At 43.3% G+C, this 288,358-nt stretch overlaps 2 protein-coding genes across 5 annotated transcripts; one reads left to right on the top strand and one right to left on the bottom strand.

Annotated features, from left to right (window-relative positions):
- Positions 1-6,447: 6,447 nt before the first annotated feature.
- On the top strand, positions 6,448-196,062 carry CRIM1 (cysteine rich transmembrane BMP regulator 1). Of its 3 annotated transcripts, none has more exons than XM_044261765.1 (17): positions 6,448-6,858; positions 45,948-46,121; positions 90,933-91,175; positions 92,197-92,317; positions 115,045-115,166; positions 122,147-122,329; positions 124,887-125,084; positions 144,798-144,926; positions 152,660-152,816; positions 155,862-155,983; positions 157,156-157,365; positions 160,820-161,035; positions 164,854-165,075; positions 182,578-182,772; positions 189,466-189,588; positions 192,102-192,292; positions 193,578-196,062. In XM_044261765.1, exons 1-17 carry the CDS (start codon positions 6,537-6,539, stop codon positions 193,752-193,754), a joined length of 3,105 nt encoding a protein of 1,034 aa, XP_044117700.1. In that variant the 5' UTR covers positions 6,448-6,536; the 3' UTR covers positions 193,755-196,062. The 3 variants fall into 3 exon arrangements, with proteins under 3 accessions (XP_044117700.1, XP_044117699.1, XP_044117702.1); XM_044261764.1 differs by having other exon boundaries at positions 6,500-6,858; positions 182,581-182,772; XM_044261767.1 differs by lacking the exon at positions 90,933-91,175 and having other exon boundaries at positions 6,506-6,858.
- A 1,751-nt stretch (positions 196,063-197,813) lies between these two features.
- FEZ2 (fasciculation and elongation protein zeta 2) lies at positions 197,814-240,273 on the bottom strand. Of its 2 annotated transcripts, XM_044261768.1 has the most exons (9): positions 240,011-240,273; positions 235,595-235,703; positions 229,349-229,465; positions 227,340-227,481; positions 225,999-226,267; positions 206,141-206,221; positions 204,023-204,098; positions 201,071-201,136; positions 197,814-198,223 (listed from the first exon to the last, which is right to left on the bottom strand). In XM_044261768.1, exons 1-9 carry the CDS (start codon positions 240,262-240,264, stop codon positions 198,207-198,209), a joined length of 1,131 nt encoding a protein of 376 aa, XP_044117703.1. In that variant the 5' UTR covers positions 240,265-240,273; the 3' UTR covers positions 197,814-198,206. The 2 variants fall into 2 exon arrangements, with proteins under 2 accessions (XP_044117703.1, XP_044117704.1); XM_044261769.1 differs by lacking the exon at positions 206,141-206,221.
- Between the last annotated feature and the right edge of the window lie 48,085 nt (positions 240,274-288,358).

The raw sequence follows: 288,358 nt of genomic DNA on the forward strand, positions 1-288,358 counted from the left end.
AAATAAACATTATAAGAATGATTAGAGCACTTGCACTAAGTGTTTGAGGGAGTGTGCAGATAAAAGTTTCTGGAAGGCAGTCTGGCAGTGTCGAAAATAGGCATAATTTTTGGCCCATAATTAGCAATTCCACTTTAGGAATTTAGTAAAGGAAGTCAATGGATAAATGTTGGAAGATTTTGCTGAATGGGATGGCACTGCAGCTTTGTGACAGTGACAATGTAAAAGAGACAAAAACCCCTAAAGGCATATTAATATGGTGTTATTAAATATAATGTGATATGCCCATGCCGTGTAATAATATTCAGTAGTAATAAAAAGGATGCAGTTTAAAAAAAAAAGAAAGAAGCAGTTTTTATCCTAAAGATCAATATGTCATGTATAGGTGTAAGTACAAAAGCATTTATAAACTAGGATGCGTATCCCATTTTATTTTTATTTTTTTTAAAGATTTTATTTATTTATTTGACAGAGCGAGATCACAAGCAGGCAGAGAGACAGGCAGAGAGAGAGGAGGAAGCAGGCTCCCTGCTGAGCAGAGAGCCTGATGCGGGCCTCGATCCCAGGACCCTGAGATCATGACCTGAGCCGAAGGCAGCGGCTTAACCCACTGAGCCACCCAGGCGCCCTATATTTTATATTTAAAGGGGAAAATAAGCCTTCGAAGATGCATAAGAAATGTCATTAATGGTTAATATTTCAATGATGGAATTATAGGTGATGTTTCATTTCTTTTTTTTAAATTTGCTCATATTTTCTCATATTCCCCTAACCCTACATGATCATGTGTTTGTAGAGAATATATATTAGAAGTAGTAGTGTATAATATGGATTCTAGAGCCATACAGCCTGTGTTTGAACCCCATATTTTCCTTTCAAATAGGTGTGAGATTGTATATATTATTTAACCTTTCTGTGTCTCTGGTTCCCCACCTCTAAAATGCAGGTAATTATGTACCTATTTCCGCAGGCCATAATGAAGACTAGTCATGGTAATATACAGGAAATGGTAAATACTTCATAAATACTTCATATGGTAAATACTTCATAAATATTTCTTATTCAATAATTAGAAAAACAACGAAGCTATTTCCATTCTGAGAAAAGCACTAATCGGTGTTTTAACTTTTCATATGCAAATTAACAAAGAAGGCAAGATCTTGTCTTAGATGTTAATTTTAAGTTGGGTCCACAAGAAGACTATAAAACTGAAAAGAAAAGCAATTTACCGTTCTCAAGTTACTGCCTGAGAATATGATACATACACAGGCTCTGATAGGATAGCAGGACTGGGTTCCAGACTGAATAGCCATCCACAGAGCTCTGAGACCTTGCAAACCACACAACCCTCTGTGCCTCCAATTCCTCAACTACAAAGTGGAGATAGCATTTAGGTATGGAAGGTGATATCAGGCATTGGCCTTATAGGGCTATTCTGTGCATTCATTAAAATAACCCTTGTGAAGAGCTTATTAGCAGGCACTCTACAAAGGTTAGCTATTACTATTATTATCATTATTATTAATGATACACCCTTTGAAATATTATTAATGAACTAACCTTTAAAATAAGACTGGAATAGGTCCAAGAAAATATCACAAAGTCTACAACCCCAGAGCTAGACAGACTGCCAATATAGGATCAATAGAAAGATCAGTAAGAAGGGGGAAAAAAGGTGTCTATCTGGGCAGGCAGAGGCTGCACAACAGGAGGTACTGGGATAGCACAGTGTGGGGATTTCTGCTCCAGCCTAAAACTCGAGGAGACACTCAATGAGAAGGACTCTAAAAATAACAGTATAGGGACCCTGGGTGGCTCAGTTGGTTAAGCCGCTGCCTTCGGCTCAGGTCATGATCCCAGGGTCCCGGGATTGAATCCCACATTGGGCTCCTTGCTCGGCGGGGAGCCTGCCTCTCTCATTGCCTCTGCCTGCCACTCTGCCTGCTTGTGTGTACTCTCTCTCTGACAAATAAATGAATAAATAAAATCTTAAAAAAATAATAAAAGTAAAAATAACAATTTATAAAAGGAGGAGGATCGTTTTTGTCCATACTGTACCCTGTGCGGTTGGTATTCAAATTTGCCTCCATTTTACAAGGGAGAAACCGATTCAGATAGGATAAATACCTTATTCAAATGTGTGTAAACAACGAGAGAGGAGAACCTGTGTTGTGCACATGCCTTACCGGGGTTCTAATTCCTCCAGAGCCGCTGCCATACACAGGCAGCGTAGATAAAACAGGAACTCCCTTAGTAAAATTAGGTACTAGGTGGTGATAACCTAGCCCAAGTACCAGATCCAGAGCCAAGATCAGATGGCTGAGCCCCCAAACCTGGGGTTTCTCTGCTACTGAAGGGGCCCAAGCCCAAGGTCAGCCCAGATAAGGTTGGCGAGAGCTGTGGGAGGAGGAGGGGAAAGGAGTAGGTTTCTTGTCCTGGTTTCTTCATAGATCTTTCTACTATGTATGCACCATCTTTAGAAAACAATGAGACTTTTGCTCTGGTGCAATTCAGTTCTAAGAGTGTGTTTTTCAGACTCAAAAGACAACTCTTACATTTTCCCTTTTGTTTCAGGAAAACACAAACGTCCCAGAGTGTGACTAGAGTGGAGAGATTGAACTAGGCACCGTACCAAGCAGGAGGGCTCTAATATCAGTGGTCTGTCTATTGCTCTCTTATTTCCACTTTCTGCTAGGTCCCCAGCTGGGCATTTGATTTTTAGATATTTTTAACAATTTAGCAAACCCCTCCCATCCAACCCCCCCAACGGCCAATAGAGGGCGGACTGTCTCTGCTTCCAGACCTCCATCTGAAGTATAGTCTAACTCCCTTTCCTTTTAGACCTGTGGGATTTGGTTTTGTGCACTACCTCCCCAATTTGGAAGACTCCTTCGTGTCCAACCACCCTTTCAAAGGCTTATTTTAGAGGCATTTACTAAAACCAAGACAGAAGGGCTGCGGACAAGAATGTGCATATATCTTTCTGCCTATAATTCTTCCTTCTCTTTATCAACTCATTCAGGCATGCATACATTCTTATAGGTCATGCACTGCCCCACCCCCCAATTTAATGGAGGCCAGACCTACTTAGAGAAAGTTTTATACTATACCATGATAAATGCTACAAGCAGAGGTAGTTACAAAATGTTATAGAATAGATCAGAGAATAAGCCCAAGACACTTCCCAGAAGAGGAGGCATTAGACCATATTCCTTGTATGACTCTATCTCTTTCATCTGTATATGCCTCCCAGGGTCTATGTTATTCCTTGGCCCCTAATTGTCACCACGTTGGGCCCACCCATCCTTTCTTCTGTATCTTTACTCTGGTCTCTAAAGATGAGGGAAACCTTTTGAGCCTCAATCTCAGCCTTGGCTTCTGGCCATCTAAGAATTCCTCCCGGATCCCAGGGAAGAAACTGCTATTTCATAACTGAGCTCCAAGTTCACATGCTGGTTTCAGATAAGGTGCCAGGCCCCTGCTTGTTTCTTATTTACTTCTAGATACAAGCTTCATGTAACTCTTCCTGTTTTCTCCTTTGCTTCTCTATGAATTCTATGGCATAGGACCCCATATAACTTGAATTTTCTAAACTGATATACCCATCTTAGTCTTAAGAATGTCTCCAGTCCTTTCTAAGGTTAACTTGAATTCCCCATGAGAAGTCAGCCCTTATCACTTTGTGTTTGTCTACCTTCCATCAGAATCCCAGAAACATGGATGGTGACTTCCATATTGTCGCTTGCCTGTGTTCAATCTCTAGCTTTCCCTACCCTTTAATAAACTGTCTTAAACACATACACACACACACACACACACACACACACACACAAAAGACCTTGAGAATAATCATCCTTCTTTCAATTGACAGTGGCTTTCTCATTCTTACCTTTTTTTTCCATCACCCGACCTTGGCTTTTCCTGTTGAGTCCTACAGTGTTATCTGCTACATTTTAATAATGTCTTTATATTTGGATTTGAACAGAAATATAGATAACCTCTCTGCAAGAGTGGCAAAGACCTTTTAACACAGCGCGACGATGACAGTTTGTTGGCAAATCCCACAGTGAAGTACGGGTGCCTTGTTGGGGTACAAGCAACAATCAGGTTTAACAGTGTGGTGTGTTTTTATCTTTCTTGAATTCTGCTAATAGAAAATCGAGCATATTTCAAATGGCTTCACTAAGTTATAATTGCAGAACCTTAGGGTCTTTTTAACCCAACCTACACAACTACAGGAACTGTCTTTACAACACCTTTGGAAACTAGTCACCCCAACAGCTCTTTAGATCCTTCTAGAAAACGGGATGCTCATTTCCCCTGTCTACTATTGAACATCTTCTTCTATCACCCACTGATAATCAGTAATAGTTAATGACTCTCTTTCCCTCCTCAGGACAAAGAAAAAGGTTTGGAGAACCATTTAGTTTTCTGATGCCAGTGACTGGGGAATATTCCACTGGTTAACTCTGGCTCTTTGGTTCAGAACCGGAGTGGTTAAATCCAAATTATTTATAAGTATAAATTTGTTCCGAAAACAGAGGATTTCAAAGGCATCTTTGTTTCCTTTCTCCTTACACTGCTTTGCTATTAACTTTTGGTTCATTAGTCAGGATTTTCAGGATCCACTTGGCTGCCACCTTTCCGGAGCCAGACTATTCTGGATCAGAAGGTCCGCTGCCTATTCCTACCTCACACCTGCCACAGGACCTGATGTTTTGTTGTTTGTTTGTTTGTTTTCCCTCACACGGGTGCAAGTCACTTTTTGTTAATTTACTGATTTTATTGACCTTGGTACATACGCTGTGAATGGTGGGTCATTACAGAGCCTGTCATTTCCAGAACGTCTTCTGACAGTCACAGAAGGGAAACAATCTCCACACACCGCATTTTGCATCATTTCAGTTACTTCTTCACCAGGGTTTTCACAAATAACATTTGCCACACATCTTCTTTATTAATACATCAACAATAAATAAGTAAACGGAAAAATTAAGAAAGAAAGAAAACCCACCACTTCTGGACAGGAGCTTGGGAAAGAACAGGGCAATGTCAGATGACATTAATGATGCATGAGATACACGGGTCCAATCATGTCAAGACTTGTAGTAATCCAGTATTTGGCCTTACTCAAGGGAGAGAAATTCAGCTCTGCTACTTTCCATTCACCCCCTCCCATAACCTAGCGCCTCGGCACAGACGGCAGAGCGACCGAACACACAGGATGCGGACAGTTAAAATTCAACTCGAGCTCCAGCAGCCCTCGACCGTCCTCCCCACCCCCTGCGGAACATTTACCTAGACCGTTTAAAGCACTTAATTAATTCACCAGCAGCTTCGCTGGAGGCGTCTCGAGCTTCCCGAGACTCCATTACATAATATCTTTCACAAAGTCTAACCCCAGCTCGAGTGGAAGATGGATTCTCATCCATTTGCGGAGGTTTCCGTGCGTTCGCTTCCCTCTCGATCCGGCGGGTGCCCCAGCCCAGGCTGCAGCCACCCCCTCGCCAGCGAGCTTCGGCGGTCCCCGCCGCTCTCCGAACCCAAAACCGGCCCAGGAGGAGGGCCAGCCGGCTCGCCCTCGGGGCGCCCAGGCCACAGCCACGGTGGCCGAGGTGCCGGCGGGCGCTCGGGACGCCGCGCCTCTCGCTGCCAGCGGTGTGCGCCCCCAGCCCGAGCCGCGGCGCGCCGGCGGAGCCCGGGCGAGGGAGGCGCGCGAAAGCTCGGCCGTAGGGCCGGCTCGGCGCGCCGGGTTCCAGCCGGAGGAGCCGGAGGGGGAGGAGGAAGAGGAGGAGAGGAGGAGGAGGCGTGTGAGGGAGGAAGGGCCCGGCCGCCCGCCGGGGCGGGGGAGGGGGAGGGGGCGGGGGCCGGCCGGGCCGGGAGGGGTGGGGGGGCAGCCAATGAGCGGCGCGCGGCGCGGGGGGGTGGGGGGCGAGGTCTGGGGGATGAGGTAGGATGGGGGAGGGCGCAGCCCGAGCGGCGGAGGCTCGAGCCATAAACAAGCGCCCGGAGGAGCCGCGCAGGAGTGAGGCGAGCGGGGCGCGCGGAGCGGACGCCGCGGACCTTCTGCTGCGCCACCGCGCCCACTCGGCGGCTCGGGAGGCGGGGACCGGCCCGGAGGCTGCGCCGCCGCCACCACCGCCGCGGGGCCGGCCGACGCGGAGGAGGAGAGGGAGGAGGCGCCGCCAGCCGGGGTTGGAGCCCAGCGCCGTCGCCGCCGCCGCCAGAAGTTTGGGTTGAACCGGAGCTGCCGGGAGGAAACTTTTTTTCTTTTTTCCCCCTCCCTCCCGGGAGGAGGAGGAGGAGGGGAAGCCACCGCTGGCGCCAACGCTAGTGGGCTCGGGGTCGGCGCGGCCCGCAGCGGGGGGCGGGGGCCTCGCCCCGCGAGGGGAGGCGCGCCCCGGAGGCCCCGAGGGGGGCGGCGAGGACCGCGGGCTGCGGGTGCGGCGGCGGCGGCGCGTGTGCCCCGCGCAGGGGAGGACGCCCGCCCCGCTCCCGGCCCGGCTGCGAGGAGGCGGCGGCGGCGGCGCAGGAGGATGTACTTGGTGGCGGGGGGCAGGGGGCTGGCCGGCTGCGGGCACCTCCTGGTCTGGCTGCTGCTGCTGCTGGCGCGCTCCGGCACCCGGGCGCTGGTCTGCCTGCCCTGCGACGAGTCCAAGTGCGAAGAGCCCAGGAGCTGCCCCGGGAGCATCGTGCAGGGCGTCTGCGGCTGCTGCTACATGTGCGCCCGCCAGAGGAACGAGAGCTGCGGCGGCGCCTACGGGCTCCACGGAGCCTGCGACCGGGGGCTGCGCTGTGTCATCCGCCCCCCGCTCAATGGCGACTCCATCACCGAGTACGAAGTGGGCGTATGCGAAGGTACGGCCGCCCGCCGCGGGCCCCCTCCCACCTGGCTACGCCTAACAAAGTTTGGCCGAGACTTTGCCGAGGAGAGAGGGCTCCGCCGGAGGAGGGGGCCTCCGCCCCCGGGAGAGGGCCCCCGGGTCCCCTGATTCCCGCTCGTCCGCTTCCCCGGACGCTGGGCCGGCCGGCCGGCCTCGGGCGAGGGTGGATTTCGTGGGTGGGGATGGGCGGGTGGGGGTGGCCGCGCAGAGACCCGCACACGTGTGGCTGTTCGGGCTGGGACTGCCGGGGGGGTGGGGCGGAGGGGCGGGTCCCGCTCCCGGGAGTAGGGGCGTCGCGGGCAGGGGGCACTGCGGAGGCTGTCGCGAGCCCCTCGGGGAGTCCGGCCCCTGCCGCCCTCCCCGCACTAGCGCAGTGTGCTACCGAGGGCTGCACACCGCTGTCGAAATTCCCTTTTCTGTTGGCGAGGAGACGTGTCTTCAGCTCGCACTCCCTGTGTGACTCTTTTATTATTTTTTCCTTGCGCTCTTCCTTCACCGCCTTCCTCCTCTTTCGCGTGTAAATCCGTTTCAGCTCCGGAATATGTCAGCCCAGGGGAAGTTACACACGGTGGTTACTCATTTATTTGCCTATTGAAAACAGTCAAAGGCTTTCTCTTCTGAGTGGGGGCGGGGAGGGGGATGCGGGGTGTTGCCCCTCGGAGTGAAAAGTTGTTGCTGACTATATTCGTGGCTGCTGCTTAAGATCGGATATCCGCGTGTTTCCTATCGTGTTGCCGGTTCCTTCTGTTTGTCTGACAGCGAGGGCGGTTCTGCTGTTTTCTCCACGAAGCATGGTGCACCTCGGTGTGGACCCTGACCAAGGGGGAGAGCGGTTAGAGTAGTGAGCCTGCCCTCGTTGCGTGGACCCTGTGAGCGGGGGTCGGCCCTGAGCCCTGCCCTCCTGCCTCGCCCTCCGGGTGCTTGGTCTGCTTGGGGGACTAGGGAGAGGCGGTGAGTTCTTTTTTATTTGGCTAATGGGCAGGACTCGGTGAGCACCAGTTAAAAGCGGGATCCCTGCTCCGGCTGACGTCGGGGTGACGATGCTGTTCCGGGCCGTCCTGGTGCAGAGCAGCTGCCTTACTTCTGGAGGAGCGGCGAGGAGGAGGGACAGGCGCCCCCTGATCTGGTCCGTTCCTTACGGCTCACAGCCAGACCCAGGACACCGGGGAAGGCTTTCTTCTGAGGCATCCTTCTGTGTGTCTGTGTTTATTTATCGTGCCGAGGTACTGAAAAAGAAGGTAGCAATCTTAGGGGTAAAATGGGTCTATTAAAAGACTTCAGTTCTATGGTTTTCTTTAAATCCATGCACATTTATTTATACCTGTAGTTTTTAGAGTTTGGACAGTTCTGGAAAATCAAGGAGGCTTTTCTGGTTTGGAAGCTAGTGGGCAGTATGGAGTGAAGGGAACTCAGAGGGAAGGGGCCCTGCACTGCTGCACCCTTAGGACATTGGATGAAAAGAGTTGATTTGCCTGAAACACAAAAGCCTTCAGAGGTTAAGTCCCTTGTTAAAACATGTGTTTTTCTTTCTCACATAAGGAAAAAAAATGGCCAGGAGATTAACTTCTGATACAATTTTATGTGTTTGATTTGGGGAATTCTGAATGAGTTGGACTAGAAGATGCATCTTTGAACCCTGCCACTTGGAGTGTATGATTTACTTAAGCCAGCCTCCCATAAATCTGAAAAGAACAAGCAGCATGAAACAAGGCCAACTGCAGTGGAAACTGCTAGGCTCTGAGAAGGACTCTTGGAGGTTTTAACGATTTTAACCCTTGTTTTTGTATTACTGGTTCTGGTGAAGGAAATGTGGAGCTGGGGGAACATACACCGTAATCGAGCGTTTTGGCACCCGTCTTCCGGCATCACAGTACAGAGTTACTCTGGCAGTTTGTCGGTGAGCTTTTCATTCCTCTGAAGTGATGGCATCCCTCTTAGTTTGATTTCTTCTGGTAACACCCCATGCACTTGGTGTTAGCCTCAAAGATGCTTGGAAGTACTTGTTTCGGTGATTGTATCTCAATTTGCCGCCTCTAGCAACACTTTCATTTAGCAAGACTGTTTGCAGTTGCCAAAACTGGGCACCCAGCATTTTGGGGGCGGGGGTTGTCAAATCTTTGTAGAATTCTAAAAGCAGCAGTCAGGTTGTATTCTAAATCCATTAAACCAAAGTAAGAACAGGGCTACCTGGCAGGATGCGGTGTTTGGATCTACATAGATAATGTCAATGGTCTGTCTAAAATTTCAAGTATTTTCACTTTACTACAGAATTTAGGGCAAACATAGGATAAATAACCTTTTTTATCTTTTTATAAAAATTAGAGGAGTCTTTCAATGTCAGTAATCTCCTAGAAGAGGCTTCTTTTTTTCGTTTGCAAGATATTTCTCAACGGCTAGTCTTTCCCTCAGTTTCCATTTTTATCCAGAAATTCACACACTGAAGCACGATTATTGTAACTGACTTGAATAGGAACTGATATATTTTATTCATGTTGAAGTCTCTTTCATTGCAATTTTTGCACTAAAATGACCCCTACTGGTTGTATCTGTTAATGAAAACTGTTCTGAAAACTTACTTAATTCACTGAGAAATCATATTGCATGTTAAAGAAATATTATCATGACTAATCTACCAGCTTTCGAGGACATAAATTAAATACCAGTTACAGTTCGGTTTGCCAAATTGCAGTAGTTCTTACTTGTGTTAACTCTCCATTCTGGCTTTGTGGTGAAAAAAAAAAATCGTGCTTTTTAACTGTGGTTCACATAATGAGTTAGGTAAATCAGAAGCAAAGATGGACCCCTTCCAACCTGTGGCTCACTGTCTTAAGTTTTTAAGGCACGTCAGCCCATAGTAGGCTCTCAGTAAATGTTCATTGAGCAAATGGATGAACAGCCTTCTCCATAGAAAGAATAGTGAGGAAAAAAATTATCTGAAAGATTAAATAATATGAAGAGTCATGCCTTATGAGTCATGTGATATGTACATTCAGTCTTCTTTTTGGCGTTGTTTAGATGGTTATCAACCAAATCTTACCTTTTTTTTTTTTTTAAGATGGTTTTGGTTTAAGTGCATTTTAAAAATCAGCCATAGAGCCAAGTACCTAAAGTTTTTTTCTCTTCTCTCTTGCGTTCTAAAAAGTGCTTTCTGGCCCCCCCGGGGTGGTGGGGGGGACACAAGTCTTTACTGTTTCCACTCATTGGGTTAGTCCCTGTGGTGGTTTCTGACTTCCTAAGTGGCCTCTCCCTTGGCTGGGCTGCCTGCCTCCAGGTAAATCGCCTAAAAGCCAGAGAAACAAGTTTGAATTCTGAACCCCTGAGGAAGAAGACTGCATGGGAGATCAGACACAGTTGTGAAAAATGACCACAGCGGGATTTTCTAGGAAGAATGTTTTGATGGTACCATGAGGCTTCTATTTTGCAATGGGGGTGAGGACCATTTTCCCTCTTACGAGGAATAGTACATTATGCTTCTGTTGTGAGGCGTGGGGGCAAGGTGGGGAGAACATGGGCAGCCTTCTCCCTCTGCATAGTAAAAGAGCACATGCTGGCTTGGGTTTGACAGTTTGTGAGGACGGAGTGACATGGAAGCCGGCAGACCTTACTGCGTGGCTCTGCCCCGGGAACCCGGCTGTGGTAGAGCCAGGTGTTTGCTTGTCCTACGTAAGTAACAGCTTTTGTTTCCCATGTGCATCTGTAAGCAGTAGCTTCGTCTTTATGCCCCTTGCCGTGTTTTTTTTTTAACCATGGCATCTACCAGACTGTCTCCTTCAAAACACAGTCCTTTCATTTCTCCCAGGCGTTTGAACTTCTCCTTCCACCGAGTTTTCACGGGGGCAGTGAGGAGCAGAACCACACCAGGTTATGTGGTGGCTGCTTACAGCTCCTGTTGTTTGCTGGATCTGCTGCCTTTAGAAAGTTATAGGTTGTTTTGTTTTGTTTTGTTTTGTTTTTCCTCAAAACCCTGGAAGAATGTGTTGGGGTCGGAGATGATGGCTCCTTGGAAAAGAATATACGGAGGATCTGAGGTCAGGCTGCTCGGGAGCCAGGTTTGTTTCCCAAACCAAACCATTTGGTTAATGCACAAGCCACACAGATCTCCTCTCGTTGCTCTGAAATGTAGGACTTGGAGTCGAGAGTCCATGGATTTTAAATTTACTAATTAAAAAGAGGGGCGGGACAAAGTTAGTACTCCTTTATTAGCATTTGAAAACTTGAAACACCCAGGACTCCTTGTTTTTGAGGAATGTGTTTTGCTTTCCATCTCAAAAGTCTTCAGGTGGAGTGAGCTCTTAAAAAGAGAAGGCCAGCAGAGGGCCTATAAAATTACGGTACTAGGGTATGGGAAGAGAAACCAATGCAAGTAAACAAGGAAATAATTAGTTCCTCCCAGAAGTAAATATTGACAGAATATGGAGAGACTGTTCACTGCACACATACAAATGACAGGACTTGGTGACCTTCGCTTTGACTCTCACGCTTACAGAATCCACACTGTTATTCAGGAATCCGGTCACATAAAACACTTGGCAAAGGGCAGATGAATTGCATAGTACCAGAAAGGCAAAAATAGCACGTCTAGAGATATTTGCTGCCATTAATTCATGCCCAACAGTGACCAGGAGAACCCACATGCAAGTGTGTTGGCAAGGCCGCCCGTGAACAGGGTAATTGAGGAAGAAAACTGTCTGAAGACGCCTAAGCTGTGAGCATTGCATCGAGCAGTAGGAGGTAGTTAGCAAGTTTCTGCGTTTTGCGTGGCTTGGTTAGAGCTGATGACTTGGATAAACAAGGGAACGGCTTGGGGGGTGCTGGGGACAGGCATTATGAAGTTGGGAGGAGTAAGTAGATGACCCTAAAAAGATAAGGGAGTGGGAGGACCAAAGAATGACAAATGGGAGAAAGGAAAAATATTGAATTCATCTTAGGGCAACTGTGTCATCTTTTGAAGAATAATCCAAAACACATTCCAGACATTAATTGTGAAATTCTTGGAAAAAAAAAAAAAGTGGGTGTGTTTAACATCTTTCAGGCGACGGCAGTAACGTGGCGGGTCGGCAGTGCTGCTTTTGCGTGGGTGAGCCACGGGGAGACGGATGGAAGGTCAGGGCTGATCGGTGAAGCAGGTTCCGGTGACACTGTGTTCCATATGTGGCATGTGCACTATCAGGATTTTAGAGACACCCCAGTACAGCTCAATTAATTATTCAAAGAGGAAACTGGACTAGCCAAGCATGCATGAGTAACAAACAGAGAGCCTTCCTTTTCAGAGGTTGCATTCTCCAAAGCTGAATTTTCAGAGATCTGACTTGTCTTTTTACAGAAATCAATCACTCATTCATCCATTTCCTACTTTGTACCAGGCCTTCTGCTGAGGCAGAGGGCAGCTGGGGAGCTTGGGGACCTCTCAGATAAGTGTTCCCTACCCTCTACACTCCTTCTTTCCCTTCCTCCCTCCTTCCATCCCTTCCTTCCCTCCTTTTTCTCCCCTCCTCTCCCTGTCCCCTCCCCTTTAAAATATTTTATTTATTTGACAGAGAGATAGAGTGAACCAGAGAACTCAGGTGGTGGGGATGGCAGAGGGAGAGGGAGAAGCAAGTTCTCAGGGAGCCGGACCACCCAGGGCTGGATCCCAGGACCCTGGGTTCATGACCTGAGCCACCCAGTCGCCCCTCCTCTACAATTTTTTTCATCTCAGTAAAGAATAAGGTAGCAAGACCTTAAAGGGTCTACTTCATAATACAAGTTGAAGCCAAGTAGAAATGATTTTTGCAAGTGTGTGTGTGATTAGTAGGTGAGTGAAATAAGTGGTTAAAATTTATTCTAGGAATCCTAGGATCTGAGATGATCTTTTCAGGCTCTGGTAGCAAAGCTGAAAAGGAGAATTTGAATTCAAACTAGGCGTAAGAGCTCTTTTTGCTGGGGGATGAGATCCTACCTATTCTTCTTAGAGCCTGTGCAACATACATCAGAGTGTTTCCCAACATCTGAGAATGAGGCTGCATTCTTAAATGCTTTACTAGCTGTGGTTCAGAATGGCAAGTTTCCTTTCCAGGGTGATTTTTCTCCTTGTTCTAGCTTGTTCCATTAGGCAGATGAACGTGGGCAGTGAGCTGAGAGGTGTCCCTTTATATCAAGCATCTTCCCATCTCACCCACTCTTCTGCTGCTTGTCTTGGCCAGTTAGCCTGGTCAAATTACGAAAAACCTCTGTGCTTCGACAAGACCTCTTCAGTCTTCTGGCTAGAGGAGTAGTTGAATAGATGTGGATTTAAGAAAGACCACAGAGTTAACACTTCTAAGTGTTCATTTTGGGTCCATGTGAAAAAAAAATGTTTAAAGATCTTTTTTTTTCTTTTACAGAACGAACAGATTTCAGTTTCTTACCTCCCTTCCCCAGCCCCAGTTAATTCCCCATGCAGAAGACTCACACCTTGATAAAAGAGTGTCATGGGTGGAAACTTGGTTTCGAAGGTCAAATCTCTGCATCTGTTTCTGTGCATCTCAGTTTTCTGTCTGTTTATTGGCATTAACAGTAGGGTTGCTGTAGGGATTCAGTGAATGAATTGCTATGAAGCCCTTGGAAGAGTGACTGGCAGGTGATGAACAGTTACAACGAGGGAGTCAGGAGCATAAATAAACCAACTGGACATGGGTGGGTTATGTTGTTCTGCTTAATCCTCATCTACCTGAGTAGGAGCATCAGTAGTTAAGAAGTTCGGGCTCTTAGAAAAAGAGCAAATTATCTGGTTCCGGTCCCCTCCTCTCTTCTCCCCCAACACCATAAGTGCATTGAGTAAAAAACTTACTTAAGGGCCTCTAAAGCTATTTGCTGCCTTTCTTCAGATGCCCCTTTGTTAAGCATTGTCTAAATAATTTGTATATTTGGGGTAAAGATAAAGAAGGAGGAACCTGAAAATTTTTGCATTACATTGTAGGAGTTGTAGATGTAACCATTTAATTTGTGAGCTAATATTTCATTTGGGGAGGAGGAAGGCACCTAACCTCACTGCAGCTGGTACCGTGTGTTTTCCTTCACGTTACATTCTGAGGGAAGAGCTCGGCCCTAGCTCCTGGAGTGGTCCCGTGCCGGTCAGCACAGGATTTGACCCGACTCGGGCTCAGGAAGCGGCGTGGGCTGCTGCAGCTCTCCTGCTTTGGGGCCCCAGCCGCACCTGCTGCTGCAGTTGGTGTATTGGTACCAACTAGACAGAACTAGAGGTGAGACGTTGAGCCAGTCGTTTCCTTCCTACCTGTTTCCCTGCCGTCCTTCCACCCACAACTGTTTCCTGAGCAGCTGCTGTGGGTCCCGTCTTTGAGCTACACTGTTGTGATGCTGCCTTTCTAAGCCTCAGTTTCCCAATTAGTAAATAGTAATAGGCAGCATGTGTGTTTGTGTGTTGTGAGGATTAAATGAGATAACGCTGTGCTTCTATAATTTTAACATGCACATAAGTCACTTGGGCATCTCATTCAGCATGGAGGTCCCGATTCAGTAGGTCTGGGTGGGGCCTGCGATTCTGCCTTTCTGATGAACTCCCTGGTGATGCCAAAGCTGCTGATCTTGAGACCACATTTTAAGGAGCAAAAAACTAGTCCATGGAAAGCATATAGAACAGAGCATGGCCTGTGAGACCTGATCATGTTACCTGCTACCGTAGTTATTTTTCAGCCAAAGTAAGAAAGATAGGGACCTGCTTTCACAGAGACGATGGTCTAATGGCAGAGAGTTGAGACAGTTCTATCCAAGACAGATACTTGCAACTCTTGAGCCCTGAGATAAGGAAGTGCTGAGCATCTGGAGAGCAACTGAAGAGGGGCTCTGACTCTTCCTACCAGAAAGGACTTAGTTGGGCGTGTGGCCCCACGCGAGTCTGGAGGGTATGCTCTCTGCTCTCTTCCTTCCGGCCTCCCACTCCTCTGTGCTGGATATTTTAGGGGGGAAAAAAAGGTCTTGATACTAGACAAACCTGTGTTCAGATCTAAGTTCTTATTTTTTAACTGTGAACAACCAGCTTGCTTCATTGTTTTGGGCTTCGGTTTCCTCATCTGTAAAAATGCAATACTGCTAGCTTTCTGTGAGGTGGATGTTGAAATGAGGGTTGGAGAGGGTACGTGTACGTATATAATGACACAGGTAACGTGTGTTGGTGTGTGTAGAGTATGATTCCTAGTACCAAGTAGATTTTAAAAAGATAATGTTAATTCTCATTTTCATTCTGTCTTCCTTTTTCATTTTTTCTTTGTTAGCTTTATATAGAAGTTAAAGAAAATGCGCTTTGTGACAGAGCTCCTTCACACTCACATCCACTACTGCTGTAGTCCCGAGCCTCTTTGCTGTTTCTGCAGAATGTGGGCATTTACTTGATTTTATGGTTTGAATTCTTAGTACCTGTGAGCTGTTTTCAAACTAAGACTTTTTAAAGTCTTATCTCTAAAAAGATATCTTTTTTTTTCTAAAGGTGACCTATCTTAATATCGATGGCTTGTGGTTTAATGGAAGCATATTAAATTTCCTTTTACTTTTTAAAAAGACTTATTTGTTTATTTATTTATTTTGAGAAAAAGAGAGAAAGAGAGAGAATATGAGGGGAGAGAGGTCAGTGGTCAGCAGGAGAGGCAGACTCCCTGCTGAGCAGGAAGCCTGATGTGGGACTCAATCCCTGGACTCCAGGACCATGACCTGAGCCAAAGGCAGTCACCCAGGCACCCTAAATTTCCTTTTATTGTTAGAAGTTTTCTGTGGGTTTCAGGGCATCCCTGGAGACATGTGAGACCCTGGGAGTGTCACCAGGGCAAGGCTGGGATCACTGCAGCTATGGATGGATGGATGGACGGATGGAAGGAAGGAAGGAGCTGCTGTCCTAGCCGGCTCAAAGACAAGAGCAGGTTAAGAATGAGCAGGAGATGGGGTGCAGCACAGAGAACATCTGCATTGCTTTTCTTGATCCCATGCGTTCCAGCCATCCTTCCTGTGGACTTGCCGTGTGGTTTCTCTGCAGCATCTAGGAAAGCTAGGTAGGAAAAAACACCTAGAAGTAAAATACTCGAGTTCTCATCTCGTTAGTTCCTGGTATAGGTGCGCCCCCTCCCCCACTTTAGGAAGACAGAACTGCTGCGCTGTCTTCATGCCTGCAAATGAGTGTCATTTTTATCCAGTAAATAGGGGCTGAGGACTCAAAAAGCAAATGCTTTATACTTGCTCTTAGGGAACAAGGAGAAAGAACTTGATGAAGATACAGTCCTTGCAATCAGTAGTTTACAACTGTTTATTTTCTTCTTGACAACCAGACCTTATTATCACATAGTAGAAATTGAATTTTCTTCCAGAAACTCTTTCACTACCTATCATTGTTGTGCCTCTATCTTTCATCAAGAGTGCTGGTATTCAAACATGTAACCTACAAGCAAGGGGAGATAAACTTTGAAATTTCAAGGTTTTGTTTAAGTATGTGCTTTTCAAATCCAAAATAACACCCTAATTTGAAATCACCTGGGAACATTTGTCTTACGAACATTTAAGAACAAAAATTTAAGTGTTAATTATATTTCAAGGTGTTATTTTACATTTCAAATTCCTGAGAAGATAATTTGAAGAGTCTGCTCTTTGGAAATTTTAGGGAAGTCCTTAGTCCTTAACAACAAGCCACTCTGGCTATAGCAAGGTTAAAAAAAAAAAAGGATATAGGCTGTAACTAGAGATTGTGCCTGTCTTATTTAGCATTTCAAAACAAAAACCATAAACAAACATCTCAGATTCAAAACAGAAAGGAATTTCTGGCTGGGCAGGGTGAAACCTGAGCCTGCAAAGTCCTGGGTCTGCAAGAGGTAACTTATTTAGGTTCTTATCCAAAGGCCACAAGCAGAACGGTTCCCAGCTGTGATAAAACAAAAGGCACCTCAACACCGGAGAGTTGTGATACTTCTTTTTAAGACTACAAAAGACCTGCCAAAATAAGGTAAAGCTACCTTAAGGAAGTTTGACCTGAGCTAGACTTTTCCTCTTAAGGATTAGTTGGACCACTTCAGACCCATCACATGTGAGGGACCCACGGTGTGTGTACTGGGTTCCGCAGAGACAGAACATCCCATCCTCTGGTCAAGTGTAGACCTAGAAAACCTTCACATGGTCTCCCCTTTTTCCTCCCTTCCCATAGTTGGCATCTTTGCTTTCTTAAAGACACGGACATTTACATTCTGCATGGGGAAAAGGGGATAAGTAGGTAGTTCTGCCTCCAAAAACCAACGTAGAAGGATGTTTAAATGGTTTGAGGAACACTGAGTATTCTGTGCGTTTTTCAGAACTACTGAGTTCTTCTATTTCAGGCAGATCTTGGGAAAATTTGTTACCACTGTCTGTGACCTAAAAATGAAAGGCCAAATGAATTTCCATGTTTTAATCAAAAGGACGAATGGGTTCACGCGTGTACCGGTTTGTGGCAGGGAGGATTTACGGCTGCTCGGAGAGAGGAGCGCAACATTCCTGCTCGGGAGAATATACATGATACGGGAGACGAAGTAGCTGTGCCTTCAGATCTCCTTTTGGCCCCTCGTAGCTCAGTAATTCACATGAAACCTCCGCTTCCCTGGACATTGCATTACTTTGTGTAAAGGGAGTTAGGTAGTTGTCTACCTGAAGGCAGAGGAACTGAACCCATGATATCTTAAGGCCCTTCTGTTCATAAGATCTATGTTTTTACGACCTAGAAGTGGGGCACAGGAGTCAAATATTACCTTGTATTTGCAGAGCCAGGGAAGGGAGAAGTGGTCGTGTCTCCAGGACTCTCTGCCAAGTGCTGTCGACGGAAGGGCTTGCAGGAAGAGATCAAGCGTTCTCGCACAGTTCTGTTTATGGCGAGGTGGTGGACAGGGCAAATCACAGTTATCGGGAAGTTATTGACGTCTTTAAATGCTGGCAATCTTTAAGCCATGGTGACTATTAGCCCGGCCTGGAGTCAGGGCAGAATTTATGCCTCTCTTTTGTGAATGTGCTGGCCTGCTGCCTTCACTCTGTCCCTTTTCCTCCTTGACTTCGTTAATTATGACGACCATGAGGAAGGTAGGTGACAGATACCACAAGGGGAGAAGCTTGAGCCGAGACAGGCCGAAACTTGCCCAAATTCACATGCTCATTTCTGCCTCTGACACCAGGAGAGAGTTGAGTAATTGCTGTTCTTCCTAATACTGCAGGCGGCAGCCAAATTCCCAGCATTCTTTTACCTTTGCTGCTGTTTTCACTTGCCAGGGAGTTTCCTTAAGGAGCAGGCTGGATTTAAAGACACAGCAGTCCTTGCACGTGAGGATTGGCGACTGGGCAAGGTTCTGGCCCAGGTGTTCCTTGGGTGCTTCACACCGGGAGGGTGGGATGATGAGTGTCTGCAGAGGGACGGGCTGCCCGCCGCCCCAGCCCCCGTATTACGTCTGTGTGCTGCGAGCCACGAGAGCAGGAAGCCCTGTGCGTCCGCGCGGCGGCAAGCCTACCCTGACTGGTTCGAGAGCAGCCCAGCTGTGAAGCTCAGAAGGTTGTCTCTGGGGGTCTGGAAGCCTCACCCATCCTTTGCCTCTTGTCCGGGTGGTTGTGGACCTGTGGCTCTGAAACTTGATGTAACATGAATTATTCCGAAGGGTGGGACGCTCAGCCCAGCCTGCAGTGCACACCAGCAATCAACTTGCTCTGCCTTGTGGATATCCCGTTTTTGCCAAGAGCAGCCTTCCAGAATGAGGCGCTAGTTAATTCCAGTCGGGCATTTGTTCGCTAATAAGTCTGCTGAATGCTAAATACTCCATTTGGGAGTATGCGACTGGAGAAAACTCAGCAGCTAATTATTATGTAGATCTCTTCTGTGATTCTCACTTTCAGTTCAATTACCTAAGCCACCAATCCTTAGCAATGTGAACTTATTTAATTTTTAGTTTTCTGTGATATTTTGCTTTTTGCTCCCGAAGAGTGTTTTTTTTTCTTTTCCCCCTCCAGTCTGTAAAACTGCTTTGAGATTACTAATAACCGGATAGACATCTTTTCATTTAACAGAAAACCTTTCTGGGCTGTGGAGTACTGTGACTTGCTCGCTCTTTCTTTCTTTGATGATATCCGAAGTTAAATCCGGATCTTATCCTATCTGTCCTTCCAGGGTAGATTTCTGGATCGCTAATAATGGTGGTGTCTGAATGGTGTTCATTTACTCACCGGAGCTTTGGCTGAAAAGCTAGGTTCTAGTCTCCTCTCCTTTGGTATATCAATAGGTCTTTATTTGGGTTTCTTCCTGCTTGGTTGGTGCATATTAGCTTGAGAACTTAAGAACTTTTAAAATGGTGGTGGGGTGGGGGGCAGTAATGACGGTCTCAATGCCTAGGGCCTTCTCTCTAGAGCGGTTCTCTCTTGGAAGTGGCCAGGGTGTTGGGTGTGTGTTTGCTGCCGTCAGAGTCTGTGCTAGCAGGTCCATTTGGTACCTCTCATGCCTGTGTCTTTGTGCTGTGCTTTGGCCCTCCTTCCCCAGTGAAACCCTGCCATGACGGAGGGCGAGCTGGATCTCTCCTTGAAAGGCATGCTTTCCCGTAGTCTTTACGTTTGCCTCACCGTTCTTCCGGGCATGGTTATATGCAGCTCTCCAGCGACTGGTGACCCGACTAGTAAGTTGGTGCCAAGCATCAAAAGTCCTCTGTGAGGACCTCTTCCAGTAACGGTGTCTACACTAGCAGGATGGCAGAGAGGAGTTCTGTAGAAATGTTTGGAGGGGAAGTGTTGCCAGTACATGTGATTCATTTGATTCTGTGGAATCAGCAAGTGATAGAAATTCATAAAACAGGGTTTACAGGGTTGTGGTAAATATGCTGGCCTCAAAAGCTGTGCCCAGGTTGGCAAAATCTGTAGCATCAGCAGCTGGGCCTCTGGTACCCTTACAGATGTGACTTTGAGAGACAAGAAGCTGTGATAATTCCTTCTTTCAAGATGTAGTTAACTTCGTACCTTTGGACATAGAGTGAGTGAGTGAGTGGGGTGTGTGTGTGTGTGTGTGTGTACAGCTACTGAGAGCACAATACAAAGAATACTTGGCATTGTGTTGTCTATGTGCTGAAAACCACTTGCATAGTTGGAGCAAATTAAGTATACTATCTACTCTGTAGATCAGCAAACTGAAAATGACTTCTTAACAAATAAAGATTGTGCATTGTTTTATTACACGTGGAAAAAACAATTCTAATTAAAGTGCTTTGGCTTTTAAACTATCTAGTTAATTGGGATACCTACACATGGGCAAGTGGAGCTCAGGAAAATTACTGACTTAATTTCCTGCTGATTGGGACAAAAGATTTATTATGCGAAGGGCAGTGTGGGATGATTGATAGTAGGTTATCACTAAATATAGTTTTTGGCCTTACACGGGAATTTTAGATGTCATAGCAGAAAGGAAAAACAGAAATTTAGGGTGGGAAATGGAATACCTCTATAGGGAAATAAGCAAATAAAAGAAGCCAGAGGTGTTTTTGGTTGGAAGGAGATGAAATTATTTTCAAAGACTATGTTGGGGAAAGGTGAGTGAGCTCTCAGCAACCAAGTTTATTGACTATCTGTTCAGGAAATTGTATTCAATGCTTTGGAAAAAGAAAGGAAAAAGACTCTGCCAATAGAGTTCTGGAAAACTTGAGGGAGAAAAAGTATTTACATGCTTTATAACATAAAACATGTCCAAAAGAAATATATAGTTACAGCTACATTTGGCACTGAAAATAGTCATGTATTATATTTTTTAAACTGTGTGTGAATGTGTAAGCATGTGCCCTGGAGTCAGAAATGCTTGGCTGATACCATTTCTTGAGAGAATGGAAAAGTAGAAGGTATTAGCTACAAAGAGGGAGAAAACATAAAGGATGACTAGTAGTAAAGGAGGAACAGTGAATTGTTTTTTTCTTTGGAGGGGATATATTTCATTTGCATAATGGTTCCAACTTTACTTTTTTTTTCTTTTTTAATAATCTTAGTATAATAAGCATTTAACTTCCCATAGAGTCTTAGTGATTTGCATGTCATTACTAAAAGCCCACAGGTAAGGGAAAATTAGACTTCCTAAATTCAGAACCTGACTATTCTCAAGGTGTAGGCTTTCTAACTTTGTTTCAAATTTGTGTTGGGAAAGACCCTTTGAGAATGCAGAAAATTAGGAGATCTGACCGGCACATGCTTCCTAAGATCTGTGGCAACTAGAGGTTCGGGGGCAAAGCCAGCAACTGGAAAATGGGTGTGGTGTCCGCTTTCAGATTCCCCCAGATTATCTTTACATCCTTCAGAATGTGTCCTTATCCTTCAAACCCTGCCATTTTATGCTGCTTCCTTTGTGAGGACTTCCTGCCCTGCCCAGGAAAAAGCAATGCCATCCCCCCACCCCCAGTGCCCATAAATAGCACTTTCTCCTTCCCCTGCTATAACATTTTTCACACTGTGTTAGAGTTCACATTTCTGTCTCTCTGCCTCATTGCGACCCATTCGAGTGCCAGGATTGTGTGTTATTCTAGCGCTTGGCACACAGGAAGAACTCAATGAGCATTTGTTGACTAAATCTAGACTCAAGGTCATCCAAGATATTATACAAAAACTTTTCCATCTGAACTGTTTGGTTTGCATTGTGGAAAGTGAAACAAATGAAAGCTGTTGTGAGAATCCCAGTGAAAAGTCTCATCATTGCAGAAGGAAGCTTGGAACTGGTTAACCAGGTCCTCTCTCCTGTCGCACCCCTCCCCCCAGCTCCCCCCCTCCCCAGGCATCCCTAGAATTCAGTTTTTAAATTTTGCTGTGATAGGTTAATTTCAGTGGTATTTATTTTGGCAAATATTTAAAGGTAATTTTTATTTGTGAGAACTTTTCCTTCTTTGCCTGTCTGCCATAAAGGTGTCACCTTTCATTCGCCAACCTTTCATCAGCTCATAAGAATTTTCCTTTGTGGGCGGCAGCTTGTAACCAACCTCTTTACCACGAGAAATCTGGGACACTGAGCAGTTGGCGATTGCTGCAGTGATCAGCTGCTTGTAAACTATAACTGACAAACAATGATGAATTATTATATAGACACGCTTTAGATAAGTGACCATATGAATAATTGATGATAGTAAACGTCCGTAATTTCTGCAAATCCAGGATTGTGTCTGAAGCATGTATGTGGCCTGGTCAGGAAGGAGTTTAAGTTAACAAACACGGGTAGAACTTTCCATCTGTGAGTGTGGCGCCAGTGAATGACACAGCCTGTTTGCTGCTGCAGGTGATCTGCGAATCCCCTCAGGAGTTTAACTGTGCACCTTCTTTGGGGAGGGAGCTCCAAGGCCAACAACATGAGGGTGGAAGTGTGTGACTATGAATAATAAGAATGCCTCACAAGAGTTTGAACAGGAAGTCCATAGGAATGCAATATAAGGAATTTTAAAAAAGCAAAATTCCATTTGGATTTACTCCAAACCCTATGACTTCAGGGACTGAGGAATTCTTGATGACTCGTGGCTGGAATCCCAACTTGTTATTAAGCCGCGTGGAATGGTTTTTCCTTTAGCACCAGTCATGAACTCTTTGTTTGTTTGTTTACTTTACTGAAAGTCTTAAAGTGATTTACAAATTAAGACACTAAGACATTAGACACTTAAGGACACAGCAGTAAAATACAACCTTTGGGGTGATACATTTGGTATTGAACTTTTCAACTGCTAAACAAGAGAGAGCGATTGGCCCAAGATAAAGGATACAGCGTCACAGACACATATACAGAATTAACCCAGCGGAAGTCAGGCATCTGTAACCTTCTGTGACCTTAGTGAGTGTGCCCGGAGAGCCCCGTTTCCTTAGTGCAGTTTTAATTTTGGTGTCTCTGGTACAGCATGTGCCTTCGACTTTCCCATATTTAAGGTGCTCATCTCACACATGATTGTAATTGTTTATAATATCAGTGACATGGCTGGCAGCTTCGCAGTAACCCACTTGAGAGCACCAGTTGTCCTAAAAGCTTTGGGAAGGGGGAGGAGGGCAAGCTGGAACTGACAGCTAAGGTTATGGCAGTAGAGCTCTAGTTTTCCATGATGCTTTGTTGGCGATGAAAGGTTGACGATTTTAAGCAAGGTAATTTTTTTGTGTGTCCACTGATGATTATCCTGTAACTCTTCAAAAATACATTTTTTACTTTTAGGTGGCTTCATTACTGTTAAAAGTTTAAAAGTCAGCTTCCAGACATTGGGAAGTTGTTCCCCTTCAAGAGTTGGCCTTCTTTAAGACCTTATCAGCAGTCAGTGTTTAATTTGATGCTGGATACTGCCCAGATTAGAGGCAGGTGTATCGCAAAACCTGTGGCTTTTTTGTTAATTTGAGGTAGAGGGTGAAGGACCCAGAACTGTTCTTGCAATTAGAGGAGACTGTTGACTCTCAGTCTTTAATAAAATAAATGAATGGAGGCAGAGAATGGGGAAACACACTTGAAGGAGGGAGGGCCCCTCTTGTTGAAAGCCAAAGTAAACAGTTCTGTAACTGAAAAGTAGACTATCAGGAAGGTGAGAACCAGAGAAGTAGGTGTCAAGTGCAACCAGCAAGTACTGTTTTCAGCTACAGAGATAGCCAAGTTGCCCTGAGTCCCAAAAAAGAACCCCTCAGAGGTCTTTAGGGGAAATCGGTTTCCTAACTGGCCTTTGATGAGCCTACAGCTGGACCCAGGGACGGGGCTGGGGGAGAAAAAGGTCACCTTTCTGCTGGAGAAAGCAAATAGATGTGGCTCTCTGAAGGGTAGAGATGAAATCACCATGACCGAGGGAAAACTGGGGGGGAGCCAGTGGACTGGCAGAACGTGGTGGGACAGCATCCCTGCGTCAGTGCATGATTTTAGAGTTAATGGAAACAGAGACGTTTTCTTTCTGTCTTGTTACAGTGGAAAACTGTGTCCTTAAGTGGACAGCTGCACACACATTGCATGTGATGTGATGTGTGCATGTGCTTACACACTCACACCGACACAAATTCCTTACAGGGCACAGTCTTGCCTTGATCATCTCTTTGTGTCCTTTTTTCTACTATGATAGCATTTTCTTCTAAGTGGAATGTTAGACTCTGTTCATCCCAACAGAAGAAAAAATTCTGTCTCTGGCCATCCTTCATTAATTTATATGCATAAAGACCTGTAGATTGTCTCCCAAGAGGCTTCTATAAAGCTCTGGGCATCTCCTCCCTGTGTTGCTTCTTCGTAGTTAGGATACCTTGTCTGATGTGGAGTTGCTGATGTCTTGCTTATGCCAAGGAGACCATCGGAAAGGACTGATACAGAAATCTCTTAGAACTTTTTGTACTCAGAGATTCTCAGAGCTTAGTTGCATGTGGGAAAGGGTCTTACCCTGTAAAGAGGGAAAAAAGGCCCCAGTCTTTTGAATGGTCACTTAGAAAGGTATTACCTAAATTCCTTTTCTGTAATTTTATTTCTTGAATATTTTATTTCCCTTAACTAGCTGTATGTGCTGGGGCGAGAAACTAGGTCCACTGTCTTATAAAGACAACTAACTTTACTGGGCAGTTTGGGAAATAGAGAAGAGAAACAATGATCCAAAAATGTATTTGCTCCAAACCCAAGAACTAATTTTTGTGCTGTTGTGTATGTGTATACCTCGTCTGGTCTTCCTCTGTATACATACATTTTAAAAATCACACATCTGTATATTGCTTCTTTCCTTTAAAATTATATCAAATGTATTTTCCTATGTTGCTACATCATCTCACTACTATAATTTAAGCTTATTAACCAAGATGTGCTGGCTGTATCTTTCTACTTCATTTTCCTGATTGCTTTCCTTTCAGGACTATATAAAAGGCAAAAAGAGAAAGAAAAAATAAAGCACCACTTCTGGTGAATTTAAGGCAGAATTTTTTGTAGTCTTAATTTGTTTCCATGAGTTACCTAGACTCTCCAAACATGAAAACAATTGTCTTCTCTCCCTCACTAGGATTTGACCACTTGCTACCTGTGTCTGTGGCCCTTTGTGTCCGGGGCTTTGGCATGAAGATGGTGGCCTTTAGCTGTTTTGTCATATATCTTTGCTACCACCAGGACCATGTTGACTCTGAGGACACTGAAGCTTTTTTTAACCTTTTCCTCTGTTAACTAATGATTTGTTGGCTTTGTGCAAATAGCCAGCCCTCTGGGTAGGGACATTTTTATGCTGTTGCTTTTTTTTGCAGTGCATTATTGGATTGCAAATATTTATTTAGAGCGAAAGATGGATATAATTAACTACATTCTAAATAGATACTAGATACTGATTTCAAGATGAATTTGCAGCATGCTTTGCATGCACGGGACATAGGCTCTTGTTACCAAGGATCTTACCTGAGAATTTACGTTTTCCACTTCCACCACTTTATAAATGAAAACCGGAGGCTTAGAAGTTATCCCATGAGGCACATGCATAAAATTTGGAAAACCTTGGATCGCTTTTGGAATTGAGTTTGTTGAAATTCTATCAGGAAAACAGACTTTTTTTTCCTTGTGTTATTTTTTATTAAACTATTTAGTAGTTTTTACAACTCGGATACTGGTTGCCTGTTCAAAACATATAGATAGCATCTGTTTTAATATTTCAGATTCATTTCTGTAATCTTTGCTTAAAAACTTCTCACTCAAAACCAGTTGTACAAACAGTATTGAAAACCAGATCTCCAGGCTTCAGATATATTTTATATAAATTTGAGGTGCTTTTTGGATTATCAAAAGGAAGACACAAATTTTGATTACCTCTTTAAATTAAATGACTGTTTCTGAAATATAAGTCTTTCAAAATTTATAATTCATGCATGTGATCACTACCAATCAACATTTCCAGTCCAGAAAATACTGGAGATTTCTCTGGCTGCTGCTTGGTTGGAAAGAGAACCCAGGAACATGCCACTAAACCACAGTATCTAGAGCTCAGTAATGCATTTGCACAGCTGGATTTTAACACATATTGGGTCAACATTTATTTAAAATAAGCACACTTTGTACTGAAAAAGCAATTTGGGAAGGTGAAATCACATTAGATTTCATAGTTTAACCTTGGATATTTGTGGAATTTTAGGTAATATTATGGGACAGTAGCATTTATTAAAGTCAAGTGTACATCTTTTAAAAATTTGTTAAAATCTTTTTAAAAATTAATTAAAGCGCAAAGGTTAATAGATACATCCAACAGTACTAAAGCAAATATTTGACACTCGCCACCAGCACCAAAATATGTGTGCTGACATTGGGTCTTTAGGGTGAATAAAAATGTATGGGAAAGCTGACAGCTTTTAGGGAAAAGGTTTGTCGGGGGGAAGGAGCATGGGACTGTCCTAAGCTTTGGCCCTATGTAAGGCCTATAGTTCCTCTTATAACAAATTTATAAAATTTATTTAAGTCTTTTCATCAGTAGATTATCTTCATACTAAACAGTTAATCATTAATCAGCTGATCTTTAATATCATCCAAAACCCCTTGTGTTTTCATTACAAATGCTTCTTAACAATGTGGTTATAAATGTTTAAGTCAATGGATAATGAAATCGATTTGTATGTTCCTTGTCCTATGGTAGAATGTAAAGCGTCTGGCTTTTGGAGAACATTTCAGCAGTTGGCGAGGGCTAGTATGGTGTCCCTGAGCTGCATGTTTTGTTTTGTTTTTTTGCTTATAGAGCCCTGGAACTTGGCCAGCTTCGATGAGGCAGGAGGAAGGGTTCAAGTTTGAAAGCCCTGGGTTTATTTCTGGCTGTTCAGATGTGAGGCAGTGGGAGAAGGTATAAATATAGTTTGAGGGAGGTTGCAGATTCAGAGGTTCAAGCCAGGGGTAAATGGTGGATGGATGTGTTTATCGTTTCTTCACACTTTTACCTCTCAGATGTGGTGCTCCCAAGGGGCAGCGCTCAAGGTCTGGATCTAGTGTGGCGAGTGTCTTGGATGTCCCCTCGAACCATAGTCCAACCATAGCCACTCTGTCCCTTTTCATTACGAATTTGTAGTCAAATACCAAACTTCCTGGCCGCCCGTGAGACTAGAGTTTTAAGAACAAAACACCATGCGTCTTGGAGAAAGGCAGTTCCGTGAACACTGAATGCCTGTAGCATTTGGGGCTGGAGTTTTGGGAGGTGCTACCTTGTACATAACATGTAGGAAAGGAGGATATTCCAAATTAAGTATCAGTAACCGTGTGCTGTGACATGTTAATCAGACCCAACACACCCAGTTCTTGTTGCCTCTGTGTGCACATCACGAGCGCCCCGCACACCCAGAGAGAGAGAGTGAGAGGGGCAGACACAGCCCACTGGAGCCCCAAGAGCCCCAAGCCCCCTCCCTCTGTCCTCCCCCCAACCGAGTCTTTTTCTCTTTATGGGTTGGTTACTGATCTCCCCTGGGCAGGTCTGAGTCCCTTTCTCTCGTACCCACCCTCCTTGAGGAAGTCCCACTTCCAGCTGCTGCCCTCACTCAACCCCCAGCTCTGTACGCGGGTACCCTCTGCAATTTGGGGACACTGCCCAGCCGGCCCGACCACTGCTCTCCTCATGGTGCTTCTGGCCTCAGTCTGAGCACTGGTGCTGCCTCCTCAACCCCGTGGCTTCCTTCCCGGATGAGCAGTCACCATTGTCTTGGGACATTTTACCCATGCGGCTAGCTTGTGTTCCTTCCATTTGCCGGGGAGCATGGAGGATGCAGTCTCAGGAAAACCTGCCCAGAGGAGATGACTTCCTCAGGAGAAAGGTAGTTGCTAAATGAGTTCCTTAAGGAGAAACCACGTTTATCTGGGGGAGGCAGGGGTTCAAGCCCTGAGGTCAGTTCATAATTCATCCTAGTGACTTACCTGGTACCTTACCCGGCCTGAGCTGCTTGACTTCTGTGCATGCTTTCCATCTGTAAAATGGGAATAATAATAGGATCTACCTCACTGAGGTGGTGATGAGCCAGACTTAAGCTAACTCTTTTGTGTACAGCATTGCGATACTAACTTGTACATAATAAGCAGGTGGTAAATGTTAGTTGTCATGGTAGCTCTTTGTCCCTCAGCTTTGTACACTATGGCCTGTACAGAGCAGGGGTTCATTAAATGTTTTGTTGATTAAACGTAATATTCTGAAGGTGGAAAGAATGATTCCCCCCCTCCTTTTACCATAAAATAAAAGTAATATTTGGTTGAAATAAGACGTCCACATGAAGATACTTACCCCCTGGTTGGGGGGCAGGATAGGAGGATGTTCCAAATTAAATGTCAGTAACTGTGTGTTGTGATTTGTTAATCAGACCCAACACACCCAGTCTTCCAGTAGTTTGGTTAATGTTTACTGGCTCCCAAGATAATTTTGAAAGGACAAAACCGCTTAATAGTGATTTATTTCCAGTAAGCATTGTTACTGGCACATTTCAGATTCCAGCATATTTGATGACTGTATTAAAACCGGCTCTGCCCTTTGCGGGTTCACTCTGTTCTGACTTATGTTTGCTTTGGAGGTGGAAGATGGGTAGAAAGATGCTCTGTAATTGAATAGGTCACTGCTTCTTTGTCACCATCTCAGTGCCTACAGTGGTGCCAACAAAGAAGTACTTGCTCAGTAAATAGTATTTGAAGTTAATTAGTAAATTGATGGCATATTTTTCTTCACATTACATCACACTGAAGGCTCGAAGGTACCTGTGAGGAGGTCTTGTTCGTGTTTTTCCCCCAGGCAGGTGCCCTAAGGTGATGGTCTCTTGCTGTTGGGCGATAGACCATTGAATGTGAAGGGCTGCTGTCGGAGTCACTGCCCATCTACCCTAAGAAGAACAAATGGTCCCCAAGGGGTCCTGATAGATGGTGCGGGAAGGAGCACTGCCACTCCTCTCTCATGAGGCACCTGAGCCATCCTCAGTGAAGATCACAGCTCTAGTGAGAAGAGGTAAGCCATTGCTTCCACGTTAAAAAGTTTAAAAGTTTCTGCTGATACTGTTTCATGTGGCAAGGACTGAAGAAGATACATCCTTATGTTCTCTTGGTAGGGACTGTGGTCTAAAGGGTGGGAGTATTTGACCCAGGCCCTGGCAATTAGGGTTAGGAAAAGATGGTTTTAAGAGAGTGATCGTGTCTGCAAAGGTGACAAGAACATGAACCTGAAGTCCTCCGGCAGTCCTCCAGCTTCTTTTCATTCTATAAGTGTTTATTGATTCAAGAAATGATTTATGTGACCGGATTGCAACAATAGTTAGAATCCTTTTTCTTTATGGAGGAATTGGAAGAACTTGAACAAACATACATACTCAAAGAAAACCATTTGCCCTGCCCTTTTAAATGACATTTTGTTGTCTAGTGTTATTTTAATAATGTTTCTTTTCTTTTTTCTTTTTTAGGTCTTGGTATATTCCAGATTTTTTTTCTTTCTCCCTTGTTACCCAACTTAAAAAAAAAATAAATTTTATTTCAGTGTCCGTGAGTGCTGTGTGTTTCTTACATGGTGAGATTATTTCACAGGTGGTTTGAAGGATTCATCATTTTATAAAAAGAAGAGTATAAAACTGCCTTTCCTCTTTCTCACATCTCTCTCACTCAGATTGAAGTGGCCCATTGAAAAGCTGACCTTCCTCACAGAAGAGCTGTCATAGGGCAGTCTTTATGGGCCACCCAGCGGCGTCTGCTCTGGGCGCACACCGTGCTTGTGTGCAGGAATCAGCCGCCACAGAGGAGCCGTCTCTCGACAGTAGTGGGGACAACACGTGGTGGGAACATGCGCGTTTTACTGACAGGACACTGGACTGCTTTCTTATGAAGGGTGGTGTGGACTTGGGGCAGGGTGAGGAAGTCCAGAGTGCAGTTAGTTCCAGATGATTCACCACATGGAAGGCATGTTCTCTCGATACTGTCTGGGTCTTAGTAAATAAAGGAGTATTCGGTGTTGAGTCCTGGTCTGACAGGAAGAAGGTGGTAAATGATCTGGGATTCTGTTTTGTTTGTTTTCAATAAAAGGGATTACTTAGAATGAGTTGGCTCTGTGTCAGGATAGCTTTTTGTAGGATCGTTTTTACCTTTTATACAGAATTACTCTTTTGCTGTTGTCAGCCTTTACTCATAGGGACTAACTAGAAACAATTGTTGGTTTTAAAGAAAGGGAGAAGATAGATGTTTAGTTGAAGTACAGTCGGAGATTGACCACTCGAGTGTGTTGTTTTCTCTGTGGAGTGTCTTCCGGAGGTAGAACCCGGCTGACAGATGCTTCTTATGACTTTGTCTAACTCATGAATGGCAGCCCTCAGTGGGTTCCTCTTCATTTATCCCCTCTCCCCAGTCTCCCTGGCACTATTTCCTTCTTCCTTCCCTCTCAAATTCTATTCCCATCAATCATCAGGTGGTTGATGAGCAAACTGACCCCTGTCCCTAGTATGGTGGGATGCCAGTCCAGCCATGGGCCCTCATTGCCCATCCTCCAGGAGAGGACAGTCACCTTGACTGTTTTGGGAGGGAGTAGGCGGTCCTGCACCCAGGCTGAAGTTGGCCTGTTTATCTTCCTACACAGGGACAGCTCCTCAGTCCTCCCTAGCCTCCCCTTTTGGGGTTCCAGTGGACTCGAACTTCTGGGTTTGAGGAGTTCCACGGTGCACACTGTGTTACGGTGCTCCCAGCTGCCCCTCCATGGGTCCAGGTGTTAAGTCCCATCCTGCTTCAGTCCTCAGCTCCAGAGGGTGACCTTGTCCTGGAGCCTGATTTCGTGAGCCTTGGGGCCCTGCAAGCAGGACAAGTTGGGAGGCCCTTGAGAGGCCAGAGCCTGAGGGTTTGAGCCCAGCCCTCTACAAAGTTAAAATCCGAAAGACAGATCACAACAAAGGTACTAAGAGAGTCTGGAAGACACTGAGTCAGAGGCACAGGAATCTGATTTTGCAAGAGGACAGTTTTGCTCTGGGAGGTGAAAGAAGCTTGCTTGCCTTCTGAGTGGAAGTGGCATCCTGTTTGCTAGTCAGAATGACCTCAGGCCTTGAGAATGACTGAGGTCAGAGAACTGCTGCTACACCAGGAGTCAGAACTATGGAGTTAGAAGGGTCCTTGGAAAAGCAGCTCTAGGCCAGCCCCCTTGTTTTACAGATTGAGGAACCGAGGCTCGTAAAAGTCTGTTGTGTTCTCTTGAGCTTTTTACAGTTTCCAGTGTGCCTGCAAGTGACAGCCTCTTTTTTCAGACCTGAGGAGATTGAGTGGCTGCTTCTTACCTGTTCTGGGGGGATCTCTGGGGGCCCTTGTTGGCCTCACTGCCCCATGACCTTGGTCCCTGAGTTGTGGGTGCAGCAGGCCGAATCCTCCTCTGCTGAACTTCTCCCTCTCTGCCTGCCTTCTTGCCCCACCCCCACCCCCCATGAAGGAATCCAGAACCCTCCTTGCATGTGAAGCCACTGGAATGTAGCACTCTGACCCCTGGCATTGTGTGTCCTGGATGGACCTGGCCTGGGAAACAGGAAGGACTCAGGGGAGGGCGGGTGGGGAGAAGAGTGCCTCATGGACTTGGGGTGGGACAGAGAGAGGAAGTACAGGGAAGTGTAACCTCCCCAAGTAGGCCCAGTTGACTCTCACACCAGGGGAGACCAGGCCGGTGGGGGCCTTGGGCTGGCCGACTGAACAGGCAGCCTTCCTCAGGCCAGGCCCATGGGTGGGGGCCTCTGGCAGTGCTGGGCCCCCGGAGGTGAACTGCCGGGGGAATTGGGGTGAAGAGGAAAGGATTTGAGGGCAAGATGGGAGGCGCAGACCAGAATGCAGAGGAAACCATTGTAACAAGAGGCAATGAAGGAGAAGCTCGTAGATGGAAAGAAGGAATGTCCAGTCACTGTACAGACTGGATGCATTTCTTACTTCAGAAACCAAATGTTGGGAGGTAGGAAAGACTCCCTTAAACTTCCACCCTTCTTTAGAGACTCCGGACTTTTTAACATGCTTACCCTTGGCAAGGCAGGGCTAGTAGAGAGGGTGGCTGCACTTTCCGGTGGCTGTCCTCTTGACACTTAGCTGTCCCTTTCTGTCCTGTCAGTGACGCACCAGGCTCTGGAGCACCCTCAGACTGTTACCAGCTAGTTACCTCCCTCGAAGAGATGTTTAAAAACCCTGAGGGTCAGCCTCAGGGGACGTCTCCACCAGCTAGCTCTTTGCCCCTTTCCAGAATAAAGGAACATTGCTTCTTCCTCAGCTCCTTCCCAGTTAAAGCTGAGAAGGTGGGTGCGGAGCCTCATGGAGCCCGGGTAGAGCTGTGGGCAGTCACAGCGTAGCCGTGCTGTCTGTGGGGCTCACCGCCACAGCAGGCCAGCTTGTTGTAGAAAGTGTTTAAAATTCTGTGCTTGTGGGAAGGGAGCAGGAGCTACAGGTGGCAGAGTGTTTTTGAAACACTTTTATTTATTTGACACAGGGAGAGAGAGACATCAAGAGAGGGAACGCAAGCAAGGGGAGTGGGAGAGGGAGAAGCAGGCTTCCCACTGAGCAGGGAGCCCCAACTGGGCTTGATCCCAGGACCTCTCGACCTGAGCCAAAGGCAGACGCTTAATGACTGAGCCACCCAGGTGCCCCTGAAACACCTTTTTAGGAGGAGAGAAATTGCAACGGCAGCCGGACTTGAAGGGGTTGGGTTTCCTTTGCTTCCGGAATCTCCCCATGCTGAGTCTGTTGACTCTTCCCGCGCCCAGGGTTGTCTTGGTCCTGCCACATCCTGTCTGAAGGGGGCTGCTAATCTCCTCTTCTCTTTTCTCACATGACATGGTACAGAGCCCTAGGAAGGGTGGCCCTGGTGCTAAGAAAGAAATGTGGTTATTCGACTCATTGGTTGGACCTGTAAACCACGGTATGCGACACCCCTTCCTCTACCCAAATAATACCGAAAGCCGCCAGGAGAGGTCCAGTGGGATGCTTCGGGCAGGTGGGCAGGTCAGCAATTCACTCCTCGAGGTGTGCATCTTGTAGTCTGCCCTGAGAACCAATAGCTCTTCCATAAATTTGGGTGTTTAAAACAACTGAATTATTAAAGGTTACGTTCAATGCCTAAGTGTAAGTTTAAAGCTACTTATCTCTGTATATTCTAATCCTTTGAAACTTGGTGATTCTTATTGTTAGTTAAATCGGTTATGGATTGCATCACAGCATCCTTTGGGAATTTGATATTTCCTTTTATATCCTAAAAACCATTAGCTTTTGAAACATATACTGAAGTTAATAGACAGTAATTTTTAGCCTTTCAGGTAGGAGTTAAGGTAGATGTATTTCCACAAATGGCTCATTCGAGCAGTTTTTCATGACCTAACACTGTAAAGACTAAATAGAATAACATTGCAGAAGTATAGCCCACCTGCCTTGCTGAGTACGGGAATGCGTGTTGCTGTAAGCGTGTAGAAAAAGGACTGGGTGATTCACATGGGTTTTATTTATGTTTCTTTTTGGAAACATACTTCTCTATGTGTGTGTTTATGCATGCATGTGTTGTACTTTAAAACGTAGAAATAGATCAACTTTTTTCTATAATTTTGACACTGCAGTGTTTGAAAAAGATGTTTTGCCTGCTTCCTAAGTCCCTAGTAGGCATGAATTATTGTACAGTTTCCTTTTTTTTTCTTTGCACCTCACACATTCCGGAAGATTATTATCTATGAATAGAAATGTTACAGATAAATGCATTAAGTATTGACAAACATAAGCAAATCGGAATCTTAGATACCCGCACAGCATCTTTCAAGCTGCCGCTCTCTTCTTTCACACGAGATTGTTAGTGCAGAAGGTCCCCTCCTGCCAGCCACCTTCTCCAGGTTACCATTCATTTCTGCATTCAGCAAGTGGGGCGTGGGGCCTGCTGTGTGCCGTCTGCTCATCTCAGCAGGGAGTGACTGTGGAAATCAGGAAGGCGCGGTGTCTGCCCCCGGGAAGCTCAGAATCTAGCTGTGGGCAAGCAGCTGCAGTGCCTAGGGGGCAGTGAAGGGTTGTAGGTGGGAGAAAATCAAATCAACTCTGAGAAGATACCAGTTGAGCCCAGTAAGATAATAGCAGATTTCCAGGTGAATGGGGGAAGAAAGATGCCTTCCCAGAGGAAACCGAATCCGCCAGGGCCCACCAAAGTGGATGTGCACAGTCTACTGATAGAACTGATGGGTTCAGTAAGTACTTGTGGAGGACCTACTGTGTGTAAGCCCTGTTCAGACGTGAGCAAGACAGATAAATCCCCGCCAGCCTGGAGCTTTCTGACATGGGGAGAAAATGTGAGCAAAATTAGTCATAAAACTTATACCATGCCAGAAGAAGTTAGGTGCCGTGCAGAAAAATAAGGCAGAGAAGGAGAACAGGGACCATTGGACACATTTTAAATGGAGTGGCCTTGGAAAGTCTCACTGAGAAATGGGGTGTGATCAGAGACCTGGGGGAGTGGTTGCAGGGGGGGTGGGGCACAAACCAGGAGGTGGGCGTTCCGGATTTGGTGACATGAGTGCCCAGGCCCCAAGGCTTCCTTGGTAAGATAGGAGGTTCTGCCGGTGCAGTGGGGGGTTAGCTGGTGCTGGGCACAGGCCTGGTTTATCAGTGGGAGGGGTCAGATGCGAGACTGACTGGCTGGTGGGAGCCAGTAAAGATTTTTGGATAGTGTTGAGTGCCTGAGTGGCTCCGTCGGTTAAGCATCTGCCCTCAGCTCAGGTCATGATCCTGGGGTCCTGGCATGGAGTCCCGTGCGGCTCCCTTGTCCTTCTGCCCCTCCCCCGGCTCATTCTCTCTTAAATAAATAAATGAAATCTTAAAAAAAATTTATTATTTTTTTTGCATAGTGTTGTAGTCATTACTATTGTCATCACTGAGATTCCCAAACCCAAGTACCCAGTGACTCAGAGCTTGGTGCCTGTTAGGCGTAGGGGTCCAATTACTACACCAAGAAAACTCCAGTTTTATGAGAAATGTGCAAATACGTCTTCAAACACATTCTTAAAGTTTCTTCATCTTCTGTGTTCTTGTTATATTCACGTCACGTGGTCTATTTCACATGAATCTTGGGGATTAAATGATGGCTCTGTAAATCATCGTAACTCCCAAGATACTAATGTTCATTTCCCGACCTACCCTAAGGCAAGAGTCCTGCTTTTCATTGTCCCCTAATCTACATTTGCTTTTAGGTAGAGAGTTTCTAGGATGGATTTCAAGGACTTGGTGCCTTCAGAAATCAGTGTATCAGACAGGCCCTGTGTTGCATGAGGTTTCTTTTAGGCCACAGTTGTCTCTCTGATTTTCATTTCTGATTTATAGCTCTACTTCCCACATACACATATTGTAGCAATGCGGATTCTAATGGTGTTATAAGAATAAAAAAGATGTAGACATCCACATCAAACTTTCACTTCTGATGAAACCAGGTAACAGTAGGAAGTTGTAAACCAAGCATGCAAAACAGTGTTCACCGAATATTGCTGGCAGGTTGTGCTTTGTTGCCAGGACCAGGTAGCAGGAGATCTTGGCATGTGTAGTAATAAAAATAAGATCAAATATAGAGATAAATTTGATTTATGAAAAAAGTTAAAGGTTTGCACTTTTAGGGGCAGTCTTTAGGGATGGTATTTCCTTGAAGAACAGTACTAGAGTTAGTGGCAAGGATGAGAAATAAAGTCATTGGAATTAATCTTGAGCATTCATTCTCTACCTGGCTTAGTTTCAAAAAATCAGATAAATTATTAAGGTAAAGTTCATAGCAGTGCTCAGGTTGATTTATAAAAACAGCCCTTACAAAGTGACTGCTAACCGATTTCACGAAATTATTATCCTGAAAGGATTCTACACCTTTTAAAATAATCACCATTTGAATCTCAGGAGGACTGCTCTATGAGAGGGCATCAGTGCCGTAACAAAGAAACCCTTGTTTCCGGGATGATGGTGTAGTTGAGATCATGTTTATGTTGTTGGGCTTTCTGTTCTGATGTTTCCAAGGGTCCTCTGGCAACTCCACTTCTGTTGACCTAGAAGGTGTCATCCTGAGGCCTCTGCCTGTCCCTTGGGATACAACACCAGCCGTTGGTTTCGGGGCCATATGCACTGGAGATGGGCTTTACCAGAGTGACACGGGAAACAGAGGAGTGTTCCCTCCTTCATTTTCCCTGATGCTCGGGTCCTCTGAACTCACTGGAACTCGACATCTTGCCCAGCCCTTTGACCACCTCACTTCCTTGTTCCTTTATTTCCTCCTCTTCTCCATTTGATGGTTGTCTATGCAGAATTCAGGCCTGTGTTGCTGAACTTCTGTCCTCAGCTGAAAGTGTTGGTCTGAGAATGAAGTGCCTAGTCTGGTCCCTGGCACATAAAAATGTGGCTCGATAAATGTTAGTTGTTACCAGAAGATTTATCTCGGGGGGAGATGTGTGAAATGTGCTTCGTTACCTGTGCTAACTGTTCAGCTAGTATAATGGAAAATATATCTCCGTCAAAGAGCTTATTTTCAGAACGCCGTGTTCGTTTTGTTCTTGTTTGAGATTCTGGTCACATTTCTTCTTTTCATTCTAGTGGTTCACACTTTTGGATGAGTGCAATCAAGAAAAAAGGCATTCCCATATCTAGTCTTCTGTTTTGCTCTCGGTCATTTGACTAACAGATTTAGGTTAGAGCATACATTAATATTTATAAAATGAGACTGTGCATTATTCATAGCCACAAGTACCTTTCTGGCAAGAAGCATTAATTTGTGTCACATTATCTTATTATGGTTGTGATAGACGAAAGTAGAAGAAAGAGAGATAATAGTTTATTATTTATTTACCTAACATAGTTGAGGTATACTCATTCACTCAACATGTCATAAATATTTATTGATATGTGGAAGTTTTGGTTAATACGATGTTGAGGTTAAAAAAAAATTTGAGGTAGTATTAATGTTTTACAAGCGGGAAGACTGATATCCAAAGATGTTTCTTCCCTACCACCAAACCGACTTTCCTAGAAAAGTTTGGCACTAGAGAACAAGAACTCTTGTTCTCTAAACCCATTCCCGTTCACTTCCTTCACAGATATTTATTTTGTTAAACCCTATTTGCCAAGACCTAAAGTCACAATGATAAAAAGAGAAGAAGAGAAACACTAGATCTTTAGCTTCCAAGAACCCATTTCTGGTAGAGGAGATTAGATGAGCGATTTCATGATACTGCCATAGCGAAATGATTTTAATAGGTATACAGTAGACGTCCCGTGGTGGGGAAATGCTTAATTCTGTCCCTATGGAGCGGGTGATACCTGGAGAAAACATTAATAACTGAATAGAAACTTTCAAAGCAAGTCAGGAGAAGCAGCTTTCTAGTCGGAGAGAACAGTCTGTGCACAGCTGGGGAGTCAGGAAACCGCCTGGGTCCTTTAGGGAGCTCAGGAGCACGTAGGCATTGAGCACTTGAGTCTTGTGGAGCAAGTGGGGAGGAATGGAAGAGGGGAGCTGAAGAAGTGGGTTCGGGTCAAATCTGAGCAGGCTTGGTCTTCCATGCCCAGGAGTTGGCTGGGAGGATGTTGAACTTTGTTTTGGAGACCTTGCTTCCCAACTCCCGTCTCCTTAGGAAGTTTATCTGGGCTATTCTTATAACATTTCCACTCTGTGTTTTATATTAACGTACCTGTGTAGGAGAACAGATCCTTGTGAACCTAGAGATGGCCGATCACCGGGCTTAATCTGCGGCTGGCTTTCAGGGTATCTAGGGGAAGAGAGGAAAAGTGACACAATTAGGCATTTTTTCCAGATATTTTTTCCCCCTCGACCAAGATGTATTAGCTTTTAAGCAGCAGTATATTTGATAGCTGAAAACCAGTGTTCTTTGAAGTTTGGCGAAATGGGGAGTTACATGTTTTAATAGACACTCAAGCTCAAGAGAAGACTGTGTTGCTCAATAATGACCTGTGCTTGAATGGAAGGCCCGCCCCGCACTGCCCAACACGGGCAGGGTGAGAAGGCGTGAGAGTTTCCTTAAAAAAATACTGAGATCTAGGCTCAAAGCAGGGGAAATATAAGGGAGTTGAGTTTTACACCGTAGGGTACAAAGTAATTACAGCTCAGGAAACATTGCCATGAGCAATCGAATACCTTCATTATTTTAAAAAATTCCCAAAATATAACCATTTAATGTCCGACTTTGAGTAACTTCCTGGTAAAACCACCAAAGAGAAACTGATTTAAAAAATGTATTTATAGGGGCACCTGGCTAGCTTTGGTTAAGCGTCTGCCTTGGGCTCCAGGCATGATCCCAGGGTCCTGATATTGAGTCCCTGCTCAGTGGGGAGCCTGCTTCTCCTTCTGCCCTTTCCCCTGCTCTTGCTCTCTCTCTCTTTCTCTCTCTTGCTCACTCTCAAATGAATAAATAAAAAATCTTAATATATATGTTTAATATACATACTAATATATATTATGTATATTAATTAATATATACATTTAAAATACATATATTAGATATATATTATATATAAATTAATGTATACATCTAATATATGTATATTAAAAGTATATATTTCTATATATTTATACATCACAGTACCTGGATGAGTTGACCTGCTATACAGGAGTGTTAATCATAAGCCATTTATGAGATGTCTTAATAACCTTTCTGAAGAGCCACTTTTTAATTCTGTTAATCACCTGTGTTACTTTTATCTCTATTATGTTGATTTCCCTCCTACATTTATGATTTCCACCTTTCTTGTTTCTTTGGACTTGCTCTGTTGCTCTTTTTCTAATTTCTTCAGCTGAGTGCTCTGCTCTTTTTTTTTTTTTTCTTTTTTTTTAACCTCATTTCCTGTGAAATTTCCCTTTAAACGCTGCCTTCCCTGTTTCCCAGCAATGTTGATGGCGTATTTCTATTGTTCTTCTTTTTTAAGTATTTGGTTACTTTACCTGTAATCCCCTCCCATTAAAAATAAAACAAAAACTTTTTATCATAGAAATTTCTAAATCTGTATAGAAGTAGAGACAATTGTATAATGACACAAAACTTCATTAGTTCTAAATAAATTCATGGCCAATCCTGTTTTAATATATTGAGAACTCAGCTAGTAAATCCTCTAGGACTGAGGTGTTAGAAAGGTCCTGCAAGGTGACCTTTGTTATAGTAAAAGCACCCTTGGCTTGCCTTCCTGTGCCTTGTGACAGTTCTCCAAACCTCAGAGGGGTCTGATAAATAAGAAACTATTTTAAATTTAAACCGTGACCACTACAAGTGGGTGATTCTCCGACACTGTTCCCAATAAATTGTTAACATTGGACAGTGTCATCCAGGATGGCAGAATCAAGGAAACATGAGTGCAAAGTCTAAAGGGACCTCATGAATTGTCCACTCGACATCCTTGTTAATAAAAAAATTGAAGCCTTGAGGGCTAAATGCCATGTTCAAGGTTACCCTGCAAACTAATGACAGAACTAGGGCCAGGCACTAGTCTATGGTCTCCTGGGTCAGGCACTGTCCATGAGGAGAACAGATGTCTGGGCTGTCTGTTTTTCTATATGCAATTTAAGACAGATAGTTCCTAATTTAGGCAGAATTGCAACATAGGGGAACTGTGTCCTGTAATCCCAGGCTCTGCTCTTCTCTTCTTGTTCCATGAATTCCTTGCTTCTAAAGACACTTCTTGCCTTGTCTTTAGCTCCTGTCTGTTCTTAGTAGCTTCCTGCTATCAAAAAGGAAATTATTATTTTATTCCTAACACTTGTGATTTTGATTAGAATGGCAGAAAATTGTACTGCAAATTCCTGCTTCCTAGCACCTTGCTCAGTTCTTGATGTATCTAATAGAGACCACAATCTGAGGACCAGATGATAGGAAGGAAGAATGGTTGGTTGGATGGCTGGGAGAATTTGCATTCCGTAGTTCATCTCTGGACCTCTTCCGTTAGATGTATTGCTAAGGTGTCTGACAAAAATTATAGCAGTGGAACATAGATTTACCATAAATTGATTTAGTAAATTGGATCAGTCCTGTTTGTTTTTCAGAGAATTCCCCATTTGGACATAATACGAGTCAGTGGTCATGGTTGTTTGCTCTAAATTTAGAGATTTGCATCAGTTTAAGAAGTCGGTCTTCAAAAAAATATTTGTGAGCACATTTTAGCATTCCCATTGTTTTAGAGCCAGGGCCTGTCCACTCTGGTATACAGTTACATATGCTTAACATAGTTTCACTTTGTGGAAATGCCTGTAAAACAGATTTTTGTAACATGAATCATTTCTACTGATAACCATAATTTTGCCCTTCCTGCTTTGCACTGATTACAGCACCAGGAAGAGAGGGAGAGGGAAGCACTGGCTTTTGGAACATCCGCCTTAAGCTTGAAGCAGAGAGAATGAAAGCTCACAGCATTGGATTCCTCCTTGAGCAGAATGAATGCCTGATAACAGCCAGCCAGGAGCTGGGGGAGTTAAGAGCAGCAATTTTACATTACACTGGAGTTTCTGGGCTGGCATGGAAAGAAATGCCAGTATTAGCTGTTTGCATCTTACTGTAGCCACAGGGATATATGAACAGCTGGAGAATTAATTTGATATATATTCCCAGAAGCTTCTCCTCTGCCAACAGAATTCCATTACTGTGAGCTTCTGAGTGTGTACTGTGAATTTGTTTCTTGCCTTTTAATATCTGCTATAGCATATTTCTGGTAAGTGGATTGCCACATAATGGGGTGCAGCTCTATCTTGGTTTGGAGTAAACTCCATTAACCTAAGCTGATACAGGGTAGAAAAGGTAAGGCTTTGAGTATACAGATGCCTGTGCCTCCAGGAAGTCAAGAGATTTGAGATGAAGACACAGTAACGTGTCCAGTAAGTGCAGTCACACCTGAAATGTTTTATTACATATTAGTGGAATTTCAGACACCAGCACGCGGATGGAAAGATATTTTGAAGGGCAGAGAGGTGGGAGCCAGGACCAGTCAGGCCAGAGCTGCCACGGCTGTTTCCTGGAGCTGCTTCCCAGATCTGGAATCGGATGACTCTGCACATCTTCTGAGACCCCTCTGCCCCCACATCCTCCTCCCCAGTGCTCTCTCTCCTACCCTTGGGATTGAAGCTCCTAACTCACCCTGGCATTTAAAATCATCAGTGTAACATGTGGAAGGAAGGAATTTCAGGCATCATTGAGAAAACTGGAAGATGCCTTGTGCAGGATGAGACTGAATGTGGCTGTTGGAAGAACAGGTGTTTTTGCTTTGGCACCACATGTGTGCTCTTAAAACAAAAACCAGCCTTCTGCACAATCATTTACTACACTAAAAACAGAGAGGTATGGGGAAAGATAGGGGTAGGGGTAGGACACTCAAAACCTACGGAACTGTATATAGAGAGGTAGATATAGACAATAAGAATCCAAATGAAAACACTGACCAAGGTAAGCCACCCGTAGCTTTTGCACCTGGAGCCTGGACAGTGCACCCTTCGCAGCCTTACCTCCCACCCCTACTGCTTCCATCAGGGCAGAGTCACGCTTGAAGACACTCACCTGTAATGGAGACCAGGCTCATCAGAATTGAACCCAAAATCTAAGGGTAGTTTCTTCATCATGATGTTTAAATACAGGGGGAAATATCTCTAGTTTTTGCATTTGCAGCCTCCCTGGGTAGTTGAATGTCATGGAAAGTTCATTCACTAGAGCCGTCATTTCTTGCACCAGAGGATGGAATTTAAAGAAGACTATCAGCTTTTAATTAAAGTGTTCATTATTGCTCAGACTTTTCCTTTCACTGTGAGAACACTTGCTCTTGATCTTTTCATAGCATTAATGTGCTGAGAGAGATCATGTAAGAATCAACACAATGTTTGCATTTTATTAACTTCCTTTTCCTCCCCCCCCCCGATTACGTAGCAGCTAAATCCCCATGAGGACACATGTCTGTGGTTTAGGGTAAGCATTAGGAGAAGAGGTACCCCATGACCTTTGTTACTTCTTAGATCTGGATCCCGTGCTGCCTTGGCCCAGGTGTATCAGCAAGACATGCTCTTTACAACAGCCGCCCCTTGGGGGCGGATCCCAAGACCTTTTCAGGTAGTCTATGAGGTCCAGACTGTCTTCATGGCAGTATTAAAGTGTTTCTTTTATTCTGTGTGTCATCCTTTGCACTGGGGCTTCAAAGGCAGCGGTGGTCACGCTGCTGGTATCTCAACGTGAAGGGAGGCGGCGGCACCAACCGCCAGTCATCGCATTTGTCGCCTGCCCCTCATTACCCTTGTTTTCGCATCTCGTGCTGTCGTTCTGGGGGACGAAATGGGAAGCGTGTGTGAGGTGACTGTGTTTCATGCTGGAGAGCACCACGGCTCGGGGTGTCTTCCAAGCCTCCGAGTGGAGCTGTCTGGTCAGCAGTTCTGTATGACCGTATGTGTGTATGACCGTGTGACAGTTCCGTATGACTGTATGAGTTTTAATTCATACTTGAAATCATTAGATTTCTCTCATCTTACATTGAGAGAAAATAGCTCAACGTCCCGGTTTCGTGTCTTGCAGAAGCTACAAACTTAAAAGTATAGTCTCAGAGGTATCTCAGTTGTCTCTTCCGGCTGGAGACTATTTCTTGACTGGAGAGTACCGGGGAAAAAAGACTACTTGAAATAAATATTTAAAGGGCAGTACTCCTGTTGGTAACTCCTTTTTTTACCCCCTGACCAGTCCAAGGAGAAATCAGGATTCAGAGAATCAAAGCCTTCGTCTTTGCGTTGTACAGATGGATTTACTTAAGAGAGATTTAAAAACATCAAATTTACCAGCCCCTCTCTGCAGAACTGTTGGGCTCAGGTTTGATTTCTATACTCAAACCTCACTGAATTTTTGCTTTGAGTTCCTGTTGGTTGGCTGTTAAATTATTTTAAAGTATGATATTCTGTAATAGAAAAACATAAAAGCATTTGTCTCAGAAGTGTGTTGTACTTGATCCCATAGTGCATTGGTTGCTAAGGGAACTATTTGCCAGGAAGAAAAAGTATTGATTAGGGTGGGGGCATAGAATTAAAAAGATTTCCTCTCAAAAAAGAAAAAGGTATATAAGACATTTGGGGTTCAGAGTCCACTGCTTCCTAACTGGGCATGGTGGCCGTGCATTTTTTGAGGGGACAGTCTAGCTTAGCTGTGCGTCTTCCCATCGGCCTGTCGCTGCTGCCCACAGGCTCCTACTAGGAACAGAGCAGGAATCAGGAAGAAGTTGGGAAGAACATCAACAGCAATTGCCTTTTAATTTGGATTTCACAGTCCAATAAAATGGTCTTCCTAAAAAACACATGAACAGCAGCATTGACCATACCACTGATGAAATACGTGGCTAGATATATAGTCCTATTTTTTACATACAGACATATATATATAAAATTTTACATACATATATAAAAAAAGCATATATATACACACATATTTGTGTGTGTGTGTGTATATGTGTATATATATATATATATATATATATATATATATATATATATATGTTATAGTACCTTACTTGTAGGTAATGAACACTGAACTAAGTTCTAGGGTTGAGGGGGTTCAAAGTTAGATAAGACCCGGCTCCTAGGCACTAGGACCCTACCTAGTGGGGAAATTTGACTTATGTAAAGCCAGTACCATAGGAGACTGGAGGTCTGTGCACCTGCCTGAGGGCACATGGAAAATTGAGCTGCTCATAGTGGAGAAAACTTCCCCAAAGAGGTAACATTTGAACTGGGTCTTGATGGAGGAAAAGGAGTTACCACAGGAAGAAGGGGGGAGGTGTTGTAGGCAGCTGGGTGGGGAAGCAGTTACTCAGGGTTTGTAGTGAGAATCTCAGGGTGCTTAGTGCATAGGGTGTGTGAGGGATTGGTGAAACCTGAATCTGTAGAAGTGCAAGCCGTATCATGAAGAACCTTCTATTTCACTCTAAGAAGTTCCGGCTTTTTCTTGTTGGTAAGAAAGGACCGCTGAGCAGGTTTATTTTTTGAGGACAATGATTCTGATGATAGCATGGGGAAAGGAGTTAGTAGAGAGGCAAGAGGATAGTGGTAGGGAGACTAGGGAGGGGGATGTTGCAGTCCTTCAGGAGAATGAGGTCTTCAGGGAGTTCTAGTTCTAATGGAAAGAAAGGAGGTTTGCTGTGGGGAAAAAAATCAGTATCCGCTCGATTTGGTGATGGATTAACCAATAGTAAAAAGATTTCTTCTCTGAATATCATGGGGGAAATGAGAAATAGAAGAGACTAGTTTTCCAGTGGTTCAAATGTTACTTGATTTCTTACAAGTTTTTAAGTTCTTTGGGGGTGAACTAACTTTGAGTTACAGATTTGAATCTAAAATCACAAGAATTCTTTCATGACAGATTTCACTGAACTGGATTAGGAGAGTAGTACTAATAGCTTGTTCAACAAATAAATGTAGAGATGGGAAATCGTTTATATGTCCACTGTATTCTGTATTATAACTGAAGCCTAAATTATTAACCACTTTCCCACGTCAAGTTCTTTCATTATGTTCTTTTCTGGTTTTCCTTTCACGATAATTTAGTAATTTCAGTGTTGTTTTGAAGGTAGGAGTGTACCTTTGTGTGTTTACATGTTATTTCTAAAAACCAAATATAGGCTAAACAGGAAAACATCTTAAAACAGATTAATTGTGTTTTTGTTTAAACTTGTAAAGTCGTTTTACTAAGAGCTGAGACTTTGATCAAAAAAGTGAGCCTGGGGGTGCCTGGGTGGCTCAGTGGGTTAAGCCTCTACCTTTGGCTCAGGTCATGATCTCAGGGTCCTGGGATCAAGCCCCGCATCGGGCTCTCTGCTCAGCAGGGAGCCTGCTTCCCCCCTCTCTCTCTGCCTGCCTCTCTGCCTACTTGTGATCTCTCTCCCTGTCAAATAAATAAAATCTTAAAAAAAAAAAAAAAAAAGAAAGTGAACCTGAAATCAGAACAGAAGAGGTTTTCAGAGAATTGCTATGAAGCTCTTTATATTGTAAGTGATAACTTTCTAAAGACCCCTTGACAAAAAAAAATTATTTACTTCAGGAAGGGAGAATAGTCTTTTGCATTAAGTTAGTAATGTCACCAGAAGTAAAATTTTAGCTGTAAAAAAAATTACAGCCATCTGTTTACACTGTCTTCCACGAAAACACATTCTCAGGGTGGTTTTATACCTGCCTTTGTATGAGCAGCAGGTTTAAGGTATCTTAAATTCAAGTACTTTTAAAAAATTCTCTCCAGATACGGTTATCAGAAACATGTTTACTATTTAACAGGTAGTACCTAGTTAAGGTACGACCAAGTGTCTATTAAAGATAATGTTAAGAGGGGGGAAATGCATACAGTGCCCCAAAGACTCATAAATAGTCGGATTGCCTGTAAGAGGTGTTTCAGCTGTGAGAAATACCATTCAGGATTGAGTTGGCCGATGGTCCTGTCGTGCTTCGTCCGTGTTTTGTTTGTCGAGCTGTAGCCCATGAACATAATTTTGAAATCTTCTTTGTTTCTTACAGTCTACTCCTATCATTCCATGACCAGGATAGTGATTTTGGTCCCAGCTTCAGCGTGTGACTTCCTTAGCCTCTCCCTAAGCTGTAGCCCTCAGTTTTGTTGTCCTCTCTGGCTTTGGTTTTGGGCCCAGTGGACATTAGCATCTGAGCTGAAATGCGTTGGAGGACTCCTTTACCGCTGTATCCATTCTCCCTTCTTTGGTGGTGTCTGAGGTTTTATGCTGATTAGCTGTCTTGATGTATTAAATTGCCAGCTGTTTTAAACCCAAAGCTTGCCTCTACCAGATGGGCTGGAAAAAAAAAAAACAAAAAACAACAAAAAACTGTGGGTGTTTTTGAATCATTTTGTAAGTTGACAGAAGTGTCTCCTGTAATTTTATTCAAAGCAGGAAAATCCAGGAATCCTTGTAAAATAACACATAAGAGAAGTGGTGGGTTTTGATCATACACGTTTGTATATGTGGTTATTTAATGTCTACATGTGTGGCTCTCTTTGCTTTTTCTCACTTATTCGGAGGCTGGATTTCATTCATTGGTCAAATTGCAGCCAAAACCACCTTTCATAAATCGAGGTGTCCGTGTTCGGTGTTAATCTTGACATCTTCGCACATTTTTGCTTTCAGACAGGCCTTTGAATGAAGCTGCAAGCAATATTCTGTGGTTGTTCATTGTTTTACAGACGAGAACTGGGACGATGACCAGCTGCTTGGCTTTGAACCCTGCAACGAGAACCTTGTCTCTGGATGCAATATAATCAACGGGAAATGTGAATGTGACAGCATTCGCACCTGCAACAATCCCTTCGAGTTTCCCAGGAAGGATATGTGCCTTTCAGCTTTGAAGAGGATCGAAGGTAAGTACTGATTCCCAGTCGTCAGGCTTCGCGCTGTGTCGTATTGGAGCTCGAAGCGGCAGAGGCACGCTTACGAGACGGGTACCTTTTATAGTCCCAAACAAAAAGCACCCGATGACTGATGGGATGGCGTGTGTATGTGTGTGCCCTGTGCGTCTGCGGGTCCTGCGGGCTGTGCATTTGGTAATGCTGTGGCTCACGAGCTGCTTCCTTTGCGCCAGCTTGCTTAGGTCACCTCTGCATACGGGATGACTTCACAAGCCGTGTGCTCACGATGGGCATCTGTTGTCGCCAGCTCCGTTCCGCTTGACTTACTGTAGCAGGCGCTCCACGAGGGGAGTGCTAATGAGAAATGCAGCTCATCTGGCAAAAAAGGGTGTCTCTTCAGCAGAGATGGGAGGATTGCACAGGGATAGCTGAAGGCTTAGGTGGGTTTTGCTGTGGAGCAAAACCACTTAGGTGTGGATGGGTCGTTGGTGGTTCTCCTGTGGAATGAAGTCAGACATTACATTAAAATAACAAAATTGTGCTCCTATGGCCTATAACTTTTGTACATTCCTGCAGAAAACCGAGGCAATAGATTGGAGACATGGAAGTATGATTCCTAGCTACAGTAACTGTGAGTGGCATGCCCAGAGCTTGGTACCATGGCTCAACACCAGGATTAACAAAGGATAAGGCCCCAGACCAGCATGAAACTCTGTCCTAGCTCCATGTTCCTCATGTGGAACAGAAAGAGAGGAGCCAGACATTCTTAAGTAAACCCGTTATCTCTAGCGTGATGTCATTCTAGGGTGGAGAGATTGGTAATCGGTTTGGAATAGTGAGGATGTGTGAGATCTCATAAGGGCAGTATAGGAAGACTGAAGTTTTTGAATTGTATTGTTTCCAGTTCCTGTTAAATGGTAATAAAAAAAGAGAAATTTATAGCAGCCTCTAAAATAGCTTTTCTCTTTGTATTTACCAATGCTACTGAAGCATTAAAAGAGATTATAGTAGGAAACAGTAAAAGTAAAATTTTAGAACTACAGAGAGTCTTAGGTAACGTTTAGTCTGGCCCTTAAATTAGAAAACTGGAAAGCTGAGCTCCGTACCACTGCTCAGTAATAAGCCCAGGACGAGCCACGTAAAGTATTTTTCCTACTACATCAGGACATTGGACAACATGTAACCTAGTTCATTCTTATCATCTTGTGGCTCTTTGCTAACCCCTGTCCCTACCCCATTGCTTGTCAAAAAAGAGAAAAGAGTATTTTGCCAATTTTAGCATAAATAAACTTCCAGGGATATACATGGAGTGGTCAAATATCTATTTAAATAATTTACTTCTCATAATACTGAAAATCACATGATCTGAAGTAAAATGATACAGCAGTTCAGACAATTTTTGCCACTCTTATATTTCACAAAACTGTTCCCCCCCAACCCCCTAAAACGTTTCAAATGTATCTCTGTTGCTGCCACCATCTTTGTTCAGGCTCCGTTCCAGGACCCTTAACGCCTTGCTCCCCAGCAGGCCGTCTTCACCAACTGAATGGTCTGCGGTGCAGCACGTTGTGAATCTAAGTTATGACAAGAAGTTCTGTTCAAAATTCAGTGTCTTTTCACATAAAAGTGGGACAATTGCATTTTTAAAATTAGTTATGTGTATATTTATGATCTTTACAATGTGGAGATTAACGGCATTGATTTTTAAAGTGATTCTAAGTAGATTGTGTACAAGATCCAGCACTTTCAATTTTGAGAGCATTCCCTCAGGAATAATTTCTGTAACTGATTAAATTTCTTTACTTTTTTTTTTTTTTTTAAACAGATTCTGTTAGATGACCTCTATATAATCCAAAAGTAGAACTGGTTGAGCTCATTTAAAGTTAATCTATCCTCTACAAAGAGTACTTTGGTTTTTCAAAATAAAGCACCCTGCAATATTCAAGATCTTGTAAGAAGTCAGTATTAGGGGATTTCCTTCTCCTGAGAAACAAGTTGGAAGGAGAAAGCCCTGCCGATAGTCGAGTGTGGATTGGCATATGAAAGAATTAGTGGTGATACAGTACTGTATACTATGGGAGTCCTTAAAAGCAGTGAAGATTTAGATTGCTTCTAGGAATTGAAGGCCGGGAAAGTGTGACCTGGAATTGTAGGATAAGGTGTCCTGGAGCGGGTGGAGTTTGAACAGTTTGGAATTTGCGTGGTGATGGGTTCTGGGAAGGAGAACAATATGGACAAAAGAATGAAGCTTTGGAGTAGGACTTACATGACTTATGTAAGACACAGGGGATGGTGGACTAAAAGCTTTTATGTTGATAGGTCAGAGGAACTAAAGATGGGGAGCAGCCTGGGACTGGAGGACAGAGTGTCTTCACATCTCAGAGGGAGCTTAGGCCTGGTCCTAGGAACTCTCAGGAACCATTGCAGGTTTATGAGCAGAGAGAATCAGAGCCTGGTGAAGCCCTCAATCGATGGGCAGATGGCGGCTCTGGGGGGATGTGAAGAGTGTGTTAGTAGGGGAGACACTGCGGTCCAGAGGCTACCTGGAGAGGTGTTTCAGGTACTTAGACGTGGTGCCACTGGAGACTGAACTGGAGACCAGCAGGGAGACAGCAGGGAAGAGGCGCATACACACCATTTTGCTGAGAGACAGGGCTAGAAATGCACAAAGATGATTCTAGGGTTCCCCACCTGAAATAGCACAAGAATGCTAGTCCAAGTCACGGAGGTGGGGACGCTTTTGAGATATTTGTGCTGAAGTGGAACTGGATGATGGGGTGGTTGTTTTAGGGATGTAGAGGGTCAAGAGGGGCTTTAAAAATATGAGGATATGCATGTTTGAATGATAGCAAGAATGATCTAGTAAAAAGCAAGATAGCACTCATTGTAGGAGCCAAGTGTTCGAGAGAGGAGCAAAATTGTTTCTTTTTCTCAGACACGATAAACAAGGTTGTCAGCTGACACTGAGGTGGGAGAGGAGGTGTGAAATACTGAGGAGGAGGATGTGAACTAGACCTCTGAGAGAGGGACGAGTGCCTTAATCAGGAATGCAGGTTCCGCTCACCCACCAGCATGGACAGCTCACTGCAGCCTGAGGGCACGCACGTACCCGTTGGAAGGGCCACCCCCCGACACAGTTGTTGCTTCCTCCAGCTCCAGTGTAGACGCAGTGTAGGTGGACAGGGGCATCTAAGTGGGGTTAGGACGTTTCCTGGTGTGTCTGATAGGAAGGGAAGGTCTGAGATCCAGGGTCATGCAGGAGTCTTGTCGGTGGTCGTGCGTGACCTGTGCCAGGAAGGACAGGAGCAGGAAATGAGGAAGACACGGCTCCCTGCAGCACGTCCACAAGGGGAGGGTTGTGCAGGGCATGGACGATTTTGCCGAGCCCAGTGAGGATTAGAGCCCAGTAATGATGAGTGACCTCATCGTTAGTAGGTAGACTTACTAGTTAGTAGGTTAGACTTGATTCTTGTTGTTCTCTCATGGGAAGATAGTTTGTTCTAGATAAACCCTCTGTTTAGGTTCATTCTTCCGGGTGGTTTCTAGTGTTCAAGTGTGCAGGGCCGGGGGTGGGGCAGGAAGAGTAGTATTCTTGCCAGAGCGTAATGAGAAAGCACGTGTCTCCACTTCTGTGCTTGAGAGTAAATTCTGAGCATGAGTTCTAAACATAACCGCAGCAACATTTAAAAAAAATGTGTGGAAGTCATTGAAGGGCATTTCAGTATCATATTTATAGACTGATAAAGAATACTCACAATTTCTGGGCATTAAACAAGTTCTGTTTATAAGGGAAGGAGTTGGTCCGGGATTTTACCACAAGTTTTCTTGCCTAAAATCCATGAACACATCACTGTAAGATCAGCTGGTCACAAATGTAGAGGCAGCAGGACACTGGGTAACAGCCGACCTTGGCGCTGTGCGGAAGGGCTTGTCAGAATCCTCTGTTTCTCCAGAAGAGGAGGAAGTCTGATAAAGGGAATGACCTGCAGGTCACCCCACCTTGATCTTAACGAAGCTCATAATTTTATGCTCCACTTTCTGTTCATTCTTGATTTGGTAAAATGTTGTGCCGAACTTCACAAGAGTTAAACTGATGGATCATCAGAGGAGGGGAGGAAGTAGCAAGAGCAGTACCAGTCCCTGCAGCGCCCGGTTCTCTGGAGGAGCCACTCCGAGCTTGATAACCATAGTCAGGGTGGCCACCAGAGATCTCCACGGTGCAGTGAGTGAGGTGGACCTTCAGGTATGCATATGACTCTGTGCTGCGGTCAGTGGCTTTTACTTTCTGAAAAAAATTATTATAGTTCAGAGTGGTCAGAAGCTCAAAAAGTAGTCAGAAATATGAAACCGAGTTCAGGAAGGATGAAAAACACCCTGGAAAACATTCAGACATTCATTCATCCGACAACTATTTATTGAGTGCCTAATATGTGCTGGGCACAGATCTCCGGGATGGGGATACAGCTGTCATGGAGCTGACATTCAGAAGGAGGGGATCACATGGAAACACAGACATGAACAGAAAATAGTGTATAATGGGATGGGAGCTCTGAAAAACAGTAATTAGGATGATATGAGAATTACTGGGGTTAGCGAGAAAATTGCTTTTAGGTACAGAGGTCAGGGAAGTTTTCCATGAAGGGAGAGCATTTGCATTAAAATCTGAATGTAAGAGAGTATCAGAATTAGGATGCTCTCGCAGGAAAGAATTCCAGTCAGAGGGAACCACAAATGTGACAGTTCTAAGCCAGCTTGGTGTGTTGGAGGAATAGCAAGAAAAAACAAGAAGGTCCGTGAGATTGGAATGTCGTGGGAGAGGAAGAGGAGGATGCGGGGTAGATCACGTAATGCCCTGTAAGTTAGACTGAATGGCTTTTATCATGAGGACATAGGAAAGCTATTTTAAAAAGCTGTTAAAGAGCTATGAACAGGGAATAGCATTACTTGCTTTGTGTGTCTTCAACAGTGTGTCTGGTGGGGCAGAGACTTGTGGGAAGCTGCAGGAAGCAAGAATGGAACTGAGTGGCAGGTAGGGGTTCTTTCAGTAGTTCGGGGTAGGGGTAGTGGTGGCTCAGACTTCAGAGCCGGAGATGAAGGGATGGGTGGATTTGAGATATAATCTGGAACTAGAATTGTTGGTGGATTATGCATTGGGGGTAAGGGAAAACGGAATCAAGGAGTACTCTTAGATGTTGGGTTTTAAGCAAAGTGGTGCCCTTTCCTAGGAGCAGGAATAGATGTAAGGAAGATTCAAGAGTTTTGTTTTAGACGAATTAAATCTGACACCCAAGTAGAGCTATTTGTCACTTAAGCTATTTTTTTGTGTGTAATTAACCCAGTAAGAGGAATTCAAGCTCAGTGGTAAGTATACTGAGGACTACAAAGGTATATATCCCTGAGAGGAGGTCAGCCCTTCCTTTCTTCAAGAAGGTATAACTTTGTTGAGAGATTCTAGAGAAAAATAAAAACCTAGTCCACACAGAGGAGACTAGCTGAAGGGTACCTGTGTGGGATCCATAAAGTGTGTTCTTAAATATACTTTGTAGGCATTGCTGCATATTCATCATGTGGATTACTGGGATAGTATAGATAATGTGAAATTTACTCCTGTTTGGAGACACAATGAATATTTTGCAAAAGGAGGAAGATTAGGGTTTAAGAAATTCCTCCTTTAGGGGGCGCCTGGGTGGCTCAGTGGGTTAAAGCCTCTGCCTTTGGCTCAGGTCATGATCCCAGGGTCCTGGGATCGAGCCCCGCATCGGGCTGTCTGCTCCGCGGAGAGCCTGCTTCCTCCTCTCTCTCTCTCTCTGCCTGCCTCTATGCCTACTTGTGATCTCTACCTGTCAAATAAATAAATAAAATCTTTAAAAAAAAAAAAAAAGAAATTCCTCCTTTAGTTTAGCTAAAAGCATTTGCGGTAACATTAAATGGTTTATAATTTGGGGCTTCACTTAATTACTTTTTCTCTACAAGATATTTTAGAGAAAAGATAATCAAAGAAACTGGGATGTGATACTTTGCAGCATCATCTTATATATGGAGTAGACAAAACCTCAACATTAATAAGGTGGATGAACCAAGGAAGACTTTGTGGAGGACTTGGGAATCGAGTTCAACTGTGAGAAGTATGTTGGGTGGCTCAACAGAAAGGGGGGGAGAGAGAGAGAAAATAGCCTTGGAGCTAGAAAAGAGGATGGGCAGAAGAGTGTAGATTAGGAGGAAATTACAGTGGTCAAGGCAGTGGGCTTTAGTGGCTGATTGACTTTGGAGCATGAGGAAATTGAAGATGGCCCAATTTGGGGAGGAGGGGGTGATTGTCAAGCTAGAGGCTCAAGAGGGCATGGAGGTCAGGCTGTTTAGTGGTGTTATTTAATAGAATGTGGACCACAAGGAGAGCAGCTTTATGGGAGGCTGGATGAGGTGGCTATTGAGTTGGTTTTGTTGTGTTTGAGGTGTCTGTGGGATCAAGGGGAAGACAGGACTAGGAGTCTGGACCTCAGAGATCTGTGCTGGAGATAAGGATTGTGAGTCATCTTCCCAGCGAGAGTGTCGTGCTGTTAATGAGTCCGCAAGCGAGGTGAGGAGTGTGAGTGTTTTTAGGAGGTTTAATGAGACAGTAGTGTGTGTGCTCCACAGACGACCCACAGGGCTGGCCGTGTTGGCATACTGCAAGTGCAGGAAGTGTTCCCTCAGCACAGGGAGGGAAAGCCGAGGAACCCTTGCTGGCGGCCAGTCTCAACTTAGCCTTAAACACAAGTGTCACTGCCCCTGGGAGTGGGAGGTATAAAATGGAGTAGATCATTTTAATGATCAGTTATTGGTGGATTGACTGATTTGTACTCCCTTATTCAGAAAAGCCTTTAAAGTGTTTGAGAGTACAGGAGTGGGCCTGGTCAGACCCATACCTGAGATCAGAGCCATCCAGGACAGGACGCTAAGGCAAGTAAATAGTTGGATGGGAAAGGAAGGAAAGAGCACGAAAGTTGTAGCCGCTTTCGGTCCAGAAGAATCCTCTCAACGTTGTCTGTAACTTTCCGAGGTTCCTTCTTTCACTTCGGAGCTGCTTTCTTTCTTCATTCATCTTTGTTCTCTATTCATTTATTAATTCAGAAAGTAAGTGTTGAGCACATGTTGTCACTACATCCGAGTCTACCAGTTTGACTTTGTTTTGCATTTAACTGAGGGGCCGTATTCTAAATGACCCTAAAGGTGCAGATAGAAAGGTATAAACAGAATCACATTTTAGATAGGCTACGGGAACTTGCTCTTAATTTTTTTTTTTTTAAAGATTTTATTTATTTGTCAGAGAGAGAGAGTGAGCACGGGCGGACAGATGGCAGGCAGAGGCAGAGGGAGAAGCAGGCTCCCTGCCGAGCAAGGAGCCCGATGTGGAACTGGAGCCCGATGTGGGACTCGAGCCCAGGACGCTGGGATCATGACCTGAGCCGAAGGCAGCTGCTTAAACAACTGAGCCACCCAGGTGTCCCTGCTCTTAATTTTTTTAAAGATATTTTATAAATGTCTTAAATTATGTCTTTAAGCATTTATCTGTTCTGTAAACTTATGTTGCATGGACTGTATATGTTTAGGCAAAAATTAAAGGTTAGAAAAAAAGATGAGAGAGGGACGCCTGGGTGGCTCAGTCCATTAAGCATCTGCCTTCGGCTCAGGTCATGATCTCAGGGTCCTGGGGTCAAGGCCTCGTCGGGCTCCCTGCACAGAAGGGAGCCTGCTTCTCCCCCTCTCTCTGCCTGCTGCTACCCCTGCTTGTGCTTTCTCTCTCTCTGTCAAGTAAGTAAATTTTAAAAATCTTAAAAAAAAAGAAAAAAGATGAGGGAATTTATGTAGCTAGTTAGATACTTGTGTTTTTTTCTCTTCTGCTTAAAACAAGAGGAACATTTATATTATATGACTGTATGTTCTGATGCTAAACTAATTTCGATACAGACAAATGACTTCTGTTTTACAGAAGTTTTCCTCTCAGTTTTTAAAAACCTAAATAACAGTTGCTTCAGAAGCTCAATTTTATTAATTATTCTGTGATCTAAATTTATTCTTTCAGTCGTACCTGAGGAAATGTTAATATTATGTGGGCTTATTATTCCATTTTTAGCGTTTTACGTTGCCCTTGTTTTTTTTTTTTTTCACACAAGTGTAAGTGCTACATTTTATTCTTATCGTTTTCTCAGTCTAGCCCACGGTACAACCTGTGCTGTGTGTGGCCTCATCAGAGAGAGCGCCTTGAGATGCCATCTGTAATATTTGTTAGTAGACAAAAATTTAATTAGTATGTAGAAAGAAATCAGATACTGAATCCTTTTATCCACAGAACTTTTTTCTCAAACGTTTTGTGCTGTAGGGAATCACACACACACACACACACACACCACTCAAGGAAATGTGATGATCAAATGGAGATGGGCACGTTATTAAACATCCGTCTGTCTTTGAGATAGTGCAACAGAATTCCCTCCTGACCCTCTGGGCACTGGCACTGTGTGGGATGGAGACACTGTCCGCCGTAGCAGGACGTCTGCTACCATCCCATTGTAAGTACAAAGATGACTGAGGCACCCGGCTCTGCCCTGACCCATGTTCCCACTTGGGGCTCGCAGTCCATGGGGAGGTCTGGGCGCCAGGTGCACAGGGAGTTTCCTAGGTTCCTTAGACTTGAGAGGGCTTAGTGGACACACTGAGGTTTTGATTTACAGGGACTGGACTAGTCTGCATTTCCTGGGAGCCCCCAGGAGAGGCTGCGCTGCTAGTTCTTCCCTCCACTGAGCAGCAGTCCTGGAAGGTTGATGCGAATCTACCTCCCCCGGAAAGAACATCTTATCTTTAAGTGATCGTTGGACTTACTCTTGATTTCTACTACTTTCATTGTTTTTAAATACAGAGCATCTGTCATAAAGCCTGTCTTTCAAACATTAATACATAGCAATGGTTTTATCATATAATTTTTAAAACTTTTTTCCAAGTAAATATTAAAAGAAATTAAAACCCAGTAGAAGTATTTCATCGTCCACACGTAAGATCACACGATGAAGAGCTAAACAAATCCCAAGACTTGGATGCTGAGGAAATAGCTTTTAGTAGAGGTGATTCTTTCTGGAAGTTCACCTATTTGGTCTTTGGTCTGTGGATTTTTTAATTATATCGATCTACATGGTATTAAATATCATTATCCCCAAATCTTTCCTACTACATAATATTGATTATAGTAAAAATGATCCAGTGTAATCATTAATTCACAGGATCTGGGGCACTGAAAGTCAAATCATATGTTTCCCCAAAATATGACTTCTGTAGACTGTATGATTATGATAGAGCAGAGTTAAATATATTAAGTCCTTACAGTTTGGTGGAAGGGAAGATAGAAATGGGGTGAGTGTAGAACATTTTAAGGAAAGAACCTTTGGGAAGTACTTGGCCTTTATATAATCCTTGATAATGGAATATATGTACTTAACTACCGAAGTAATAACCGTCAACAAGAAGCTGACCTGTCAGGCTCTGACTCTTCCTTCTCTGGAAGCCAAGCATGCTGCATTGCAGGGGCTGGGCCTGCCCTACTCCAGGACTTCCACCAATTCATAATTTCTAAGTTAGTCACGTGCTTCATTGAAATTACACATTGCAGATTGTTTTTCTTAGGTAGGTTTTTCAAGGTATTCAGTTTACAGTACTTGTCAGGTATGGAGACACATGACCAAGGAGAAAAAAACCACTTAACCATACCTTCCAGGTGGCTGAGGGTCCTCATCACCATCAAGGTCCCCGATTTTGGTGTTCCCCTTAGCAGTCCAAGTGTCCTTAAAGATGCATGCTTACTGAAGACAGTAAGGCTTTCATGCAACATTAAACTTCCGTTGCTGTCCACCTCTCTTTGTTAAAACCATCAGAAATCAGTAATATGATCTACCTTTTCTTTTTTGGAGCAAATATTTAAAGTGACTTTAAAATCTAAATATATGTATTTCATTTTAGATTCCAGCCATGCCATAGGGAAGGAAAGCATAGACACCATTATTTATTTTCATAAGTAGTAGACTTTCTTATGTAGGTTGACAACTAAATCAGTATTTTATAATTTTATGCTATAGTTACAAATTGTTGTTTTGATGTCTTGATAATTGGTACAGGGGAAGAAAAGGGCTACCAAAAGGCGGAAACCAGTTTCAAATATCTGGGAAATCAAAACAGGAAACTCAAGGAACTTGGCATGAGACCAGTTGGAGAGGAACGGTTGCTTGAAGAATTATACCTGCATTTTAACTGTTGGAGGTCATACAGTGACCTTCTGGTTGTTGTAATTTCTTGTGCCTAGCAAAAAAAAAAAAAAAAAAAACCCACATACACACACCAAAAAACCTGTTATGATGGAATTTTTTATATCCTAGTGCTTAGGTGGGGAGTGTGTGTGTCTGTCTGTGTTTGTGCAGAAGCGTGTTTTATTCAGCCACATTAGGGTTCCAGGAAATGGTGTAAAGAAACCTTCAGTCTGACCCTTAGAATGATATTTTCTATACAGTTAAATGTAAATAGCCAATAATGTTCTGTACCTCTTGTTAATGTCTCCTCCCCTTCTTTGCTTTAACTCATTCTCTGTGCTCTCAAGCCGTCTCTTCTGTCCAGATTATGTAGAGCCCAGATGTCTGTCTGTCCCCTTCCCGTCTATACCTGCTCCCACGTTGGTACAAGAGTTCCAGAAGTTGTAGGTGAACAATTTTTGCTACAAGTGTATGCTTGTTTCAAGATTAAATACCATGCACTTAGTTTATATTTTTTAAAACACACTTAGTATTAAAGGGACAAAAAGGAACCTGATGCTTTCAGTTAGAGAAACGGTATTCTTTGAGGGCCAAGCTTTTCTACTTCCATCTACCAGAAACGCTTAAGAAATGTTGGTCTGAGGCTTGCTTTAGCAGGTGAACGTTTCAGCTTCTGGGTAACCCTGAGCAGGCCCTTGCATATTTGTGGTTTCTGACTTGGCTGTAGGTGACCTTTCAGTTATTCCCAGGGCTTGGCATGTGCTCTGTTGTGAAGAGCTGCTGAGTTGCTGCATTGCCCAGCTGTGTCCTGCTAAATCCCGGCCCCCACAAGGGTTTTTCCTGACAGGAGCAAAGGATTGGAATCCTGGCCTTCTGGGCTGCTACAGGGGGAGCCTGACCACTCCCCATAGAAGAGCTGGATTTGTACCTTCTGTGTCCTCCTGCCCCAGGCCCAGGTGTCCCCATCAACCGCCCAGAGAGTGTGGGCCTTCAGGAATTGTCATTCCCAAACTCAGGCTATTAAAACCTCATTAGTTAGTGTTATTAGTATTCTAAAACCGTAATCTAGGATCTTGGACAACCCTGGCAAAGCTGATGGTTTTAATTTGCAGTCCATCAAAAAGTGATCATTTCAGATGTCCTTATAACTGTATCAATATAGGTAAGGATTCTCTGGTAGAAGCTGTGATTTTTAACCTTTTTCCAGCCTTGCCAGTATTACGTAGTTACTACTACCATGAGTAAGAGATCCTCTTAAAACAAAACAAACCTTTTTTGAATAAAGAGGGTTTTAATTTTTAAAACAGCAGAGAAATTTATTAATGTAAGGAGACAGGGCTGAATGCATGCAGTCACACAGAAAGATAGACTTTGAGTCAAAGCTACAGTTTCTTCCGCTTCTTAGTGAAGGTTAATGGAGCCAACCTAAGTGAAAATGGTGAAAATCGCCAATTTATCTTTTTCCCTCTATGGCCACCCCATTCTTTTCTTGCAGTTTTTTTCCCCACCTCAGAAGCCTGGCATTCTCTTTCTCTCTTTATTGCCAGCTCCTGTAATCTAGGCAAAATGTTGAATTATTTACTCTTATTGATTAATTACAACTCTAGAATGCTACCTCAGCCAGAGCTTGCATTTTAATCCTTTCTAATTGTGAAATACCTATGAAAGGGGGAGTCTGGGTGGCTCAGTGGTTTAAAGCCTCTGCCTTCAGCTCAGGTCATGATCCCAGGGTCCTGGGATCGAGCCCCACATCGGGCTCTCTGCTCGGCAGGGGAGTCTGCTTCCCTTTCTCTCTCTCTGTCTGCCTCTCTGCCTACTTGTGATCTCTGTCAAATACATAAATAAAATCTTTAAAAAAAAAAAAAAAAGTCTATGAAAGGCCTTCAGTCCAGACATAGGAAAGCTCTTCAGGATGGAGCAGGGATCCCGGAAGTCAGTCCTGCCCCTTCCCGAGAGCATGTCCCCACACCTGGGGAGCGTGGGCCTGGGGCCAGCCCAGCTGCATGGCTGCATTTGAGGTGATGTGGAAAGGATCGTGCCCTGAGAAGATGGCTGTAATAACTCCGTGGCCCTTCCCAGTCTGAATGTGGTTGTGCACAGGAGACCTTCTAGAAGATCCTGGGAAACAAATAAATCAAAGCTCACATTAATTCGGTTAAAAGCTATTTTATGATTCATAGGCATATTATGTTTACTCCTAGAACTGGAGTAAACTCCTAGAACTCCTAGAACTTCTGTCTTCTTTGTGAAATATATAACTTTCTCAAGAAAGGTATTTAAGAGCACTAAAGTTCAATATTGGAACTTTTTAAAGAAATATTCTAATAAAAATAAGATGTGACTCATTCCCTAGTTTAAACCAACCACTAAGCATGCTGTTCTGAGCATTTGGGTGATTTTGAAACCTGTGAGGCCATTCTTTCACTGGTGCGTGCTCTCAGTTAATGATGGATTCACATTGGTTGTTGATCCATTTGAAGCTGGGGCCGTACTCTTATTGTGGGCCTTCCTGCTTCTGTTGCTGATGTTTTTGCATTGGGAGGAAGTAACAGCTAGAAGCAGTGCCTGTAAAGCTGGAAGAGGGAAGGAATTGACACGTGATGAATTAATATTTGCATGAATTTGCAGGAGACTGGAATGTCCCTTTAAATCGTAGATGTGTTTTTTGTTCCTGGCTGACAACTTCCCAGTTTTCCTACGCTTCATTATTCTTCTGTCGCTGGAATTTTTTTTTTTTTTTTAATTTCCCGAAAAGCAAGTAAAGTGCTTTCTCCTTATCAGTAGCCTTTCTTTTCCTGTTCCACTAACAAAAGAACAATACAAGAATTTAATGCTGTTAAAAAATTGATGCTTCTTCTTAATATATCCATATGTTTGTAGATAAAAATCCAAGTTTTATAGACAGAGAGAAAAGCTATGCGTCAATAAAATGAACTCATATTTTAGCATGTTCTTCTCAAGTTTATGTGGTTTCTTTCTTCTTTTACCCGGTTTGGAAAATGAAAAAAAAATTTTTTTTCTCTCTTCAAAATCTGTTCCCATGTTCTGTCATTGAGAGTAAAGATCCTGGAAATCAGAAAGATAGGTAAGACCACTGCTTGTCCCCTTAACAGAAGGGAGGGGAGATATATCTAGAATACATTCTGACCTTGTTTATCTATATTACATAAAAGCATTATTTACTATTCCTGTTTCTTTGGCAAAAAAGAGTCCAGTCTGCCTCATGGAGCTCTTTGTAAATATCAGGTGTCGTTTTTGCAAGGTGAAGGGATGCCTGTGTTTCAGTGTTTTGGTGCAGTTTGAGCTCATGGCAGAGGTGCATTTAGAGGGGCTTCTGCCAGTATCCCTGAAACTAGGTTGAGCCAGAGCCCTGGTGACCTGTCCCATGGTGGTCTTGGTACGGCCTCAGGGCACCTTGCTTGCTTACTCTCTAAGTCATGAAACAAAATCTAATGGTCTCAGTTGTGCCTGACCCAGATCTGGGCAATTCGCGAGGTTTTTACACTCTCTAACTACCTTGCCTGTAGCATTTAAAGTGATATTTATCGGGGCGCCTGGGTGGCTCAGTGGGTTAAGCCGCTGCCTTCGGCTCAGGTCATGATCTCAGGGTCCTGGGATCGAGTCCCGCATCGGGCTCTCTGCTCAGCAGGGAGCCTGCTTCCTCCTCTCTCTCTCTGCTTGCCTCTCTGCCTATTTGTGATCTCTCTCTGTCAAATAAATAAATAAAATCTTTAAAAAAAAATAAAGTGATATTTATCTCTGCAGTAGTAAAGAGAAGATACAATATTACTGCATTTATATGTTCTCGGTGCCTTTTGGCATTCTCATTGCGAATCACAGTGGAACCTTCTTGAGTGCTTTCTGACCGAGAGCCAATTTGTTTCTGTTCTGTCAGAAATTATTCAAAGGAAATTAAGCCATGGTGTCACACCTCAGTGCGACATGGAACTCCCCAAAAATGTTACCTATGTGTTTTTTCATGCCTCCTGGCCTGGCTTCGTGTCTACCTAAATTCAGAGCTTGCTATAATGGCTTCCTTGAGGGTCCTTTGGGTATTTCAGTAACTAAGCAAACATTCAATCTGGAAAGTGTATCCCATGTGGGTCTCTTAATCATGTGTGCCCATGAGTGTTAGGAGACATGTTTTTTGTTGTTGTTTTTCTGTTAAAAAAAAAAAAATCCTGCCACGTGCATTTCTGTATTTTCTGTACCAGAAGTACCTTGTATACATACATGTTCCATGTACATGTATGATTCCGTAGCTAAATGTATATAAACACATAGATGGTGACATAACATTAAAACATGGAATGAAGTGCAACCATAGGATAATTTTTATCCTACCTGATATGTGTATGTCTGTATTTACCTAGAAGTTATTAAGTACAACAGTGCTGACAGTAGTGTTAACATTCTGTGATTAAGAGTTTCCTGGAAATTTTGCTCTTCTTGGATGGTAGACGTTAATCCTGGAATGTAACCCCTGGCTATATGTTCCGGCAGTGCTTTGTAAGAACTGGTGTAATATTATGAACTCTGTGAATAGCTTATGGAAGATAAGGCAAGAGTCTTCAAATAAATATTATTCCAACTTCTTCCAGTTTCATTTCCCTTATCACCATAACAACCACACCCAACTTTGCTATTAAATTGTGTTGTCTATCTGCTTCCCACACGCTGGTAAAGCTGAGCCTGTTGAGTAGCAAGGGAAATATGAGAGATAAAGTTAAAAACTGTCTTCCTTTTGTTGACATTTCTAGAGCAACAAGTCAGAAAGCTTTTCTTCCTCTGTGTAGACAAGAGCTGCTACGGGTCACGATTAGACGGTATGTCCTTTAGTAACCATGATGACTCCCAACAGAATTATTTAAAACATTCCAGTAAATAACCCAGAATTCTGATAAACAGAAACGGAATGGTGGTTAACTTGTTATGAACTGCATTTCAATTTTCTATATATGGAGAAGGAGAATACAGGGGAAGACGGTTAGAATCAATGTAGGATAAAGCTGCCCAATTTCTGGACCAGCCTAAGGGAAATGGTGTTTTTGTTTTTTTGTTGGTTTTTTGTTTGTTTGTTTGTTTTTTTAGGAGTCGCCATATTTGGCCATTCAGACTCCGCAGTTGAGTTCTTTGCTGTGTATTACTACTCTCAGTTGATGTTAGATCTTGAGAATATCTTAGTTGTATCGCTCATCAATTCAAAGGGATTTTTTTTTTTAATTTATTTTGACAGAGAGAGAGCACAAGTAGGCAGAGAGGCAGGCAGAGAGAGAGAGGAGGAAGCAGGCTCCCCGCTGAGCGGAGAGCCCGATGCGGGACTCGATCCCAGGACCCTGAGATCATGACCTGAGCCGAAGGCAGCGGCTTAACCCACTGAGCCACCCAAGCGCCCCTCAAAGGGATTTTTTTTTTTTTTAATTAAAGCACATACTAACATGATGCTTTATGATTTTGTGTCATCTGCTCTTTAGTCATATTAACCTTTCCATCAAGATTTTTGCCATCGCTTCAAAAAATTCCTTTGTGATAGGAGTCATGCCACCCAATGCGGTGGCCCATTTGACAGACATTTTCTGAACATAATGTAACATGATTGCTTTTGCTATATGTCCCATGGGCTGAAGTACGGTTTTCTATTACCAGAAAACATGTTTGAGGTCTTTATAAATCTTGTGTCAAGTACCTCCTGGAAGAGAAGCGAAATGAACCGATTATATCTCACACTATTTACTGTTATCTGTAGCATCAGAAATAAATGAATGTCCTCAGAAAAAAATAGTTCTAAAATGACAACCGAGACATATGGAGGGATTGGGGGATGGTAAATGTGCGGTGGGCTTAAAGTGACTTTATTTTCTTACCGGCTTTGTGGAAGGAATCAGACTGTCAGGGAAATGAACCAATCTGTAGTAATATAAAGCACTAGAAATTTAAATCAGTCCTGTTTGAAAGCGATACTGTGATTTTCCTTGAATGCTGCTGAATAAATGCGTACAAAATGTCAGCTAAATATATGTCTCCGGTGTGCGTAAACCAGGAGGGGCCACAAAATAACCACTCCGGGCTTTCGGATACTTAATCCCTTTAATGTTCTGTTGACCTTCAGTTAAAGGACATAGTCACAAAACAGAGGAAATGCCTTAAATTCTAGCATCTGGGTTTGTTTCTTTATACTTTTTTGGCATGGTTGCAACAGTAGGGCTTTTCTTTCCTTTAATTTTTTTTGCAGCACAGTCAACACGGTCTTCTCACATAAGGGGAAGGGACAGTCCTGAGGCCAAGAGCAATAGATCTCTGCCCTGTGCTCCGAGGCAGGGCCTCCCTGAATGGCTTGCTGTTTCAGAGGAAGCCTCGACCCAGAAAGAAAACAGAGTCGCACACAAGTACAGATGTCGCACAGCATCGCACGTACAGATCCATGCACTCACGATGTCATGCTCTCGGGGCCCTGTTGTTTTGACCTTCTCGGGTCTTTAGCACTGTATCCGTATTATATCATCTGTATGTGGTTTGGGATCTTTACCTGGTTTTTCAGCTGCTTGAAGGTGTTTGTTCAAGAGCATCTTCTGTAGCTGAGCCGAGAACCTAGTTTAACGGAAGTGCTCTGAAGAGTACACCCGTATTTCGACAGCGTGCTTGCTTTCCGCTCCATTGCGGCCCTGATTGTCAGTTACCACCAGTGAGAGCTCCCTGAAAACTTCGGGGAATGGAGCATTGGCTTCTGCCATCCCGTTAACTTAAATACTCCTATCATAATAGTAAGCAGGAGACATTCTCACATTTCTGTGTTCTCACAGCTTTGCATCCGATAAGCTTTTCCTGAGATTTTGAATAATACAAAACAGCTTCCCCCAGGTGTCCTTCTCTTGCAGGAGTTGAGTTTGGTAGCCTGGGCCTCTCTCACTGCTGGTTCCTTTAGCCACTCCATGCGCAGACCCCAGGCTTTGGTGTCACCAGTGCCCTTGGGTCATTTGTGGGGTTCTGACACAAAAAAGGATACATCCATACTGTTATGCACAGACGTTAACAGACTTAAAAGTGGCCTTAAAAGTAGTTCCCAAAAGCTATCAGACTCCCAAAACTGTGTTTTATCCAAAGTTTATGGATGGAATGTGTTTATCCTATAAAATCATGTTGAAGGGGATAATCCCCTGTGCTTAGCAAATGCCTGTGTAGTTTCCCCTAATTCCTGCATTCACTCACTCATTCATTCATTCATTTAACAGATACTTATTGAGAACCTGCTCCGTGTCAGACATGGTTCTATGTACGTAGTGAACAAGACAGGTCCCAGTCCCCTTAAGCATCCAGTCTTATGGGGAAAATAAATAAAAGCCATAAATGAAAGTATTATCTACAGGCAGGTGGATAACAACAGAATAACAAGACCAAGGTAGGATGGTTTGAGAAAGTCTGTCTCTGAAGAGATGATGTTTAAGTTGGACTGAAAGTTACGAGGGAGTGAGCTGTGCAAGGAGCCTGGGGAGGGACATTCTAGGCAGAGCGAAGCGGGTATTCAGCAACCTGGCCTGGGAAGCTTTGTGAGCTGGAGGGCTCAGGATCTTAGTGGGCTGTGGGTACGAGTGAGGGTGAGGAGAGCCACCTGAGGGGACATTGGAGAGGCAGGGAGAGTCGAAATCAAATAGACTATAAAGCCAGGGGTTTGGATTTTATTCTAAGTATAATCAGAAGCCATTGGAAGGTTTTTAACCTTCAGACAGAGTTGATAGGATGCTGTTTTTAAGAAGATCTGCTTGGGCTGCTCTGTGGAGCAGGTCTTACAGGAGGAGGCTGGAGTGGAGCCAGGGGACTGGTTAGGGCACTGAAGAGGGAGAGCCAGGAGGGTGATCCTGCAGCCAGAGCAGGGGGTCTGCCCAGAGGAGTTGGAGAGAAGGGAGAGGACTCAGTATATCTTTTGGAGGTATAGTCACAAAGTTTCAACTTGATTAAGTTTGGGGGCCAGTTGTGGGTTCCTCATGGGACCCTGGGCTTCTGCCTTGAACAGCTGGTATCATTTCCTGAGATGGGGAAGACTGAGAAAAGCTGGGTGAAATCAAAGTTAGCCTTCGAAATGCATCAGAGTGTACCGGGGGATAGAGGTGATTTCGAGTTCTTCTCTTTATATAGTGATGACATTTGGAAATTAAGTCGTTAAAGTCTTACACCCTCTGGAACACTTGAGCAAAATTCCAAAGATTCCAACTTGGTGGCTCTTGGTGGCCATTACTCATTTGGTCTTCCGCTGACTGGTTTATCTAATCCTTTATCTCTTCCATTTGAGGCTGGGTTTCTCCCTCTGAGTTTGGTAAATGCTTCTGTTTCTTCTTTCCCAGGGATGGCAACAAAACCCACATCCCAAAATCTGCTTAGCTTCCTTTTAAAATTGTTCAGATTCTTTTTTTTTTTTTTTTTTTTTTTTTTGAGTTTATGACCACACGTGTTTCCTCCCTTGGGCATGATCATTCACACCCCAGAATCCCAGACCCATGGAGGAAATTGAGAGTACGCATGTCCCTCCTCAGGTGCACCCGTGAGCTTATGAGGAAGCCCCATTTGTTTAAATCCTTCTCCCAAAGACCTCTGTGTGGGTGTGATGGGAGCGCTGTGGACGCGTACTTAACACCATGTTTTACTCTCCTGCGTGCTTGCCTGTTTCCCCGGAAGACAAACATAGGGCTTGACACCTTGATGGTGATAAATATCTCATGATTGAAAAAATGATGGGTTAAGAATCAATGATAAGAGATCACTCATGAAATACAAAGAAAAATTGGGCTTTAACTTGTAGCCCTTGAGGATCCATTGCAGGCTTGTAATCAGAGGGGTTCAGATTAGAAGGTAATAAGGAGATGCTCTGAATACATGGGTCCTCAGAAAGTATCCTTAAGTACAAAACACATTCAGAATCTGGAAGTACTTCAGGTTATGATGATGAATGTTAATTATCATTTACCTGATAAGGAGAGAAGTATGTCATTTATTGGAGATTTCTAGGTGATAGAACCAGGACAGGAACTCGTACTGTAATACTCTCTATTTGTCCTCTAAAAGAAAGAGACATACTAAATTTAGTATTTTTTGACCTGTCTTTGATTTTATGTGGGCCTAATTTCATTCAAGCTTACCCTTTTGGCTCTGGTCATATTTCATTTCAGTATTATCGCTGCCCATTTTTCCAGAAACAAAGACACATCATAGTTGCCGTATGCAGTTGGAGGAAACCCTGGCACAGATCCTCCAGAAACCAAAGAGAGAAATTATTAGCAATATCCAGACCAGTAGCTGACTGGCTCAGATCCTCCCTCCCATGACCATTCCTGATTAATGGGAGAATCTGTTCTGCAGTTGGAAAGCTGCTTTCCCGAGCCCAGTCTGTCCTGGCTTCAGCACATGGCCAGCTGCACAGCGGAAGCCCCGGCCAGGGCTTCGTCTCTGATTCCACCCTCCGCAGGTCAGATGCGGTGGTCAGAGAGCTCGGAGGTGGGAAGGGCATCCAGATGGAGTAGGCGTTTCAGCCGAGAGCAGAGACATGGTACCCTTCAGCCAGAAGCCCTCCACTCACCCCGGACACCGCGTCCCCTTCAGAAGTCCATAGTTCTCCTCTGAAGATGTTGCAGTTTTTCCTTCATGCTTTTGTTCTTGATTTCTCTCCAGGCCACTTAGCTCCTGTGTCTGTCGTGATTAATTTGCCCTGGAACTTGTCCTGACGTTCTTTTCTTCACCCTTCCTCTCCTCTATCATCTCTTCCTCCACACCTCTCCTGAGTTCTGTGTGCCTTCCGTCATCCCACCCCTGTGTTCCCCCCCTTTACTCTGAAATAGCCTCGTATGTCAGCCCGTTTCCAGCAGTATTAACACACCTCTTTTTTTTTTTCCTTTTTTAGCCCATCTAAAGTATTTACCAGTTTAACAAACTCTGCTCGCTTTATGGAAGCATTATAGCCTGAAATAAAAATCGTGTTGCAGCTGACCATGTAGTTAATTTACCTTTCTCTCTCATTTTCCTTATTCTGGACTCTGTCTGTTTTATTTCAGGGGCTTGTTATCTAGGTAGAGTTTGGAATTCTTGTAGGGTCTTCAGAGGTAGAGCGCTATCTTCACTCTGTCTATAATACCTTAAAAACAGTAATAGGAAGATGCAGAAAAAAAATGTGTTAACAGTTCAACTCTTACCTAAGGAGATTGTAGTGCAATAAACATTCACATATACAACAATGAATAATGTATAGTCCTGGCTCAGGATGTTTCCAGTTTTCTTGGGGAGCTAGGCATGAAAACAATTTACTAAAATAGAAAGTAGGACGAAATAAGTACTTCTATAATTTAGAGGTACAAGAAGTCTGTAAGAGTGCTGGGAGAGAAATGATATTCTGACTGGGAAAAATCAGGTATAATGTTCCTTCCCAGTGAAGGTGGCATTTTATTTAAGCTTTGAAGGTTGGACGTGTTAGGGACTTGAGCATGTTTATAAACAGAAGGGAAAGAACTAGCAGAGCGCAAGAAGTTCAGGGCACAATATAAGCATGCAAGGCCCCAGATGGCACCACAGACTTTCCTTTGGGACCTAACTTTGAGACTTTTCATGGGTCAGCTCTTCTTCTGCCATGTCTGGCCTTCCCTTACCACACAGCACAGAGATGTTGTGAAGCTGTTCCACCAGAGAATCCTCCCCAGAGATGAGGGAACGTTGCCTCCACTCACTAGGAAACCACGTCTACAACTCCCCACAACTGTATTGGTAGAATTCAGTGGACTGAGGTTCGTCTTGATTGGAAGTTTTGTTTCTTTTGGGCTCCCATTTCTGCTGTGACCTCGAAGAAGTCATTCAGTCTCTCCAAGCCTTCCTTGCCTTATCTGTTCAAACAAGATGGCAACCCCGGACCGTGTCCTAGGCCACTGTCCTGCACTGTTTGAAGGTGGAGTCACATCCAGGCTCTGTCCTTTCTGGCTCCTCTCCTTCCCACACTTCTTTCCTCTCTCCTGCTCTAGTTCTTAACCTGACTTCTCCTGATGCTTCCCCTGCAGTATATACAAGTGGATATTGCTGATGCAACACTGACATAGGCAAAGAAATTTTCTTACGATTCAGTGAAAAATTGAGTGGTTTATAGGCTTTCATGTCCAAGAAGAAAGGATCCTCAAGTTTAAAACTAAGGTTCTGGTCATCCATACATTTGTTAACTGGATTTCATGGTTACTTTGTCGAGGAAGGACCTCCTCTGCAAGACTAAAAGGCGTATATGCTTTGTTGGCTTCGTTAATGGCTTTGTCCTGATTTGCATTTCGTCGCTCTTAGAAAAATTGAGTTTGATGTCAGGATGAGCACATGGTTCTTGAAGTACCTATGTTAATATTGTAGTCTCCTATTTGCATTATTAATAAGAGTAGATTTTATTGCCGCTTGACATGGATTCACTGGCATCCCAGAATAGATAGTTTTGATACTGGTTAAGGCTGCACCCGGGCCATTTGCATTCCACATTCTTTGTAATATGTCTAGTGCTTGCTGCACATACCTTATTTATCATGTGGAAGGGACGGAATGCTCTGATTTTCAGGAGGTCTTTGCCAGGGTAGCCAGCTTTTCTGACATTGCTTTCCGTAGTCCTGAAGCTCATGTTAGAATCTGAGCATCCAGTTTCATTTTCCTCTCTTTGGAGCCAGTCCTTGAAAGATGAGACATGCACGAGGAAATAAATCGAAGAAGGACTTTTGGCCATATTCTGACACGGGTGCTCGGGACAGCACATCTGAGATGCCTGGAATGCAGTCCTGTACAGTGGTCCTATTCATTGTGAGACCGAGAGATGATGGCAGCTCATAAATAATCTTAATTTATACCAAAGTGGCGGCATTAGAGCCCAGTGAGGTGATTGATTTCTTTGTTCCCCTGACCTACAACATTAAAATCCCGTTTGGTTCTCTGCTTATTTTAGAAAACTTCACTTAACTTCTGACTCTTATTTCCTCTTAGTCTTACTGTTTCCTATCTTTGTGTTTGCTTGAGGCTTAACTCACGCTCAGCCTTATCGTGTCTCCAGCTTCCTGTCCTCTTTCTTCTCCTACTTGTCTTGTAGATCGTCCCTGCTCAAAAGGTTCTCTTGCCCATCAGCAAACTACGCTAGTTTAATTCATTTGCTTAAAAACGGACCTCTCATTCCTGCAATTGGGCATTAGGTGGGAAAATCGGATGTGATAATAACTAACATTTGTAGCATGCTTGCCATGTACCAGATGTCACTAGGCACTTTATATGGATTATTTTACTTAATAAATCCTGAGAACCTTGTGAAGTAAGTTGCCCAGGGTCACACAGCCAGGTAGAGCCAAGATAGGAACCCAGACAGTTCCATTTTGGTGGCCGACTCTGTTACTTCATTGCCTCAACTGTTGAGTCTATCAAGGTTTAGTGGTCACCGGTGAGGTCACGGCATCATGCTAGACACACAGACACTACAACTGTAGCAGAGACCCTTTCTTGGTCTTGCAGTGTGGGACCCTAAGGGTCACATGAGAGGTATGTTTGGGTACTTCCATTATACCTATGTTTGACAAAAGTCAGGGAAGTCTTCACCTTTGTGGAGCTGAGGTTTTAAGGGTAATTGAGAGTTTGCCAACTAGAAGGAAGAGAAGCACAGAAACATGAGAGACGAGAGGATGGGACGTTGAGGGAGCAGTGGCTCTCTGTAACTGGAGCAAGCATGGGTCCTGCCACAGTGGAGAAGTGGGCAGGGGGTACCATGAGGCCTGGGATCAGTCATGCCCAGATGCCAAGGGCTTCAAGTGCCATGGTAAAGAGTTTGGACTTTCTTCTTCAGTCATTAGGAAGCTGATGTCACCATGCCTTGTTTTCCTTCTTAAATGTCTCCTGCCAGTGTTGCCTTGTTCCGTGGAAGCCCCTGGAGATCCTAAGAGCTCCATGGTGTCTGATGTCAGTAGCTGAGATCAGCTGAGGGGACAGTTTATTGCTATGGCATTGCAAAGCCTAGTGTTTTCATGCACTCTTTTGATCCTTGGTTCTCCACAATTACTATGAAATTAAATCCAAAACTATAAACAGAAACCTAATTTCAGTTCTTATGTTCTTAACTTTTAAGATTAATACAGAGATATTTTCCAAAGAAGTTTTTATGTGAGATTAAATATATGGGTTTTATGCAGTTAGGGTTTGTTTCTCCTAATTAAATTTACTTTTTTTTTTTTTTTTTGAGAAATTGCACATTTAAGTGATGTTATGAAGAAGCATTGGGATGTTGTTGAAGAGCTGTAATCAGTGTGTTTTAATTTTTTTTTTTTTAACTTCTGTTAATTACTGTTTAATATTAACCTTCAGGGGTGCCTGGGTGGCTCAGTCAGTTAAGCTTCTGCCTTCGGCTCAGGTCATATCCCAGGTCCCGGGATCGAGCCCCACATCAGGCTCCCTGCTCAGTGGGAAGCCTGCTTCTCCCTCTCCCAGTCCCCCTGCTTGTGTTCCTTTTCTCGCTGTGTCTCTCTCCATTAAATAAATACATAAAATCTTTTTAAAAAAGAAATCAAGATGTTTTTAAAAAAAAATAAATTAACCTTCAAAAAACAAGCAGCATCTTTCTTGATGGCTTTTTTTTTTTTCAAAGAAACATTTTTATTGTCATTTTTCTGGTTTTAACAAGATGACTAGATATGGACCCAGTTATTTAATTTTTTTTTAAATTTTAAGCCCATTCTTTCTTACTTTTAGTCAGAAAAATAATCAGTGAGTTATGAACATTTCAGTCAGATTGCAAATATTTTGCCCTAGCCTACCCACAGGGAATTACCAAACTGGCAGAAATCACAGAATAGAACATGGGCAGGTATACCTCACAAAATTAAATGAATTTTAAAATCTAAAAGATGTTCTCCTTTCAGCCATACCCTGGCAGTTCAGGCCAGGGTGGCCTGTCCCAGTGAGGCCACCCTAAAACAGAAGATGGGGGGGCGCCTGGGTGGCTCAGTGGGTTAAAGCCTCTGCCTTAGGCTTAGGTCATGATCCCAGAGTCCTGGGATCGAGCCCTACATCGGGCTCTCTGCTCGGCAGGGAGCCTGCTTTCCCCTCTCTCTCTGCTTGCCTCTCTGCCTACATCTGATCTCTGTCTGTGAAATAAATAAATAAAATCTTTTTAAAAATAAGTAAATAAAACAGAAAATGGATGTTACTCATGCTCCTTCCTTCTTCCCTCCCTCGCTTCATTCCTCTGTCCTTCCTTTTTTTGTTTTTAACCGCCTTCCATGTTTGTAGTACTTTTCTTTTGAATGCCTTTGGTAATGCAAACTTTGATTTTTTTGAAGTTGGATTTTATTTTGGGAAACAGCCAGAAGACCGACAGAGTCATAGCTGATTACAGTAGGTGAACACTTTGGGGAATTCTGTTTTTGCTGAGATCTAAGCTAGAACTGTTAGGCACTAAGGCTGATTTTTATTGTGTATCTCATGAACTGTTTTTAAAGACAACGTCAGAAGGGACATTACAGAAATGTGTTAAGAAATGGAAGAATTAGATTACTCTGTAACTTCCTGAGGTGACTTTCCGTGCAGAGCAACCTGATTTGAATGTAGTAAGTCCTGTTACTTTGGTTTTGGAAACTTAGTCCCTTTAATTTGCTGTCATATTTTATACATTAAATATAGTTAACATTTTTTAATTCACAAAGAACTTTAGGATACATTAACAGCTCTGTTTTTAATTCAAATGATAGTCCATATATTACTGTATATTGAAGATACACCTCTTAGTAGGGGGTTCCAGTAAATAGAAGGTGGGAGGGTAAACTTTTTTCTAAGAGGAAAAGAGTGGTGATAAGTGCCATTTGAAATTCTGAGTATCTACAAGACTGTTGGATTCTGGTCAATGTGCCACCTGAGGAGCTTTGCTCCTGGGAACTGCCAGAGTTCATTCTGTCTGCTACCTACTCCTCCTCTGATTCACCCTTAATTAGTTATTTACTCACAAGGAAAGGGAGAGTTCTGTTCTTTTTTTTTTTTTTTTAAAGATTTTATTTATTTATTATTTTAGAGAGAGAAGGCAACAGAGAGGGGGAGTGTCAGGGGGAGTGGCAGACTCCCTGCAGAGCAGGGAGTCTGATGCGGGACTCGATCCCAGGACTTCCGGGATCATGACCTGAGCCGAAGGCAGTCGCTTAACCAACTGAGCCACCCAGGGGCCCCGATAGTTCTGTTCTTGAGGCCATTATGATACTAAAGGTTTGGTTTGTTAGTGACATAACCTACGCTGTGACACCTGAGGCAAAATATTTTAAATAAGACAGTGTAAGTCAGCTTCATGAATTAAATTATCTACTTCTCTTTTGGTTCCTCCCACCAAAATTAATGATGCCATTTTTATTCTTGTGATTTCTTCCTGCAACTCCCTAAGTGCTCATGTTTGATACTTTGGAAATGGTTGTTCTCGCCAGGATCTGCCCTGTTAACTGCTGTGAGTCTTGGGCTAAAATTTGTTCTCTGGATGCTTGTCCATTGTCAGTCTTTGTCACATTTTCTCAGCTTCCTGATTCAATATATCTGCCCCAAAGGACTGGTTACAGAAATACTACAATGCATTAACCAACCTAAGCCTTTTTAAAAAATTTTCTTGCAAGTGAGCATTTAAGCACATAAATAATACACATTATAGACATGATATTTAGAGCACTGTGTTAAGAAAGGAATTGCTTTCATTCTAGAGTATTTTACCACTACGACGATGGGATCTGTTGACTGTCTAAATCAGAGATTCTTGCCTACTTTAGAATGCATTTCAGTACAGTATAGCCCTTTAAAAATTACAAATAAATTGAGGTGGTTTGTTTTCAGAACTGATTCTGAGAATTTCAGTGTACTTCATAAGGTAACCGGTATCATACTGGGGACCTGCACCAGAGTCCATCAAGACTCATCAAACCACATGCCCACCGAAGAGTTTTGATAGAGCACGTTTTTAACTCTAAAATAATTACCTTGCTGATCTGCTGACCTTTGAAAAGTCCATAAAGTTAATTACACCATGAGACACACCCTCTGCTCAGCTGCTTAAGCATTGTATCAATATTACAGGGTTCCTCTGTTAACAAAATCTATGTGGTTGAAGTACAGTATTATAGTAATATGCAGTTCATTGTGTTCAGGCGTTTCTAAAGGAAGGTGATGGCAATAACTACACAGGTATTAAAAAGTTCAAGACCTTTTGCTTTTGTTGTATCGTGAAGATAGGGAGGCTTTGGGAACTTGGTACATTTTTGCATACTTTGGGTTGGTGCTGTCTGACAATTGTGCTAAATTTTTTAGTCCATTGCCCTTGTATCATTTGATTCTTTGACTTTACGTTGTTGTTCTGGTTCTGTGACTTACAAAAAGATCTAAGAACCTTTTGTAAGTATTTTAAGGTCAGCAATTAATGATATGGAGCTACTTACATGCCAGATGTCAGTGTAACCACGTGACATGGATTACTTAAAGCTCTCAACAAACCAGTGAGGTGGAGACATTTATTATCCTCATTTTACAGGTAAGGAAACCGAGGTAGTTAAGTTATCCAGGGTCATAGGCTAGTAGTGAGTGGTAGAACTTAGATAGGTAAGTGGGTAGGTGAGTAGAGAGACAGGTAGACAGGAAAAAAGCAGAGATGTTAACGATTAGTAAGGGGATGTTAGTGAGAGAGATAATTGTTCACTGGCTGCCGGAAATGGTCTAGGCACTTTTTTGGGCAGTGAGAGACAAAGAAACACAAGACTCTAGTCCAGCCCTCGTGGGAACCACATTTGGTCACAGAATGCCAAAATATAAGTAATTAATGATGGAATGTGAACATTTTATAAAATTGATAAATGTATGAAGTCTATAAAAATAGACTAGAGGAAGGAATCAGACTCATGAAGGAGACTGAGGTGAAGGGGTATTTCACAGAGATGACTTCTGTTTGAACACAACTAGAATGCTCTTAGAGGGCAAAGACCATGTATTTCCAATGTTGTGTCTCCAGATCCCTAGCAAAGCACCAGGAGGTTATGAGTGCTCAGTAAATGTTGGACAGATAAAGGGTGGCAGTCAGGCCAGCAAGGTAGAGGTAGGGAAAGAGCATTGGAGGAGGTGCCCTGCTCCTCCCACCCCTTGCCCCGTTGAAAACATGGGAGCAAGTAGGCACGTGTTGTGCTCTTCTGAGGTAGGACTGTGGGTGTGTCATTGAGAAGTGGCATGTTTGGGATTGTGACTGTCTTCCTTTCACCTGGACCGTATCCCCTGATCGGAATAGTCTTTACGTCCAACCTCCTCAGGACACCTGCTTTGAATCCTACCCTTATTTCAAGTTTTGTTTTGTTTTTTTAAGATTTATTATTTATATATTTGACAGAGAGACAGTGAGAGAGGGAACACAAGCAGGGAGAGTGGGAGAGGGAGAAGCATGCCTCCCGGCGAGCAAGGAACCCAATGTGGGGGCTCGATCCCAGGATGTTGGGATCGTGACATGAGTCAAGGCAGCGGATTAATGACTGAGCCACCCAGGCGCCCCTTATTTCAAAGTCTTGATAGAAACCACACTTCCTCCATGAAGCTTTCCCAGCAACTGCCCCTGCAGGTACTTTCCTTTCTCCACAGTCCCAGCATTCTTTGGTCTCTGACACTCATTTGCCACTTAATAACCTATTAGGTCACCTCTTTAATTACCATCTGTTGTTACTTAAATTTTCCTGTGAAAAGGAATTCTTACTGTGAAAGGAATCTCACAAACCATCTGCTCACCTTCCCATTGATAAAGAGGAGCTAGAAGCTCAGAGAGTTAAAAAGAACTGTATGGATCAGATAGCAGTTAGACTAAGTCTGCCCCCAGAGCCTGGTCCTGCTGTCTGGGTGCTCTGCTTTCTCCTGAACTCCACAGTAAGTTTGTGGAGGTGAGGAACCCTGTATCACACCTAGTGTGGACCAGTAGCTGCCCAGAGACATTTGTCAATGAGAGAATGAATGCCACTTTGACTCTCTGACTAATATTAAGATAATGTGGTTCTCAGCTTATAAAATAACATCTAGGGGATGAGAGTAAGACCTCAGCCACTAGTTCTGTTTGTTCAGAAATATTATCAGAAGAGCAACTACTGGACAGTTGTCCTAATTTTTGCCGGGAATACTGTTAAGTATGGTTGGTTGATTGATTAATTAAAATTCACTTGAACAATTCAGTCAGCTTTATATATTTCTGATAGATTAAACTTAGGTTATTTTTAAGTTGTGATTAGAAGTTAGTCTAAATTAATTTCCAATATAAAAAATCATTTTCTTAATAATTTTTGCTTCATAGTGACATAATTAAGGATGGAGATCCCGGAGTGCTCTTAGAATTGCTAAGTGAGAAATCCTTTTCTGACTCAAAAGGAGGCTTACTGGTTACAAACTCTGCTGTCCCCAGCATTCTCATCAGAGAATCAGCCAAGATGAGCCTTCCATATGTGTTCTTAAGGGGTGCCTGGGTGGCTCAGTGGGATAAAGCCTCTGCCTTCGGCTCGGTCATGATCCCAGAGTCCTGGGATCAAGTTTCGCATTGGGCTCTCTGCTCTGCCGGGAGCCTGCTTCCTCCTCCCACTCTCCGCCTGCCTCTCTGCCTGCTTGTGATCTCTTTCTGTCAAATAAATAAATAAAATTTAAAAAAAAAATTGTTTAAAAAAAAATAAATGCATTCTTAAGTCAGCAGTGAGAGAGTTAGGTATGAGGTTTTTGCTAGCTAGGAATAGCCGTGACTGATGCAGGGTTCATTACAGAGAAACCAACACAGTAGACCCTTGTGATTCATTGATTTAACATTCACCAATTCAATTATTCATGAGACAATGACCAGAAGATCTGTGACATGTAGTAATTTGTCATTTGAACCAGGTGTGCCGTGAAGCACCTGTGCCAGGACCAAGTCGCTTGGCGAGTAACAAACCAACTTACCACGTGTGCAGGAAGTTGTGAACGGCTCAGAACTTCTCTGTTCTAAAAGAAAACCAGGAGGAAGAGGAGTCAAGAAGTCCTAGAAAGTAATGGTTCCTTACCAGAAAACAGGAATCTGGGGCAAATTAAAAAGTTGGTGTGCTGTATTTGGAAGTAGATTGAATCTCTGAAATGCCTGGTACAAAAACAAGGAAGAGCAATTCCTAGAAGGGCCTCCGTAAGTGTTCGGCTGGTGTGATACTGCACTTTCTGGAGCGACTGTAACGAGTGGCACATCACCAATTAGTGTATGCACAGACCTCGAGAATTACCTCGTACGGAAATCCAGAGTCTATATTTCCACACACACCCCGCTTTTTGTTGGAGGCCCCAGTAATGACATGTTGACTCAATAGCCTTGAATTACACCATTAATCTTGCAGGTCAGTTGAAATGTCTCAAATCTCCTGTTGCTTAAGGCTTTAAGATCCGGTAGAAGTCCTAGCATATACCCATAACCACTTGTATCAACACTTTTTTATTTATTGCTTTTTCTTTTTAAAGAGAGAGTGAGTGAGAGAGAGAACATGAACAGAGGAGGAGTAGAGGGAGAGAAAGAAGCAGACTGGTGTCTGAGCAGAGAGCCCAGTGTGGGGTTGGATCCCAGGACCCTGGGATCATGACCTGAGCAGAAGGCAGATGCTTAACCGACTGAGCCACCCAGATGCCACATCTTTCTTTTTTTTTTTTTTTTCTTCTTTCTTTTTCGGAAAGGGAGGGAGGAGGGGCTAGGGAGGGAGAGATAAAAAGAATCTTAAACAGGCTCCATGCCCAACATGGGGCGACGTGGGACTCAGTCTCACAACCCTGAGATCATGACCTGAGCCTAAATGAAGAGTTGGCTGCTTAACCAGCTGAGCCACCCAGGTGCCCAAAGAGTCTGTTTTTTTGGTTTTGTTTCTTAAAGATAACAACAACAAAACACCTTAGAATAGAAATTCTCATATAACCAACCTGTAAGTGCCCAATCACTAGAGAAAACCTATGGGATTACTGCTCTCCCTTGTTTAAACCTGACTTTCTTTGAGGCTCCCTTTCCCTCTTCCAAGGTAAGTTTTTATATTCTCAGTAGGAACATGGGTAAAGGATAGTATTAACAAAACCGCTAAATTCTAAAAAGTGGCCTTTGTGAACATACGGATAGCTATGACTTCACTACAGGAAAATAGTAAGAAAAGCAGGAGGGGAAAATGGAGAAGGAATAGAGAAGGCGGACATTCCCCTCATTGGCTGCACAAGGGATCCACAGTTCCTTGGAAAGACTGGGCCAGCAGAACCCTACACTCAGTGTGGGGACAGGTTCTGAATATCACAGGTCACAAGTGTCAGTAGGATTTCAGCCATCACCAGGTGCAGATATCCAGCTAAGTCGTGTCCACTGCAAAACTGAGAAGAGCAGAGAAGCACTGGTGAACATGTGAGGAAGCCGTGGCAGCATGACGGGGTTTTACAGACAGAGAAGTTAATTCTGTTAGAAAGGCTACACCAAGTCAAGATTCTGCAAGCAGATACTCCACTTCCACATGAGGCTTTCTTCTGTCTCGAACACTGAGAGGTACTCTCTGGTATTTATTACCAGCTCCTCTGGTCTTCAAGTTTCTACTTTTCTATGACCTGCCTTCATTTCTGAATCAGCTGCGGGAAATTGTCAGAGGTCTAAATAAACTTCCTGGGGATTGGGTTGTTACAAAGGAACTCTGTCGTATGAGGCCCTGGTGTGTTCCACATGGGAGCTGTCTCCTTCTAGGTCCCCAGTCCCAAGTTCCTTGGTGTGCATACAGATGTCATCCTGGCGAGCCTGCCATCCCTCCCATTCCCAGCATATTTGTTACCTGTGTCTGAGAGGACGAGGCTCTCTGCCTGTGTGGGCAAGTAGCCTATCAGCACCTGAGTGGTGGACAGCACCACAGCTCCCCTGTGGCCAGAGGTTGCTCTCCTGATCTTTCTTATGTACTCCACTTACAAAGGGTTACTTTTGGTTTGGTTTGTGTATTTAACTGATTTCGTAATAAAGGAGCTTTGTAATCAAAATCTTAAGCTAGATTCTGAGCAATTTTAAGTATTGCAGAAACGATGAAAAACGGTTAGGGAAAGATGCAGACTACAGACGGAAGGATGAGAATGTTCATATGACCACATGTCTTGGTGGAACCAATGTAAAATTCCCCAGGAGACCCGGCTTCTGGCCCTGTTTCACCAATCGTTAGCCAAATGAGCCCTTGGGCAAGTCACTTGGCTTTGCTAGACCACTGGTTTTTCCACTTACATGTAAGAATTTCTGGCTAAGAAAAATGTTCCTTTCCTTTGACAGGTACGCATCCTGTAGATAGAACCATTCCCACATTTTTATGCAAGGACAGGCATATTAATTCCTCTACTTTCTTGTAATTAGATCTTCAAATCTTCAGTCCACCTTTATTTTATACTTTAATTGTAGGAAGGATTAGACTGATTTGTTGAAATTAAAACATTTCAAAAGAAGCCTAGGCTTTCTGCTTAAAGTTTGCGTGCAGAGAAAATCTAGGCCCACTGATGACTGAAGGTTCTCTGTATATAGCCTTGCTCAATTATTAAAATATACAACTTATTATAATATCTCTTACTTGGTATTTGATTATTCCATATTTATGGAGTTGATGAATAAATAAGAATCTTTTAACACAAATAAGCAATACAGACAGGTGTTCCTTACACCTACCTGTATAACTCATTGGAGTGTCTTTCAAGTGATTCTTCAGGAAGCTTTATTTACTTTGATTCTCTGAAGGGAAGTGTACTTCCCTATTTACACAGTTTATTTTCTTAGAAAAATTATTGTATAGGTGTCTAGTCCTTGCTTTATATGTCCATTCTCCTCTTCTTTGACAGATACAAAATTTTGGCTACAGATACGGCCACCCAGAATAAAGACTACATTTATCAGACTTCCCTGCAGGTAGACGTGACCATGTGACTAAGCCCAGGCCCTGTGAAGGGAGCAGAAGCCGTAATGCAGCTTTGCGCACAGTATATCACTTAGGAGTTGTGCCCTTCATCTTGCATTTTCCTCTCTTTACACTGGTTGGAAGACTAGATGGACAAGGGCTACAAGTAGGTCTTGAGCAAAAAAAAAAAAAGAAAGGAACTTAGATCCCTAGCAATTTTGACTTAGATCCCTAGTCCCCATAAGACACGTAATGTTAAATAACATGACATTCTTACTCCAAATTATCACAAATTCCCAATTATTGGGGTGTGAATTTGCAGGAGTTGATTCATCATATACTATTTTGTTCCCTTTAATTCATTCTGGTTAGACTTATTTGTAGAGTCATTATGTCCTTTGCTGTATTTGAAAATAGTTGGAAACTACGTTGTACCCTTGAAACATGGGGGTGGCTGCACTGAGCACTGTGTTCAGTGGCAACAGCCCTCTCCTCTCCATGCCATCTGACACAGATGTCCGAACCATGTGCCTGCTTTTTCCTAGAGCGCCTCTGTGAATTTTATCTCGGGTCTGAGATGGTAGTTCCATGGGGTCTGCTATTTGATGTAGAAGATGATGGGGTGGGGGGCACCTGGGTGGTTTGATTTTGGCTCAGGTCATGAATCAGGGTCATGAGGTCAAGCCCCCCGGGGAGCCCCCATCAGGCTTAAGATGCTCTCTCTCTCCCTCTGCCCTCCCCACCCCAACTTGCACACGTACAAGCAAGCACTCTTTGGGGGAAAAAATGTAGAAGAGGATGAGATTGGCTGGGACCTCTGTTGTTCAGACCCATCAGGTTCCTCAAGCATGTCACTGTCCTTTTATACCTAGAGCCAGCTCCAGCATCTCTCTACAGAGAGAGCAAGAGAGCCACAGCTGTGCCTGGCGGGGAAGATAGATGGTGGTTGAGCTTATAAGAGATGAAAATTTTTCAAATAGACATGGCCTAAAGTGGCAGTTCTTAAATCATAATACCTGACCAGCAGCATCAGTAACCTGTGACTTTGTTAGCAATGTACATTCTCGGGCTTTAGCTGAGACCAACTAACTCAGCAACTCTGGAGGGAAGGTTCACAGTCTGTGCTTTAAAAAGCTGTCCGGCACACTCAAGTGAGAACCCCTGTTCAAAAGTATATCGGAAAGCCCGAGAGTGGTAGTTACAGTGGCCATATCCTGATGGGGGCATAGACTCTAGAAAAACTTTGGCTAGAGGAGACAACCAGGTGGGCAATGAAGTAGGAGACACTCTTCAGAGAGAGGAGTAAGAATGAGTGGGGTTCATTCACATCATGCCCCTGAGAGGATCCTAATCCTGCACTCCTTCCTGCATTTGGTACCCAGAGCCTCTCTGGCTTCTGCTTCTTGGTTCAGGCGTTTCGTGAGGCAGAGGTGGAGAATTGCCTTTATATCGCTCTGTGCACAGACTGTGATTCTTAAATCGCTGATATTTTTGAGTGGAAGAGGTGCCATAAACTAACTCATGCTGACTACAATGAATAAGGAGGCCTCTTCAGCCGCCACCTACCTGTCAGCTCGGCAGGCTGAACCTGCCCTTGCCCTGGAAGAGGGTTTTGAGCCAGGCGCCAAGCCCTTTAATAGCTATGAGGGGGAAAAAGTAGAATTTCCATGTAAGGGCTACCAAGAATATAAGTGCCTATTTAATAAATTATTTTTTGAAATGCCTTTTCCATTTTGGTAGTTAAAGTTTGAAAAATGTTTGGAGTACTATAATTATCATTTCTGGGAAAAAATACACATTGCAGTATTTTTGTTTTCGCTGCAGGTCAAGTTGTCGTTCAGGATGGAAAGTAAACACGTCCCTTTGCTCAGCTGCAGCTCACATATTTGTAGTCTCTGCGTGCCCTCTTGGCGGCCGTGGTAGATGAGGGTTTACGCCGTGGGTACACAAAAAATACAAAGACGGCATAGAAACGTGGGGCCCTTTCAGGGGCTTGGCCCAGCACAAGGCTGATTAGGAGTTGGGGGCTGGAGCCCAAGGAACGGTCAGGAGGGTGGGGAGGCCTTCAGAGAAAGAGTTGTGGGAAGAGAATGAGGCTGTTCTGGGAGGTGCTGACCACCGGAGGCCGTCTGCAAGAATGAAGCATTTTCTCACCCGGAGGACCTTTAGTGATGTGGGTATAAATGTTGGGGCGGGGGGCGCGGCCATTGTGACCATTATATTACGTCTTGGCTAGAGATACATCAGTTTGATTATTTGGTGAGCCGGACCCATCAGCACATCTTGAATGCACAGATAGCTGGGGAGGAATCTCCAGGGAAAACTGCCTGTACAGGGCGGCTTCATTCTTTCTCTCCAGACAGAGCAGAGACTGTTCTCTCAAAAAAGTGGCGCATATATATATATATATATACACACACACACACACACACACATATACATATACATACACACACACATATATATGGAATAAAGAAAGTAATAGAAGCTGACAGAGAACCAGGACTTGAGTAAAATTTCCAGTGTCCAAAGATGACTGTGTGGAGCATTCTAAGGATATGTGCTTGTGGAGGTATAGATGGGTGTGTGTGTATGTGTGTGGGTGGGTGTGCACGCGTGTGTGTTAGAATCAGCTTCATCGTTATCAAAAAGAGCACACAGGATGATCACTTCCATGTCCCAGGCATTGGGTGGAGCATTAGGTTTAAAACAGACTTGAGAGAAGTGAGCCAACGTGAGGGCCTAGGGTAGTGCCTGTGTGTGTGTGTCTGTGTGTGTGTCTGTGTGTGTGTGCGCGCACGCATGTGTGTGCATGTGTACACACACATCACATGTATATGTTTAACATGAAATGTTTTCTATTTATATAGCATATATATTACATACTTATGTAATATAAAAGCATGTGTATATTCTTTTAATCTCCAAAGCATTTTTGTAGAATAAGTATTGTGCCCCATTGAACACACACATATACTGAGTATTCTGAGGTCATTCTGACTCCAAGCCTAGACTTTTTGTAGTAACTGATGATGACGACGATAAGAGTGATTCTTATCATGCCAGGGAGAGGACTATTTGCAATATATATATTGTCTTGCTTAACTCTTACCACAACCCTGAGGAAACTTTGACACAGACAGGTGTCAGGAAACTTGTCCAAGATCACACAGCTAGTTGTGGAAGAGCCAAGATTTGAACATAGTTTTTTTCTGGCTCTCAAATCTTGGTAGTAAGCTGGTAGGTAGACTGATTGCCATACAAGAAAGGTAAAAAGTATCTAATAAGTAACCTCTGCTCAATGGCAAGCAAGTGGTATAAACAAGTATTTTATCTTAAGTAAAACAAAGAAGGGAGGAAAAGAAAGTGGAAATAAACAGCCAGAATAATTTTTTCAAAAATCTACTTCTGTAGATTTTTGGATTCTGTAGATTTTGGATCATGTTTTTTTTTTCCCCCAGAATGTGTAAACTGTCATGCGAACTACCAATTGAATAGTTAAATAGCCTGCTGTTCTTTATTTGCAGCTGCTGTTGTCAGCAGAGACAAAACAGCAGCAATATTCTGCAGTACTCTCTACCTGTCCTTTACTTGTGCTGCTCTGTGCCTGCCTTATTCTTGATAGATCTATTTTATTTTATTTTTTGAGAGAAAGCATGAGTGAGTTAGGAGGGGGAGGGCAGAGGGAGAGAGAGACTCTCCAGCAGGCTCCATACCCAGTGTGGGGCTTGATGCCGGGCTCGGTCTCACCACCCTGAGATCATGACCCCAGCTGAAGTCAAGAAGAGTCAGATGCTCAAGGTACTGAGACACCAGCTGCCCCTCTTGATACATTGTTTGTTCCCATAAGTATAGTCACTTCCAGGAACTTCTGAAGACCTCCAATCATATAATCACATAATATTCTCTGGAGTCCTTCTAAAGACATTTGAAACCCCAAATCCCTGGGACTCGGGAATTTATTGACAATATTACCAACACCCTTGGTTTTCTGTTCTTTGTTTCTTAGTCTCATAAGATTGCATTTTTCTAATGTACTACTAAAACTCTACATTGTTAACAAATCCACAAATCCTGGACTTTTAAAAGAAAAAGACTGGCTCCTCCTTTAACTCAACAATTATTGTTGGTCCTCCTCGAAGGAGCAGAGGCCTGGAGTCCTTGGTTGCCTTGGAAGGGCTCACAGAACTCCTGGCTAGGCGCCATCCACAGAGGGCACCCACAACACCAGCCCCCCATTTCACAGAGGAGGAATGCCAGACTCTTCCTTCTCTCATCTTATAAATCTTATGTTATGTTTTTCCAAATCTGTATCATGATTACAAATCTGTATCATGATCACACATGTAATCATGGAGGAAATCTTGAAGTATAGAAAGCAGGCTACACAAAGTCAGAGCCACTGTGCAAGATAGAGGCTTTGTTTGTATCCCGGAATGGATGTTGCCTTCCGTTTAAACATCCCCCTGGGGAGTTCTTCATTTCTAATGTTTATGCTTCTATGATGTTTTCAAACTGTTAGGAAGATTCCTCTTAAGATGGTGCTGAACCAACTACACAAATTTAGTTCATTTAAGTTTTCCTCATTAGTCATTTTCCCATTCTCTGATAATTTTCATTTCTTCTCTGTGGGTTTGTGTTTATGGCAAAAAGGGGACGAGATATTCAGAGAAGTTTATTAGGTAAAATTAGTCTTTTTGAAAGCCATCTTCAGTTCTTTGTACATTTATCCAAACCATCCTGAGGTTTTATTTTATTGCCAGTTTTCAAAAAAAAAAATGTCATTGTTACATTTTGAAAACAAGTTACTCTGTATGAATATATAAATTGAATTATATAAGTGGCAGATCCCTCTGGAAGTAAATTGAATACATGTTCCTGGTGTGAATTAACAGATGATGAAATAAAATGTCTTTGGACTCAGAATTCTAATAACCTTTGGTAAACTGTGATTTAAAATTCGATAGAATGTATACAGGCCATGTTTGGGATCTAGCTCTTTACTCCCTACCCTCTCGGCTATTTTCACTCTTCCCGGGGAGCTCTCCTCTTTTCCAGGAAGATTCCAGAGAACTCATTGATTCAGGTTTCCTGACAATTAAAGCAGCCTCGAATCCCCTGGGAGTGTGGGATATTGGTGGGGAGAAGTGCCTAGAACACTGGACCAACTTTAGAGAAGTTGGGAGACTTCACAAAATCCTGATACCAGTGGCCCACTTCCAGTAGATGTACTTGGTCTGGGTTGTAGTCTTGTGCTCTGGACTGTTAAAGCTCCCCAGAGAGTCTCTTGTGCTGCCAGGGTGCAGAATCACTCTTGTAGCCCTGTGGTTCTCAGACTGCCCTGTGTCAGAGAACCACACAGAGGGCTTCTTGGGGTAGATTTCTGGGCCCCTCCCCCTGAGTGTCTAATCCTATAGGTCTGCTCTGGGGCCTTAGAATTTGCACTTCTAGCATATCCCCAAGAGAGTCCGATGTTCCTGCCCATGACCCACTGTTTGAGAACCACTACTCAAGACAGCTGAATCACGGGGAAATCTTGCTAAAGTGCAGTTTCTGATTCATTAGGTCTGGCCCAAGGGTCTGGGTCTTTACAGCCCCAACATGATGCTGCTGGTCCAGGGGCCAACTACCCTTTGAGTAGCAAAACTCTAATCTAAAGCATTATTTTCAACTCAGTTCAGTTAGATCCTGGTTAGACAAGATGTGTGGTCTGGGAGATTCCTGGAGGTAGCATGGGTCTCAGCATAGAGCTTGGGCCATTCAGTGGCAGGTAGAAATCCGGAGGGCTCATTGCTTCTTGGGCACATAGCCAGCTGCCATTTGACAGGATGTTTGAACATGCCCTTGGCAAAGCTCTGTTGTCAATAGGGACCTTCATTGTAAAGATTCCCAGTTTGCTCAGAGGAGTAACACAGTAATTCTCAGCTCTAATCACACAATAGAATCACCCAGGGAGCTATTAAAATAAATATTTTAATTCCCAGGGCCCTCCCCTAGAAATTCGGACGGAATTGATTTAAGGTGGCATCTAGACAGTGGTATTCTTAAAAGCTTGATAAGTGATTCTCATGGACAGCCAGCATGAGAACCACTGAAGTATCTCGTGTTGCAGTTTTACAGATAATTTAATTTTTTCTTTATATTTGGTTAATTTATATTCTACTGTGATGCAAACTAACTTTATTAGATAATGAAAGAGTTTAATTTGGCACTTTTAAGAAACTGCCAAGAAAAGGGCATATGTAGATTCCCTCACTGTTAAATCCTAAATTCAGAGTAAAAGAGAGTGCTGGGAAAGTACAGCTGGTGTTTCTGAACAAGCTGAAATATGAAATATTTCTGGGACTGTATCAACAAGCCTAATTTTTTCCCCTCGGGGTTATGATTGTGTGGAACAAGTCTTCACTGCGAAGCTTGCCAAAAAAGGTTATGATAAAATCATGGAATGTGAATGAAGAGAATTCACAGTGTAACTTTAAAGGAGTCAGTCTCTAAATTTAAAAATGTAGGGATGACATACGTCTTACATTTGTAATAGAAGTATTCAGAACAAAATAGTGCTGGATACAAAAAAGCTCCACCTTTTATCAGGCAGCGTGTGTAAGGCCAAGGAGCAAATGAGTTTGGGAGCATGGCCACCAGAAAGTGTGGAGGACAGTACCAAAGACCCTGAACCTCTCTGTCTGTGCAAGTAAATTTGCATCTCTATATGTGAGTAAAAGTGTAGCCATTGACTAAATATACAAGTACCAGGAAAGCTGATGAGGAAAGGTGAAGTTCCTTTTGCTTTTGGCATTGTGGACCAGTGGGAAGATTGTAGGCTTTAGAGGCTCTGTCACTTGCTTTGTGACCTTGGCCAGGCTTCTTAACCTCTCTGTGCCCAGGCTCCTCATCTGCCAGGTAGACAAAAAGGTGTTCTCTCTGTTCCCATGGGAGTATGAAAGAGGGGTGAGAAAAGGAGAGGCGTGGTACCCCACGCATAGAAGGTGCCCCGTCAATCAAGATCGCTTTCATTTGGCTAGCCCAGTCCTGACAACCGAATCCTTAATAAGAAACGTCTGTCAAAAGCCTCCTCTTGTAAGTCTTTATCGGTATTTTCTACTGGTGAATTACACCAGTGTAGATTTCTTCTTAATAATTGTGAGGTGTAATTTTGGAGAGTTCTTGCCTTAACACCTTGATTCTTGCTGGTCCCTGCATCTGAGACACTCCGGGCCTGCTACTCGCCTGCCTTCTCTTTTCCTTTGTTCAGGCCTCCGTGCAGGTACTGGCCTCGCCCACCTGCTGCACCCGCTTTGCTGATTCTGCTTCGGGCATTTGTCTCCACCTGGCAGCACACTGTGTCACTCTTGGTCTATTGTCTCGCTCCAGAATTGTGAATCTAGGAGGGCAAGGACTTGGTTTTATTCCCTGCTCGAAGCTCTGTGCCCAGGAACTCCTGGCACATGGAAGTCCTTCAGTAAACATTTGTCAGATGAATGAGTGAGAGTGGGATTAGAGGATCTCTCGGACTGCGCCTCAGCTGGTACCTCGAGGAGATTTGCCTCCCACAGACTCCCAAGTGGCTCCTGCAGTCCCCTCGTGATGCCATGGCTGCTCCAAGATTTCCGGTTCTGAGGGAACGAGATTACCAAAGTGATGTGTAGGGGAAACAGTGGTCCCAGGCTCCTTCTTCTTAACTCTGTACTCTGCCTTCTCAGTTCTGTGATATCAGGTCTGATTCAAACTTGGTGTCCCTTGAAATACCTCTGTGGTTGGAACTCCCAAAGACTGTGTCCGAGTGACCATGCACTGCCTGCATGGTGTTTGTGTGTGTGAGACTCAGGAATAGGTGTCAGGGAAAGGACCCGCGAGCCCTCAGCAGATTGGACTCTGGAGTTAGTTACCTGTCTAGATTTCAGTTGTCTGTTTCATGCTGCCTGTTTTCCATTTCATTTTAAGTGATATTTTAAGAGCCTTTGAAAGAGGAGGAAGGCTTCAGGGTCAGATGTGTGGGACTCTGCAAAAATCAGATAGAGTGAGAATCTGGCAGTATAATGTTTTTCTCTCTTTTTTTTTCCTTCCCTCCTCCCATCTAGCAGTTTTTGTTTCAACTTTGGTTTTATTTATATCTGTGTTTAAGCAGAAAATCTTGAATGCGATTGCTACTTGTAGATCATGATTGTACTTTCCCTGTTGACCTATGGACCTGGAGAAGATCTACAATGAGCCAACATGTGGTCACACAGGTTCAAGTGACTAAGATTGATACACACTTTAATGTAAAATCATTCTAATATGGGGTGACCCTGTCAGTATTTTAAGGGCTAACCTCTTAAAGGAAGATAATTAATATGATGAAAGAAGCTGTTTTCTCTCAGTGACCCCTGTTACAAGTGATACTTTCACTTTAATCTTTCTATATCTGGGGCAGTTTTTGTTCTTTTTTTTAAGATGCCAGTTGCAAAGCGTTGCCAAGGCAACCAGACTGAAAATCTTGTTAATTAACTTAACTATTATATATAGATTTGTTAGACTCTATAGGGTAAGAGTCAGGAGAGACTTCTTTTCAAATGGATGAAATTTAAAATTCAGAGGTAATATCAGAAAAACCTTCTAAATGAGGGGAAATACATGGTGTTCTCATTTTCTTCATGGAAGAGAGATAGAATGGAGGCATAGATGAATAAATGAAATCCATAGGATGAATTAATTTAGAAATGGGGCTGAGAAAAGAAGTATCAGAAAGACACTTCCTGATGCTATGGTAACCATAGTTGGGTGTAAGCCACAGGTGAAAACGGGTGGGGGAGGGTGCTGGTGAGGAGGGCTTTTGGGTAATCCATCAAGACTCAGAAAAGGGTTGAAAGAAGAGAAAAGCCAAGAATGTTAACAACTACAAAAATAAAAAGAAAGATACAAATCTTAGAAATCTAGATTCTTCGAAAGCATCATTTTACAACTTGCCAAGTCAGTATAATAGGCTTGAATCTTACGCCTGCTAGTCATGGAGTTAAGAACACAACCTTAAAAATTTAGAGTAAAATCTGTTAGAAATACAAGAAGTTATTGGTTCATAGTGGATGACTTTAACAGATCCTTCTTGCAAATCAAATAAAAAGGAGGAGATGTAAGTGATCTGAATGTCATAGTAAAGCTTGATTGAATAGATTTGCAGGTTTACATCCAATAAACAGAGAATACATGTTCTTTTCAAATACCACATATTTTAAAGTTGACCTTAGACCACATGTGTACACACTTGTGCCAAAACACACACATACACACAAACACAAGCTTAAGAAATTAATGGAAGTAGAAAATTGTATGGCCTACATTCTCTGCAACAAGGCAATAAAACTAAAAATTAAAATCAAGAGGAAAGCCAGAAATACTTATGCAGAACTTTAGTAGCATGTTTCTATAAAGTCTTTAGTTAAGGAGGGAATCAGAGTCGAATTATAGATTATTTAGAAATGAGTTACATTGGGCTGCCTGGGTGGCTCAGTGGGTTAAGCCTCTGCCTTCAGCTCAGGTCATGATTTCAGTGTCCTGGGATCAAGTCCTGCATCAGGCTCTCTGCTAGGCAGGGAGCCTGCTTCCTCCTCTCTCTCTCTCTACTTATGATCTCTCTCTGTCAAATAAATAAAATCTTAAAAAAAAAATAAGTTACATTGAGAGTAATGCATATCCAAAAATCAGAATATAACAAAGCAATATTTGGCCTAAAGTATTAAAATCACAATTAAAATTATTTGCATTTCTTAGAAAATAGAGGAAATAGAAGAGAACCAAGCAGTAGAGAAAAGTCAGTGAAATGATCTGGAAGATGAAGAAGGAAGAGATTCAAAAACTAACAGAACAAATGAACACATAAACTACAAAAAAAATGGTCATACAACCTGAAATGAATTTGAAAATCTATAAATTAGGTCTAGATAAATTAGACACTTAGCAACTTCAGTACAGATGACTCTAAAAGAGTAGAATGCCTAAAATCTAATAAATCTGTCCCTTCTTCCTTTAACAAAAATACTGAGTTCTGATAGTTTCACAGGTAGGTTGTATGAAAACATCAAAAAATGGATAATTCTTATGTTATTTAGACTGTTTTATAGCAGAGTAAGGTAGAATGATAAAAAGCTCTTTGAACAATTTAGCGTAACTTGGGAACTAAGCCTGGATAAGGGCAGCACACATGTGTGCACGCGCGCGCCCCAAAGAGCTACCGGTGACTATTAGTCAAGCTTATGAATTTAAAGTCAAATCCAGCTGGATCTTTAGAAAGAGCCTTTAAGAAAGCAAGGATAACTTTAAAATAGCTAATTGATTATAAAATAAATTAAAGGGAAAACCAGTACAATCATCTTGAGAAAAATTGAAAAAGCACTTAATAAGACCTAACCTTCATTTTTAACATTCCTAAATCCCTTCAGACCAGTGGTTCAGACTGTGTCTATATACCTTACCCCAATTGTATTACAAAGGTGCTTCTTAAGAGGTAAATAAATCTCTCAAAGTTCAAACTGCAAAACACATCAGTAGGTGAAAACATTGAGACCATGAAGTATAAAGAGCAGAATAATTGGGAAGATGTAATATGGTAGGTTATGATGAAAGCACGTTCTATGAAGCATGAAAAGTCCGATTATACATACCAGATACTTTGCAGGATAAGAGTGTAATAGAATGTGATACAGAATAAGTTAATTGCAGCGTATTAACAAGAGTAGGAATTAAGTGCTATTTGTAGTTACATTCACGGAGCTCTCACTATGAGACCATGTGTTTGGGTTTGCCGATAAGCCATCCCCTGAAGGTACTTCACACACTCCGTCTCCATCAGTCCCCATGAGGTTAAGATTCACTTTCTGCTCATCAGCTCTTTGATTTGTTCTGTCCACACTGATGGATATCCAAGAGTGGGATTTCTCTTGTGTTCTCTTTGCAAGGCAGTTGCTTGGGGTTACCTTAGGAAAATGGGCTCTATGCATTCTCTGTATATCCTACTGCAGCCACACTGGCCTCCCTTCTCCTCCTGGGACACACAGGGGTGCATTAGCTGTGCATTCTGCTGGGACGCTCTTCTCCCATGGCCTACCCTCTCCATTGTTCAAGTCTTTGTTTAAACACTGCCTTCTCATTGATGCCTGTTGTAACCAGATTGCAACTGTCCCCCCATTTCCATGCACTCAGATTCCCCTTTGCTCCATTCCATTTTTTCCCCATGGCACGGACACCCTCTGCTATGACACAGTTTGCTCATTTATGATGTTTGTTCTTTACTTGGTATTTCTCTCCACTGTGCTATGAATTATACCAGAGCAGGAACCCATGCTTGTTCTCTTCATGGTGCCTCCCATGGTGCTAGAACAGCAGGTGCTAATAATTATTTTTTAATGAATTTACTAGAACTGTGAGTGTGAAGGCTTTCCTACAGTGTACTTTGATTAGCCAGGAAGTAGACGAGGTAGACAGTCAGTGGAATGAATGATACAACAGTCAAGGCAGGAGTGACCTGAGGAAGACTTGGTTTTGGAAATAGGTCTACCTTTGTAAAGGGAGGAGCCGAGTGAGCTGGAAGTGAGGAGGCCTGGATTCTTGTTTTCCTTTTACCACTGACCACAGGCAGATCACTTGAACTCTTGTGCTCCCGGTTCTGTGTCTACAAAACAGACCAGTTTCTTGTTTAGAAGACCAAGACTAGGTGATCTGGCTCTGACTTTGCTTTTGTGATTCTGTATGGGTTTCACTGTAGGAAACACAGAGCTGATGATAACATACCCCAATACCACATGGCATCATTTTCACCCAGTGTTTTCTGAACTTCCCTCATCTGCCCCAGAGATCGTGAGACCATGATGATGTGCTTTCAGTTCGTTTCAGCCTTTTTCTCAAGGGCATGATGTTGGTATAGGTTTCTTAAAAACTTGAACGGAGAGACTCCACTATGGACTGGGACTCCAGAAGCTAGGGCTTTGCTCGATTTTTCTTACCTTTTAAAATGGCAGTGCAGCCGTGGTCAGTACAGAATACCGAAGAAAGGAGAGAGGGGCATTTGATGGATCGCTGCTAGAGATAGACAAGGCCAGATGGTGTTCAGGGAGATTACAGCTCATTCTCCATCTTGCTGAGCTTCCACATCGTAGAATCCTGTGATCTGAATAAGTTCATCTCTTTAAAATTCAGGGCTCAGAGATGGAGGTCTTTCATGTTGATTGTCACATACCTTGTCCCCAGTCCCTGAAGTAGCCAGGATTTTTTCCTGGGTCCGTTTCAGGGTTTTAAACATACACTGTTTTCAAAGAGCAGCCCTTGAAACTCCTTTTAAATTCAAAGATCTTCAGGTGAGTCAGTGCTGGAGCCCAGTTCCCAGATTCTGCACATCATGCAGGCACCTGCCGGAGCCACTCTTGATCTGGTCCAAGCACTGGACGAGGAGTGTTCAGCACTGGTGAGCACAAAGGTGGAGGTCACTGCAGCCTCACACTCCCGTTGTTGTGAGTGGATCTCGGGGGAGATCTTCACAGTTGGCTACGCTGGTTTCTACCAGAGTTCTTTCTCTCCCCTTCTCTTCATTCCATGAATAGATCCTCAGGACTGCGTGCTCATGACGCCAGTGCCCCACGCTGCCCTCCGGGCATGTGCTAAATTCTTTCTCTCCCATTTAGAAGAGAAGCCAGATTGCTCCAAGGCCCGCTGTGAAGTCCAGTTCTCTCCACGGTGTCCTGAAGATTCCGTTCTGATCGAGGGCTATGCTCCCCCCGGGGAGTGCTGCCCCTTACCCAGCCGCTGCGTGTGCGACCCCGCGGGCTGCCTGCGCAAAGTCTGCCAGCCGGGATACCTGAACATTCTAGTGTCCAAAGCCTCAGGGAAGCCGGGACAGTGTTGTGACCTCTATGAGTGCAAACCAGGTACGCGCGGGCATCGCCTCCGCAGCCTCGCGGCTTCGCGTCGCAGGGTCGCAGCCCCCTCTGCTGCTGCCAGCCTCCCGGGGAAGATGGGCACACCTGCCACTTCGGGTCCTGGCAGCCTGACGTCTGGCCTTCCAGTCAGAGAGCCAGAGTGATCATCCACTAGTACACGTGGCCTGCACATAGGGAACATCTTTGTTTCTTCTTTCTCTCTTCCTTCTAAGTGTGCTTGACGGGGAAAGCAGGCTTAACAATTTTGGTTCTCCAGCTTCGTGCTTCATTCCCCCAGAGTGGATCAGAGCCGTAACTTGTAGATGTATCGATCACCTTATTACACTTAAAGACAATCATCGTATGTAAACAGTGGGTTATGTTTGGCTAAGTAAAGGCATCAGAAAGCCAGATGTGTCGTCCTGAGCTTCTCGGCCCCAGTCTTTCCCCTGCCAGCTCCCCACCGCCCTCCGCTGACTTCATAGCCTGTGCTGACTTCTTAGACCATTTTCTCACCTTCGCTATACTTGGTTTGTTGTCCTGTCCCAGCTATCTCTTGCTTTATATTATTTCTAACATCCTTGTTCTTGTGGCATTTCTAATATGGTCTGTGAACAGGGCTAGGCGATAGTGATTTTCCTCTTTGCAAGTTTCTAACCGTTGGTCAGAGTGGTTTTTTCCCTGACTGCTAGATAAATCCCTCAAGCCAAACAGTCCGTTGTCTGTCTCTTCCACAAGAAGCGCCTCTGGCTGGCTGGCTCTCTCCAGCCACGTAACAGCCACTGGTGTCACTCTCCCCCTATGTCTCATCCTCATCCCGTAGACGTCTGGTAACCTGCCTTGCCAGCACTGATCCAGGACATACTGCAATTCTCTACTCTTGCCTGAAATTAAAATGGCATTGCTAGGAGAGGGTTCTGGGACGCAGGGAACCTGCAGCCCTTTCTTTTCAAAGGGTCAGTGTTTCATGTTGGGACTAAAAATGCAAGTAAATGTAACAGTAAATGGTGCCTCTGTTTGCCCCTCTCAGTTTTCAGCGTGGACTGCAGCACTGTGGAGTGCCCCTCCGTTCAGCAGGCCGTGTGCCCTCTGGACAGCTACGAGACTCAAGTCCGACTCACAGCGGACGGTTGCTGCACCCTGCCAACAAGGTTGGTTTGTCATCGGTTTCTCAGCTTCTCTCCTCGGTCTTGTGTGTCAGCACAGTTGCAGGCATGCAGTTTGTTTCCCCTTGGTATCAGGGAAACAAGCCTAAAATTCTCCTGTTTCTGGGGAGAAATTGGAACTGTTAGTATGACTTGGTATTCACATGTATTGTTCCTTGGATCAAAGCGAAGTGTCATGAGGTTACGTTACTAAGCTTTCCAGATTCTGCATTATCGGGGTGCCTGCGCACTTCCGCAGGCTGGGAACGACACAGGCAAACACGTCCCCCAGCAGCATGCAGTCAGGGAAGCACTGAGGTGTGGGCTCCAGGCACGGCGTTTGACCCTCCGCAGTGACTCTGACAGGTGCTTTACCATTGTGTCCAGTAGAATGAAACACTGCCTGCCCCACAGAACTGCTCCCCATGGGTCCTTAACGTTTGCAATCACACATCTACACACACGTGTTATTTGCTGAGGCAAAGAGGAGTCTGAATTCTTTTGATGCCTTCTGGGAATGAACACAGCTCTCTTTGGCTTGATGGGGGGAAAAGTTGCTGTCATTTTAGTCACAGTAGCAGGACACTGTGCACTTAGCCCAGCAGGACCAGGCTCACTTCAGAGCATGAAGTCTCCAGGTCTTGTCCTTGACAGTCTTCAGAGCACCACTGTGGAGCTGGCCCTTTGTGCTTGGCTTTGTGCTTGGAAACATGGAGTTTATTTTCTGTTTCTCCTGCTAAGATGCCCTCCCCTCTTCCCTGCCGCGACCTCTCCTCCATCTTTCCCAGGCCACTAAGACATCGTTTTTGACTAAGTTCATTTCTTTCTACTCTGCTCTACATTTAATTTCCACGGTTGGAAGGGTGCCTTCTTTTGCCCCCTTTCTAACGTCTGTCCCAGTCCCAGTCCCAGTCCAGTGGCAGGCACTTCCCATCTGTGTGTGTCGCAGGAGTAGTTGCGATTTTACAAATGGCCTGTCAAGATAGGAATATGTATGGTCTGTAGGGAAGTGCCAGTTATGGAGTAGACATCCAGAGTGTGTTCTGATCATTACTCTTCTTCTCTTCAGATACATTAGTTTTCCCCTACCCTTTCTACCCTTTCTCCTGTCAGAAGCTCTAGAGTTTCTCAGATGTGTTTTACACCACTTGTCGTATCCTTTATACTGTATCATAAAGTAGGCACAAAGATTTTCGTGAAGGTAACCTACCAAATGGCGCAGCCCCTTCTTGTGACATTCCAGTGTGGTAACGTATCTGAAGATGCTTGGGAAGGGTGAAGCACTGTGCAGGCCTAAGAATCACCAGTCAGTAATGGAGGACCAGGGAGTGCTACTAACAGTAACAGATGTCCCTTCAAGGTCTTCATGAAAAGGAAGGTGGCACATTACATTACAGAACCTAATTAATCAAAACTAAGCCAGTTGTTAATTAACAAGTCCTTTAGTGAGGAAAAGAGACAATTCTCAAGTCATTGTTATAAATGCTAACATAGCACCATCTGCGTGTAGGAGGCACAGTAGGTGATTTTTCAGTCCCTCTAGGGGGTCCAAGTGGGTAAAAGCTCCTGGAAGACATGTTTAATCTCAGTTTAAGGGTAAATTTTCCTCACAACTAATGATGTGCAGTGATGAATTGGGCTGCTTCCTGAGCTCCCCAGAGCTGGAGAGATTTCTTTCCGCCTGGATGGCCACCTGCCAGGAATGCTTAGAAGAAATGTTACATTGGAAAGGACGTTCGGCTTCGATGTCTTCCGTTTTATCTCCAAGCTTCTGTGAGTCTTATAAACATAAACCTTAGGATGGTTGTTACTGTGTTGACATAGTTTTGACTTTGGCATTCAGGGCTGAGGAGTGGTCAGTCAGCTAACCGCGCCTCTGATGAAGAAATTGAAAACAGAGAAGGAAGTCATTCACAATCCCACTGTAAATTATTTGCAGGGAAGGGATAAGTTCTCACAGCCTTTAGTGTCTTGTATTTTAGTCAGTGACCCATGCGCCCTCCCAGCCCCTTCTCCACATCCTCCTGTGTTCCCACCTGGATGAGACCCCTCTCTGCGCTCACTGATGTTCACGCTCACTGCGGGCTCACGCCGGTGCAGGCTGAGGCTCCCGCAGGCTCACATTCGTTCACGCTCACGCAGGTTTACGCAGGCCCACGTTCATTTACCCTCACGCAGGCTGAGGCTCCCGCAGGCTCACGTCATTCACGCTCACGCAGGCTTACGCAGGCCCACGTTCATTTACGCTCACGCAGGCTGACGCTCCTGCAGGCTCACGTTCGTTCATGCTCACTCGGGCTGACGCTCGCACAGGCTCCCGCAGGCTCACGTTCGTTCACGCTCATGCAGGCTCACACTCCCTTAGGCTCACGCTCGTTCACGCTCCCTCAGGCTGACGTTCGTTCACACTCACGCAGGCTTATGCAGGCTCACATTCACTCAAGCTCACGCAGGCTCATACACAGGCTCACTCTCATTCACGTCCGTGCAGGTTCACACTCATTCACTCTCACGCAGGCTCACGCTCACACAGGTTCATGCTCAAGCAGGCTCATGCTCACCCATGCAGGCTCACGTTCCTTGATGCTCACGCAGGCTTACACAGGCCCACGTTCATTTACACTCATGCGGGCTGACACTCACGCAGGCTCACGTTCATTCACGCTCACGCAGGCTCACGCTCACCCAGGCTCACGCTCACGCAGGCTCACGCTCACCCATGCAGGCTCAGACTTAAGGAGGCTCACGTGTGTTTACACTCACGCAGGTTCACACACAGGCTCATGCTTATTCACAGTCATGCAGGCTCACACTCATTCACGCTCACACAGGTTCATGCTCAAGCAGACTCACGCTCACCCATGCAGGCTCAGACTTAAGGAGGCTCACATTTATTTACACTCACGCGGGCTCACACACAGGCTCACGCTCATTCACAGTCGTGCAGGCTCACACTCCTTCACGCTCAAGCAGGCTTATGCACACGCAGGCTCTGTTGACTTTTCTGAGTGCCTTCCCCTCCTACAACTCCTGCTCCCCTTGTAGGACTGCATTTCCTCCTCTTTGAAGTGTTTTCCGTCTTCAGCCCTGAGGGTGACTTAGGTTCCCTCCTCTGTTGCTTATAAACAAATTCCCATGTATCTCTTTAAGCACTTTTTATAACAAATTGAAATCATTGATTTTTTTGGGGGGGGGGTGCTGGCCAGTATTTCCTACTCTGTGATTTTTCAAGGGAAGGGAGTATTTTATGGTCTCTAGTACCTAGAATAGGCATGGCTGTAATGTGTCAACCTACATTTGTTGGTGAATGAATGAAAGAGAGAGAGAGCAGGGGCACTCTAAGCCATGTTGATTTACTTATTGGAGAAGGAAAAAAATGAGTATTTTTAGTCTCCTGTTACCACCCTACTATTGGGTGGTAATACTGCTCCTTGTCTCACTTTGAAAGCCTTGTGCTTTTCCCCCAATCCCCATCTTTATGGCCCACTTCTCAGTACTACGGAAACTCTCCATTCCAAGCACCAAGGTCACCTCTCAAAGCCTTTATCTCTCCCGTCCACCTTTTCTAATATTGTTCACCCTGCAGGACTCCAATTAAATTCCACTTTATCCAGAAGGTCTTCATGCTTCACCCAACACCCATCCTACTCCCTAGGAACTCCTAACATATTCTTTTCTGTGTTGCCAATTAATCACATATTTTCTTGCATTGTTATTTAACTGTTACATGCATAGTCTTGTCTTACCAACTAAAGGACATTTCTAGAGGTCAGGAATTGTGTCTTCCTTCTTTTCCTCTGTATATGCATTAATACTGAATGAATCGGTAAATTCAGAATATGCTCAGACTACAGCTAAACCTAGTTTAGCATATTAAGTGGGTTCCCCACTTACTATGGATGATGACGGGTCATACTTTGGCAGGAGAATAAAAGCCCAAACGATCCATGTGAGAATGGAAATAAAAACAAGAGCGCCCAATATGGAGTAATCACAGTATTTTAAGAGAAAAAAACTACATAACTTTATCTTTTGTGTGATTTACGTCTTTAGGAGCATGGTGTTTAGATAGAAAGAGTATTTTAGAATACATAAAATTCTGTTACAATTGTTTGATACTTGCCTGGATGTTTATAAAGAGCATTATTGAGAACTTACAGCCATTTCAGATCAAAACCAATGTTGTGGAGGATTCAGGGGGACAGCCCTTGGCAGTAAGGGTGAAGGTAAATTATTAGTAGAGCTTTACCTTAACCCGTTTTTTGTAAGGATTTATTGGACTTCCAGAGACGAGGAAAGGGGCTTGTGGAGTTTCTGTCCCTCACCTTAAAGAACAAATTCCTTTCTTTCATTTCCAGTGAGACCGTTTTACCCATTCAGGCCCCTAAATGCCCTATTTCTGTGCGAGTCCTTGCACAGTTTGTGAATTTTCTTTTGAGTAGTCTGTTTTCAGACCGCTGTTACTCGCTCATTCGTCAGGTGTACATTGAGCTCTTCCAAGTGACAGCTCCTACCCTCCAGATGTTCTTACCGTGCACGGACATCTCTTTCCTCTTCTACTCCTGACAAACCCTGGCTTTCCCACCTTACTTCAGTCCTCTCTACAGAGAGCTAATTCTTTCTTTGCTTGCTGCATCTCTGCTTTCTCTTCATGGCCCAGCCTTTATTTTCCCCTCTTCCGCTGTCTTTTCCTGAACTTCATTCCATTTTGACGTCATTCTTACATGTGATATAATTATCTCCTAACCATTTTTAATTCTTCTTTCCTCACCTAGGTTTTAGATTCCCAAGCACGCTGCCAGTTCTTTTTACCCTTCTCTCTTTTCCTGGCCCTGGAATAGGATGTGAGTTCATCACACCTTTCAGGAGACACTAAAAAGGAATGAAAGTTGGTGGCTGGGGGCCTAACCACTGTATGATGGCAGAAGAGAAAACCAGGACTGTTCGAGGGGCTCACAACACCTGTGGTCTTTGGAAGGCTCTGTGTGTGTGTGTGTGTGCATGCAAACACCTCCAAGCAAAAGGAAACTTAGAGGAAGTTATGTCAGATAACATAGATCCAAATGGTGTCTTTGCAGGGAAGGACGAAATATTTAAGTAACATGAAATAGCAGTAAGGAGGACAGCTTAACTGTGCAGTGTGCCCTGCTGTTTACAGAGCTTTTGCACTCTTGTTCTCATTTTATCATCATTCTGATTCCATAAGGAATTTACAGATATGAAAATAGTCTGAGAGAACAAGTGACTTACATAAAATCCTAAGTGTTCTTTGGTACAAGGATCAGAGCAGGGGTCCGAGTCTTCAACCCAGCTTCTCTGATCCAAAGCCTTGCCCTCTCCACTGCAGGTTTTTTTGTTTTTGGTTTTTTGTTTGTTTGTTTTTGATCAGTGTTTTTGCTGTTGTTTTAAGCCCAGGAAATATATCAGTGATTATGAATTTATATTTCACCAACATATGTATTTATTTTAGCATCATACATATTAACACAATATGCATAAATGCCAGTTATTCGTTGTTGCGTATCAAACCACCCCCTAAAGTAGTAGCTGGAAACGACATGTTTGTTATTTCTCGTGGCTCTGTGTGTGAACTGGGTGGTTCTTCCGTTGTCCACTGGCAGGTTGTCTGGGGCTGGATGGTCAAAGGTGGCGTCACTCCCAGGTCTGGGAACTCAGCTGGGATAGCTGGAAGGGCCTGTCAACCCCTGTGGGGTCTTTCGTCCTAGGCTTCTTCCATGGTGGCAGAAGCGAGAGAAGAAGTTAACAAGGCCTTCACAGATGGGGCTTGGAAGTCACACAGCCTCCCTTCCATCATATTCCATTGGTCCAGGCAAGCTGTAGGGTGACCCCTGATTCAAAGAGTTGGCAGTAGATGCCACCTCTTGATGGGAGAAGCTGCAACGAATTTGTGGCCATTTTTAACCCACTGTAACATACATTTGACCAAATAGGTTTCTTTAGATTTCATGCTCTGATTCTAGAAATTTGTGGAGTGCTTTCTGCAATATGGGATTCTTTTCCAAAGACTAACATCCTTTCGAGACTGGGGTTTGTCCCCCTCAAGTATAATTCAGGTAACCCGTAGCTAAGCTGCTTTTCTGTCTACAGCAACCTTTCTGCTGCTCTCTGGGCCTACCAGTGGGAGCAGGCAGTTCAGCTGGGAGTAGACCCATAATGTAGGACCTCCTGAGCACCATTCCAGCTTGGCCGTCATTTAGCTGATCATTATTTTCAACTCCTCTCCTCAAAGTTGTGACTACCCGGTTAAACTTGGTTTAACAGGGAATATCATTTTTGGATGCCGTAAGATGTGCCTGGTGAAACCAGATCAGTCTTAAAAACAAACACCAAACGCTTAGAGATGTTGTGTAGAAATTCTCCTCTATAATGGTTGGTTATGTAATGGTTGCCTGAAACAGACCCACCACACATAGCCGGAGGATAGATCAGCCTCAGCTGGAGGTCTGTGCTGCCCGTGTTCCCCTGTGTCAGCCCATCCAGACCTCCACGCAGTTGGGCTGTTTCTCAAGGAGGATGTCTCCTCGATCACAGGTTTGTTTTCCTCCACATTCCTCGCTCTTTGCTATATCCAGGGTTACGTGCCCGGTTTTATAGAAGCTTCCCATTGCCTCTCTAATTTTCCATGTCTTTGTAGATATAGGCTGATAGGGAAGACATTAACTAGTTAAAAATCTAGACCATAATACCTCTCCCTTATTTCCTCTCTCTGTAAGTCAGATAAGTTTTTCAATCCTAATGCCTTTTGAGTTGGTATTTAACGACTTCCATATTTTTATTAAGATGAATGAATGTAATATGTTACCGACAGCCACCCCTTTGAAATTTGTTTTAATGAAATTTGTCCCTAACTTTTTGTTCTGAAACCGTTCTGTGATCAGTTTCTCTCTGTAAACATGCATTCCTTAAAAGTTATTGAGAAAAATCCAATCTGGTTATTTTGAGATGGAAATGAACGAAGTCATTGTTTACGATGTTCAGACTTAAAATAGGGTTTTTCCTGGGTTGTACACAGTGCAGCCAGCCAGGTTCCCAAGCTCCCTCCTGGCTCCAGCCTCTTTCTGACTAACAGGTCTGATTCTCTTCCAGAACCTATATCTGGAACATTTATATCTCTTTCTTTCTGAGACACTACCCTGAAAAACCAGTTTTATTTTAAAATTAAGATTTAGTAGCATTTTTAACTTTTTTTTTTCTTATCCAAAGTCTTGTAAAAGTTTTAGATTCTCTCTTAGCTAAAATGTTGATTAATATGTGACTTTGGTCTTTACCAAGAAGTTTACTAGAACATCCTGAGCACATCACATTCCTGGTGCACCTGCCCCGGCGATGCAGACAGATCTGAGCCCTAGCGCTCCTCCTTGGGTGGCAGGTTGTATGGCTCTCCTGTTTCACAGATGGAGCTTGGTGAGTGGCAGGGCACAAGCCACCAGTCTCACTGTCCCCTATGGCCCTGAGCTCACTCCCCACCCACCTGTGCTTGGCCCCAACACTTAGGAAACCTAACATGCCATGGACTGCTTACTTCCCTTTGTTACGATAGTCCGTAACCCATGTACGTAAGCCCACGTGGGCATGGGAGTAAACTGTCCAACAGTGAAAGAATATTCCTCCACACATCACGTGGTGACACGCAGAGAGCGCACACACCCAGAGGTTGCGTGCTGGAATCCAGACCCACTTCTGCATGAATTTGGACAAGGCTTCTCATGTCATCTGGTCTGTTTTCTTCTCAGATTGAGATAAAGGGGAAGAGGGATTTGATGATCTCAGAATTAACTTCTACCTTTAACTTTGACTTTCCCAAGCCCTTGAGAGAGGACAGAACCCAAGCCACTGGTGCTAGGAAACTCCTGGGTGAGGAAGAAGGAACATTTTAGAAAATTCCAGGACTCACAAGATAATGAGAGAGATACATGGTTTCATAGTAATAGGAATGGAAGAAAGTTTAAACAAAGTCATAAAACAATTGTTTACTTTTTTTTTTCGTTTTCTTTAAAAAAAAAGTAGGAAAGGTAAAATGAAATAAACTTGTAAGACTAGTGATTTAAATCAGGGTAATCAGTCTGGTTGAAACGTGATAGCTAGGTGATAGCCTAGTAAAGTAGATGGCTAATGGAATATTGCTAGCTAACTTTTTTCTTCCCTTTTACATCTGTAAATAGAGAGTCCTTTATATAGCAGGACTAGAGAATATCTGGTCAAAGGCTGAACTGCAAGAGAAGGGTTACTCTCTTCAGCTGCTTTCTAGTAGAAGGTGGACACCTCTGCCTGTCGGCCTGTCCTGCCGGGTGGGCTGGGGGAGAATGTGATGTGTCATGTCCTTCTGGCGCTGCTCTCTCGGACATGATCTACAGCCTGCCCGTGCCCGCTTACTGGCCCCTGGATCATGTTTGTACTTGTTTCTCCCCAGCGGTTGCTACTTGACTTTTCCTGAGGTTTTTATCTTTATCTGTTCTCCCTGTCAGTGTTTATTCAGCTCCTCCATATTCTTACTGCATCTTTCTGTGTTTTACTCTAACTTGTGTACACACACACACACACACACACACACACCCAGCACTCTTTGGGTGGAAGTGCGTTAAATGCTCTACTCCTGACTTTATGAGCGGACCATTTTTTTCTGAGACTCTTAAAATAAAAAAAAAACGATCTGTTGAATTAAGTTCCCCTTTTCTTTGTCTGATCCTCAGTTTTATTTCTCTAAGGCGTTGACCTTAGAAGACAATTTCCCACTCATACCCTGTCATATCATAACAGCTTGAAACGCTGCAATTCCAGGAAGGGAAATAAGATAAAAGGAAGGATGCCAACCCCATTGTATCTGAAGGATACATCAGATACACAGCCCATGACCAGAACAAAAGTCATAAATTTCCTTTACTTTCTCTGTAACATCTAGATGTTTGTACTCAGCTGCTTCGGGTTGAGAATCTAGGACACTTCGTTCCCATTCCTCAATCTTGGTTTCTCTGTGCTCTCACGAAAAACCTGTCTTGTTGGTGCTACGTTGTATTTTGATAATAGACTCTTGTGAGATTACCACTGCACTGTTTCTTATGAAGAGACATAGATCTTTAGAAAAGAAGCTTTCTTTTCCGAGGTTCCAAAGTTCACAGTCTGGTATCGACTACCAGATGAAGCTATCAGGATGGAGTCTTTGGCAGGTTTTCTCTTTCCTTCGGAAGCACTTGAGTTAAATAAAAATTAATTTAACCACAAAGCTTCAGTGAGTAAAAACAAGGTACAGCTTTGAAAATGTCAGATGTCTTAAGACTCACTGAGGGCCTCATGGAAGGCTGAAAACACTGGGCTTAGTGTGGTGTGGGGCATGGTGATGAATAAGGTGAGGCTTAGGCTTGAAGGAACTCAATACCGTACAGACATCAGCTCTGCCAGTTCCAAAAAAGTTCTAGACTTTTGGAAGGTAATAAGGAGGGAACATACAGAGAGTGATCTGTTTTCAAGAAAAGAATCGACTAACAGACTGGCTTTCTACCAAATAATGGAACTGAACTTAAGAAAAAGCTGTGAAGTAATTTCTGTAAACTCGGAAGCCAAAGACTTCAAAAAGCACACGTACAGAAAAGCTGATTATAATTTTTTCATCTCTCTCCCTCTTTGCCTGTAGTTTTTAATCTTGGGATCATACAGTTCCTGTGTCGCTGGAAACACAGTGGATTTTCTTCCTCCTCTGTCCACTTCTGAGTAGTAGTTTTGGAGTGACTGTTTGCTAATGTACTTACACGTGGGTGGTTGATCTTTCCAGAGCTCCTCAGCGCTCTATTTCCAAAGCCTCAGTCTGTCATTCTGATCGAAGCCTCGAGGATGGTGTTGGGAGGTGGGAATGGTAAGTGGGAGGATCATATAAGGGCCAGGAATACAGAGGGTGAGACTCTCAACACAGACACATCAGCCCAACCAGAAAAACTGCCTGAGGGTGGCTTGGAACCTATAGTTCCTTCTCAGAGCTCAGAGAGCACTCTGGCCCTTCTCTGATACCGTGTTAAGTTCTTTAGATCATCAAATGATATTTATTATAGATGCATATGCTTTTAACATTATGCTAGGTAATTAAGTTGTTTGTATCATGCCTATCCAAGCCGGCCAGTGGAAATTGTCCCTGAATAGGCATTTTTGAAAGGACTTCATCAAATTAAGAGCCTTATAATTAATTATCATATCCATCTGTTCCCAAGACATTGTCTCAAAATAACATTTTTTTCGGGTAAGATTAGTCTGTTAGGACAGATTTCTCTAATTCAGTTCACTTTTTGGATGTTCTCTTGAATTTGGATAATTTATCCAGCTGCTTTTTGGGAATATATAAAATGAAATTATACAATATGTAAAGTATGCATTAGCATAGCACAGATCTAAAACATTCCTGACTCTTGACATGCTATCATGGTAGCATTCCCTCTGTTTTTAAACATATCCAGAAAAAAATTTGGAAATAAATTTGAAGTCCTCCTTTCTCAACTAAGAAAAGAACATCTATTCTGTTGCCCTCTGCCACAGTAATTTTTGGCCCAAAAGAGCAAGTCAACTCATAACTAAAAAAGCCAGAGTCTATATTAAACTCTGATGTTTTTAAAACAAAATAATTTTAGGAATTCCATGTTGTTATTGGACTTATCCCCAGATTGAAGAAAACATGCTTTCCTAGAAGTAAAGCCCTTGTCCATGGAGATGAACTATCTCCCTAGTAGAGAGTTTAATTTGTTAATAATTCACTTCAGATGTGTGAGCCCTGTTCTTCCTATGCTGGTGCTTTACGCCTGTTGTGTTTTGCCATGAAAATGACCAGTATCCAGTCTTCTGTTACATTTGTGTAAATCCTGAAACAAAGTTGAAGGCCCTCTTTGAGCGGCTTACGGTTTGGCCTGGCCATCAGCAGACCCTGGATACCTGGCCCTCTGACTCTCCCTGAAAGAGAGCGGCGCAACCGAATTCCGTACGACTTTCAGGAAACTTGGAAAGCAGGCTCCACTGCTCGGGTAATATTGAACCTCAGAGGACTTTCCCCACCCACCCTCATTTGATGTTATCATCATCATGACGCAGGCAAACAGAGCAGCTCCACACAGTTTTGCAAAAATGTTTTGTGAAGTTATTCATGTAACTAATAAGGACATCTAAAATGTTAGAAGTCCTCCTTCCTCTGGAAATGCCCAAAGCAACTACTGATCTCATGGATTGTGTTTCCCTACTCGCTTGCCCCTGCACGTTCATTGTAAGGGACAGGGCTCCTCACTGCTTTGTGGACATAGTGTGCAGAGAGTTCAGGGTGGTCTGGGCCCAGCAGATGTTTAACTGCTTAACTGCAGCCACAGGGAAGGCGAAGACAGCTTGCTTCACTTGAACTGATGCTCACTTAATCTGTGAATGTATCACCCAGACAAGTGCATCTTTTTTTTTTTTTTTTTTTCTTTAAAGAATTAAGAACCACAAAGTCAGGGCACCTGGGTGGTAGTTGGTTAAGCATCTGACTTTTTTTTTTTTTTTAATATTTTATTTATTTATTTGACAGAGAGAGATCACAAGTAGGCATAGAGGCAGGCAGAGAGAGAGACAGGAGGAAGCAGGCTCCCCGCTGAGCAGAGAGCCCGGGACTCGATCCTAGGACCCTGAGGTCATGCCCTGAGCCGAAGGCAGCGGCCCAACCCACCGAGCCACCCAGGCGCCCCAGACAAGTGCATCTTAAATTGCCCTTTGCTGCTTTGCTGACTTTGTCTTGTTTGTTTTTTTTTTTTTGTTTTCGTTTTTTTTTTTTTTTTTTTTTTTTTTTTTAGTTTTGTTTTGTTTTTTGAAAAGGAAAGAAGTTGTATGTCATGGCTCTTGTGATCTTGTACTCTATAGGTCACAGATTGCTGAAAACTCTTAATGACGCTTCTTGAGACTTAAAATTGTGTACTTTTGAGGGCAAGGATATACCTTACTATGTCTCTCTCCCATTAGTGTTGAGCACAGGTAAATAAATACTCAAGAATTGCCTTTAATGAAGTTTATAGATAGTTTATAGATAATTGATCTGTGCCAAGTCCTAGCATCAAAACCCTTTTGTGTTTCTGGTCTGTTCAGGGAATGATTATTTGAGTGTTGATGGAGTGCTGGACATTGTGCTACCTGGTGGGAATAAGAGAGAGACACGGATTTAAGGAGCTTACCTTCTAAAGGGAAGGCAAACACGTCTAAATCATTACAGTTTAAAGTAGCTGCATGCTTCAGCAGTAGAAGTGTGAAGAAGAAAAAAACAACTAGCTCATAGAGCAAAGAAATACCGATTCTGACTTGGAGGACTGTCGGATTTGACTTTTGAGCTGAGTCTTTAAGAACGAGTCAGAGTTCACCAGCTGGAGAAAGAAGAAAGGGCATTCTAGGCTGTTGTGGTCGTTGATTTTTAAACTTTTCATGTGACTTCCAGCTTAAAACAGTATCACTAATCCCATCTATCTTTATGATTCAAGAAAAATGGAATTCATGACTGTGGATTTTTTTCCCCCTCAGACAACTACCCCTTTTCAGGAATACATCACTTATTTAACATGGTTTATTACTTTCCTACTGTTTTTGATTAAAGATGCTCCACAGTGTGGTACATGAGGCCCCTTCTTACCCAGCCCTGGGCTGCTTCACTAGTCTTCTCTCCTGTAGATCCCCCTACAGTAGAGCCCCCAGTCCCCACCCAAACACGTAACATGTGCCTGGTGGGCGGAGCCCTTTGCTGCAACCTAAATACGCTATATCCTTTCTTGCCTCTGCAAATTTGAGTAAGTTCTTCCTCTTCCTAGAACGTCTTTACCTGCACCCACACCTGCCCCATGCCTAACAGCTGCTCAGAACCTCCCTCACTCACACACACACACACACACACACACACAGCACCAGGCATTTATCCCTGGGCCTCTCAGAGAAGGCATCATGGAGGAAGTGACTCTCGGAGGGAATGGAGGACTGTGAGGCCCAGCAGGGACTTCAGTGTCGAAGGTGTCGAGCCGCTCCTCCGCCGACTGGGCTTTCCTCCAGCAGCCGCCAACACCTGGGGTCTCCGCACAGAGAGGGAGGTACTTAGTTGATGCCACAGTTTGCACTTGGCAGGCTTGGGGCTGAATTTGACCCGAAGATTTGTCCTCTTTGCTTCACTCCCCCACCATCTTTAATGACTTACATTTTAAAACTGGGATCCTTCAGGTAAAAATGTGGCTTCTTTTGAGCAATGGGAAGGTGTGGCAACAGTGTGCATTTCATCGTGGAATGAATAAGGAACAGACCTTCTTGAGTTGTCTACACAGTAGCCCTCTACTCTTTCAGGATTCCTGTCTGACAACTGAAGACATTCAGGTTTGGCCTCTCTGGGTTTAGCTGACTTGGGCTTGGTGTTGAGGGACCAGATGTGGATGAAGGTTAAGAGGGTAAGAAGTTTAAAGACATCGTGAAGATAAGGGCTCAGGTGAAATGCTGGGTTTGGGGCTATCTTGCTAAGGAGTTACAGTCAGGATGAGGCCCAGGCTGAGGCGAAGAGGGAAAGATCTCTGGGGTGCCGCTGTCTTGGGGAGGCTGAGAGTTGGGTGGTGGGAGTTTGGGCATGGCACGAACTGTTGTGATCAGTGAGGAAGGTGTTGGCTTCAGGCTTTAGATTGCTCTGGCCTCAGGATTGAGGAGCTGATAGGCAAGACGTGATTCCAAGCGATGAGGTGAAGTTGGTGTTGAAAGTGCTTTGTCCACATGGACATGGAGGCCTTCCAGATTATCACATAAAATAGCTAACAGGAGGCGAGCGTGTCTGTGGTCCAGGTCCTATCCCAGGTGCTTCTCATATATCAGCTTATTCAGTTCACAGAGTAGGACTAGGAGTTCGGAGTACTTGAATCGCCCCCTATCTAACCTGTAGCTCACATGAGGCTAAGAGAGATGCTATCATTTGCCCAAGGTCATATAGCTCCTTACGGCCAGAACTCAAACCTAAGATTGTCTTCAGGTGCATTCTCTGACTGCCCCTGCTCCAGGCCCTTAGGAAAGGAGGGAAGACAGAGAGGGAGGGCTTGCATGAGGGAGGAGCGCGACAGCATGGGGGATGTGGCCAGCTAGGAGGAACTTGACCACCCTTCCAGCCCAAGTGATAAGTGAGTGTGGGGGAATTTGCTGTCTCACTGGAGACAGCTGTAAGGAAATACCATCTGGGGGCCACACCACCAGATGAGTGTCAGAACCCATCTGAGTGGCACGCTCTGCGATGATGTTGGGATGTTGAGTTTGTCTGCAGAGAGGCTGGGGAAGGCAGAGTGGCTGGAGTGGAAGAGTGAGAGAAGCAGAGTAATGTTCTGTGAGGAGGCCCATTCCCTTGAGGACAGGAGGCCATTGGGTCTCGGCCTTTGCACTGATGACCAGGATGAGAGGTCTGGGAATTGACACCCCACATGGGTCCAAGTGGGCACATGCTTCTTCATGATGCACGCAGTGTCCACAGCAGCTCAGGCCCCGGGGGCCTCCAGGGGCTCGAGGCATGCTAGCCACCCAAGCTGTTCAGGTTCTCCGACAGAAGGTTAGTCCTGACATCTTTGGTGTTTGTTGTTTATGTGCTCCGGAGAGGAAATGGAAAAATTCACATCCCACTGTGTTCTCATTTGTGATTGTATATCCCACTCCTTCCTAAACTAAACTCCCTAAACGGAGAGCCAGAGCCATGTGCATCCCCAGCCCCGCCAAGCCGAACGCCCCCTGCTTGTGTTCACTCGGCAGATGGTTAGGAAACAATTGTATGTTCATCCGTAAGCTAGTTCCGTGTTCCACAGCACCTGTTTCTGATGTGGTCAGTGATCCCAACTCTGAGGTGGGTATACCTTATGTTGCTGTATGAAAACTTCCTCTCCACATCCAAACCCAGTCCTCCTCCTTCCTTAAGTGCACTGGCTGGTTTCCCTTCTTTCTTCCTCTTCTTGCTCACTGGTTTTCTGTGCATCCCTTACTCCTGCCCATTTACTCTGAGCCCATCCTGCCAACCACGAGAGCAGATGCCAGTGTCTGAGGACCTGAAGACAGAGAGCCTTCCGTTCCTGGGACTTGGCTGTTGTCAGACTGTTGGGCTACACGGAGCATGGTTCAGGTTGCCTCCAAGGTCCCAGCTCTCCTGTTTAACAGGGGCCCAGGTGTTGGGGAGTCTTTCCAGCGGGGCTCATACTCTGGTTAGCTAGCTGCCAGGACTGAATCCCTCTGGAACCATCTGACTCTCTTCTTTGGCCATCGTGTTGAGGTGGTGACGTGTGTGAAGTGCCCTTGTCTCCTTAGCAGCCCCCCTGCTTACTGTGGAGCCTGGTTCTAGAACGTGACTGTCAATCTTACAGGAACCATGTGCACTTATCAGTTCCATTTTCCTACCATTTCTACCACTTCTCTTTCAACTTTGCACCTTAAGATAAGATTCCTACCCCACATGCCAACCTTGAGGAGGGAGCCATAATCATCTACCTCTTGAGAACACGAAAAGAGAAGGGCTTCAATGACGAATTCATAAATGTCTACAATGGACTTTGTCGTTATGACTGATATTAGAAATGCAAAGGAATATTTTACCTCATTGTCCTCGATTTATGTCTTCTGTGCACTGGAGCATATCCTTTGATTGCTCTCCACAGGAAAAAGAAAAAGCAAGACGTAACAATAACAGCAGTGCGGAGTGATTTTACTGTTGTCTCTGAAAGGGCAAGTGGGGAAGAATTTGCAGTTCCTGATTGTGAAGCTGAGGGGGAAGCAGCTGTTGGAAGGAAGCGTCTGATCCTCAGAGCTGGGCCACGTGCTTGTGCAGCCCAGGTTGCACGCGTGTAACTGCCCGGGGGTGGAAATGCACGGACATCGTGCAAGAATTAGCTCCAGAAAGGGTGACTAAGGATTTGTTACCAAGTGAGTAGCAAATCTTTTATGGTGAGCCATGAGAAAAATTGGGACCCTGAGAAACTTCCCAAGGAAAGAGTGCCGTTCTCCATAAAGATAGTTAGACCCTCAGGAGGGAAACCTGTTTATTTTGGGATGTTTTATTTGCAGTCTCTCTCTCTCTCTCTCTCTCTCTTTCATTTTAACTTAGTGTTCCTGGAAGGGGTAAAAAATTTAATCAGTACAAAAATAGTGCACCAAGTTGAATTAAACTTGAAGCTTTTTATAGTAGTGTGTTTTATGTGTCACTATAATTTCCATTCCCGGCAATTATTTCATTAATATGGAATCCTAGTAGTACAAGTGCTTTTGCCCTTTTATTTCCACATTTCTCCTTTCCTAACTAAAGGGAGAGCTTCCTCCCGCCTGCAGAAGGCAGCGTTTCATTTACCGACAGCGATTCTCCCCTTGCGAAGGGCTCGGGCTTCGGTCAGGTGTGGCGTACATCCAGGTTTGGGAGGGACTGTTTGCAGAGGGCCTCGTGGAGTTGTTTTCCCTCCAGGATGTGGGCCAGGATATGGTTCTGCTCCGGGAAGATGAGGCCTCCGTGGTTTGTTGCTTTCACATTTCCTCCTCTGCGGGAGTTTATTGTAGGGGAATGTTAGAGTAACATTTGGCCTCCGCTCCGCGTGGCGCCCACCACAGGGCCCTCCTGCACTGTGCTGAGTGGCCGTGGGAGTGGCAAAGAGGACTCCTCTTCTGCGGCCTCTTCTAACCCCCTCTGGCTTTGTCTCTAGTCATTCTCGTGAAGCACACTATTGCTTCTTCAGCTGAGTTGTGCAGCCCTAACTTCAGTTATGAGGACATGCCCAGGAGTCTGGAGACACTAGCATCAGGCCTATTGTTTCTTCTCCTGCATTGCTTAGTCCTCTGTAGTAGGAAAAAAAGAGAGAGCTGTAGATGTGTACGTATACTCTCAAAAAAAAAAAGTCAAGAAAGCTTCTTCAGAGGGAAGGAGGCCCACCATGAGCTGGGCCTGAAAGTCACGGGCTGGCAAGGAGAAGGGGATGGGGCGGGGAGGAGCCAGGAGCATGGGAGTGCAGGCGTGTGATGTGCTCCAAAGCCGGGGTGGGCCCCAGGAGGAGCAGTGGGAGGCCGGGGTGGGCGCCAGGAGGAGCAGTGGGAGGCCACGAGCCAGGATCGGACTGTTGAGCGAAGGGAAAGCGAAGGGCAATAACAAAGGTGAGGTTTTAGAGTAAGAAGAGAGAAAGCTCATCCTGCTCCAGCCGTCTCATTTTAGGGACGAGAAACATGCATCCCGGTGTGGCTGCCGGTGGTGACAAGGTTCCTGGTAGATGATGGCATGACCTAGTCGCCGTTGTGTCTTTCTTCCCGCCACGTGCTTCTCACTCCTGAGAGACTGTATTGGGACAGGAAGGAGATATTGTAAATGATTGAGAGCAAGTGCTACGAATCATCTTTCTTATTAACAAGATAGATCTGTTGCACTTGGCTTTTTCTATTGGGAGGTGCACATGAAGCCATGGCAGCGAGAGCCTGCCCTTCCGGGAGCAAGTTGCTCAGAAAGCGGGTCCTGGGTTCCCTTGAGTGGTATCTCCTGGAGGGCTCGTGATGCAGCCGGATGCCGAGCCCTGCCCCAGACTCACAGACAGACTCTTCCGGAGGGAGGCTCCCTGGAATCAGCATTCTAGATGGACTCATCGTCCTTCCCTCCACACACTAATTTTGGAAAAGTGCTTTAACTATTAGCTCTCAGTCTGAAATTTATGCCTGTAAAAACAACACATGGTTTAATCTCTGACTTACCATAAATTAAATGTTTATTCCAGATTATTGTTTTGATGGCTTTATCCTTTTTTTTTTTTTTTTTTCATTTCCAAGACAAATAAGACCCCCACTAGAGGCATTCACAGGAGAGGCAGTAAGATTTTGATTTTTGTAGGATGAGTGTGTTCCGTCCCAAGAGTTCAGCACCCATGTGTATTACTGAAGGTCAGAGGAGAGAAAATTAATCCTGGTCGCCTTTTTTTTTTTTTTTTTTTTTTAAAGGTTTCAAGTTTTTACTTGAACTCCAGTTAGTGAACATATAGTATAATCCTAGTTGCTTTTTGATCGGAGAAGGCCTTGTAGGGTGGGTGGTCTTCGGGTTGCATGGAATTCACCAGGGGCAGACGAGTTGAGGCGGAGTGCACATCCCAGCCGTGGCACCGGGTTGGGTGGGCGTCGGTGGGGTGAGCGGATTCGGTGACTGGCAGATTGCCCTTGTTGCTCAAGTGCAGCTGATGGAGGAACCAGTAGGACACGGAAGCTCGAAAAGATGAGAGGCTGGACTTGCAGGCCCCCTGGGGGCTGCGCTGGGACTCTGGCCTGCCTGGGACTGTCTGTGTCACCCAGGAAGCAGAGGACAGGAGGGGAAAGCATCACTGTATATGGCCTTTCAGCCATCGTAACCAGCCAGCCCAGGCCTCCGAAGGAGGGGAGTGCCCTCTAGGGGCTTAGCTGGTTTCTGAGTGTCGTTCTTCACTGCTATTCAGGTGCTCAGATGCCCACTAAGCTGCACCCATTACCTCCTTGAGAAAAAAGACAGCTTCGGCAGCCCACCTGGCTGCAGCTGTGATTACATTATGCCAAAATTTATTAATGTGGTGCCGTGATTGATCATTATCTTAATACTGAGGATCACATTAGAAGCTTGATTTTTCCGGCAAATTGCACATACAGGTTGCTTCTTGTTTGAAGTTCAAAAGCCCTTAGCCCACATATTGTATGATCCTATTTATACGACCTGTCCCGAAGAGACTGGCCCACAGAGGCAGAACAGAGATTCGTGGTTGCAAGGTCTGGGGGAGGGAATGGGCATACAGGGCTTCTTTTTGAGGTGATGAAGATGTTCTAAAATTAGGTAGTATGGTTGCACAACCCTGTGAATATAAAACCACGGAATTGCACTTTAAAGAAGTGAATTTTATGGTATGCTAATTATATCTCAATAAAGGTGTTATTTTATTTACTTTAAAAAAAAAAAAAGCCTTCAGCAGTTCTGCTCTAGTGTCCACAAATAGCTCTGCCTCAAGTAGCCTTTTTGAGTTCATGGAACAGAAATCTCAGTGTTTTGCTTCTCACTTTCTCTTCTGTGTTTTTGTTTTGTTTAGTTCCTGTTACCCCTCTTTTATTCATTTCCCGTTCTGCTGAATGTAACAAGTTACTTATTAGTGACTACGCAAAGTAGATGCAAGGAGAGCTCGTGGTAAAATGCGCACTCGAGTCACCACAGAACACAGTGAGAGGAGTTTAAGGGAAGTATGGGATCTGACGGCTGCGAGACAAGCCGTCTTTTGAGGTTGGCCCCGGAGGACAGATGGCATCTGGACAGACAGCTGGATAAGGAGGGTTCAGGAGGGAGCAGGGGTGAGCAGTGCAAAGGCAGCAGAGTGAGGGCTTATGTGGAGAAGAGAAGTGACCTGAGCAGAAGGAGAATGAAGAGAAAGACCACAGAGTAGAATTGGAGGGAAAGGCCTGTGGACTTGACAGTGTTGAATGCTGGGCTGAGCAGCTGCGCAGGTCAATGAGGAGCCCGTGAAGACTTCTGATGTCGGAAGTACGGGAACGGGGCGGTGGGATGGGTGGGAAGGAGAGATCCAGGGGAGGCCAGGGGAGAGCATGGAAATCGGTGGGGGAGAGGGTGGATTTAGAAGTGAGGGTAAGTGTTAACATGGATGTCATGAGCTTCTCTTTCTTGTGTGTCGCTCTGTTTCCTCTGCCAATGATCCACACGTTTTCTTAATTTTCTTGCTTACTCTTTATCCAGGCAGGAGATAAAGGGTAGGAGGAAGACTGGGGAGACGGGACAGAGAAAGAATAAAAATGAAGAGAATAAAAATGAAGGGTAAAGTCGTAAGGACAAATGAACAGTTTGCATGCTTCAGTTGTTTTGTCACTCAGCATTTCCTCTTCACGATTCCCTGGAAGAGAATCTAGGCTCTTCCAGTGGAGAGCACAGAGCAGGAAGCCTTGTTTAATTTCAGGTCAGTTGTGAAAGCTGTGTGCCTCACTGTTCCCGTCTGTAAAAGGGAAGAATACCGATCTCCAGTGTAGGTAAACCAGGGAATCTGCCATAATCGTATTACAGAATTTTTTACAACTACATTGGACTCACATAATTTGTAGACAAAACAAATTTCTGTGGCAGGTAAGAGTCCTGCTGAGTCCCCCCCGGTTTGTGAGACAGAGAGTGTAAACCCATCTGTCAAAACATATTCCATGTGAGTCGTACTGTGTGGAACTACAGGAAATTGCTCTTTGACTATTTTTGACATATAGGAAAATGATAGTTTTCCTAAAGTTCCAACTTAATAGGAAGTTGCTTGATAGATATCTGATGTGAGCCCAGGTTTTCACCCGTCCTGGTTTTCTAGTAAGTTCCTTCATTATTCAGGTGCTAATGGTCTCTAACAAACCTGCCCATCTTTGGTTTAGGGGAAGCTGTGAGAAGTCAAAAGATAGCAAGAAGTGAGGAAGGCTTGCCAAAGGGCTAGTGCAGAAGGGGAAGGGAGCTGGGGGCAGACCAGCCAGCAAAACCAGGGACACCTGAGTCCTCGGAACTTGAACATGCAGTCATTCTGGGTTTAGAAGTGAAAATTCTGCATCAGGGGTTTTCCTTTGCTAAGTAGGTTACTAGGCAGTTGTGTGCAGTTTCAGACCTTCCGTAACATACTGCAGACAACCTTTGTGAATCTCTACAAATGCAAGAGAGAGATATAAATGTTGGGAGGCAGGTCAGATGTGAAAGGAAAAGAAAGAAGCCATAGGGCAGACTCCGTTACAGGATTTCTGACAGCCGAGAAGAGAGCCTGGCACGTGAATGCCCATACGTGTCCAGGAAAGGTTACGGGGCTGAAGGACAGCTGAAGAGGTGTTTTTTGGTTCATTGTATACTCTTTTGGTGTTTGAATTAGAATGATTCCCTGAAACAGGGAGGAAGGCGGATCCCGGAACAGGTGGAAGAAAAGATTAGTCAGCTCTTCTGGTGGGCTGCTTTCATTGTAATCGGGGTCAGATAACAGGATCAGGGCACGGCCTCTCAGTCCCCGAGCCCCGTTTATCTGTAAAGACAGAAGGGTTGAAGTTGTACAGAGGATCAAGAATAAATGTAAATAATATATCATTACTGTAACATCACAGGGATAGGATTATCTGCTTAAAGCTGCAGGGACAAGGCACATACAGATGACACTATGGGATAACCTTTGCAGGAGCTAAAAGACCGGTTCATCTTTACCCAACCCCATAAGGTGATTGTCCTTTGGGAATACAGATCTGCCCACATAGAGCAGGCAAACGTTTATCTTAGAGCGTAGGAAGAAACACCATTGCAGCAAAACCTTACTATCTAAACCCCTCTTCTCCCCCAGGTGCCCAGTATAACCATTGCCCCACTGGGAAGAAGGCTGAAAGCGCCCACCTTGAAGAGGGGTTGTTGACAACTTTCCAGTTGCTTTCATGGTCTTTGGTGCAAGTTTTAATTGAAATTTGTTTCCTTTTTAGTTTGATGGTTATATAAATGTAACTAGACCTCTGAGTCTGATTATTAAGGTACTTGTGGACTACATGCATATTTTAATTTGTTAAACATCCAGAGAACAATAGGAGAACAAAACAATCATTTCAGTAGAGGGGATGGGAAACAACACCAAAATTAATGAGGGTGTTACTAGTGTTACTTCCCTGCTGGGAGTGTTACTCTCCCGTGATCTTGACCCACACTGTACCCAAATACCCACATACTTCCTGCATGGATGTCCCCTTTTAGGATGCCTTCCTTTCACCCCTGTCAACCCGGGAACTCCCTTTCTGCCTTCTGATCCCCACTTCCAGCGCACCCCAGGGCTGGAGTCCAGCTGCTCCTTCCTTTTATTTCATTTATATCCTGCTGCCCTGAGCTTCTCATTCCTGCCTTGGTCCTTGTACCAGATCATCCGCAGGCAGTTGACGACATTTGGTTTTCCTGTGGATACCCACCACTCTAACTCTTCTCTCTTTAGGCTGGTTTCCCAGCAGAGTTGCAGTTAAGGAAGGGTGAGAGCCGGCAGAGCGACCTCACAGTTCAAGGAATACTCATGCGTGCGCGTAGGCATAAATGGGCATGTGGTAGCCTAGAAGATGCCCCAGACTAAGACTGTCAGCTTCCATGTCGCTGTCAGGAAGTCCACTTACCGAAGCTTATGCTGTTTCTAAAGACCTCCTCAGTCTTTAGGCAGAGTCTGTTTCTTCTGTGATACACAATTATAAATTAATGTGGCTAAAGATAAGGGCGCTCCTAGACACAATCACACTGACGAAAAGGGACTCAAAAGCTACTAATAGCTGAAAGAAGGGTCAGAAGAATCCCTGAAAAACACCAAAAGGTCAACAGCAAAGCTGCAACACAGAGTCATTTACACAGAGCACCCCTTCGGCCTGAGCCCGTGTGAGCTTACCTGATCTGTGGGTAATCCCATAATGTACACCCATAAACTCGGCCCCACACCATCAAGGAAATGCAGGTTATGCTGGACTGGTCAAGTAAGAAACAACATAATACATTTTAGAGATATTTCTATCAAAATGGTTAAAATTTAAAATATGGGTGTGTATTAAGGAGATGAGCCTCAGTTACTGGGATTGCAGATTACGTTAGCTCCATTCCCCATTCCCCCGTGACCCCAGATACACAGGACACTGCCCTACAGACAAGCTCGTGCCACAGCCCCCGCCACCTTGCGGGCTTCGGACTTCTATGTTGTTGTTTATTCATGGGGTTTTCCTTCCCTTTTCTTTGGTTTCAGATGCGAGTGTCTCTCTGGCTTATGTGGTTTCCCCGTGTGTGAGGTGGGATCCACTCCTCGCATAGTCTCTCGTGGAGATGGAACACCTGGAAAGTGCTGTGATGTCTTTGAATGTGTTAATGGTACGTGGGGTTTCTCTTGTTCTCAGAGAGTGTACATTCCTGCAGGAGGATGGGAGGGGTCTGTCTGGCCACTTTTGCCTTTTGTAAGGCAGGGCCTCTACTCAGGGGCTCAGAGCAACTCCCTCAAGAAAGTAGGTCTGCTAGAGATCCCACAGTGCAGCAACGGCAGTGAGGAAAGGGGATCCTCGTTCCATCAGAGAGAGGATTTCGGAGGTGGAGGCACAGACTCATGTAGCTGTCACACTCCGCTGTTTCAGTAGTGCAGGAATGTTAGGATTTCAAGGAAAGGCTCATGGAGCCTGTGATCATCCTGCCACTGCTGTCAGGAGCCAGTCTGTGGAACTAACGCCACATGGAAGCTGCACAACTTGAGACAGGAGAGGCGTTGCTCGCCCAACGGAGTGTTTTCCTACTTAGCACGTCTGTGACCGTGCTGGGTCATTCGTATTGGCCTGCTTTTGGCTTGAGCCTTGCGGCCCGGAAAAGGCCTTCCTCAGTCACAAGATTCCTTCAGATAGAATCCATGCCTGCCTCACCCTTTCCCCTGTTGCGAGAGGGCTTGGTGTTTGGTGACATGGGGCTGATTGAATTTAGATGCTAGAAGGGAGAAGAACCTAAGACCTGTCCCTCCCTCAGAATTTTCAGAAGGAAAACAAAGAATAAAAGCCAAGCGAGTGAAATGTCAATAATTCTAGCACTGTTTAGTCAATACCTAGACACAAGGAAAATGAAGACGCATTTGGACAAGTCCAACAAAATCACACATGCAGAAACCTCTAAGACACCAGAGTTCGGAAGAATTTCCGCCCTCTCTCAAGCTTGCCCTTTTCCCCGAGAAAATTAAAAGGGAGTCCTGTTTGATTGCGTCCTGTAGTTTTGAGTCCAGCGGCCACCTGTCGTTCTGTTCGTTTTGCTTTGAGGAAACACTTGTGGTATGGCTTCATGGTTGAGAGAACGTAGACTGGAACCGAATGACCTCGCTTTGAGAACTGGTTCCTCTACTCACTGGTTGGGTAACCTTGGGTGCCTCTTGGTCTCCCTGGGCCTCAGTCTCCACATCTGCCAAATGGAGTGAATAACCATCATTTACCTGAGGTTTTCTATGTGAAGCACTCGCAGTGGAGCCTCAAGAGCACATGGTTTTATTTTGGGGACCCACCTCCTATTCACATCCACAGACACTGTTCTGGATGTTCCCAGGGGCTAGAGAAGGTGAGAGGCGCTTCCTGACTCAGACCTCGCGAATCCAAGGCACAAGTGCAGAAAAAGTCCATTCTCAGTGCTTCTCGTCACCTGTAGTCACGTGTGGTAAACACCAGCTCATGGCCCAGCTTTCTGTCTGGTACCGCTGCATACGTGTATTTGTTGGTGACGTTTTGTGAGTATTTAACTCCTGCCATTGGAGACGGAGTCCCTGCTTCCCCTGGACTCCCAGCCTCTCAGAGGTGCTTCCTTCCAGGACCGCTTCCTTTGCACGTGCTCTCATGTCTGTGTCTCCTTCTCCCACCTGAACCGCCAGAGGCAGAGAGTCTGTCCCTGTCCTGTGGGCAGGCGCGTGTTGTCTGCCTCACGGAGGGCACCCGGGGCTTCTCGGGGGAGTGAGTGAGCAGATTCATGTCATCTTAGCTCCCGCTAGAGGGGGCTGTTAAATACCAGCCCACAGAGGGGCTACTTTGTGGGACTCCTCCATCTTTTACTGCCCTTCCTGAAACATTAATCTTGAAAGTCACTTGTCCCCTGGAAATACCACTGCTAGTAATACGATTTGCTGTTGTGTCCTCTGGGTGAGGAGGAGGTGTGCCTTTCTTCTTTCCTTACATCTCGATTATAGAAATTTGTGCATATGCCTTTCTTATCAGGACATTGACTTCACATCTCCCCCCAGTGCGGTGTGATTCAGACAGCTGAGCACTGCCCCACACCTCAGGGGCTGCGGGGGGATCTCTGGGGCCTGCTCCCGCGTGTGGCCTCACTTTTCATAGAGCTCTGAGTCCGGGAATGGGACTTGCCGTCTGCCATGAGCAAGTGCAGAGATGACAAAGCATCCTCTCGCTGTTTCTGGGGTTGCCTCTTTCTTGCCACCTCAAACGCGGGTCATCTTTGCTTTATTTGTTGTCCTGTTAGAATGTCTCTATTACTTAGTAACTGAGTTGTAGATGAGACTAGAAACTGTAACGCTGCGAAGATTCATAGTCAAGGAACAGCAATGATGTTTAAAGACGTTAGACCTGCAGGTCTGCATTTTACTACTTTGAGGTATACACATACATACACATGCATACACACTTATCTGTATGTATGTGTGCGTGCACATGTGTGTGTGTGCATATGTGCCCCCCTCCCCAGTGCCCTGGGAAAATCTTACCTGTCATAAGTTCATCATTAGAGGATATTACATATCAAAAACTCATTGTTGTCATCACTTAGAAAGGAAGGGGTCTATATATTTATATCTATAAAACTTTCCTTATCCACAAGAGATTTTAGGTTACTTTATAACAAAAACAACATAATGCTGAAATATTAATGAGAAAGCAGGGAATCCTAGACTGGTACATAAAAGTTGAACGAACGTGAAAACCAAAAAGAAAGCACCTGCAGGTACGTAGGCCGTGTCTGTCTGTGTTATTGCCAGGGCTGAACGTCAGCCGAGCCCCCAACCTCCTGGCCATCAAAGTGAGAAAAGGAGGTAGAGTCAGATACACAATTCTTATTTTTAGAGGAAAGAAACCTGTTGGAGGGGGCAGCTCTCGTCTCCTCTGGGTTTTTGGAAAGCTCTAGATGATGCAGTGGGCCTGTCCTGAGTTACTTTCATACCACCAAGGCAGACACAGTTTTCCTCTGTCACCAGAAAGCAGAAACAAAATATTAAAATGCAACTTCATGAAAGTAGTTCTCAGAGATCCGTGGGACACCCAGCTGGAGCCTAGATGAGGAGAGCATGGTCTCTTAGACTTTGAGAACTCCCCAAAATAGAGGAATAGTTCCAGAAACCCCCGCTCGGGAGACAGTGGGTGGATGTTAACATAAGTAACCCCATATTGTAAAAATGGAGACAGCATGTCAGCACTCGGTTCCTGAGCTGCCCGAGGCGATCCGCGTGTGTGTGTGCACGCGCGCTCACGCACGTTAAAATGAGCATTAAAGTGAAAACAAAATGAAAAATGTTCACAGAGAATTTGAGAACTCCTGTGTTTTGAAAACATTAGCCTGGATGAATAGATAGACTAGTCTCCCTAAATACTATTTTCGGTTTGGTTTGGTTTGGTTTGGTTTGGTTTGGTTTGGTTTGGTTTGGTTTTGGCGGTGGGACTGGAGGGTTGCAGACCAGGTAGAGGCAATTTGTGACTAGTTCTCTGAGGAGAGCTAAAAGGAGGATCTATGAGGTATTGGTTGAAGGACAGGCCTATTTAGAAACCCGAAGAATGGGTGGTACGCTTGAGCTCCTTTTGCAGAAGCTTAGCCGTCATCAAGGTCACCAGCTGGAGGTATGACCTCCACGGGGGTGGAGCAGTCTGGAGTCCCCTTCAGGACTGTGTCTGGACTCGGGCCCACTAACAAAAGTGCCATCATCTGTCAGCTGGAAGAGAGTGATGGCCTTTACTTTTAGATGGGTGCATGTTCTCCATTTAGCTCTCATACACCCTGTTGTCTTACACGAGCCCACCCCCTCATTCCTGGAGGACTTCGGATCTGAAATCTCAAGCCTACAGTGTGGAAGTGATCATTTGGCTGCTTCAGATATGTGATCAGTTGTGTATGTGTATGTACAAACATCTGAACTTTTTTATGAAAAAGCAGAACATCTCAGTCCAAGTGTCATAGCCAATAACTGACTTCCAGCATCAGACACTAACATGTGAAATTCACCAGTCATGGAGAGCCATACCCAAGGCTGGCTTAAGCTTCGTGTAAAATTTTGGCCTAGAAAACTCAGACCTGCAGAAATTAGTGCAAAAACATCTACCGAGAATCCTTTGTATAGTAATAATGCTCAGTAATGTTTCTGAGATAAAATATTTACTTCTACAGTAATGAAGAGAATACTGTACTTTGAAAGAAATTTTCCTCACGTGCACTAATTGAGCACCATTGTGTTCCTGGGGCCTTATCAAGCTGATCCTATTTAAGAGTGATACTACCTTTTGCAATCCTTTATAAGGGTTGTTCCCTTTTCCTTATCCTGCAGGCATTCTAGTGCATACACTTCCTCTCCCCGACCCAGGGACAAGGGCTTTTTCCTCTTCAGGTATTTAGAGCTGCATGCACCGCACCCTGTCTTTGTGACCTGTCTGTTTGCTCTTGACATGTGGAGATCTTCGTAGATGTCTACCATACAGTTACCTCTCATTTGGCTTATGTTGTCTACCCACTGGGCTTCCTACACAGCTCACCCACAGTTAGATGAGACCAGAGGCAAGATACTGGCCTTTTCACTGAGAGATTGAAGAGAAAAAGTAACAGAAGTGTATCCGTTTGGATTTTTCTTCCCCCTTCACATTTGATTTAAAGTTCTATGCTTTAGTCTTCTCCTTCATCAAAATAATATACTTGTCACATCTGCCAACCAGTGAAACCATCTATACCGTAAGGTTCTTTTTCGGGAATTCTGGAATATATTAAAGAGGGAAGAGAAGATTCCAGAACTTAGAAATATAAATTCAGTTGGACAGACGTAAAACATACACAAAAAATGACTAAAAAGACACTTTTATGCATCTCTGTATTGAGAAGTACAAATTACATAGTAAATCATTTCTTTGTAATATTTTTCATTTCCACAGCCACTTAAGTTGTCCTCTTAGAGAGGCAGTGGTCATCTCCCCATGTTCTGCGATTCCTCTCTCCCCTGCAGGCGGGGAAGTCATTGGTCATTGCTCCTCAAAGACCCCTGCTGTCCTTCTTACCAGGTATTTTCTCAAGAGCCTCTGTAAATTTCTCTCCACATCAAACGGATTTCATTATGTCGTGTGGGTGGTGCTATTATTATTATTATTATTATTATCATCATCATCATCCTAAAGAACCGATTATGTTTTCCAAACTGGGTTTTTGGCAACTCCTCATGTCTCAACCTTCCAGCCCCTTCTCTCTGTGTATTCGCTGGTGAGACTTAATTGCCAAGTCCTCATTCAGCCCCGTCCCTTCCCGCTTAAGCTCCTGCACCACCTCCCACCCCACCATAAAGACGGTTCATCTGCAGCAGCGATATTCATAACCAGACTCTCCCCTCCTCACCTCTTCTCATCTTGTGTGGAGATTTGTAGCTTCACACAGATGGTAGATGTGGCTGGTTAATGCAGCCAAGTAATTAATATTGATGGGTTCTCCATTTTTCTCTCACTTTGAACGGGTGCTCAGCCTTTCGTTAGGGTGGACGGCTTTACCTCTCTGCAGAGCCTGCAGATTGGATTTGTGAGGGCACCACCGTCTTCTGTACCTGGAAACCCGTGCTCTGGCTGCCCGGTTCCTTCCAGTCCCAGCTCAGATTAGTGTGTTGGCCGAAAGCGTATGGAGGAATTCTGAGTTGTCGTAAGATGCTACTTAACCCAACCTTAATTTTCGGAGAAAAGGAATACTGTATACCGCCGCAGCAGGGAGGAGGTTCATACGTGTGCGTTTGCCGCCTGTGTAAACGGGTGCACGGCCACCTCCAGCCAGTTAAGTCACCCAGCCGCTTCTAAGGCTCATTTTCCCAATCAAAGAAATGGATGGTAACACTTGCTCTGTCTTCTCCACTGGACTGCTACAAAATCAAATGAGAAAGTCATTGTCCTTAAATACAAATCAAGTGCAAATATACTCAAATTAAGAGGCGGTGAAAGTCTCTCTCTAAATTGTGAACATGCAGGGTGACATATTAAATGATGTTGGGGAAGAGAAACCCGTGAGAAATGCATGTATCATAATCCAGTTTTTCCCACCTTATTAAACAGGGTACATCAACGCAGGAGACCTTTCTTCAACATGGGAGTTTTTTTATGTTGCCAGCTTTATTGAGGCACATATCGTGCAATTCACTAAGTTAAGTTGTATAATTCAGGAGTTTTTAGTATATTCACAGGGCTGTATAATCATCACAGTCAATTTTAGAACGCTCATGAATCCCCATAAAAGTTCCCAACTCATCCAACTCGTTAGTTCCAACTCACTCCCCATTTGCCCCCCCAGCCCCCAGTATTAAGCAACAGCTAATCTAGTTTTTATCTCTGTAGATGTGCCTATGATGGGCATTTTGTGTAATTAGAATCATATAATATGTTTGGGTTTTTGTTTGGCTTCCTTTAATTAGCATAATGCTTTCAAGGTTCATTAATGTTGTTGCATATATTAGAACTTCATCCCTCTTCACAGCCAAGAAGTATTTCGTTGTATGGATATACCACATTTGTCTGTCCTTCACATCAGTTTGTAGACATTTAGGTTGTTCCCAGGAAGTGGAATGGTGTTTTGTTAAAGTCTAAGTACTATTAAAAAAAAAAAAAGTCTAAGTACTATTATAGATTATTAAGCTAGATAGAGGGAAAAAAAGAATTTAGGAAAGAACACTGCGAAAACACAAAAATACCGTCTCTAAAAAGGCCTAAATAATTTTTTTGAAGCAGAACAAAACCTAATGTGGGGGCAAGATCATTTTTTTAAGGCAGAGAATTCGTAATCTCTTTAAAGCACATATCAGATACGTGAGTTTCGTGTTTGGAGGGTCACCTTTCTTTGGAGGGTGGGGTAAGGCAGTATAGGTTTTGTTAAGGAGAATTTCAATTCCTTGGGGTAAAGAGAGCTATGTGACTTTTTAAATTTTAGTTTATTTTGCATTGCCTTATTGCTTCTGTTTTTTAAAAAAATTATATTGAGTTTAGTACGTTTCTATCAAATTTTAACTTTCTGCTGTCATAATTTTCTTGAGGTTGTTGGGAAAACAAAAGGACACCACTCAGAATTGACTTTGAATGTGCCTTGTTTGCTTTAACTCCTTTCAGAAACAAAGCCAGCCTGTGTATTCAACAACGTGGAATATAACGATGGGGATATGTTTCGAATGGACAGTTGTCGGTTCTGCCGATGCCAAGGGGGTGTTTCCATCTGCTTCACGGCCCAGTGCGGAGAGCTGAACTGTGAGAGGTATTACGTGCCTGAAGGAGAGTGCTGCCCCGTGTGTGAAGGTAAGAAAAGGTGCTGATTAAAGATTAATAAGCATAGACATGGCTCAGGGTTTTAGTATCAAAATCCACCCAAAGCAGTCTTATCCAAAAATAGTGGGATATTGAAGAAGTTCCCATTTTTTGACATTCGTGGTCCATCTTTTAGGACTTTGATAACGCCAGGAAGGCTGTATGAAAATCTCTCCCCAAGAGTTTTGCCCTGGGTGTAGAAATGAGCCACCTGTTTCCACAGATCGACGTGAGATTTCCCACAACTGCTGTCAGTTACTCCCCTCTGGTTCTAGCAGGTCCTCACTCATTTCTGGGGCAAGTTCTCTTCACCTTGACATCAGAGTTCCCCCTGCTTTCTTTAAGTTGCTTGGCTAGAGCAAGCCAGCCCTGGCTGACCATCTCAGCCAGGCAGCTCAGAGAGGAGCTTGTCCTGCCTCCTTTGCACACCCATACCCCTCCAGGGAGGACCAGGACTCCACTGCCCTCCACTCTCTGAAAACGTGTGTTGGCGAGAGTGGGCTGTGTGGCACGGTGGTGACACCAGCTCAAGGCCCAGCCATGTGTCAGGTGTGGTCCTGGGTTGAAGGTTCTCAGGGGCCTGCTTTTTCTATATCCCCTCACCCCTCTAGGAACTAATAGTTTCACATGCTTCCAGTAGGCTTTATCCTCTTATCTCTGATATTTGTAAATAATAAACATTTCAGAATAATAATTCTGAATATCCATTCCTACAACCCACCCATTTTAAGGCTTAAGAAGTCGAAGTTCAGAAAAGTAGAACATTAGTTTGAGTTGATAATGAAATCAGGAATGATACCCCCACACCTGACTGTGTCTCTGCTATGACCACATCACACTGGTTCCCCAGAAAGGAGGATCATGTGAGCCTTCTTGTCTTGACTGACGAGGTCACAGACCTTCCATCTGGAATCAGACACCTCAGTCTCATGTCTGACATTCACCCTGTCTTTATCTGCGCACAGAGAACAGGAGGACAAAATATCATTCCACATTCCGTACCTTTTCCTGTTTTCCTAAAATCCTGTTCAGTGTCCAAGCTTTATTTACTACATAATACTCAAAATGTGAAAAGGTTTAAAATACACAAACTACGTTCCTAACACTGAATAACTGTTCATAATAGGGAAATTCTTTCCGTGTTAGCAATTATTTTGGTCAACATGGGAGAAAGGTGGTTTAATTTTTAGGTGCCATTGGGGATTAATTTTTTAAAAATCACATCAAACTTCTAACCTTCCCAAAAGATGTGTTCCCTAACTGGCCCCAGTTGGTAATAGTCGCTGAAACTATGTAGTGGTTGTTGGTGTAAAAACACAGATAGGAACCTCTGTGTAATAATCATAATGAGTTGTCTGGGCATGGATCTGGTTAGGTCTCACTTCCTGGAATTCAGATCCAGGCTCCGAGTAGAAATGAAGTATGAGGTGTACATATTTTTTATAAAGAAATTTATTAAGTCTTATCTAGCTCAGGTCTTTGACTGCTTCCATTTCTGGCAGCCCGGCTTTCTAAAGCCGGGACTGCATTATTTTAACTTCTGGCATTCTAACTTTCTTAGAATGCCGGTCCTTCTTTAGACTGGAGAGTTCCGAACTTGTAACTGCCTAGACTTCCCTCCCAGCTCTGCAGCCCTGACTTTTTGAAGCCAGATTTTATGTGTTTCTGAAAAAGAAAATGAAGTGGTTTATCGAGTGGCTCTCGTTATCATGGTAGTGGGGTGGGGAGCGCTGTGAGTTATACAAGCCTGATGATTCACAGACCTGTACCCCTGAAGCAAATAATACATTATATGTTGATTTAAAAAATAAACACTTTATAGGACCTTAAAAAAAAAATAATGGCGATTGAGGATTCTGTATGCAGTATTTATGTCCTGGTCAGTAATGTCAGAAAGCATGTTTTGTTTACAGTAGCCTTGGCTACTCTTGATCCACAGCCTGGGCTGCTGTTTGGCCACCCAGCTCACGGGAAGAAAAATGGCCGGGCTTCCCCGCCTTCCCTCCAGAGCACAAGCCATGACCCACGGTATGTCTAAACCAGCCTTGTCCTGAAGAAAGCCACAGCAAGTGCTTGCTGTACTCACCAGTGTCCACGTGCTGTCCACGTGAATCTCCAGGCACCCTAAGACAGACTTTAGTTATCCGAGAAGCCACAGTCTCCCTCTGAGTTGGATGGGGGCATTATTTTTCTACCTTACAGGTGGTGAAATTGAAGTATAATAAACATTAAAATTGACAACTCAGAAGACCTTGTCAAAAGCCTAAAATGGACCTGCATTTTGTAATTACCAGCCCACAGCTCTGTCCACAGTTTTGTGACTTTATGTAGTGGTAACACCTGCACATTGGTTTTTATGCTACAGATCCCCTGCCCCGTCTGCAGTGTCAGGAGGGGTGGACACGAATTCAGGGTGACAGCTGCTTTTGCATGTCCCCCTGGAGGCACTATGCAACCTGAGCTTCTGCCGATGACAGCAGGCAGAGATAAAACGTAGATTAAATTAGAATGCCCTCCGTCTTACCTGGAACTCACCTTTTTCATCTAGATCCCGTGTATCCTTTTAATAACCCTGCTGGCTGCTACGCCAATGGGCAGATCCGCGCCCACGGAGACCGGTGGCGGGAGGACGACTGCACGTTCTGCCAGTGCATCAATGGAGAGCCGCACTGCGTGGCAACGGCCTGCGGACAGAGCTGCATGAACCCCGTCAAAGTGCCTGGCGAGTGCTGCCCTGTGTGCGAAGGTAAGCCTGCCTCGTTGCTTCTAATGAGTCCCTGGCGAATGTCTCATGTTGGATAAGCTTCTACCAGTGTGTGCTTGTTTGTTTTTTATTTCCTCGGGCATGATGTCTGCTTCATGCTGTTGCCAGTTGCAGATGAATTTATTATACGGCCATAACTAATCGTTTGGGGCAAATGTTGCAAATTTGCAATGAGAACCGTGTGGTCTTAATTTTTACTGCCGCCAACATGCTTGTCTCAAGACTTTATGATGTAAGAATATATACATTTCAGTTCCATTCACTTAAAGCCTAATTAGCATCCAGAGGTCAACGTGGTGAAATAGAGTGGGAAATAAGACCCATGATGCAAGCGTGGCACGTTTGACTTTTCATGTTTCCATGAGCCCAGGAGTCCTGATGGCTGGAGGAAAAAGTCTGCAACCATCAAAGACAGTTTGCTCTTTCAACTGCCTTCACTCAGCAGCCCTTCTTCTGCTATCCTGAGGCTTTTCCTTAAGTCTTGGTTGCCTGCCTTCACTGCCCCTCTTCCTGTGTAGTGGGGAGGAGCCCCGGGCTTCCTAGGTTAGCCTCTCAAAAGCCCTACTCCAGCCCAATTGCCCCATCCTGGGAAGTGTCTTTGCACACTTAAGTCAGCCTTAATCCTCTGTGCCTGTTAGTACAGACAAGGGAGTGAATATTTATACTTACAGATCCAATAGAGAGTATCTGTCATTAAGAAGCACATTTGCATAGTAAAATGAACTACAGTGGATCATGTTGAAGGTGGATCCTTCTAGACTTTTTTAAAACAGCTCTTAAGAACTGACAGATCTTTTTAGAAATTGAGTTGGCTGGGGGCACCTGGGTGGCATGGCTGACTGAGCGGCCAACCCTGTATCCAACTCTTGGTTTCTCCTCAGGTCATGATCTCAAGGTTCTGGGTTCAAGCCCCATGGTACGCTCAGTGCAGAGTCTGCTTAAGACCCTTCCTCCCTCTTGCTCTGCCCCTCCCCACTGTTCGCTCTCTCTCAAACAAATAAAATCTTTAAAAAAAAAAAAAATGAAATTCAGTTGACTAAATTCTATATCAGGAAGTCTTTTGCTTCTGCCTTAATTGTAAGAAACTCAGGCTTCAGAGTTTGCCTGATTAGCTTTATTAACCCCGGAGGGCTTAGAATTCTAAAGAACTTAAAAATCATATAAAAATTTAAGCTGGAGGACTCTAGGTCTCCTGACATCACCAGTTCCCTCACCGTTACTTTGCTCACAGTGCAGCTGCCACACTCCAAAAGTTTATAGCTTCCAGATGACCAATTTTGTGAAAATCACCCACCCCTCACACGGACACTCCTCCCATGCCCTCAAGGCAGTGCTTCAGTGCCCGAAAAAGGAGTGGATGGAAATAGGGATGATGGTATAGGGTCGGCTTTATGAGAAAGGGTGCCTTGCTGAAACAGAGATGGAAATCTCTTTCCCTGAGGATTGGGGACAGTCTGCTGTCAACTTGAAATACTTACACCTTCATATACGTGTGGGATAAACTTTACTAGAAAGTTAAATCTTAAGTGTATTAACCAGCAAACACTAATCCTTTAACTTCATGAGTCTTGAATTATAAATTGAAAATAAGACTAAAAAGCTTATATTTAAAAAATAATAAGACCTTCCCTCTGAAAGTAAATGAAGGGAAGGCAAGCCATTTTGCAGGCATTGCAGGCACGTACCCACCACTGCGGTGATAAGAGCAGGGAGACTGTCCGTGACGAGCAGCGTCTGTGTGTGTGACACAGACTGACGGATTCGGGCGTCGTGATGATGTTTGCAGAGGGAGTGAACGTTAGTGTGATTACTTCGAGTTCGGTCTCACAGCATCTACGTGGAGTTATAATCTAATCTCCCACTGTCTGAGGAAGGAGTGATAAACTTCATAAAAGTTTATGAAGAACTTCTGGTTGTCCAAATACAGCACTGGACACAAAGAAATAAGCGACCACTCCTTGTTCAAGTCAGAGAAAATATCTTAGGCTGTTTTAAATTAGATGAGAAAAGGCATGCCCGTATTTTGGTACTGTGGGGTTAAGTGCTTTGTATTTGTACCTGATGTCATTGAATCCTCTCAGTAACACTGTGCTGAAGCCTTCCTCATCCCATTTAAAGATGAAGAAATTAAGGGTGAAAGAGACAAGGGTAATTTCCTCCCAGGTCAGTGGCGGTTAAGTAGCCTGGATGGGATACATGGACGTCTTGTCAGATTCAGCTACGTTCTGTTTCTCACACTCCCAGATGTCATCTGTTTGCTCCTACCCCTATTTCCAGTTTCCTTATTCATCTCTCTTCATTTTCGGCTCTTGGTCCTATGTTGGGGGAGGAGACAGGAGTGGCGTGGCAGTTTGAGAAGCTCAGGGGACCAATGCCTTTGGAGAGACCCATCACAGAGTTCCTTCCTGAGCCTCGGTATTGGGACAGTCTCCTCACCAGAACTCAGCATCTTGATTTCAAGCTGTACGCTTCTGCTGGTCTCTGTTCCCCTTCCTCGTCTAGCCTTTGGCACAGTCCATTTTCTAGTCCTCAGAGAACTAGATGATCTTGAATTTCTTGTTTTTGCTCGTAAGTAGTGAGTTTCGTGTAAGATTGTTCTTGCTCTCCATTAACTCTCGTTTTAAGATGTCATAGGAAGACAGAAAAATCCTTTTGGTATGGGATTAAAAAAACAGTGCCCAGCTTAAGAGTGAATCCTAAAAGGTTACTTATTAATAATTATAATAAACTTATAAAATATGCAGGGTGAATGAATTTTATTGCTTAGTTTAAGGGACTCAAAGTCTCTGGAACTGTTCGAAAATACTTTCTCAGCAGCATATTTAAGTAGAATTTCAAGTGATCTCAGAGTAGATTAGATGAAATAAAAAAGTCAAGTTGTTAATTAATGTGTAATACATGATCAGCCACAATTATTTGGAGGAAACCAGGACCAGTGGTGTTGATGAGTCTGCACACAGCAAATTCCTCCATGCACATTTAGCTGTCATCCTAGGGTACACATTCAGAGTCTGAAACGAGATAAAAGACCCCCCACAAAGATTGTCTAAATAAATTATGTATTACCAAACAGAGCATGTTAGGACCTGCCATAGACGACTGGTCACCTTGTTATGACCGTTGTTGTTCCTGGAGCTCCATACCTTCCAAGTGACAAACACCACCGTTTGGTTACTCCTGGAGGACTGGAGACTGGAACCTGGGGCCCCTTCAAGACTTGGCTGTTACTTGACAGCTAACTTGATTCACAAGTACCTAAGTGCTTTTTTAATTGGCACTTGAGTACTCTCGTGAGTGAGTCTTACTCCATTATTGTCAACACCCAGTTCAGGTATACAGATAAGCCAACTCGTTCTGTTAGTCTGTAACTGATTATATTCCTGGGTTTTGTTCTGCTGGCTTTTCTCTTCATTTCTTCTTATTCTTCAATCGCATGATTTAAGTTTTCTGCCCTTTTTCAAGAGCTAGGATGGGAGAGAATGGAATAGTATATAAAGTTTGCAATTTAAGTGTACAGATGGAAGATATGTCCTTATCTCCTCAAAAACTGAAAACAGGTGCATGGGTGATGCCGTTGGTTGAATGTGCAACTCTTGGTTTAGGCTCAGGTCATGATCTCAGGGTCATGGGATCGAGCCCCGCATTGGGCTTCGTGCCCAGCATGGAGTCCGCTTGAGACTCTGTCTGTCCCGCTGCCCCTCCCACTCATGCTCTCTCTCTCTGTCTCTAAAATAGATAAATCTTTAAAAAACAAACAAAAAAATGAAAAACCTGACAACAGAAAAGGAAGACAGCAGAATGAGGTCTTCCTCAGCATCTAGCACCGTTAGGGTCATCGAGTTTATAGCCCATAACGGTAGCTAACATTTCGTGCACGCTGACTGAGCCAGCCTGAGTGCTTTAAAGATCAACAACTCATTGACCCTCATAGCTCCCCTCTGGTAGCACCATCCTAGTTCATCCTTACAGAACCCAAAGTTTAGAGCTCGTGGAACTTGCCTTGGGTCATACAGCTCCAAGATGGCAGAGCAGGGTGTTCCCGGAGCCTTGGCTCTGGAGCCCGCAGGTGGAGTGCCTGTGAGCCAGACCCTGCACTGCACTCCAGGTTTACCAGTAGCCTGAACACGGCTGCTCCCCATGAGATAGGAGTTTAGCATATTCTTTTGAATCTGTGAAACAGCACCTGACATGGAAGTAGGCACTGGGAAGTTGTTAATGAATAAATGATGAGTGAGTGAGTTTTAGGGAGTGAGGGAGAGCCTGGAGTAGGAAATCGAGTCGACTCCTCTTACAGATCTCCGTCTTAGCCGAGTGAGGTGACATACCCTGATAAGGGTTTCCTCGACCAGAGTCTCGAATGCTGATTAGATGAAGAAAGAAGACCATTAGAATGCTTCTATTTGAAAATACACTCTGAGAATGGAAAGCATTGTTTTAGATGGGTGTGTTTGGCACATCTGGTGGGCCCAGATGTCTGCAGGCGAGTTGGCCCAGTCGGCTTCAAGTTGACCGCCTAGCTTGCTGATGGGCACTGAGCTCTCGTCAACTTCCCAGGGCAGCTACGGGGCCTTCCAAGACTGGTTTGTGAACCCTGGCTTCATGTCTCTGCAGTTCAGCCCCTGAATCCAGAATCACAGAGTTTGAGTGCAGATCCTACAAGGCTAATGCTCGCTGTCACATTGAATGTGCTGCTTTTGAGACCTGCCTTGCGAGTATATAGATGCTGCTGCCTTATAATTTCAGCCAAAATTGTTTTTTACTGTCACAATTCAATATTGAAAATGCTCTAATTTTTTTGCCCCGATAACGTCAGATATAAATGCTGCCTATGCTGATTCTTAATGTCAGAAAGAGACCCTAAGATCACAGTACTATTTTCTATAAAAAAAAAAATCTGTTGTATACTTAAGGGTAGATAAGGTGTTGGGGAGGGACATTCTGGCTCTAAGGCATATGTGACATACCCTGGATGACTCAGTAAGAAAAATGCAAGAAATGTGAACAGGTGTGAGGCCAGCTTGGCTCCCACACCTGATGCAAGAGATAAGAATTACATTGTCACTTGAAGTCTTGATGTCAAGCCTGTTCATCTTGGGCTGTGGTTGGACCCCACCCAGGTGGCCACTGTGAGCCGAGTGTTCTTCAGGCCCAGTGTGTGTGGTCGCCTGCTGGGAGGATCTGTTTGTTTTGATGACCTGGGGGGTTTCAGACCCAACACCAAGAGTATCACCTATCAAAAATTAGAAACAATGTGGGTAATATTTAATAAGGTAATATTCAGCATCACGACTTAGGTTACCAGTAAATAAATTCCATGCTTGTGGTTGGACAGACAGCTAGTTTCTTTCTACTAGTTCTCTTTCTTTGAAACAAAAGCAAATGTATCTCCCATCTCAGGAAATCAAAGAGTTATTTGTAGCTTATCAAAGCTAGATAATGGGTATATAAAGGTCTGTCATATTGTTTTATCTGCTTCAGTATTTTTTTTTAATTTCCATAATAAAAGCTGGAAATAAGTGCTATTTATTGAGTTATTTTATGAAACTGAATGGAGTTTCAGACTGTCTAATAATTCTGCTAACCCGGAGTAAGCCAACTCTGTAGAAGAATAAAAGATTCCCTGTGCATTGATTCTTCCTGAATCTCTGGATTTAGGACAGAATGTGATTAAACCAGACAATCAACCATCTTTCTTCCTGGCACCTGGCTTTCTCGGATCTCTTACTTGGGTAATCCTGATCCTACTTGGGACAATGCTGAAGAACGTGAGGCTTTTCTTGACCTGTGTGGCTTGAGTAAGCCACTTCAACATCAGCTCACAGAATAGAGCGAATGCTGAGTCCCTCTGGAGGGCTGGAGGGCTGTCAGCGGTCACACATACTGTCCTCCTTCTCCTCAGACCTCACTTTATAGAAACACCCTATTCTTTCCCATAAATGCTGATGATATCATTTGAATCAAGCCGCCCTTCAAATGAAATTTTTACTGGGCTGCCAGAAAAGTCTGTACCAGGCACATATCTGGGTGGGAATTCCTTAAAACAAGAAAAAATGTTTCCAGCCCTGCCCATAATACTTCCTCACTGAACAGTATCTCAAATGATTAAGCTACTGCTTCTGTGGCAAGGAGTCAAACATAGTTTGGCTGACCCAAGAGGCTGTGAAGTCAAAGACACCGCAAGGTCACATGATATTAACACTCTGGTACATCAAACAGGGATCAAAAATCAGTTTATGGGTGGTATTGTTTCATTGCCATCTATGGTGCTATTATTAGTAGGCCAAGAATAATAAAATCCTCATAATATCTCAAAGACTGTTAGGCATGCTGTTTCATCCTTTAACTCTAAGTGTCCTGGAAACCCGCTCCATAAATGGGAATTAAAATATAGCACAATCTATTTTTTAGCTTGTCCAAATAAGGTCCTGTGTTGGGTCACAAATGCATAGCAGAGGCCTTGTGTTAACCTAGGTAGGTATTTAACCTAAAGCATCAAAAATTTTTCTTGGATGAATTTCATGGTATTTTTATTTTCTCCAGTCATTTACAATAGCTTTAGATATTTCAAATACCATGAGAATGTTATTATTGAGAACATCTTGTGAAACCCATTATTAGAAAAACCTCTGCCTCTGAAGTTACAGTTTCCCGTCGTCCTGGCTATTAAGCATTTTCCTGTGGATGTGGCCTGCGAGGGGCAGGCTGCTCTTTATTTCTCCTGCTGTCCACTTCCCTTACCTAAAAGGGCACTACTGCTAGGTGTCCACTAATTTTCCTACGTAGATAATAATTGAATCTCATAGTTCAGACTTGGGCCTGCTAATTTTCATCTAATCAACAGAGGCAGGAAAACATAGTCTGGAATGCTAACTATGTGAATGAAAAATATTTAGTCATTCTTGAAATGATAGGAATGTTTTTCCAACAAGCTTAAATAAACACAATCTCTACTGAGACTGTGTTAAACTTTTTTTGGATAAGAGACAACTCTTAGGCAACCAAACAGAAGTTAATGAAGGTTATTAAGAAACATGCCCTTCAGAAAAGGCTCATGGACGTTTAAAAGAGAAAGATTCCGTTTTCTTATGGTACAGGCATTGACCCAGAAGTAGCAGAATTGGTTTTCTTTTAGCGTTTGTCAGCTTGTTAGAATTTAACATTTTAACGAGTAATCACATTGTCTAGCTTTTCAGAGATTTTCTGCTTTACCTAACCATGACGCTCTTTAGACCGTCTGATTTTAGTATCCTCAGCTTCCTCTCCTTTCACTGCTGACCTCCGTTCTAGACAATGGATCTGTCTCAACACACTTGTTTTAAAGCACATGACAGCCCTTTTCATAGGAAGCATGTTTGTTGATACCCATACAAGGTCCAGTGATCAAGTAGCAAAATTATTTTTAGACATACCAAGATTTACATATCTAAGTGAAGTGTTTTCCTTTCAAAATAGTTTTATGGGAAAACTGCACAATTTCCTGCAGAACTACAGTCGTTCAAAATATTTTTGGGATTTCTCTGTGGAAACTGGTGTCGGAGCCTGTGGCCTATCCTTTTGAACGCCCTTAGCTTCGCAGACCCCTGACTTTCAGGGTTTATCAGCCTCTAGGAAACAGCCAGAGTCACTCACGTGCAAGGTCTGGTGAAAAAAAGTGGATGATCTAGCTTGGTAAAGTCGTTCAGAGGAAGCAAAAAGGGACAGTAAAATAAAGGCACATTATCTTCTATGACATAGTAATTTGCTCTGAAAAGCAACTGCAAAGAGGAGTTTCAAATGGAATTTTAACATGAAAAGCCTATCAGCACAAGCATATAGCCTCTGAAAGGGAGTGCTTTTAGCAATAACACTTATTTGTAAGTATAACTCCTGGTGTATTTATTTTAAAAAAAATTCACTTATGGCATAGTATTTTTTATGACTTCTACAGGCTAGAAGCATTTATTTAAGTGGCCATGTATTATAACATTTTCATGAAGTTCTCCATTCAAATATATTTTCGAATTAGACTAAAATAATTTCCCTATAGAAATAACTCTTTTAAGAGGAGTACTGCTTCCTACATGATTTGTTTTTAATATCCTAGCTTTCTAACTCCGCTTCTGGTGGTATCGTTTTAAACTATTTCAGTGTATGGTCTTCAGTTGATCTTATAAGAACAAAATGATGTCCCATTATTTAATACATGAGGGTCAGCTTCAGAGACTGTAACCCAGTGAATTGTTTTAGAGGCCCTCTTTAGAAGTATTTTCTGTGCTGTGTCTGTCTAATTATTGAAGATAAAATGTCACTCAAGTGTATAAAATGTCTGCTACAGTATTATTGTAAAAAGGAAAAAAAAACCCTGCAAGAATGAAAATGTCTGCTGAAAAGTGTCTCTTGGCCATTTGTGGATCTTCCATTAGAGGTAGCTGCTGAGGGGGCAGGGAGCAGGATCACACCGATGTACCCCATGCACACTGGGACATCTGTAACCAGGGGCCCAGCACTGCCACATCTTGGTCCATCTTGGTCCAAGGGTCCTACCATCAGTTTGATAGAAATTCAGTAGGTAGGGGGCACCTGGGTGGCTCAGTGGGTTAAGCCGCTGCCTTCGGCTCAGGTCACGATCTCGGGGTCCTGGGATCGAGTCCCGCATTGGACTCTCTGCTCGGCAGGGAGCCTGCTTCCTCCTCTCTCTCTCTCTGCCTGCCTCTATGCCTACTTGTGATCTCTCTCTGTCAAATAAATAAAATCTAAAAAAAAAAAAATGAAATTCAGTAGGTAATAAGGGGTAATTAATGTTGAGTGCTTTTTTGAAATTTGTCCGAAACACAAGGCGATAATGATTCCGTGGCATTTTCTTTTTTAAATTTGAGTTGAATTATTAGCAGTTAGACCATATTTGTACTTAACGTTTTTATCTACAGAATATCTATTTACACACTGAGTGAATTTTACTTTCATACCTGGATTTATCATATTTGTTTGAAACAGAGCCCAATTCAGGTGGCCAGACCACCGGAGACCACAGAATTTAAAGCTGGTCACCAATCGAAAATAAGACTCAGGACAAGGCTCTAGCTCTTACTGTGCTGCTCCGCTGTGAAACATAGTCAGGAATCCCCAAGAAAGTTCATAGGCCAACAAGTTCTTGGTCCCTGGGGAGCCTCCGAGTGCTGAGCCCCTCTAGGTTTGGCTTTTCACCTTGGCTGCTGGAGCAGACTGAGAGCATAGTCTGTGAGCCTCGTCCCCAACCTGCCAGGACCTCACGGCATGCACTCCGGTGCTGGCCTCCTCACTGGCTGCGGTGAATTCTTTTCTACTTAAAATTTACCTTGGCCCTCGTTTCCTCACTTTAAAAAAGTGTACATGCATGATAAAAATTTGAGGCTGCTTTGGATCTGCTTTGGAATCAAGCAAGAAGGTATATTTAATGTTTGTTGAGATATTTGGCACCTGCCATTAGCTTATGCCTGTGCCTTGTATTTATTTGGTCCTGACGCTATTACCTTGGCCATCAGTAGGAAGACAAGATATGATGTTCTTCTTTTTCACCTTCATTAGAAAGCTGTTGCCCTGCACATTAGCTCACTTTCTAAAACAATCCAGGGAGTCTCTATTTTATTAAAAATTTCATCTAAAAAATGCTTAGCAATGATAATAAACCATTTGCGATGGCCATTGGCCTCATAAATGAGAGGGATCAGCAAGTTCAGATATTTTCAAGATCATGACTCTTTTATCCTTTCTGGGAACTAAATTTTGGAAAGATCAGACAGAGATTTTAGGCCAGATTAATTCAGTAGGGATGCTCGACTGAGCTTGTTCTATTATTTGAAAGAGAGACCCCCAGTATTGTTGTTAAGAAAGTACCAGTTGAACTGTCTCTTACTGTTGACGTAAGTCTTATTCGGTCCCACGTCTGAAACTAGGATCTGCTCATCAAAGACAGCTTTTAGAGATGGGTCTTCTGGATCCTCTTGCAACGGGAGAGTGGCAGAACTACTGGCAAAGCTACCAAAATATTATTTATTTGCGTTTGCCCTCCTCCCCAAAGATCCAGCAAGGCCCCCATCATGAGAGAGGAAGAACGGGGTCAACCAGGCACACAGGACGATTGTCTCCACTCACACTGGATAAGCTGATTATGAAGAGATTTCTGTTCTCTTCGAGACATCATGGACACAGTCAAAATGTGGAACAATGATATCAGACTGCCACTCAGCAGATGTGAAAGGCGCCAGTGGCTGGTCACTAACACGCTCCAAAGCTTACCAGACCATATGAAAGGATGTCATGGACCAACCCACGTCCTAGATGCTTTTCATGTTATCACTGGAGATAGAAAAGGATGCTTAGGGTACAATGGACAGGGTTCAGAATGCCAAAGCTGTGGCCATACCATTTATCAGCTAAACATTGAAGGCCTGCAAAAGGGCACATAATTCATGTACTCAGCCATCCTCGGAGACCAGGTCAAGCTCCAAAACAGGCAGGATGGAACAGCAGTTCTAGCAACAAGTAATATCCACGTAAAACCTAGAGTTTGTCATCCCCTCTTTATGATCTTATTTGAGCCTCACAGTGATACAGTGACATTGGAATAGCGGATATTCCCATTTTATAGAAGCCCAAAGAGGTTCAGCACCACATGTGAGATAGTGAGAGAAGAGGGACTCCGGCTAAATCTCTTGACTCCAAGTCCGTGTCCTTGGCATTGCTTCTCTTCAGACCCCCATTGTGAGAAGGGAGAGGCTGAGGAAGGTAAGTTGGTGAATGTGGAAGTGCTTGACCATCATGGCTCAGATTCAGAAGCCATTCTTGCTCCTGGCTCTATTCTTAATGCAGAGACCCAGTTACCGTCATTCCAACCTTTGATCCTGTTAGTTTTCCTGAGCCTCCATCTGGCTCAGGAATTTGGACCTTGCTGTTTGACCTCCAGGAAAGCACATTGAGGCTGCCCAGGGATACGGGTCCCACCCGAGGACATGCGATGTGCTCTCCCTAGCTGTCTCTTTGCTCACGCGGTCACCCTCTGCCCAGCCTCGTCTCTCCAGGCGCTGAGTCCTGACCAGTGGCACGCATGTGCCCCCTGAGGAAAGTAAGTGGGCTCCAGCCGCCGGGCCCTGAGATGACATCATCAGTGCTCCTTTGCATTCCGGTTTTCGACTCATCCCTTTTCTCCTTCTGATTTTTGCTGACCTTTGTTTCCATCGCAAGGTAAATTTGCTGAGCACTCGGCAAGAGTGCCCATTCTTCATCCCCTGCGAGTTGCGTTGCTGAACTGAGTGCGTGCCCAGCTCTTTTCAGGACCATTTTGATAAGGCTTTATTCATACGGCACCGTTGGTGAATTGAGATAGTCCTAGAAGTGAATTCCCCACATAACTGAAATTTGGGGTGTCAGATTTTACATTAAGAATTTTGAGGGGGTTGAGGCACCTAGGTGGCTCAGTGGGTTAAGCCTCTGCCTTTGGCTCAGGTCATGGTCTCAGGGTCCTGGGATCGAGCCCCGCACCGGGCTCTCTGCTCAGCGGGGAGCCTGCTTCCCCCACACCCCTCTCTGCCTCACTCTCTGTGTACTTGTGATCTCTGTCAAATAAATAAATAAAATCTTAAAAAAAAAAAGAAGAAGAAGAATTTTGAGGGAGACCTACAATGCTTTGCCACTTGCCTGCCTTCTCGAGCCAAAGATCCAGATCACAAGTTCACCTAGTTTAGGCCGCTGAGTGTCATCACAGGGTTTCTCACAGAGAGTGCTTGGGTTTGGGGACTTTCAAGAGAGTCTGGTTCACAGCCGCCTTCTGATCTAGCTTGCTGCTCAAGAGAAGCTCATTTATTGAGCATGCACTATGTGTAAGGGACTGCTGCAGCAATGAGAATCCTAAGGGACTTGCTGTCCAGTCCTCCAGAAGGTAGGAAATTAGAGATTGAGCCTGTTGAGGACAATACTGAATGGGAGCCCTTCTTCATCAAAAAAGTGTGCCCTGACTTTCCGTGCTCAGGCATCTTTGTTCTTCTTTATTCATTCATTTAGCATGACTGTGGGCCAAGTACTAGGCTTAGTGCTGAGGCAATTGTTCCTAACGCAGGGACTTTTCCTCTCTGGTCCTCAGCCATTTTCCAGAGGGTTGGGCTGAGATACCAAAATTCTGACCACCTGACACACCCCACTTCAAGACAGCTCCTAAACACATACACAAATGTATTTATAAATATGACCCATTATTTCTGGTTAATGATTGCCAAGATCCATCCTCTAGGAAAATAATATAATAATAAAACATAAGACAAGTTTAAAAGATCCAAATTATTGTTGGAGTCCAGTCATTTTGTGAAAGCTCTCAAGCTGAATTCTTGGAAAAAGACATCTTCTCTATAAAAAAATTTAATTTGTCTTTGGTGGTCTTTTTAACAATAACCTCAGAATCCTACTACTGTCTTTTCCTATTAAATATGAGATTGGTGGGGCGCCTGGGTGGCTCATTGGGTTAAGCCGCTGCCTTCGGCTCAGGTCATGATCTCGGGGTCCTGTGATCGAGTCCCGCGTTGGGCTCTCTGCTCAGTGGGGAGCCTGCTTCTCTCTCTCTCTCTCTCTCTGCCTGCCTCTCTGTCTACTTGTGATCTCTCTGTCAAATAAATAAATAAAAAATATGAGATTGGTAAAGGAAGAAAAATAACTGGAACAGCCAAGTTCCTTGAAAAAAGCATACAAAGTTAATAAATAGATCTAAAGTAAATATGTGGTCATTTCTCTATCTGACCATAAAATAATACAGATCTTGGGGACATTTTCACACCATTCATCTTAAAGAAACTGCTCTGTGATAAGTACTTTAAAAACTACAAGGATGTAGGTGTTGTTATGAGAAGTATATACAAAGGAAAAAAGGATCACTACGTGTGTAATGGCAGAAAGAATTTGAAAACTCCAGCTGTAGATGTTTTTCCATGACTTCATGAGACTTTTGTAAATACACATCCATGCCCCATGGAAATCCCCACCTTCCAGATTAGGGGAGTTTTGTATCCTCAGTCTGTCTCTTCTCATGATCTACATGAATAGTTTCCCCTCTAGCTTCATTTGGGAAAATTTCATCTTGATAGTACTTCTCTTCCCAAGCTGAAATTATGTTGACAATTTGGTGATTTATTGGGATGGTTTTCTGACTAGTTATGGTCACATTTGAAAAGCCACTGTGGTAACAGAATGACATATGAAGACACAGTAAAGCAGATAAGTTATCTCCTTTGGTTCTGTCTTGTCCAACTTTATCTCCAGTTTTATGGTCCTGGCCAGGCGCCCAGTAACTAGTGGGCTCCAGGACCTGATAGATTTAGCCTTAGAAAGTGAGTGACTCTTTGGAATTTTCCCACTCATTAACTGTTCACGTAGCTTAGCCAAGACCAGCCAATCAATCAATCAGTCAATAATTTTTTAAGAATCTTAAGAGAGTGCTTGAATTAGGACTGAAAAAAGAACGTAATTGTTCATCTCTGTCTCTCAACAGTCGAGTAAGCAGGCTTATGAATTTGCAAAGAACCATGTAACCTTATGCAAATCATTATCAAAGTCCAAAGACCACAAGATCAAAAGCAGGGGTAAATCAGATACAGATATCTTCATGTATCTTGTTACGCTTCTACTTGAAATTTTTTTTTTAAAGATTTTATTTATTTGACAGACAGAGATCACAAGCAGGCAGACAGGCAGGCAGAGAGAGGGAGAGGAGGAAGCAGGCTCCCCGCAGAGCAGAGAGCCCGATGCGGGACTCGATCCCAGGACCCCAAGATCATGACCTGAGCCAAAGGCAGCGGCTTAACCCACCGAGCCACCCAGGCGCCCCTACTTGAAATTTTTTTTAACTTAGGAAAGAAATGTTAAAAACTGCAAAATGTAAAAAACTGTAAAATATAAAATGTAAAAAAATCTACCTTTTTTAAGAATCTGCAGATAGTGAGGTTTTTTTCCCAGAAAAGCTTCTCTTAGTATGTGTGTGGGCACGCACGTGTATACACTTGGGCATGCTAGTGGCACTTGGGTGCTGGTAGGCAGCTGTTGCCCACAGCCCGGCCCCCAGCCCAGCCGCACACCCGGGCCGCCGCAGGGTGAAGCCACACCCCTAGAGATGGTCGAAGTCTGGAACTAGAGTTGATTACCTCCCTGTCGGAGGCCGTGCTTTAGACAGACTCAGGAGGGATGACTCTGGATGTCCTCCACAAGTACTTTTCCAGAGTCACCCACCCATACTCAAGAGCTACTAATTGGCTGTCAGCCTTCCCAGAGTTGCTAATCAGAAAGAGTGCTTCACACCTTTCTCAATGGAGATAATTAGTATTATTTGCAGGAGATAAACAGCTTGTAGTAATCAAGGTAATGAGAAAAACTTTTTATGCATTATTTCAAAACCAGAAGTTCAGTGGATTGATACAGATTAGACCCCAAGTTAAAAGCGTCTATTAACATGTTCATTTAAGCTATAGCCCCTCAAAATAAAAAAACTGGTGATTATATAAATTATTTCAGGAACAAATTCACATTACTATTACACACTTTAACTGAAGATCAGATTACATTCCTTTTCATTCTTTTTTTGTCCCATATGTGTTAAACTATCTGATATGACAATAGGACTGATATTAAAACTTTAAATTGACATCTTTAAAGGTTATACTAGGTTTCAACTTCCCTTTCTTTTTGGAGAATTTTCCACAAAATAACAAAAAGCAAGACAGTAGATTAGATTGCTTAACACATATATATCTCCTGAATAATCAAATATATCTAATTTATCGGTCTAGTGCTATGGCCTTGGAGTTAAAATAATTATTCTTTTTAAACTTTGTACTCCTGATCAAATTAACTGGGACCACAGAGCCTGAGCATCTCCATTGAGTGGATACACTTACTCTAGGAAATACACGAACATCCATGTAAAATATCGGTGGTGTTCTTCAGAAACTTAGTTCCTGAGGCTCTCTACATCTTGAAAAATATGAATGTTTTCCTGGAAATATTTTTACTGGGAAGGGCTTTGTTGGGCTAAGATATGAAAAATAGTAACCCCTAAATTTTAAATAAATGTAAAATAAAAAGTTAAGGTGTGTTTATGTTATTGCGTGTTATAACAGGTCTCCTTCCAGCATTTTGTTCTCTAAGGCGTAGGATGAGAATCAGTGGCCCAGCACCTGCACTCCAGACCCAGTCCCAAGGGTTCTGGTAAAAATAGCCCTTCTGGACAGTGTCAGGTGCTCAGAGAGAGTCTTTGCAGACCACTCAGGAAGACAGCGGCCTGAGGGGAGCAGCGGTCCTCCACTGAGACGCGGGGTAGGGGACAGCAAGCAAACTGGATGCAGACGTAACAAACACCCATTTCTGTTCTTTATTGCTTCTAGGCTCAGAAAATATTTCTAGAATTCTTCTCCACAAAGACGCTGTTCCAGGGTTCCCTTTAGAGATAGTTGTAGCCAAAGACAGTGAATTCCTGCTGTTTCAAGCCTTCTTCCTTTGGAGGACATTAAGGTATTTCTTTAATTCCTCAGCTGATTCAGTACAAGATGTGGAATTCCAGGCTGATCCTGTAGGCAGCACCTCACTGAACTTCCCCTTGCCAGGTGCCAACCTTCGTGAAAATATTTGCTCTATCTCCTAAATGAGGAGATCTGAGACCGTTTCTCTCCTTTGAAAGGGGCCCACTAACACGTCTTTCCCCGGCCAGTTTGAAGGGAGACAGTTTTCTTTGCTCCGAGCAACAGGTATCATATACCAAGATGCATCTTTGTCTCTAGACATCTTGGCAAAACGTCCATTTAACTGATAATCCCCAGACCTGCCAAGGGCACATCACCACCATCATCCTTTTAGAAAGGCATGTACTCTCTGGCCTTTCCTCTCAGTATCCCTTGTAATATAAGATCATAGAAATGCAGGATTTACATGAGAATCTTCTGGTGTTCAGGCCAAGACTCATCAAGATATTCTCCGTGTTCAGAACACCGTTGTGCAGACCAAGCGTGAGCTAGTCACAGTCCCCGACAAACGCAGTTCAGGGTACTCGAACAAGCAGCTCACACACATTGCTCACATGTCACCAGCACTTCCTTGAGCTTCTTTATGTGTATGCTTTAGAAATAATCATATTATGATACCATGATTTTAGATTCTTTAAAGTTACCTCTTCCCACCCCAAGAATTTCCTGGGATAGAAACTTGGCAAACAATCTAACTAACTTTTGGTCACTATTCTGTAAGGACTTAAATGTAACATTGATTTTTTTTTTTTTTAATAGATTACCATATGATACTGGGTAGCTATCTGAGGAGAGTATCCACAGTAACATTGATTTTTAAATGCTCCAATTCAGGATGGTATCGGATGTGTCTCTCTCACTTTGGAGTTCATTGTTAGGAAGAAGAAATTGAATTGCAGTGGTCTTTCTTTCCCCAAACACTGCTGTGATGTTGGTAAAAGGACCACTTCTGAGATTACATGTGAATGTTTTGAACTGAGAGCAGACTCTCAGTTTGTTTATGATAATGTCAGATCTCTTACTAGATAGTTTATAGTTGCATATTCCTGTTGTCATGTTGTTCTTAGAGAATCTAACCAAAATACAGAGAGGGCCTCACAGGGTAGGAGACTGGGCACTACAATGTTGAGAGAATGATGGAAGGGACTAGCATGCAACGCATGACTTCAGATGAAATGTTAGACAGCTCGTGGTCTACAGATGTGTCTCTTACAGATCAGCATTTCCTCCAGTGACCCAGGGCAATGGCAGTAAGTACCCCACCCCAGTCATGCATCACTACCCTCAAAAGGCTTTTAAAATTTGTTCCAGTGTGTACTTGTAAAGGAGAACAATACTTATTTGTTAAATGTCATAAAACGAGAGGACAAGTGTTAAAATACTATATTGAGTATATCACAGTGAACGTTGTGGTGTTCAGCCAACCTCTTGAGGGGAAATTGAATAGTTCTGGATTAATTGATAATTTTCGTGAGTAAATGGTTTTGTTGAGGGTTTTTTTGTGTGTTTTAATATTAAATATTGAGGGAGACATAATTTGAAATGTATACACTTCCAATTTCTTCCATCTAATGTATCATAAATGAAGGGGAAGCCTAACTTTAAAGGTACAAAATAGTTTTTTGTTCTTGCCTTCTACACATTATCTGAGACTTGGAGGACATCCAGTAAGACTTGTCTTATCTGAAATATTTACCAGTACCTAATAAACAGCCCTTCTCTGCATTTTCTTTTCATTTGTTAAACTGAACAAAAGTTATCATCCTGAATGTTGTGGGAAAACAGACTCAGTGTATCTCCTCTCCTGGAGAAATGTGTGCTTGGTGGACTCCTGTGACTGTCTCCTTAGCTGATGAAGCTGTTTGGATAAGGCGTGGGACATTTCAAGTCAGTGTTGTGGTTCTGATCCTCAAGCCACCCATTTCTTTTTTTTTTTTTTCCCTGACTTTCTAGCCACAGATCACCATTCTGATTTTATGCATTAAACAAAATAAGTATGGAAAGTAGCATTTACAGCACTGTCCTCCTAACAAATCCCTAAAATTCACTACCTTGTGATTTTTATGCATTCCCAGGATCGGTGTAATCTGCCCAAATATATTTTTCCATAATAGATTTTCTGAAGGCAAAAGTCATTCATGAACTTAAATGTCAGGTAAGAACACAAGGTTTTTGGTCCAAGTCGATGCGCTCAACACTTCTTCACCCATAGCCATTTCCTAAAGCATGAACACAGATTTCAGAATCCAGCCCTGATCTTTGCCCTCAGACCTCTAGCGCGTAGACCTCTAACTCCTTTCTCTGTGGGATAATCTAGAGTATAGTTACTTGAAGGTGATACAGGTCCTCTGTTCTGTCTGACATTTGTGGTTGGACTAATGTTGACAAAACATTGGCTGTCTTGTGGCTGAAGGCTGAAATGGAATCAGTATTTTGGGTGACTAATAACAGTGGTGATAAAAGAAAGACCATATAGGTTCGAAAACCAAAGATGTTGACAGTAAATTTTACAAGAATGTCAGAAAGTGGCACAGCTGTGTTTAATTCACAGCATCATAAAACTTGCCTAAACTTAAATGACTTTTTGAGGTTTACAGTTACCTTTCAGAAAGGATACGTTGAGTGGCGGAAGGAAATTAGAAATTTTACAGTGGCGGGAAGTTCACATCAAAATTTCAGGGTGATGTTCTTCACACTGTGTTGCAGTAAAAATAGAGAATGTGCTACACCCTCTTCATATGTATTTTTGCAGGGAGAATGCTTATCAAAGCATCTCTTGAGGAAGTCATCGTTGCCCACTACCTGTGAAGAGCTGAATCATTGGCCTCTTTTAGCAGATGGATAAAAATTTAGAACTCTTGATCTTAGCAGTGGCAGCTAAAATACTTATTTTAGTCTCTCTTCCATGGTAACGGGAAACGAAACTAGAGAAGACAGTGTGAACTAATGGATAGAGTGTTGAACAGGAGGTCAGGAACCTCTGTTCTGTTCTATTCCCAGCCTGCTACTGGGTTGCTATGTAAACTAAGATAAGCCAGTCACCCTCTCTGCACCTCATATTTTCCATTTGTGGAAACATAGGTAGAGACATTCCGTACTTCGCTCTTCACAAAGATACTGTGAGCACCAGCTTCCTCTGAAGAAGTTCATAGTATCTTTTGGTTAAAAAGAACTACAGAAATAGGTCAGTGGCCCTGTTCCTTTTTGATGACACCCTGACCACCATCTCATAGAAGTTGTCGCCTATCTGAGCTGCAAAGCAAGGATCATTACAATGGGCTTTGTACTGCGTGGAAACCAAGATTGCGACCCTGGAGCCGGAATGCCAGGGTTTGAGTCTTGGGTCCATCACGTGCTAACTCTACAAGCTGGGACAAGCAAGCAATCCTAGATTTCCTCATCCATAAGATGGGGAAAATGAGAGCACTCATCTCCGTGGAATGGGACAAAGCTTGAGGCATTTTAAAGAGCATTGCAAACATATGGACCCATAATGCACTTTACAGAAGTGTCTAATGACTTTCATCGCCAGGACAAATCTTCATTATTATCATGGCATGGAAGGTAAAGCATCACCTTTGGTGTTGGTGTCTTCTAGGCTTTTCTTCCCAGAATGGCCGCTCGCTCTTCCTGCTGACGGCTTGTGTCTGACTCTGCCACTCCCATTGGCCCTGGGCCCCGAGCTCCTAGTCACTATTATCCATCATACCTGTAATAATTGAAGGAGTGTCCCATGGAAGATAGGAAATCCAGATTTCAGAAGAGTTGCAAAATGGAGAGATAATTGACAGTTGGAAGCTATGTCCTGATTTTTACAGAAGGTGAATGCAGAAAACACCAAGAGGAAATAGAAGAATAGTTAACAATTTACATGTTGTTGATTTAACCTCTCCTGTCTGCTTTCTATAGTGGTAACCATCAGGGAAGTATAGCGGGAGGGTACCAAGAAATAAATAAATTACTCAAACATAAAGAAAAAGAGTTTTTTGGATTTTCAAAAACCTAAATAAAAATCTTTCTGTTTCAGGGATTAAAAACATTAGGAAAGTATAAAAGTTTAGGGTTTGATGAAAATTATTGATTTTTTTTTTTGGCAACTTACTGTAGTGTGGGATTTCAAAGATTGAATAGTGTCTAAGAGGTAATCATATGTTTCATTGATTTTTTTTTCTCTTTATATTATTAGAACCAACCTACATCACAATTGATCCGCCTGCATGCGGGGAGTTATCAAACTGTACGCTGACAGAGAAGGAGTGCGTTTATGGTTTCAAACTTGATCACAATGGTTGTCGAACCTGTCAGTGCAAAAACAGTAAGTATACAGAAGATTGTGCCTTTTTTTCTGGGCCTAATAGGGTACTGTCAAAGCATATTATGTGATTGAATATCTTTTTCATTCCTATTGATGACATTCCCTTAGCAACCTGAAAGAAGAAAAGAACATTTATACCTAACACCCCCAAATACGTAGTCATTTGGAGGGAAAGAGGTACTCCTTTATTCTTCCTTGTGTTCAGATACTCCCTCCTGTCCAGCTGCATCACGGGGGCAGCCCCCCAGGCTGTGGAGGACACGTCTTTCTAACCCCCCAGTCGGTGCTATCTCTGACACCATTGCTGGGGTCATCTAGTGACAAGGCGGTCACCCGCACAGAGGCTGTCACATACCACGTGTGGCAGCCATAATTCTCAGAATGTGCCTCATACTGTTTATCCCAGCTCTCTTCCATGTAAATTCCAATCATGTCTCGGGCCCTGCCCTCTGAAACTCTAGCCAGAGTACATTGCATTGCTCCCAGTGGGGGGTTGGGGGGAATGAATTGCCCTTCATGTTTAAAATGATTTTGAATCCCCCTGAGTCTTCTGCTACAATAAACATCTTCAGTCCTCTCAGCCATTATTACCTAGTTTTTAGAACTTTCTTGGCCCTTTCCATCTTTGACGTACGTACAAACCGTCACTATCTTTATGTCAGTGTGTGGCCCAGAAACAAACAGAATACTTCAGAATTTGATCTGATTTGCGCAGTGCTGTGGTGTGGCCTAAGTTTGCATTAGCCCTTTGAATTACACATTATTGGGCAATCCTGAGTTGACAAGTTGCAGAACCTATAGGTGCTTTTTACATCAGCTGCTGGTAGGTGGTTCTTCATTCGTTCTGTATTTTAATATTTAACTTTTTTTTTAATGATACAAATACAGGGCCAAATTAAACAAGAAATTATCCTGAGAATTTTAAACCATTTTCCAACTATTTGGAATGTTTTCAAATCTTCATAATGTGATAAGCATAACTTGAGCGTCCTCACCCCAACTACTGAAGGAGAATAAGTTGTACAGAACCAAGGACAGATCCCCATTGCACAGAAGACCTTCCTGCAGAATGAAGCATAATCCTGCCTCCCTCAGCGAGGTCCCTCAGCCAACATGTCAGCTCCGTCTCCACACGAAAGTCTGGAAACACTCCCATCTACATCTTCTCTGGCATCAAAACACACTGTATTTGTAGCACTCTTTTGCCGAAACCCTATTTTAAACATAAAATGAAGTTAGTGGGGCACGGCTTGTTCTTCATGAACCTACAGCGACTCCTGGGTGGTCATTGCTTTCCTTGCTCACAAATCAACATGTTTAACAGTTCTTTCCGAAGAACTTTCAGTTGGGAATGTCCAGCTTGGTTTCTGTAGTTTTGGAATCCTTTGTCCCTTTTGAATTAACATCTGGTGGCCTCCTTGAGTTTTCTGAAATCTCTTTTTGTTCCCTCTGATCTCTCAAACATAGACAGTGCTTCTATAATAAGCAGGTTCTCCATGAGCCTCTGGATATAATTATTCTGGGCTCCGAGCCTTGGAATTACTTATGTAGATAGATGCTTACTTTCTGATTTATTAGTTATCTTGGGCTTTATGTCCTCTTAACCTTAATTACCTAGCACTTTCTTTTATAAGAATACTTCTGATGAAGAAGACAGACACTGAATAGGAGTTGAGTAATTGAGTTTTTTTCCATTCACTTGTCCCCATCACTCTGCCTGCCTCCTGGCATTGGTGCTAAAACAGAGTTTACGAAACTGTTGTTGGGACCCTGGTAGTTACCATCTTTAAATGTCCTAGAAGCCTCCACGCATCAGGGCTGTCCTGTTTGGAAAACTAAATTCGTTAGGGAGCTGTCTTGGCATCCACGTATGCCTGTGTAACTGGCCAACTTCGTTGTTGTTGTTTTGATACCAACGTAATTTGTATTGTATTGTGAAGAGTTTATATATTAACAGTTTTCAACTCTCTTGAGCTACACACCTCTCTGATCATGGGAGCATACCCGAATTTTTTTCTGAACTTTTAAAGTCTAAAAATACAGATTTCATCGTGTCTGATCTCCCCGCCTCCCACCTTCACCTGGGCTTTGCTGTTAGGAACTTTTTCACCACGTGGTTATGCTTATATAAGACCCCTGGCACTTTACAAAGAGCCCTTTGTAGTTAAGTCCAAAGAAACGATTTTCCTCCAGTTGTCATTGAAGCGAGTCAAAAGTGGATCACTGGCTTTTTGCAGGGTGGCTGTTAGGAAAATTCTGCTCTGCCTGTCTGCAGTCGTGTTGCCTTCCGGCTTTGTGACAGGAATGTGCGTGTATACTGACTGCCTGGCACCTACAGTACATTAACATGCCAGAAGAGATAGGTACGGGAGACTGTTGCATTTTGTGTCAGTGGTTTGGTTTTTTCTTTTTTTGTTTTTTTAAGATTTTATTTATTTATTTGACAGAGAAATCACAAGTAGGCAGAGAAGCAGGCAGAGAGAGAGGGGGAAACAGGCTCCCTGCTGAGCAAAGAGCCGATGCGGGGCTCAATTCCAGGACACTGAGACCATGACCTGAGCCGAAGGCAGAGGCTTAACCCACTGAGCCACCCAGGTGCTCCTGTCAGTGTTTTTTTTAATATAAATCTTTATTGGCTGTTCATTATATGCAAATTTTACTTAGTTGGAAAATAGATCTCTGGTCTTTTCTTCTTTCCCTCCTCCTTCCTTTCTTCTTCTGCCTCATGTAATAGAGCACCTGCCAAGTTCTTGGTCCTGTACTTGGTGTTCATGCCACAAATGTGAATACAGTATAAGATGTCCTCCTGTAACCAATACACTAATGAAATATCACCATTTCAAGTCAAATTCTGTAACTTACAAATCCTGTGAAAAGGAGGCTTTGGTCCTTTTCATCCAGGCACATGTTCGCACCAAAGGTGGGAAGGAACGGACCCATCTCCCAGGGCCTTGCTGGGCGCTTAGTTGAGCCAGTGAGCAAGGAGCCATCAGAATTGGGGACGCCATCGGACATCATTCTTATTTAAGATCCCCTTCTGTGTTCTTGCCATTCTGACCACATATCCATTTTATCAAACTGAGATTCTTGACCTGGGTTAGTCTTTTGCCGTCTCACTTGCTGCCACCTGGTACCTAAGGACATAATTAAACACCAAGTGGCATTTGTTGGTTTGTCTGTATCCTACAGAAGCGTGGTCATCAAGCAGTCTGTTCTCACTCCTGTGTCGTTAGTGACCTGACACCTCTGGAAGCCACACCTTTAGGAGGGGAGTCAGTAAACCAAACTGCCCAGATTGTTAGTTGTCAGATCCCCATCAGTGTTCACCCCTCACTCCCCTCCCAGGCTCCGGCAGGAGACTGAGCCACATTTCGCTGATCATGACAAGTCCCTTTACTTCTCAGAGCCTCCGTGTCCTCCTCTGTAAAGGGCAAATAATAATACCCAACTAATGGGCTATTCTGAGGACTGAGTAAACTAATGAATGCAAAACTAGCTTTACTAGCCAACATATGGTAATTGTTAAGCTGTTTACAGAAAATGATCGCTGTTTTACAATCCATCCACTTCTGAGTCCGCGCAGGCTGGCTGATTTGGAAAGCCCCCGGCTTCCCCACCTTTGCTCCAATACAAACCTGCCTCTGGTTCTTCCTGTCCTCTCAGGACACTCACACAAACAACTTCCCCTTCACCTTTTAATTTTAACTGTCAGATACTCTCATTCTCTTTAACCTAGTTTTAGAAAAAGGAAACTTCCTTGCACTAAAAGATGGCATAAGTGTGTTCTCTTTCCCATTGCAGCTACTTGATAAATACTGAATTTGTCTGGATTTTTCCCCTACATAATTTTGTTTGCATCCATCCAACAAAACCCATTTCACATGCTGTGGCCCTAACCATCCATACCCCAGTTTTCTCTTAGGGATTAGACCTTGTTTATATAAACCACAGGCATCAAGATTGCTTAAAATCAGACCATTGCCCAACAGATAGAAATTTCTCCCCTGTTCACTGCTTTATTATTCATTCACCCTTTTTTCATCTAGCATTTGTTGACTGCCTACCATATGCCATGTACTTAGGGATATGAAAAAGATAAAAATGGACTTTATCTTCAACTAATAAGAGGCTGTAATGATATTGCGGTTTAAGCATATTATACACAACCACTTTAGATCGAAACTTTTAGATTGAAATTAAAACCCAGTGTTAACAACTCCTTCAAAAAATAAATGGGAGATATAGGACAAAATATTCTCTTGTGTGAACATACCATAGCTTTGCTACTTTAACCTGTAACAAATAACATTCTTATACCACTGCCCAGCAAAGTAATACATCAAAGGCATACAGAGAATTTAAATTATCCCTGACTCATTTTCCCATATTTAGAATAAAGAAAAGAAATATAGGGGCACCTGGGTGGCTCAGTGGGTTAAAGCCTCTGCCTTCGGCTCAGGTCATGATTCCAGGGTCCTGGGATCGAGCCCCACATTGGGCTCTCTGCTTGTTGGGGAGCCTGCTTCCCTTCCTCTCTCTCTGCCTACCTCTGCCTACTTGTGATCTCTGTCTGTCAAATAAATAAATAAAATCTTTAATTAAAAAAAAAGAAATATGGTAGAAGACGTTTAAGTACAAGAGCTACAAAAGTTAAAACTAAAATCATTTCAGTATACTATTAGTAACCTAATTCTTTGTTGATACAAGCTATTAATAACATTACTTTTTCACTGAATAGACACGCTACACTTCAGCTTACAGTGTGAACTATATGTAGTAAGTGACATCTGTATCAATTAAATGCCATCCATCTTCTGGCATCTTGTTTTCTACAACTTTAAATCAAGTGGATTTGACTGGATTATTTTTAACTTCTCTTCCAGTTTTAACATTTTGTAATTCTATAATAATGCTTTTATTTAGAAGCTGATGTAGGCATAACAAATTAATGGTAGCCAGAAGAGGAAGCCTTCCTACTTTTCATGAGAAACTTACCTTAATCTGGCATCCAGGGAAGGTTGTGGCAACAAATACAGGGAGGCAGACTCCAGGCTTCCATTTCGTGATGACTCAGAGCCAAAGTCATAACTGAAGCTCAGGTTCAAGACTGGGACAAGCATTTGTAGTGTTGCATTTCTTTATTTAATCATCTCAGCACCTTTGTGGTGTTCCTGACTAACAGATTAGTGGGAATTGCCAGTGTCCACAAATATGGACAGAGAAGGGACACTGTCACGTTGGGTTCCAAATGTCGTTACGTGGTACTCGCTTAACCTGAAAGACAGGTACAGTTGTGTCATATTTTGGCCCCGGGAGCTAACAGCACTTTTTCTCCAGAGTAAACAGAGTTGACTGCATAGCTGCTGTCTGCTGACTGTGACGCACAGGCTATGTTCTTTGCCGTTACTTATCACTTTCTCTTCAGTGGTAATTCTCCGCAATAGATTAGGAAGCATTTTTAGATCTCAGTAAAGTCATAATGCTAAAAAATTCTGAACGTAAGGCCACCATTCTTTCTTTCTTGCTACCTTGAGTGGTATGCTAAAGCTCTTCAGACAAACTTATTAAAACCCCACTCACCTATAAATAAAGTATTTCTTCTTGGTTCTGCTCTTTATGTAAAGGTTTGCCTCGATGATACATTTATCATTGAAATGATACATTTATCAAGAAAAATTCGTAATTGATACATGGACCTAGGACCACCTTATAGTCTTTAATATTCTTCCTTTCTGAATTAGAATATGGTATTTTGAGATGTGTGGCAGGTGCCAGAGTTTTCGAAGATTTTAAGTACTAGCAGAGTAAGTTTTTCCATTTTGTTGTTTTTCTTTTTCTATGGCAGCCTGGAGAGTGGAGGAGTAAATAGCAAGAACTTTGATCGATTCATTCATTCAGCAAATGTTTATTGAACATTCATTCCAAGCTAAACACCATGATGGCACATAGGCTGTATAAAGAAAGAAAATAAGTCCCTACCCCAGAGCCCTCTTCTGATAGGGAATAGAACGGAGACAGGCCCGGTCCACAGTGCTGTGACTTAAAAATTCATGGAATAGAGAAATAGGCTTACAATTTTGAATTCAGTATCAGAGGAAAAAAGGTGGCTGTGAATGTCTTCTCCCTCCTTCATCATCCCTTAATGACGGAAAGAAAGGAAAACTGATGACCTTTCAAGTCCTATAATTACAAAATTTTAAATGAGCCATTTAGAATTTTGCTTTTAAGGTTGCAAATTAGTAATCAGTTGCTTCTCAGTGTGATATAGACCCACAGGGTTATATTAAATATGTGTAATGAAAGGTTTATGATCAGGACAGAGTAGAAAATTATACCATAAATCACATTTTCCTCTCTAAAAGATAGCAGATTAAATGTTCGTGTGTTGCCAGCTAAGATTCACAAAAAGATGCTCTCTTAAAATATTTGTGCAAAACCTGAACCCATCTCACCTATTAATTGTAGTTCAGGGTCTAATTTTACATGATAAACAAGGTTTGCGTGTGGAGGGGATACATGCGTTCTCTTTTTCTTAGTAACATGCATTATTTACAACATATACGCTTTAAGGGCATCCAAATAAAATACAGATTTGTTATTCTGACAAAAATAGTCCTCTTCTTCCCACCTTGCTGGCCCACACAGAGCAGTAATCAAACATTGCTGCGCTCTTGCCGTCACTGTGTCAGCCTCTTTACATTTGATTGACTTCCAGACTCTGCATTCAATGCAGACGGGCCACAGGTTGCTTCGGCACACCAGCCCGCATGCTTCTCTCACCTGAACGTTTGTGTTCGCTACGTCACCCTGCAGAGCCCTACCTCACACCTTTGGAAATCTTCCTAGAAGACATTGGTGAAGCTGATCTCTCTAGTACTCCCTTTCACCTGCCACCGTGGCTCCCCCCCCCCCCGCCCCCGCCTTGTTTAAATTCTAAAATAATGTTACTGCTCACTAACGGGACACACATCACACCAAACTCTGCTAGGAGTGGAGAGTTTGAACATTTCAGATAGTGGATAAACTTTAATGTAGACGTTTTGGCACATAACACTTTTTAGTCAATTAGGCCTATCCAAAGACGTGCTGTTCGCAGGGCGGTGGATATCAAAATGAAACACTGACTGTTTCACTTTGTATCATGTTATTAGACTTGTTTCTCTTTAAAGAAATGCTTTAGGCGGCATACAGTGTGCAGTGTCCCAGGATCATATGTAAAACTCCTAAGAGAAAACATTGTGTGAACAGTGAAGAGTGTGTGTTATCCTGAGTGTTTAGTAGGAGCAAAATATATAATGCCGTTGGGGTGTAAGTGTCTAACTCTCACATTTTAACAGTAAATGGTGATCAGTAGTTTGAGGAACTCATAAGAGCAAGTTTCATGAAAAAACAGCACTCTGTCTCATCCACACCTCCGACTGTCCTTACCGGCCTGCTCTTGAGCACCAGATGGAGATGCGCTTCAGAAATCTATTTTTCTGGGCTTTATTTTCTGGATTCTGGACTAGTACCAAGACGTGGAGTTACGTTGGGATTACCATGGAATGGCGGCTCCATAACTTTTAAGCATTCCTCATGCCATAGTGCAGTCCAGTATACAGTCTAGCATATAATGTAGGCTGTACAGTCCAGGCTAGCATTCGCGTCTGCGGAAGAGGACCGGAAGACTAGGGGCAGGTCCCGACGTGTCCACGAGTTCACCAGCACCTCACACCCTCCGCCTCTCTTCACAGGGGAGGAGCTGTGCTCGGGCCTCAAGCGAGGCTGTACCTTGGACTGCCCCTTCGGTTTCCTGACCGATGCCCACAACTGTGAGATCTGTCAGTGCCGCCCACGGCCCAAGAAGTGCAGACCCATAATCTGTGACAAGCATTGTCCGTTTGGATACCTGTAAGTACTTCCTGACCCAGAAGCTCTCTTCTTAATTATCCGTAACTTAAGGAAACGTCCGAACTTATTTTTGTTAATTGTCTCGTGCGTGTGTGACGGGATCAGGGATGCGTGGAGTCCAGAAGACCTGTGCTCCTTTGTTCAGTGAGTCAGAAAGCAGCAAGGGGCGGGTTTTACTCTTACTCTTTGATGAAAGTGGGCCAGAGACTCGTTCTGCCACTGTCCTCTGGGCCTCTTCTGTGAGACTTCCTCATGGCAGGGGCCTTTGGACAGGGCCTGGGGCAATGGAATTGTCATGAGACCCGAGTATTGCACGTGCCGCAACTTTTCATCACTGTCCCAGGGACTGTAGGGCAGTAATTTACTTACTAATGTGGACTTTTAAATCAGCGGACAGCCACTCAGTGGCCAGGCAGAACGTGCTTATTTGCCACACCTCCCTGTCTCATCCTGGGTCTGGTCTATAATATCTTTTTCTTCATGTAGCAGTGCCTTTTATGTATTTCCTTAGAGATAAGAACTTGTGTTATATTTTCAAAAATTCTTTGTTGAGCCAAACCCCATGAAAATCTAAATTATTCCAGGGGGGAAAGGCAGTTCACATTTGTTTAGAGTCTGTACTAACTCTATTTCTGCCTTTGTATTAAGATAGTTCCTTAAAAAATTATCTTTCGTAATCTTGCTTTACCAGTTTTTTTCCTTAAAGATTTATTTATTTATTTGAGAGACAGAGAGAGAAAGGCACACGCATGCACGCAGAGGCAGGGAGTGGGTCAGAGGGAGAGGGAGAATCCTCAGGCAGACTCCCCGCTGAATGCGGAGCCTGATGCGGGGCTTCATCTCACGACCCTGAGATCATGACCTGAGCCAAAATCAAGAGTCAGCCACTTAACCGACGGAGCCACCGAGGCGCCCATCTGCCTTTCCAATTTTTAATATATTTGTGTAATGCTAGTAATTATGAAGAATGTAGATTCATCATCTCATCCCTGCCGTCTTTAAGTTACCATTTTTATGGTTCCTCTTCGGAATTCAGTTTAGCGGGGATTGGGGAATCTTTACTCTAATTTTGGGATAAATGGAGAATGTTCACTATCCTTAAAATGTCCCCAAATTAATAAACCGTCATTGCTCTTAATCGTAAAATATGCTATGATACCAGTAAAAGTATAATTATTTCTTAGCTTCACTTCTAACATACAATAAAGTATTGTTATAGTAAGAATAACTATAACCACCTGCTGCAGTATTACGACAGCTCAGAATCGAGGTTCAAATCCAGCCTTCACCTTGGAGAGCAGTCCCTTAGAGGACTGTGGAGTCTGTGTCATGTTCCTGCCGGTGAGCACATTCAGGAGGACCAGGTAGACCACCACCACAGACAAATGAGGACTTTATCGGCTAGAATGTGTTTCAAGGACAGCATCTGAAGGAGAAATGTTGGCCAGACACCATATGGGAGTGTTGGGATGAAGGCAGCCTTCCGTGCCCCTTACCCATACCTGCTGAGTGGACTGTCCCTCTGTGTGTGCAGCCTTCCAGAAGGGGTGGGTGGACAGGTGGAGGGGTATCTAAAGGAATGAACAACAAATCAGGTAAAGCCTTGATAGATCTTAAAAATGACTTACCTGTCATGAGTATGAATAATTCATTTAATTTGCTCTTCTCATCATGTTGACCTAAATATATAGACGCTAGCACTCAGCTCTCATTTCTCATTTAATTGTCACTTGGACAGTGGCATACCAAGGGTTTCCCATAGAGCTGTCTCCTCTCAGAGTCTCTTAATTTATCCAAGATGAAAAAGAACAGGGATGTGTGTGTCTGTGTGTGTTTAGTTGAACACCACTGTTGCCACTTGGGGCTACTTGGGTTGAAATCTCAGGATAAATAGAGTAACTCCTTCTTGTCTGAGGCCTAGTAAGCCAACTAGGGCAAAACCTGCAGAGGAGATGCAGAGCCTAGGAGAAGACTCCATCCAGCAGCTGGTGGACAGGACCCAGAGTAAGCGCCTCTGTAACAGACAGGGACATTCTCCTTTTACAGAAAAGAAGGAATGTTTGTTAAGAATTTTTTTTTTCTTCCAAAAAAATCCTCACTTGAACTACTGTGATGTATTTCATGAACACATATTTATTTATTTAACATCCTCTTTCCGATTACAAAATTTAGGCACTGTAGTTTTTTAAAGTGCAGCCTTTTCCTTTTATCCCACATGCTTCTTTATACCCTGTGTACAGAGCGCTGTTCGGCTGATCAACTCCTTCCCAGCTCGTGAGATCATGAGTGTACTTTGATTGCAGGGCTTCTCAGAGCTTTTATTCTTTATTAGTCTTGGTCTAGCATTCCCAGGTCTGTGGAGCCTCAGGTTCTCCTTCTGTCTGCTCTGAGGTCAGTAGAGTGCTCATCGGTACTGCTACTGGTGGGGCACCTGGGTGGCTCAGTTGGTTAAATATCTAATTTCAACTCAGGTCATGATCCCCAGGGTCCTGGGATGGAGCCCCACATCAGCAGGGTATCTGCTTGTCCTTCTGCACCTTCCCCTGTTCTGCTTGCTCTCTTGCTTTCTCTCTTTCAAATAAATATTTTAAATCTTAAAAAAAAAATATTTCTACTAGTGTCTGAAATTTCTCCAAGATTGTGGTCATGTGAGGCAGGCTTACCCTGACAAAAGGAGGACTTTGGCCCCTGTGCTGTCCCAGCATTGACCAACAGTCTGTCCTTCACCGTCCCATTCATGGAGTTATGCATTTATCTCTTTTATATTACGGTACTACTTTTCCTAATTAAAACAACAGTCATGTCTTTGGGACTCCGACAGTCACATCCCAGAATCACATCGCTCCTTGGGCAATTCTAAACCTTGGCCACAGGAGGGTGGTGGTCATGGCTATGGAGAGCTAATTACACATCACTCCACAAGTTTTTGAGAGCCTAAGTCAAGTCATTCTGCTGAATAGTAATCCCTTCGACGATCCTTGGTCTGAGCGCTTGATCATCACTTGAGACTCGGATTTTCTGACCTCTGACATTTTAATTACCCAGGAAGAATAAGCATGGCTGTGACATCTGTCGCTGCAAGAAATGCCCGGAGCTCCCATGCAGTAAAATCTGCCCCCTGGGTTTCCAGCAGGACAGTCACGGCTGCCTTCTCTGCAAGTGCAGAGGTAAGTAAGTGCGAACCCATGACCCCCCCCTTCCCTCCTCAGAGCAGCCAGGGCTCAGACACACAGAACAGAGGACATCATGTAAATGAGACTGGTTCGGTGACAGTTGTCTGCTCAGACACAAATGTCACTCTCTGTGGGCCCATCCCTTTTCTTTCCATCTCATTGGTATAAGAGCTCAGAGTAGAATTTAAAGCAAGCATGTGACAGACAAGCACATTTGACCAAATGAATGACTTCTTAGTTCTTCAGTTTTACCCATTTTAGGAACATTAGCCTAGAGCACCTTTACCTTGACCCTCCACAGAGTCTGCTTCTGTCCAGCAGCAGCTGGATACAGTTGATGCCACAGAGAGCCCTTTGTGGGGCCCGTGAAGACGGGCGTGGCTAAGCAGCCTGCTTGTCTATTTTCTGGTAACTCCATTTTCCATGAGAATTTAAACTTTTGAATGAGCACACGCCAGCCTCCGTCTCCACATACGCACAAATCCTGGGCATACATTTTGTCTGGGTCTTCCTGTTTGAGACGTTTCTGAGGCCCCCCGAGCGTGCACCCTGAGTGCCATTTCTGCTCTTAACCCAGCTGCAGCCTGGCCACCCACCCCAGGGTGCTTCGGTTGTCAGCACGACCCACAGATTCAGGAGTAAAAGATCCTGCAAGTTTGTCATGTGTTTTGTTTTTTTGTTTTTTTGTTTTTCAAAGTTAGGCAGTTTTCACCCTTAGCAGTGTTTTTAAGGGGTCAGAGTAAAAAAAATCTAGTCCCTGCTTTGATTGTTGCACTGAACAAACATCTGTTAGTTTCAAGAGGCCCAGGACTTTCCCACTGTGTGACTCCTAGAGTGATTATTCTCCATACAGTAAACATACGTGTACCATTTGCTATGAAATCCGTGCTTGTCTACTCGACAAAATATGAGCAAGTAGAGAGAAAGGGGTAAAAATCAACCGCAGTCCTGTCAGAGGTTAGCATATTTGCAGGGTTTTTTTCCGATTTTTCTTTTTTCAAAAGTGAGAGCCTGTTCACTTCTTTTCACGAGCCGTTCCCGGGTCATGAACCGTCCTTTATACCCGTGATTTTCGGTGGCTGGGTCGCATTACCTGTGAGGGCGCTACAGGCTGTTTCTCCCGTGCAGTGGCTGCTTCTTTACCAGGCTGCCTTCTGTCTGTCCAGAGGTCCCTGCTCCAGCCGGGCCGCCTGTCCCGTCGGGCACGTGTCTGTCCATGGACGGCCGTCACCATAAACCTGAGGAAAGCTGGCACGACGGGTGCCGGGAATGCTACTGCCACAGCGGGCGGGAAATGTGTGCTCTCATCACCTGCCCGGTGCCTGCCTGTGGCAGCCCCGCCATTCATCCGGGACAGTGCTGCCCGTCATGTTCAGGTAAAAGCTGGCTGCCGTCTTGTGCGCTCCCTAAGCAAATGACTTCTGCCTTGCAGGGCCTCATCGCCTCTGTGACTCTGGGGGACACGCAGGGGGCGACCCTCGGAGCACTCCGTGGCTTTTGTCAGCCACGGCCACAAAGTCAGCCAGGGGCTATCAAAGATTTGCCAAAGATCAGGGAAAATGCTCAAATCCTAAAATGACTCTCCTCGTTTTTTTGTTGGTTTACTCAATGATATTGGTCTTTGACCTGTGTTTTTGTAAAGGTTTGCAGACCTAATGCTCTTAAACTCCAGCTCTCCGTTTGACAGATAGTATATTAAGGCTGAGGAGTATAGTTAATTGGAAGGAATTGATGCTAACTTCATTCCATAAAAGCTTATTACTTAAAAAGGAATATTTGAGAGGGAGAGAATTATTGAAGTCTTTGGCTGTTGCCCCTTTTTAAATGAACGGCTTTGTGGTATTCCTGCCAAATGCCGGTATTTAGAGTGCCCGCACGTCCCAAACATTTCAAATCCTAATGATGGTAATCAAGAGATGTTGCTAGAAGAACAGATGAGATTATGTAACTCATGGGGGTCTGCATTACGGTTGTCAATAACAGTAATTATTACCATAATACCTCATCTAGTGCCTTTCACCCAAAGAGCTCAACATAGTCTTACGTTTATTATTCCTTCCTCTCTGCAAGCTACTTGAGTTAGGGGAAAGTGCGCTCAGGCAGTTTTTCGTTTGGAAAAACAGACCTAGAAATACTAGCTCTCTTACCCAAAGTCAAATAGTATGCCCGAAGGCCAGGGAGAAATGAAGTCTTCTGATTCTTGCATCACATCTCTTAAAGTTGGAATGGATGTGCTATCAGATTTCAGAGCCCTAATTCCTTCTCCTCTGATCGGTCCTGCCCCACATCCCCCTGCGGGTGGATCCACCGATGCAGTGGGTTCCATCAGGAACCCGAAACCTGCCTTTCTCCAGTAAGGCAGGCCTGTGGTGAGAGGGGAGGTGGCCCCGTCTGCCATGACCAGGGTGAGGAGAGGGACACTTGATGTCCCTGTTAGCTCTGAGTGTCTACACCCCTCAGTAACTAAGGTATCAAAGTGACAGCCCCCATACCCCTGTAGAGGACCAGATTATCATGTTTGTTTTGTTTTCCCCACAGTTCAGTCCTTTGTGTCCCTATTGAAAGTTTCCTTTTTCACACTTCTTTTAGTTAAATATGAAAAACCACTAGTGTCCATTGACACAGAAGATAAATGAGCAGTTTAATGAAACAACTCTGTGTTAACACTTTGGAGAAGGAAAAATCATTTGTTCCAATGAAGACCCGATGCTTTAATTTTAGGCCTGAGTGTATGGAGTGTGGATTGCACCTGGGTCTTGGCTAAACTTGTACCGAGTGAAGAGGTCTCAGCCAGACTGGTTCAAATGCAGAGACGTTACTAAGAACAGACGATGGACTTAGGAACTGGAAGTCCGTGGAACCAAAATGAGTTTTCTCTGTTACAGAGATAAGGAAAATTCTCCTGTAATACACACGGGATTATTGAAGTGTTATTTCGTTGGTGAAAATCTAGATATACGTGTATAAACACACACACACACACAGAGATATGAAGATACGTAGGTATCCATATATATTCTTACTTTCTTCTCCTGAGAGACCCCAGAGCTGTTGCATTCAGGGATTCCTATTTAAATATTTTCTCCCCTTTTCCATTCAGGGATCAGCTGTTTTCCTTTCTGGGATGGGTGAGCAGCTCCTAAACACTGCTGATAGAAGATTTACCAAATGATACTGTTTCCCAGGTGTTTTCTCTCTCTCTCCGTGTCTCCTGCTGCTCCTGTGTTCGCCATGAGGCGCGGAGTAAGGCAGAGGGGTGAGCGAGAGAAGACGCCCACAAACACGCATCGCTGTCTCCTGGCTGCCCTACATGTCAGCGTGCGGAAGGGCGGTAACTGAGGGTGCCTCTCTCGGCCCTTTGTGAAAGAAAAAGGCAGTAGCAGTAAGGGAGACTTTTCTAACATTAGTTCAGAGCTGCTTTTTCGAAGTTTTTGTCTTCTCTGTAAACCATGTCATCCCGCTCATTTTCATCCCGATTTTCTTCCTCTCCCCTTTGCTCATGACTGCAGAGTTTGCTTGGGTGGCTTGTGCACATCAGCCCTGGCTCGTGTCCCTTCCCCGTAATGGGTTCACGCACAGTTCCAGTCTCTCTGTGTTCCGTTGAGACAAAGCTGTAGGCACAGTTCCCTTCTGAGCTGGAAATCAGCCCACACCGCTGCGTGTTATCGAAGTGCTTGACTCCCGTGCTGACCACCCCTTTGAATGTCACCGCAGGGAAGCTTCTCAGAGATTCCAGTTCTGAGCACCCCTGCGCAGACAGGGTGGCTGTCCTGCAGCCCGGTTTCCACTGAGCCCCAAGCATGAGCTGGCCACGGTGCCTCCGGACTGCTCCTCAGCAGGGTTCACCACTGCCAACGCTCTCTTGACATGCTAGTTGTATTTGGAGTCCCCGAATATGCTTAAGGTCCTCATACTGCTTGCTTCCCCGGCACAGCCTCAGGGCAACTCCCCGCACCTCTGCAGACATGTAAACATTCAGTTCCCTCTGTTATTATCATCTCACCAAGACACCAAAATCGCCTCTCTTCAGAGGAAAGAAATCATAGTTATCGTGGGTCTCTGGACCTTGACTGCTCCTGATGATGACATCGCCAAGCAGATGTTTAGTCTCAGGTGAGGGTTGCCAGACTGTTGATTCTGAAAGAGCATTCCTGTTCAGTTTGCTGGTGGCTGGGCTCAGTTGGGGTGCGGCGCACTCAACAGCAGGGTGGATTTCCAAGTATCGCCATCCTCAGGATCTCAGAGCTAAAGAAGAGGATGGGGCACAGATCACTTGGAAGTCGTGTTTAATCTGGAGGCATAGCCGTGATCCAAAAGAACAGTCTTGGGTTCAGATTCCTTGTCTGGCCTTAATACTGAGACCTCTGTTGTTCATATGTAAAACAGGAGCCTAGCACTACCTTATAAGGTCGGTGTAAGGAATAAATAAATAGGGCACTTAGCATGGAAATTGGACCACAGTAAGCATTCAGTAAGTGAGAGATTGCTATTCTAGACACTTCCACACAGTCAGAGCTGCCCTAAGAGGCCCTGTTCTCTTCGCGACAGGAAGTGGCCTCTCCAGGTAATTGAATTCCCTTATTGAATTCTGTCATTATTGTTGACAGACTGGAACCACTTGAACCTCCCTTCTTGAAACCAGCTCTTCTGCTGTCGCCTTCTGTTCTGCGCGTAGACCATTTCCTCACTGTTGTCTTGATAAGAGCAGAGGGAGCCCCTCTACGGCCACTTCTTCTCTGTCCCTTCGAGCAGACAACACCAGGTTCTTCGAGAGCTGGTGAGACTGCAGTTGAATAATTTCCTGTGTTTTCATTTTCTGTCATTTCCCAGATGACTTTGTGGTGCAAAAGCCAGAGCTCAGCACCCCCTCCATTTGCCACGCCCCTGGAGGAGAGTACTTTGTGGAAGGAGAGACGTGGAACATCGACTCGTGCACACAGTGCACCTGCCACAGTGGGAGGGTGCTGTGCGAGACCGAGGTGTGCCCGCCGCTGCTCTGCCAGAACCCCGCACGCACCCAGGACTCCTGCTGCCCGCAGTGTACAGGTGACTGCGCCGCGTCCTGCGACGCCCTGGGGTGGGGGAGGCTGCGGCGGGGGCGCCGTCCTTGGGCGGGACCCACACACTTGTGGAGCCGCACGGGGCGGCGGCGTGCCAACCCCAGTGGCGGGTAACCTGGGCAGGAACCTCTGGCAGCCAACTTCCCAAATTCGTTCCCTTCCGTCAGCCACAGATGTATGTAATGAATGTGCCTTGCGTCTGCCGTGCCTTTGGGGAAAAGGAAGATGGTTTCTTTTTCTGCCATTCCTTTTTCTTAACTCTGCATCTCAAGAGACAGCCCTGCTGCACCAAATTATTCCCTATGATTTTGCAAAGGTGAAAAGTCGTCTTTGTCTTTCACAGATGTGAAGAGCAGTTATTGATAAGTTATGTAAATAAAACTCTTTGCATGTATAAGGGTGGCGAAGATACTTTTGAGAATGTTAAACAGGAAATTGCTAAAATATGCATCATGTTTACCCCCTCAAAGCTGGAGTGATTGATAAATTAAGATCAAAAGTATTAATTTGGCTGGTACTGCACATGCACCTAGAGTATTGTTTTCTTTCACTACCCAAGTAATCTGGCCCTGGCTGGTAAATTTATGGTCATGAGACAGATGTAACAAAATTGTGTCGGGATTTTAAGCCTAAGGTCCTGGTTTTATAACTAAAGTGGCACTTGTAATTAATACTGGAATATATTCCTTTTTTCCAGAAGGTACTTGATATATGTAAAATCACTGAATTGACAACATAACTAGTTTTATTTTGTTGTTGCTTAATCTTTGGTCTTTTTAATTTAAATCAGTAACCATTTACCTTCTCAATGTCTATCTTTAGAGTAGTTCTGCTTGGTAAAACGTAAACCTTTGTGTTTCATCACTTGATTTTTTATCACTCTTCTGTTCATATGCAAACCCTTGTAACGTTTTTCCATTCTCTTCCTAAAGGAGGCTGACACCCCTGAGCACTAGCATTGACTTTAATAACTTAATGCTTGGGTGGCTCGTCTGTTCTTTATGTATAACTTGAGAGACACATCAGTGCCAGCCTTTATCTTAAACATTAGGACTTAACTGCTTTATATGTCAGTATTCCGGAGGTTACTCTTATATCTGTGAATAAGCGCTCTTGGAATGCTCTTATTTTAAAATAAGTCACCTGCCCCATAATTGATCTTTTTGAACTTTCCATTCATAGTTGTGTTGCAGCAATTTTTAAAAGTCCTAAAATGAAAATACCATTTTCTTCACAGTAAGTTTCAACAGTAGCTTTGGTAAATGGTGTATTTCACATCTAGAAAAAGGATACTTACATTCTAAAGTAGTCCAGAAACGAGATACATGTGCAGTTAGAAAAGTTGTGTCCCTTGTGGTGATTGTTCCCCTCGGGTGCCATGTCATCCTTCCCACTGTCCTTCCACTTCCCCTTTCCTCTGCCCTGGTTTAGAGCAAGGTCTGGAAACAGAAGTGGGTTCCCAAAGAGAGATGGAGTGTCCCTGTGGTGGTGATACTTCACCAGAGTAGGAACAGGAAGAGAAGAGAATAATACGTCTTTCTTTTTAAAGATTTATTAAATCTCCTTTATTCTTTACTGTTTAGAGTTGGAAAAAAGCATAGCATAGGAGAGGGAGGTAGACTAGAAATAAGAAGAAAGAACGAGGGGCGCCTGGGTGGCTCAGTGGGTTAAGCTGCTGCCTTTGGCTCAGGTCATGATCTCAGGGTCCTGGGATCGAGTCCCGCATCGGGCTCTCTGCTCAGCAGGGAGCCTGCTTCCCTCTCTCTCTCTCTGCCTGCCTCTCTGCCTACTTGTGATTTCTCTCTGTCAAATACACCCGTGAAAGAACGGATAAAAACAAATCGAGCGTTAGTAGTTGGAATCAGAAATATAAAGAAGGGGTCCCTGGGGCGGGAAAACAATAGGAGGAGAGGCCTAAAGAAGGAAGATACCATGGGCAAGATTCCCAGATGACCTTTTCAGCCAGGACTGGGTTAGGCATCTCCTGCACCTCCGTTTCGGCTCCCCCTCTAGCACTGATCATGCATTCCCGTGTCCCCTGGGGCCTTCTCTGGGTTTTACCAAGAGGCCTCGGCTCTAGCGTATCCATTTCACCTGTTGTCCATAGCTCTGTCATTACTGTCCCTGCTTCCTCTCCTAAATGTTTAGACATGAGGAGGGTGGACACTGCTTCCAAGGGCGAAGATCTCCCAGAGGAACCTAGTGGCAAAATTATCCCTGGACCTGGGTGACCCCGAAAAGGTCTCACCACCATCTTTAACCCATATAGAGGTCATCGGTGGAACTGTCCCTAAAATCAGACCCAGAGCGCACTGGGAGCAGTGGGACCAGTGTCTCTTTTCCCCTTAGGACTGACTTTGGGACTGGCAGTACGAGACAGGGTGCTGTGATTTTGAGAAGAGGGCATGGACCCAGTCCATTTTGCTGACTGCCCTCTGTTCCTCAGAGAGAGCCCAGAACAAAGCAGTTCCCTTACTTCACGGAGAGATTCTTGTCAAGTCCGGTTTCGTGGCTGTCGGATGTATTCAGGAGGTGGATAGAAGGGGAACGTGAACATTAAAGCTTCCACATCACGGGGATGACCACCTGTCTATCCTAGTTACGTCTGTCGTGTGGCTGAAAATGACAGACTTCAGGAAACTGGTTCTAAGAGGGGCACATGATCATTCATTTGACCATGTGGCCCTTGAGAAAATGCAGAGGTTTGCCAGGGGAGACATCATGGCTGCTTGTAAGCTCTGGGGTGGTGAAGGTGGTTGACACCACTTTCTCTCAGCAGCACGGTGACATTTCTAACCTAGGAACCTCACTATCATGTTTTCCTTTGTTATATTCCAGTCAGGTTTCTGCTCGAGGGTATACCTTTTTATGTAATCTCATTGAATGCCAAGACCCAGAGAGATCTCTGGGTTTCCCGGTAATACTCCTTTCTGTTTCAAGTTGTAACTGTAACTGGGAGCCCTCTGGTCAAAGTCTTTAAACAGCAAAGACAGACGACTTGCAGATGATTTCTCTGTGGGTACATCCTTATGAGTAGATGTCCCGTTGTCGGTCAGCCATTAACACGAATGCCTGAAGATCGGGGTGGGACATAGGGGTGTTTCAGTAGGTGCAACGAAAGTCTGTTTGGGTATCGAGAGGTTAGGACTGCACACGGGTACAAGTCAGAGAAAACCCAGCCACAGTTTTTAAACAAAGAGAAGTTTCTTTTCCATACATTAGAAGAAGTTTGGAGGCCGGTGTTTATAGCATTGATTCGGTGTCGGAGATATCAAGGTCCTTCCCCTACACATGTGATCAGGATATTACAACTACAGGCAGCACACTTGGATTCAAGGCAGGAAGAGTGGGCGGAACACTATTAAGAAAGTAGAAGCTTTCCCAGAAACCCCCTCATTTAGCCACAAACAGGTGACATGGCCACCTGGAAAAGCAGGGAGGAGGGGTATCTTGTCTGACTTACACCCATCGTGATCTGAATCCTCAACCACCCACCCGCCGACCCCTCCCTCCAAGAAAACCAGGATTTTGTTAAAGCAAAAATAGAGTGAATATTGTTACAAACTACTTAACAGAATCTCTGTAACAGGTCTTTTGTGGTCTTTATTGTTTGGCTTTTAAAATGGAAGACCCTGCACAGTCAGACTTGCTGTTTGGTGTCTAAGTTGTTTTCACAGGAGTTACACAGAGCCGCACGTGACTGAGCGCGCTCTTTGTAAGATGGAATAAAACACACTGTGTTGCACACAATTGGTGGCCAGTAGTGTCTTCTTTTCCCTACTGACCTTATGTTCATTTTTCCAGAGGAACCTCCTCAGCCTTCCTCACCCCATAACGAGAGCGTGCCTAGTTACTGCAAAAACGATGAAGGGGATATCTTCCTGGCGGCCGAGTCCTGGAAGCCCGACGTTTGTACCAGCTGCGTGTGCATGGATAGCGTCATCAGCTGCTACTCCGAGTCTTGCCCGTCAGTATCCTGCGAAAGACCTGTCTTGAGAAAAGGCCAGTGTTGTCCCTACTGCATAGGTAAGACCAATGGAAAAAGCCTTTCGTCCCTACCAGTGGCCGTTAAATCGACCTTGGCAGCCATTTGACTAGATCAGTTCATGTTTGTGACATGTACACGGACCCCAAGGGGTGCGTGAGGAGGAGAGTGATGCGAGCTGTGTGCTCGCGAGACGCAGCCTGTGAGGAATGAGGGGCTCTCGGAATGCCGTGATGTTCTCGCGCCGTCCTCCCCTGTTGGGCTCCTTTGCTTTTTGGATTTTCAGGATGGAACTCTCTTTCTCCACCCTGTTCTCTACAGTGGTCCTTTCGTCTGTGCACAGACACGTGCAAAGTGCCCTGAGCACAGGAGGCTTGCTGCTGCCCTGAGATCCACTAACTCTGAAACACGGACTTCATGGCCTGGTTACTCCTCGTGTCTGCTGCCACCTCCCCGCTCCCATTTCAACCACGCACTTAGTTGTCCATGTCGAGGGCCTAGAGACCCAACATGAGGCCTGAGAAACCGACAGAGTCCTCTGCTTCTGGTGACCCGTGGGGTATAGCCCGTCAACAGAAGACGTCCGTACGTTTGCCCCTGACGTCTATACGGAAGCTGGTCGTAGGGACAGAAGCCAGATGCCGCTCTGGAGTCCAGAAGGCAGGGCTCAGACAGCTGGCAGCTCTCACAAAGGCACAGTCACTGCTCCCAAGGCTCTTACTCTCTTTAATTGCTTTTGTTTTGAGTGAAATCAAGAGAAAGACAGTGCAGTAGTGAACCTGTAAGCAGAGTAAGCAGGTGACGGTTAGGCAAGCTACGCTGACTGCAGGCACCGTGCATTCACTGCCGGAGATTGGCGCCTGCTTTCTAGATAGAAGTCATCACGCATATTTGGGGTGATAACTTGAGGAAAAGGGGAACTCTGGCCACGGTGTTTTGTAGCAGTTCCTGTAGATGAACTGATGAATGTGCTCAGGTGTATGTTGGCCGTAACTGAAGCTCATCCAGACAGCTCCTTCTCCTTGACTGTCGGACCTCTGGCCCCTAGAAGGGGAACCACTTCGGAGTCTCATTCTGCACGTCGGTATATAGAGAGATGGAAAGAGATTCTAAAAACACTATTTCTGCTCTCAGGAATTTTACAGAGCTAGATTTTTCTCTGTGTAACAGCCAGAGAGTTTAAATGTGTGTTTGAAAGCTGAGTTCTCTTCTTTTAATAGAATGACTGTCTCGGTGATCAATTCTTTTAACCGTGATGCTTTTGAGAGAGGAATGGAAGCTATTAATCAGGATGAGACAACAGCTCTAGACCAGGAGTGGCCCAGGCAAATCAGGACATACGGCTGCCCTATCTTTTAGTGACCAAACAATGTTGGGTTCTGCTAGAATACCCGTAAGCTTCGTAATTCATAAGTGGGGCCAAAAAAATGTATCAAGGCATACATCCAGCTGAGTGCTACATAGCTTTTCAAAGAACCGGCCAGTATTTATACAAAAAATGTCACTGCCTCTGTTGAGATCTAAATAAAAGGTGTAGAGTGGCCACTATTTCAGGCCAGGAGATTGGTGGAGAGGAGAGTTGTACAACCAGGACTACCATATTTAAACGTCAGAACTTCGGTGCAGTTTATGAATCAATCAGGGGTACTTAGATAATACTTAGAAACCAGGGCCCAGGAGGCTGCGAATGCCACATTTCCTTCAGAGGAAAAACTCTGGCAGTGACTCTCTCTCCTCTTGAAAATTTGTAGATTATTTTCTTTAGATAAACAAGTTCTTATGTTTTGCTACTTAACTGATAAATTTGTACTCAGTAAATTATTCAACTAATGAGTTTGTTTCCATGATAAATAGTAAATCACTTCTTTCTCAAAACCAATTTAACACACTTAAATTGATGAAAAGGAACCTTCAAGTCAGTATTCTGTGTCTTTCTTGTATTTTGCTGTTGTTTTGGGGTTTGTTCTTGTTTTTTTGGTTTTTTTTTTTTCTTTTTTGGCCTTCCTATATCCTTTTCCATTTCCTTTGAGATTTAGACTATACGACCTTTAGTGTGGAGAGAGAAATACCAATTTGGTCCAAATGTTTTACTTTGACTTTAAGTTAGTTTGCAAGCATTTTCAGTAAATTTTGGTTTGTAAAGCTCATAATAGTACAGTGGAAATTATTTCCGTTGTACTGCCCCCCGACCACCACCAAAAACGCAAAAAGTTGTAGATATAATTGTACCATGTGAATCTAAGGCTTATGTTCAGGGTAACATTGGGGAGACTTAACATCCGATGACTAATACTGGATGCTGTTACTCCTTCATCTTAGCGCTTATTACATGTTTTATTTTCGAGTCACTGAGCCCTTTCTCTGTGCATCATATGTATTTTGCAAGTAGCCTTGTTAGATTGGCCTTCATCCTTCCTCCCCGTCATGTCCAAGCATACGAAATCACGTTCAGTCCATGACTGTGACATGAAGATTCCCTATCTGGCTGTCCAGGTAGCTCCCTTGGCCTCCTCTGGCTCGTTCTGTTATCAGCTTCCCGTCAGCCTGGGCCCTCTGTAAGGGCTCCAAGCCTGGGCCGTGCCAGCACATGCTGCAGGCGGTGACTGACTGTGTCTCAGCTGCCAAGCCTGAGTCACCATCCACAGATCACCTAGCGAAGAGACAGGCCATCATTTTGCCTGTCCTAAAGCACCCGATTATTTCTCCTAGGCCCACAGGACCGGTGCTTACCTTGTGTCCTGTTTGAGGCTCCCTCAGTTTGAAACCAGCTCCTTCTTAACCTGGATGGTTAGCTGGGAGCTTCCATGCCTCAGCCCAGCCTGCAGGACTGACCTCTCCGTGGCTGCAGGTCCCTCGGTGGATGTTCTCCCTAACTAGGTCTCTCAAAGACAGATTTCTGAAAACCTCAAACCAGTCTTTAATCTGACTTCTTTTTTAGTGATAAAACCCCTAAACAAAAGCATGCTTCTTTCACCTTGTGAAGTATCCTTTTTTCTTACCATAAGAGAATTGAAAAGTGGTGATCCTACAAAAAGTAGTATAATTACGACTATTTGTGTTCCTTTCAGCTAAATTATCAAGTTACTAATGTGCAGTGATAATACTTTTCTTTTCATGTGTGAAGACCTCATATTAGTGTGCCAGTTTAATAGAATGTGTAATACAGACATAATTAATAGGATTGATGATTAATTTTGAAAAGTGAACAGCTTTGTCTCATTACTTATAATACCCCTCATTTGGGAATTCATCCTTGTACTAGAAAGAAACTAAGTAGTAATTACCTAATCATTTTAATGGAACACTTTCTGATTCCCTAATTTTTTATATTCCAGTTTTCTGTGCAAATACAAATTTAGATTTTATTTTCATAGGCTTTTTTACTGTAATGATCGCTTAAAGAATGGGGGTCAAGAATCAAAAGATGACTTGAACACATAAATCAGGTGAAGGTAAAAGGTCTGGTGGGAATTCTAATGTGTGATGGCAAATTGGGTATTTGGTTCCATGTAAACAGCGATGCCTTCAGTGTGACACACTTCACCGTGCAAGATAGCATCATGGCCTTATCACTACATCCTACATGCCTTCCTAGGACCTTTCTAGAGCAAAAATGATTTCAGTGAGGTCTTTATTCCTTGACTCCTAGATGACAGTAAACAATTCAGCCAACAGTCCTTACCTAGTAAGAGCCTGTGGGGATGCTGGCCCTGACCATGTCACTCTTGCTTTGTTGACTGTGCTAGTGATGCTTCTAGCAAGGACCAGATTCTAGCAGCTTCTCTGAGGAACACCACCATCAGCATCCCAGTGGGCCTTCACTATGTCCACGGGCTTATTCGTTCCCGGGACAAATATTATAAAGAAAGAGAGCATTACGCTGACCATAAAGATCTTTCTTAGCTTACTGGGTCCTCAAGCCCATCTTGCTGCTGTATCATACCCGCTGTTGACTTTGGAAATGAAGGTGCTCAGGTGTGCCTGTTGACTGAGCCCGTCTGATTGAGCAGGACTGTTCCAGAGCAAGCGGCTCCACTGTCGGCCAAGTCTGATTACTCAGTGCACAGAATATTGTTTTGAAACTTGGGATTTGGCAAGTGTTTATTTATTTGTAACCGTGTGTTATTTTAGAAAATATTTGAGGTCAGGTATTTAAAGTCCTATTTGTTGGCTGGAAATTTCTGAGTCAGTGCATCTTTCTGACTTAAGAAACTTTTGCCAAGGGTCAGTTCTTTTTGGATGCTAGTCTGTTGTTTGTGTCTGCGTGTGTGTTTATACATGAGTTATGAGATGATATGTTATGAAAGCCTATATATACAAGTTAAAAAATACCTACGTATGATGTGAACAAAGTTAAGATTACTCTCATTACTTGTTTCTCAGTATCTTTTTTTAAGTGTCTTTAAGTATCTCTAGCTTCAACGGTCTGTGAAAATGAGTTCTGTTATGGATGGTACCTGATCGTACCTCCTTCTGATTAGGGGTTAGGGATTTTTTATATTTATTATATATGTCTTAATATTTGAAGTAGAGTTCTCAGGTAGAGTCAGGCTGGCTTGGCACACTCCGTTGGTTGTGACGGTACGATTCTCTTTCCTCTCTATTGTGACCTTCAACTAGAAAATGATTAATAAAGAATGTCCTTAGTAGGGCGGTGTCTACGATTTCTGTTGAGTCAGTCTGTTAGACACCATTCATTTTTGTTTAGGTGTATGTGTATGATTATGCTAATTTGTTTAGGTATCTTTTCTTAGCGATTACAAATATAAATAGTATTTCTGTGGAACATCTGTTGATCATTGACTGTTTACCTCAGCCCAGGAGTCAAACATAGCAAATATTTAATCCCGCATCTCTGAGACATACAACCCATAGAATCAAAGGTTGTACATTCTTAAGCCGTAATGTTACGAGACTCGCATCTCTGTTGCAGCATTTTTCACAGCTGTTTCTCCAGTGTGTTTTCTTTCTTTTTTCTTTCTTTCTTTTTTTTTTTTTTTTAGGTTTTTGTTTTTTTTTTTTTGACAGAGATCACAAGTAGGCAGAGAGGCAGGCAGAGAGAGAGGAGGAAGCAGACTCCCTGCTGAGCAGAGAGCCCAACGTGGGGCTCGATCCCAGGACCCTGGGATCATGACCTGAGCCGAAGGCAGAGGCTTTAACCCACTGAGCCACCCAGGCGCCCCTCCAGTGTGTTTTCTTAAACACTTCTGTGTTTTGGAAAGAGAACTTACTTTGGAGCCGAAGGGCTTTGGTCCCATCTCTGGCATATGCTAGCTTTATGTCTCGGGGCTGCAGGATGACTCTAGCTCAGTTTCCCTATCTCTGTCCCTGAGATGGGGACAGTAATGTTCTCTGCTTGGCTAAAGTGAAATGAAGTAAAATGAAGTGACATGATGCCCATATGTGACTGTGCTTAGTCAACACACTGTGAACACTCCGCGCCATTCAGTGACCGCTGTTCCAGCATGGGGTGCAGCTGATGTGGGTAACCTGCCAAATAGATCCTGGTATCACTCTTCAAATGGAGCACCTACCTCCCTGCAAGAGGAAGGCCTAGGTAGAGCCTCCCAGTGATGACCTAGTGAAGGACAAGAATATTTTAGGCAACGCTTCCGTGGCGCACCTCGCCCTGCTCACGCTCAGCTTAAACAGCCCAGCACTGGCTGAGTCGCTGGACTGTGATCCATGTGGAGGCAGCATGCTTTCCAAGGCCCTGGAGTGCTGCTGGGTTGGGGCAGCACCCCGCCCTCAAGCCTCAGAGCTTCCCTGTCCTTTCTTGCCTCTGGACATAGCTGTGGGAGAGAGCATAGAGCTCTTTTCATTTCTGTTTACTTTGAGAGGCTAGTCCCACTTGGGAAGTACGTGAGCTTACAGCACGTGACCCACCATGATTCCTACAGAGCAGGTGGCATCTGCTACCAGGGGCACTGGCATCAGGAAGAACCCCGGTGTGCTTCCTGAACATTCTGCAGAGCTCTGGGTTCCTGAGGTCCCAACACGGCAATCTGGGTGGTCCCAGATAGCGCTGAAGTAATTTAAGCGGAAGGGAAGGGAGAGGGAGCAGGATGTGCTGTTTAAAGGGCAAAAGACTACAAACACTGTGGTTGTCATGCTCTGTGCTAACTTTGGAATGGGTCTCAAGTTGTCGCAACAGAAATAAACGGTGTTTGATTTCAGTCTGTTTAGGTCTTACCCTGCACCCTGGGAAGCACCCTGTCCTGCCCACTCCATATGCTGCTTTCTCTTTGCCCCTCCATGTCCCAGCTGTGTAAACAGAAATCCCAGGATGCCTCGGAGTGGCATCGCCCTTACCTGGGCTCCAGCACACAGTCTTATCTCGCACAGACCCCAAGCACATGCCTTTCACCTCTTATTTCGGTCCAAGAGACCAACCCCAATTTTGCACTCTAATGCGGGGGGGAAAGAGCCCCCTACAAGAGGGCTACGTTTCTGATGAGGGCACATAATCAGAACTGACATTAGCCGGCAGACCCTGGTGGGGCACTCCTGACCCCACGAAGGCTATGACAATAAGAACTTTCTCTGAGAAGTCCAGTGGTTTCCACTTCAGGGTTTTCTTGACAAGATTCTGAACTATTTCACATAGATGGCTTCCCTCATGTCCTAAAGCAAGCGTACTGTTTTCCTTAGTTAGGCCACCTTCATCTTTCACTGCTCCCGCTCGCCTTTTAGAGTACATTATGTATTTTCCCTGAATAATGTCCGTAAAGGATTGTCAGCCTTGTAAGAGATGGGACCTCCGTTAGAGCTGAAAATGGAGTATTCCCCTGAACCTCCATCCATGAAGTGCGTACTTGACCCATAACAGATGGTTAATGCACGGATTAAGTCCCCTCGCTGAGAGATTCTGTCCTCTTTGTGCACACCGGAAACCGGAAATCAGCCAGAAGTCCCTGTGGTTACCAAGTTTGGTGAGGTTTCTGTTCCTCGAGCTCAGGAAAGTTTATAATTTTTTCTAGTGACTTTATTACCTATTTTTTCCAGTATGTTGAAGAAACCTGAAAAGTTCTTTTGGCTATTAAAATACACCTAGATTCCCACCCCAAGAAATAGAGTAAAATAAAGCACAAATGGACTTGCAAGAAAGGTCTTAAAATGGTGGTCAGATCCACTTTCAAAGTGTTTGAGGCATTATACAGAGGTGGAGTGGGCCTACATTGCAGTAGGTTTTCTCTTTTTATAAAAATGAAATAACAGCAGATGTTTATTAGAAGCTAGGAGTAATAAAGAACTCAGGTTTTGAATTAAATCAATAAATATTTTTTGTATTTTTAGCCAAAAAGCTTTAATCATTTGCAACAGATATTAGACCTGTGTGCTCATTGAAATCATTTGTGCACCCTCCGATTTCAGCAAGACTACAGTCGAGTTCTGCTGTTCTGTTCGTCCCCAGTCAGGAAAGGCCGAGTGTGCCAGCCTGTTGAAAATCGGTCTTCATCTGTGCCTGTGAGTCTGTGCACCTCTTGTTTCTTGCAAATTATTTGCTCAGACTCCTTCTCCGTTGCTGTTTCTGTTTGTCTCCTGTTTACGTAAGCAGAAATAAAGCTGGTTTCTCAAACAGGAGGCACACACATTCGATTTCTTCTCCAGACATAGAGTTTGTGCCCAACATGTGCCCGACTTTGGGATACAGAAATGAGGATGAGATCACAGGCCAGGGATTTGAGTATTTTACCCGTTAAAAGAAGATAAAATAGAATAGTAGCATTTTGTTCCTTTGTGGCAGTTACAGAAAGATCACTGCAGTGCAGTGTTAAACTTACAAGTGAAAATTTTTGAAGGCACTTTCCCTACACTTCCCAGAGTCTGCTGCTTCACTGGTGATTCTTGGTCACCTTTTTCACCCCCTTTTGTGAATTCCCTGTCACCCGTAGTATACCTCGTACCTTCTCTCACCTGCCTGAGGGATCTCTCACTAATGCTACTGTCAGTACTTCAGAGTTAGGAAACCAAATCGAAATGAAACGTTAGCAGGGCCTGTAGTTTGCACAGCTTTCCAAAACCTTCAGCACGTCTGCCTAGGCCTGGGGTCCTGTAGAGCTGGTGAGATCCTCCCGATCCAGGAGCCTCTCCCTGGAGGCAGAGGCCTCACCGGCCTCGGGCCTCACTGTGTCTCTAGTGTTGGACTGAGCTGTCACAGCGATGCGTAGCAAGGACAGGCTTCCCGCTCCACTCCTGTGGTGGATTATTTTGTGGTGGGACTTACTCTGAGAATAAGAGCTGCATTTAGTCTCTTGGCCTCTGGGATTCCAGAGGAGATTACCTTTCAGGACTCTAAGTAGTACCGCGGAGCTTGGAAAGAACGGAGGCTGTGTCGAAAGCTGCCTACCTTCCTCCCAGGAAGTGGCTCCCACACCACCACTCTGGCCTCCTGACCACCACAGTCGGAGTGAGAACCTGAAGCATCTCTACAGGACAGTTGTCTCCGGGCAGCACCAGAGAGTCCAGCTCTAGCATGGGTTCGTGTGGATCTTCGTTTTCAGATCCTTCCACAGAGGAAAGGGGGGAAAGCTGGAGCTGCCTCCTTTTCAGAGTCTGATGTGCATCCCTCACCATGGCCGATTCAGAGCAAGGCCTGAGCCCCACCACATCAGTGATTCTGAAACACTGAATTGGATCTTCATAGGCGAAGAAACCACCACAGCTGTGGAGTCTATGGTTTCCCCAGCTGTTAATTAGTTTTATGGTATAATTAGTAAAATAGCTCAAGAGTAACAGCAAAGTTCAACTTTAACAGCATCTTAATACTTCTTCTCTTTAAGTAAGAGGGCAAAGTTTAAACGATTGGAAAAGTCACCTTGAGAGGAGTTAACATTTCAAGGCCTCTTTATGAACCAGAATCAGGGAAAACAAAAACACCCAAGTTCTCCAAATTCCACCACTGAAGGACATGGCACACTTTAACTCGACTCCTACATGGTGCCTTATAATGTTGCTTATATTTGAATCCAAAGACTACAAGACATGTCTGTGCGCTCCAAGTTAGATAGCCCCATGGAAGGAGCCATCACACACGAGTGTGTCCCCACACACGGTGTCCTATCCATCCTACAGCCGGGACTTGGTTTCTGAAGGAGGTCAAAAGTCAATCCAAGCCTGGTCTGATGGATGAGAGAGGCCTGAGCTGAAGAAACCAAATACCAAAGTTGATCTAAACAAGGAGTGGCCATAAAATAGTAACTATCTTTATTGCATGTGTCAAAATTTGGCTCTGGACGCCTCTGCAAAAGGAAAATTCCAAAGCCGTGTGAAGCAAGGGCAGTATCGTTGGAATACATTTATAGCCGTCTACAGTGACTGCCTAGAAGAAGGGGATCACATTTGTTTGGATATGTAACTCCTGATGTGTTTGTCCTAAAAATAAACCTCATTATATTAGTTTCATACCTCATGTTTTTCTTGGAACATTCTCCTCTAATCCTCTTCTTCCGAGAGATGTTAAAGAGAGATTTGCCTAAGAAAGACCGTGAGTCCTCAACAACCACTTCATTAACTGTGTTCCTTCATAGGACTGTGCCAGACGTATGTTTCAGTCCGTTGAAGGGTAAATTACCTTTGAAGATGAAAACCTTAAGCCCCAACGTATACAAGGGGCAGGAACTCTAAGGCCCGTTTTTTTTTAGAGTTCGTGAGTAATCACCATGTTCATTTGTGTGGCACTGGGAAGTGGCCCTCCCTGAGGTTACCCTGCTGGGTACAGGTGGACAGAAGGTATGTGGGGACTGTGGAGCCAACCCACGTTGGTTCCCATCCTGGCCTTGCCACTTCCTCGCCCGTGCATCTTGGGCAAGTCACGTAATCCCCCCTGCCTCGGTTTCCTGTGGAGCGGGGGTAATACCTGTCCCACTGGGCTGTAGAGATCCACTGGAACAGACTCCTGGAACTCACTTAGCACAGTGGCCAGTACAGCAAGTGGGAGTTCGTGTTATTGGGTATCAACGAATAAAACTAATGTCATTGTCAGTGTAAACAAACCAGCTGGAGTGATAAATAGAACAGTCAGGCGGTCCAGCCTACTCGACATCCGGATATAAACCACGAAGACCGCTTTTAGTTGGATGTTCCCGAGTCTCCATTTCTACACCTTCTTCAGCCAGAGCGCTTAAAATGCTTTCATGTGTACTTCCAGACTCTGCTCCTTCCCACGGAAGATGACAGTGACTTCATTATTTAGAACCTCACATCGTACAAGGCTACCTTGTCTCCCTGTAGACCAGGTCATTTCTTAAACTTTTGACAGTTTTCTCAAATTGACCCAACTGTACCGTGGAAGGCGGTGGCTTAACCAGGCACAAAAAGTGTGTGAGAGCTAGGGCACACCGAAATCCATCAGACAGCCCAAGGAACTCCATGGTTTCAGGCCTCTGTTTAGATCTTTGCCTTTCAGGTAAAGTTTAGTCAAAAGCAGAAATATTTTTGTAAAGCCTCATTAACCAAACTCTGATGAACGAATCTGGGCCACATCGCAGCCACTCTGGAAAGGGTTCGGGCTTTCCAAAAACCAAGAATCCTCCATTTATTTCACATGAAAGTTCAGTAGTCTTACGTGTGGCTTTGTTTTAAAGCACCTTTGAAGAAACACAGCTTGATCATTATGAAGCGTATTGATATGGTGGTTCAAACTGATCAGAGGTGAAGATACCGTAGAAAACACTCCCTCTAAGCAATGGAAGGGAAGCACTGCTCTGTCACGGTCTCTGAAACGGATCTCCTCAGGGATTGAAGGCCGCATCCCAGACCTGCCGGTCCTGACGTATTACACCTGTAGCTAACGTGCACCCCCACCCCCCCGCAAAGCAGCATATTGGAACCAGCTTGGCCCTCCCCTGAGGGTGTTGTGTACTTTCCAGAGAGGCCCTGGCACATTGGAGACCACATGAAGAGGGTTCTGTGTGTTCTGGGATGGAAGGAAGGGAGCCACTGGGTTGAGCTTAGCGTAGAGAACTCGAGACTTGCAGGCAGGTGGAGCCAAGGGGTTATGTGGGCTCCACCACATACCGAATTGGTTACATCAGCTTCCTTCCCCTCTGCAAACCTGCGTCTCCCCAAGAGGAGCATAGACTGCCCTCCTTCTCAGGGTGTCTGTGAGGCTGAATGGGACTGAGTTCCTTAGCCCCACGGATGCTCACTGGGTGCTCTTCAGTTCTTCAGTATTTGACAGATCCCTCTGTCAGAACCTTCTGGTGTTTCTCTTGTCTCTGTAGTTTGTCTCCTCTGAGCTCCAGTCTTTAAGAAGGTCAGTTGTGGGGGCGCCTGGGTGACTCAGTGGGTTGAGCCTCTGCCTTCAGCTCAGGTCATGATCCTGGGGTCCTGGGATTGAGCCCCGTGTTGGGCCTGCTTCCCCTCTGCCTCTCTCTGCCTGCCTCTCTGCCTACTTGTGATCTCTCTGTCAAATAAATAAATAAAATCTTTGGGGTGGAGGGAAAGGTTAGCTGTGAGAATGCTGCCTGGTGTCATTCAGTTCTTAGATCTCGGAGCCTCGCTGACCTCTGTACCGTGAACTTCAGCATCGGCTCGGAGTTTTGTGCAGACCTTGAGGTCCCTCAGTCCTGCAACCAAGTGCCTTTTTACGAGGTCTTTTTTGAGGCACTGGTCCCCTTTCCACTCTCTGGCACCTCCAAGGAGAAACTCATTCTTTGAGGCAGTGCTACCAACCAAAAATTGACTGGTATCTATTTCTGTGCCCTACCCACCCACCCCCCCACCCCCAGTTTTTTTTCACAGTTTTATTGAGAAATAATCCACCTACATCATTGTATACGTTTAAGGCATACAGGGGTGCCTGGGTGGCGCAGTCAGTTAAGCACCCAGCTCTTCGTTTCGGCTCAGGTCATGATCTCAGTGTCGTGAGGTCAAGCCCCTGTTAGGCTCTGCACTTAGTGTGGAATCTGCTTCAGCCTCTCTGCCCCGCCCCGCCCTCGCTCGGGCACTTGTGCACACATGCCTTCTCTCTCTGTCTCACGGTCTCTCTCTCAAATAAATAGTATTTTAAAAAGTAAGGTATAGAGCATGATGGTTTGAGTTCCATGCACTGTGATGACGTGAGCACCGCCACAGGTGTAGTTAAGGTCCGCCATCTCCTTGTGATGAGAACTCTTAGAATTTATTCTCTTAACAGCCTTGCTGTCTGTCCCACAGCAGTTAGCTGCAGTCATCACGTCGTGCTTCACATCCCTGCTACTTACTCATCTCGTAACTAGACGTTTGTATCTCTCGACCACCTTCCTCCAGTTCCCCCCACTTCAGGCAACCACAATTGTCATCTCTTTTTCTATGAGTTTGGTGTGTGTTTGTTGAGATGCCACATTTCAGTGTAGTGTTTGTCTTTCTCTGTTTCACTTAGCCTGATACCTTCAAGGTCCGTCCATGTTGTCACAAATGGGAGGATTTTTTTTTTTTTTAATTTGACAGAGAGAGATCACAAGTAGACAGAGAGGCAGGCAGAGAGAGAGGTAGAGGGAAGCAGGCTCCCTGCTGAGCAAAGAGCCCGATGCGGGACCCCATCCCAGGACCCCGAGATCATGACCCGAGCCGAAGGCAGCGGCCCAACCCACTGAGCCACCCAGGTTTGTTTTTATGGCTGAATGATATTCCAGCCCTATGTATAAAACATGACTGCTTTGTCCATCCGTCCAACAGCGGATGCTTAGGTTGTTTCCATGTCTGGGCTGTTGTAAATAATGCTGCCATGAACGCGCACCACCCCCCTCTGGTTTTTTAAACCTTCCTGATCTCAAGTTCGAATGAACTTAGTTGAAAATGACCTTGAAGGCAAGATGCTTCTGAGATAATTTGTGATGAGCAGAGTTTAAGTGGAATAGACAAACCTGTCACAGTACCTGGAAATTCCATCCATGTCTTCAGCCCACTCAATGGCCTTATTGGGACCATGGAAGCCCCTGGACATGGGACCCATCTGGGTCACCCTCCAAGCAACCGTGTGGGGCATGGCACAGTGTCTCCCGTAGGGGGCTCCTTGGCTACTTTGAATGCCTAAGTACTTTGAATTCTTACTTGAATTTGAATTTACTTTGAATTCTTCATTGAATTTAGAAAAAGATGTATTTTTGTAACAAAATCAAATAAGGAACTTCAGTTCCCCCCAATATATAGTCTTGAGTTCTTGGTTCACCTCCAAGTCCTTCAGAGTCATTAATCTCTTGTGTCCTTTTATAAATATCTTAGAAATGATCTCTTGCAGTTGCTGAGTCAGCAATTACACGAGCACTGTTTTATGCTGTAGCTCAGAGTTTAATCTTTGGTGTTTCTTCCCCGGTTTAGTCTTCTTACAGTCCGCTCATTCTCCAGAGCTGAGCCGCTAGCATTCAGAAAGCACCACAGCACATGGCCAGGTGCTCCTCGTGTGTGTGTGTGTGTGTGTGTGTGTGTGTGTGAGAGAGAGAGAGAGAGAGAAAGAGAGATTTCCATTTTATTGCTGCCTCCTTATCAAAAGTAACTGACATTCATTACGGGAAAAAAAAGTGAAGAGAAAAGCTCACCAGTTCTAACAGTTACTATCAACATTTTCTTTCTAGACAGTTTTTAATTTTCCTCTTTATGTATTGGAGCTTGTACTATGTACTATGGAGCTTGTACTATATGTGATGCATTTTAATAACTGCCCAGTATTCTCTCCTGTCATCCCATTCAGTCATTTAAACATTCTCTTATTGTTAGATACAGATTTCCCCCCAAACTTCTTGCTGTTGTAAATAACACTGTGATGAACCTCCACCAGAAAATGCTTACTTTAGGTCTTTTCTGATTATTTCTTTGGAATAGAGTCCTAGAAGAAGTATTGGCTCAGTGGGGCATGAAGTCCATAGAGTCACAGGAAGGCTTCCGCCAGTCAGGCCGCTGACCCCACACAATCCACCGCTTTCCTGCCCGAAGCTCCCAATGACTGAAATTTGTCCTCTTTTACCTTGTTCCCCACATTGGCTCTGTCCTAGCGGCAGCTTCCTGGTTGGGTCACACAGAGAGGCCTCAGAGTGGGAGGCTCGATTGCTGCACTAAAAAATCAGTCACTAATCACTGGAATATTGAGAGTTCGATAAGGCCTGACCGGGTCCCTTACAAACTCCCCATGTATTGCGAAGCAGTGAAATGACTCACCTGTTGGAATTGCCTCTGCCCGGTCTCCCGTGTAGGAAGGGCTGTCCTTCAAGTGTCCTCTTCCTCAGTATCCGTATCCTCACAGCTGCTTCTCCGATTTCTCAGATCTCTCCTTGCCTGTCTGGCTGCATGCATGCTTCCCTAACCTGACCCACGTCACATCCCCATGAACAGGATCGTCAACATCCTTTCCCCATCTGGTCCTCCATGTTGCCCTTTTCCAGAACTCTCTTTTTACCATTAAAGCTGCTGAGGCCCCTCCTCTCCTCTACAGGAAGGAATCTCAAGACGTCTGTTGTTACTCAAGGCCCCTTACCGTCCGACCCCAGCTTCACCTCAGGCCTTGGTGCGTGTGTGTGTACACGTGCACAAACACACACACACACACACACACACACACACACATTACACAGCCTGACACCCTCACTGCCCCTCCATCGTGGCAAGCTGTTGGACACACCGTCTCCACTGGGAATGCCCTCCCTCCGGCTGCTTTGTCTTCTGCTCATCCCTCCAAGTGAAAGGCGAACAGTGAGTCTGGAGTCATGCCTTCCCCCATTCCCTGGCAGTTAGTTGCTTTGCCCTCCGTATTAAATTCACAGGAGCAGTGGTTGCCGTGGTGTTCTGTGGAGAGGTGTCCGGTCCCCAGGCCTGTCCCACCACGTCTCTGCAGTCCTCTGGGTCAGAGTCATAGTCATGCCTTCCTTCCCACTGATGAGAAGAGTTTGTAGAATCAGTGAACGAACATCTTTATAATGTTTAACATATTGTGATTATTCTTAATATCAATGTAATTTTTCACAGATGATTTTAGCTTCATAAATATGAGTAGCATTAATCAATTAAATATCTTAAGATGTGTCTTTGCCTAGATCCTAAGAAAATACACACCAGTGCTTGGGCTGACTCGACCCCCTTTTTATGAAGTCCCCATCCTTCCTAAGTTCATGCCTGGAGTTCATTCCCTTGATCCTTTTCTCTGAGAGGACTGGCCAAGACATATTTGGGAGGAAAAGCATGGCAGAAAGTGCTGGACAAGATAGGAAAGGAGTTTAACCTTTTTTCTAAGGTCCTTGCACAGTAGTCCATTTGTCAAGTTTTATGCCATGATATTGGTCCATCATAGGGGCTATTACAAGGTTTATGTAAAATATCATCAGTGATACTGCTTTATGAAGAGATGCTTCCTTTCATAAAGAAGTCTCTGCATAACAGACTCTAGATTTGATGGCCCATCTAATGTCCTCAATGTAAAGTTGGCTGGAGGTCAGAGTATTACTTGAATTGGGTTCATTAAATGATTCTACTGAGCCGTTCGACATGTGCATTTGAGAGATCTTAATGAAGTGGCCTCCCCTGAGGATTCTAGGCTAGCAGAAACTTCTGTCGTGGGTTTGGTTCAGAAGCCTCCAGTTAAGTTTTTAAGCTTACTGTCAGTGCACCAGAAAACTTTCTGTGGAACATTGAGAAAGACACGAAGTATGTTTTTTCATAGATAATGAGAAAGCATTTCTGTTTACAACTAGAACTTCCTGTGATTACTCAGTACCCCTGTTGAACTCAGGCAGCAGTACTGAGAAAAACTGTGAAGAAATGTTGAGAAACAGAGAGATTGTGCATTCTAACACTTGACATAGATTCCTTCCCACACCTGCTTACAGAGTTCTGCAGTGGACTGAGACACAGCTATTGGAAATACAACATACTGGAGTAATAGGACATTATCGGCACCATTCAGTAAGGGGCATGTGCTTGAGTAATTGGTCAGGAGAGAACATGGACACCAAAAACAGATGAGAACATTTCTGTCTGCAAGCCTCCTCTGGAAAAGTTCAGTGGGCAGCTTAGAGCGGGGTCTCTGCAGACAGCAGCTTCTAGCCACCTTGAAGCATGTGGCTGCGAGTCAGGGTTGCTCGGAGAACATGGCACGCGATGCCCACGCATTTCTCCTTGCTCCCACGGGCATCCTGGGCTCCATCCTCTGTGGGCAATAAACACTGCGTCCATTAGAGCCTCCCAGGAGCCTTCCAGACAGAAAGAACCCTGAACCACTAATATCACTCCTTTCCTAAGGAACATTCCTTCCAGATTCCTTTGTAGTTTTTTAATTGTTAGTGACCAGTGGTCAGCAGAGGTGCCTTTAGAATCTGAACATAAAATTTCCCCAGGCTAGCAGGGGTCATCCAGTTACTGGCCTGTCCAGTGATGAGGAAGTGCTCGCCCCCGTTTCCCCGTTGGTCTGCCCCATCTCTGCTGGGCACTGAGGCCTCACTCTGAGCCACCGTTCTTGAGCTCTGAGGAGAAGGACTGGCTATAAAATGTGACCTGTCACAAGTAAGTTCAGGTAAACTAGGAGGTGGTGGCATTGAGTCCAAAAGAAAGGAACTTTCTAGAGAAAAATTGGGGGAGGGAGGAAATGAGGATAAGAGATACTGGAGAAGAAAGAACAGAGGGTTTTAAACTGTAAATTCTCACACACAGAAATAGCTCCTAAAAATACATCGTCAGGGCACCTGGGTGGCTCAGTTGATTAAAAGGCCAACTCTTGGTTTCGGCCCAGGTCATGATCTCGCTGTCTGAAGTCGAACCCCACTTAATGTCAGGCTCCACACTCAGGACAAAATCTGCTTCAGAGTCTCTCTCTCTCTCTCTCTCCCCCCACTTACTCTCTCGGTCTCTCTCTAAAATAAAATCTTAAAAAATAGAAATATATATATATATATATATATATATATTTTTTTTTTTTTATCAAAAACCATGGTCTGCTGGAAAAATGGACCGAACTGAAATGAGGTGGTTTCTACAGCAGAAATGGCATTGTTGACAAAAGGGAAATGCATCCAGCATCCCTGAAGAAAGAAGTGGTTGTGCGGCCCTTGTGCCCCCCACTGACACCCCATCGTTCCCAGTGACGCACCACGGTCATTCCTTAGCACTCCGTTGAATCGTTTACAAAAACATTAACTGAAAGTAGGAATTTCAGGAAACGTCTCCATAAATCTACTCAGCAGGACTTCTTTATGTCCTTCCACATAAAACCTCTGAACGTGTCTCTGTTTGTATTTGGGGTTTTTTCATGTAGTGTGTCCACCAGCCACCAGTGTGATTGAATTTGATTTTCTGCAGTGACAATACAGGGACCCTTGCCCAGTGGGTCGCATTCCCACCCGGCCGTAGCCGTCGCTGCCCTGCGTTGGTCTCCAGTGGCCACAGGGTGAGCGCCTAAGCTTGTCCCGAGCAGGGGAAAATGGCCATGGGGACCTCAGGACGCAGACATCTCACCAGATCCCAAAGTCCTGCAGCGCATCGTGTCTGTACAGAGCTGCTCCCCTTTCTGTCTCGAGGGTCCCGAGACGCTGTGCTCGGTCCCATCACGCGACTCCATCCTGTGCTGTTCTTTCCCCTAGAAGACACGATTCCAAAGAAGGCGGTGTGCCACTTCAGTGGGAAGGCCTACGCGGACGAGGAGCGCTGGGACATTGACAGCTGCACGCACTGCTACTGTCTGCAGGGCCAGACCCTCTGCTCCACCGTCAGCTGCCCCCCTCTGCCCTGCGTCGAGCCCATCAACGTGGAAGGAAGCTGCTGCCCGATGTGCCCAGGTATCTCAGCCGGCGTTCCCAGGCCATGGTGCTGACCTCGCAAGGGCCTGGCCGAGGCATCCCCGTGCGGAGACGGGGGCCGGGGTGGGGGTAGCTCGAGAGTGACATCAGGGTGAGTGCCTGGTCGAGGTTCCCTGCTAGAACTGCTCTGGTTCTTCCCATGAGCAGTCTCTAAACACTAGGGGCAGCACAGCTCCAGGGTCATAACAGACTCTTAAGGACACTCGTCCTGTCTGGGTGGCACGTGTCGCTGCGTGCTGGACCAACCTGGCGAAAACGGCCCGAGGTCAGACGCAGCAGGGAATCGCTTTACAGCCAGTGCAGGGTGAAGTACATCAGAAGCAGAGCGGAAGAGCTGCATGTAAAGGATCAGCCCTGATCACTCTGCTCAGTTCTTCAATCCCGGCAGTAGCCAGCCTGTCCCGGGCCGCCTGCTCCGAGCCCTCTGCCCAGCTCCCATCTCTGCCCATGGAGACCCCACCCGGCAGCCGAGGAACCCCATGCCTGCGCTGCCCCCCACATTCACCCTTCATGTCCACTAGCAGCCCACCTCCAGGTCTTAAACCTCAGCCCCCACAGCTGCCCAGATCCCCCCAGGCCTTTTTCCTTCCATGTCTAGGTCTCATGCCTAGTCCTAGCCCTCGGCAGCACAGGCTGCTGGGGGCATTCCAGACCCCCGGCCCTACACACACAGACTCCACCCGCCGTCCAAACCGCAGGGCGCCTGCACTCTAAGAGGGGGCCGGGGTTCCTTTCCATCTTCACCTTGGTTTTTGTGTTTGGTTGCTGCATCATCTTAGAGAATCTGGTTCCGTGCGGTGCAGGGAGCTAGGAGTCTGCTAGTAAACGGGACAGTTAAGCTCCAAGAGTTGCACTGTCTGCACTCACCACCTTTTGTTCAGGGGTCGTGCAGACTAGCCCCAACTGAAGGCTGGGAGACTCTGCCCGCTCAGGAGGCTAAGCCCGTTCCAGAGCCTTCCCTTGGGTGCTGTTCCTGCTTGTCTTGTGGGCCTCGTGTATGTGTAGATGGTGTAGATGGAGAGGCAGGTTTGTTCTGCTGGTTCTTCACTCTGTACCTGGCAGAAAGAAAATCCTTGAGGGCCACACAAAGCAGAGCGAGGACGAACATGTATGTCTCCCGGGAACTGGTTTGTCTGCTCCACGCCACCTGTGTCTCACAGGTTCCGTCCCCGTCTTCCCACGAAGATGCTTCTGAGGTACAAATGCCGAGGCTTGATCTTGTATGTTCAGCATCGATTCCCTTCATGCCCACTGGGCTCCTGCCTGTCCAAGGGACCACAGAGAATTCAGCAAAGCCCTGTCCACACGGAGTTCACACTTTCCTGGGGAGGGACAGGCAGAAAACAAGCAGAGTGTAGCCAGTCAGGGGGCAAAGGAGAAGGGACAGGTGGTTTTATCTGAACAGGTGACATTTAGGAGACCCAGAAGAATGGAGGACTCCCAGGGCAGAGGCAGACCCCCCTGGGTGTAGACGGGGCAGAGCCCTCGGCTGGGATCGCACTGTGCGTGTTGAAGGACAGCCGGGAGGCCCGTGTGGTTGGGCGCCGGACAGGAGGGTCAGGCGAGCAGAGGCCGCCGGGAGCGGCAGTGTGCGGTCTCTCTGTGGTGGCAGGATTTTACAGAGGGGGAGGGAGAGGGGTGGGTCTTGAGCAAAGGAGGGAAGCTGTGTGGCTTCCCTCTTCAGGGGCTGCCTCCCGTGCTGGGTGGAGCACAGACCGCGGGGCTGGGGTCGTGGACGGCCAGAGAGGAAGCCAAGAGCAACCAGAGGCTCCCCAGTAACGCGGGCGAGAGCCGGTCGTGGCTCTGGAGGTGGGAAAAGTGGTCGGGCTGGGATTCTGTTGTGAGGGGAGACTCCGTCAGATTTGAGAAGTGAGGCGAGAGGGGAGAGAAGCCGCAGATGGCCGGAATGGGCGTGGGCTGCGCGCGGGCTGCGGCGGTGGGGCGGCCAGTCGCAGGCCGTGTTACTGAGAGGCGTCCGCTGTCCGTCCAGGTCAGAGAGCGAGCGGACGGTCCGTGTGCAGTCCGGACTGCAGGGGTGACGGGGCGTGCATCTGTCCATTGGAAAGTGGCCGGCCTCAAGTGCTTTGTACGCTTTGGGACTGGATGGCAAGATCCCCCAGGGAGTGAGTGTGGTGGAGGGGGGCCACCAGGACCGCGCCCAGAGACCCGCCGGCTTTGGGAGACCGGGCGGGGGAGGGGGAAGGCGGGGGGGGGGGGGGTGAAGAGGAGACGCAGCCGGAGCCCGGGCGCTGGGACCTGGAAGCCGGGAGCCCCTGGGGCAGGGGCGCGGTTAGGACCTCACAGGAGCCGCAGAGACTGACCGCTGTCATCTAGCATTGTCCTAATCGCCCCGACCGGAGCCGTTTGGCCGCAGTGGTGGAGGCTCAGTCGAATGAAAGTGGTTTCAAAAGAGGAGAGGAGGGGGACGCCTGGGTGGCGCAGTTGGTTAAATGACTGCCTCCGGCTCAGGGCGTGATCCTGGAGTCCCGGGATCGAGTCCCACATCAGGCTCCCAGCTCCATGGGGAGTCTGCTTCTCCCTCTGACCTTCTCCTCGCTCATGCTCTCTCTCACTGTCTCTCTCTCTCAAATAAATAAAATAAAATCTTAAAAAAAAAAAAAAAAAAAAAGAGGAGAGGAGGGTGGATTGGAGACACTGGTCATCGGCTCACAAGTGACACTGCTGTCAGGGGAGTGGCCTCGCAGGCTTCGCCAGGACTCGAGGTGGACCTTGCAGGACAGGTGGGTCCCCTTTATTGGAGTGAAATGAAGAGTGTAGACGCCGTCCTTTGTGTGGAGTGGGGAGGCTCATTTTGGAGGTGAATGACGTGCTCAGAAAGGTGCTTTGGGAGAATTAATAGGTGATGTGTAGGAGGGACTAACGCAGGGGGAGACGAGAGGCCAAGACAGCCATCACTCACATCTCAGCCCAATGTGTGACAACAAGGCCCCACATCCAGGCGACGTTGCTGTGAGAGGCACTCTCCTTGGTTTGAGACTAAGAAAAGAGAGAATGCATATGTAACACCCTTGTTCATTAGGAAAGATTTCTCCAGTGACTTCTCGGGGTTTACTGTTGGATTGAAATTTAATTTCTGTAACTCCCCTTTCTACACCTGATGTACTATTGATGAATCACTTCCCCGTCTTCTCTCGAAGCAAACTTTGCAGTCAGTCTAGCTTGGCCACCTTGCATTTGATTAAGTGCGTCCTTCCGGAAGTTGGATTCCCATCCTACTCTCTCTGGCTCACTGTGTCGTCTTAGTCCGGGATCTTCACCGACGTGCCAGGCTTCCGTTCCTCATATAGGTAGCTCCTGCTACCTCGCATTGCCCTCTGCACATATCGACTAGCCTCACCCTTTACAAAGGGTAGCCTCACCCTTTACAAAGCACTTCCCCCCTCTGCTGTCTTAGGATATGAGGACAAAACCTGTGAGCCGGTCCGTGCTTGCGCCGTCCTACAGAAGAAACCGAGGCTCAGGGAAGTTAAGTGAATTATCAGAAGTCATGCCAGCAGTTGGCAGACCCAGGAGTCCTTTCTGGTCCTCAGTTGACTGTAGGTTCCATCTCCCAAGAAATGATGCCTCGGCTTATGAGCCCCAAGCATCCTGCCCCTTATTCCAGGAACGGCATCTTCAGGAAGGTGGCTCTTAAAACTGGCCAGGTAGCTCTGAAAGTGAAGTATATCCCCAGTAAGTGGCCTTGGGCTCCTCTGAAGTTGAGAACATATTTGAGCACAGCTGTGGGTCCTCACTGTAACCACGTGCCCGTGACCCACGGCCTGGCCGGCTGCGGGTTTGTGTGTGCAGTGCCAGCAGCTGTCAGGGCTCTGACAGTAAGAGCCAGAAAAGCTGTACGTGAGAGTACGGGTCAGACGCAGGCCTTGGCCGTCGAAGCCCTGTCTAGGCAGGGAAGTAGAGTAGCTTTTTTGTTTGTCCAAGTTGTTTTTTGGCCAAAAAAGAGACAGCATCCCTTTTAAGTTCACATTGAAGGGAAATGACCCTCTCCCCTTGGGCGTGAGGGCTCCACGCTAAAGCTCTGGGTGTTTGGTGATGAAGAAGGCGGCATGGGTCGACTTTAATCCAAGCCGTACAGAGGTGAGGGGAGCAGACCAGTACGAAGGGCAGGCTGTGAGCTGCCCAGCGGTGAGAGGCCGAGGGCAAGAATAGTCTTACTCCGGGCTACCTCCCCAAAGTGTGGACCCGTGGAGCACGCGGGAAGTATTTGTGGACAGGGCCGATAGAATTAATCCCCCTGTGGGACCTCCTCCCCGATCCAGGGCACACCCTTCCACCTCTCCCACTGCGGCCAAGCTGAACCTTCCTAAGCACCTGTGGGAGGAGGACTCACCTGTGCGTTCTGCTGTTTGTGGGGTTTCCCTTGCAGTCTGCACGTGTGCGGATAGGCGGTACGAGGATTTCAAGCCTGCTTCTCTGCTGCTTTCATCCCGGAAAACCCTGAGGTGAAGCGGAACCGATCCCCGCCCTCCGCGGGGGTTTTGGCTGCTTAGCCATTGACACTGCCAGGTTGTGGCTGGAGTAGATCTCACTTTGGCCTTTTTGCTGAGCTCCCTGACACCAGTTGGGGGGTGGTGGGGCGGAGTGGCGGTCGTGACGGGAAAGGTCAGTGCTGCGTGGACCCACAGGGGAGGTGCTCAGAGGTGCTATGGCATGGAAAGATGTCACCTAAATGTCAAGGTCACTTTTCTTTCCAGACTCTTCGGGAAATTCCTGTCACGGAATCAGGGTTTGTCAGTGGGGAAACTAAATGCCATGCTTACCCACCCACCCCAGAATCACCCACCGCGGGTCTACGGAGTCATGACCCGTGAGAATCAGCACATTTTATAGGCTCTTCGGGTGATTCAGAGAGGACAGAGAAGTCTGACACTCACTGGTGGCACTCCAGCCCCTGCTTCTGTAAATAATACTGCGCTGCCAGTAAATTCTCTTTAATTCTAGAGTTTTCAGGTATCCTTCTGAAACTCTTAAGCCTTGCCGTGTGTGAGGTGCGAAACCCCGAGCACTTGAAAATCTCCGCATAACCTCTGGCTCCCCAAAAACTTTACTGCTAATAGCCTCCTGTTAACCAGGAGCCTTACCAGTATCATAAAGAGTCGGTTAAACACATACTTTGTAGTTCTATGTGTTATATACTCTATTCTTACAACAGAGTAAGCTAGAGAAAAGAGAATAGTAAAAAAAAAAAAATATATATATATATAAGGAAAGAAAAAATTACAGTTCTGTACTGATAAAGTACACTTATAACTAGACCCACACAGTTGAGACCCGTGTTGTTCAAGGTCAGCCATATTTAAGTAAGAAAGCAGAAGACTCGGGGACAAAGGCCAAAATAACTTTATTCTTGGGGCAGCAGAAGACCCGAGCAGTGGCGTCATGGAACTGGATTTGAATCCCAGCTCTGCTGGTTCCTGGATGCATCATCTTGGGCAATTCATTTACCCTTTCTTCCCTGGCAGACACTCCATTAACACACAGCGGACGCAGAGCAAATACTCTCTTCCCTGTCCTTTTCCCCTTCTCTGTACCTCATCTTACGGTTTACTTCTTGAAGGGCAGGTAACTATGGGATAGAGAGCAGTCACTGGAAGCAGAGGATTGTTGGTTCTATTTCTCTAAAACTTCTCTAACTTGTACTTTATGTTTTTATTTTGGTCTCCCTTGGGCTACTAGTGACTATTTAGTATTACCAACGTTGAGTAACCTTATAAAAGTGAGTTTAATAATATGGCAGGATCTGGCTAAAAGGAGCTATATGATCGATGCAGACTTTTGTGTCACCTTTTGAAAATAGGGTCTCAAGAATTTTCTTTAAAATGTTGTTAACCAGATGAAGAAGGAATATATAAATATATTTGTTAGGAGCCAAAGAAAGCTCTGAACTTTTTAAACTGGTTTCTTTTTAAACTTAACTTTAAAAAGAAAAAAACCTGATATTTGGGATTAAGAATATTGTTCTTCTTAGATGGTCTTGTTTTATGGTCACGTGGCAGTATCTTATAGATCAGAGTGCCCACATGATCGGGTTAGATAATGGAACTAGATTTGTTAGAGATCATCTTCTAGTCCACACGGTTCCAGTGGCGACAAAGCAGAAGTTTCATCCTCAAGCCGGGCCACGCCTTGTGAGGTCTGCCTACAGTCTGTTCCCATTGAGGGGAAGTGACTGGCGGGGAACTGGCCAAGAAATACACAGAGAGTGAAAGATGCTTTTACTTTTTTCACTCCTTATGACATATTTTACATAAATGATTCGACATTCATGGATGAGAGAGAAACTGTTATTAAGGTATAGTATTTAGCTGATAAAATCCCTTCCACTTCAGCTAGTCCCTGTCAGCTTGCACAAAACTCTAGGGCCAACACCATTTAACATGAAAAAGCAGAGTTCTGACCCTGGTGGGGAAGAAAACTTTCTTTTCCTTTTTTACATGGTTAAAAGACCTGTTTCCCATGCTTGCCAAGGGAAACTGTTTGTCTTTACATTTACTCTCTAGAAGTAAAGATATAAATGCAGAAACCAGGTCTTTCATTTCCCAGGGCATATTGTACTGAGTTAACTGTACCATCCATTTGGAGTGAGGAAACAGAAGTCAACAGTAAGTAGCTCCTCCATCATCTCTTACGAAAAATGTCCCTTTCTTTTAGAGATGTATGTCCCAGAACCAACCAATATACCCATTGAGAAAACAAATCACCGTGGAGAGATTGACCTGGAGGTCCCCTTGTGGCCTACACCCAGTGAAAATGACATCATCCATCTCCCCAGAGGTGAGTGCCCAAGTCAACTGAGATCTCTGTAATCTTACATATGGTCTACTTTTTTTTCTTTAACTTTCTTTGGGTATCTTGTTAAATGGCAAGCGAAAGTAAATTCAAAAAATGACTCCAGGGAAGACCTGCTTGGCTATAACATATTTAACCCAAAATAGTACAGTAAGTCTGCAGGTAACTGGGTATAATGCCTCCTTCTGGCTTCACATGCTCAAGAGACTCGGTGATGTTGGAAAGAAAGATGTTCCTTGTCCTAAGAGCCTGGGATCTGGAATTTCTAAGACAGCTCTCATATTTGTACATATGTAAGCAGAGGAGTGATAAATTATTCAGTCCCTGTGGACTCTGGAGTAAGCATTTGTGCATTAGGTTACCCTCTGCTTCTAGATTGTTCTTATTCCATCAGAGTTCAGTATATTACATGTGCTGATTTTTCCACTGATCAGCTTTATTTCATGCTTTTTTCCCCCCCAAGCTTTGCCCTTTTAGTTGTGTATAACAAGCACATTATTCTGTCTCTCAGTAGTTAAGTGATAAGGCAAGGCAGGGTTCCTGTCAATACTGCCCTCTCTTTAAAAGTAGACCTCTTGATCAAGAGTATAAACCTGCTCTTGGCTGTGACTCAGCACAGCCCCCTGTCTACTCCAAGGACATTCTCAAAATCACTGCTAGTCCATTTCTATATCCTATCTTTTGGGAGAAGCGGTGTCCATTGCTTGAGAGATTAGTGGTCTGTTGTTACTCTAGATATTCTGCAGGCTGTGCTTCTTTAGCTCAAGCCAGGTAACCAGAGAGCCAAACTCCTGGACTCAGTGTTTTAGCTACTTGCATAATTGCTGGGACTGAATTGTGCTTTATCATTACATTTACATTCATTCACTCAATCAATATTAGTGCCTGCTCTGTGCCACACACAGTTATAGATGCTGGGCTTTGGTCATAAGAACAGCCTTATTTACTGCGATGTATTGAGGACCTGCACTCACTCAGCTTATGCTTACGGAGCATCTCCGTTACAGAGTCCCTGAGGAGATCATTTCCTCATGTGTCAGTAGCAGGCAAATTTATACTTGTCCTGAGCAAGATTTTTTTTTTAATGTTGAAGACACTATAATCTTGTTCATGATACTTGTTTCCACTTTTGCTTTGGCTGCTAGTAAGCCCAAAGCTCAATGTTATGGCCTGCTTTTTGCAACAAAACAGAACTTAAGCACTGGACTGAATTTTGTAAATAGACTTGAACTGAAGCTTCCTTTTTCTTTCACTAAGTTTTCCGTAATTTACTTTTGAATTTTCTTGTATAACATATATTCCCAAAACCATTTGCTGTTATCATTTGGAATGCGGTAAGGCAAAAATTCATTCCTTTATTCATTGTGTATTTAAAACCTGAATTCATCAATACGGTGTTATTTTTAACCTTTGGCATTTGTCTTGATGCTGATAAATATGAGGGTTTATTACCATCTACACTGGATAGAGTGACCAGGAAGGTCCTCTTCTTTCCATCCCCAGTTATTAACCCCAAACCACCCCCCACACACATAGGAAGAAGCATATTAACAGATTAATAAGCATATTAATATTAACTCTGATTTTTAAACCACAGTCTTAATATCACAGAGCTGTGCTACGATGAGCTGAGTTTCCAGAACATTTTAAAAGCAATTATTTTTGATGGTGTAATTCCTGCATCTTTCACTAACCTGGTCTTTAATGCATTTAGACAACCTGACCACAGTAGTTTATTTGAAAGAAAATAAAAGGAAGGAAACTTCCAGGGCATCCTCCTGATTGGTATAGAGTTAACCTTGTGATCTCTGCAATATTTATGGCAAGAACGATGATTTAAAGGAACATAAACATGTGCATTCATAAAAATAAAATTAAATGTTGTTCCCTGTGCAGTAATATTAACTAAGGCAGGAAGATAATTTAATAGGCCTAGTGAGTTTTCAGTAAGTTTATGAAAAGGGAGGCATTTTTGCTTAAAGCTCAGTAAACTGGAATATCAACCAAAAGACCAAACTCTTGATTCTGGCTTAGTTTTTACTATTACATTAGTAGTTAGTCTTGGCTGTTATTTAGGTGAATCTAAGAAGGTACTTTGTCCTAGTCTATTTGCTGGTAAGCGGGGAGCTAATAAGCTAATGTTTCTGTTTCCAAATCTTACAGAAGACCATACAGGTTAATGTTAATCAGACACTTTTCAGTAATCTAGTTTTAGTCCATTTATAAGGTCTACATAGCAATTTTATTTTCTTGGCTAGCAAGAACCAGCTTTAGCCTGCCCAGTTATTAACCTTCTCGCCCTGGTATTTCCCGTCTCCCATCCATCCCTGAGAGCTCTGCCCTCTCCTGAGAGCTCCTTGGGTCATTACATTTGAATCATATGTAGCCTGAAAGCACTGGGAAGAAATGAAACCAAGTCGTCGATCTCCATTTGCAGTGTAACTAAAGTAATCCTTAAAAAATCTTGCTTAAGTAATAAATACTTGTTTTTCTTCTAGACATGGGTCACCTGCAGGCCGATTACAGAGATAACAACAGGCTGCATCCAAGCAGAGATTCTTCACTGGACTCCATTGCCTTGGTTGTGGTTCCCATAGTAATCATCCTCTCTGTTATCATAGTACTCCTGTACATCAATCAGAAGAAACAGTGGATGCCATTGCTTTGCTGGTATCGAACACCAACTAAGGTATTGTCCTGAAAAAGTCTGTCTCCTGAGTGACCAAACTGGGAAGGCTTATTACATGCTTCCATTTCCTTAAATTGCTCGATGTCTTTTATGTTAGCCCGTGAAAATTTTGTGGTCTTCATGGCCTCAAATGCATGGCACGCTGGAGCCATCCATTAGAGAGTCCTTGCCGGGGGCTGCATCCCGCACTGGGTGGTTCCCCGTCATCCACTGGTTAATGAATCCCGACCTCCCACACGTCCCAGGTCCTGGATTTACAATTTCAAAAAAACATACTTCTGCCTTGATCCCTATGTCATTATTTATATTAGAAATTAGAACTTGAATTTCTCAGTGCTCTGTCAGCTTAGAATTGGGAAAGAAATCCTAGAGAGAGGGTGCCAGCACTCGGTCAAGAGCCGCAAGACCCAGTGTCCTGAGCATGTCCAGAACTCCAAAGGAGAAGGAGACGTACGCAGGGTAACCCCCCTGGGGAGAGGTGGCAGAAGACTCTGAAAAGGCTAAGATAACACTCGAACAGGCAGAGAGAGAAAATATTTCTATTTCACATTGAGAAAGAAAGAATATATATTTGTTGTCAGATAAGCCTATTTTAAAAGCCAAGGAAGTTTATGTTCATTAAAGGGAGGAAGTCATGACTCCCAACCATAAGTCTACGTTTCACATTTCGGTTTTTTTATTTAAAAATAAATCCTATACCCTTAAGAATTGAAAACAGCTTGAATAAGTATTTTAATCCAGTTTACCATCCAGATAATTCTTCCATATAAAATTCCCATCAGATGCTTATCCGGCCTCTGATTTTCTTTCAAGAAAGACACTTTGGGCACCACCTTTGCTGGGCACTTGTGGGTCAGGACGTGGGGGCTGGGCAAGACCCAGTCCCCAGGACACAAAGCTGGGAAAAGAGACCAGCTCGTAACACGCACGGCCTGACCGGCTACTGACCTGGGGCGGGCTCTCTGGTGACTCCCACTCCTCCTTCAGTCCTTACCGCACGTTAAGGATTTGAAAATAGTCCGTGACTTCACCAGTCTCTTTTCTCACTTCCTTCGTCCACTCCCTTTGACCTAATTTATTGACAGTTCACTTGCAGACACAGTTTGTGAGGCAGGACCCCTTACAAGACGACCGCTCGCGCCAGAACAGGGTGTGGACGGCACGTCCAGTCTGCCCGCCGCTATCCTGCGAAGCGATCACCTCATTTGAGTTGGGACTGCATTTGTTAACTTAGGATACATAAAAGAGCTAATTCTTTGTGGTTTTCCCTCCTCTCATTAAATAGCCTTCTTCCTTAAATAATCAGCTGGTGTCTGTGGACTGCAAGAAAGGAAGCAGAGTCCCGGTGGACAGTTCGCAGAGGATGCTAAGAATCGCTGAACCGGACGCAAGATTCAGTGGCTTCTACAGCATGCAAAAACAGAACCACCTACAGGCGGACAATTTCTACCAGACAGTGTGAAGACAGGCGACGTGGCTGAGGGTTTGAGAGACAGAAAACGACTAAATCTGCTTTTAAGAGTAAACTAGAATTCGTGCACTTGCTTAGTGGATCGTTTCGGATTGTGACTTGATGTACAGCGCGGAGAACTCCCCGGGATGGGCTCTGTCTACAGCAGTGTGCAGAACAAAGCATTCCCACTTTCCTCAAGATAACTGACCAAGCGTTTTCTTAGAACCAAAGTTTTCAAAGTTGCTAAGATATATTTGCTTGTAATATAGCTGTAGAGATATTTGGGGGCGGGGACAGTGAGTTCAGTGGGGGAGATGGGTTGGGCGGGTGCCGTAAGGAAGGCAGATTGGTCAGCTGAGCTCGGGGGTGGGGGGGAAATCCAGTTAAAATAAAAGCAATTGAGTGGCCCAGAGGAGCTTTTCTTGCCTGTTGCTCTGAAGACTGCACTGGTTGCTTCAAAGCTCGGGCCAAGTGAGCGGGAAACAAAGGCCTTGCGATCCAGCTGCCATGGTCACCTTAGGACTGCAGACGAGCGCACCAGCACCTGTCGCTAGCCATCCCCGGGCTAAAGCCATGAGTTTCTTTTCTATACAGTCACGCTGCGGGGGGCAGGGAGGAAGCAGGAGAAATGCGCTGCCGCGTTTCTCCGATGCGGGTTGTTACAGAGATAGTTAAAACTTTTTGCTGCTTCTGTTTTCTTGCAAGCAATCAGCCAGTTCCTAGCAGAGTCCGCGAGTGAACAAGACCTAGGTCATTTCTTGATGTGAGCACTGGAGCTTTTCTTACCACAGTGTGGCAGGAAGGAGGGAGAGGGCGAAGGACACCAGGTATTTCCAGGGGCTGTACTTCATTGTCTGTCGTGGCTTTGTTCTCTTGTTGGGTGTTCATAGTTTTTGTTGAAGCTCTAGCTTAAGAAGAAACTTTTTTTAAAAAGGACTGTTTGGGGATTTTTGTTTTCCTTATTATATACTGATTCTACAAAATAGAAACTACTTCATTTTAATTGTATATTATTCAAGCACCTTTGTTGAAGCTCAAAAAAAAATAAGCCTCCTTAAACTTTAGCAATTATAGGAATATTTATGTAACTATCTTATGCTTCAAAAAAACAAAAGTATTTGTGTGCGTGTGTATATAATATATATATGCATATATATTTATACACATACAATTTATGTTTTCCTGTTGAATGTATTTTTATGAGATTTTAACCAGAACAAAGACAAACAGGCATTCCATATCAATGCTTTTGATCACCTACAAATTTTTATGAACACAAAATCTCATTCTACCTGCAGTTTAATTGGGAAGAAAGATGTGTGTGGTGAGTGTGTGTGAGTGTGAGTGTGTGTACACACACGCCTTTTGCAGTCAGCATCACACGTGCTATGGAGAAGGTATTCCTTTACTAAAATCTTCCTCATTCAGATATGCTTTCTGTTGGTTTTCAGTTTGCTCACGGCCAGAAACACTGATGGCAGTTCATCTGCGTCACTAATCAGCTCCTGGATTTTTTTTTTTTCTTCAAACAACTGTTTGAAACAACTACTGGAATATTGTCCATAATAAGCTGGAAGTTTGTTGTAGTTTGCCTCAAATAGAACTGACTGTATACTATAGTGTTAACTTTTCAAACAGCTCTTAGCACTTTTATACTAATTACCCATTTGTGCATTGATTTTTCTTTTTAAAATGCTTGTTGTGAAAGACACAGATACCCAGTATGCTTAATGTGAAAAGAAAATGTGTTCTGTTTTGTAAAGGAACTTTCAAGTATTGTTGTAAATACTTGGACAGAGGTTGCTGAACTTTAAAAAAAAAATTAATTTATTATTATAATGACCTAATTTATTAATCTGAAGATTAACCATTTTTTTTGTCTTAGAATATCAAAAGGAAAAGAAAAAGGTGTTCTAGCTGTTTGCATCAAAGGAAAAAAGAAGATTTATTATCAAGGGGCAATATTTTTATCTATTTCCAAAATAAATTTGTTAATGATATGATGTTACCAAAATAGATTTACATCAGCCTGATTAGTATAAAATTTTGTCGACAATTAATCCATTCCTGGCATAAAAAATCTCTATCAAAAAATTGTAAATGCTTGCTTTTTGTTTTTTCAATCATGGCCATATTATGAAAATACTAACAGGATATAGGATGAGGTGTAAATTTTTTTATTATTATTTTAAAGATATGATTTATCCTGAGTGCTGTATCTATTACTCTTTTACTTTGGTTCCTGTTGTGCTCTTGTAAAAGAAAAACAAATATAATTTCCTGAAGAATAAAATAGATATATGGCACTTGGAGTGCACTGGGGGTCCTACGGTTTATTTTGTTTTCCTCAAACCACGAGCCATGAGGGAATTACTTGCAGCTGGGTTCTTGACAACAAATCAACACTTTGAATCTCAATCACAGAAAGGACGAGCAGTCCTTGTGTGTTAAGGTTATCGGTCTGACAACGACCCTGCAGCTCCGGGGCTGCTCTTCGAGGGCAGGCCTTGCCCTGCAAATCCTTGCAAAAAATCCGGTCTCGGGATAGATGGCACTTCAGTGCTGCTCTTAGACTCAAAACCTACCTGTCCTCAGTGACAAACCAGAAACCTGCTCAGCCTCCTCACTGGTATCAAAATCCATTCATCATGCAGACGAGAAGGGCCAACGTGGGAAACACTGGCACTTCACCACTGAAGAAGCAAATTTATTAAGCAAAATCAGAGAAATCTCATTATCAGGTGACTGGGATTTGAAAGGAAAAAAATACTATACTTTCTTATAGACTCCAGAAGCAACAACTTAAAAATGAACTATAAACAGAACACTGTTGAATTTCTTGTTAAAAAAAAAAAAACCTATCCTCAAGGACTTCTCTCATATGCCTTCTAAAGTAGTATTTTTCTTAGTATGGGCATTATTTTCACAAATTTGCATTTAGTTGAAGTTATTAATTGTATTATGTATGTATGCATCTTCATCACCTCGAGGGCAGGGAGTAAGTCCCATAGTCACTGTCAAGCCACTGACAAAACAAGACAAGCGCAAGCCCCTCACAGCCCCAGGAAACCGCAGAGATGCCACAACAGCCTCCAGCTCCAACCTGAGCTGCTGCTTTGGCAGCCCTGGTGTCCCAGTTACGCAGTGGAAGGAGGAATAGGGATGGGCCTTGTGTGCTCCCAGATGCTGAGCCGGAACCTGAAAGTCCCTTGCCAGGTCCTCTGTAACTCTTCGCACACTCCTGCGGTCTGAGGGAGGGAGCTGCCATAGCTGTGGGGAATGTCTCGGACCCAGGCAAAGAGCAGGCCTTCTGTCATCCCACAGCAACCTGGGGCAACCTGAAAAAGTCTTTCTTGCCCCTCCTTAACCATCATGAAGCTAATCGGGTTCCCCAGCTTACACGCCGTAGTGATGGACAACATGTAGAATGGTAAAGGGGAGAATCTAGCACTGCGAGGGAAGAAAAATCTTAAGTACAACAAAAACACACACAAAAAAAATCTCTCCGACATACATTATCCTTTTTTCCAACATTTATTAAATGACAATGACTTGACTGGAACTGGCAGAGAAGTGTCTCAGGACCAGAGCCAGGTGGATGAGTAGCTGCTTCCCGGGGTAGCACGTGGGGAGGACACTTGGGCACGAAGGACACAGAGCAGGAGTGGGGGGGGGGGAGCTGCGCAGACATGAAAGCACCTCAAGGAACACAGACTCCCTGTAAAGGACACTTCTTCGCAGACATGGGAAGCAAAACATAAAAACATGGAGTTCAACAATACAAAGTTCTGAAAGTGAATGGCAACTTCATGGTTAACACGTGAACGGTGGAGAAACTGGTAGCAACCTCCAGCGTCCACCTGTCAGCCCTCTCCGCCCCCCCCCACCCCCCACCCCGGGGTCCTCTGCGGCCACCGAGCGCACGTTCCACTTCGGCTTCTTCCAACAACAGCCCACAGGTCAGCGTCCATCTCCCTAGACAATACTGGTAGGTAATATTTAGCCTGACAGTCCCCTTATAAAGATCAGTGTTGGTTCTTGCCACCATCGAAGAACAGCTACAACATAAATCACTCAGTGCTTTAATTTAGTTCTTTAGTGCAGCTCAGATCTAGAAAGTCAAACACTCAACTGATCGTACTGTCAGTTCAGGAAAAATACAACTGCGCATGCACAAAAGGACTCCCCCTTCCTCTACAAATTAGAGGAGAGAAGAGCTCGTAACTGTTAGTATTTAACACAAAAACACCTCTAGAATTGAGAACAGTGCCGTACTGCTCATGGGTCATAATATAAAGAATTAGTGAAAGCATGATCTAGTAATACTGAATGACAAACCCAAGTTCGAGTGTGCTGAGTTTCCAATGGCAGGAAGGGAATGGTAGCCAGCTCTCACAACAACGCTACACGAGACCTCGCTTGCAGTCCACGAAAGAAAGCCGCTCCTGAGGCAAAGTTGCCCTATGTAGGGCAGAGAACTAGAGGAGGAAGAAAAACTTTTAAATAGAAATGTAGATTTCATATATATTTACACAAGATGTATATACGCTATATGTATACAAAAATATACTATTAATCATGAGAACAAACAATGAAAGAATCTACAGTAGCAACTTTTTAAAAAAGGTTTGAAAAGGCTACAGCCAACAGTGAAAAGTTCTCTCAAAACACATTTATTAAAATTGCCCAGAAATGAGATACCAAAAGGCCACGTCACTTAGGGGACCACTTAAGAGATTAAGAACCCGTAACGTTAGCCCTATACCTTCAGGCTTAGAACACGGCCAAGCAGCTCCCCAAAAAGTGAAAGAAGGGTTGCAAGTCTGCACACACACAGAGCAGCAAGCCTTCACTGCCAGCCTTCCATACAATCAAAGCCTCGGCGGGGTCATTCAGCTGGTATGAGAAAAACCTTAAGGAGCCCAAACAGCATCCATCCCACCTTTCTCTGGCCAAATGAGGCCCTTTTCTACCTTCTTTCATTTCACACCTTCGCATTAAAATGAACATTGAGCAGCAGAGCCATGGTCTTTGCTGTTACAACAACTATGGCAAGTCCCACCAAGAAAGCGGAAGGAGGGTGTTCCCTTGAGGAGGACCCCCCTGCCAGCGAACCTTCTAGTGGGGTGGGGACCTGCACTGTGAGGTAGAGGAATCGCGTACTGGCTGCGGACTTCCAGGATGGGTGGAAGAGAGCGTTTTCGGTCAGCCCCCGTCTCCGTACCCCCCCGTCCATACCTTTCCATGCAAACGAACACCTGAGCATCACACACAGGCCTACTCCGTGCTCAGACGGCGGAGTCGCCAGCTGGGTCTGAACCCTAGCTGCTTTTCCACCCAGACCTCAGGCTGAGACAAAGCCACAGCACATGCACACAAGCGGCTCTGAGAAGCAGCCCCGGAACAGACCGGCCTGGCTCACGGGCTGGAGCGGGGGGCACAGAATGGGTAAGTGCTGCTTCCCTAAGGCCCGTGGTATAGGCTCAGTTACAGGCCTGGGTCTTCAGAGGAAAAACTTCCAACATCATTTGTCCCCAGAACACTCTGTTCTCTGGATCATAAAATTCTTCCATGCGGTCAAATGATAAAACAGCCAGAGAATGCTTCAGAATCTCATTCTCTCTCTGGTGCTCATAGTAGTGCCTTAGGAACCCGCTATAATTAAAAATTAAGACATGTTCTTTATGTTCATCTCATTTCTGTCTCACATGTGTAAGAACAAACCTCAGAACAATCCAGCTTTCACACCAATGCTAGCACAATATAAAAGCAAACCAAGGTGTCAGGTATTAAAAAAGAAAATTCAGAATGTAATAGGAAGAAAAAGCCCTCCATCAGAAGAACACAGCTTATGTATAAATTCAATTTATTATTTGCAAACCCCTACCCCCACCCCTAACCTACTAATGACTGGCTCCGGTCCAAGTCTCTTACAGGTGAGACTTAACACATCACTCAGTTTGCGCTCCCAGTACCTTCTAAGGTTCCCTCTTTACAAGGCTGTGGTTGAAGAAACTTCTCATCTGAGTTACCTAACATCTCAGAAATCCCCAGATTCCTATGGTTCAGTCAGCAACTCGGACGCAGAAGAGAGAGAACCCAAAGGAAAATGTTACCAGAAGAGGATTGCTCTCAATATTGGATCACACCCTATAGGGTGAATTTTAGGATGCTTGGAAAATCCATCACCTGAATAACTGCTGCCTTACAGAAAATAATTTCATTGAAAAGTATTAGTTTTGCCTATAATAAGTTCATCAGTTCACTCTTCATCATCCAAATTTTGTTCTTTCCTCAGCAAAGTAAGAGTCTTCACTAACTTTTTTTATAGAATTTTTTTTTTAATTATTTGACAGAGGGAGAGAGAGAGAGAGATCACAAGTAGGCAGAGAGGCAGGCAGAGAGAGGAGGAAGCAGGCTCCCCGCTGAGCAGAGAGCCCGATGTGGGGCTCGATCCCAGGACCCTGAGTTCACGACCTGAGCCGAAAGCAGAGGCTTAACCCACTGAGCCACCCAGGTGACCCTCATTAACTTCTTTTTTTTAAAAAAGATTTTATTTATTTATTTGACAGAGAGAGACCACAAGTAGGCAGAGAGGCAGGTAGAGAGAGAAGGAGGAGGAAGCAGGCTCCCTGCTGAGCAGAGAGCCCGATGCGGGACTCGATCCCAGGACCTCGAGATCATGACCTGAGCCGAAGGCAGCGGCTTAACCCACTGAGCCACCCAGGCGCCCCCCTCATTAACTTCTTAAATGACCTTCCTTCACCTCATCCCTGCTCCCAACCTGTGATGTTGATCTTGCTAAGATTTATGGCTCATTTTTCACTGTTCTAGTTGATGAAAATCCACTCTTTTCCTCCCTCCCTTTCCTGTCCCTTACAGCAATCCCTTTCATATTCCCTCTGGGACTCTTCACTGATTTGACTGTCCCCTCTTTCATACATCCTCACAATCTGTCCTTCCCTCTCCATCGTCCCCAAGATGGCAGAGAGCACCTTACTCAACCCCACCCAGCGTCAGTCAACACCTCAGACTCACAGAAGTGTGGGAATGTCTCCATAATATTTCCTCCACTGCCTGCCTCCATGCTTACGGCTGATTGTCAACTTATTTCCACCAGCTCGAGACCCCAAATAAAAGTTGAATTTTATATACTATAACTCATAATGCAAGTAGCATAAGTAAGCCACGCATCTACCCTCACTCTGCACAAATGACATTGATAAAACTGTGTCTGGAAGTTACTCTTTCTTCTATTAGCAAGATGATCCATTCATCGACTCATCAAAACTTCCCAACCATTGCACAAATATCATAAGACTCACCTTTCAGTATATAATCAGTTAACAAGCTCGGAACCTTTTCACTGTCCTCTTTCATGGCACGAAGAACTACAAAATAAAGGAGAGAAAATATAAGGCAACAACTTCAAATTCAGATGGAAAATCTCAATTACATTGTAGCCTTAATTAATTACATGGTATAACACATCCGTGTGGAAATAAAACCACAAATGCTCAAGAATGTAGTTAAGTCCTTATTCAGGTGACGATGGTCCTATTACCCGAGACTCCTCTCCCCGATTTGAAACTTCCAAACAGTGGAACCAGGAAAGAGGAATGGACTTATTTACACAGAGCCTCAGGTTTGTCATCATAAATACTGGGAAGTGAGGTCCCGCCGTGAGCACTTCCGTGGGCCCTAGGGAGCAGGAGAGCCTCAGTCTGCAGATCTCACAAGCTGGAGAGTCTAAGATAAGTGGCCAGTGAGCTACGTTCTCCAAGGATGTCTGTCAGCCCTCTCGGAAACTGTGAGAGACCAAAACAAGAGCAGCACCCAGTCAGGCTGCTTCTAGACTATGGAGGAACCTTGGTGAATCAGCCTTATCCTAAAGGAACTCTTTGACAATTTTATCTCTAAGCAAAGACAAATAGAAAAATCGGCTTTTAGAATGGTTAAAACTTTCAGCAACTGAGGTTCACATAAACACGTGAAGAAATGCTACACGCGCTCGGTACTCTCCTCAGAGCATCCCGCGGACGAGGGCCGCACTCTTTCCCCACAAAATAGAACAAAACGATGTGATGTAACTGGCAAGTCCTCAGCCTGGGCTTACACCCTGGCCTTCCCACTTCCCAGCTGTGGGACTTGGAGCACGTTCCTTAGCCACCCAGTGCACCAAGTTCCTCGTTTGTAAAATGAGAACCATCCCCAGATCAGTCTCAAAGGCTTGTGATTACCAAGTTACTAATTCAGATGTGACGGACTTAGAATAGTGCTCCGCACGGAATATATGCTGGGTAAGCATCAGCCGTGCTGACGAACACAACTAATCCTGACTCTTCTTACTATGGCTGTGTTCCTCCAACAGCTTTTCTGAGGAAGGCTACATAACCAGAAATGCCGCCCCATCTCCCCGGGCTTCTCCTGTGGCTAACATCTTCAAGGTGGTGGAAGCAGAGGTTCCCGTTCTCCCCCAAGTTTTCCCGAGATAACTACTTCTTATTTTCAAAGTGAAAGTCATACTAACTTGGACATTTGTTCATGCCCCCATACATGTTCACTCACCCAGAGATTCCAAATGGTGTCTGTCTACAAATACATGACCTGAGAATCAGCCTGAGGACATTTTGGTGTGGGAATTATGATGACTTTGGTTTGGCCAAGTATGTCTGTCCTTGATCTGAGAAGCTGAGGCCTTTCAATAATTCTGGCTTCCAAGGCAATATTTATGTCCCCTTTTGAGTAGGCTACTCTATTCAGTATTTCTGCTTCCCATCATGCTTTAGATTTATTTTCAGTTCTACATAAAATCACATGCCATAAGCTAGCATTATTAAAAAGTACAGTGGACTGGGAATTAAGAGATCCAGCCCTGTAATTAACCATTCCCCTTGTGATCTTAGATACTACATCTCGTGAGTTCCTCTGGAAAATCAGAGGGCTGGCCACCCAGTTAATCTTGTCATTCTCTATTTTAGACTGGCTAGCATCATTTGATTTATTAGTAAAGGGTCTGCAAGTATTGTTCACCAAAGGAAGGAATAATAGCTTCAGGTAACAGGCAGACAGCTCCTTTGAGCTCACCCCATTCATGCCTCCATATTCCTAAATTCCAAAATAGGTCTCATCACCAATATCCATTCCTGTGATTCCCTCTCACTTGGCTCCCTCTTTAAATCAGCAGTTATTACAAAGATTTACAGTTGCAAAGAATCTAACAGGTCAGCAAATCCAGCCCCTTCAAGGAAAACAAAGCTGAGTGACTTAACCCAAATCACACATATGTTCATTTATTTACTATGAGGGAAACAGAAAATATTTTTATCCTTGTTTTTCATTGTGACTATGAGAAAGTAAGTAATATCCAAGGATATCACTGTAAATAACAGGGATTGAACTAGAATTCATGGCTCATTTATGGTTACCATAAGAAAGATTCAATGGGGAATATATATTTAAGTCTAACAAATTATTTTAAAATACAAGCGTCTTGAAGGTGGAGTATCTTTTCTGCTTTGTTCACTGAAACATCTCAATGTCCAGAACACAGCCTGGCACAGAATTGGCCTTTTTAATATTTGCTGAATGACTCTTCTTAAAATATTACTAACAATTCAAATTCTACCTGTGACTATTACCTTGGATTTGGGGTTCTACATTCCTAAGAAAGAAGAGTGCTATAGACCACATTCTAAATCTTTCCTACTGAGTTACTGACAGTCATATTTATAGAAGATCCATGACAGACCTTATTTATTGATAAATTATATGTTCTTAGGGGTGCCTGGGTGGCTCAGTGGGTTAAGCCTCTGCCTTGGGCTCGGGTCATGATCTCGGGGTCCTGGAATCAAGCCCCACATCAGGCTCTCTGCTCAATGGGGAGCCTGCTTCCCTCCCTCCCTCTGTCTGCCTCTCTGCCTACTTGTGATCTCTGTCTGTCAAATAAATAAATAAAATCTTTTAAAAAAGTTATATGTTCTTAAACATCCAAGAGATGATGAAGAACCAAGTTACATTTTTTTCCTCAAAAGTTCAGCTTGTAAATATTTCAAAAGGTAAGACAAAGCACAAAAAATACAAATCAACTCTGGACTTAGTGTCATGTTTGATGTTATAAGCCATCCATGGTTTCATTCTCAGTAAATAATGACATCATCCACCATTTACTACCCTAAATTGACAAAACAAAACAATAACAGCAACAATCAACCAATCGAAAGCAGCAGAATCAGCAAAAGTAAATATGGTAAGAGTTTAATTTTGTCTTTGCTCACTTTTTGTTAATATCTGAAGATCTTCAACAGATGGTGGTCCATTTTTTTTCTCATAAGGAATGACTGTTGTCAAGTACTGCCAAGTCAAAAAAAAAAAAAAAGTCACTTAACTCTGAATGACCTTATCTGCAAAAATTTGATACAGTTACTAAAGGTCTATTTTATAACATGAAACGAAGTATCTTACTATCTCAGCTGGAGCTCATTTTTTTTTTTTGGCCCACCTCTGTCTGCTTTAATCAAGCCCAATGTTAACATAAATATCCATTTTTTTCCACCTTTCAGTTATTGAAAATTTCACAAAATTAGGTCTGAGGGTGATCTGTTCAATTTATTCATTATTAAAGTCTTATCTAACATTCTCCTTGTATATTTTCAACACACTTTAAAAATAGTAATTTAAAACTAAAAATGTAGTTTTAACAGTTCTGCATAAACCAAATCATCCCCAGTGCCCAAAAAATTGTTTCAGACCACTTTTTTCTTGTTGAACAAAATGGTCATGTGCTACCATAGACACACATATCAATTTTAGAGGTTTATTATTATTATTATTATTATTTTAAATTACTTAGGATATTTAAAGGCATTAAAGGAAAAGAGAAAAGTGAAAGGAGAGGACGGCCTAGTGAATAGTAAAAATTCACATCTGATACTGAGACAAATGGCCTCGTTCGCTATTATAAAAGCTCACAAGTATCAGAGTTATGGACTATAAATATGTCCCATGAAAGCAGAATCTAAAAATTATTGTCCAGATGTTCCTGTTCTGACCACTCCACCAAAAACTATATAGTTCAGTGTGGTCTGCATGTGCTCATCTGGAGATCTACTGTTGTCTTACGCAGAATCTTTTGAGACCCACCCATTACTCAGTCCTTGCTCTATCTCCGCTGTATTCCTAACCCTCCGTGAGTGCTTTCATCCGTGGGTGACCTCGTAATCAAAAGACAAGGTAAAACAGTTTTTGAGGATAAGTAGGAAAAGTGGATTATTCCATGTTTAAGAAAAAATTCCCACCATCTTCCGGTATAGACTTCTCAAGGTGATACCCAATGGTAGCACTGAATGTTTCTCTGTGAAGAATACACCGGAAGCTGGAAAGAAGCCCCCCAGGGGTTTCACGAATAGAGTGTGTGTCAGGCAAACTGGCCTCTGAGAGCATCAGGATGGCTAGGCTCTCGGGCTTCCTGTCCCACTGGCATGTGTGGGTCAGTCTGGAGGCTACTATGCCATCCTGTGCATCTGAGAGAGGTAGAAGTGCCAGAATAAAAAAATAGTAAGTAAATTTTAGACCATCCCTTAATAGAGCTGGAAATGTCAGTGTGAAGGATTATTTAATATTATTGCCCTTCTTGGGCAATACAGAAACTATCTTTTAGTAAAAACCCTACACTCAAATGTTTTCTTTTGATAAACTGTCAAAAGCTACATTCTGCACATTTTCTCACACTTAAAAGCTACATTGAAAAGTTTTCTTTTTGAAGTGAAAATTTCAAATTGTGAAAAGTAATTTTAAGCACACTCACTAATATGGTTGGGTTTCCTCTGTTCACGATCCTCCTTAAATCATTATACAAAAACGTTAATATAAAGCAAAGTGCTACACATTTGACTGTGTACGTCTATCCACGTATAGATTTGTGTAAATCAGGTCGCATGCCTCACTTGGCAGGCAGTGAGTTGGCTCACTACATGATACACCTTAAAAACACTGGAATTTCATTTAAAAGGAGAGAAGATATAAATATACTCTTACTGACATGTTTGACCTAGGATTCTTATCAAAAAGACACCATTACCTTTCCTCTCCCCGCAAAATGACATCTTGTTTCTCAAACTTTTGGAATTAGCGTGGCATATTCTAGTTTAGCTCTACATTCTATACATGCATCTCATGATGTCAATGCAATTTGTTTAAAGGGAGTGGAAAATGGAGCTCTGCAACATGTGAAAGGTAACTGTGTGCTTTATCCAGACTGTAAAAATGGTGAACTTTCACTTCTCTCTTTTTAAGCAATAGTCTTAGTACATTAGTAAAACTGCCAGCTCTCAGGACCTTCGCTTACACAGGCAACAATAAAGCAGAGAATGAGGAAAATAAGGCTAAGCCAGCACCTGTTTCTCTCCACCTGAATTCCCAAAGGTGTGGCGGAGGCCATTCTGAATGACAGTGGAGATCCCTTCCACGCTGAAGCGCTAAAGGCAGCAACGCGCGGCCGGAAGACAAGGACAGGGAAAGAAGTTCAAAGACTGTTAGTAAGATCGCACCACGGTGACTTACGTGCCCATGAGACAAGCAGTTAGAAAATGCCACTACTCATTCAGATAAAGCAGACCAAAACCATGCTGTTTTCCAACAGTTCTTGCTTGCATTTCCTTGCAAGTCAAACAATGGCTTTCATGCCACTAGATTCCCGAAGACGGTCCTCACCAGACGGATAATTAAATTGCCTCCAACGTCAATAGCCTAAGTTGTACACATCTCTGTCTTCGGCAAAATGTACTGCCTAAGTTTTAAGCTACCTTTTGATATTGTTTACCTACATTTTATCAAAAGTCTGAAAACTTAATACTAACAGTATGCATATTTTCAGCCTAAGTTGGCATATTTCTACTACACGTTGGGAGAAATACGAACGTGGCGTTTGGCAAACGAGGATGCCGTGACTTGGAGAGCTGAGGACGGCTTCCCACCCGCTCTTCGGGCCGCCCGCCACCGCCCTGGTGCAGAAAGCGCGAACTGCAAGAGCACATGTGCTTCCTGGGGAGCAGAGTGGACCCCACGTGCCAGCAGGCCCCTCTCACTGCCGCAGAGGCTTTCCCACTCTGTTTCTAGGAAACGATGCTCGCTTCTTTCCCCCACCAACCTCTGAGACTTCCTAGAATTCACTGTACTATAAAGGGATATTTTTTCCCTCAACTACTTATCTTGATTTGTGACCAGTCTGCAGTGTCATCAGACGCAGGGAAAAGAGTCCAGTGGCACCTCTCTGGCTGTTGAGTCAGAGGCCTGAGATGGGCTCTTACGGTGTGACTAATGAAGGAGGAAGGCATCCTGGAAAGGGAGTTTAGTCCCGATTCACCCAGTGGGCCCCCTCTCTGGATTTTTGCAGAGGAAAGTTGAATCAGTGAACACATTTGAGGAGTCAATATAACAAATATTTACCAGGCCCCCAGGAGCAGAACAGGAAACCAAGGGAACAGTCTCTGCTTTCAAGAACGTATGGTTTAGCCAAGTGGTTCTCAAAGTGTGGCCCAGGAACACCCCCACGACGTCCCTGAAACACTCTTAGGGTCCATGAGCTCAAAATTATTTTCTCAGATATAATAAGGCATGATTTGCTTTTTCCACTTTCATTCTTTCATGACTTATAGTGAAATATTCCAAAATGACAGGCTGAATGCAGAAGCAGATTTAAGGCTCTAGCTCTCTTGAATTAAGCCAGGTATTAACAAGATTAACAAAAATGCATAGGAATGCCATTGTTTCTCACTAATTTTTTTAAAATAGAGTTATTTTTCATAAAACATGCTATTTGTATAAACATCAATGAATTTCTTATTGGCATTTTTAAATAATTGGTAATCTTTTAAAAATTTCATCTAATATAATAATTATCCACCAATATGACTTATGTAATAAACAAAAGCTCTTTGGGGTCTTCAGTGAATTTTAAGAGTAAAAATAAGTCCTAACAACAAAAAGTTGAGAAACACCACGAATTTCAGTCATGAAGGAGCTAAATGCCTCTTTATCAGTCAAGTACTCAATGCTATTATCGAAAATCTGAGTACCAAATGTTACCATCTTTGGAGAACATATACATCCATGCCTCTCCTCCTCAATGGTCCCTCCCCACAGACTCCTCTGCAGACTGCAGGCCATTTTGTTCTGGCAAGAACAAAATGTCTGGTCCCGTCCCCTTGATTGAATGCGCTTCACTTGGCTGACAGCATAACTATATTCCCTTTGACGACGTACGCTAGTTTTAAAAGAAAACCTACGCATAACTCTTTCGTAGATTTTGGTATTTTGTAGCTTTTTCATATGCTATCATATAATTTGCTCACATTTTTAAGCAGATTTTATCAAGAGATGAACTATTTTGGCTCCAGAAGCTACAGTCATTTTTTAAATTCTATCAAATGTATTTTCTCTCAAAAGCAACCAAGAAAAAGTACCTCATTCTCTACACACTCTGACACCATTATCCCGAGGCATGTTAAAGCCAGACATAGATTCGGGAACCGTCAAACAAGGTGAAGCCTTTTAGCCTCCATGCATCAGGAGACTGGGGTATACTTTACATTTGAACAGCACGTTCTAGATACACTGGCTGTACCTCCCCAGTTGGAAACCTATGTCTGTCACTGCAAAAGTATAAATAAAAAATAGATGCACATTTGGAAGCTCCGAGGTTCCAGCTGAAACGGAGGTTTCCTCCTGCAGCTGTGGGCTCCGCTGAGCGCCGCCACTGCCGGCAGCCTGGTGACCTCCGAGCTACCAGGCTGGGGGGAAGCAAGGGGAGACGCAGCCACCTGAAGCCACAGCAACCTGGAAAAGCAGGAAACTAACAGCTGATCCCGCAAAGGAGTAAAGGAACTCTCCCTAGTGAGGGCAGCTGAGTCCAGAGCGGGCGCCCGAGTCCCCGCGGCGGCCTGAGCAGGAAGCAATGCTGCCGCCGGTAACGCAGGACTGCCTCCCGTCCTGCCGGGGAAAGGACCGCACGGTGACTTCTAAAGGGTCACAGGAAATACAACGAAACAGGCTGAGAGAGATGTCGGAGAACATTCCTCCACTGGGGCTCTGGCTGCCATCAATCCCACCCCCCAGGCGGGAATCACAGCCCTGTCCTCCCTCCCCGCTCTTTGCGGGGCCAACCTGATATTCTCCAGCCCTCACCAACTTCCTTTCCCCGGGCTTTCTTCAAACAGCTCTTCCCAGGGCTTCCCAGGCCTCTGACGCTGAGGCCCTGGGACACTTCTCAGATCCCCCTGAGGCCCCTGGTAAGCTCTCCCCGGTGCCCCCTCCCCTGGATGCCTACCCAGGTCCCTCCAGAGCCCTGAGCTTCTCCCTGCCCCTCTGGATGCCCCTTCCGAGAGGTGCCCCTTTCTGGGCTAAGCTCTCATATACCAGTGTCCTCCAGGTTCTGTCCCCCGTTTTTCTCAGGCACACTCTCTGGACAGTCCCACGCCGCCGTCTTTCCCGTCTGCTGCCATGAATGTACAGCTCCCTTTGCCAAGAGAAGGAACGGGCTGAGAACCGAGCCCGGCACTGGGGGAGGACTCTGGTCAGGTCATCCAGCTTTACTGCAACAAACGACCCTCCTGAGTGTCATTTGGGTGTTCAGTGGCCTCTTGGCCATCTGCACCTGAATCCTGCTGAGACTGCCCACATCCAGACCTGAACTCATCTTCCTTTCTGCCACCAGAAATAACGGGGTTTGTTTGTTTGTCTTAAGTGCTATTCCTCTTCAGCATTCTGGACCTCTCTTGATCCTGGATCCATTCGTTCGAAACCCAGGATCCAGATGCTACAAGCATCAGTGACTCGGAGTGAGCAACCCCCCCCTCCGGTGACCCAACATGCTGGCAAAGGAGTCCCAAGAGCCACGGGGGTAGAACCAGTAACCCCGTGAGGGCGCTGAGGGTGCGCAGCCCAGAGCTACAACTCCAACTTTCATTCCAGATGTCAAAGCAAAGCTCTCCAAGGAGCTGACGTCTAAGCTGTGGCGTCAAGTCAACACCCTCCCCAATGAGCTACAAAGGACAGTGGACAGGAGAGCCTCTCAGAGAACAAGACCCAAAGCGGCCAAACGGGCCAACCCCAAAGCGGCCAAACGGGCCAACCCCAGCGTTCATTCCATAGCCAGTGCGCGGGGGCCCTGCTGGTCTCCCAGAGCGGGACGGGAACAGCAGCTCCTGAGTAGCTCGATCTCCCCCCTTCCCATCAGCGGCTTTCACTGCGGCTCCGTCCGCGTGGGCGGAGGTGCTAACAGGGCAGGCTGGACCTTGGCATCACAGCAGCTACTCCGGAGCAGAGCGGACCGGCAGGTATCCCCCCAGAGATGCTGGGCCTGAGGCTTGATGCAGTTGCTGTTAACAAGACCTGTGTATCTCCGTGTGGGGAGGGGACACATGGCTTCCACCTACGTTTGCCCAAGTCGGGAATCAGTGACCCACCCTTCACCCTCTCTTCCCTGCTGCCCAACCAGTATGTTCCACCTCCTTTCTATCTCTGAAAGTCAACCATTTTCCCAGCCCTGTTGTAACTGTGTGGCTCGTTGCTTACCCGAGTAAGTGCACCAGCCTTCCTAACGCCCCCTTCCAATGAGCTCTCCTTGAAACACTGAGGTTATCCTGCCAAAAGACAAATCTGAACAGGGAATGATCCACTTAAAACCTCTTTTTGGTTTCCTTCCGCATTCTACTTTGCTATTTCCACACCCTCTTCTGAGTGACTTTCTCTCTTGCCTTCAGCTTTCTCCCTCAACTTCTAGGCTTGGTGAACCACCTTCGGGGCCCGAGATGTGCCTGTCACCTCCAGATGGTTGCCTCCACCACGCCCTCTGCCTGGTATGCCTGTCCCTTCGTCGTCTTGTCCTCCAGATTCAACTCAGCCTTCCCAGACCCGTGAACCAAAGCAGGGGTAAGAGTAATTTATCCACACCTCCATCACGAGATGGGGCCAGGCACAGAACACACCAAGAGCGTGGCAGCTGCTTTGAATACAGCAGTTATCGCCATACACCTCGGTCTCTCAGCCTTGACAGTACTGACGTGTGGAGTCAGGCCGCAGTCCTTTGTCGCGGGGGCAGTCCTGTGCAGGGCGGCGTGTTGAATGGCATCATCGGCCTCTACTCAGAATGCTGGTAGCACCGCCCCTCACCTCATCTGCTTGTGACAAGGACAAGTGTGCTTGGACACTGCCTAAAATTGTACAGGGAGGCAACCTGGCCTGGCTGAGAATCACTACAAAAAGCACATGGCGCGGTTGGTCAGCGGGACCCCCCGCACACCCACAGCGGGACCCCCCGCGCACCCACAGCACGCCCCCACGCGCTGGGGTTCACTCTGCATCCTTGCTACTTGTGCCTGGCACATAACTGGAGATCAGTACATGCTTGTCTCATAGCAGTAAGAGAAAAGATAATCCAGACTTTTTTCAAAGTGGGGGTGAGGCACAATACCTACAGAAAACAGCAGAGAAAGAAAAAAAGTTTGGGTTAATTTTTTTTTTTTTTTTTTGTGGGGGGAGAGCTGAGGCAGGGCTGGGGAGCAAATAAGAGGGAGAGAGAATCTCAAGCAGGCTCCATGCCCAGCACAGAGCATGACAAGGGGCTCAACCTTGCAACCCTGAGATCATGACGTAAGCCAAAATCAAGAGGAGGACGCTTAACCAACTGAGCCACCCAGGTGCCCCAGGTTGGGTTAATTTTTAATAAATTCAGTTAAGTTCTCACCATCGTTAAGGGCAGAAATAATGTCAGATACTTCTTCCATGTACCAACAAAGCACAACCCATCCTCAGCAAGCAGGAGGCATCTGATGGACAGTCACTGGCTTAAGTACCAATTATACCCATACCAGGGAAATACTTTCAGATTTACAGATGGAACTAGGAACCACACCTTAGTCAGAAGTATTTGCAATCAGAAAATTTTCTAAGAGTCAACTGGGATAGAAAAATACTGAACTAGAAAGCAGGGCTCAGAGGTGTCTCCCAGGCTTGCCACTGATGTCTGCCTGGAGAGCAGTTACTAAACCCAGAGATGCCTGTTTCCACACCAGTGAAATAGGTGATTAAATGTTATCGTTTGTAAAGGTCTCTTATTTATAAATCGTGTCAATCTATGAATTATCTTGACCAAGATGACCCATGGTTTCTTTAAGATGGCAAATCAAAACACACACATACCCAAGAGTACAGGACTGCGAGGTCACTTAAGGTTAGAATGTGAGTGCTCTAGAAGGAAAAACTGCACGGCCAAATGACACCTTCAGAGTTATCTACTCCAGTGGCATTTATACATGTCTGCTAAGCCACGGCTGACCATCTCTAAGACCAGAGCCCAAGAGTCTTACAGCCTAGGGTAACCATATCATGAAGAGACAAATTTTTTCTCTTGACTTCTTGTAGGAGAGAATTTTTTTTTTAAGTGCTTAAAAGCAGAAAGAATCTGAAGGCAAACAGAAGAAAGATGACATGACAAGATACAAAGTTATTTGTCAAAGAAGTCAACGACGGAGTTCTGAAAAAGTCTACTGAAGAACCTTGCTAGGAAGTCAGTGTGAGATTAATAAAGTAAGATAAATAATCTTGCTGACAAGGTTTGTAAAACAATGGAGTGACTAAGAAATACAGAACCCCTAGGATAACAAAAAAGTAGCAAGCAGAAGATCAATGAACTGGAAGGATCAAGGAAAGGAAAGACCAGGCCAGAGGACAAGGAAAAGAGCTCCAGAGAGCACACAATAGATGGTTTCACAACTGCCCTATAAATTCCAGAAAACAATACACCCTTTTGGAAGGCAAAATGAACTTTAAAAAGATAAAACCTCAGAGACAGATTAAATTTACTTTTTAGTAAACTTCACCTCATTTAGAACACTACATTTATAATCTTGAGAGCGGACGTGGTGTGATTAGGTGCTCAGGGTACTAAACTGGGCCAGAGGGAAGGTTTTGTCTATGCTTCAATTTTACTGGGAGGGCAGGGGGAGGAAGAGAAGGAGAGAAGCATTTCTTTGTTGAATATTTCTCACGGTAAAAGTACCACAGGCACGTCAAAGCACTTTCAGAAATCTCGCGGTTAGGAATGCACAATGAAATAAAGGATAGTAAGGATTTCTAACTTTAATTTAGCTTAATTAAAATAAACAACTGCAGGGCACCTGGATGGCTCAGTTGTGAAGCAGCTGCTTTCTGCTCGGGTCATGAGCCCCGGGTCCGGAGAGCAAGCCCCGCATCGGGCTCCCTGCTTGGCGGGAAGTCTGCTTCTCCTTCTCCCACTCCCCCTGCTTGTGTTCCCTCTCTTGTTGTGTCTCTGTCAAATAAATAAAATCTTAAAAAATCAATAAATGAATGAATGAATGAATACATAATAAATAAATAAATAAACAAACAACTGCAATATTAAATATGTCAGAAAACCTAATCCTGCCTCCATTTAATCTACCATTTCTAAATTTGAAGGATCAAAACGTTCAAATGCAAAGTGAAGAGCTAGCAAAGATTCTGGGGATCTAAAATTTTGTGATCTATCCATCTGTTTTTCACCATACCTTTACAAAGGATGTAAAGGATGCAGCTCTGAAAAATGTCCTTCTCAGAATGGAATTTTTGATATGAGCCCATTTATAAGCAGGAAAATGATTAAGCACAACAGTACTTATTTTATTGTTTCCCTCACTGCTGACAAAGTGCCAAGTAACAGTAAGGATGAGGGAAGTTTACTCAGTCCTGGGCTCCAATCACATGATTTACAATGAGAATACTCACAGCTACCTCATGACCATTTCCTTCCCTGGCGTGAGTAGGTATTGAGTTTCCAAATCAGTCATTCTCTGGAATCTTTTCCCATACAAAACCAGGAACAGAGTATAAACAAGATACAGAAGATTAAAAACAAAAATTAGAAAAATCTGAAAGAGGGAAAGGAGCCAAGATCTCTAGGCCCACAGACAAAACGCCTACACGTCTGACCAGGAGAAAGGCAGAGCCAAGGGTCCCTTGCACACACCTCTGTCTTACATGCTCCAGCCAGTGCGGACAGGTGCTGTGCACTGAGGCCTCTGCTGAGCTTCTGTCTACCCATTTATGAAATGGCAGGAATATTAATAAAACCTATAGGGTTGTTGTGAGGATTAAATGAAGCAGTCCATGGGATCACTTAGCAAAGAGTTCAGCAAATACAGAAATCCAAAAATATTCCTAACATTCCTCTAGAAAGGCTAGAAGAACATTTGGGACATAGCTCCTAAAAAGAAGTAACTACATCTTTCCACTTTTCTCCAGAACAAGTAATGAGTCATTTTAGTTCTCCTCATATAAATAAGATGGCAACTGAATACACTCCTGACTATATTCTCTAGCCTAAGGAGCTTTAGACAACATGAAGAAAAGACACTACTGTCTATGACTAAATACACAACTCAGCCAAAAAACTTGAACTGAAAACAAGTAACACTTGAAGGTTATTCAAGGTCTTTCTGAACAAGAAAAGAGCTAGAAAACACTGTGTAAATCGAAAAGCAACAAGAATCAGATACAGAGATGTGATTTGTTATTTCTCTTCTGGAGTCCTAAACCTATCAAATCATTCTCTGCACAGCATATTCACCAGCTTAACTTATTTCACAGAAAGCAGGATCCAACACAGGGAAGGGAAAAACTAACCAGGAGGCCAGACTTTTCTGAAAAATTCAGAAAATTCAGACTTTTCCTGCTATCAGACTTTTCTCTTAGCCTTATCTGATACCCAATGGCACAGATCTCTAAGGATCAGGAAATCTTTTAAAAATCCCAAATTCAAAGCTCAGTGTCAGAAAAAAGGTTACAAAAAGCAATTAAGAAATGCTTTTCATCTATTTCCTGACTCGTATCCTAATTTATGCTCTGACTCCATTAACATTCTTTATACTCAAGAGGTTCAAAAGAAAGTGAAATTCAAACATAATTATGGTTCCTTATAAATCATATCATTTGCAATAGTTTGCATGACACAATTTTCAAATATTGACTTACAGAACAATAGTTTTAATTTTTAAATTCTTAAAATAATTGAAACATAAAACACAAGAAAAATAGAACAGAAAGCAATAAATGTTAAAAAAAAAAAAAAAATTACAGGGGCACCTGGGTGGCTCAGTGGTTTAAGCCTCTGCCTTCAGCTCGGGTCATGATCTCAGGGTCCTAGGATCGAGCCCCACATTGGGCTCTCTGCTCAGCGGGGAGCCTGCTTCCCCCTATCTCTCTGCCTGCCTTCTGCCTACTTGTGATCTCTGTCTATCAAATAAATTTTAAAAAAAATTACAAAGCATTATATTTAAATAAGTAAGGTATTACCTAAGATATAAAATTTGAATCTGCTTATTTTGACACTTCTTCAAATCAAATACTTTTAATGTGAATTATAAAGCAGTTACAAATGCAGATTCTACCAAAAACTAGTTTCTGCATAAAAAAAACCAGATGCAAGTAAATTAGAAGATATGAGTTATACCAAAGCAGATAAATAGTTGAGTATGTTTTGAATATTAAGCTACTTATTTTGTAATTTGCTCCCAGAACAGAAAGATGTGGAATGAAGATTTTCAAGGTTAGGAGTTAAATGGAATAGTGTCAATCTATTTTTTTTATTTGAAGATCTTTGTAATTTTTTATGTAATTTAATATTAATGTGGTAATTAAGTGTTGGCAAACATTTTCAAACCTACTAAAATTAGAGTAAAATAATTAACCCTGGAAATTTTATGAATTATTTCCTGATACTTACGAATACTCTCAGTATATAATAAGACTACAATCTGCTGGCATATTGTGGCTTTTATGTGAATTTGTGTTATATTAACAAACAATAAACACACCTCTCCAAGGCATAAAGAGTCAAGAACAGACTCCTGATTTAACTGCTGGGTCATGAAAGCTCACTATTACCAGTCTGTCACCAAAAGAAAATTGTAGAAAACAAATAGTAGATAATGGTAAACAAAAACTGGTGGTGACACAATTCTCTAGGCAATACTATCTTTCATAAAATAAACCTGCATTACATCTAAACTAATTCATAATTCATAGGTATGAACTATTAAAACAATAAAATTACACATCCAAGTTTCTCTCTACCCTACAATGACTTTCCATTCTATGGCCTTAATGCTAATTTTTAGAAATGCCTATTACAATAAAGAAAAATATGAAGGATTGTAAGAAACTACTATAAAAAAGTATATGCCAACAAATTGGAAAATCTTGATGAGGTGGATAAATTCCTAGAAACAGACTGTCTTCCAAAACTGAATCAGGAAGAAAAAGAAAATCTGAACAGACTCATTACTAGGAACAAAATTAAATCTGTAATCAAAAACCCTAAACAAACAAAAGTCCATGACCAGATGAATTTACAGGCAAACTGTACCAAATATTAAGAGTTGATACCTCTTCTCTTCAAACAACTCCAAAAACCTGAAGAGGAAGGAAAGCTTCCAAATTCATTCTGTGAGGCAAACATTATTACTCAAAACAAAACCAGACAAAGACATTACAAGAAAAGAAAACTACAGGCAATATCCCTAACGAGCATATTTGCAAAAATCCTCAACACAGTATTAGCAAACCAAATTCAACAATACACCGAAAGAATCATTCACCTCGATAAAGTGGATTTATTCCATGGATGCAAGGATGATTCAATATCTACAAATCAATCAATGTGATACATCACATTAACAAAATGAAAGATAAAAACCATATGATCATTTCATTAGATGCAGGAAAAAACATTTGACAAAATTCAACATCTGCTTATGATAAAAACTCTCAATAAAGTGAGGTTGGAAGGAATATACCTCAAGATAATAAAGGCCTTATGACAAACCCACAGCTAACATAACACTCAATGAGGAAAAGCTTTTAGGAACATGACAAGGTCCCTCTCCCCTAGAAATCCTCACAAGAGCAATCAGAAATAAAAGGCATCAACATAAAGAAGAAAAAAGTTAAACTGTCACTATTTGCAGATGACATATAATAGATAATAGATAATAAAAAACCCAAAAGATTCTACACAATACCAAAACTAATAAATGAGTGCAGTAACATTGCAGAATACAAAATTAATATACAGAAACCTGTTGTGTTTCTATACACTAATAACAAAGTAGCAGAAAGAGAAAGAAAACAATCCAATTTATAGTTGCACCAAAAGAAAAAAGAAAAAAATGATTACCTAGGGATAAACTTAACCAAGGAGGTGAAAGGCCTGTACTCTGAGAACTTTTATAGAATTCTGATGAAATAAACTGAAGGCACCACAAATGGAAAGATATACCATGCTAATGGACTGCAAGAACAAATATTGCTAAAATGTTCACACTACCCAAAGTAATCTACAGATTCAACACAATCCCTGTCAAAATACCAGTATTATTTTTCATAGAACTCGAACAAGTAATCCTAAAATTTGTACAGAATCATAAAAGATCCAAATGGTCAAAGCAATCTTGAGAAAGAACAAAGCTGGAGGTATCACAATCCCAGACTTCAAGATATACCACAAAACTGTAGTAATCAAATAGTATGATACTGGCATAAAAATGGTCCCACCGAACAACAGAACAGAACAGAAAGCCCAGAAATAAACCTAAGCATATATGGTGAATTAATCTACAACAAAAGAGATAAGAATATACAATGGGGAAAAGACAGTCTTTTCAATAAACGGTGCTGGGAAAACTGGACAACTACATGCAAAAGAATGAAATTAGACCACTTTCTGATACCATATACAAAAATAGATTCAAAATGGATTAAAGACCTAAATGTGAGGGCCGCCTGGGTGGCTCAGTTGGTTAAGCATCAGCCTTCAGGTCAGGTCATAATCTCAGGGTCCTGTGATACAGCCCAGCATTGGGCTCCCTGCTCAGTGGGGAGTCTGATCCCCCTCGCCCTCTCCCCGGCCCCTGCTCATGCTATCACACTCTCTCTCTTTCTCTCTCTCAAATAAATAAAATCTTTTAAAAAAAAGAAAGACCTAAATGTGAGACCTGAAACCATAAAATTTCTTAAAGAAAACAAAGGTAGTAATCTCTTGGACATCAGCTTTAACAACATTTTTCTATACATGTGGCCTTGGGCAGGGAAACAAAAGCAAAAACCACCACCAACCAGGACTACACACAGAGAAGATATTTGCAAAGGACATATTCTGATAGGGGGTTAGTATCAAAATATATAACTTATACAACTCAATACCAATTAACCAATAAAACCAATAACCAATTAGCCAATAAGACAAATAATCCAATTAAAAATGGGCAGAGGACCTGAATAAATATATTTCCAAAGAAGACATACAGGAGGCCAACAGAAATATGAAAAGATGTTCAACATCACTAACCATCAGGGAAATAACAAATTGAAACCCCAATGAGATATCATCTCATACTTGTCAGAGCAACTAGTATCAAAAATAAAAAAAGAAGTAACAAGTGTTGGTGAGGATGTGGAGAAAAGGGAATCCCCATGCACTGTTAGTGGGAATGTAAATTGATGCAACCACTGTGGAAAACAACATGGAGACTCCTCAAAAAATGAAAAATAGAAAAACCATACGATCTACTACTGGATATTTACCCAAGGAAAACAAAAACACCAATTCAAAAAGGTATATGTACCCCTTATATTTGCTGCAGCATTATTTACAATAGTCAAAATATGCCCATCAAAAGATAAATGGATAAAGATGTGGTGAAATAGTACTCAGCCACAAAAAAGAATGAATTCTTAATATTTGCATTAACATGGATGGACCTAAAGGGTATCATGCTAAGTGAGTAAGTCATACAAATACCACAGGACTTCGCTTACATGTGGAATCTAAAAAATCAATGAACAAATAAACAAACCAACACTAGAAACAGACCCATCAACACAGAGAACAAGCTGGTGGTTGCCAGAGGAAGAGAGGTACAGGCTTCTAGTTTTGGAATGAGGAAGTCACAGGATGAAAGGAGCAGCCTGGGGAATACAGTCTGTATTATCGTAACCCCGTTGCATGGTGACAGATGCAGCTACACTTGCGATGAGCACAGCATAATGTACAGACTTGCCAAATCATTGTGCTGCACACCTGAAACCAATGTAACATTGTGTGTCAACGATCAGAAAAAAAAGAGAAAAAGAAACCTGCAGAGAAATGCTATCAAATGTAACCAACAAATTACTGTTGAAAATGTGTTGATATTTACACTCACATATATAGGGCAGACTTGATCCTCTTGAATACCACTACTTAGAAAAAGTAGTGGAGGGGGATCAGCTCCTTTTCTACTTCTCCTCTACCTTCTTCAGACTACTTTTTATTACTGTCTAAAAATAGTGTACCCGGAAGGCTGCCAACATTTTTAAGTTTTTCATTTGGCCCCAAATCTAGAGTCCAACTGGTCTACCTGCTAGCTATCTTCACTTAGCTACTGGGAATCTGACACAACAAGCACAAAGGTCAGGGTACCTGGGTGGCTCAGTTCATTAAGCGACTGCCTTCAGCTCAGGTCATGATCCTGAAGTCCTGGGATCGAGTCCCTCGTTGGCCTCCCTGCTGGGCAGTGAGTCTGCTTCTCCCTCTGACCCTCCCCCTTCTCATGCTCTCTCTCTCTCATACTCTCTCTCTCTCTCAAATAAATAAAATCTTAAAAAAAACACACACACACACAAAGGTCTATTGCTAGGCAGAGGGGCTTAGGCAAGTGGCTTGGAGATGGACTGGCCAAGGGATCACCATCTATAGCCACAACTCAGGCTGCTGATTGGGGCCCTGAAGAAAGGAACAATTCAATACACTCTTAGATAAAATAAGGCTACATTTTAAAATAAATTTTATCAAAATACAGTGAACTTTTTATACGAATTCACTTTAACTGAAGTTTGCATATATTTTTTCTTCTAGTTCTTTAATTTTATTAAATTTTGTCTAAATCAGGGGTTGGCAAACTTTTCCTATAAGGGGCCAGAGAGTTAATATTTTAGTTTGGAGTCCACTCAGTCTATCACAACTATTCAGTTCTGTCCTTGTAACACCAAAGCAGCCACTGACCATCTGGAATTGAATGGACAGGGCTATGTTCCAATAAAACTTTATTTATAAAACAGGCAGAGGGCCAATTTGGCCCTCAGGCAGTAGTTTGCTTTGCCAATCCTCAGTCTAAGTCATCTTAGCAAATGTGAAATTTAAAAATTCCAAATTAAAAAGGGAAGAAAAAAGCTAGTTTTGTTTATTTTAAACAAAAGCCCCAAATTCAAGTAGTTGTGTCAGAATAGATCCTCCTAAACTAGGAGGTGGCAAAAATTAGAATAACTTCAGAGTTGGGCGCCTGGGTGGCTCAGTGGGTTAAGCCGCTGCCTTCGGCTCAGGTCGTGATCTCGGGGTCCTGGGATGGAGTCCCGCGTCGGGCTCTCTGCTCAGCAGGGAGTCTGCTTCCTCCTCTCTCTCTCTGCCTGCCTCTCTGCCTACTTGTGATCTCTCTCTGTCAAATAAATAAATTTTAAAAATTTAAAAAAACAAAAACAAAAAGAATAACTTCAGAGCAATCTAATAAGAGCTATCCAAATGAAAACACATTTCTCTTAAAGTCAGCTTTGACGAAGTTTAAATGAAAAACTATTAGTGGGGCATTTTTGCATGTAAAAGAGAAACAGAATAGATTTGACTATTTATCACAATATGAGCTAAGTGAGTCATAAATACAGAGCAGTGCATCTGTGAAAAAAATATATATATAAGAAAGAGTATCACCAGGCTGGCTGTCCCCATCTTTAAGCAGTTACCACCCTAGCCCCCCAAAGCAACAGGGCAATTTTTTTTTTTTTTCACAACAGAGTTTTCAAAATAAACTTCTTCAGGTTAGATTGAAGCAACTATTCATTTTTGCTGGTGCTAAGTCCAAATACGAGAACTCTCTTTTGAAAGCTCAGTGATTATGGCAAACAGAAAAGATACTACGGATTCCTACCTTCTCAACTCTGGACTTAGAAAACACAATCTTACATGTGACTTTTAACTTGAAAACATTATTTTAAGGATCCTAAAGGAGGAAGTATGTCCATTTCATCCATATACTGATGTATGATGCCAGGAAAGTAAACACTCACGTCTTTACAACTTCAGATATTTCTAGGTGCCAACCACTGCTAAATTAAAACATAAGTGGTATACTTTGACTTGTTCTTATACTCATGTGAACTGCCACTGAAATCCAATGGTCTGTGAATCTATACAACATAAACATTAGACTGGCAACAACAACAACAAATCCTTGATAGAACAACAATTCAAATAGGACAAATCCAAATCCTTTGGGATTCTATCTCCTTTATAGCGAAGTTTCAATTCAACAAACAGGCATTAAGTGATGTGCAAAGAACCAAAAATTAGCTGAGATGCTGAACAATGAAACAATGTGAATGAGCTTTTGGGAAGGCTGCACTCCTTCCCAGGTAAGATTTAATCCAATGATAACAACAGAGCATGATACTATGAGATCCGAAGTATACGTACCTTCATAAATAAATACAGAAAACATCTCAAACGTGACTTAATAGGCAACTCACAAAAGAATACAGAAGGCAACAGATCAAACCACTGTTTGCCTTTCAGATCAGTATATATCAGAAGGCTAACAATACCCATTGTTGGTTGGAGGTGTGGGAAATGGCCGCTCACTTATGCTATTACTGGGTATCATTTGGGTAGAACTATATAAAAAGATGGTTGTTTAAATCCCTCCAAAAACTAAATATCCTTTGACTTAGAAATTCCACTGATTTCAGTGAATGAGTAGACTTTTCAACTAACCAAAAGAAAAATATATAAGAAATAAATTCAACTCTAGGAAAATGGTAACTTTAGTTTGATAAATTTCAGAGACAAATAACTAGTAGGCAGTTGGATATATGGTAACTAGCATTTACTTAGGATATATGCTACTCTTCCATACATTGTTTCATTTAACCCTCCCAAAATTCAAATGTCAAAGGGAGATATACCCAGCAGCAGGAGCAGAACTCAAATACAGCTCTTAAATTAAATTCTTCATCAATAGTTTCTTCAGCCTCTGAGGGCTTGGCACCTGACAGAAAGACCCTAAAAAAAATACAGATTTGCAAGTTTATCTCTTTCATACACTTATTAGCAGAAATTTGTTAGTACCGAATGTTATACCTAAGGATATTAAGATAAAGCGACATTTCCCATCATTAGTGACCCATGTCAGACAGATGCGAAAACAAAAAACTACAATATAGTATGACAGTGCCAACAGAAATAGTCAAGAGGTATAATACTAACCCCCAAAGAAGGAGAGAGTAGTCAATTCTGCATTGGATGAAGAGTCATCGAGGAAGGTTCTAAGAAAGGAAGACAGTGCTTGTCCAGGATTGTGAAGGTCAAGTTAAAAAGAAAAAAAATCTCCAAAGTGGACTGGGAAAAACAGGAACAGAGAACCACTCCAGAAAAGGGAGGAGCATATATAAAACACCAAAACAACATGGTCAGTTCCAAAAAAAAAAACAAAAAATGCATGCAAATCACCATAGTGATTAAGAGACAGTGCCCATCAACCATCCCAAACTCCACTCCTACTGCTCTCTTTCTCCTGATGCTGAACAACAGAAAAAAGAGATAGAAAGTTTTCTGCTCTCTTGAGTCTCATTTCCCAAAGAGAAGATCTACTCCTCTGACCTCCCCTCCACACAGAGAACTGGAAAAAGAAAGGACAGCCTACGTTGCTCATAAGAAGGAGCAGTGACATGGTGACTGCTGTAACAGAAACAGATCCCCAAAAGCATTGTTATCAGCTGCCTTATGCAGCATGTTAATGTCTTGGTGGTATTTATTACTATCAGAAATTACATTGTCTACTCATTCTTTCTTTGTTCATTGCCTGTGCCCCTTATTAGAATATAAACTCCAAGAGGCCACAGGCCTTTTCTGCTTTATTTGCCACTGTATCTTCAGCAGTGCCCGGCACAAGGAAGGCATTCGGCAAGTACCTGCTGAGTGAATGTATGCTGCTTTACCCTATCCAACACGTAGCGATTGTAAAAATAAAACAAATCAGGATAACATCTCACTTGTATAAGAAACTCAATACTTTAATATTTAATAGTATTCCCATGGCCTCAAAACTGTCTAATGCTCTAAATAGCATCCCTAATGCCCCAATTCTTTTTTCACTACAGAAAAATGTTTGAAACAAAATGTCTCCAAAATTAACACCTAACGAGTTTAACTCTGCTCTATTCCCATCCAGGTATTTCTTTACAGTGTTTTGGACCAAAGAGAAGAGGTAGCAAATATGGATAAAGCCTTAAACCAACTACAAATGAATGTTTTGTTTCAATGAAACGTGTTTAAGAAAAAACAGAAGGAAGCTATTCCATGCTTAAGGAAAGAAAACCAAATCCTGCTAATAAAACAAAAATATCTAAGGTAAAAAGAAAAAAGTGACCAATGTTATTAGAAAACAGGTAATGCATGATAGCTCTAGGAAGGTCACCAATTTTTAGACATTTGTATCACTGCTGATAGCTAACTCAGAGAGAGAGGCCTTGCCCAAGCTGCATGTTACATAAAATGTCTAACAAGGTAAGATCTTTCGCAATCTGTTTATCCAATTGGCGGTTTCACTTTAGGGTTCTTTTGAGCCTCCTACCACTCTTTTCAGAATCACAGATTTCAGGCTCCTTCTGTCACAGATGGGATGGTCTTTTTCCAGCTTATAGAGGGAACCAGTACTGCAAGGTTAGCAATGCCTGCTCAGGTCATGATCCCAGCGTCCTGGGATCGAGTCCCACATGGGGCTCCTTGCTCAACAGGGAGCCTGCTTCTCCCTCTGCCTCTGCCTGCCATTCTGTCTGCCTGTTCTCGCTCTCTCTCCCTCTCTCTCTCTGATAAATAAATAAAATCTTTGGGAAAAAAAAAAGAAACCTGATTAGGGGCGCCTGGGTGGCTCAGTGGATTAAGCTGCTGCCTTCAGTTCAGGTCATGATCTCAGGGTCCTGGGACTGAGCCCCACATCGGGCTCTCTGCTCAGCAGGGCGCCTGTTTCCCCTTCTCTCTCTGCCTGACTCTCTGCCTACTTGTGATCTCTGTCAAATAAGTAAATAAAATTAAAAAAAAAGAAAGAAAGAAACCTGATTAAAGGGTACCTGGGTGGCTCAATGGGTTAGGCCTCTGCCTTCAGCTCAGGTCATGATCCCGGGGTCCTGGTACCTAGTCCCACATCGGGCTCTCTGCTCAGGAGGGAGCCTGCTTCCTCCTCTCTCTCTGCCTGCCTCTCTGCCTACTTGTGATCTCTGTCTGTCAAATAAATAAATAAAATCTTTAAAAAAAAGAAATATTTTTTTAAAAAAAGAAACCTGATTAAAGGTTTTGTTACTAATAGTAGATCAGGACTCACAAAGCACTTTAACAGGTCCAAATACTGTGAAAAAAATTGACTATTACTACAACTCTATTTCAAGACTCATAAAGGTTTGAGTGAGATCTAAATGTTGCCTTGCCAAATCCATTTCTCAATATAAATGCCATGTACAATTACACCATGAACCCACTCAAACACTTTTTATACGGGAGTTACAAAAAGAAGTCTTTAAACACCTCTCGGGATAAATTTATTTCCCCCAGCCAAGTGTTAACACTAATAAATGGAAGGTTTACGTGTAATTCTTAACAGCAGACAGAAATTACCAACAATGCTACGACTTTTCAACTAAGCATTTCGCTTAATCACACTTGAATAGCAGGACAATTTAAAAGGTGCAATTTTTTTTAAAAAAATAAGACATATAAGTTTTGCTCTGGAAATTTAAAGCAAACTTCCAGAATTGTATATTCAAACAAATGTTTGGGTTTGGGGTTTTTTGGTTTTTGGGTTGGTTTTTTTTTTTTTTCACTCTTCCAGAGTAGTCCCTAGAAGCGACTAATGAACACCTCTGCAATCCATACTGCCATTTCTCAAAAATATTTTGTACCACATATCTGAGAACTTTTTCCAAGTCCGTTTATGAGCTATGTCCTTTCAGCAAACAAATGGACATTACACTAAGGAAATGTCCATTTACTCACAGGCCAAAAACAGACAATGAATAGACTAAATGGGGAGATTCTTTTCATTTGCATCAACTGCTCATTGGTGACCCAGCAACCTAGGACATCATTCTCTTCCCCGGGTTCCAGCAGAGTCTGGTTAATGAGAACCATTTCTCTGATAAGTATTCCTTAGAACAAATAAATTGAAACTAAATCAAAAACAGAACTTATATTATTACAAACCATAATATCTAGTTTGTGGTAATTTGTATTACCATGTTATCAAAATTATGAATGAAAAAGGGGCACTCCTTTTAGAAAAATGGATCCCTTTGCCCAATAATTATACTCCAAATAAATAAAATCAACACTTCTTCATACACAAACAAAATGAAGGTGGCAACATAGGGCTCAACTGATCAAAGAAAAATAAAAAGGCTCTAAAATCACGAAAGAAATGCATCTCATGTAATTAGTTAATGTTTACGATGGAGTTTAATCACACAAAATAGGACCACTTAAGCAAAGTGAAAAGATAGAAAACTAGAAATTTCATATGAAGAGTCAAAGATTCACATATTCTAAACTTTTCTTTCAGAAATATCCTAATCTGCCAAATACTGGGCAAATGGCCGATGTCACATCACTGCCTCTAACACTGCCACGTTCCAACTTCACTTGTAAACAGGGAGGAAGTTGATTACAAATCAGTCTGTGATTGAGGCTCACTTCAGCTACCGTTAAATGCACCCCTTTTCACTTTTTATTCTACCAGTCATACAAGAGAAGCAAAAACAAGAAAATACTAATACCACCTGTGAGCCCACCAGCCAAACATAAGTAACCACTTATGTTTGTAACACTTTGCTGGATTAAAGTGGCCACCTTGAAGATCGCCTCCTTCCTTACTTCCCCCTACCCCGTTCCCTGCACTGACTTCCCTCCTAATCCTCTCTGGGCCGAGTTACCCGGATAACCGTTATGTGCTCCCCAAGAAAACACCTTCCTGCCAGAGCTGAGCACCGGGTCTCCAGACCCGACCAGAGCCCCATCAGTGCTCTCCGGCACACACAGGCCCTGTCCGCCTGTGTCCGGCCGGGAGCTCTGGGGCCACCACGGGAGTGACTCCCAGCGCAGGGGGACTCCCGCTGAACACCACTTACTGTGCCGGGCATATGACTTCTCTCATTCTTCCCATTCTGGGAGCCGCCATTCTTGAGTTTCTTTTTCTTCTTGGCTGTTTCTTTGTGCTCCTTCTGTTTGTTCTGCACTTCAATGAGAACGGAAATAAAGCTGTTCTTCACTTCCTTTTCAAACTCCAGTTCGTCTCGCAGGGCCAACTGCTGCACCAGCTCTTCGGAGAATTCCTTGATGGCCGCCTCAATTTCTTCCAGTAGTTCATTTAATTCAGATACTGAGAGCCTCTTTACTCCTGCGACCAAAAGCAGAGCACGGCAGGTACTAAGACAAAAAGCCTTTCAAGAGAGCGGCACGATGGGGTGTTTTAGGCCAAAAGAGCGAGAATCCTATTCTAAACAATTAACTGTGGGAGATCTTCTGGTCATCCTAAAGCTTCTGGTAGGCAGGACTGAGCAGAGGTAGGTGGGCAAACTTACTTCTCAAAAGGCTGAGAAGTGTAACAGCATTCTTTACTTGCCTAACTAACTCAGCCATCCCAGGAGCGGCACTCCAGTCGAGATGGAAAAAAGCTCATACAACGAAAAGCACACACACAAAAGCCGAGGGCGAATACAGAAACTACCTGCTGACAAGAAACTGCACGCAGTTTAGCAGGGTTCTAGCACACTTCAGAAGACAGGAGTTGAACTGAAAAAAATTAAACCAAGTACATACTGGATCACATGTGCCCCGATGTGTGAATTTTTTTGAAGACTAGGAAGATGAAAGAAAAGACTAGTCCCTGAAACCCCCTTTCGGTTTTTCCTCAGCATGTGAGTGAGGCTCATGCGAGGGAGGCTAGGACATCACTGAAACACTCACCCCCACTACGTCAGGAAGTGCTTGTATTTGGGGATGGGGGTTCTTTAAAAACGTAAGTAAAAATGAGGTTGTTAGGCTGGGCCCTAATCCAGTATGAGTGCTGTCTTACAAAATGACCAGACAAGGACAGACACACACAGAGAGGGAAGGCCACACGAGGACGGGGAGAAGACAGCCACCTATAAGCTGAGGAGAGAGGCCCCAGAAGAAACCAAACCTGCTGACACCTTGATCTTGAACTTCCAGCCTCCAGACCTCTGAGACAATAAATTCCTGTTGTTTAAGACCGGGGCATACAGGACTTCGTTACAGCAGCCCAATCCGGCTAGTAGGGGATTCAAAGGTGAACATGACAAAGTCCCTGAGCACTGATAAAAATACGCCCGAGCACTTTGCTGGAGAGCTGAAGAAGGGTGTGTATCATAGCCTGTGCGAGTCTGAGCTTCCTGGAGATGGGACACACAGGAAGTATGAAGAGCATGGACTTAAGGAGGGTGTCTTACTCTCTTCGTAACTGCTTGTGCTGGATCTCTGAAGAGTCTGGATTTCCTGGGACAGCATGGACAGCCGATCTGACTGGGTGGGCGTTTCATCATCTTCTGGATCCGGAGATTCCTGCATCATTTCTTCAATTTCTTCAATAACCTTCCAAAATATACATACCGCTGTTACTCGGAGACACTCAGCTAAACAACCTATCTGCACATGGTGCTCACTTGAAGCAACCAGAGCAGAAATGCACTAAATTCTCCACTAACCAACAGTGTGCAGGAGGAGCTGGTATTCTGAATAAACAAAATTTTGATTTTAAGAGTGAGTGGTTAATAAAAAAAAAAAATTTACAATATGCTAAGCACAAAATTAAAGAGTATGATTTAATGTCCCTCATGATACAGGAAGCCCTATCAGATCTTGCAATGTCTTAGAAATGGCACAAAAACACACGTATAATTTACTTCAGATATGCTAGAGCCAGATTATAGTCAAAAGAAAGCAAATGACAGAAAATATACTATATGCCACATGCCAGTGCTCAGTTTAAAGGATTTCATCAAATTGACATAAAATTAAAAAAAGAAAGCAAAAAAATTGTTATATAAAGCAAAAAATTACCTCCACAGCAGCAAATTTTTCCTTTAACAGCAGAAAAATATTTTCTTGTATTAACTCAATGAAAGATTAAGAGATACTCAAAATTAACTGAAATGTAGAAGCTTAAAAGAGAAAAAGAGAGCTGCACAGAAGAAGGAAAATTTCAGAAATATCTGTCTTTCAAACGATAATCTACTGTCGTGGGCAACACTGCTCGAATCTTACGATAGTTATCTTGTCCTGCTCCACATTTAAAAGTTGCAAAGGAATCATTAGTCAGTGGGAACTTAGAATCAGAAAAATTACTCAACAGTTAAGAAAAAATAGATCTAAGAGTTTAAAAAAAAAAACTATTGGAAAAAAATGCGGGATGAATCAGCAGGCTTAAGATGTAATACTTGTACTGAGAAAAAGAAGAGTAAATCTGAAGGAGGTGGGGATTATGTTAATTAGTAAGAAGATTTTCTCAAACGGGCATTGTAAAACAGCACAATGAAACCCTGGAGAAGAGGGCAGAATCTGCTTGGCTAAGTCTTGGGAGCAGGAAGGCTTACGCATTCAGGCAGATTACCGAGGAGACAATGAACCCTCAGGGTCGCGTTATTTCCCGGGGATATCACGCTCCACCCCCCACAGCCCTCCCCCCCATTATCTGGCATTTTAAGCACCGCACTCTTTCCAGGCCTGGAATAATCCAGCCACAAATATGACGAAGGAGCATCAAAATGGCACACATTTAATGGACTCCTCCCAACCTGGCCACAGCCTATCTCGTCAGTGACCTCACGTTTCCAGCCGAAAGCTTTACTCTGGGAGGGTTCGCAGTGAGAGCAGGGTTGGCGCGCCTTCCTTCAGGAGTTTGACGACCCAACCCAAGTGGGAAGAGTATCCGGACACTGAGAAAGCCGACGCAAGTGGTTTAAATGAATACAGGGCTGACGTTATCAAAGCATTCCACAGGAATCACGCTCACTTCTTTCTGGGAGCACAATATGTACTTCTAATAAGTGCTGATGATTTTTACACAGGCCTTTAGAGAAAGTAGGTGGTGTCGGCACAGATACGGTATAGTTTGCCATGTCTTGTTACTCTTGAAAAAGTACACAATTCACAGTATTTTTTCTGATTTCAGGTGAAGCACTAACCCTCCCTTGGCAACTTGCTGCACTGTTTCAACCAGGCCTGCACGGGGAAAGTGCTCGTACTGAAAAATCTTCCCAACTAACATGATCCCATCTGCTTCAGATTACATATACCTTCTTCTTTTCTCCGTGGAGGACGTAACTGATGAGCTTACCTACACAGAAAATGCAGGGAAAATAAGTAAATCCCAACAACCCAGCCCTTACTGCCCCAGGAAGAAACTGTTTTTCAGCTTGAGGTTTCCTTTTTCTTTCCTGGACGAAGGTCTCGTCTCTACCTGCTCTGCAGTGAAGAGCGGCTCTTCATTAACGCAGGAGACGATGATCGAATGCATATCCAGCTGTTCTCTCAGCTCCTCGTCGTCTGATGCATCAAAGAGCAAACTGTCACTTATCTGAAAGCAAAATAACCCACTGTTAAAAGCAGGACATTCTGATCACAACAAATGCGCAGTGTCTGGGTAAAGAAGTCTTCCCTGGAAAGGGAGAAATGATTACGATCGCTCCGTGCCAGGCAGCAATGAAGTCCTTTACTCATCTCAGACACCAACGGGGGGGAATGGAAAATAAACATGAAATTGCTGAGGTGCCGCATGCATCCCCTAACGCTTCCCCTAATCCCCAATACGGACACAGGCTTAGCTGCTTCTCCCTGGGGAAGAGGGTCACTTACAGCGTTTTTTAGGAAGTCGGAGGGAATTACAGGAGACGGGGGAGGGAGGCAATAGGCGGGTTTAGCAGCAAATGTGATTTAGTTCACAATCTAATAGTAAGACTGGTGTATCTTAAAATTCCACAGGTAACATAAAGTTAATTACTGCCAAACTAACTTCTAACATTCAGAATAAAAGATTAGGAATTGGTTCCCTGGCACTGTCCACAAGAGTCGAACTTTGCCATACAGGGGAACAGCTCTTCTTCCAAAAATAAAATCTCTGTAGGTTCCAAGAAAATCTTTCAATGAAATCGTGCTGGAGGTTCCCATTTGCCTCACTGCCATTTTCCACCCTGCTCTGGGCATCAGGACGTTGAACTTTATGGACTAAATCAAAGGATGGCCTGGACTTCTGGCTTCCAGTGGGTTAAAAACCACTGGCAGACACCAGCAGCAGACTGGAGGGTGGGAAGAGGAGAGCTGGACCTTCCTTCCGCTGTCCCCCAGACTGCCACAAGGCAGCAGAGCCTGTCAAGCAGACCTGTCCCCCTACAGCTACTCTCTCTGGGTTCTGGTAACTTCTCCTTTCCTTACCTCTTCATACCCAGGGGTGCTACTACTGCTTACCGTTGCCCGCCCTCGGTTATCACACCATGCCTACCTAGCTGCTGTCCCTTAAGCTGCCCACACCAAAAATCATGACCAAAAATTAAGTACTAGTCCTAACTGTAAAGCCTTATCTGGGAAATGCAGTAGGTAAAAATGGACAAGTGCTGCCTTTCAGAATGTCAGTCTGGGAGAGGAGCCACATCAGGGTTCTGGGGCTTGTCCTACCACATAATGCAAGTCCATGTTGTAACTCAGTGAAGACACACCTCCTTGGGCGTGTGTGTCTTCACTGCGCCATAGACTAGGAAAGGCCTGGACATGGTCTTCAGCGTATTATTCTGAACTTTCAGAACACTGTGAGAAAAAGAAGAATCTAAAAGCTTCCAGAGAGGAAAAAACCCATCACATGAAAAGGATCAAGAATCAAAATGTCTTTTAAACTCTCAACAGCAACAAACGAGGTGAAGAAAAAAAATCAATGTTATTTCCATGTTTCAGTAAATTTCAGCCTAGAATCCTATCTTCAGCTAAAGTAACAATTAGTTGGGAGCTCAGAATAAACACATTTTCAGGCATTCAAGATCTCAAAGTATTTTACCTCATTCACCCTTTCTCAGAAAGCTACTGCAGAATAAGCTCCATTCAAACCAGAAGGAAAACCAGAAAGGAAGCAGACCTGGGACGTAATCCAAGAATGAAATGTGGGAATTCTTGTAATGATGGTGGAATAAAGGTTCCAGAATGATGGCTGTGAAGTTCACCTGGAGAGTAAAGAGCTCAGATGACAACTGGTACTGCACGGAGCATCAAAAAGGATAAGAGAAAGAGAGGCAGAGACATTAACAGGTGCTCTGGTGCATGTCACGTACTAAAACGAGTTTTATGGCTCTGTTGAGGCTGAATTTATGAGGTAATGATAGCTTAAATGAACCACAAAAAGACAATGATTATTACCCTAAGGAAAAAAACCAAACAAATTACAAGAGGAAATTCACTCATGATGTACGGAAATGGGTCAACTGTGAATATTTATATAGTCAATATAAATGATGAAGATTAATTTAACCAATTATTTTTATACAATTATATTGGGAAGACAAGGGAAGGGAAAGTTTCCATGAGGGTTATGGTGTTGAGGGACAGTGGGAGGACTGAGAGAGACCTAAACCCTCACCGATGAGTAGAAAGTAAATGGATAAAGTCTAAAGTTGAAAAAAAAAAAATCAAGTAAAATGATGAAAGCATGTTACCTGTCAGAAGAAACAGTTCAAGGAGCTAAAAGTGGCTGCCTCTGGTAAGTAGAAAGCAAGGATGGGGTAAGGAGGGCAGAGGCTGCTTTTTCATGATAAGGTCTATACTAGTTCTAGTACTTTTAAACCAATGCAGTTATCTTTTTTTTCTTTTCCAGTTATCAACTTTTAATAAGGAATGTGAAAGATCAAGAGCTTAGGCTCTTGGTGAGAGAGGATGTTTGACTTCAAGATTATAGAAGTGGGGATGAAAAGTGCCACAATCTAGTTACAAGGGTGTATGGATGAAGGGGAGTAGACCTAGCAATTATCTTCATGGATCCTTAAATTTCAACACTTCCCACAATCAATCTTCATTATAACTGAAGGACCATAGATTTATTCTTCCTCTTACAGACAAATCCAAGTTTTCATTTAAAAATGACTCCTAAAGAAGATACTATCTTCTTCCTGCCTCTGCTCTTGAAGATAAAAAGGTGCATAAAACAAAGTCTCTGTCCTTGAAAAAAAACGCTCACAGTAGGAGGAAGGAGACAGCACATGAGATGTTCCTAAGGCAATATTATTTAGAAGCCTTTTCCCATATAAGCATATTCAAAAATGGCACTGGATTTAGAATAGTTTTTATAGCTATTGCCAAACACATAACTGATACCCGTAAACCATTAGAATAAATTTCCATAACAAGAGAAATAATGACCCCAGATCATCTTTCCAGGGACTGAGCCAAGTCCATTCCCCACAGAGATGGCATATGTTAAGGGCTGGAATCCCTTTCGGCTTTGAAAACTAACCTTGGCTGTCATGGGTATCATTATTCACTCTCCCATTTCGGCATCAGTGTGTCTTCTCTTTGCCAAACATTCCCATCACTCCTTCCTGTGCCAGGTTAGACACAGAGCTGGTGGTTCTATTGCCCTGTACGAAACTGAAGCTGCCTCAAATGGAAAAAATGTGCCCATGTAAGAATCTGGAATATACTAGTTCCCTTACTATAGAAAGACTCATCAAATTTAAAAGTGTGCCATCTTGAACCTCAAGGGAAGAAAAATTAAAAGTTGAAAAGTGGCAAATGGTGGTTTTCCTGAATGTTTTTCTCATCCTAATGCAAAAGAAAGGTCCTCTCCCTTCATCCAGAAAAAAATCTCCAGGGACACCTGGGTGGCTCAGTCGGTTAAGCAGCTGCCTTTGGCTCAGGTCATGATCCCAGGGTCCTGGGATAGAGCCTAGAGTCAGACTCCCTGCTGGGCAGGGTGCCTGCTTCTCCTTCCCGCTCTGCCTGCCTCTCTGCCTACCTGTGCTATCTCTCCATTAAATAAACAAACAAAATCTGAAAGAAAGAGAGAAAGAAAGAAAAGGAAGAAATTTCCTACAGATCCCATTTACAAATGGAATAATCTAAAGGATGCTTCCAAAGGTAAATTCAACACAATTCAGTTATGGAAAGAATACAGCATACAGTAGGCAATGCTAAATAAACGAACTCAGGTTAAAAAAAAATGTAACAAGGGGCACCTGGGTGGCTCGGTGGGTTAAAGCCTCTGCCTTCAGCTCGGGTCATGATCCCAGGGTCCTGGGATCGAGCCCCAGATGGGGCTCTCTGCTCAGCGGGGAGCCTGCTTCCTCCTTTCTCTCTGCCTGCCTCTCTGCCTACTTGTGATCTCTGTCTGTCAAAGAAATAAAATCTTTAAAAAAAAAAAAAAATGTAATAAAATGCTATCTAACAGAATGTGAAGGTCCTTCTCACATAGCTCCTTGTTCTCCAGGAACCGAATGTGTGCTACTCCTTCCTGAGGAACAGAGTTCTAATTTCAGTTCTTATTCATCACCTGGTAGTTGTGTCACGGTGGGCAGATGACAGATGGATGATCACTTGTCCACTTTAATCTGCTGAGTTTTTCAGATAAGGCTTTTATAATTAAGATCAGTTACTAGTACTGAATTCCCAAGTCATTACAAATCACCACCCTTGGCTATACCATTACTCTGGCATTGAAAATAACGTCTGGGGCACCTGGGTGGCTCAGCTGGTTAAGCAAGTGTCTTCAGCTCAGGTCATGATCCTGGAGTCCCGCATCGGGCTCCCTGCTCGGCAGGACCCTTCCTCTTCTCATGTTCTTCTCTCTCTCTCTCTCTCTCTCTCTCAAATAAATAAATAAAATCTTTAATAAAAAAAAGTAGTTACTAAAAAAAATTTTTTTAAAGAAAATAACAATCAGAAGGCAGAAAAAGGGAGCAACTTCCCAAGATGTGATTTAAGAACAATACAAGACATACATTTTATTCAATGAAACCATATTATAGTGTCCCATTCAACTGCTAATGCACTTCTATCTCTTCTATGCTATTTTTAAGTATGTCCAAAAAAAAAAATACTCATTGATTGGCTATCATGGATTTAGTACTATGTTAAATAATACAGAAAATACCTATTTTTTAAAAAAGAACTTTCCATCATATTCTCTAACTTTATGGTCTCATTGACACGATTATTCCTTTGCTCACTCAACACTTGTCTTAGTACTCACTATGTGCCAGGAACAGTGGTAGTTACTAAAAAGACTAAAAATATTTGCTAGCAGCAAATCACAATCACAATGACAGACCCTAAAACACAGGATTAATAAGAAAACAAAGTAATGGTCTGAGAAATGGACAAAGTGCTGTGGGGACCGGTACCCAGGAGACAATGGGGATAAATTCTGTGGGACAGATAAGTCCTTGAAGATTTTCACACCCCCACCAGTGTAACCAGTTCCCACAGAGAGAGCTGCATTTCCCTTCCACACAGGGATTGAGGCCATGGCTAAAGGGCCATCTGTCAGAGAGGCCGTAGATGGGGATTCCCCCCAAGTGAGAGGTTGGATTAAGTGTCCTTTAAAGTCGCTTCCAACTCTAAAATTGTATAATTCCATGAGATCAGCAAAGGCTAAAACAGTAATAGGAAGCTTCAGAGGGGAAAGGAAACTTGAACCAAGCCCAAAATGACAGCTAGGGTCCAAAGAGAAGACACAGCATAAGGAATGCTGTTATTCCTTTTCACAAAATGTATGCCAGGTCAGTCAGCAGAACAGCTTAGTGGGGTTACTGGATCATACAGCAAGATTTCTCTCTCTACTCGAATACTGGGAAACACAGGCAGAACTACACATTTAACTAGAAAATAATAGGCAGCAGGCTGTCCTGAGTCATATAATTGAGGAAGTCGTTTACATAAAACATTAACAATACCATTTAAGGTACTGACAGCCCCAATACATTATACTCTCAATTACACAAATACACTTAATGAAACATAGAGCATGCCAAAAGGTCTGGCATGAGTTTACATTGTTATATGATAAGGAACTTAAACAGCCCCTGAAACTTATATATAACTTGGCTGTTTCTCATCACCTTTAGATGTGCTTTTCCACCTAAAACAATGACCTTCCCTTTTCCACCCCGACCCCAGCTGTCCCATCACCTGTGCTCACACTTCTTACCCCCGGCACCTTCACTTTACAACCCCGAGGAGTCCCCAGCAGGCTCAAACAGGCAGCCAAGAGCTCTAAGGTCTTTTAAAGGTTACCGAATACTCACAGGAACACACAGTCTTCAGAAAATGTGTCATGTCCAGCAAGTCCTTAAATTCATCAGAAAGTCAACTCAATGTTGCTTTCCCAGTACCCTCAGTATATTATCCAGTTTTCCCAGCACACCAAAATTGTGCTAGTTAAGCTCAGAAAAAAAACAAAAACAAAAAAACCCGCTGATCTTTGTTGTTCATTCCCAGGTGACAAAGATTTGGCTAAACATACAAAAGAGAGCGTATGCTTGGGAAGAACTGGAGGAAAGTGCTAGCAAAGGCTGACAGTGGTGGAGCCAAGTTGGCAACAGAAGGCCACACCAATGGCTATAAACTTGGAAATAACTGGCAACCCACTGAATCTGTTCAATAGCAAGGCTATTTTTTAGTTCTATTATCAGAATCAGTTATTCAGAAACTATTCGCTCAATTCCTAACTTACCCCTTTTTCTGAGAGGTTCAGTGTAAGCAAATGCAGGGTCCTGGTGTGGGAGGACTTCCAGTCTACCGGCATTACGTTTCCATAATTATCTGTCAGGGCATTCCAAATCCTTAAAAAGAAGAAAACTACAATCAACGAAAGTTAACACCCTCCACATGTCTTTTGTTAAACAAATACCAAAACCATAGTGAAAAAAAGAACAAAAAATGTCAAAGCAAAACAACGCAAGGCCTCCAGTTTTCCAGAAAAACCCCAACAAAGAGCCCCCTAAAGAAGACTACATGAGCACCGGATCCCTGGGCTGACAAGAAGTACTAAGGAAGATTCAGTGGTGTGAAAACTCTCTCAAAGTCAACAGGTCACGTTTCCACAATACTAGCTGCCAGGTATCCTCCTAAGCAATTTACACAGATTACTCATTTAATCCTCAGAAACAATACTATAAAGAACCATTATTACCCCCATTTCACAGAGGAGGAGACTGAAATACAGGGAGCTTCTGTAATGTGTCCTGAGCCACGCGAGTAGTACATTGCTTATTGATCGTTTCATACGGTGAATAATCTTTCTCTAACCAAAAATGTGTTATTCCTCCTGGAGAAAGGATTCAGTCTCAATGTGACTGGGGTTTAACATCTATTTTGTAATATAATAGGCTAAGGACTGCGACAGATAAAATGAAGGAGAGAAAAGGGAGTTCACAGTAAAATGCACAAAGGTTATAGCCAATGCAATCACCCTTCCTTATTGCCAAACAGCATTTCGGGGGAGCAAAAGAGTAAAATGAAAGGGTGCTTGACTAAAATTCAGGAAACACAGACTCTCATTTCCTTTCTTCTTCAAATAGTGAAGTCTTTGGTCATGTTCCTTAACCTCTCTAAGTAAGAGCCACCCTTCTCTAAAATGAAAGGCCTGCGTCACAGAGATCCCTTCCAGCTCTATTACTCTTAAGCATTATTTCAAATGAGTTGTTTTGAGGGAAGTCCTAAGTCACACTGGATAAGGACAGCAAATTCCAACTTCATGACCAAAATTCAGATTTAGTACCAAAGTAATAACAGCATAATAAAACATGACTTCAGAGATATAAATGAGATGAAATTAAATTGGGGTAAGTTAAAGACTACATATAATCTATTTAATGGGCAGAGATACACAGATGTCGTAAGAAAAAATACCTAAAGTATATGGCAGATATCTAATCATGAATATGCCATTAAATAACTGAGTGGGTTTTTCTTTTTTTCCAAACATGTAAGCCACTAAGAGACGAAAACAAGACCACTGGAGGCATAAAAATAAGAATGCAAGCTTAAAAATAAAGAAGCAATATACTTGATTTAATGAATTTGGGATTTGGTGCTAAAGAGAAGAAGCAATGGGACCATAACTGCCAAAAACATAAAATCCCGAAATGATGCTTGGCTTTGGAATGCACATTAGCCTCAATGAAAATGTGAACCCAAAAAGCTCTAGGAAACTGGCTCATTTACCCAGCACATCTCCCATATGCATAGTTCATTCCCATTCTCCTCTCTGTTAGAAACACAACCCTCTCCAATGCCAAAATACTCCAACTGGAGGCAACGACTCTGGATTGTTTAAAATCAGCTAAACTTGCTACGTTTCTGACCCACATCTTCCTGAGTAAAAGACTTGCAGATACCGGATAACTGACTATATACCTAACCTTAGTTAAGAACTCGAGTAGGATATTCTAGTAGGTGAAGACAGTCCATGGTTTGGGGGACTGCTTGTTAGTTTCTTCTTAAATGAGGCTGGAAGAAGAAGGCAAGTGGAGAGGAATACTTCACCCAGTAGGAGAGACTGTGGGTAAATTTGATCTCCCAAGAAAGTGAAGGACAATTAACAGTCCTCCATCTCCACCAAGGTTAGAACAATTGGAAGGACACAGGGCTGACCTAAGAGAAAGATTTCTAGAATTCTCCCGTCAAGACATGAATTGCCTTTATCTTTATCATAAAATATTACAAGCAGTCATAAACAACCAGCAAGAAAGCTCTTTTCCAAGGAGGTCAAAGTCCTGTGACATTGAATCCTATGGGATACCCTTCTGAAGTAAAACCATAGCAGATAAGTGTAATCCATATTTAACCAAAACTAAAGGGAGGGCTCAGAGAAGTAATATAAAGTGTCCTAAGCCAACGCAAATCTGAGTGAAAGAATTCTCAACTCTCTCTGAGAGGGGCAGGGATGGACTCTATCAAGCCACGGAGAGATGTATGCAACAGAAAAGGGACAGTGAGCAGTGACCAGCCCCAGCCCCTGAAAAGAGAGAAAGAAATGTGTTATGCATTCCCAAATTAAGAATCAGGCATTACTACCAACATATCATCTACTAAAAACCATTATCAAGAGTAACAAAATATTTTGTTTAAGTTTTACATCAACCTAGGATTTAAGCAAAGACTAACATAAACTACTTTCTAGACAGTACAGGTGAAGAAAAATAGGGAACCTTAACATTTATGTACAAACCACTAATCTGTTCTGAGAAGTTACTCTTGCCAAATCTAAATGCATCAGAACTATCATTTTTTAATCCAGAGTATGTCCTGAGTCCCAATGATTGAGAGTATATAAATCTACATATGTATATATAAAACTATCTTCTCTAGGAATAGACTTTCAAAAAGGTCATCTTTTGCTATTGGCTGCATATATCCATATACAAAATCCAATCATAAGCTCCTCCCTCCACACTGAGCAGAACACTGCAGACAGGTGCCAACGAGACGACATGGTCCCCAACACAGCTGGGTGCCAACCACTGCTAAGCCATGTTTACAGGCCCTCACTCCAGAATTCCTCTGTTCAAGCTTCCTACCTTATTCACAGATGAAAGGAGGCCATCAGGCTGAAAGCCCCTTTCTATGCCTGTGGATCCCTCTCCATCTCTCAAGAATCCTTCCCTAACCTCTCATCTCTGAATTCCTGAGGGGCTCTAAAAACCCATCCCTCACCCATGTCCACAGTGTTCATTCCACTCCTAGCTCCCGCGGCTCCTCAGCGACTCCTTTCCCCCAGAGACCCATACCACATGCTCAGTATCCTCACTCTCACCATTCCTTTTACTATCTTTTGGGGGTGACGCTGAGGTACAGAATTAGAACCCTTATTTAGCCAAATTGTAACTGGGGTTCCAGATAGCCAAATGAAGTACACACCCCCCCCAAGGAACTCTGCCTCTCCCTTACCCAGTTGGTGCATTTCCTTAAGAATGTCCTAACACTGCACTTAGATAATTCTGTACTAACTACCTGTTCTTTTTTTTTTTTTTAATTTTAAAGATTTTATTTATTTATTTGTCAGAGAGAGAAAATGAGAGCGAGCACAGGCAGACAGAGTGGAAGGCTGAGTCAGAGGGAGAAGCAGGCTCCCTGCGGAGCAAGGGACCCGATGTAGGACTCGATCCCAGGACGCTGGGATCATGACCTGAGCAGAAGGCAGCTGCTTAACCAACTGAGCCACCCAGGCGTCCCTAACTACCTGTTCTTGAACGTGTTGTCCCACCAGATTAGGAGATCCGTGCTATTAATAACTACAGCCTTTTTTTTCTTTCTTTCTTTCTTTCCATTTATTTATTTATTTATTTATTTATTTTGCCTCTGTCGGGATTTGCACTCCACCTGGGCTCTCCGATAGAGCCAATAAATTCCTGTGGCATAAATGCTGCTTCAGCGTTGGTACCTTTGCACGTGCTATATCGCGAGGTGCAAAACTAGACCTTTCTTCATCTGCCAGGCAAACTCCCACTCTTCCATCAGGATCCAGTTTGCACATTTCTTTCCCTGTGAAGCCTTTCCTGGCTCTCCCACACACACCCCTTTTATATCCTATATTTCGCACGTATGTCCAGGAGAGCATTTGTCACACCCATATATACTGTTTACAAATCCAGCCCCCCAACCTAAGTGGTGCCTTACATGGGAGGGGTATGTTCAGCCACCTTGGTATTCCCAGCGCGAAGCAGCCTCTGCACTCAGCGCTTAAATAAACGCTAGCTGAATGAATGAGCGGCTACACATGTGCCCGAGGAGGTGCAATTTCTAACTACCTGCTCCGTGGAAGGAGGTTCCCCTCTGAACCCAACCTGGGTCGGTTTCTAGGGAGCAGGCGGAGCGCAGCGGCAGAGGGTAAGGGAGCGGGGAGGGCTGGGGAGCAGGGGATTTAAATTGCTGAGCGCGGGGAGGCCGAACCCCCACCCCCCCCAGCCCCAGGGAGCGCGGCGGGGGAGCAGAGGGGGCGGGGACTCGCGAGGCGGAAGGAGGGCGCGGGGAGGAGCCTGTGGCCGGAGTCCCCCTGAGGCTGCAGACTTAGGGCCAGAGGACAGGACGAGGGCAGCGCGAGGGGCAGGGGAGGCTCCCGCCCGCTCCCGGCCGGGCCCGCACTCACTCGTCCCCCTGCAGGAGGCTGCACTCGGTGATGGGCCGCACGGCCGCCCTCGGGGGCTCGGCGCCCGGACCCGAGGGGCGGAAACACAGACTCAGCTTCTCCTCCAAGCTGCAGGCCAGCGCCGGGAAGCTGTCGCCTCCCCCGCCCGGCCCTGCGCCGGCCTCGAGGCTCGCGTTACAGTTCTCCTGGTCCTGGAGGCTCCGGGCCGGTTCCTGGAACTCATAGAAATCCTGCCAGTCCCCGTCCGCCGCCATCGCCGCCCGGCGCAGTGGCGCGCCCCGCCCCGCCCTGCCAGGGCCCCGCCCCGCAGGCCCCACAGGCCCCGCCCCGCCGAGGGCTTCGCCTAGCCTCGGGCCCCGCCTCCTCTGTCCGTCTACCACGTGGATCTGTCCGGACCGCCCAGCCTGCGGGTCTTCCCTTTTCCGGAGTTTTCTTCCCCCAGGTGATTGCGGTCTCAGTAGAACGAAAGAAAAACTTTAATTACGTTGAGTCACTTCCTATAGTCTCTGTCACTCAGGAATGGCTTCCCTTCGTGGGAAACTGGCCTAAATGTGACTTAAATAAAGGGCTTCTTTAAACTTGCAACCTAGTGTCAGATTATGCCCCTGGGAGAAACGGACTCCTTTTGTAAATTTCCAACCAGAAGACCAAGAAGAGCCACCTGGAAATGCTTAAGTGCTACCGAAATTCATTCCACAAATATTTTATATCTAAAACATGCAAAGCACTTTCTAGACCCTGGGGAACATACAAAGATGAGTGATTATGTAAATTAATACTTGCAAAGCACTTGGTACAGTGTTGGGGAAGGTAACTGAAAAGGTGTAACTGCCAGTTGACCCGTGAGCTAGACCCAGGCACTGGAAATCTCCCCTCCACCTCCCCTCTCCTTGGAATGGGGGTTCCACTTGCCTTTCCTGCTCCAAGGAAGTAGCCTTCTGATGATACCTGGAGAACACCCTCTGGGTGTACCATGAATGAACCCAGTTAAAGGCCTCTTAGTAAACAAGATTTGGCAGGTGGGTGTGGGGATCTGTTTGTCCTGCAGTCACCAAAGGCAAGCCTCCTATGTATGTAAGCTCCCTTTGCTTATTAAAATTGCCATCTACCAAGTTGGAGTGGCCTCGTCTTAGGTCTTTCCCTGCCTTCCTCCTTAAGAGGCTGATTTCAGATACACGTGGGAAGCTCCCAAGTGGAATGCAAATCAACAAACAGGGGATGAACCTTGTAGGCCTTATGCTAAGTGAAGCCAGAGACAAAAGGACACATGTGGAATAATTCCACTTGTATGAAGTAGTCAAAATCATAGAAACAGTAAGTATAATGGAGTTGCCAGGGGCTGGAGAGGGGAAAATGAGAACTTAGTTTTTCATGGGTACAGAGTGCCTTTTGGGATGGTAAAAAATTCTGGAGCTGTATGGTGGTGGAGCTGTATGGTGTATACTTAAAATTTGTTAAAACGCTCATTTTTATCCTATGTATATTTATTTATATTATTTATATTTTTTCTTAAAAAGGTGTGTCATAATTAAATCACTTGTTAGAACCACCCTATACAGATGTGCCTTAACATCTGACCTCCTTAAAAGTGGATCCAAATCAGACATTTAAAAATTAGCTCATGCCTTCTCCATGGTAATTATTGAACAATTGCTAACTTGATCATCTCTTCCACTTTACCATTTGATTGACACTGGATTTTAGGGATGCCTGGGTGGCTCAGTGGGTTAAGCCTCTGCCTTAGGCTCAGGTCATGATCCCAGTGTCCTGGGCTTTCTGCTCAGCAGGGAGCCTGCTTTCCCCTCTCTCTCTCTGCCTGCCTCTCTGACTATTTGTGATCTCTGTCTGTCAAATAAATAAATTACTTTTAAAAAGTCTTAAAAAAAAAAAAGAAACTGGATTTTATACTACAATCACGTCGATCAACTTCACTTCAAAGCAATCCAAGGTTAACAAAATAGACTGTTAATTTGAAGACTTAAGTCAGAGGGACTGATTCTGAGGAGAAGAAATTCAGTGGAGATGAGAAATCTCTCTGGCCCACACGGGAAAAAAGGTGAAGAAAAGAGGAAAAGGTGCCAACCTTCAGGAACACAAAGTGCACTTCATATTGAATTGGGAGGAAAATGAATGAAAAAATAAAAGTAAGAAAGCTCTATTGAGCACAGTGACACACTGACAGAAGGTGACACCAGGGAAGACTGGCAAGGTGTGTTCAGGAGACCCAGGTAGCATCAAGAGGCCCCACCAGTTTATAGAAAGGAATAAATGCGGACAATTCAGAGGAGTTTTCAAAGAGAAACCAGGTGGCTTGGGTCACATTTAGATGAAATAAATTGGTTCTGGAAATGATTTTACTTTTTGTGTGATCCCTGGATCACATGTTACACATTTAATGTTGCTCATGTGTATTACATTCTATTTTCCGGTATACTTATTAATATAAATTTCTTATAAAGGTATTGGTCCCCAATTTTCCATAATCTCAAGAGTGTTAGGACAAGGGAAACAGAGCATCCAGAAATGTTCCACAAAATCAACCAGAGTCCCCCAAAATTTGCAAAGATGAGGGTGTTATAAGAAAGAACATTAAAGGGGCGCCTGGGTGGCTCAGTGGGTTAAGCCGCTGCCTTCGGCTCAGGTCATGATCTCAGGGTTCTGGGATCGAGTCCCGCATTGGGCTCTCTGCTCAGCGGGGAGCCTGCTTCCTCCTCTCTCTCTCTGCCTGCCTCTCTGCCTACTTGTGATCTCTCTCTGTCAAATAAATAAATAAAATCTTTAATAAAAAAAAATAATAATAAATTTTAAAAAAAGAATGAACATTAAAATTGAAGTACTCTACTCCTTTGGAATTGTATTTTCTCAGGTCCTTCTTTTTTATTTTTCCCCCTCCAAGGTTTTGTTACCAGAGATGTTAAAATTTCTTTTGCTATAAATAAATAAAATCTTAAAAAAAAAAAAGAGCCCCTCTCCCTGTTTGTATGCTTGTGTACTTTCTCTCCCTCTTTTCTCTTTCTCTCTCTCTCTCTCTCAAATAAATAAATTAAATCTTTAAAATTTCATTCATTTGCTATCTTTGAAGAAGGAAAATTTTTTTGTGAGTGGGGTTGTGGTGGGTGAGACTAAGAGTGGGGATGCCTGTTCTACACATAGTATTATAATTTTGGTTTTTTTTTTAAAGATTTTATTTATTTATTTGACAGAGAGAAATCACAAGTAGGCAGAGAGGCAGGCAGAGAGAGAGAGAGAAGCAGGCTTGCTGCCGAGCAGAGAGCCCGATGCGGGACTCGAACCCAGGACCCTGAGATCATGACCTGAGCTGAAGGCAGCGGCCCAACCCACTGAGCCACCCAGGCGCCCCAATAATTTTGAAAGCTGTAAGTTAACAGGATTTTCTTTCTTTGTTTTTTTAAATTTTTATTTATTTTTTTAATTCTTCTTTTTTAGGATTTTATTTATTTATTTGACAGAGCGAGATCACAAGTAGGCAGAGAGGCAGGCAGAGAGGGAGGGGAAGCAGGCTCGGGGCTGAGCAGAGAGCCCAATGCGGGGCTCGATCCCAGGACCCTGGGATCATGACCTGAGCCTAAGGTAGAGGCTTAACCCACTAAACCACCCAGGTGCCCCTCTTTCTTTGTTTTTTTAAGAGTGGTCAAAATATCTTGTCATCAAAAGAGCTTCCTCAATATTGCTGTATCAAAATAGCCACATCAAAATGTTATGGATCTAGTATCACCTCGTACCTGTTTAAACAGCTAAAATCAAAAACACAAGAAACAACAAGTATTGGCAAGGATGTAGAGAAAAAAGGAACCCTTTTGCACTGTTGGTGGGAAAGCAAATGGGTACAGCCCCTGTGGAAAATAGTGTGGAGGTTTCTCAAAAAATTGAAAATAGAAATAACCTAGGATCCAGTAATCACACTACTGGGTATTTACCCCAAAAATGCAAACACACTAATTCAAAAGGATATATGCACCCCTATGTTTATTGCAGTATTATTACAGCAGGAGGAGAAGTATGGAAGCAAATAAGCAAAGTATGGAAGCAGCCCAGGTGTCCACTGATAGATGAATGGATAAAGAAGATGTGGTATATATACAATGGAATAATATATACATGGAATACTATTCCATGATAAAAAAGAATGAAATCTTACCATTTGCAACAACATGGATAGAACTAGAGAGAATAAAGCTAAGTGAAGTAGATCCAACAGAGAAAGACAAATACCATATATGATTTCACTCATATGTGCAATTTAGAAAACAAACGAGCAAAGTAAAAAGAGAAGCAAACCAAGAAGCAGACTCTTAATTACAGAGAAAAAAGTGATGGTTATCAGAGGGGAAGTGGATGGAGGGATGGGTAAAATAAGCGATCAAAGAGGGCACTTAACATGATGAACATTGAGTAATGTATAGAATTCTTGAAGCACTACAATGTACATCTGAAATTAATACAACACTGTATGTTAACTATACTGGAATTAAAAACAAGAAAATTTTTTTAAAAAGCAATGGATCTAATAAATAAACCACTTAAGTCAGATAAAGTTTGGATCTACAAAAACAAAACAATGTGGCCTATTAGGATAATTGTTTGCATAATTTAAGCAAACACACACATAATTACTCAGTGTTCTACCTGACTAGGGTAGACACAGAAGTAAGTGAATTGTTACTAATCTGATATTAGATGGTTAAGTCTAGTTGTCTGGGGAATTCCTTGTTATTTTTTAAAGCAAGAAATGTTATTTTAATTAAGTGTTGTAGAAAATAATCGTTGACTCTGAAGGACTGTTTTGCCCTTTGAAAGACTGAGAGTTCCAGTGGACTGAATTAGCATCGGTGCCTGAATGTCAGGAGCTTGGTCATCCCCTCTGGTCTGCCTACAGGACTCCAGGCACTGCCATACCAAAGGTCACCTGGTGAGGGTGTGCTGGGTGTGGCCCAGCACCTCAGGGTTGCAATAAGGGGCCAGAAAACTCCAGCCTCAGCCCTCTCCTCCTGTTATGGATTGAATAGGCTTCCCTCAACATTCCTAGGTTGGTGTCCTAACTCCCAGTACCTCGGAATCTGATTATATTTAGAGTTAAGGTGTTTAAGAGGTGATTAAGTTAAAATGAGGCCATTAGGGTGCAGCCCTAATCCAATCTGACGCTATCCTTATAATAAGAGAAGGAGATCCCTGGGGCTTGTCCACACATCAAAAAGACCACGTGAGGACACAGCAAAGAGGACAACTACCTGCAAGCCAAGGAGAGAGGCCTCAAAAGAAACCGACCCTGCTGACCCTTTGATCGTTGACTTCCAGGCTCCAGAACTGTGAGAAAATAAAGTTCTGTTGTTTGAAGTCACCTGGTCTACGGTATTTTATTATGGCAGTCCTCACAAACTAACATGTCTCCCAGAGTCACCTCAGTGGTTTCTGGGAGTTCCCACAGGGCACCTTACTTGAGCTCAGGGCTGACACGATTCTGTTCCTTTTTCTGGCTTCCTTGTCACCCTTGAGTATTAGTCTCTCCTAGAAATCACAGTAACAAGATGTTAAATGGGTGACTCACTAATTAAGAACAAAATCAGAACTTTCGCTGTACCCTATTAACTATTACAGGAGAAGAGACTAGAAATTATAAAGATGGCTTAGCATCCTGGAGACACAGAGCTGCCAGCCAGATGGACAGGGGCCGGGGAACTTGGATTTGAGCCAAGAACCAGAGAGTAGCCAGAGCTTGTATGAAAGGTGACCAGTGTCTTTCCATCTAGCAAGATGGTTACTGAGATGCAGGACTTAGACCCCAGAACCCCATGGGCCCAGGGTGGGGCACCATGAGCAAGTTCTTAGGAGAGCCTGAGGTATGCCACCTGGAGCTCAGGGGTATATGTGAACCTAAGAACTAGGGCTTCCTCTTACCTAGAGAACTCTGAAGGGAGGAGAATGGAGGAACTTCCTGTGATGCCAGAGCCAAGCAAGAAGGGAACAGAGGGGACAGCCCATGGTTTGTTGGGCAAGGGTTATGATTTTACCCTGGGAACCAAGGGGCATGCCAGAAGGAAGCTAGACTCAAGTCATCTTGAGAGGATCCCACCAAAAAATGTGAGCAGGGTTGAGGAGCCTTACCAGGAGACCACCTCAGCCTAGGAGGAGGGGATACAGAGCAACAGGAGTTTTGATGGAGGCATGAAAGGGGGAGCAAAGCCCCTCCTCTGTTGCCTCCAAGGTTGACCTACACAGGGGAGAGAAGTTCTGACATGAGTATGACATGGAAGTTGTTATTTACACTGAGTCGGATGTCTTTGTACCTGAAAATCAAACTGTTCTGACTTGGGAAAGTGAAAAGCTAAGGAATCTGACCAACATACCCATCAGAAGTGGTGACGGGAAAGTGGACAGAGCATGTTGGCAGGCTAAAATGATGTGGGAAGGGAGGGAATCTTTTCCATGATGTACATACCTGAATTTGACCAATTCAGTATGTCAGCTCACCAGCTTCAGCTCCAACCACCTTAAACAGACTCTATGCCTGCCCTCTATGCTCCTCTCTCCTGGCTGGTTCCCACTGCCTGCCTTGCCCATTGCACAAAGCCTCTCATTTTCTTTTAACAACAACAAGGAATGCCCCCAGTGGGTATCAACTCATGCAAATATAAATGCTTAAGGACTTGGTTACCCCAATGCAGACTCGACCTTGCCTGAGATCACCTGTCACCCCTCTGGCATAATTAATTTACATTTCAACCACCAGTTAAAGACAATACTAAGGAGAAATAGGTACCAGAAGATGAAAGCGCAGCTGAGGACCCTCTAATGAAGAATTCTCCAGAAGTCCAGGCTGCAAGAAGAATGCAGAGCATTGCCTCTCAGTAGGTCACAGCTCAAGGGGAAAACCCACCAAGTTTCTGGTCCATAAACGATCATAAAAGAGGGATCGATGGAGGGTATTAACTACTGGAAATTACAGGGACCAGAGACACCAGCTGTATGGAATAAAAGAAATCTGAAAGGAAGCACAATTCAGGTGAGAATGACAATGTTACCTTTTGCTGTGAGATGTTTTGATACAGGTCAGCACAGGCAGCAGACATGCCTATCTCAAAATTTCAGGCTTTGGTGTTTGACCCAGAAGGGCCCTTTCTCCTTTGCCAAGTAATCAGTTTATGTTAATACATGCTCATTTTTTATTTGTCAAAGTTTTAAGGGTTATTCATGTTTTTCTCCTTTGTTATTCAAGTTTGCTTTGTCACAAGCCTGAATTTCCCAGCCCTCCTGACAGGAATGCCTCTGTGCACATTCACAGAACCTATTGATAGGAAGGAAAAAACAATAGGGCAGAAGATACTATAGCCTCCCACTCCTGATAGGATTTCATCCGTTTGTTCAGTAGTCTGGCACTAATGGAATAAAAACAGCCAGAATTGAAGAGGCAGCAGACACCATCTCCTCTCTGTCACTAGCACACAAGAAATATTTTAGGTTACAGAGAACTGAAAATATCTCTCCTATACTCCTAGTAAAATGCATAGAAAGATAATAGCATTGATTCAGAGAACAAAGGAGAGACTGATAAGCCTCTATTTTTATGGGCAGTGTCCTACCTATGAATAATTTATAAAGTGGAAATTCTGTGAATTGTTTTGAAGATGGATTTGTTTCTAAGTTTTTTCTATATCTCAAAGTGATATTAAAATAAAGTGTCCCATAGGCAAAGGGTGACACAAGCTAAGACTTTGCTTTTAATACGCCCTGAAGCAGGCATTGATTTAACGTGCATTTAATAACACATGTTAAAGGACCCTGGAGCAGGGATTCATCTCCAGTGTCTAATAAAAAACAATATTTAGTTCTTTGAAATTAAATTCTTTAATTGAAGATCTCTTATAAGGAAATATGGCACTTACATCTCCAAAAATGTCAGAAGAGTAAAGAAGGATCACCAAATTACTAGCTTCTACATATTTTATTTGCAAATAATGATGGTTATAGGTGCATCAAACTATTTTTGAAAAATAAAACACTTGTAATTGGTTTCATAGAATAATATTTTCATTTATATCCTTGGAACTTTTAATTAGGCTTTGAAGTTCTTTGAACACAGAAAGTTCTTTCTCATGCTTGATAATTGTGTTACCATATTGCTCACTTTAATAACTTGAAAATACCTGGTGTTAAAACATGGGGGCACCTGGGTGGCTAAGCCAGTTAAACTTCAAACTCTTGATTTTGTCTCAGTTGTGAGACAGAGCCCCACGCCAGTCTCTGCCCTGGGCATGAAGCCTGCTTAAGAGTCTCTCTCTCCCTCTCCTCTGTCCGCCATTCCCCAGATCATAGTCTCGCTCTTTCTCTCTCTAAAAAAAAAATAATAAATAGGGGCACCTATGAGCCACTCAGGGTGACTTAGTACGTTAAATGTCTGTCTTCAGCTCAAGTCATGATCTCAGGGTGCTGGGTTCAAGACCCGCTAAGCAGGAAGTCTGCTTCTCCCTCTGCCCCTCCCCCCTGTATTCACACTCTTTCAAATAAATAAATAAATAATCTTTAATTAATTAATTAATTAATTAGAATAAAAGGTAGGTAAGACATGCCACCAGATGCTGTTACATGATTTTTAAATCCATGTATTCATTCATTTTGCTTCCAAATATCATTGCTTACCCAAACCCTCTACATACATACCTCATTTTATCCTCATTCATTCACATTTTTCTATTCTATTTGTCTCCACCCTTGTCTCCAATTATTTAATCACTTTCTAGTTTCCCATTTATTCCTCCATTCTTTCATTCTCTTCCACTGTCCCCACCGACTTCCTCTCTCATGCAAATCTTTTTCATGAGACTTGGATTCAAGCCATTTATATGTTAAGAACACGTGAATATATTCTCCAGCTACTCTAATATTTTCCTTGTCATTCAGAAAGACATCTAGAATTCCTATCCATGTAGTCTTTTCTGGCTAGCCCAAGCCTACTCCTACTGGATGAATAACCCACCTGTGATTCCCCACTACTGTCATCTCATGGTCATATCCTGTGATTAGACTGGACACTAACAGGAAGGGCACACTGGGATGGTGGCCAACCTGCAGCCAGGCCAGCCACTGGAATTGGATTAGTCGGGGCAGGGGCCACATCCAAGTTACTAACAAGGCAAAACGTTCACAAAATAGTAATGGATTCTATAACAACCTCGATCGGGTTACTGGGCCCTCTATCCTCCCAAATGAGCACAGCACAATGATGAGGGATCCAGGAACCAGCAATATCTAGAGACTCAGGCAGGCAGAAAAAAGGTTAGGTTTTTTAAGGTAGCCTTCTGGCAACTAGCCAGCCTCTCCAGGTGTTTGATCTAAAAAAATGAAAAACATATTGAACCTTCCTGTAGAATCTAGTAATTTACCATGAGACTGAGGAAACTTAAGCTTCAAGGACCCTCCCTCCACCTGCACAACACCCTTCCAAGACCCTGGGAGAGGCCCTAACAAAGCAAAGAATGCTGTCAGTTCACCCAGCATTAAAGACTCACGCCACAAACCACTGGCGTTGCCCTGAAATCTTAGAAGTCATACAAGAAACTTGAGAAAAGTTTTTCTAAATTTGACTATAATCTGACACATTTACCTGACAGAATTACTTACAAGTCATAAACCTGAAACTTTTCTAAACTATCAATAATGAAAAAAAAATATTTTGATGGACTCTGCTAGAGGGAAGACTAACTTTTATTTCTATTGTTTATGAAAAATGATGTTACAAAATTGCAGTCTCATGGAGGCAATTCTAGAGTAACAGCCAAAATGTAAGGGACAGGTATTATAGAGATGTGTTAGAAAGTTAGCTACATTAAAGTGTTGTGTTATTTTTCTGGATTTTCTAATGTTTGTGCTATTTGTCACCTTTTTTTTTAATTTTTATTTATTTGACAGCCAGAGATCACAAGTAGGCAGAGAGGAAGGCAGAGAGAGGGAGGAAACAGGCTCCCTGCTGAGCAGAGAGCCCAATGCTGATGCAGGGCTCGATCCCAGCACCCCGAGATCATGACCTGAGCCGAAGGCAGAGGCTTAACCCTCTGAGCCACCCAGGTGCCCCTATTTGTCACTTTTTAAGAAAATAAACTATTATAAATTTTCTTCATTCTAAATATTTCCTTTGATAGTTAATTTTGTCTTTTTAAAAAAAATATAGAGTTATATAAGCTTCAGAGTACACAAAATCTGGATCAACCCTTAATCAAGTGGCCTCTGCTGATGAGGTGGGTTGAATGACACCTAATGACATCAGGTATGGCCTGATGCCTACCATTATTTGCAAGGAGCTACATATGCTAATATTTACATAATTTTTAAAGCTTTAGTTAAAACTGCAAGTGATTGGGCTGTCCTTCAGTCTATACGTGTGTCTGGGAGGGAGATTTTATTAAAGCCATATAAGAAGGTATCTTTTGGGGCGCCTGGGTGGCTCAGTGGGTTAAAACCTCTGCCTTCGGCTCAGGTCATGATCCCAGGGTCCTGGGATCGAGCCCTGCATCAGGCTCTCTGCTCAGCAGGGAGCCTGCTTCCTCCCCTCTCTCTCTCTCTCTCTGCATGCCTCTCTGCTTACTTGTGATCTCTGTCTGTCAAATAAATAAATAAAATCTCTAAAAAGAAAAAAAACCTTTAAAAGAAAGTATCTGTAGCATTTACTGCTAGCCTATATCCAAACCCATAAAGATGAGATAAGATTTAAGCTTAATTTATTTGACACAGATCTGAGTCCAATTCTGAGGCTTTTTTAAAATGATTTTTTTAAAAAACATTTTCATTCTTATAACCTATATATTCTTCCTCTCAAGTAGATGTGTATTAAAAATGTGAAGACCGAAGCTGGTCAAAAGTATAGACGAATACAGACTCCTAGAATTTGCTCTGAGCAATGGATACAAATGGCAAAATTAAGCAGTTTCTTTCTTTTGTGAAAACTGAGATGGTGAGTGTACAGTACTAAGGTATAGTGTTTAAAAGAGGGGTACCGAGCTGGCTGCTGCAGTCTGTCCAGATTTCGCTGGTGTTTTCCCAAAGAACAGGCACATCAGGGAAAACAGACACATTGACGAGTTGTAGAAGCCTAACAGCTTCAACCTGTGGTAATGAACAGACTCTTGGGGGCCTAAGAACTCACCCACTTCTCAGGCGAGGTCTTTGACTGCTCCCTACTTCCCCTCCAAGACAAATGGTACTGCAGTTAATTCACAGCCACAGAAAGCACACCGGACACAAGGGTCTCACCTAATGGCATTAACGAACATCCCAACTAAACAAACTTGTGAGATTCAAACTGGTCAGCATTCCTGACTAACAAAAGTAGCAAAAGTTGAAGGGTCCATTCATCACATCTACCAGGTTACCCTCTTCCACAGCACGGAGGCTAGGCATCAACAGCTTTTGGTTCCTGTGAGGTTTTACTGGAACACACTCATTAGTTTACACACTGACTAAGACTGCTTCATCCTACAAAGCAGAATGGAGTAGTTTCCACAGACTGACAAAGCCTCAAAGATTTACTATCTGCCTTTTACAGGGGAAGTATGCCAACCCCTGGACTAGAGGGATCAGGCTATGAGGCTACTACCGTAATAAGGAAGGGGCAGAATTTGCTACGGAGAAGTGTGAAGTTATGGACATCCTGTCCAGCCCTCCCTTTTCTTCCTGATCCCACAGAACATTTTCAAGGAAAGAAATGAAGTGAAATAGACTATTGAAAAATCATGCTCTCCATAATGAAAAAAGAAATCTTTAGAAAAGAAAGAAAAGGCAAATACCTTTTTTTTTTTCTTCTCTGCATCCTAGCTACTGCTTTTTGCTGTAAGATTTTTCTAGGGCCCAACCACTGTTCACTGTTCAGGATAACTACTCTACTATCTCTAAACAAACAGAAAAGAAAGATCAATGGCTTTCTGATCTTGAGATGGAAAAAATGTTTTCTAAGCATAAAAGCAAAGACAGAAACCAAGAGAGAAAAAATGACATCTTTCAGTGAAATACTGAGTAGAAATTTTTATAAATTATTGATACATATCCATCCAACACATAATTTCATCTCCTTGAACCATCTGCAAGGACATCAGAGAGAGTATTAGCTAAAAATGTTGAGCATGATTTGGTTGTGAGAGAATACCCAGAGAAATCTCTGTATACTAATTAAAAACTACTTTTCAAGAGAGGAGCCCAGAATATCGAGATGAGGGAAGTGGTGGCCCCGGTAAAGCAGGAGGATCAGACAGCTGGGACCGGAAGTCTGGGCTTCCAGCCACTACTTCTCACATTGCAGCGATACCCACGGGAGAGCCATTTCATGGACCACTTTCCATTGGAACTGTGGCGAAGGCTCATTGGCCAGTGAGAGCAGAGTTTCTGTGATTCCGCAGAGAGAATCTCACTTCACGACCGTAGCTCTGAATCATCCTTTCTGCCCTTTGTGCAGCCCTTTGTGATCTGGATGAAAAGAGGTAGGAGGAAGGAGAAATAATAAAAACATTTTAAGAAGCCAGGCATCTCTAACTTTACTATTAAACTCTAACAGATAATAGGTTAAAACTTTATTTTGTGGAGTAAATTCTTAAGGCCTTAATTAGGTCTTCCAAATCCAATCTGGAGGCAGCAATCATATAGTAAAATTAGTAGAATTGATTTTATTTTTTAAATTATTTTCTTCACGTTATAAAACACCATAAACAGAATTAAAAAGCCAATGACACACTGGGATTATATTTGAAACATAAATAAGAGAGAAAAAATGAAAGTCCTTAACATATAAAGATCTTCTGCAAAGCAATGGAAAGTAGAGATAGCCCTAAAAGAGGTAAAGATCATGAACGATCAATTTGTGAAAGGACAAATGGCTAACAAACAAAAAATTCAGTCTCAACAACTAACAAAGAAATACAAATTAAAAACAACAAAATATTCAGGGCCTATAAAATCATGAGGTAATTTTTAAATGAAAATATATAACTTTTTTTTTTTTTTTGGTAAAGATTAAAAGGAATAGGTATTTTCAGATGCTTAGGAACTGCGTATAAATTGGAACAAACTCTCTGGGGGGAAGTTGGCACATATGGTATATCAGTAGGAGTCCAATCAGGCATCTCAAGTGGAGGAAATCTAACACGCGAATTGGCTAGAAAATTATTAGCCGAGCTGGAAGAACCAAGGGGGGAAAATGATGGTACCTAGCTGTAATGCTTAATTGCAGGAAGCCTACTCTCTCCCTCATGGCCTGAAGAAACAAATGGGAGAAGGTGGGCATCACCCAGAGTCCACAAGCACTACCACCAACCCTGAGCAGAAAACCGACCCCCTGTTGGTGTTTCTGGGCTTGCTGCAGGAGACTCTGATCTCTTGCAGTTGGCTCTCAGGACTGCTGATGGAGCCAGACGCAACAACAACCAAAAAATGGCTTCTACCCAGCAGGCAAAGGAATCTGGGAAATGTAGTTTATGGGCCCCTATGCCCTTGTACAGAGGAGAATGTAAAACAAACACCAAGGCTTGTGTCAATAACATAAAAATGTTTACACTTACAACAATTTGTAACAAAACACAATAAGTAGCAAAAATAAGTAGCAAAACACAAAAAGTTTTAGGTACAAGGACATTTGTAGTGATGTCATGCTGAGTAATACTTGTCATATCTTGTTCTTTTCCCCTCTGGCTCCTTTGTGATCGGGTGGAGCCTTGCAAACAGATTTGACCTATGAGTTCAGAAGTGGCATGTGTCACTTTCAGGATGCATTTAATTGCCAACATGAATCTCTCCAGAGTTATCTTTTCCTTCTGGCACAGTGGCCAATGACATTTGAGATGATACTTCTCTGTTACCCTTGGTGTCTACGTGACTATGATGTGCAGAGATTCCTTGCTAACCCCATACGTGAGTGAAAAATAAATCTGTTATTTTAAGCCACCAAGATTTAAGAGTTGTTTGTTTTAACAACATAGGTTAGACAAATCTGGCTTGCACACAGGAATGACTTATGAAAGCAGGGAATTACAAACAACCAATGTGTTCAATGTGTTCAGGGAAAGTGAAATTACCCTGCTATATATCCATATTATGGAATATGCTGTTGCCAGTGAAAAATGCTTTTGACGAATATCAAATGAGACGAGCAAATCTTCACCATAGAAAATTAAATGGAAAAAATAGGATATAAAATAATTTCTATTAAGTGAGATTCATACATTCGACTATAAAGGGCCTTGGGCTGAAAGCACTCCATGGTGTTAGTTATTGTGTGATCAGAAACATGTAAATGTCATAGTACTGGGCTCAGTTGAAGAGTCACCCCAGATCTGAACACATGTTTTGCATTCTGATCAGTGGCTTGTGCCGTTCCTGTGGCCGGGACATCACTTGGGGGTATGACCAGCCAGTGCCTCCCCTAGACTTTCCTCTTGCTCTTGGGCTTTGAGTTAAATGATTCAGAACCCACTGAGCACCCACCCGGTGGAACCTGTGAGGTCGCCTGCTCCAGGCAGCGGTGTGGGAAATGCCAGTGGCTCGCGTCTACACTGTGGCTTGCCCTGAGGAAAGTGGCTTATGCTGCAGAGGCCACAGTTGCTCTCTTGGATCTATCTTCCCCAACAGCTGATGGACAGACCAGGAGGGACAACCTGGAAGTTTGGTGGGAGGTGGGGGGTTAGTAACACCCTGCAGAGCAGACATTGATCCATTGAAAATGGAAGCCAGAAGATAATTCTTCCCCCCAACACCCCCAAAATCGAGATGTAAAAACTTCATAGCATCTCTCTGCAGACATCCTGCAAGAACGAGAAATCAATGGCGCTTATAATCAAGCCGTGGCCAGCTTTATAACAGGCTCTTTCTTATTTCCTCTGCTTCCTCCTTTGCCTCCCTCTTGCTTCACGGGATTACATTTCCCAATAAAGCATTTTAAAGTTTAGCCTCAGGTACTGTTTTCTGTGAAAATTGGCCTACAGCTGTTATTTACGCGTCCCCAGACATCTTGTGGTTCAAGTCTAAGAGTGAGGCTTCGACACTAGTTGACGCGTGCCTGCCTCCATCTACCCCTTAGCAGCACATCTCCCTCCAACATCTCCCTCCAACATCACCCTCAGCCTCTTCCAGAAAGAAGCAAGTGACTGAAACCCATGGACAGAACCCACAATGAGGGTTTTAGTACCATAGTTGCTTCAATCTTAGCAGAGCTATAAGAATTTTAGATATATGTTGTTCAAGAAACACAAAGGAGAAAACACAGCAGCAATTCCATTTCCCGAGAGAGGATAGCAGATGCGTGGCTTGCTAACACAAGCATGTTTAGCTTTTCCAATGCTTTGCGAGGGAGAGTTTTATCACGGTGTGTTGCAGCTATCACAGAAAATATATTTCTTCTTTCTTCCTATATGTGATCTAACTTTTTGCGGCCCGATTCACCTACCTGTCCTGGAGAATCTAGAACCAGGACTTCTGAGGTTGACTTCTGACCCACGCAAGACTGGACGAACCTAGCAACACTCTCAGCCAAGTCTCTTGGCACAGAGGTATGCTTTGGTCCCCTTGGGCCCTTGGATGCCTACCTCGAACGTTAAAACATTGGATTGTACATTGGCCCGAGTCTGCTATGATCTTGAGCCTTTCTGTGGTTGTAGAGCCAGGCTCCTGGCTTCTTATGACTTCTAACATTTGGGTGTCCTGTTACCTGTGAATCATCTTGCTTGTTGACTCTTGGCCTGCTTCACTTCCTGACAACTGAGCTCGGGTTGGTCCCTCTCACCCTGCCGGCACTGACCCTTGGCATATGGCAGATATTCCTGGCCCTAAGTTTTGCCCTTGACTAGTAACCGCTAACATCCCATATTTTGTAGCATAAAATCCAATCACTCGTTTTTAAAAAGACGCCACAACTTTTTCCTGATCACATGAAATTGTACTAAGTATTTACCAATGTCTCATACTTGAAAATAGAAGGCAATAGGAGTTATTGGAAATGGGATCATGAAAGCTAAAAGAGGGCTCTGTCATGAGAACAAGTTCTCTTTATAGAAATATCAACACACTTTTACTGAACACCTGCTTTGTGTCAGTACTAGTGTAGGAGTTTTACAACCTTAAATCATCACAATAGCCCCGTAAGGCACGTATCCTTATTGCCGTTTTATTAAAGGTAAGTGTATCCCTTCCATTGCATCATGCCTGCATGTGGTACAATCATTGACCAATACCTTGAATCCTCTCATCAATCCTCTTATCTTTTTCATAACAGATATTAATATAATATTAATAATATAATAATACAACAATATAATACAATATAATAATAATAATATAACAATACAACAGATATTAATTATAATGTGGCTTCAATATCTTAAATTTCTATTATTCTATCATTGGTCATCTCCCAAGCCAAGCAAAGTCCCGAGGTCTATAATAACCCAAAGTATAATCTGGCCTCATGTGGGAATATTGATAATGGCCATTCCTTTTCATCTCAAAATTACACTTCTAAAAAATATAGTAAATCCCCTTAGTAGATAAACATACGTATAAGAATGCTAACTACAATGCAGTCTATAGTATTGAAAAACTGGGACAAGTTGACTATTCATCCATCGGCAGAAGATTCTTTAACTCAATTAAGGCACCTTCATATAATATATATATGAGATAAGTCTATTTACAAGGAGAAGGTAGATCTGTATGAACTAAGATAAAACATGTACAAGATACGGTGCTAAATGGAAAAAGGTAAGATTTACAGATTCTAGTAAGGCAAAAGAGTATATTTATAAATTACACAATTTATAAGTTTATAATATAGAATATATATTTATATAATGTCTGAAATGCTAAGTTATGAATATTAGTGATCTTTCTGTGGCATGAGATCAATAATGGCGGCAGTCATCGAAGTGATAGAACGCTTTCACTTCCTATTTTATATGCAATTGTATTTTTTACATTTTAGAAGCATGTATAACTCTTACAAGAAAAAACACTTCCATTTTGAGGGGCACCTGAGTGGCTCAGTGGGTTGGGCTTCTGCCTTAGGCTCAGGTTGTGATCTCAGGGTCCTGGGATTGAGCCTCGCACCGAGTCCCACATCGGCTCTCTGCTCAGCGGGGAGCCTGCTTTCCCCTCTCTCTCTGCCAACTTGTGATATCTCTTTCTGTGTGTCAAATAAATAAATAAAATCTTTAAAAAAAAAACTTCCATTTTGAAATTAAAATTTCCATGGAAGGTAAAGATTTGATTTAATTATTTTTTACCTTAATGAACAGAGATATACTGTCTTCATGAAAAGCCTTGTCCTTGTGTGAAGGGGCAAAAATCTCTTATTATTAGTCTTCGTACATCCATTGCCAACACGGTGCTATATGAATTTAATCTTTTTTAAACAAGTAAATAATAATTCTAGCATGTTATAAATTACCTATTCATTTTTTACTTTCTCCTGTCTTATTCCATAATTTTGTTAAACAGAATGATGTGTGTTTGAATACCATATTGTGATATTCATATGACACAAATAGAGAAGGATATTGAATTCCGTGGATTATCTCACATTGACGCATTTAGATCAGATGCTAATGTCTGGTGATTGCTTATTCCTGAGAGATTTTTAAAAAATCTTTCTTGTATTTTGAGATAATGGATTCCTCACTCCTTGTATACTCCTATATGGACTTGTTAAGTAAGGAAGGATTAAATATAGAAAGGTTTAACTGCGGGAAAAATGCATACCTCGTGAATTCAGCTTTGTTACCCAGCTTGTAATGCCTCAAAGTTTTCTTATGAGTCAGTAATTTGGGATTTGATATCTAAGTCCCAAGTTTATACAAGAAACTAAATTATCTAAACTCTACTTTCTTAGATATAAACCTCTTACTATAAAAATAGTTAAGACTGGTTATTATTATTGTTGTATATATTTGTTTAATACCTTACATTTACTATATACTTTCACAGGTACACACAAATTCAAAACTCGCAGAAACCCAGTGTTACAAAGGAGAAATTCATACTGACCATCAGTACCAAAGAAATTTACAAGGCAGCTCCCCCCACATGGCCTTGAACACAAGGTTGAGGTGAAATGGCTATGTGTAGATCTTCAGAAAATAGTCTAAAATAAATGGATTTCTCATCCAGTGCCTATATACTTGAAGTCCCTTCAGAAAAATAACAAACAGTGGAAAATAATTCATATTTAAAATACTAATCAAAGCAAGAAAGTATGAACTAAAGATGTTTTATCATCCCAACTCTCCCCTTAGTATGGAGGCTAAGAATCAGAGAAAATTGTACCCACGCACCCTTCTTTAGAAACTTACTAGAGGATAAACTTCACCCAACCACAGGATGACTGGAGAAATACTGGCAAAGGGACAGGTGGGGGTGGGGCATAAAATCATTAGAAATAGGACTAAAATAAATTTGAAAATAAGGGTGGAAATATGATATACAATTATTACACACTCTGATATGATAGCACTAGCATATTTAACAAAATATGGGAGGAAAGTGGAGAGAAAATGGATCAGAAATCAAGGTATAAAAGTTAAAACAATAGAATATTCAGAAGACAGCATAAGAAAATGTCTCAGTAACTTGGAGTAGACAAAATCTTCCTAGGCAGGTCACTGGAAGCAGTAACTAGACAATTTTTGAAACAAAAAGTTAAATGCCATCAAACTAAAAAAAGTCCTTATCAGAAATACTGTTATGGGAATGAATGAGAAAATTAGGGATAAAAGAAAATAGTCACAAAATACATATCTGACAAATAACTGGTATCCAGCATGTTAGAATAAATAAATCTATAATTCGAAAACAAAAAGACAAACAACCCAGTTGTAAGATGGGCAAAATATTTTAATACATGCTCATAAGACAAAACATACAAACAGGCTATAAGTAAATGAAGAGCTCGATGTTATTAGTCATCAAGGAAATGAAAATTAAAACAACAATAAGATACCAGTATATCTGCACCAGAATAGCTGAAGTTTAAAAAGATTAACAACAGCAAATACTGGTGAAGATATGAAGACAACAGCATTCTTGGTGTGGATATAGACTGGTTGAGAAGTAGTCCCAAGTTTCTCATAACGTAAAATACACCTATGTCGTACCATATGACCCAGTTAATTCTCTTTGTAGATATCAACCAAAGAGCAATTTCAAAAGCTGACAAAAAACACTTATACAGAAATGTTCATAGAAGCTTGGGGCCCTTGGGCAGCTCAATCGGGTAAGCATCTGCCTTCAGCTCAGGTCATGATCCCAGAATCCTGGGATCGAGTCCTGCATGGGGCTCCCTGCTCAGTGGGGAGTTGGCTTCTCCCACTCCTCCCTCTCTCTCTGCCCCACCCCTTCTCTTGCTCTCTCTCTCGCTCATTCAAATACATAAATAAAATCATTTTTAAAAATCTTCATAGAAGCTTTACTCATAATAGTCCCCCAAATGGAAGCACCATTAATGCATTAATAAGAGAATATGCAAAATGCCATATGTTCTTACAATAAAATATTACCAAGCATCAAATAGGACTCAATCACCTGAGCAAATCTCGAAAGCATTATGCTGAGTGAAAGAAGCCTTAACCCAAAAAAGTACATACTGTCTGATTCTATTTCTGTAAAGTTGTAAAACAGGTAAAACTAATTTATGGTAGAAAAAAAGTCAGAATTGATGAGTGGGGATTAACTTAAAAGGAGCACTAGGGAATGTTCTGGGGGCAATGGCAATGTTTTAACCACTGAGCCACCCAGGCACCCCAACAATGGCAATGTTTTATATCTTGTTAGGAGGTCAGGTTACACAGGTATGCGTTTTCAAACTAGCAAAGATATACATAAGACGTAGGTGCTTTACAACATGTGCATTTTGCACCAAAAGGACAATACCTTAAATAAATATTTAAACTCTAGGTAGTGATATGTAGGCTGAGGTATTTAAGGGTCAACATACTAACTTACTTTGAAGTGCAGGAAAGAATGAGATGGATTGACAGATGGACAGATGGACAGATGGATGAATGGACACATACTGATAAAGCAAATATAGTAAAATGTGAATGACAGCATCTGGCCTGTGGGTATATTGATGTTCACTATAAAAATTCTTTTAACTTCACTGGTCAGTTTGGAAATTTTCATAATAAAATGTTGGAAGGAAAAAGAGAGCAGAGAATGTGTTAAGTAGAATGTTCATTGCATCATAAGCAGTTGGAGGAAGTCATAGGATATCATTTAATGCTGACAAACTGAACTGTAGAAGCCTAAGACTACAAAGGTAAACACTACGAAAGATAATATTATTGATTAAAGTTGGAAACCGGATGAGAGATGAGAGAAGGAAGAGGATGCAAGCTAATTTTGGTTAGCTCAGAGCATGAAGCCAGCACGCAGTAACTAAAAAGAGATGGCATGACTAGTATTTCTAATATGTATGGAAAAATGAAAGAAGTAAGATCAAACATAGAGGTTTTATCAATAAATGCAAATGGGCTCAACCTAAGATAAAAACAGAATTCGTCTCTGTGCTCTGTACAAGACACTTGCCTAAAACAAAGTGATCCAGAAAGGTTAAAAATAAAATGTTAGTCAAATTGTGCCAGTCAAAAGCAAACAGAAAGAAAGCAGGGGTCGAGTCTTGGGGAACAGGCAAGATAGAATTCAAGCAAAAAAGTATCAGGCAAGACAAAGAAGATACTCTATAACCATGCTGTCCAATTCAGCAGCAGCTAGCAACAAGTCACTGAGTGTTTGAAGTGTGGGTAATGTGACTGAAGACGTTTTTTATTTCATTTAATTAATTAACTAAAACAGTGCAGAAACCGTATCCATCATCACAAAAGTTCTATTGGATACCACAGAAAGTGGTAGGATGTCCTAGAATGTGCTTTGGATAGTGTTGCTTTATAATGTTAAGGACTCCAAGATGTGACCATCATAAATATCTACCCACCAAATGATACAGCATCTATGTTCCTAAAGCAGAAAAGATGGAAAGATGCAAACCCACTATAAGAACATCAAATTCCTCCACACAAGACCAAACAAAGGAAAATACCCAGTGCTTAAACATTGAAATTGAAAAATAGAAATTGTAGGTAGACCTGATGGGCTCATTATTCCTGAGCCCTCCCAATATCTCTAAACTCTCCTCTTTCAGCACAAGGTTTATTGTTGCAGTCCTTAATGATGGTACTCAAAACTTGTCAGTTTTTCTAACTATACATTGCCATACAAGGAGTTATGGGCATATATGTAACTTCCCAGAAAACTTATTTGTGTCGTAAGTTTACTAACCTTCAGAGTCAAGCTGAGAATATATTAATGGGCATTTCTGAAGTGCTCTGAATTTTTAGGAAGAAAGTCATTGCGTAAGCATTTCTATTTTGGCCCTTTTATAGAGTACATGCGTCCCCAAGGAAAAACTGTCTTTGTCTCACTCAACTATTCACCCCAATTAAATCCCTGAACACCCAGGTCCATCTGAAGAATAAAGCTCCTGACTCAGCAGACATTTCCTCTGATAATAAGCTACTTGCAAAAACAATTCTTCAGACTTCCTGTCTTAAGCCTACAGCCTGATGACCTGTAGAATAATCTGAATTTTTGCCACGTTAGTCTTGGGGGCCAGGCAGAAAAAGGGAGATCCATACTGGTCTTTTCTTTAAAGACCCATCAATGACCCACAAAGTTTGGCTTCCCAACAAGAGCAAGAACAAGTGTATGGCAGAATGGTTCACCAGAGAAACAGGTATAGAATGAAATGAAACCCTGTAAAAGCCACAAAAGCCACCTCTACTTCTTTTTTTTTTTTTGGAAGGACTTCCTTTTTTTGAAAGGACATATTTGTGAGAGACAAATATTATCCCAGTGTTCCAAGTCCATGAAATGGTGTTCTTCAACAGTAGGTATTAGGGGCGCCTGGGTGGCTCAGTGGTTTAAGCCTCTGCCTTCAGCTCAGGTCATGATCTCAGGGTCCTGGGATCGAGCCCCACATCGGGCTCTCTGCTTAGCAGGGAGCCTGCTTCCCCCTCTCTCTCTGCCTGCCTCTCTGCCTACTTGTGATCTCTCTCTGTCTATCAAATAAATAAATAAAAATCTTAAAAAAAAAATTAAAAAAAAAAAACACTTATTCCAACTATCTTTAGAGCTGAACAGGGGTCCAGCATTGCTTTAGGAAAAGGTTTCTCCCAACCTTATAATTATCATGTCTTGGGGTCAGAAATTAAGGTCAATTTTTGAGGGGATTGGACAAGATATTTTGAAGGGTCTGCCAATTAGGTGTTGCTAGTGGCCTGCGCAGCAAGAATCTGACCGTTGGAAGACCTGGTCAGGTATGTGCATGGAGTAGCTCATGTTGCAGATGCTGTTTTATTCTCATTTCAACTTACTTATCAGCATCTTTCCTTCTTTTTTTTTTTTTTTAAAGATTTTATTTATTTATTTGACAGAGAGAAATCACAAGTAGGCAGAGAGGCAGGCAGAGAGAGAGGAAGGGAAGCAGACCCCCTGCTGAGCAGAGAGCCCGATGTGGGACTCGATCCCAGGACCCTGAGATCATGACCTGAGCCGAAGGCAGCGGCTTAACCCACTGAGCCACCCAGGCGCCCCAGCATCTTTCCTTCTAACCCTCATATGTACTCTCTGCTTCAGCCTTGGTTGCTCCTGTTTTTATACTGTCTTGTGATCAACAGTAAATATGAGCATCTTTCCTTCTAACCCTCATATTTACTGTTGATCACAAGACAGTATAAAAACAAGAGCAACCAAGGCTGAAGCAGAGAGTACATTGAAAACATCCCCAAGGCCTAGAAGTGTTGGCCATCTTGAAGATCCATTGGATGGCTTGTCTATCCTTTCTAGGAGCACCATGTGCCACCAGTTACCTGTGTGATCCGTGGGGTTTGTCTCAGCCTGATGATGGTCAATTCTTTGATCTTGATCAGCCCATTTCAGCCGCAGTTGATGAGGAGGAGGTTGCTTTTTTTTCTGGGTGAGAAATGAAAATACAATATCCGTTCTGAGGTGTTTCTTTGATAAGCAGTGTATTTGCTAACATCCGAGGCATCATATCCTCTGATCATCTTCTTGTGGTATGTGTCATAAGAAGGTTTTACTCAGCCTACCTTTGACATGACATGAAATCCCCCAAAGGGGTGGGTTCCAGGGGCCTTGGGGGGTAAATATGCCATCTAGTAAGGTGACCACATTCGTTAAGTTACTGTGAACCCTCGGGCCCTGTTGGGGGAATCCTACAGACAACATCAGGCACTCAGGAGTTGTAACAGTTCTGCAATAAGGCAGAGTGTGTGGAGGGTTTTCTGTTTACATTGGAGGTCGTTGATGGAGGGACTGTTTGATCAGGGAGACTGAAGCTGTTTTGCTTAAAGAAACAAAGCAAAAGCCTAAAGCTGTTTTGCTGTCCCACTCTGGCATCAGTGGTTAAACAAACTTCTTATGCTGATGAGTATGCTTCAAATGAAAATCAAATACAACTTTAGGCTAAAGGAAACCTTGTACATCCAATCTGAAGGTGGGTTTAACCTTGATAATGGTGGTTGGCGGATTCCACTGGAGGGAAGACTTGTTTGGATTCGCTGGGTTTGTGTCCATGGGTGCCAGGTTTTAGTCCTTCTTCCAGAGGGGAGACTTCACTGACCTCACTAAGGAACCATCAACAAAGTTCTCACCATGCATAGGGATTGGAGGATTCCCTTTTATAGCTCTGAAATATACAAGTCCAGTCTTCTAGAGTATACCTGTCTTATCTTCTTTCCTGTTAGCCCTGGGTGGAGCATGGAATGTGCTCAGTATGTTGTATCCTGGAATCCAGGGTATGATCCAAGGGCAGGTACTTTTGACCCAAGGTTGTAGGACATGGAATTGGACAATATACAGTAGAGGTCTCCAAATCAGAGTCTACACATATGGCCCAAAATTCACCTGCCAGTTAAAGTGCCTAGACAGAGAAACCCAAACTATCAATTTTTTTTGGTTCATTTATTCAAGAAATGGCATGACTCTTTTTGATAGCTAAATACATGCTAGGCACTATTTAAGAAGTTGGGGTTCGGGCACCTGGGTGGCTCAGTGGGTTAAGCCGCTGCCTTCGGCTCAGGTCATGATCTCAGGGTCCTGGGATCGAGTCCCGCATCGGGCTCTCTGCTCGGCAGGGAGCCTGCTTCCCTCTCTCTCTCTCTGCCTGCCTCTCTGCCTACTTGTGATCTCTCTCTGTCAAATAAATAAATAAAATCTTTAAATTTAAAAAAAAAAAAAGAAGTTGGGGTTCTATCTATGAACAACAGAAAATACTCCTTTGGGAATCTTACATTTGGTAGAAAGGAGACAATGGCTAGACTATAGACAATAGAAAGCAAGCTGTAAGGTGGCACAGAGTCAGGGCAGGGACTTGCTGCTGGTTAAAATAGCAGCTTGCATGGGCATGATGGCTGTATTTATGGTGCCTGAGGCTGGATTGCAAAGCCAGTCAACCAAGAGCCTATCTCTCATTCTGTTCTATGGAAAATGGGTATAATGATATCTCTTTAGAATGCTTTGAATTCCATGGATGAAAAATGATCCCTGATGTGAAGGCAATGTTGTTCTCATTCCAGCATGAAAGTTCTCTGGATTTTTTGATCTTGTCACAATTTGAAACCTGTGTGTCCCAGTAGGATATCCCCCTGGGCTCCAACCAGGGGACCGGTGTTCTGATCTAGCTCTGCTATCAGGAGATGAGTAACCCGAGGCAAGATGCTTAATCTCTTGGAACCCTAGTCTCTTGACCTGGGAAAAACAATGAGTTGGACTAGGAGATCTGTAAGCTCACAGTTTTTTTCATCTCCCATAAAATCCAAAGAAGTATCATCCTCTAAAACAGTCTTCCCAATGTAAATGCTGATCACAATAAGGAAAATTCTCTTGCTTAGCTTAGGGCCTGAACTAATTTTTGTTCATTTAATGCAACAATCTTATTGTTATTTCATTGACTAAAAGTATGTATTTTTCCTACTTCTTACTTATTTCCTGTGTATCTAATTTACAGTTTCAAGATCTGTCTCAACAGCTTTGCCATCATTTTATCTTTTTCATTTAGCTTTGATTTTAGCTTATGATCTTTCCCTTTTTGTTTTCTTACTTGAGATCAATTTTTTTTAAAGATTTTATTTATTTATTTGACAGACTGAGATCACAAGTAGGCAGAGAAGCAGGCAGAGAGAGAGGAAGGGAAGCAGGCTCCCTGCTGAGCAGAGAGCCCGATGCGGGGCTCGATCCCAGGACTCTGGGATCATGACCTGAGCTGAAGGCAGAGGCTTTAACCCTCTGAGCCACCCAGGCACCCCTCGAGATCAATGTTCTTGATGTTGCATATACTATGTGGTCTCAGCATGTTAATACTATACAGTAGCTAACATTTATCAAGTCCTTGCTATAAGCCAGGCACAAAATGTCTATGTGATTTTCAAGACCATCAGAGTGACTCTAAAGGATATACTATTATCATCTTTATCCTATAAGAGGAGAAAGAGATAGGGGCACCTGGGTGGCTCAGTGGGTTCAGCCTCTGCCTTTAGCTCAGGTCATGATCTTAGTGTCCTGGGATCGAGCCCCGCATGGGGCTCTCTGCTTGGTGGGGAGCCTGCTTCCCCCTCTCTCTCTGCCTGGTTCTCTGCCTACTTGTGATCTCTCTCTCTCTGCCAAATAAATAAATAAATAAAATCTTAAAAAAAAAAAAAAAAAGGAGAAACGGATGGCTTGAGGGGGTAAGATTTATACAACCAAGGAGAGACCCATTGGGATTGTCTGAATCTGGGGCTCATATTGTTTTCCAAACTGACTCAACTGCTGTCCAAGTTGGGGGTGGGGGGAGACACAGAAAGAAAGACGGAGACAGAGAGAAGGAAAGAAGGTAAAGGAAAGAGATAAATTCAGGGGAAAAAATGCAAAATACTTATGATATTTTTAAAATTCCAAATAAAAATAACTTTATTTCATCCCACTGAAAATGTATAATATTACAATTTTATAATGCAGATTATCTGCTTTATGGAAAATTACAGTACTGATGAGAAAAATAACGCTGCTTATTTTAGCCATTACGATGTTATTATCTGGGTCCATTTAGGAAGTAGTAAAATGGAGGCAGTGTTCCAATCTTTAACTCTGAAATCAGATCCTCGGCCCCACCGCAAGGGTAAGGCGGGCAGCATGTGGCCCAAGGTCATAGGGTGTACCAAGACAAACCCAGAGGCTCATGCCCCAAGAGAGACAAAAAACAGATTCACAAATTCCTGGTACTACATGGTGACTTTTTCTGAGCATCTGAATAGCCCATTCTATTTTCAAGTGGGATCAACTCAGAAAGCCAAGTCTAGGACAATTAAGAGCCGATAATATTCTTGACTGGAAAGCCTGCCCTCATCAGCAGTTGCGTGCCTATGATGCTCTCTGGCTTACCTAAATTCATGACCCTTTCGGGAAAGCCGTGATGTCTCGCTAAGGCCTCAGCTTTGCTCAATATCTCTGGTGCCTTCACCGCCCCCCAGGCCCCAGAGTTACAGGCAGAGGCTTCCCTGCAGAGGCTTGTCTCTTCTGTGGGGGGCGGGGCCTCTGCTCATGCACAGCTGTTGTCCAGAGGCCTTCACACTCCATCACGTCTCCTGACAACCTGCAACCTGCTAGGTCATGGGCTGAACGCTTCCCTAAGATTATTTACGAGTCGCTGTAACTTCAGAATTTTTTGTTTCATGCCAAGATCAGAAGTACAAAAATAGATTCATTTAATCAGAGAGAACTCTAAAATAAGGATCCCGTACTCGTGAATTATTAGTCTCTATAAATCAGCCATATCTCCCCCACTACCTTCAGAAAAATTACTTTTTGAATTTTGTTCATATTAGCACCTTATTTCCCCCCAAACTATCCACACGGTAACAAGGGAGCAGAGAAGCCCGTGCAACCAAATACATTGATGTTCTACAATGCTTAGGAACCACGGAAATCTAGTAGACGCTGTCCTGCATCTCCTTTCTTGAAAACAGGTTTGCCTGAAAGCAGAGAGGAGTATTTCTCAGTCCAAGCGATAATGTTACTCTGACATCTAGCTTTTTTGTTCAGTGCTCGCTTCAGCAGCACATATACTTGCTTTTTTGTTCACCCTCTGAACCATTTTTAAGTGTTCAGTGCTGTCATATGAACTACAGGCACATCGTTCATTAAGTCTCTAGAACTTTCTCACCTTGCAAAACTGAAACTACATCCGCCAAACCGTAGCTCACTTCCCCCCTCTCCCCAGCCCCTGGCAACTACTGTTCTGTTTTCTGTGTCTGTGATTTTTGACTCTACACAACTACTTCTTATCAGTAGAATCATAATTTATTTGTGTTTTTGTAACCAGTTTGTTTCACTTAGCATGATATCCTCAAGGTCTCTCCATGGTGTAGGATTTCATTCTTTTTGAAGGCTGAGTAATATTCTATTGTACAGATAGATAACCATATTTTCTTTTTCCATGCATTTTTCAATGGACATTTTAGTTGTTTCCACCTCTGGGCTATTGTCAGTGATACTGCAATAAACGTGGTGTGTAAATATCTCTTTGAAATCCTGTTTGCAATTCTTTGGGGAATATAACCAGAAGTGGAATTCCTAGATCACATGCAATTCTATTTTTAATTTTTTGATGAACCTCCATATCAATTTCCATAGCAGCTACACCATTTTAAATTCCCACCAAAAGAGCACAAGGGTTCCAATTTCTCCATATCCTGGCCAACATTTGTTATTTACTATTTTCTTAATAATTAGAAATAAACTTTATAATGATTTGGGGGGTGGGGAGGCAGAGGGAGAAAGAGAAGCTGCAGCACAGAGCCCAGCACAGGGCTCGATCTCACAGCCCTGAAATCATGACCTGAGCGCAAATCAAGAGTTGGACGCTTAACCAACTGAGCCACCCAGGTGTCCCTTATTATGATCTTAATTAGACATCCCAATTTCTGTCCTCTATGTAGATAAAGTTGAATGGCAAGTTGCTTGCTGCTGAATTTATTAGGTTTTTTTTGTAACATCCTAACAGTTGTAGAGTGATATCTCAGTGTGTTTCCTCACTTTTTATTTTTGTGAAGAGAAAAATAATACCCAAGCCAATAACTCCAAGTAATCCAATTAGGCATTCTATCAAATTCTTTCCATAGTATCATCAAACACTGTTGTCTCTCTGGCAATAACTTGTTCTTTGTCCAATAATATAAGACACTGTTTGATGCAAGTCCACAATGCAGAGACCCGCTAACATGGCATTCTATCCCAGGTACAGAGTCAACATATACCAGTAAGTATATTCCTTATCAGACAGGTATGAGAGTCATAGCGCCTTATTCATAGTAGCCCCAATCTGGAGACTACCAAAGTCCAGCAGCACTACAATGGATAAGTAAATTGTGGGACATTTACATAAAGAAATACAAAACAGCTGTTAAAAAAAAAAAAAAGAACTTCTGCTACACTTGACAGCTTGGATGAATTTTATATATATAATATTGAGTAAAGGAAACCAGATACAAAAGAATACATATTACATAATTTTCATTTTATAAAATTTTTTAAAAAGGCAAAACTATGGAGCTAGAGGTCAGAATATGATTTCCATTGGTGAAGTATTGACTGGAAGAAATGCAGGATTATCAGGGATACTGAAAATATGTTATAACTAGACCCAGGTAGTAGTTATATGAGTGTATATATATGTGAAAATTAATCAAGCTGTAAGTATATTTAAATCTGTACATTTTCCTTTATAGAAGCTGCAAATGTCCAAAAAAGAAAAGATTAGCCTTAACAAAAGGACCCAGTTGCATTGATAAGATACTCTCTTCGGGTTTTTTAAGAGAGGCTACCACCCAAAAATCAACTAGTAAGTAAGTTTGGGGAAGGCTGGACAGGAAAAAATGAATCCCGAACTCGTCACTGTAGTGAACTTCAAAAAACGGCAGAAAATGGGAGCTTCCATTTACTCTGCACCTACTACTTCCTGACAGTAAATAAGAAAAATAAGTCAATTTGGAGGGTATAAGAGTCCTCTAATCTCCTAGATGTCCTCAGCCCTTGAACGTGTTAATTTTTAAATGCTCAAAGTCCTCATCCAGTTGTCGTTCACAACAAGTAATTGCAGGTCCACAGTGAGCCAAGCTTTGTTTATGCGCAGTTGTTGCCTTGCATTGTTAGGCATAGAGTTACATTTGTTTGTGTTCATTCCTTATTGCTGCAGAGCAATGCAATGATGTAAATAGAGGACTGGAAATCAAGCCATTGCTGAAAGATTAGTGTTCTACATAACTCAGCTCTAAATAGCGTTCCATCAACTCTTTTAATATTAAAGGAAGCACTGCCTCATGAAGTCATCCTAATTTATAGCCAGGACTCTTTATTAGTAATAATAATATGGCACTGTCTAGATTTTGAGATATAAGTAAACCATAATAAATCCTGGTTTAATTAGCCTGTTTTCCATTGAAAGAGACCTCGGTTACCAATTGTCTATCCTGGGATAGACAATTAGGTGGTACGGGATTCCTCCAGGATTAGAAATATACACAATTAAAGATAAAACTACTTCATGTGTGCTGAGCCACGTGAAAACAGCTACGTTTCCTCCCACCAGCCAGTCCAAGCACCGTCATGTCTCACCTGCCCTGTTATAATAATCTCCCGCCCAGTGTCCCTGTTTCTCCTCCTGCCTTTTGTCTGTTCCCTACACAGCAACGGGAGTGGTCCTTTTAAAAAACTAAGTCTGATCAAAACCCTTCTTTGCTCAACACCCCCGAAAGGCTTCTCATCTCACTCAAAATGAAATCCATGTTACAAGGCGCTATGCTATCTGGCTTCATTAGCCCTCTGACCTTCCTTATGACACCCTCCCTTTCACTCTGTCCACTCCAGACACCTGACCCCTTCCTGGTCCTGAGCATTCCTGAGTGCTTTTGCACGTGGTCCCTTCAAGCTTGGAGAGCTTGCTCCCTGATTGCATTCTGGAATTGGTTCAACTCTCACCTCATTTTGGAGATTCCTGACCACTCTAAGATAGCTCCTTCAAACAGTATCCATATCCTTACTTCCGTATTTTATTTTTTCTCCGTAGCCCTTGTCAGCATCCTACACGTTAATGAATGTGCTTACAGTTAACGGCCTGTTTCTTCTCTAGAATGTGAGCTCCCCCTACTGGAGAGTAGGGACTTTATTTGTTTGCTATTGCAGTCCCACGGTCTAGTACAGTGCCTGCTGTATTGTAGAAATCGCTGTTCAAGAAACCCTTGAGGATTAATCATATACTGAATGGCTTAATGAGTATTCAGAGAGAATGCAATCTGTAGGTATTTTAAGTTAGTAATTAGAAAATCATTCCTCAGCTATATATTGTCAGCTATTAGGATATTATCCTATTTCTAACAAAGATATGTATAGATAGGTTCATGTTTATAACATTTAAAAAGGCACTGAGATATATGTAACAAAACTGACTTTCATCTGGTGATATGCTATAAATAGAACACAAAGGTTTATGGGGCATCCGGGTGCTCAGTCAGCTAAGCGTCTGTCTCGTGATTTTGGTTCAGGTCATGATCTCAGGGTCCTGGGATCCAGCCCTGTGTCAGGCTCCATGCGGCATCTACAGTCTGTGTGGGATTTTTTTCTCTCCTTCTCCTTCTCCCCCTCCTCCTGCTCATGCTTTCCCTCTTTCTCTCTCTCTCATGCTCTCTCTCTCTCTCTTTCTCTAAAATAAATAAATAAAATCTTTTTAAAAAGCATAAAGCTTTATGATACTGACTATATCATAATTTTTGGCCATCCAGCTCAGGGTTTAGCAGGACACATAGCTATATCAAGTTACAGTCATTACTCAGATGGGCCAAGATGTTCCTTCTAGCTCTTTGGTATATATCATCTGGTGTAGGAACACTGTACCTGCCACCCTCACTGGTCAAGAGAGATATACAGACACACATTGCCATTCATTGCTCTACAAGAGGGGTCGGCAAACTATACCATGTGTGCAAAAGGCAGCCCAACACTCTGTTTTTGTACAGTCTGAAAGCTAACAATAATTGTATATTTTAAACAATTACAAAACAAACAAAAAATTATGTCCTGGAGACCATATTTAACCCACAAAGCCTAAAACATTTATTATTTGGTCCTTTACAGGGAACGTTTGCTGACCCCTGCTCTATAAAATCAGGTTAATGGACATGATTCTAGGAGAAGGAAAAGGATCTTGAGAACAGAGAGCTGAGCAAAGATGTGCTAAAACATCAGGTTTGGCTTGCTGAGTCCATCCCTAGTACAAGGGCAATGGGTTTCTTAACAGAAGGTGGAGTGAAAAACTTTTGCAAAGTCCAGGGGAAGTGAAACTGGAAAGAAGAGCATCACCCTCCACATAAACTTTGCATTTTGAGTTTCAGAAAGAGGAAAATCCAGATAAAGCAAAATTTAAAAACTAACATATGGCAAAACACAAGTGAGAGGGGAAAACTAAACTTGGTGTATTGTGGTCGAGTGCCTCTTTGTGGTAAGAACCCCAGGATATCCGTCAGTGATCATTCTCCCTGTCTTTTGGGAAAGAAACTTCTGAATTTGAGGGGGAGGCTATCCAACTAAAAACTACATTTCCCAGCTTCCATTGCAGCTAGGCATGACCAGGTTCAAGTAAGTAGGATATGAACCAAAAAGATGCACATGTCTGTGTGACTAACTTCTAGGTGATGAGAGGATATGATGATCTATATTTCCCTTTACCCTCCCTTCTTCCCATTGGCCAGGAGATAGAGGTACAGGTTGAGATAAAGAGTCACCCTACCAACCTTGAACTGCCTAGCTTGGGAACTTCTTTAAAAGCAAAATAAGTTCCTATCTTGATTAAGCCACTACCTTTGGAGTCGTCTCTGTTACAACAACTTACACTGAAAGACAAGGGACAGTGATGTTGCTTATAGGTTTATATATATAAATGCAAAACATGTATTTTAACATAAGAGAGAATAAGGCTTAAATTTTAATTTAAGATAGAAGCAATTTCTTAGACATCTCTGAGATATCTCACATTCATGTCTTCACCAAGAATCATACTCACGTATTAGCTCACAAAACACAAAAAACATTCAATTATGTTTTCTTTACAAGATGTTATAGTTTTACAATTTAAATGTAAAAATTTGATTCACCTTAAATTTATTTTTAAGCAATTATTTTTAAGAAATCATTTATAAGAAAATAAAGAGTTCATGCTATTTTTTTGGGTTCCAAAGAGCTATCCTGTGGCCCAAACTTCATGTTTTCAATAACCCACTGATTTGGAGATCTACCTTTATTGTTCATTTATACATGCATTCCTTTCATCACTCAACAAACATTAGTTACAAGTCTACAGTGTTGGCACTGTGTTAGCTGTCGGAAGTGCAGAGGTAAGCAGAGCACAGTCCCTGCCATGCAGTGCCATACGGGGTGGTATATGGTGTGGTACCAGTCAAACAAGCAAGCATGACTTTGCAAAATGCTGAGAAGGAAACAAATACAGTACAGAGAGAGGACGATGGGATAGAGATGCAAGGTAGCTTCCTCCTACGGACTGCTTGAAGAAGTTCCATTGATTTTAAACCAAAGTTCAAAAAATGAGATTGTGTCCCCCTTGCAAAGAACCAGGGGACAAGCAGCCCATGTGAAAGGAGCCTAAAAACATAAACTCAGTTATGCTTTTAGACAATGACTCCCGATGTTTGGAGGAGAAAGGATAGAAAGAGGCTAATAAAAGAAGTAGGAGGACCACAGTAAAGAAAACTGGGAGGGGTGCCTGGGTGGCTCAGTCCGCTGAGCGTCTGTCTTTGACTCAGGTCATGATCTCAGGTTCTGGGATCAAGCCCAGTGGCTTGATCTGCTCAAGCCACTGGGGCTCTCTGCTCAGTGTGGGGTCTGCTTCTCCCTCTCCCACTGCACACTCTCCCTCTCTCAAATCAATAAATAAAGTCTTTTTTAAAAAATTGGGAAATGAGGGGTGCCTGGATGGCTCAGTGGATTAAGGCCTCTGCCTTCAGCTCAGGTCATGATCCCAGGGTCCTGGAATCGAGCCCTACATCAGGCTCTCTGCTCGGCGGCGAGCCTACTTCTCGCCTCTCTCTCTGCCTGCCTCTCTGCCTACTTGTGATCTCTTTCTGTCAAATAAATAAATAAATAATTTTTAAAAATTGGGAAGTGACTGCCATACATTTGGGGAAGCAGAACTCCCACATACCTTGGACTCTATTTCAGATCTCAGTTCTGCTCCATTGATCTGACTTTTTGTTCTCACACCAGGAGTGTGATGGAGACATTTCTGCAGCTCCATACTACATTTTAATTTCTGGTGGAGCACATTTTCCCACCCCTCCCAACTCAGAATTTCTCAAATATTCTTGCATGTTTGCTCTTCCAACTTATCTTTGGGATTGCATGAACTTTATAAATTAATTTTGGGAGCATTAACATTTTTGTAATATTAAGCTTTCCTATCAAAAACAAGACAGGGCTCTATATTGGCTCTATATTTACTCCTATCTTCTTTCCAGAACCTTAGTAGAGTTATTTTTATAATAATTTTCTGTATGTTAGTCTTGTACATTTCTTTTGAAGTTAATTTTTATAATTTCTGTTATTTTTACAGTTGGATTGAGATCTTTCTTTTGTTATCCTCCCCAAGATATTTTGTTATATTTCCTCACATTCATTGTGGAAAGAGGAAAAAGTATTGAGGAGAGTAGAGTTCATCACATATTTTTTCCCTGATCCATTGGTGTCACACCTGGATTATAGTTTCGGACATTAAAAAACTTCCCTGGAAAGGAGGCTTCCTGTCTCCAGACCCATCTAAGGAAAGATTATAGGGGTAGCAGGAAGTATGGGGAGAAAAAAATAAGTCAATTATTGTTTCAAATAATCATTCCATTATATTAAATATATATTATAACATATTTTATGAAGATAAAAAAATAAGTGGGACTTTTTATGTTGCCTCACGTTCTGTGACTCCCAGAGAAAAAGATGATGGTTTGCACATTCAAGAAGAGATACAAGACATATTCTCAGGATTTACAGATGCACAAACACACACTCACACACAAACTCATACACACGCACACACGTGTACGTATACACATGCATGCAGAATGAAATCTTCTGTGGGATACAAATACACATTGTTTCATTTTGTTCTCAGTGTTCTTCTGTATTTTACAAATATTTGCCAATGAATCAATTTTACTTTTATGATCAGAAAAATAATTAACTAGCAAATGTAAAATCTCTGGTTCTCCTCCTACCCAATAAACTAGCTTTATTTGGTATGTACATGTGATATTCTTTTTTTTTTTTAAAGATTTTATTTATTTGAGAGAGAGAGAGTGCATACTAGTGAGGGAGGAGCAGACAGAGAGGGAGAAACAGAGTTCCCACTGAGCAGGGATCCTAGTGTGAGACTTGATCCCAGGACTACAGAATCATGACCTGAATCAAAGGCAGACTCTTAAGCTACTGAGCCACCCGAGTGCCCCTCTCTGCATGTGATCTTCTTTCAGGACTGGACCCATTATGCTCAGGTGAGAACAGTAACAAAACAGTGGTGGAGAGTCTGGTGTCACAAACCATTCCAGTCCCCAGAAATATGAATACAGCAACCAACATTTCTCTGACAGCTATAATTCTGCAAGCATTGTGATAGGGACATGACAATGACTAAGGAGCTGTCCTCTCTTACAGGAGGTCACATAACAGAAGGGAGAGAGATGGTGAGAGCCACTGCAACGATGAGGTCACTCAGAGGCCAGCAAATCTGAAATAACGTAACAGTGACATACCCTTCCTAGACCACAGTAACGAGACCTTCCCAAACTCACCATTGGAAGAGACTGCCCTGGCAGGCAAATTGTTGTCTTTCCCAGGGTTGTAGGTAAGCCAAAGCCACCTGTCTTTCTTTCTGGGATACTTAAGATCCCATTGGATGCAAGGGCAGATTGAGTATTTTCTGGAACTTCTTCTCTAAAGACCATCCTTCTGTAAGATCAGGGAGGACTGGGAGGGTCCCAAGAGTCAACCGAGAGCAACCAAGACTTACGAAATGTGTACTCTGTCTCTCAGTATAGACTTCCATTCAATCTCTCCTCCTATCTCAATGTACCATGTGTTTCTCCGATGAGTTCATCTCTGGGTCAGTGATTTAACCAACAGGCTAAGATGGATAGAGCAAGATCCCCACAGAGTACATGTCTCCCCTCTCTGAAGTAATACATAGGTACAAAAGCTTGTTTTCCATAACACATTAATTTTTCTCCTTTCTTTTCAAAATTGCTTTTATGCAAGAGCTAGTTTATCCAAAAGGAATGAAAACACTAGTAAGAAAAATACATACCTATATATATTCATTAATGATGACAAAGAAGACATTTTAAGGAAAATAGAACCAAAAAGTTAATCATTAGGTCTACATCTATGATGCCAAGCAACTTTTGGCTACTTCACTGAATTATTTGAACTCACAGGTTAATTCCGTATCATAGCACCTCAACCTAATATTCGTCCAGTACTATTTTTGAAAAGACCAGAAATCAATGGGACTTCAGGGCCTTTAGGATACATAATAGTCTAATGACTGAAATAACTCTTGCCGTATTCACAGATGCAAGGCCTAGAGGAAAAATGTTAACCTAGCACATCACTTGCAAATTTAAACATTTCTTGTGGCACTTCTGAAGGGAAATAATATACAATCAATTCTTTGGTGAGGACTTGTTATCCTCACTTAAGAAAAATACATATTACCTAACTCATTGTAGGAAACCAAAGCATTACCTTTTAATTACCTTTGTAACAAGGTTCCCTTTCTGCCCTTTAAAAGGGCAACTTGCAAAACTCAAGAGTGCCCCATTGTGGAACAATGGCACAACTGACTTCTACTCAGGGTTTTGCTCTTTTTCTTTTTGCCTGGTTTTGTGTTGTTTTCTTCTACGGGCTTCTCTTTATATGAGAAACTTTCTCTAGTTTAGAAACTGTAACTCAATTTCTTTAAGAGTTGAAAAAAGCAAGGAGCCAATCATATTGACGAGTACATTAACATACATAGTGTAGGTTACTTTAGAAACAAAATACCCTTCATATTTCTTAACTTGTATACCTTAGTGATTAGTCCAAAGAGTAAAGAGAAAATAAAAACTACTTGTCCAAAGTGCTGCCTTATTTCTTCACACGATCCCCCAAGGGTAAGGACATTTAAATCATAAAAAGAATATTGGAGACATCACAAAATTCTCTTCCCTTAAAGGTAAGAGACAAAAAAGCATAAAATATAATGGCACCCTATTTCCAAGCTTCATCTCATAATTAAATCAATTAAATTTTAAGAGAACCGCATATATAATTCATACACCTATTTTTTTCTTCCTACTATGGACTGTGTATTGTGCAGGTGGAAAGGGGAGCAAAGCCCTGCATCTGGGCTCAAAGTCTGTGCTTGATTTTTTCAAACCCCACGGTTAGTTAAAAAGCATTCATTTGCAAAGTCATCGATGAGGTTGTTTTGCATGTCTGGTTCCCATTTTCCTAACGCTACAACTTCTTCCTTAATTATTCCTACCTCTCCCCCATTATCCCAATATTGGGATATCCCAATATTGGGGACAGTCCTTATGACTTTCCTGGTTGTTCTGTTCTTCAGGTGAACAATCTCCAGGCCCCTTGAACAGACCCTCACAAGACTTCATTTGCCCGCTTCTCCCTGCTGGAGAGCACACCACCTCTGAGCTTAAACTAAAACTTACAAGTAAAATCATCCTTAAGAATATAAAACGGGAGAGGTGCCTGGGTGGCTCAGTGGGTTAAGCTGCTGCCTTCGGCTCAGGTCATGATCTCAGGGTCCTGGGATCGAGTCCCGCATCGGGCTCTCTGCTCGGCAGGGAGCCTGCTTCCCTCTCTCTCTCTCTGCCTGCCTCTCTGTCTACTTGTGATCTCTATCAAATAAATAAATAAAATCTTTAAAAAAAAATTAAAAAAAAAAGAATATAAAACGGGAATTAAAATGCCAGGTGGGTTTCGCAAGCAACGAACAAGTCTTCAACGAACAGGAGTTTCTGTTCAAATAGGTTATACCATCACTGAAGAAGTCCAAGTCAGCAGAAACCTGGAGCAGAATGTTCTACACTAAGTGGAACAGGAATAAGACTGTTTTTTACAAGGCATGAATTAAATCACATTAACTCCTCTAAAACAATACTGATGGCGGAAGCAGGATGTGTAATGATAGCCAAAGGTGTCCCCCTTGTAAACACCGAGGAGAAACGGAGAGCTGAGTGGGTGTTGCAAAGCAAAGCAATTACAGATAGAGTGCCGGGGGATATGTGAAGCCAGACTGACACGCCGTGAATCAAATAGATGACAACGGTTCAGAGTGGTGGGTATCAACTGGAAGCACCCGCAACCACAAGCAAATAGGTAATCACAAAATGCCAACAACGAAGAAAGCATGAGCAAGGACATTAAAAAAAAAAAAAAAAGCTAAACAGAAAACTGGTTCCTGTCTGATGGATAGTTGTGGCAGGCTGTTATTCAGCCAATTTAAAAAGCCCATTCAGTTCCACTCAGAAATCATCCTCCCTGACGCAGACTTGTCATGATTTTACACTTTAACAAAGGCAGGGTTTCCAGGCTGCCAGAGAGAAACAAGAAAGACCATTTAAAGATGAAAGTGATAAAAATGAATTTGGTTCTTCCTTTAAAACTTCGGAAAAACGAAGAATCTTGCAAGAAAAAAAATCATGAAGGAAAAGAAACTGACCTTGAATTGTGGATTATGTGTTTTTCTTCCTTGAACTTGATCTGCTGGTGACCTGCTGCATTCTGCATTGCAGACATACGTCCTCAGAGCACATGTCTCTTGTCTTCTGACAGGTACCCTGGGGCCTCTGCTTGGAGGATTTTTTTTTTTTTTAATTTTCTACCCTGGGGTCCTCTTGACCTCAGTATAATGTGGGCCCCAATCCTACAGGAGTTACAGGTCCATGACTACAAATTTTCAAAATATATTTATTGCTTCTCTCCAGAGACTAACCAAGCCAGATGGTTCCACGTCATTTTTGCTCCTGAGGAGAATTTTCCCTAATTTTCCCCCACTCCTGTGGCTGTAGTCTTTCAAGGAGTCCAGCTGGATGCTGCTTAGTCAGGTACTCTAGCTCTCATCTCCTGTCCCCATGTGAGTGTCAAAACCCAAATCCCTAGCAAACAAAAAAACATCTCCTCCCCAACACCTTCTCCCCAAGCCAAATACAACACCAGCTTTCCTGTTTACTGCTCTAGTTTTCGTTTATTTTTTTCTGGTCACTGGAGATTTCCCATACTTTCTGCATATTATAATAAATATCTTTGTAAAGTATTTTAAATAAATATGTAATTATTCTATGAATACGTTGTAATTTATTTACCTTTCAAACTCTTTGATTTTGTACAATTAGAAATAATCCTCAAGCAAACATCACCTTACCTAACCATTTACAGAAATATGCAATCATTTCCCTAGGGTAGATTTCTAGTGGTGGATTGTTAAACCAAAGATAAGTATATTTTGAAGGCTTTCACTTCACTCATAGATACTTTTGTGATTTTCTTATAATATTTACTTAGTTCTTTCTTATTGTATACTTACTAATGGATTTAACCTATAGTTTATAAATTCTAGTAAATTTCAAGCCTTATGGTCAGTAAGTGTATAATATTTCAATAGTCTGAATGCAAATGCCACCAAAGCACTTAGTTAAAGTCTGTTGGCTTGAATTGAACCAAATTTAGTAAATTTCAATTGTCCAGAGTCAATAATAATGAACTCGTCCTTGAGTTTCCTTGGAAGACAGCTTCAGCACAGAAAATATAGGTCCTATGTATCCAGGTTTTGTGCCAGATCTCCAGAGAAAAGAGAGGATGGAAGATTGAGAAATAATGGATGAATGTGTAGTAACAAGAGAGACAAGAAAAATGCCCGAAGAGTACATTAGAAAATGCTCAATTTCGTTAGTCATTATAGAAATGCCAGTCAGGGTACCTGGGTGGCTCAGTGGGTTAAGCCGCTGCCTTCGGCTCAGGTCATGATCTCAGGGTCCTGGGATGGAGTCCCGCATCGGGCTCTCTGCTCAGCAGGGAGCCTGCTTCCCTCTCTCTCTCTCTGCCTGCCTCTCCATCTACTTGTGATTTCTCTCTGTCAAATAAATAAATAAAATCTTTAAAAAAAAGAAATGCCAGTCAAAGCCACAATAAGATACCTCTTCACACCCACTCAGATGGCTAACATCAAAAGACAGACAGTAACAAGTGTTGACACAGATGTGGAAAAATTGAAACTCTCATGCATTGTTGGTGGAAATGTGAAATAATGCACTCACTTGGGCAAATAGTTTGGCAGTTCCCCAAAATCTTAAACATAGAGTTACCAATGACCCATCAGTTTCATTCTTGGATATCTACCCAGGAGAAATGAAAAGAAAATATGTCCACATAAAAACTTGTACATGAATGTTCCTAGTAGTATTATTCATAATATTCCCAAAGTAGAAACACTCCAAAATGTCTATCAACTGATGACATTATAAATGGATGTGGTATATCTGTCCAAACAATGGATTATTATTTGTCTATTAAAGAAATGAAGAATTTATATATGTTACTACATGAGTGAACTTTGTAATTGTGATTGATTCCTAGTGAAAGAAGCCAGTCCCAAAAGACCATATATTATATGATTTCATTTATATGGAATGGCCAGAATAGGCAAATCCATGGAGACAGGTGCTGGGGTTTATTCTGGGGATGACAAAAATGTTCTAAAATTAGATTTTGGTGATTGCACAACTCTGTAAAAATCACTATACACGTTAAACAAGTGAACTTTATGGCATATAAATTACATCTCAATAAAGCTGTTCAAAATTAAGGAGAAAGGAAAAGAGATCTGAACTTCAGCTTTGCTTCATTCTTCTTGTCAGACTCTGCGTTCTCGTAATTACCATTCTTAGGCTAAGCCAAATTCTCTCTGGCTCAATAATAGTTTGACACTTTCCCCCAAATTCCCAGAGCTTATGAAGAGTGCAGTGCCTGCTAACTTTCCCCAACTTCTTTTTGTTCTTCCTGCTGTTAACTTCAGCACTGATTTGCCCAGTCTCAATCTTACTCACTACTGTATTTTCTGATCATGCACTATTTGCTCTCTGGAAGAATTTACTGCATGCTCCTTAGACTTTCATTGTTTAACAACCTTTTTCATTATGCTACCTGCCTCCTTGCAAAACTCTTTGAGAGCAGGGATAGGGAGGTTTGTTTCTTTCCATGATGTGTTCTTGTGCCTTTGAATATAGCCTAAAGGTTATAACCTCACAGATTATGGCTGCAAAACACAAAATTTGAACAATAAACTGATAGGGCCAGTTGTTTCAGAAACAATGAAATGCATATTGTATGGTCTTACTTAAGAAACACCCTCTCTTTCTCTTCTTCACCCCCAAGCCCACCTCTGCAATTGTGAACAAGGCATAATGGAGACATTTTTGCAGAGTAGTATGAAAACAGCCACTTGTCCCCAAAATTAACTTTTACAGCAATATCCTTTACTTTTCCTTCCTAAACCTACTAGCAACCCCACATTGATTCATAATTACAGCTCTTCTAAAGTTTGTAGGCTCAATGTGTGGGCACTTCTGCAGGAATTTCCAGAGTATTAACTAGGCATTTGGGCAGATCTGGAGGTGGGGGGTATGGGTTGGGGGGCAGGGGAAGAGAATATCTCCTTTGCTTGGGGAGGCAGAGTAGTGGTTGTACTGAGATGAGCTAAGGGAAATTTTGCTGAAGGAATAAGTCCTCTGGGTAGGAGGACTGAATTAGGGTTTGAATCAATTGTCTGAAAAGACGGAGAGTAAATAGCAACCTGAATTCAGTAGAGACAGGGAAGCTTGATGGAGAAAGCCCATCTTCCATTCTTACCAACCTATTCTTAGAGATGCTAAAAATTCAGCTGGCATGAGAACTAAATAGATCAGTTTACTTTTTTTTTTTTAAAAAGCTCTCACACAGCCGCCTCTTCTATTTTTATGATTTTATGCATGTGCTTTGATATTTTTCTATTTCTTTTCCCCATTTTCTCTCAAGAGCCTACTCCCAGCCCCGAAACGCAATGATGGGAAACATACATTTGTTCAAGATCGCATAAGATGCGGTTTACATTTTTACTTCACTTTGCCCAAAGTGCAGTTATTTTTCCTTTTAAGGTGTTTCCAACTACAAAATTAAGGGAAGAGGGAAGGCAGGCCACACATAGAAAATGTGCACTCTGTTTGACTTGGGTTCACTTTTATATTTAGAACCAGGAAGCTTGAGACTAAAACAAATTGCAATGCATTTGGCTATTGTGGTAAGAAATGAGCTTTCTTATGCTGAAATCATAAAATAACTTTTCATAAGAAATCTTCTTTAATGATAAGTAATAGTCTTTCCAAATCATAAATTTTACTTTATTATTATTATTATTATTGTCTCCAGACAGATCTTAATTTGCTAACCAGGCAGGACAGTCATTGCTGCGGTAAAGGAAAAGAGACACGCTCTGAGTATACCACCTGCCCTGATGCTGATATCAGAAGTCTAGAGCTTGGAGTCAGAGACCCTCACATGCAGAAAAGAAGTTATTGGCATTAAGAAAAGAGAAAATCATGGGACTCAATGGCTCACCTAGGAGGTGAGTAAAATGGAGGAAAGGGCCTGGGACTGAGCCTTGGGGATACCAACAAGTAAAGGAGAAAGCAAAGAAGGAAATGCCAACAAAGGAGATGAAGAAGGAGTAGTCAGGTGGGACTATCGCTAGGTGAGGCAATGAGGTAGGACAAATCAGAAAGAGTGTCATGCTCTTAGGGTAGCTGCAGGAAGAGTATTTCAAGAAAGAGGACGTGTCAAATCACTGCAAGGTCAAGTAAGAGTGAACAAGAAAGTGGTCACTGTACTTGACCTTGTGGAGGTAACAGGTGACCTCGGCAGGAGCAGTTTCAGAAGAGTCGTGAAGACCAAAGTCCCATTAGAAAAGGTGGGGGGGCGCCTGGGTGGCTCAGTGGGTTAAGCCTCTGCCTTCGGCTCAAGTCATGATCTCAGGGTCCTGGGATCGAGTCCTGCATCGGGCTCTCTGCTCAGCAGGGAGCCTGCTTCCTCCTCTCTCTCTGCCTGCCTCTCTGCCTACTTGTGATCTTTCTCTATCAAATAAATAAATAAAAATTTAAAAAAAAAAAAAGAAAAGAAAAGGTGGGGGAGAGAATAAGAAAGTGGGCACTGTAAATAAGGACAACTTTCAAGAAGTTTGCATGTGAAGTAGAGCAAAGCTTTGAAGTCATACCTAGATGGGATTACTGAGCCATGGGAGAAAGAATTTTTGTTGGCCTATTTTTCAAGATGGAAGATTTTAGAGCATGTTAGTATGCTGATGAGAATGCTCCATTAACGGAGAAATTAAAAACACAAAGAGTATCACACAGAATAGTTTCACTGCCTTCAAATTCTTCTGTGTTCCGCCTATTCATCCTCCTTCTCCCCTGACTCCTGACTTTTATAAAATTTTTTTAAAATTTTTAACATATGATGTATTATTAGCCCCAAGGGTACAGGTCTGTGAATCACCAGGTTTGCACACTTCATAGCACTCACCATAGCACATACACTCCCCAATGTCCATAACCCCAACCCCCTCTCCACACCCCCACCCCCGTAACCCTCATTTTGTGAGACTAAGAATCTCTTACAGTTTGTCTCCCTCCCGATCCCATCTTGTTTCATTTATTCTTTTCCTACCCCTGACTCCTGACTTTTTACTGTCTCCATAACTTTGCCTCCTTCAGAATGTCATATTTTTGGACTTTCTCTTTTCCTTTTAGCTCTGAATAATATTTCATTGTCTGGATGTACCACAGTTTATTTATCCATTTATCCACAATAGGACATCTTGTTTGCTTTCAAGGTTTGATATTTATCAATAAATTTTCCATAAGTCTTTATGTGTAGATTTTTGTGTGGCGATAACTTTTCAACTCAATTAGGTAAATACCAAAGAAAGCAACTGCTGAATTGTATGATAAATGTATGTTTGATTTTGTAAGACATTATCAAATTATCCGCTAATGTGACTGTACCATTTTTCATTTCCACCAACAATATATGAGAATCCCTGTTGCCTCACGTCCTCACCAATATGTGTAGTTGTCAGTTTTTTGGATTTTAGCCATTCTGATCGGTGCATGGTACTATCTAATTATTGATTTAACTTATGATGCCCTTATGCCGTGTGATATGGAGTATCTTTTCATATGCTTATATGACATCCATATATCTTATTTGGTGAAATGTCTGTTCAGGTCTTTTGCCATCTTCTAATCAGGTTGTTCACTTTCTTGTTAAGTTTTAAGAATTCTTTGTATATTCAGTGTAATAGTTCTTTATCAGTTATGTCTTCCACAAATATATTCTCCCAGTTTATAGCTAATCTTCTCATTTTCTCAAGTAGAGAAAGTAGAAGTTATCAATTTTGAGAGAAGTTACTGATTTTTTTGTTATATTTTTAATTTTTTAAAAATATTTTATTTATTTATTTGACAGAGATCACAAGTAGGCAGAGAGGTGGGGGAGAAGCAGGCTCCCCGCTGAGCGGAGGACCCCCCCCCCCCATGTGGGGCTTCATCCCAGGACCCTGAAATCATGACCTGAGCTGAAGGCAGAGGCTTTAACCCACTGAGTCACCAAGTGCCCCAAGTTATGAGTTTTAATGAAGACCAGCCTATCAAGTCTTTCTTCCATGAGTTATGCCTTGGATTATATTTCAAAGTCACTGCCATACCCAAGGTCATCCAGATTTTCTCCTACATTATATCCTAGGAGTTTTACAGTTTTGCATTTTACATTTAGATCTATGATTCCTTCTGAGTTAATTTTTGTGAAAGGTATAAAGTCCGAGTTTAGATTCATTTTTTTTTTCCACGTGGAGGTCCAGTTGTAGCATCATCTATTGAAAAGACTTTTCTCCACGGTATTGTCTTTGCTCCTTTCTCAAAGATCAAATTTGGCTCTTTATGTGGGTCTATATCAGGACTCTCGATTCTGATGCATTGATCTATTTGTCTATGCTTTTGCCAACACTGCACTGACTATAACTTTATGCTAAGTCTTCTTCTTTTCTTGGTGGACAGGGAAGGAGCAGAGGGAAGAGGGAGAGATAATCTTAAGCAGGTCCCAAACCCAATACAGAGCCCAACCCCGAGATCATGATGTGAACCAAAATCAAGACTTGGAAGCTTGGGGCGCCTGGATGGCTCAGTGGGTTAAGCCTCTGCCTTCAGCTCAGGTTATGAAACCAGGGTCCTGGGATCGAGTCCCATATCAGGGTCTCTGCTCAGCAGGAAGCCTGCTTCACCACCCCCCCTCTGTCTGCATCTCTGCCTATTTGTGATCTCTGTCAAATAAATAATTTTTTTTTTTTAAAGAGAGAGTTGATGCGTAACCAAGTGAGCCACCAGGGTACCCCACTTTATACTAAGTCTTGAAGTCCAGTACTTTGTCCCCCAAACTTGTTCTTCTCCTTCAATATTGTGCTGGCTATCTGGGTCTTTTCCTTCTCCATATAAGCTTTGAATCACTTTATCAGTACCCACAAAATAACTTGCTGGGATTTGGGTTGAGACCAAGAGTAATTTTTGACATTTTTTGAGTTTAAAATTTTAATCAGTAGGCGTGTCAGTCTAAAACAAGTACCAGTCTTGCTCAGTAGTGACTGTATTTGTCAGACTGCCAGAAAATGAAAATTCTAAATCCCAGACTCTGCTCTCAGTACTTTTTTCTTAAGATTTTATTTATTTATTTGACAGACAGAGATCACAGGTAGGCAGAGAGGCAGGCAGAGAGAGAGGAGGAAGCAGGCTCCCTGAAGAGCAGAGAGCCCGATGCGGGGCTCGATCTCAGGACCCTGGGATCATGACCTGAGCTAAAGGCAGAGGCTTTAACCCACTGAGCCGCCCAGGCACCCCATGCTCTCAGTATTCTTAAAATCCAGTTGGAAAGAAAAGGTTTACCCTTGAGGCAACTAGAAAACAAAAAGGGCAAGGTATAGCTTAGTTACACCAGGATAATAAAACCAACCAATGCTTTAACAGTTCAGAAAAGAAAAGAATTTAATCAAATATGTTTTTATAAATGAACCCTAAGGTTGCATGCAGTCCCAAAACCCTGTTCTTGAAAATTCTGTTTAGCCTCGAGTACGCACAAGGTCAGGTTTTTCAGAAGCTGAGTGTCATTGTTACTGCTCAGGTGTCAGAGGACTAGGATTTCTGGATCTTGTCAGGCAATGATCATCTCAATAATGCGCATGAGACTTTGCCCTGGCTAGGACTGAAATCAAAGCCCTTCATAGAAACTCATTATCTTTCTTGAAGCCTCTGAGCCATCAAATCCCATAGATTCACCCAGAAAAACATTTAGGAGAACTGAGCCTGGCCCTGTGGAGAGGGACTGAGGGAAATCTGTAGGATTTTACTAATCAGAATTTGAATTCTAAGAGTACCACTAGCTCATTCAAGTAATTTTCCACCAAGAGAAGGAGAAAGGCACAAGAGAAAGAAGAACTATTTGGGTAGCTTACCTATCTTAATTTTAACATATCTGATGTTTGAGAACCCTGCTTCACTTAGACTTCTTGTGCTCTGGCACACAAGGCTTCAATCTCCCTTTGAATGTTACATACCTGCAAATCTGTTTGCCAAGTCGATTAAGTTTTTACAATTCCACCATCAACTGAGAATTCCAAAAGTACATTCTCCTACTGTTGTTATGAAATAAAGAGAGCCAGAACTCTATTAAACTGAAGTCTTTATGAAATCCTCAAAAATATCAAACACAAACCATGGAATTAGCTCCAGTAGCAGAACACCATGTAGAGCGCTGATCAATTAAGCGAGTCAGTCACTCACTTCCTAAAAAGAAGAAATTCTATTTTGCCTTCTTAGACTTAGCGTGTAGAAACACATGCTTACATATAGTGATCAAGCCTTTATTTTGGTTTTAAAGATTTTACTTATTTGACAGAGAGAACTCATGAGGGCACAAGCTCTGAGAGAGAGGGAGCGCATAAGCAGGGGGAGGAACAGAGAGAAGGAGAAGCAGGCGCTCCACTGAGCAGGGAGCCCGACGAGCGGCCTGATCCCAGGACCCTGGCATCATGACCTGAGCTGTATTTGTTTAAAGCAGAGCTTTAATGACTGAGCCACCCACAGACCCCATGATCATGCCTACAAGATTTCTATAAGAATTTCACAATCAAAATTTATGGTGTATGGGTAAAAGCCCTTTTGCACATTCAAGTTCAAAAACAGACTCTTTCTATAAGTTAGCTATTTACTGAGATCCTTGTGCTATTAGTGTCAGAGTAAAATAGGGTAGTGGGCAAAGTACCTAGAGAATCTTTGATAAATAAATTAAGCCACTCCAAAGCAATGAAACGTCTACTCTTCTTAGTGGTAGCTTTGCCTCTTTTTTCACAGAACAGTCTCCTATATGGTCACTCTAGTTATTACACAGGTGCCCAGATGAAAATATTCACATTCTTCATTATTTTGTAAACTACACACAGAAACATGAAAAATACTATATTCTATTTCCAAGCATTTATTTGACAAACATTTATCAATTTCTGCCTCTATTCCAGGCTCTGTACTAGGCCTGGAGAATAGACACAGGAGCACAATTAGCTTCTGGACTCAAGTTCACGATATTCACACATAATTATAGCAAGCAACACATACCCCAATAGAATTGCCTTCTAGGACCTATGGAAACTTGAAGAGGGGATGATCTAGAAACAGAGTAGGAGGGGTGCCTGGATGGGTGAGGCGGTTTGCGTTGGACTCTTGATTTCAGCTCAGGTCGTGGTCTTGAAAATCGAGCCCCACATCAGCTCCGTGTTGGTTGTGGAGCCTGCGTAAGACCCTCTCTCTCCCTCTCCTCCTGCACGCCCCCCCCCACTCACACAAGCACTCTCTCTCAAATATATATATGTATAAAATAAACAAATTTTTAGAAAGGAAATAGAGTAAGATGCACAGGAATATGCTAGACAGTGTCTGGAGGAAAGGCGGTCCTGGTGTTAGGGCTGCACCTGCACACAGAGGAAGATGTCCTCCCATAGAACAAATGGGACAGGTGGTCCCCCTTGGCCATGCCTGGGATACAGGAGCACCGGGCTGGCAAAGGAGCTGGGTAGGTCAATGGACGTATCCTAGAACTCACGTGCCATGCCCAGGAGTTTGAACCTCCTCAAGGAGTGGGAAGCCACCAAAAAAATTTAAGCGGGATATAATGAGATTTATGCTCACAGATGCCTCTGGCAATAACACAGAGAATGGGGAGATGAGTCAGACCAGAAGCAAAGGAACAAGTTAGGAATTTATACAATCATCCAGAGAAGAAATAATGAGCACAATGGAATATTATCTAGTCATAAAAGGAGGCAAAATATTGGCAAATGCTACGATGTGGATGAACCTTGGAAACATTTTGCTAAATGACAGTAACCGATCACAACAGGCCATATACTCTGTAACTCCATTCACAAGCAACGTCCAGAATTGACAAATGGATAGAGGTAGAAAGTAGAGTAGTTGTTTCCAGGCGTTCAGAGGAGGAGAGACTGGGAGAATGGCGAGGGAGCGCTCTTTGTGAAGCGGAATGATGAAAATGTTCTAGATTTGATTGCAGTAATTGATGCGCAGCTCTGTGAATATACTAAAAGCCATGGGATTGTACACTTGAAAAAGGAGAATTTATGACATGTGAATTACACTTCACTAAAAAATTTTTAAATATATATGTATATATTTTTTAAAGATTTTATTTATTTGACAGAGATCACGAGTAGGCGGAGAGGCAGGCAGAGAGAGAGGGGGAGGCAGGCTCCCTGCCCAGCAGAGAGCCTGATGCCGGGGCTTGGTCCCAGGACCCTGGGATCATGACCTGAGCTGAAGGCAGAGGCTTTAACCCACTGAGCCACCCAGGTGCATATATATATATATATATATATATATATATATATATACACTTTTTTTTTTTTTTTTAAGAAAAACAATGAGGCTGCAATGAGAGCACGTAGTAAAACTTCTCTGATTTTGTCCTGTGGGGCCACCCACAAACCAGGGCAGGGAATTTGGGAGGATGACAAGCTCTTCTGGACAATTTGGTTTGAGGTGCCTGTTAAGAATCAAG

This window comes from Neovison vison, chromosome 8 (assembly GCF_020171115.1).
Source record: "Neovison vison isolate M4711 chromosome 8, ASM_NN_V1, whole genome shotgun sequence".
Lineage (NCBI taxonomy): Eukaryota > Metazoa > Chordata > Mammalia > Carnivora > Mustelidae > Neogale > Neogale vison.

Bases quoted from the DNA above. Each gene is read 5' to 3' on its own strand.
- CRIM1 (XM_044261765.1), top strand. From the start codon at position 6,537: ATGTACTTGGTGGCGGGGGGCAGGGGGCTGGCCGGCTGCGGGCACCTC. The intron at 6,859-45,947 runs GTACGGCCGCCC...ATTGTTTTACAG, and splicing joins CGAAGTGGGCGTATGCGAAG to ACGAGAACTGGGACGATGAC. The intron at 155,984-157,155 runs GTAAGTAAGTGC...CTGTCTGTCCAG, and splicing joins CCTTCTCTGCAAGTGCAGAG to AGGTCCCTGCTCCAGCCGGG.
- FEZ2 (XM_044261768.1), bottom strand. From the start codon at position 240,264: ATGGCGGCGGACGGGGACTGGCAGGATTTCTATGAGTTCCAGGAACCG. The intron at 227,482-229,348 runs GTAGAGACGAGA...ATATTTTGGAAG, and splicing joins CGCTCTTCACTGCAGAGCAG to GTTATTGAAGAAATTGAAGA. The intron at 226,268-227,339 runs GTAAGACACCCT...TTTTGGTCGCAG, and splicing joins CACAAGCAGTTACGAAGAGA to GAGTAAAGAGGCTCTCAGTA.